This window comes from Spea bombifrons, chromosome 2 (genome assembly GCF_027358695.1).
Source record: "Spea bombifrons isolate aSpeBom1 chromosome 2, aSpeBom1.2.pri, whole genome shotgun sequence".
Classification (NCBI taxonomy): Eukaryota; Metazoa; Chordata; class Amphibia; order Anura; family Pelobatidae; genus Spea; species Spea bombifrons.
In genome coordinates, this window is record NC_071088.1 from 131,456,073 (window position 1) to 131,725,448 (window position 269,376).

Sequence of the window (269,376 nt, forward strand, 5' to 3'; positions counted from 1 at the left end):
ATACCGAAGTTTCCGACAACTTTGGATTGCTAATGCGGCACTTTCTTATTTTGACATTAAGCCAAGGGAAGTCAATTAGGTCCAGTACTTCATTAATGAACCCCACAAATCACATTTATAGCGAGACTCATATTGAGCGCAGTGCGAGACCGTCCCATTTCTAAATGCTGTTTTGACGTTCATGTATATGGCATTGACTATAGTACTGGGATAATTAACTTTTACTTTTGCCGTAGTGTATCCATGCAAAACTCTTTTAAGACATTTGGCCAATTACAAGCTCTTTGAAGCCTGTGTAAGCTTATGTGCGTTTTCAAAGATAAGAAAAAATGTTTATGAAATTGCTGTACGGCAGAAACTGCTGGACTGTTAAGAAATGGATAAAAATAAATTAGTCCACGGTGTTAGATTTATTATAGCCTTCTGGTTCATTTTGATTTCTATTAATTTCCCAAGGTAAAACCCCCATGGTGCTCTTGGCAATATAATATGGAAATTTTCATTTCATTAGGTTCAAATGAATATGAGTTTGCCCTTTAGAGTGATACACTGCATCTTGCTTCTTATTCATTTTTATGGGGAAACCTATTGGTGGTTATCCCAAAGAGATGATTCAATGCATGCTTTTTTTTAAAGTGGACATCAAGCTGTTGTTCTCTAGAGCTGCATTGATCTGTAGTTATAAGTCCAAAAATAAGTCAAAATTAGCCAGGGGGTATAGAAAGCATGGCACGCCTTGAAACACTAAAGGGTTAACTTATAAAAAGTTAATTCTACAATTTCTGTGTGATGTATTTAGTAAACTAAGGGTTTGCAGAAGAGATGACATTCTAGAAATCTTCCCATGTTAACTATATATAAAAAAATGGCCAGCTCATTTCAGCAGGAGTTGGCGTTCATAATGTATAACTCTGACAAGAGAATGTGTGTGTGTATATATATATAAAAGTATATATTTTTCGGACCGGGCCGAGAAGGCAGGAGCACAGCGGGATTACCCGTGTTGTAGAATTGCGGCTATTCACACAGAGAGAAATCTGCAGGTATGGTTAGGGGGTGAGGGAGGGAGTGAGAGGGTAAGTGAAAGGGCAAGGGAGCCAGGGAGTGAGTATGTATGCACGTATAAATGTTGGCGTGAGAAAGTATGTATAAGTCTGTGTGGCAGTGTGTGTTAGAGAGAGTTTGTGTCCGCATGAATTTGTAAGTGTATGAGCATGAATGTGTATGTGTAAGTGTGTGTGAGAGGGCGTGTGTGTGTGTTAGCATGAGTAGGTACATGTGTCTGCTGCCTTCCTTGGATGTGATAGACTCCCTGTCCGGAATGGAACCCTGATTCCCCGCTACTTGTGGTCAACAAGGTAGGCACAGAAAGTACCATTGAAAGTTGACAGAGCAGACATCTGAATGTATTGACGGTGTAACGGTGATGTGTAATCGGCCTGAGGTTATCTAGTGTCATTAAAGTTCGGATAAGCATGTAAGTGTGTGTTAGAGTTGTGACAAACCCTGTAGCATGAGGGCCATACATGTCACTTTTAGGGATCCTAAGCACAGTCCTTCAGGGCAATCAGAGTCAGGAACACCAGCTTTGAACAAAACCAAATCATAAAAAGAAAACCTAGCTCCCGATTGGAACCCTCTCTAACTGAACTATGCTGGTCTAGACTGACCAGCCTAATCACCCGCTACCTCAACCTCCCAGCCAGACCCAGCTACGCCAGGCTCTGGAAAACCTCCCCAGACAACACACAAAATGTCCAGGCAGGTATTGCCTCGCTTGGCTCAGGGATTGTCTTCTTCAGGGCCTCTCCTTGCCCTGGGAGCACAGGGAACTTCCTCTTCCCCAACAGTCTCTCTGAGTATCAAGCTCCAGGGGTTTTTAATGTCCAGCACCTGTGCCTGATGCCGGCCCCATAGGAATCCCGGACCGGATCCTGCAGATTTCTTGCCTCCTGGAAAACCCGGCATGGAATTTCCACAGCATGGGGAAACGGAGCATTGGCCCACCCTGCTCTCCAATTGCTCCACCCCAGGGACCCATATTTATGATCTGGATAGCACCTGTACCCAAATGCCACACTAAGCATCTCCCTGGGGTTTACACTGTCACAGAGTGTTTTTTAGGGAGTATGTGTAAGTGTGTTTTAGTGTAAGTATGTGTGTGTAAGCATGTATGTGTGTTAGCGTGAGCGTGTTTTTCGATATATTTGGTGACACGCAAGGTTATTTTTTAATAGGATTTTGGATTTTACTGAACTTTTGTTTTTTTGAATAGTCCATGCAAAGAATGAATATACCCATAGTCACTACACTGTATACTAATACAAAATAGAAATCACATTGCTGAGTTCATTAAGTTTTTAATCAATGATAACTGATGCCTTTTAATAATTCTTACATTATGGCTTCCATGTGGGAAAACCATGAATAATGTTACTTAGACCTTTATTTCCTTCTACCTTCCTTGAAGAGTGTATGTAGGAAATGGCTGTAATGCCTAGGGCTGGACTCTGGATTACTAAGCTGCTATAGTACTTTAAGGCCAGAGGCCTTCAAATGACACTTTCCATTTTTATGCTGTTGGAGCAGTAATGTCAATTAGCATGTGGCCCTACTGGCCCACAGGGCACTCAAGGATTGGTAGTGCCCAATAAAAAAGGTGTACCTCTGTTGCTCTCTACCTTTCCTGTCCTTACAGGAGCCTCTCTGAGGATTTTCAGGTATGGCTATTGATGTTTCATTCATACCTAAATTAAAAATGTATGAGAAAATTGCTTTACAAAAATTATATTTATTTTTTGTTAGTAAACGTATAAAACACATGCATAATTTATATAAACTCCATTAAATACTGTAAAACAAAATGATTTTATATGTGTTTGGTGGTAATTTTAATACCAGTCTAGTTAAAAAACAAAAAAAAAAAAAAAGGAATAAGAATTAAAACACTAGACTTAAATTGTGTTCCCTGTTGAAATCGCTAAAAATATATCAGTCAAGTATATCAGTGGTACCTTTCCCCTCTAAACGATGAAATACACTTTAATACATTTTCTGTTCTACGCTGAAGGACCCTCTGGAAGAACAGAGATTAGCTATCGCTAACAAGATTTCGGTAAAAGAACATGCAATCACAGAGAATACTGAGCATATTTGACTCTACAGAACAAAAATAAAAGGGTTATGAAATTGATTGCCAGATCAAGAACTGAAAGAAAAACAATCCCGGCACTACATTAAAAAGTCTAGACATATTACAGAACGATAATAGGATTTATATTTCTGGGTGTATAATCAGATGGCGAAGCACGGAACTTTAATACCCAAGCTAATCATGCCACCTAATGCAGGTTTGTTTTTCGCAAAAAATTATTCCTACGCATATGGCTTTTTCTGTACTGCCTGCGACCCATTTTAGTTATTAAAAAAAAAAAAAAAAAGCTTGAAATACCTTATAAAATAGCCCAATTTGATTTGAGATAATTACAAAATGTAATATTTTGCAGTTGTTAAAAAAATCCATATTGGATGTGAATACGAAGATTCTTTATTATGGGGACCAGTGGCACTTGACATCAGACTCAAATATAATTAAAAAAATATATATATATAAGAATGACAGCTGTGAATAACTTTTATTCCAACTTGCTTAAACGCAGTATTTTTGCCTATTATTCCTTATAATGGAAATTAGTTGAACTGGCTTATTTGTCTAGTGGAAGTATCTGCAGTATCATGTAATGCTTCCTGTGTTCTATGCATTGTAAAAAAATGACTACAATACTCACATCTATTTACTTTTTAGAGTACTTTAAGACCAGGTGTAAATTAATATTTTTTTGGTCAAAAAATTAATATCTGTAATTTAAATGGGTATGTAGGTATGTTACAACCGGCATATTAAAAATTAAGTAAAGTGAAATATCAGTTGCATAGCTGAAATACACAATATGTACACACACTACATGGCCATATATTTCTCAGCCTATCTGCCCCTGCAGAACCATAAACATGTTAAAAACTAAAAATAAAGAATAAAGATAGAATGTATACTTGTATTCAGAAATATAACTAATACATTATATTATTAGTTTTAGGCCTTATAACAAAGAAATGTAAAATATATAAATATAGTGGCTAGAGACCATAACCTTTCTTATGTGACAAACATGTCATAGTGATAAATATGCAAAACACCAAACCTTTAACTAATTACATCTGTGTTATTATGTGCTATTCCAGGATAGAAGGATAGAATTTGGTCACAAAATAAGTATATTATCTGGCTGAGCAGAAAGACGCCCAGAACCAATATACACTATATGGACAGAAGTATTGGGAAACCTGACCATTCACCAACAGGGACTTTTATGACATCTCATTCTAAATTCATAGATATTAATATGCAGTTGGTCCCCCTTTGCAGCTATAACAGCTCAGGTCAGGGCTCTGTGCGGCCGGTCAAGTTCATCCACACCAAACTCATCCAAGCATGTCTTTATGACCCTTGCTTTGTGCGCTGCGGCACAGTCATGCTGGAATAGAAAAGGGCCTTCCTCTAAACTGTTCCCACAAAGTTGGAAGCAGAGAATTCAAAAAATGTCTTAGGATGTCCCCTTCAGCACACACCCCAAAGTGTTTTATCTGCAGCACCAGGATAAGACACTTGGCAAGTGTCACAGGCCAAGACGCTTGCTCCTTGAAGGACTGTTCCAAGGAGACACCTCCAGTCAGAGCCCAGTAGTTTTCTAAGCTGGACGGGGAGTAATTGGCTAGAACAGCCTGGGTCAGAGCAGTTGGATCCAAGAAGAAGCTAAAGAAAGAACCTTGATTGTTTGCCTTTTTGTTGTGGGGCCCCAGGACTTGGTGAACACAATAATCCTGCCTGCAGCTTCATATCCAACATGCAACTTGGGATGAAAAAGCTGAACTGTCAGTATCTGCCACTGGAGAAGAATCTGTGGAAGGCTCGTGCAGCAGTCTGCTCCCAGGTCCTGATTGGAACACCAAAGCAGGTTCCTAGTACAAGGTAACAGCTGAACACATCAAATACTTCCCCAATCTTTCCAAGAACCGCAGAGTCTCAGGGTTAGTACCAATATGGAGTTAACCAGTGACAAAATGGTTATGTATGTTCATATTTTTTATTTGTCGATCTTGGGAAAGTTATTTTCAGCAACAACAGTGTTTTGGATGCTTTCCAATAAAGCCTTTCTTCAATTGTTGAACTGCTCCAAATTATGTGAATATAAATGTACGTGCACGGAGAGAAAAATAAGACACACGACACACTCTGGGTCAGGTCCAAAATCACTCTGCTTTATTTTGTTTATATTATAGATTATATAGGGACGTCAAAAAGGGACGTCAGGTTACGTAAAGCTTATTAATTGGTTAATCCTGAAACTATGCGGAAATAGGCAGAAAGGCAGAAAACCGTTAGAAACAAATATTAGATACTTTCCTGCAACAAGATATAGCCAGAATGGCGCTTGCGGTTAGTAAAATATAGATAACTGAATACGCTGCTACTTGCGTCTCTCACGTATCTGCGTGAGGTGTAACCCTTTATTGGTCGAGGCCAGCTTATATTCATTAAAGCAATAAGCGTTTCTTGCTGATATATATAATGGTTCCATAACAGTCCCCCCTTGAATATACGATGGCCGACTGTCCCTAATCCTGACAGATCCTACCGGACATGATCCCGCATCCTCTTCACCTGCAGTGGCGACAAATTATCCCTATTGGATAAAATCCCGGTTTCAGGTCTTGGACATGTCCCTCGGATCTATATGTCCCTACACGGGGCGGGGATTACTGTCAGGGGGAACTATCGAACTAGATGGTGTTTCATAAGAAGATGCAAAGCTTGGCATCGTGTCATCGTACATAAGCATTAACGGGATAGTCTCGCCTACTGCAAACATTTTATCGCATAGGCGTTGAAGACAAGGGACTACACAGAATAGCATAAAAGCAACAATAATCACAATAATCAGTAAAATTATTCCCAGCTGGACCAGAGCTTGTTTCCATCCTTTGAGCCAGCCAAACCATTCGGCCCATGGATGATCGATTCCGGAGTTGCGCTTTAATTCGTCTCCTAGAGAATTTAACTTTTTAATAGCCATGGTCACTTTTCCGTCGGGGCCTGTATTACCTGGGATGAAAGTACAACAAGTTTCTCTAATTATTCGACAGACCCCGCCTCTTTCTGCCAGAATCATATCTAATGCCATACGATTCTGAAAAGTCATCTGGGTTGCAGCCTCCAATTGATCCGAAAGTCCTTGGAGTGCATCTCGGGTATAGTTGACAAATCTCTGCTGATTATAATAGATATAGTTAATCCAGTCAACATTTTTATTTATTGTAACAATGGGAAAAATGGATTCGAAACCAGCGGCTACTTGATCTCGGGCTTTATACTCATCTGGGACCCCCCTAGGAACTCCTATTGCATCTATATACACATGGGGGTCGAAACTTCCTTCGGGGGCTTTTGAGACACTGCGTTTTTTACGGAACAGGGTAGACTGGGCCTCAACAGCTTCTGGCTCTTCCGACATTATAAATAACGGCATTATAACTTTGGCCAGTGCGCATTCACCAGTCCAACTACCTTCTAATCTGGTGCGCAATTTCATATCTCCACATAGCCAATAGATGTCTCCCAGAGAATATACTTGATTCTGTGTGGGGGGACCGGTCAAATTGCTGTATTCAGCACAATTACCATTAGAGAATTTACCAAGAAATTTGCCTGTTCCTTTGGTGTTTGAAATACAAATATAAGTGCCAGAATATATAGTAATTCCTCCGTTGAGCTTGGGAGCCTCGATTAGTAGAGGATATTCTCTTTTCCATTTCTCACATTCAGTGAATTTGTTACTGGTATTGGTATAAAGACTCAACAGACATAGTAGTGACTGATAGGGCAACTGTAGGGGTACTGTACCCAGATGTGGACGGGCTTTACCACACACATAGCAATTGGACTTATTGTGCTTAATAGCAGAATATTGCATCCACTCGAGCCATAGATTAATATCATTATATCCAGTTTCTATGGCTAAAGTATCATCATAAGTGGGATTCGCTATAGCTATCATACTTTGAATGGCGCGCAGAACAGCATATGGAATTTCCGGTGGTTTCGAAACTGGTTGGTTTGATGGTTTACCTTGTGGCTCTTCCCATTCTAAACTATTGTACATATCTTTAAGATAGAAGGGGGCCTTGCCGCTCATGAAACCATATTTGTAAATCCCGAAAATATATTTTCGAGCATCAGTTGGCCGGGGATTCTCTATAGTAAGGGTGTATCGTTGGTTATCACCAGTTCCGGTGGATATGAGAGTCATTCGTGAGAGCAATGATTTACCATATTGATCTTTGAGGGCTAGGGCTTCAGGGGGCTTATATCCCCATTTGGTTCCTGAATTAGTTATAACAGAGCCCCAATACCTGCAGTCGTCCCCCCATTGCCCTCCAACATAGCATATGTACCCAACACATTCTCCTATTTGAACATCACAATACCCGAGGTCAAAATTGTCGGTGGTATCCCCTTCTTGTGTCATCACCCCGGTATATACATTGGTGTAGCGTTTAGAAACACAATCTATAATGTGACAAAATTGGAATGAGTATGTGGCTACTGTTGTGCTACTGGAGTTGTACCAAAAAATGGGAGGACCTGCTTGTTTTGCATCTCTTGTAATGGCTACCCGACCCCCCTGGTGACTGATAGCTTGGGCTGGTTTTCCCCATGTATGTTGGAAAATGAATGATAATAATAGTGGGATGCCCACTCTTTTGCAAAGGATATGCATTCTAGGAGTCATTGATTGGAGGATCGTATCCTTTGACTCTCTTGCAATGCGATGCGTGTATCCACGTGGGTTTCCCTTCAACTTTTATTGAGGTAGGAGTCGTTAGTAGCACTTGAAAAGGGCCCTCGAATCTCGGTTCCAAAGTAGATCGGACGTGTTTCTTCACGACCACCCACTCTCCAGGCAATAGAGAGTGAGTACCTTCGAGGATATTGGGATCTGGAATAGAAGAGAAAACTTGGGTATATATATTAGATAATTGAGTAGTCAAAGCAATAACATATTTTGCCATTGTTTCATAATTCATTTGCAACTGTTGTGGGAAGTATTGTCCTAACCTAGGGCTACTTCCAAAAAATATTTCGTGTGGGGTCAGTTTGTGTGACGCCTTTGGCGTATGTCTGATAGCAAAAAGTACGATGGGTAGGCACTGTACCCAATTTAGACCAGTCTCTTGTGTCATTTTCAATATCTTTGATTTGATTATGCCATTTAATCTTTCCACTTTCCCGCTACTCTGCGGTCTGTAGGGAGTATGGAAAGCAAGATGTGAACCTATAATTTTCCACACTTCTTGAGTGACGTTTGCCGTAAATGCAGGTCCCTGATCACTTTCTATGACTTCTGGGACACCGAACCGGCAAATGAGTTCCTGAATAAGCTTCTTTGCGGTAGTGGGTGCGGTTTGGTTTCGTACTGGATAGGCTTCTGGCCATCCGGAAAACACATCTACCACTACCAGTACATACTGAAATGTCTGACACATCGGCATTTGAATATGGTCAATTTGAATCCGTTGGAAAGGGTATTGAGCATTCGGTAAACATTTGGATGGTGTAGGTTCTGTCCTTCCGGTATTGCACTGAGCACAGATTAAACATGATTCGGTGGTTCGTGCTAGCATTGGGGTGATTCCTGGTGCGATCCAGATTTTGTCGATAATCTCCTTCATAATGGTTTTAGACTGATGCGTCGGTCCATGAGCTAGTGATGCGACTAAAGGATATAAAGTCCGGGGTAAACAAAGATATTGGCCTCTGGCCCAGGCTCCCCGCTCATCCTCGGATGCTCCTTCTTGTATCCATTGATTTTGTTCCTTGGTTGAAGCTTGTTGTTGTAATTGAATTAAAATATCCCAGTCTAATTCCATTGGTGCTTTCTTGGTCACCGTCATTAAAGGGACCACTGAGTCTTCATCGAGAGCTGCTTGCTTGGCTGCACTATCTGCTAAGGCATTTCCTTGTTTCGGGAGTAGGGCCGCAGTCATCAAAGCTTCAACTGCTTTCCCGTTCTTGATTGGAGTCCCTGCTGCGGTGATATAATCTCTTGCCTTCCAGATGACTCCAAAATCATGTACAACTCCAAAGGCGTACCTGGAATCCGTATAGATATTCGCGGTAGAATCTTTAGCCATAATGCAGGCCTCGGTGAGGGCAGCTAGTTCAGCCTCCTGAGCCGACTGATCCGGTCGTAGAGCTTTTGCACAGAGTACAGTCGTGTCAGTCGTAACCGCCATTCCCGTATGGAAATGACCCTTGTCATCGGCATATCTGGAGCCGTCCACAAATAGGGTCCATTCTGGGTTTGAGAGTGGGGTATCCTGTATATTCGGAGGCGAACCGACTTCCGCTTGCATCATGGTCAGACAATCATGTGAATCGTCCTCGGGTGGTACATCTGGAAAATCGACATTTGATGACTGTGTATGCCACAATAGCTGTTCCTGAAGATCTTCTTCTGTGGCTAGATCAATAAAATCCGTAGACGGAATATCAGTATACTCCCCCCTTGGAAGTGGAAGGAGGGCAGCCGGATTGAGAACATTGCATCGTTGAATAGTAACATTGTCGGGCAACAACAGACTCCCTTGGAGACGAAGATGACGCTGAGCAGTGAGATGTCTGGGTTGAGTCTGTTGTAAAATAGCTGAGATGTCATGTGGAGCTAGAATTGTCAAGGGATGTCCGAGGACAATATCTGAAGTGACGTCCAGAAGACAGCTGGCAGCGTGAATAGCCCTTACACAGGAAGGTGTCGCGCGAGCAACTGGGTCCAATCGTTTGGAGTAGAATCCGAGGGGACGATGTCGACCACCGTGCATCTGAGTGAGAACACCTGTGGCATGGCCTTGCCGTTCCATAACATAGAGACGGAACGGCAGAGAATAGTTCTGAATTCCTAAAGCTGGAGATGAGGCAATCATTTGTTGTAGAGCGTCGAATGAGTCCAGTGCCTCTGGTGTTAAATAAAAAATTGCTGGTAGTTCTCGAGGTATACAGTCATAGAGTGGTTGCATTAGCACAGAAGCGTCGGGAATCCAGGGACGACAGTATGAAATGAGACCCAGAAAGGTCTGTAGCTGATGTGGAGTTTCTGGCGGAGCCAACTCCAGGATGGCCTTTTTTCGTGCCATTGTAAGGTGTTTACGGCCTTTGGTAATACAGTGTCCCAGAAAAATCACTTTTTGAAGGCATAACTGTAGTTTCGATTTGGAGACCTTACAGCCAGCTGTAGCTAGAAAATAGAGTAGGTCCAGGGTAGTTTCTTGACACGTGGATGGGTCTGGAGCACAAAGAAGTAGGTCATCCACGTATTGCAGGAGCTCAACTTCCGGGTGAGCGTCTTGCCATGAAGAAAGCACAGAAGACATAGCTTTGCTGAAACTGGACGGGCTGTTTTGAGCTCCTTGTGGCATCACCGTCCAGGTGTATTGCCGACCAGCATGTGTGAATGCAAAAAGATATTGACACGAAGGGTGTAATGGAATGGAGAAAAAGGCATTAGCAAGATCAATTACAGTGAACCAGGATGCCGTAGGTGGAATACTGGATAGAAGAGTATGTGGATTTGGCACAATAGGGGTATCCAGAACCGTGGCTTCGTTGACAGCGCGTAAATCTTGTACCATCCTGTACACTGGAGGTTGGCCTTTGATCTGCTTCTTTTTGACTGGATACAGCGGAGTATTGCAAGGAGAAGTAGTAGGTATTATTGCACCGGATTCTAGGAGTGCAGCTACTTGAATAGATATTGCATCTAGTTGGGCCACTGATAAAGGATATTGGGCCTTGTATGGAAGAACATTAGGATCCTTAAGCACAACTTGTACCGGTGGGACATTGAGACGTCCAATGTCCATAGGTCCAGAGGCCCATAGGGTAGCTGGAAGATGGTCTAGCATGGTATTCAAAGAATTAAATAGATTATCCCAGGTTTCGGCACCAGGATCATGTACTACTGCCATAAGCATACAGGTTTCTTCAGGGGCAAGAGCAGTGTTGAGAGTGACAGTTCCTTTGTCAGTGAAGGTAATATTGGCTTGGATTTTGCTGAGAAAATCCGCTCCTAGAAGATTGAAAGGGCAAGTGGCACTGACCACAAATTGAGCTAGAGTAGATGAAGGCAGATGTATTGAAGAGCTTGTGACGGGTAAGGGGCGTGTGAGTGGGTTGTGTTGAACCACGCCTTCTAACCCACTACAGGGGAGTTGTATATCAGATAGCCAGGATGGTAATGCATCCGTCTCACAAAGCACGCTACGAGCAGCGCCAGTGTCAACAAGAAATGAGCAAGGTTTTCCGGCTACATCAAGAGTGATCTTAGGGGAAGGGCCGGAAGGAGGGGCGGAGACGGCCATGCAAATAGAGTCCCCCTCCTCCATTTGCTCGCCTATTTCCTATGGCTGAGGAGGAGGAGGTGGAGGAAGAGTGTTCTGGTTCTGGTTTTGGTTCTGGGCTTGATAAGCGGCCCACAGATGGCGACTACGGCATACTCTTTTAAGATGACCGACTTTTCCGCATCCAAAACATTTACGAGGTTGTCGCTGTCTGTCCGTGGCTTCATTAGTGGCGTCGGCTCCGGTCATTACCGCCATGATGGCGGACTTTTTCTTGCTGTTTCCTGCCTCCAATCCTTTAGCAACCTGTATAAGGACTTCAAGATCCATTGACCTCCATTCCGGGCGGCAGGTAGTGAGTACTTTGTTGAGATCAGAATGGAGGCCGTCTACAAAGGCACGACCCAACATACGAATATGTGCCACTTCTTGGAGTGAGAATCCTAGATCACGAAAATGTCGTTTGATTCTGTAGGCATATTTCTCCACTGACTCTCCTTTTTCTTGAGTTATATCCTGTAGAGATACTGTTTGTTCGGACAATCTGTCCTTCGCCCAGATTTCCAATTGCTTGATAAACTGTTGACCTGATTCAGTGGATCTGGGATCGCAAGGTAGATAAGATGGGTCTCGTATAATTTGGTTGAGAATAAGATCTGCGTAGTCTCCTGCTTTGGCTTGGACAATACTAACAAGGTCAGACCAGGTACATCCATAGGTAGTCCAGGCCTGTGAAACTTTTCGATAAAATGGCATTGGATGTGTATCAGGTTCAGGGAGATCTTTGACGATTGTATACAGTTGTTGCGGATTGAATGCTACATACTTGGAACGCGGCTCCGTGGAAGCGAGACCATCTCGTGGAGTAGCATTTTCTGTGGCGAGTCGGGTGGCTTGTACTATAGCTGCAGACATAATTTCAGCGAATTGAGAAGAAAACGGATTATTGGGATTTGTATTCCCTATGGATGGTGGCTGAGGGGCTGACGTACTTGAGGGCTGTTCGGTATCAGATTGTCGAGTATATCTTATACGGCGATGGCCTATAGGAGAACGTACAAAAGGTAAGCTCTGGTAAATACTTTGGGATTCCTCCCCCTCCTCTGAGCCCTCTTCTTCTGATAGACTGTCATGAGTTGGGCGCCAACTGTTTTGGATGCCTATTTCTTCATCAGTGAAAATAGGTTGGTGCTTAGGCCTAGCTCCCATCTCCTCAGCATGGAGAACAGGTGGGTCAAAACCCACCAAGGGGGACTGTGTGTGTTTGGGCTTAGTTCTTCTTTGGGGTTTAGTTATTGGTTTCGGTCTAGATAACCTTTTTCCCTTTTTAAATATCATACTGCTGTCGGCATCGGATTGGGTTGGGGCAGATGTTGCGCCCTCGGTCGTATCTATTTCCTCCCCTTCTGGACTGTCGCCAGGGCCCATCATCATTAACGGGACAGTAGTGCTGGGTGTAGGTACCGGGGGTGTAACTACGGGAGGAGTGGGTGGAAATAGTACTGTTTGAGGTTTTTCTAGTGTTTTGCCTTCCTGGAGTAGTAGGCCTTCCTCAGCCTGGTGTTGGGCCGGAAGCATAACAGCACTAGTAGATATATTTTCCTTCTTTGTTTCCTCACCGCTTGCCATTATCATGATTGGGACCATATATCTGGGTGCTGTAATCTGGGTAGGTAATACAAATGTGCCATCCGGATTAACTACTGGGTACAATGACACTGTGGGAATAGACATAGAAGATAACGGAGCTGGAGGTAGGCCAGAATTTTGGGCGTTGTCAGTTAACAAAGATGGCCTCGATGCCTGTACCGGATTTAACATGGAAGGCGGGGCAGGCAATTGGTGGGGATTTTCCACTGAAGACAGTTGGTGAAGTGCGTCACAAGATGGCGCTGGTGTCTGTGTCAGACACGACACAGTAGCCGGAGTAGACGGGGGGCGGGGGGCCTCACAGTACAGACAAGAGCGACGGCTTCCTGACGTCATTGCATTACAGGCTGGGCAGCTCCACCCCTTGTCCGACGACTCGGCGCCATTATAGAGCTGTGGCGTATAAGACATTGGAATTTTACACAGATATCTTGAGTGCTTTTCATCATACATTTCTTCGCCATCTAACGATTTAAATTCTTTGCTACAATCTAGCCAGATTTTAACAGTATCTTTCAATCCGTCGTCGTCTAATTTTCCTGCTTTTTCATTTAGGAGGTTTTGCCAGGTGCAAATTGATAAGGTTCCTCCTCTGGGTACTTTATATCGTTTTTCCAACTTAGATAATTGCTTAATGTATCTTTTCTCTCGTCTGTCAGCAACTAATTGGGAGGGAGTACAGAACCCACTTGGAACGCTGTTATCGTTCCCCATTCCGCAGCGGTATCGTAACCTTGTCCGCAACCGTCCGAAACCTTCTGATACGAGCGAGGCACACACACACTGTAGTAATATTATGCACTGGGGACAGGCGACTGGGCTGTCCAAAATAGTGTTAGTCTTACGGCACCGTCTGGGATCAGGGCAACTGGGTTGATCAGGTGTAGACTTGAAACACTTTACCGATTTCTACAGTGTGCTAGGGACAGACGACTAGGCTGTCCAAATTAGTGTTAGTCTTACAGCACCGTCTGGGGATCAGAGCAACTGGGTTGATCCGGTGTAGACTTGAAACACTTTCCGAAACCTTTCCGAAACAGTGTGCTCGCCAGCAAAAGGGAGGCACCACAGTTCAACAAGTGATTATACAGTAGATTTACATGGGGTTCTTTTATTGCCTCTCGAGGGTGCGTCAACCACCTGAGTTCCCTCCTCCGAATACACACGTGAGTAACGAGAGACACACAAGGTAGATAAGAAACGATCTTACCTTGTAACTGGGCTGCAGTCCCAGGGTCTAATCGTCAGCTCACGGCGTGAACTCTCCCCGGGAGGGACCTCCGACAGGTACGGCTTCCTCGAGCCCCACGTTGGGCGCCAACTGTTTTGGATGCTTTCCAATAAAGCCTTTCTTCAATTGTTGAACTGCTCCAAATTATGTGAATATAAATGTACGTGCACGGAGAGAAAAATAAGACACACGACACACTCTGGGTCAGGTCCAAAATCACTCTGCTTTATTTTGTTTATATTATAGATTATATAGGGACGTCAAAAAGGGACGTCAGGTTACGTAAAGCTTATTAATTGGTTAATCCTGAAACTATGCGGAAATAGGCAGAAAGGCAGAAAACCGTTAGAAACAAATATTAGATACTTTCCTGCAACAAGATATAGCCAGAATGGCGCTTGCGGTTAGTAAAATATAGATAACTGAATACGCTGCTACTTGCGTCTCTCACGTATCTGCGTGAGGTGTAACCCTTTATTGGTCGAGGCCAGCTTATATTCATTAAAGCAATAAGCGTTTCTTGCTGATATATATAATGGTTCCATAACAACAGTAAGTATGTTACTCAAATCTTTATAATTTGTAAGTATGTTCCATTGTTTATGGAATATGTGTTTTATATGTGCATGATTAGTATTATATGTGCCAACCTGTCCTTAAATTGGGGTTCATTAAAGAGCCCCAATATGTAGTTTGATGCCCTCAGAGCCTAATCTTCAGACCATGGAAAGGGGCCATCCAAAAAGACACACCAAATGGCAGTGGATTGAAAATGTCTGGTTACTCAGGAATTCTTAAGTATGCCTTCTAGATGCTGCTGCCAAATTGAAGTGAAATGAGTAAATGGATTTTCCATGAGACAAACTGGAGCATCATCCACCTTGACCTTATTACCGTGATTCCTGCCCATTAACTAATCGCGGCCATCTAATGGAGTATAGTTTAACCTGTTAAATATAGGATTGAGAGAATTATGTACTTCGGCATAAGAAATTTACCAACTTGATAGTATTATGAAAGGCCAACTCCACTGAGTGTTTCCTACAAGGAGACCATAGTTGTTGGACCTGTCTAAAAATATAATCTAGCCAACTCAGCAATGCATTATGCAGGGCTTCTTCAGTCTTTTGTTCAAGAGAACAATGACAAGCTTGGCCATTCATAATGCAAAATGGAGCCTACAAGCTCAAGCCAAAACTCTAATGCACCGGGCCTAGACTGGCTATCTAGCATAAAAACATAGCGTATGATTGTGCATATCCATCTGTCGGTCGCACCTACATCATTGGACGGCTGCTGTCCTTAAAATCTCACCAACTCAGTTATTAATTATTTATTCTATATTAAAAGTCACATATCAAAGGTGATACTTTGGTTCATTGGAGAGTTAGGGTGGTCCATATCGTGAACTTCTGTCCAGGAACGTCTAAACCTGCCTTCAGAAATTAAGTTCTTGTTATGTAAAACCCTTCAGTTCTGAGACTTTGCAATTTTGAAGATGGCTTTCTATTCATTTTTTATTTTTTTCAGCGTTTTAGATTTTATTCTTTTGTGACACGTTGATCCAGCTTTATACGCCACATGAATCTTAATTATATTGCATATTTCAGCAACAATTTGTGCGACGATTTTACAGAATGGTGAAAATCCATCTCAAAGAAAAACATCTGCGGTATTGTTTGTTTTCAACATGAAATATTACCCAGTAAGAAAGCATCTCGGTATTGTAAAAGATATTTAGGGACGCCTGGCAAGTTCCCGTAATATGTGCTTGCGACCTGACATTTAAAATATTATTTTCAATTATTTTTACTTGGACAATTATGCATGTTCAAAACATCTAATGCATTTTGTCAGCCGGTGATGAACATAAAACACTTAAAAGTGTATGGTAAGCCTTTTCTTTTTTTTTTTTTACGCAAATGAGAAAAAGAATGTCACAGGGCTCATAATTACAGCTCATTAAACTCTGAAATCATAATTTACAAATATATTCTGTGGATTTGGCTTATGTTTGTATTTCACAAAAACTTCGTGTATGGCATTGTTCCCAGTCGCTGAGTAACAATAAAGGTTTTGTCGATGTGAACAGTTCATAAAGAACAAACATTACAATAAAGAGAGAATAGAAACTGTTAACCCTCGGAGCTCCGGTCAACCTTGGGACTCACGGAGAAGTTGCAGTGAGCTACAAATCGCATGATGCCTAAGCAATAAGCAATTGAGGTTAATACCGAAAGGATGAGCAATTTGTCTCTTGCCCCCAGGCCCTTGGGTTAGGCAGGTGGAAAGCTCAGGCTGATGCGTTTCTTAACCCTTTGTTGCGCTCAAAAGCTGAATCTAAAACTGCAGACGTATACAAATGAACCCATGGATAAGGAATCAAGTAGTGACATATTGTGTGTCCATATCTAGGAACTCTTAGAGTTTGACCTCAAGTCTCAGGGTATTTGCCCCAATCTCAGGGTCTCAGGGTGAAGGGACAGATTCTCAGCATCCCGCAGTCTAGAACTGACTCCTTACTATTCTACACTACTGTGATCATATCTAGGACACCTAAGTGGATATTCTGCCACCAGTATGTTATGGTTCACATCTCTGCTTGAATGCAGGTGAGGGGGGGGCAGGAGGATCCAGGTCCCCTGCAGCGCTGCGGGGGATCTGGATCTTACTCTCATAGTCAGACCTATTTGAGGTCTGATTATAAGACGACCCCGATTATAAGACGAGGGGTATTTTTCAGAGCATTTGCTCTGAAAAAACCTTGTCTTATAATGGAGCAAATACGGTATATTCAGGGTACAGCAGGCATTAATGCATTAGGAAATGAAGTCACTGCCCCATAGAGCTTACAGTCTAAGTAGCGATTGGGAGTGGGCAGTCATACAAACACAATCGGGAGGATGAGTGCAGGTTAAATCAAGGTACTGTACTGTAGTGTCACAGTGAAAATGTGTTTATTTAGTTTCCTTTACTTGTTGTGGAGAGTTGAAACTTGGTGAACGTTTTGAGGTTCAGGACATCTGGAGCAGCAAGGGAGAAGGATGGAGCAGGAGGTGTGAAAGAAGTAGACCAAAAACCGCTATGCATGTGTAGAGGTGAAAAGGAGGATATTGAAGATGATGGACTGTTGTATCAGAAGCCAGAGAATGACAGTGGCAAGTTGTGTTCTGGAGTAAAGAAGGCATTGTAGAGGAGATATATACGCTTCTCAGTCACTCATATGTCAGAGGTGTCAGGAGGAAGGGGACACTACTCCATATGTGGTGGAAATTATTCCAATTACATTCGTTGGGCACCTTTTTTTTTGACCCATTAAAATTGCTACAATGCGTTATTGACTGTTCCTTTATCCTTTTCCTAAAATGACACCATAATCATCCTTTGCTTGCTAAGTCTGTAACAAGATTTTTTAACATCCTCACAAATAATATTTTAAAATCAAAATAGTTTGATAGGTGTCAAACACATAATCAGTCCAACACAATTGCCACTTTGGGGAGAGTCATAACTTGCATTTCTTATATGTGAATATTAAATAGTAAATACAAAATTTAAACATTAAATGTCTCTATGCCCTTGTCTGTGCGTGGGCGAAAACCAAAAATTGTACTTAAAGCTATTATTCATTTTTACTTATTAGTGTGTCAGTTCGGAAATATGGGGGAGTCGGCAGGTACTGCTCTAATGGAGCTTGAAGGAAAGATAGACAAGACAATGAAAGACAAATGAAACAAGTACCCTGACAAATGAAAATACGTTTCTAAAGAACATAATATGTGTTTTAATGGATTCTTTCTTTTTAATGTGACAGTGATCTGTTTGATTTGTAAATACATTTCCTGATTGCAATTAGATGGTTTTAATTGTTTCCTAAGAATAGAGCGAGATTGCAAGCATTTTAATCTTAAATGCACAATTTTTTTCCCTTTCAGAGCCAGAAGCATCTATGCTTTAAAAGTCGAAAGTGGGTTATATAACTTAACTCTTAAATGGTCACCATACATGGTTCGAGTCTTGAAGCGCAATAATGCAGATAATATGCATATTAGACTTGTGCACGAGGTCCAATATAATTTCAAAATACATTTTGTTTCATTTTCAGGCAACATATTTGTTTTTCCTGCCCTTTCGTTTGGGACAAGATTTAGGGCCTTTTTCAATTTGCAAACACATTCTGTTGCCCAAAATAGCACCTCTGTCTCTCTATCTGTCCCTCAGTCCTGTATGCCCCCTGCACCCTCCCCCTGCCTTGTATCTGCCCCCCTATCTTTTTTCAATATAGATATCTCTGGCATTGCAATGGCTAACTATAGCCTTTTTTTCTTTTTTTGCACCTGTTAGATTTATTGGGCTCTGAATGCTTAACACATGTACCCACTTTGAACTGTAGCCACATTTTCTTGGAATCCAGCCAAAAATGCAAATTATAGCTTGTTTAAGCCTGTATGACCCAAGTTAAACAAAATGTGTGGGAGGGAGTCAATGAACAGAGCTTAACAAATTTCAGTGGGTTTTTCCATTAGTTTCCGTCACTTTAGTTGAGAACGCCCTTGTTTTCGGTGATTTGCAATAAAAGAAAAGTTCTTATGACTCCTAATGCACAATTCTGATGTTTATGGAACATAATGTGATAGCTTTGTTGGTTTGGCTTGGTTACTTCCGCATCAGCGCTAACAGGTAGTCCTGAGCATCGGAGAGATTGGGCCTCTTATGGTGCAGTACCTCCACTTAGCCTGCATATCTGGTGCCTACCGAAAAGCAATTCTCAATCATGTGACACAGGATCTGTTGTCAGGAATCAAGCAAACAAAACGGCCTGATCTTATGTGTAAGGGGAAGTGAGATCTCAACAGCCGCAACAAAGTCAGGACGTACCTGTATGTCCTAATGAGCGTCATGGCTCAACTTAAGGATGTACCGGTACATCCTAAGGGGTCCAATCAGGTTAATGATTGACCCCTGAATGATCCCTGAATGATGTTGGTAGCCCGGGACAATAGGTGTGTGATTGTAATATCTTATGGCAAAAACTAGCTATAAGTCACACAGAGCTGCATTTTGTAGTCTTTTTTCAGCAACTTTCAGCTTGGACAAAGATCTTAATGCCTTTGATTCCACTTTTTTGTTATATAGAAGGCCTTAAACTATGGAGGTGAAAACATAGGTGTTATGATAGGTAAATTGTGTATATGCAGGGGCGGGCTGGGCCGGGGGGCAGGGGGGCAATTGTCCCCCAGGCCGCCCGAAATCTAATCTAAACGGCCGCTGGGTGCTGATGCCGCCGGCCGGCGCTACTTTAATACTTTTTTTTAAAATTTAATATGGCAAGCCGGATCGGCTATTAAATGAAAAAAAAAATAGTATTAAAGCAGCGCCGGCCGGCGGCATCAGCACCCAGCGGCCGTATGCGATGGCCGCCAAGTGATGGGAGCAGCGTGAGGGGTGAAAGCTCCGCCCACTCGCACTCACCTTTCACCCCTCACGCTGCTCCCATCACTATGCGGCCATCAGATTGTTGGAAATCGAATCTAAACGGCCGCTGGGTGCTGATGCTGCCGGCCGGCGCTACTTTAATACTTTATTTATTTATTTTTAATATGGCAAGCCGATCCGGCATATTAAATAAATAAAAAAAAAAGGATTAAAGTAGCTCCGGCCGGTGGCATCAGCACCCAGCGGCCGTTTAGATCAGTTTTCCAGCAGTCTGATGGCCGCATAGTAATGGAAGCAGCGTGAGGGGTGAAAGGTGAGTGCAAGGGGGCGGAGCCACTTCACGTGACTTGCCCCCCAGGCCTTAGGCTGCCAGCCCTCCCCTGTGTATATGAATACATTGTATTTTCTTTAGTAACATTGTTTTCAAGCAAAACATACTTTATTTTGTAGGTGTGCGCTACTAATTAATCATATTTGAAAAGGAGCGATTATGTTGACTTATTAAATCCAACATTCACTACCTTAAAAATCTGTGTTACACTTAGTCTCATTCAGAGGTTTATTCAGATCTCTGGCCCCATCGTAGCTTTACCACCATCTCCTTGGCAAGCCCCATTGCTGAAATATTTTAAATGTTTTTCAGCTGAACTTCGGGCTACCTTTTTTTTTGTTAAACCAAAATGGATTTCAACGGGAGTACTCATTGTGGGCCTTCAACCCCCGGAATCCTTGCCAAGCCAGTGTTGGGGCTGACTGGCAATGACTATACCACGAGGGTACAGGGAGCAAGGCATTTAGCCAAATCCATCTCCTACAAGTCAAGGGGCTGATGGGCAGGGAAAGACGCTAATGCATAGGGAGTATTCCCTTCATGCCTTTGGAAGGGTGTCGCACGGAAATTCAATTGACCACCCAGCCATCATATACATTATTTTCTCCTTAAATTTTTTTCCCCAACCAAAGATAATTTTAATGACACGTAGTATATTCAGAAAGCTATCCTGATTACATATTGCTCAGATGATATGTTCCTTTGTTAACAGCTCAAATCTGAAAAGCTCTGGTCAGCAAAGTAAAGCGCAAAACTTATAGCAGATTAACCCCGTTGTGACGGTAAGCAGACATCCCATCGTAATTCATTAAGCAAAGAGATTCAAACATAGTCTTTGAAATTCACTAAGGAAATTACTTTAACAAAATAATTTACAGTCATTACCCTTTGTCTTTTTTTTTCTTTTACTGCATATCTAATTACTATAAGCTGACAAAGACTGATGCCATGGTGTAGCGTATTATCAGTGGGGTAAAGGCCATATGGTACTTTTAATGTATGGGTCCGTAGGACTATCTAGTTTAACCTTGTTTTACAGATAATTAATCGCTGCCGAATTAATATATTCTTACTGCTACTATCAGTCTTAAAATGTACTATTCGTAGGACTAATGTGAATTATTCATTGATATGTCTAATTATATTACGGTGATTCAGAAGGAATATATATTGAAAGTCACTCATAAATCTCAAACTTCAATCATCATTAAAAAAACAACATCCTAATATTACATTTTAAGAGAAAGGTAAACTCAAATACTTTAGACATGATTGAATTTACCAAGGGAAGTAATCATTCACCCCAAAGAATATGTTCTTAATGTCAATTTTAGAATAATATAAACTTACTCTAAGATAGAGCTAGATGAAAGTCACAAAATGCTTCCACCAGTTACAGAGCAAACTGCATTTTCTGCCTATTTCCATGGAAAATCCCACAGGAGCACTGACATCACAACACAAGACTTTGTCAGAGGTGTTGCCTCATGATGTCACAGGCAATAACATGGCCCTGGTGGTGCACAGTGGCATAAGACAATTAACAATGCCATTATTACATTGAAAATTAACAATAACATTCAAATTCACGATACACAATATGATAAAGTGATTAATTTTCCAGAAGAAGAAGAGGCCACTGCACTTCTGAGATGCAGAGTATTGGAAGGATTGCTTTTATGCTTCTCCAAATAGGTTTGCTTTAGTGAGCATTTAAAGTAAGTAGGGGAGAGTGTGTCAGAGAAGTGCAGTGAGAAGAAATGATAACTGCTCACAAGGGACACAAGTCATGGAAAGAACTAAGAGGGTGGTTAGAAGAGTATTTGGAAAAAAAAAAGAAGAGATATTTAGAGGACATACTACTCTGAAGGTAAGGTCCAGCAGTTTAAATGTAACTCTGAAGGGTATAAGTAGCTCGTTCAGGGACTGGCATTGTGGAGCAGCAGATGAAGAGCAATGCGATAAGAAAAGTAGTCTAGCAGAGGTCTTCAAAATAGATTGGAGAGGTAAAGTCAGGGGAGGGAGAGGTCAGCTAGTAGGGATTCACAATAATCCACACAATGTCACAGGTGAATGGATTAATATTTTAATTAATAATGTGAGGAAATAATGAGTTTGAGAGATTTCGTAGGTGAAGGTGGCAGGATATGGTGAGCCATCGGATGTTGGGACTGGAGGGTTGACTTGGTCTGTTTTCTTGATTCAGGCATTGTCAACAGTGATGGAAATATCGGAAATTGTGGATAGAGGAGGCAGAAGAATAACCAGAAGCTCAGTCCCAGAGATATTAAGCTTCAGGTAGTGGGATGCGATTACAGAAAGACAATTAGTGATATGAGCCAAAAGACAGGGCAAGTGGTCAGAAGAAGGAGGTAAATGTGTATGTTTAGTGAGGAGACATTACTTTTTCCAAGAGAAGAGGTATATATATATATATATATTTACATATATTAAAGAGTAGATGACCCAACACTGAGCCCTAAAGCACCAAAAGTGAAGAGGAGCAAGTGCCAGTGAAGGAGATACTAAAGATATGGTCAAAGAGTTAGGATTTAAGCCAGGATGTTACAGATGCCATAAAAACGAAGGGTTTGCAGTAGAAGATACATAGAAACATAGAATCTCATGGCGGATAAGAACTATAATGCTCATCTAGTTGGCCATTCCTGAGGTGAAGACTTAAAACAATAATCACTCATCTGAAGAAGGTGATCAACAGTGTCAAAGGCTAAAGTAAATAGAAGTGACCATTTGTTTTAGTGGGGAAGACATTGTTGGTCTTTTTGGTGATGGCTGTCAAGCATGGGGTTAGAGGAAAGAAAATAAAACATGCAGCTTGTGATTTATTTTCGTACAAGGGTAATTGTGTTGGTCATATTGTTTTGAATGTTTAGCTCATGGAACCTGATATTTATAGCAAAATGTGGCCTAACTATCATGTATCACAATTTCTTGTCTTGAATGTATCTCCTTTCTCCTTACTGCACCAAGGCTGTTTGGTCAATCAACACAAATTAACTAGTTAACAATATGAGTTTAAAAAGTTTTTGATTCCAAGATTTCTAGGGTTATAATGTTTATGACATTATGTAACAATGTATATAATGTTTAATATTTATTTTTTAACAATTAAACTAATTCTAGGGGTCTACCCATTTTTATTGAAATAAGGTTCCATCGCTAACTTTTGTCTAGCTTCAAAATCGCCATTCAACATCGATCAATGTATTAACACAAATGTATTGTCTTGAGAGGTGGTATGTTTTATTCTAACACCCTCCCTGTGCTGTCAATGGCTAGATAACTAATTATCAGACCAAGGAAAGCAATTGGCAAACCCTCAGGAGATAATCGTCCTCACACTCTGCAAACTGCTGCAAATTCATATACTCTGTTATTAGTCTAATATTTGCATTTTTATGGCCTTTACCCCCATGCTGTTCTTCTTTATGAAAAAAAAAATCGTTAATTGCAAAAAGTGCCATAACGACCAACGTATTCTCTCTTTTGTTAAGGAAATTACCCCACAATGCCCATAATAATTAGTTGCAAACAGCAGAACACGCAGTAAGTTTTGTAAATGTGTCGACATCTTTTTGAAACAGTCGCAGCATTAAATGCATAAAACCATATGGAATGCAAGCAATACTGATATTGAAAAACGCATACGACACTTTCTTCTAGTGTATTACTTATATCTCTATGTGCAAGAAAAGCTCTTTGCCCAGATGTTTACCTGCTTATTTCAGAGCCAAACTGTAGCTTTTCCGTAGCTTTTGAACATCTATCACATGTCTGAAAGTTATGGGATTGTGATATTGCCGGCAAGCTGGAACCAACGGCACTCCATCACCACAGCCCAGGGCGACGTTGGTGATAACTAAGCAGCTTTGGCACTTTAAGCCCTAGCAAAATGATGTTATCATGGCTTACGACTGGACATATACAGCCAGCGAGCACTCACTGTAGTACCCGACCTTCCACTGGAGTGCCAGTGATGTGCGGCCCAATGGCCCACCATGCATTTGCCTGGTGTGCCAGATGACCAGTGAAGGACTGCCTGTATCCCCTTGAAAGGACTCCCCCTTTCCAACACAGTTTAAGTAACCCTCAGTCTCACCACAATCTCATTCTGCTTTGCACCGATGAAAACTAATGTCATAGTGAAGTCTCATCCGACCCGGTATGCTCCATTGGGTCTTGCCTTTCAGATCCATTTAGAAGAACTGGGCTGTGCAGTTATCAGGTACCTTCTCCCGAATTACAGTCTCAAGGATAATAAAGGCTTGAAGCCAAGCGATAATGCCTGCTAATCCTCCTTATTCTCCTCATTTTTTAAATGTTATATTAATGAAGATATTATTATGTTTATCCTTTCCAACGGGCCTTAAAAACACAAAAATACACCCTTGAGTAGAGCAAGTAGGTGCACACCAAAGAAAATTACATATAAAAGCAAAGTATTTATTCACAATGGTACAGAAAAAAAATGTTCCAAAATTCATCAGTAATATACCTACAAAAATAATGTACTTTAAAAAATGTCAGTGAAAGGTGAGCTGTGTCATGGAGATGCCCCAACATTTTGGCTAGATGGGCTTTACTGTTGGGGTCAGCTCTGGAGTGTTACACCGATTGATATTTCAGATATTTCTCTACAAATGTTTTGCTTCTTATATCTTGCTTCTTGCCCAATTATGTTCGTCAACTCCATGGAAGTGGTTACACCTCCCTTTAGTCACCTGTCCAACAGTCACTCGAGGAGCTAAATGTTTCCCCAGGGTATCCTAATTGTATCTGCACCAGTTCCATGTCCAGCCTCTCCTCTCTCTCCTTGAGATGCAGCGTCTTTGCCATAAGGCATCACTCTACACCTCCCAGAAGAAGGCCATCACTGTCTCCTCCAAGTGTGTGAGCTGCCATGTGGCCTACGGTGCAATCTAGACGGCCTCTAGGCTGATCACTAGTCTGAAGCTCCAGTTTGAGATATGGCAAAAGTCAACAAGCCTTTTTGTTAAGGCACTGACGTTAAGGAGCACCCATACTGGTACCTCAGACGTGTAGCTTTTCATTTTCTTATTATTCCCTCAATAGGATGAGGTTGTGATGTCAGCTCAACTTCGAGTTTTGTTGTTCATTTACAGGCATTCGGGGAATAAGCAAACGGACAGGACAGGCCAATCAGTTCTTATCTGCTGTCAAAATTAAAGTTTATAAGCCAATTAGAGGGACCAGCTCAGAAAGACAGGTTTTATTGACTGCTACGAGATAGTGGATAAGCAGGTCTGGGGGAATTAATTTGCTTTTTTCCAGTGTTGAAATAAATGCTTTTTTTTTGCAGAAATGTAAATAATAGAATCACGGTACATGATAATTGACTAATAGCATTTACGAGTTTCACTGGAAATGGGTAAAAGATTAGTGATAGGCTATTCTTATTGTCACAGTAATATGTGTACTGTCACAGTTTCTGGCTCAACTAATTCATTAAAACTACCTCTTTTAATGTCATTATTTTGAAGAAATGTTTTCAGGTAACAAGCCATTTTAACTAAAGGAAACTGTGATCTGTAAAAGCAGCAGACTTAGTAAACGAAGAAGACTTGAATTGCCTTCTATTCCCCTCTCTACCCTCACAAATGCTGGGGAATTAATGAGCGGTCACCAAAGAGGGGGCACATATCTTAATGGGGATCAATAATGATGGAATGCACATAATTTGTGTTTCTCATATATATATATATATATATATATATATATATATATATATAAATAATCTCTTAACTTAATTACATATGCCAGTGTGTGTCTGGCTATGTTAGTATGTGAAGATGTGTCTTTGGGTTAGGGCTATGTTTGTGTGAGTGTCTGGGTGTGTGTGTTAGTGTTAAATGCCTAGTTGTGTTGGTGTGAGTGTGTGTGTGTGTGTGTGTGGTTGTTAGCATGTGTGTCTGGATGTATGTGTTAGTGTGAATGTCTAGATGTGTGTGTCTGAATATGTGTTAGTGTGAATAGCCCTTCCAAGGTTAGGTTCTGGATCACCCTGAAAAAAAACTAATACTACCATTTATTTATTCAATCATAAGAATCTGTCCCAAAAATGTATTTGGGTCTATACCATCATTGCTCTCCAGTGAAGTGCAGGGATCCCGGTAACTTTAAATTGTTTTTCAAACATAATTAATATGTTAAAGCAAGGTCCATAAGGACATGGTTGGATGAGTTTGGTGTGGAAGAACTTGACTGTTCCGTACAGAGCTGTCACCTCAACCCCATGGAACACTTTGGGATGAACTGAAACAGAGATTGGGAGCTAAGCCTTCTCGTCCATCATCAGTGCCTGACCTCACAAACGCTCTACTGGATGACTGGGCAACAATTCCCAAAGAAACTCTCCTAAATCTTGTGAAAAGCCTTCCCAGAAGAGTGGAAGTTGTTATAGTTGCAAATAGAGGAACAACTACTAATGCAATCTCATAAAAGTCCCCGTTGGTGTAATAGTCTTGTCTCTTTCCATCCCAGCGTCTCCCACTGTTACAAATGTGCTCACTCTGCACCAAATGTCTTTGCATTGGCCCCCTCTCAGCTTACTAAAAACCAGTGCCAGCCTTGCCGTATTAGCCGCATAGGCAGCCAGGTGGTTATCCCTGCGTAATATGCCTCTATAAATTCAACTGATCCATCATACTACTCATTTAATATTAACCACGACACTAACAGTAAGTATAATAGGCTATTACAACTAAAATTCAGCAAGCTTGCTACTTCTCATTGGCATATTCCCTGATAAGCATTTTTATACTGTGGTTGAATCTGACCCCCTTAGAATAAAGTCAGACACTTGCAGGAATCATTTTTTTGACTTACTTTGGAAACTGTAAGCATGCTCCTTTTTTACCGGTATGTCTAAATTTTGTGAAATGCATTGTTATCGATCATTTTATATTCTCTCCTATTGTAATAGCGCCGTAGAGCCCTATAGACAGAATGTAACGTAACTGCCTTTCTTCCACCGAGTTCTTTTGTCGTTCCTCTGCTATCATAGCCTGCCTGCAATATCATAGGACATTATCAACAATTGTACGACTTTTTAAATATTTAAATAAAAGTGAACGAGGAAAGGTTTTTTTTCTTACTTTAAAAAGTTAGAATATCTTATGCCATAATGCCGCAAACTCCGTGGCACATAAATCCCTAGGAATTGTCTGCGCTTGTCTAAATTCTATAAATTTGTGACTGCATTATGCACCATACAGCAACATTTTTCCTCGATATGAATTCTATTTCTTTATTTAAACCGTGCCTCAGTTTTACACCACTCATAAAACAGTTTCAATGACTGTTTTGCATAATACTCTAATAACGTTGGTGTGTTTCCGAACGAATGAATGCGTGAGAACAATGACTTCATATACAAATGCACCAGACAGAAAATGAGTTGTATCGCATGCTGCCGTGACTGCACACCTAGACACAAATGGAGCAGAAACTTCAAAATGCCACGTGTTTATTCCTCCCTGAGAATCCTAAGCACATCTTATCTTAGAACAGACTCAAAAACGCAACTACTCCACAGACAATATATAATGAAATGCCTTGATGATGATTATTTCGATACAACCAGACACCTGTACTGTTTTCTTTTTTTTCTTCAATGAACGACCAGTGAATACTTCAATTAAATGCCTGCATTGTTCTGCTAAATAGAGGAAAATTGCAGTGGCGTCTCCAGCTTTCATATTTAGGGGGGGCACATGGGGGGCCAGGGACCAAAGTAGGGGGGCCAATTATAAAATGGTACATATACACTATATATACATATATATATATATATATATACACGTTAGACGTGCATTTTTAACTACATAATATGCACTTATTACCCCCTGCTTCCGATATATATTAATATTAGCTCCTGCTGCTGATATATATTAATATTAGACCCTGCTGCCGGTATATATTATTAGTCCCGGCTTCCGATATATATTAATATTAGCCCCTGCTGCCAATATATATAAATATTAAACCCTGCTGTCAATATATAAATATTAGACCCTGCTGCCAATATATAAATAAATATTAGCCCCTGCTGCCAATACATATATATACATATATATAAACATTAGACCCTGTTGCCAATATATTTTATAGTGAAAAAATTGGACCCTACCCAAGCATTTCCTTGGGTCCTGCTCAGCGCTCCCTTGCATGCAATCACTCCCTCCGCTACCACACCGAAAAAAATATATTTGCCACACTGACTGCAGATCGGGAGAAGACAGTGAGAGTCAGTCCTGCACCGTGACAGTGAGAGGTCCTCTCTCCTGTAATCATCCCCAGAGTCCCTTTGTCCCCTCATTCACTAAACCATACCGCTCTTTTACTTACACCCTGTAGTTCAGGTATAGATCAAATAAACAACACATGAAAACAACACATGCAACGGAATTAGACAAAAAAAACCCCTGTATTTGCATGTATACATAAATAATGTATGGAAACATAGCAGATACAGATCAACAGAATTATACACACTATTTGACATCCAAACAACTATAAATCATTTTTATCACATTATTAAAATCCCAGAAATCAAAAAAGTTAAAAGGCCCAAATAAATTAAGATTAGACATAATGGAATCAAACATTTGCTACTGCAAAAAATTTTAGATGAAAAAGTCCAGTTTTATTCAGCGCAACAAAACAGTGATAGCATTATTCTTAACAATATTAATGCATTAATGCATCACAACCATCTTAGCACTGCGTCACCAAATGAACAAATGAACACCTCATTACAGATAACACAATGCATGCAGCTGCATATAACTAAGCTGAGTAGCACTTGGTCTGTGAAGGCTGTGAAACCAAAGGGGAATAGCGTCCTGTATAATGAAATCAAGAACTGAGTTTCACAAACTCTGAACCAACATCTACGTTTCCTTTTAATAATATATTCAGACTGAAATAAGAGTAAATAACACAAAACCTTTACTTTTCCTCTCACTGATTTCTAGGCCTAGAAAGTTTTGTCCTCTGAAGTGACCACAAAATCTGGATAAATACAAATTACAAAGTTCTATTTAACCCTCTACAGCAAGTAAAGTGCCAGGAAACAGATGACCAAACTCATATCAGGACAGGCTCTGCCACACTGACACCCAAACACATACCCCAGGGCAGGCTCTGCTGCCACATGGACCCCCACATCAGGATGGGATAACCTACTAATATTATTAATTATATACTACTACTAGTATAAAAATGCTTTCCACATTGCTCTGTTTGTGTGTATTGCCCCTTGTGTATTTGTGCCCCCCCAGCCACCCTCCTTTGTGCATTTTTGCTATACACCCTTGTGTATTGATTTATTTGATGCCCCCAGCCAGCCCCCCTCCCTTGTGTATTGATTTATTTGATGCCCCCAGCCAGCCCCCCTCCCTTGTGTATTGATTTATTTGATGCCCCAAGCCTGCCCCCCTCCCTTGTGTATTGATGCACCAACCCCTTGTAATGGTTATTATAATGGCCCCCATACAAATGTGTATTAACCCCCCCTGATGTGTAATTATGTCCCCAGCCTGCCAGCCACCATCTTTATGTATTTTATTTTCCCAAGGCATCCCCCCCCCTTGTTAATGTGCCACCTCCAGTGAGATCTGGTGTACTTGCTCTAGTGCACTGCTCCTTGCTCTGACTTAGAGCAAATAACACAAATATTAAATAATGGCATTTTTAACCCAAACATATTTAATGGGGGTTCTCCTTTTAATTTCAAATGACATTTGAAGACCCTCAACTATTTTTTTAAAATGAAATAATTACTTTTTTGAAGTCTTCGTTTTTCCGCCTTAACACCGCTGCTCTTGCTCTCCTACCGCGTGCTCCCTGTCATAGAGCATCTGTTCCGAAAGTGCCCGCCCCCTTGAGCATCATGGTGCATCTTCAAAGGGGCGGGACGAAGAGCCTCAGCGATTGGCAAGCCATTAAACGGCCGGCTGCTGACAGTTTCAAAGCGGTTTTAAAACCGCTTCGGTTTTAAAACCGCTTTGAAACTGTCAGCCGCATCGGCTGCAATTTCAGCTCAATCTGCCGGCACACCGGGAAATGTCCCGGTCTCCCGGCGGTGGGCCGGGTCAAAGCGGCATCGCATTTCAATTGGGGGGGCACACTGGGGGGCACAGCATAATGTAGGGGGGGCCATGGCCCCCTCTGGCCCCCCCCTGCCGACGCCACTGGAAAATTGAAATGATCTTTTGTACTGTTTCACACAAATTCTTCTAGATAACAGTTGATTTCAGACTTTATTTCCTTAAAGTCGCTGTTCCATCTAGGAAGTTCGCTCCAGGTTATGTCTGCGGACATGTGGACAAAGATAGAAGAAAGATAAAAGATGAAATAGAGACAAGGAGATGTGGAAGTGGAAGCAGAAGTGGAAGTTGTCGGCAGAGAAGGTAGGGTAACATTTAGAGAGCGTGAGAGAGAGAGTGAATGAGAGTGTGAAAGAGTGAGTGAGAATGTGAGCGAATGTAGGCACCGGGCAAGGAATTTCGATCCTGGATTAAAAATGCTAACCAATTTTTATTGCCATTTTTACTTAACTTTAGTCAAAAGTCTTTCAATACAAGAAGCGTTTAAGTGGAACATGCACTAACCACCTTTTTAAATGTTCCACACTAAGCATCAGAGAGCAATGTTATGTTACCCTCTGCTCAATACCCGACTTGTTACATGGGTGTTACACATAAAAAAGGGCATGGCTCCTATAAAGTTCTCCTAGTTCTATGTTTGCATAGACAGAGCTAGCAGTCAGGACATCAATCCTCTTGTTGGGATTGCTAAGAACGTTGAGGATTGTTGGTAGCTGTGATATATGCCACATACTACCTTCGGCCTTCTCTACTCTCATCTGCTCTTGAAAGCAGGGGAATTAGGTGAACAGCAACTATTCATTAAGTTATAATGACATGGAAGGGAGTGCAGCACACACTTCAGCAGATGCAGTTTCACTGAATTGTCCCTGTTTTGCTCCTGAAACCCTGGTCCCTCATGACCAATTTGATACAAATGTATCATAATACAATACCAGGGTATCTACTACCAATAACCCATTTCTCACGTAACATAGCATTTTAATATTTTTGTACTTGTAATTTGCAACAAAGTCATACGTCTATATAAGAAGTGGAAAAATGCTTGGATAAGAAGCCATAAAAAAAGTATTTCTTCACCAAGAAGTTTTTATTCGAGTGGAATGCTCTTCCTGCAGAATTGGTACAGGTTAATACACTGCAGGACTCTAAGCATGTATGGAACGTACATAAATCCAAACACTAAATTATTTTTTTTGTACAGGAGGTGGGAGGATGGAAACACCATATATAAGAAATGCTTCTTATTCTCAAAATTGGGCACATATGGTATCCATGATGTTCAGGGCTGGCCTGACAAAGGAGTGGGGCAACTGCTCCAGGCGGCACTTTTGAAGGGGCGGCAAAGTGCCCCTTATTTTTTTTATTTTTTTTTAAAGCGGAAGAGAGAGAAAGGGGCGCCGAGTGGTTTTCGCTTACCAAGCTGTCAGTACCCACTCGGCGCCCCTCTCTCTCCTCTGTGGTGAGTCTCCCTGTTCGTTCTCGGTGCCGGCTTGTAATGCTGAGCGCCGGAAGATGATGTCATTTCCGGCGCTCAGCATTACAAGCCGGCACCTAGACCGAACAGGGAGACTCGCCGCAGGACTGCTGAAAGGTAAGTACAAGGGGGGGGGTAGAGTAAGGGTAGATAATAGGGAGGGAGGGAGAGGAAGGGTAGATAATGGGCGGGCGGCATTTTAAACTTCGCCCCAGGCGGCATTTTGTCTTGGGCCGGCCCTGATGATGTTCATACTTTTAAGCAACATTCAGCTGAATTAATATCTAGAGAACAGAGTCTAGAGTTAGAATATAAGGCATATTATTCAGCCTAAAAATGAGACAATGTGGAATTACAACAGAGCTTTCACTCGCCAACATTTCCCCTATTAGAAAACCCATCACACTGTGTCAACACTATGTTATTTGATTGTCGATGTTTTTGATGATGTCATTTGTAATGTTATGCTTTTGCCATCGATTCCTATGTCTAAACACCTCCACAGGTGTACACATACTTTTGGTCATATCATCCATCCTTGATGTTTATTGTATTTTCAACTCTTAGATACTTAAAGAAAATCTCCTCATCTGTTCCTTTTATAATTCTTCAAATGCATGTTTTTATACTTTATCTAACTCAGAAAAGCCTTTAATTGAGAGAAAATAGACAAAACAAGAGCTGCCGCGCTGGAGTGTGTGATGGGTTTGGGCAATAAAGCAAATGGTGAACTCTTTAACCACTGGGGCCAAAGGTTGATCAGAATCAACACAGGGTGAGTTCCGGTCAACAACATTGTATTTGATGATGTGAGTGGCCAACAACAAATGAGTGTTTTTTTAAAAGCATTGTCCTTTTTTTAAAAACGGCAACATAGCTGTAAGGGTTTATAAAGGGTAAAGAAAAAAAACAAAAATACAAAATGATAGATTATCCATATTTTGCCAGGATACATGTCCTGTAATGTGACCTTTGCGGTTGCATTTGTCAATTAATTAAAAGACTTTAGGTAAACCTCGGGGACAAATAATTATAATTTAATGCAAAACAAATGTGTTGTACCAGGCACTAATGGACTTGTGTCATGCATTTATGGTAATTAAATCCTTGGTGTGTATTTTGTTGCTTAGCAAATTAATTTAATTGTGTTGTATGACCTACAATTAGTGGTAACCTTATCCGGCGTGTAGAACAAGTGTATACGTCTGGAATGAAATAAACTTGTTGGCTGATGACCTGTGGTATACTGTACTCATTACATTTCATTAGTGTAGAACACAATGGCTTTGGTTGATTAAAGGGAGTTAAGTCTTAGTACTCCTTACTCTGCTCATGCATATCAGAGTTAAAATAAATGTAAACAGTCCTGATCTAACATACTATTCTATTTTAACATTATAGATGTTCTTTTTTTATTTTCTTTAACTTTGTGGCATGCTCATGAAGATGTCCCCCTGCAGGACAATACTTGGGCAACTCTGACATTGCCCTTTTCCTACGTATGAAGGTACCAGCTTCTCTAACAGGACTTTAGGACATTTGCTGGGGCAAATGAGAGCCAGGACATAAGTTGGTTGATTGGACTGTCCTCACAAATGTGGGGCTTTAGGCAGCTATGTTATTAGTTGTCAATAAATTCACCATTTCAGTCCTTTTGCCATCCACATAATTGTATTCACTATTATGTCTTCCAGATATCACTGCATTATAAAGTGCCTTATAACTCACCCGCAGCGCATAGTTTTCTGAATAAAGAGCTTTCTTGAATTTTTTAGGTTTGGAAAGCCAGCTATTCGTTCAGATCTGATCTTCTGGGTTGAGCAATGGATTGTATATATATCCATTCAAATCCATACCCCCACCATTTAGGGTGTCTGAATTGGGACACCTGCGTTGGGGGTGTGACAAGGGGCGGGGCTATAAGTCAGCCGTTTTGAGGTGTGGACACTCGCCCTACAGGAATAACCACCTTACTCCAACAGCTACCTGGGTCAGGCAGGGAAGATCAGAAGATTATCCAACTGTCAAACGATCTCCACTGCCAGCACATCAAGATAGTGGTCAAAAATCTGAGACTGTTGGGAGGTATACATATCTTTCAGCTTTCCAGGATGTGTCCGTGGAGATCTCCCCATCCTACTCCTTATGTAAGAAGGGACTTACAGGGGCACGACTATCTCCAAATATACAGAATATAAGAGAGAGAGAAATTTCACTGGCCCTACCCAAAATAAAACTTTATCCAAGAAACCCAGTAATAAATAATTGTACATTTACCTTAATATTTATATGTATTCATTTTCTAGATTAACCTACTTCTTAATTAAATTAGGTTAGTAGTATACTTATTAAAATAATATCTAATCCCCTGAATTGAAATGAATATGATTGGCTGCTGTCCTGTAACCAATTGGATCATCTTTAAATTAGGGAATTCTTTTCCATTTTTCAGAAGGTATATTTGAAAGAACACTAATTAAATTCATTGCAAAATAACTTTAAAATCTGGAATACACAAGATCAGCTTGTTTCCCCCCCAAAAAACACTTTAACAGCTGAAGCCCAAATGATGATGCTTTGTCTTCAGTGACAGCTACAGAAGAAATACATAAAAGGGGACTTGAAATGCCCTGCGCTCTCTTTATCAAGAGACGGTCTAAGTTCCAAAAAATAACAAAGTATACTGGGAAAAAAATAATAAAAAAGTATACTGGGAAAACCGACAGTAATTATACCTGTGATTGAGCGTATACTAGATGCTGTTAATTTAATTCATTCAAATAAATGTTTAAAAATGGAATTCTTAATATAATTTTTTTTAAACACTGGTCTTAAAGGTAGTATAATCGGGATAAAATTTATACCTTCAAGAGGGCATAAGTAATGATGTGGTTTTATATGAAAGTTTCATATTTTATGGCTACCACTTAGTTTCATTTATAGAAAGCCCTAACGATTTTTAATATTCGAGAGTAGCCGGACCGATTCCCTGCGTGCCAGCCACGCAGCTTCTAGTTCCTGATTAATAATGCAGCTTATAAACGTTATCTAGACAGAGCCGGGCGATGTGAATTGATGATTCTAGGTAGCATTCTCTCATTACAATATATATGTCAAAACAAGTACACGTTTACACCACTCCAACAGCTGATTAATAGAGGTTCAATCAGTGGTATCGTTCACAGTTTGTAAGCCGACGTCTTTATTTGAGCTGTCTAGCTTTTTTTTTTTTTTTTTTTGTATTTTAGAGACAGGAACGATGTAAGGTGATTTTGAAAAGGATAAACGTTATTTATTTTCTGTCTTAAATATGTACTACGCTTTCATAGGCTTATGCGTTTCATCCAAGAATTGCTTTCCTCAAATTAGCACAGGTGAAGGAGAACAAGCCACTGTATAAGGAGCAACGCAGCCGGAAGACTTGATGACTATACCTTGGAGCTTTCAAAAAGGGCTGGCCGTGCTTTCTTGAAATATTAACCCTTTAATAGCCCATAATCATACCTGGGAACTTCTGCGCTCTGGTAAGCCGGAGCCTTCCCTTGCGGGGCGCGGGCAGGACTGCACACTGACGTCGGCGGGCGGTCCCGCTGACGGGAGCAGGAAAAACCCCCAATTAAAGGGAAAATGGGCGGGGAGCGAGGCATGTCAAGCAGACCATGTCAAGCAGCGCTCACCCGGCAATCTCCGGGTCAAACCCCGAGAGTTTCCAGGTATGCCCATAATGAATATTCTATGTAGATACACTTAATTCACAAGATAGAAAAACAAAATATATCAGAGGGTGATTTGGCTGCAGCACCTGTTCAGGAGGGATCAGACGGCTAAACATTGCAGATAACTTTATTCTTTCAAATCTTTTAACAACTTGGTCTTCAATAAAAAATAATCTAGGCCTACATAATGAGATAACTATATCTGTTAAATTAAACATTTTGGAGTTTAATATTCCAGATCTAGAATTCAAGAACTGGAAGTCGGCAGGGATTCCGACAGTAGACAATCTGAGATGTCGTCACAACTTAAAAACCTTTCTCCAGTTAGCCCAGGAATATGGCCTTGGCAATAAGGATATTTTCAATTATCTGAGAATTAAACACTTTATAGAGAAACTACTTTTATGTCTAAGGCATACTCTCTTTTATTAAGTAGGCTAAATAACAAAAAAGGTACGATCTAAGAAAAATGGTCTAATTTACTAAATATAGAAATTTCGCAAAACTATTGGTTTCAAGTGATAAAACAACACTATCCATAGTGTCAAAATTATTGTCCATTGCATGTACATATTAACCCCTAACAAATCAATAAAATAACCACAGACACAGAATTGTAAATTGGATAAAATTGGCCGTAGCTTTATTTAAAAGGGTATAAGAGGCATTTACAACACAAACTATTTAACGTAATAACCAAATAACGTCTTATATATAATACACCAAATACAATCCGCCCCTTTCTCAGCCAGATTGTGTAACACCAAGCCTCTATCCACCTCAACACAGAGGCGACCTTTACCCCTTATAAAACTACGACAATATAACATATTACATACATTACATTTAAACACAAAAGGGAGGGGGGGGTGACACGCTTGCTCAGCAACAGCTCCTTGCAAATTTCTCTTGAGGTGAATTTAATCTCCCTGCGCGCAGCTTATTTATTTATTTTAGAGTTGCCTCACGCTGTGAGCACAGCTGACTGCACCAATCAGCTGAGCCGCACAGAATGCCCACTCAAACCTCGTGCTGCAGCACAGCTGATTAACCAATCAGCTGCGCTAAATAAACTGCCTGCCCAGCAACCTAGAATTAGATTTAGCTAACCTAGCCCGCCAAAACTTTATGCCTTAACTTTCCTGACCTTTTAGTGACCCCTGTTATATAACTAATGTCCAGCAATGGACAATTAGCGCGCCGCTTAGGCAGCTTGCGCTTTCAAAGAAAACCAATTTAAACGTATTAATTTGGGGGATTTTGTCCCTGCCAAACTACATTTTCTTCATCTCATTCAAATATATAGGATACTATATACATAATTGGTGGGAATGTGACAGTTCTAATGAATCTTTGGAATATAGTCTTTGCCAAACTAACCCAAACCCCAGAGATAGTGTTACTACATATAAACCGGCCAATATTAAAGATATTTAAAAACTTTTAAATCGCTAGAAATTGGAATAATAACTTTCCCTTTGAATGGCAGCAACTAAAAAATCAAATTATATTTCAATGCCAAATGGAGAAAGGTCTAGGGTGGATGAATTCAAGGGCAAGACGAAATGCTATCGCTGTATCTGAACGGATTGATTGGATTAAAAAAACAGTAATTTCTTTAGTGCTTTCTCTCCCTTTTTTCTTTGTTGTTTTTCTTCCTCACTATTAGGCACTGGAGTTTTTATACAATTCTTAGTATGACTCTTCATAAGATACACTATATGACCATGACACCCATGTGAGCTTATTGGACATCCCATTCCAAAACCAGGGGCATTGATATGGAGTTACCCCCTTTATAACTAAAATAGCCTCCACTGGGAAACCTTCCCACGAGGTTTTGGAGTGTGTCTCTCAGAATATGTGCCCATACAGTACCCATAACTAACTGGGACTAAGGGACCTAGCCCAAACCCTGAAAAACCATTATCCTTCCTTCACCAAACTGTACAGGAGACACTATGGATTCCGATAAGTAGCGTGACATCTGCCAAACCCAGATTTGTCCATCAGACTTCAGATAGTAAGGGTGATGCATCACTCCAGAGAACACGTTTCCACTGCTCCAGAGTCCAGGGGCGGTGGGCTTTTCGCTACTCCAGCCGCCGCTTGGCATTGTGCTTGTGTGCAAATGCTTTGGCCATGGAAACTCATTTTACAAAGCCCCCGACGCACAGTGATTGTGTTGATGTTGAATTCAGAGGCACTTTTGAACTCTGTAGTGAGTGATGTTACAGAGCTGGTTTTTAATGCTTCAGAGTGTGCTATGTGCTTGATTGTATACACCTGTTATCAATGGGGGTGACTGAAACACAATAATTATGAGGGGCGTCCACATTTTTTGTCATATAGTGATAAGTCCGTAATAAGTTTATCTAATGAGGTAATGCTGGAACTCTATGGCCCATTCTACTACCAATGTTTGTCTATGGAGATGGGTGCCTACGTGCCAGTCTGGGGATGATCAGGCAGCCCTGGAACTTTTAGGCCAGTGGCTGCCAGATGATGTACTGTAAGTGCAGCTGACGGCTAGATATGACAGGTCCCACGTAAGGTGCAAGGTGCAGCTGGGCATATGCAGCCAATGGCCGCACACTGCAACAGCCTGGTGCATATGGCGCAATGTCAACCAGTGGGCCACTGGGAATTTGTCCAGTGTGCCCCTTGGGCATGTCATCTTCCATTACAATTATGGTCTTTATTTTAATTCTCAAGAGAAAGAATTAAAAGGTCTTTTCTGTTGCTTTTCCTTAGTTTTTTTTTTTTGTTTGTTTCTTTATGAGACGCTGCACAATCTTTTTTCCTCTCAGTTTCTGAGCTTGATCATGGAAATTACTTTCCCTAGAGCAGTTCTTCGGAAATCTTAGAAAAAGACTCACAGGGGATCTCGATTTCCAGCAGGCTGGTGATTACTCTGCGCGTCTAAACAGCTATTAGATTCTACGTCTTTATAAAAAAATGTTTTCGTGTTGTAAACAGAGAACCTTAAAACTTGAAGGCAGGATATGGACCAATCAGCCTCAACTTCAGAATTTTTAAGTTACACTTTGCATCATAAAATATTTTTTTATACTTTTTTTTTATATCTAGATGCAAAGGAATTAATCAGCATCATCTCAATACATCTGGTGTTTTCCTCGCTCCCCTGCTTGTTACCTTGCAGGAGATGAGTTTGGCCAAAGGTATCCCTGTTGATCGCTGATGCTTCTCTGGGTCACGTTCCTCTACGGTAAAAGCGAAGCAAGTGGCGTTTAGCTTTGCCATCTCTCTGCCAAATTACCCTCCCATTCCTAGTCAATATAACGCTATTTGGGCTCGCAGCTCCCTTTTCTATGGCTAGCCCACCCGTCGCTTGACTAGCCATGCACTTTGCACAGCTAGCCCTACCTCCCTCTCAAAGCCACCATCAGAAGAGGGAGCACTCCAGGAGTGTTGATATCTCTAGCCACTACTAAAAGTTATATTACAATTTCACACTGATACCAGATTTATAGATCTAATATATTTATATTTATATATATTTAACCCCTCTTGGACCAGGATCCAGGGCTAGTATTTAGTAGCAGAAGCCCCATTTTCGCAGGAGCCCCTTCCCATACACTAAATAGTTTTAGATTTTATAAAGTGGAAAACAAAGTATTAAATATGATGTCGACTTTTATTACCCGTTCTACTAAAATTCCTGGAGAAAGAAAACAGTGATATAATTAAATAGGAAAATTACGAATCCTAACAATATGTTTTATGTTTTTATTAATGAAGATACTTAAAACTTCTAATTACGAAAAAAACAAAACTAATCAGGGTTCTATAAACCAATCAATTTAAATACACCCTGTATTAGCTTAGTTTTATGTCTTAATCTCCACATTCTAAAACTGTAACAGTATCTACAGGACCAAATGGATCGTAATTGAAGACATAAGCATTTATCAGATTTCACCAAGTAATTAACTTTCATCCAGATGAGGCAGATGAAATATTATACAATTCTGTTAAATAATGTATGCCACGGATGGCACTTCCATGCTTTAAAAGATTAGCTGACTTTTAGACATTTTCTGCAGTTCTGCAGATAACTGTTACACATCATTATGAGGAATGAAATGAAACCTACTATTTCGGGGGCAGGGGATTCAGAAGATCTTTAACGATGACATTTAGGACCTAATTAGAAATTAAGCAGAGCTTTATTTCACTAAGCCAGATATAGGGAAGCTCATTTGTAATACGATGAGGAACTGTAATGTGTCAGACAACACAAGCAATATTACGGAAAAAGGATATCGGGAAGTGTGTCTGAAACATGAGTGACAATCCAATATTTCATGGAAAAGTCCTACTAGTTACGATGAAAACATGTATTTTCTTAATTTGCTTTGTTTGAGTAAATCAAGGAAAGTGTACTTTTGTGAGATTTTAAGTCTACAACTATTTGGTGTTTATACTGCTTCTTATTTTTACTTGTTTAGGAGATACTTCAGCCATGATACGCATTTAAATGCATATGATACGTAGCTTAGAGGTCCCTTTGGATTTGTGGGGTCCCTCTTGCAAATGTGGTGGGGGGTTATGGAGAATCTCCTTTATGCATTTGCCCCTTTCCCCACCCCTGCTATTTTCTGATACGATGTGCATGTCTCAAAAGCGCCCCAACTGATTCTAGTTGGAGCACTTTCCTGCAACTGATTGGCTGCATCAAGCAGCCAATCAATGGCAAGATACTCAGGAACATGGAGTAGGAGGGGAGCTAAGGTTAGGACTTTTTTTTAAAGAATGTATATTAATGTATTCATAAAGTACCTTAACGTGCATTCTTTTTTAATGAGGCTGTCAGAGACATTATACTTATCCTTAAAACTTGACATCTTTCCCGTCCCACATGTATTAGTTTTAATTAAATGTTACTAGAGTTGACGTGTTGGAGATGGCAAGGCAAAAAATTTTTCTTGCCTTTGTTCCATGTTTTGCTTGTTTTAGTTTCTTCTTGTTAATAGGCTATATGGCCTCACTCCTTTCCCAGGTAGAGGTGGAATAAAAGAGGTCAGTTTGTCCTGGAAGATGCTTGGAGTCATTATTACCTGTGATTTTTAGCGAAGACCAATAAGATGTTGAGGCATTCTAAAACTACATATAGTAGAATATTTATCACCTCAGATTTCGTAATTTGTTTATTGTCCCTCACTGTTTAAGTCCCTCAAGCTACCGCATTCTAGTAGAAGGCGGCCAAGGAGAGCATTGCGTTCCTTGGACCCATACATGCGCTGGGCTACGCTGCATTGTATACCCGACTCTGATCATCTCAATACAATACCGTCGATGATTTCTTACACATGCTCCTGATCTACCGCAGTAAATTGAATTAATAGGGAACCGGTGTAATTTTAAGAGTTATATCAGCCCAGGGATGAACAGTGATCTTTTCGTATTAGTTTAAGAGAGAAAGTCAAACCTACTCGGTTCCCACGAGGGACATTTGATTTGCAAGCCAAGCTGGCAGAGACTTGCTGTGGGCATGTTACATACTGATTAAACGAGAGGATACCAGGAAGAGGTTGTAGACAGAAGGCTAAGCAATTTCACAGGTGTGCAATTTACTAATCCCCGGGGCAATCCTAAAGTTGTTACTAAATCAGGGACTGGAAAGCTTCATGCTCGCTACATATAGGCTACCTTTTGTGTTTTATTCTAATTATGTTAGTTACTTCCAAGCGCCTCGGAGTATTTGGCTCATAAAGCACAAATAATGCAACATTTAACCCACTAAGCCTTAGTTTGGAAAGCCATGCATAGAAAGGCATTACAGATCTCACCCTCTGGCACACAAAGGGTTTCATCCCCTATCACAATAGCATACATAGCTTTTTTTTAGAATATAGTATCTCCTGAGGGCTTAGTCACTCTTTTATATTAATGGATTTATCATCGATAAAAAGAATAAGGTCCTTCAACACCTGATTGTGGTGTTTAATGAGCAATGTCTGCTCTCTTTGGACCCTTGCTATCACCTTACCCTTTTTATAAACAATATATGAGTGGATTATACAAAAAAAAATGTATAGTTCTATTTCAAATGCTATACTAATGTTGTAATTATAATACTGAACAAAAAAGTAAGGGGGTGCACAAAACCAACAGATGATATTTATTCCAAAAGCAAAAAGTACTATTAAAATAAAAAAAATAAGTATATACTTACAGAAATCATAAATCAAGTAAGTAAAAAGCACCAAAAAACGCTGAAAAATAAACAGTGACAGGAAAACTGCTCAAGGGAGATCACCTTCTTCTCCTTTTCTCAGCTATATATATGCTTTCCTGTTGGGGTTAGCTTTGGAGCGTTATTAATTTAACAAATTAATAAAAAATTGTATAGGCTACTAGGGTTATATGAGTGCCTCTCGATAATTACATTTTTTCTATTGATCAATTATGGCCACATGACCTTCTTCCATTTATACGGTTTGTTCTTCATATAAGTCAGTAAAATCAAGGGTATGGCTCTGATTGGTTGATATTAGACCAATCAGCTCCTGCCTAATCCATATCTATACCTACCCAATGGACATATAAACCATGTCAGGCTGTTGTTCAGATCCTCTCGTTATTTTAGGCTGGGTCTAATAGAGACATTAAACTAGAGTTTAACCTTAGCCTGATTTTTGATGTTTTAGTTGGTTTACTGGTGATATTTATTGCAATGATCTCTTTTGTCTTTCTTTTTAATCTACTTGAATAAAATGCAAGTTTTGCTTATCAGAGGTATTCTTATATGTTATCTCACCGGGGGTAATATGGCCAAACTTTTTTTTTCCCTTTCTCAGGGAGTTTTGTATGTAGTTGACAGGTGTTTTCTTTAAATCCTGTACGCTCACATTGTTTAGGCACCTTTAGACTAATCCACAAGTTTTAGTATGCCTGAGATTTAATGCATGTGGCAATATACATTTTGTATACTTTAGAAAGTAGCCATACGCTGTTGAAATCCCTTACCCAATAGTGAAGCTCTCAAGTACCCATGTTCACAAGGATCGACCAAAATTCCCTTGCTCTGTTTTTCAAGATCGCATCATGTTTGCTGGGTATGAGCTCATCAGTGTTTTCTGCAGTCCTAAATGTCACAATGATTTCTATATGAACAGGAGAAAATGTTTATATTTTTATTTTAATTGCTTTCTAAATGCCCCAGTCAATATAAATGCCCCTAGCCACACTTCTAACCACAGCCACAAAAATAAATCTTCCCCTTTTAACCACATTACATGTTGAGAGGTTTGCAATTAAGTGGGTATTTGGGACACTATGGATGTCTGATGGATATGAAGGTCTGGAGCTTATGCAGAACTGTAGAACTGTGTGGCCCCTCCATACTAAAAGCCGTAAAGTATACTGTGCATACTAACGGCTTGGCTATTAGAGCTTCCATCAAAGGATATTTATCCATGCAGAACTGCTGTGTGCTGGAAAAATTGTCGTAAAGCAGTGGCTGCTCCTCTGATCTAAAGATTGAAGACACTTGTGCTCTTTGAGTGTATATCCTTATTCCTCCACCAGGGGAGCTATAACAACAAGGCATTTAGGCAGCGTTTACTCCTAACTGGATCCTTCCTATTTTCATTTTATTGGCTTTCTAAAAAGCCCCACTTCTGAATGTATTTTGAACAGAATTTCAAAGTGCATTTTAATGGCCAAATATGGCCAAATCTTCAGCCAAATATGATTTGCAACACAGTGTTGATAGGATGTTTTTCTGTTGTTTTTTTTTGTGGAGGTTTGCAGTTGCCAGCCCTCCACCTTCTTGATCACATAATCAAAGAACATAATTATGAAAAATACTAAAATTAATTATACTAAAAATTAGGTATTTTTCTGAATGAACCTAGACTTAAGCCCCAGAATTATAGTTTTTTTTTATTTTTAAGAATTTTTAGAGTATATTGCTATTATATATATATATGGTTAATACATAAATATATATATATATATTTCAAGGATAATTCATCCCTATATACTGTACATAAAGCAGGCAGATATTATGTCTGAATAAAGTGAAGGTTATAAAGTTGATATCATTTCTTAGTTTTTGTCTGGTACTGGGTTGTGATGAATAGAAAGTGAATAATTAATTATCCATTAATTCCCAATTTGCCTGCTCATTTACATATGTCAGAATAAAAAATGATACTGACATCCTCAAGGTTTAAAGACCTTAATAACTGCTTCGGATGTAACAATATACTCTCCATGTTTCTAATAATAACACACTTGACATTTTTGCATGGGGAACGGCAGGGGGGAATTTATAAAGTAATCCCTCTGGAACTGAAAGAGTTAATAGTTTTTTTAAATTATTTCATTTACAAAACACCATAATTTATCATAAGTAAACTTATTCAGGAAATATAGCCCATAGACAGTATAGACAGATGTGATTCTGTCAAGTTTGAAAGGCTATAATAAAGAAAGTTAGAAAAATCATGAGAAAAACAGAAAAAAAGGTGTGATGGATATATATATATATATATATATATATATATATATGCACTCACAAAACAAGGATGCAATATGTGCAACATGAAAAACAATAGGTCATCAGGTCACCAAGATGATCACACCTGTGCGCTGGTTCTCCGGTTCTCCAGATCAACACCCAAATCCTCTGGGTGCCTGAGAAGGATCCTGACATGCCCCACTCCGCACCCACTTCTGCCTTAATTGTGTCTCGTGACGTTGGCGGGAAGCCCACTGACGTTGGGGGGGAATGCCTGAGACTTCAGCTGGAACAACCATCGACGTCAGTGGGACCACCGGCGACATAAGCAGGTAGTCCCAGCTGCATCCCTCAAGGGGAGGGTCCAGGTAGCTATACGAAGGTGATATAGTCCACCAAATGTCAGCCGCTTGTGGCACAGATGGCTCACACAAACTGTGAGCAAGAAACCCGCAAAAAGAACCAATGAGTCCACACCGGATATTTATTCATTGCAGGGGTGTCCAGCCTGTGGCCCTCCAGCTGCTGCAGGACTACATCTCCCATACTCCTCAGCCAGGAGCATTGTGGGAGATGTAGTCGTGCAGCAGCTGGAGGGCCGCAGGTTGGACACCCCTGATTTATTGTTTATTTCCTAGGAAACATGTATGCACACCCCAAGCTTTCCCTGGAAGAAGATTCCACCCATTCTGTAAAGTAGAATTTCCTTACAATATAGGAACCTCACACAGTGTTTTACAATAAGACCTATTCCGCGAACTGCGTATGTTCTGCATTAGATGGATCAGGATGGATAATAAAAGTTATCTGATAAAATATTAATAATATTATAAGGAGAAATAGGTCAGGTAGTTAAGTACTCAGATATACGTGTAACAGATTTATCCCGTGTGTGTGGTCTGCATCCTTACAGGATCAGTGTTATTTAAAGCTCGGTGCTTCGTGTCCAGCTGAGAAAACACATCATTCTGACAGATGTGACACAGTTGGATACAGAACTTTTCCACTTCGCTTTCTTTTTGCCTCTGATATTGTTTGGTTTTTAATTTATAGCGAAATGGAGTTTCCGCGTAGCTGTCTTCTCAAGTGGGGGAAAATAGATTTAAAACTATATATATATAAAAATCATAGTCAATGCCAAAGATTTCAGTCTGTAGCCAGTGAGCCAACCGAATCAATTCAAAGTTTGGTGGCTTTTTCTGGACTGTGGTCCACAGACCGAGTATCACACTCTCTCCTAAGTATCTTCTAGGTATCGCACATCATAATTTAGTAGTTTTCTTTTCTCAAGCAGGACAGGAAGTTTTGGGCATTTTTACCTGAAAGCAAGAAGTTAATGATTTTTGTTGTTGTTGTTGTAGAGATGCCCGTTCTCAAGTTGTAGATATTCAAAAGTAGTCTGTTGGAGTCCTCAAGGCTTGGAGTTGGAAACAACGGGTGCAATCCATGTGTTTTAATGCCATACATGAATGTATTTCTTATTTTATCCAATCGATCATTTCAGGTTCTTAAAATTGGACAACTTTGTTGGGAGGGCATGGTCAGAGGTGGTGGGCATGGTATAGGGCCAAGTGATTGAGGTATGTCATGAAAAAGCATAGACCTCACTTAATTTAACAGCTCGTTGGGTCAGTCAGGGGAGATCTGTTCTCCATGATCTCAGATTTTTTTTGGTTGTTGTTGTTCAATAAAATTAATGAAAATCAATCATGTTCTGGTGTAGTTATTTGTAAAAAAATAAATAAATATATATAAGCTTTAATCCATCTGAAGAAAAGAAAGCTTCTATAAAGTTATATATTTTATATATCATATCTCTTGGACAAATATACAGTATCACACAAAAGTGAGTACACCCCTCTCATTCCGTTTGAGGATGCTCCACAAATGCTCAATAGGGTTTAGGTCTGGAGACATGTTTGGCCGGCCCATCACCTTTACCCTCAGCTTCTTTAGCAAGGCAGTGGTCGCCTTGGAGGTGTGTTTGTCACAGTACGTGTTGGCATTCATGGTTCCCTCAATGAACTGTAGCCCCCCAGTGCCGGCAGCACTCATGCAGGCCCAGACCATGACATTCATGTAGGCAAAAATAGAAGAAGGCTCCAGGCACGCAGGGGTTCCATCAGACAGATTTATTGTAGGAAACAGACAACAACGTTTCGACCTCACGATGAGGTCTTTATCAAGTTATTCATGTAGGCAAGACACATTTGTCTTTGTACTCCTCACCTGGTTGCTGCCACACACAAACCATTATTTGGTTCCAAGGATTCCATATCTTTTTACGTATATTCTCTCTCTTGAGATTAAAAAAAAAACATATTCGTGAATATTCTATAAATAGTTATAGCGACGCTGCCGGCGTATGTTCCCAATGACGGTGAATGATAGTTTTAGGGGCAAAACAAACTATTGGTTTTTTTTTCTCACTGTTAAGTTTTCTTTTGAGGGAACTAGGGAATTGCGTCATTAAATAACAATCAGATGGATTAATGCTTTATCTACAGCATACCATCTAAAAGACTTGTAAATGTGTTATGTGCTTAAGATTACAACTGATCCAACAAAAGATACATCCAAACACATATCAATGAAATCACAATATGTATTTGGATGTATCTCCTGAAGGCTAATGTGTCTTCTAGCTACAATAACTACACTTATCCAGGTGAATGGGTATATGGATACACTTATGAAATATGCACCGATAAACCCACCCACTGGCTTATTAAGTTAAACAATCCCTGTTCTATCTCTTCTAACTTTTAAGGTTTGAACTGAAAACTTTCGCTTCTTCCAGAATGCAACAGAATATTTTGGAAACAACAACAGGATATCCAAGAATCCACAATGCGGCTATGATACAACAATACAAACTTTTACTAGAACGTTCCAAATATAAAACAATACAAATAACAGTACAATAACAATAATCCCCACATTAATTGACAGACTTACAACAAATACATATATATAAGTTCCTATTTACAATATTCAAACATGCATGTTCATAGTTACCTTCCCTGAGAGCTCCAGGTTAGTGATGTTACTTTGTCTCTTTTCTTTCTCTCCTCCTCCTCTTCTCTTACTTTCACTACCTGTCCCTTGATATACTAGAGGGTCCCAATTGAGTCTACTGGGAGATCCATGATTGGACCCTGTGGTTGCCGTAGTTACCCTTTGAAGTGATTCCCTTTGGCCAACACCACACCCTGGGGTCTTTACAATCATGGGGCAGTAAAACCCAAAGATCTCCTGACCTGATTATTGACATGACACTCTATTTTATGCGAAAACCTGTCTTTCTTCCACACACCCTTCATCACACATATCAGTGTTATCTAAACTAAGACAAAAGGTTTCCCAAATATGTATCATTCCCGGCCTCCTCCCATGCATCTTGATTTAACTAGTATTAACAGAAACCATGATATATATATATATATATACATATACACACATACACATACATACCTACATATGCATATCTACACACATGTACATCCATACACCCGCATACACGTGTCCATATACATATTTATTCACACCACTGCTTATAGTTTAACACTCACAGATGCATAGATTTTGGGGCAGGATATTAAGGAGATCCAAAAGTGGAGAAGCGGACATTTCTCCAAATAGTTTGACTATGAAAAAAAAAATTGCCATCCGGAGTTTGTTAATGCAGGGGCCGGACCACCATACATGTAGCATGGTACCCACGTTGCCGCATTGTCTCCGACATAAATTACTAGTGTTTGGATATATGTCGGCCGGTTTGGTAGGAACGAGGTGCCGTCTCATGAGGACTTCAACGAGTGACGCCCCAGGAATCTCTAAGTGATTTTAGCCGTTGTTCCTCAGAGATGGGAATCTCAACAAACCCCAACTCATCATATCAGATCATTTATCTGTGTTTGATGTAAAAGAACTGTTAGCTCTTTAGTACGATGCAGATATGTTTCAGAATAGGGGTTAGAGGACCCCTGTCACCAACAGACCCCTGTCACCAACAGACCCCCGTCTAAGGTAACGTTCACCATGCGATCTAATACGAATATAAGTAAAGCGATCGCGCCCATTCAGCCGGAATCCAGCGATAAGAAGCGGAAATGGAACAAAAGAATCTTTAATGAATCTGTAATATCAACATCTACATTTTATTGATTAAGAATACAAAGTCTCCGAGGAAAACTTGTGTCTGATGCGCCTGCAGGGGTCCAGCTGCCTCTCGTGCGTCCTGAGAATGAGTGATATCCGAGTTCACAGGCGAAATCAAGCGATAACGTCAAATTAAAGTCAATTTAGAAACAAAAAAAAAGGATTTGATTGATTTTCGGGGCATTTGATTTGTGCGGCCCGACCACCTCCCGTCAGGACACCGGCAGCGCTCTTCTTTCTCCGCTTAGACTGATGTTGGCTCCGCGGATCTCTTTCTTTTAAGAATGGCGTAGAATAGCATGATGCAGGAAGAAACGAGGTGCAGGATCGCGGTCACTGCGGCCATTCCATATGTCGCGTACAGGACAACTTCATCGGAGATCTTCCCAGTTTTTACTTCCGGATCTCCTAAGGAAAGATAAAAAAAAATAATTTTTATGTTTCATTAATCTTTTCAACTTACCAAATATTAAAACCCATCAGAAATAGCACATCTATTCAGGGAGATAATGTCTGTATAATCATCGCCTACAGAAAAATAATATACATTTCCAAATCCTAGCTGAATAATATTTAGTTCCCGATATTACTTTCCCCATCTGGGCATCAGATATGGATTTCATGTTTTTCTATCAAATAAAAGTAGAAATATCTTTATATATATAATTTGTTTCATTTAAAATACCCAACTAATGTTTATGAGACTTGCTGGGTTTCACTTGGAATCCAAACTTAAAGTTAAAAAGGTAAAACTGAAAATAAGGTTTATTTAGTTTGAAGAAGGAGAGAAAAGCTATAAAAACATAAAGAAATTAAACGTAAATTAAAAGCCTCTATCGTGTTGGGTGTAAAATGACATAATTCAGAGAAGGAGAAAAGAACCGTTAAAATAATGAAATACGATGCAAACCGTTTATAATCCCCCCGATTACCTTTAGCGCTGGAGCCATCGTGCGATTCTTGCTCCTTGATGAAGGGGCAAACACCGAAAAACAGAAAACACAGCAATAGGATTTGTGTAGACATCATGCCAACAACACGGGTCTACACTGACTGTCTAACTCACCGTGACGGCAGCTTGTTTACTGCGCTGCTATTGTGACATCACTGTCGCCCTGCCGCAAGCTATCCTTGTAGCTGGTAGTTTATGATGTCATGCAGCTGCAGATGTTAAAGTGATATTACCAGCAGTAATAGTTCTCGGTTCATCACTTATTAAACTTTAAAGTCTCTGAGCTTTGACTCCATCTTCTGTTGGACCAACACAGCTTTATCCTTTTCCCAAAGCAGTCCGTGACATTGTAGCGGCTCCCTGACTAATACCGTATTGGCTCGGATATAGGCCGCCCCCGTATATAGGCCGCACCCTAAAAGTTTGGTGCTTTTTTAAAGAAAAAGTGTTTTTCTTTAAAAAAAGCACCAAAAAACATCCTGCCACTCTGTCCTCTCCCCCCTCCCCGAGATACGCTGCCACTCTGTCCTCTCCCCCCCCCGAGATATGCTGCCACTCTGTCCTCCCCCCCCCCGAGATATGCTGCCACTCTGTCCTCTCCCCCCGAGATATGCTGCCACTCTGACCAGCCCCCCTCCCCCGAGATATGCTGCCACTCTGTCCTCCCCCCCGACTTACCAGAGTAGACTCCCGGGTGTCTTACGGGGCCGGAGGGGAACATCTATGCACATCGTGTATACAACTCCCGGTGCCGGCACTCAGCGGAAGTACCGGCACCGGAAGTTGTATACGCGTATTGCGTAGGTGTCTTCCGCCGGCCCTGCAAGACACCCGGGAGTCTGCCCTGGTAAGTCGGGGGGGTTAAAATGCATCGTGCGGATGTTCACCGGCAACGGCGCATCGCCGCTGCCGGTGAACGTCCGTGCGATGCGATTAGACAACCTCCCGTGCCGGTACTCCCCCCCGTGGAAAGTGCTGGCACGGGAGGCTGTCTGAGCGTATGAGACAGTAGGATGCAGGTCCCCCGCACCGCTGCGGGGGATCTGTATCCTAACCCCGCTGCCTGCCCGGCGCCCGGGACTGCATGTCCCGGGCGTCGGGCGCTAGACCCCGAATATAGGCCGCACCCTCACTTTAAAGTCTTAAAGTGGGGGAAAAAAGTGCGGCCTATATTCGGGCCAATACGGTATCACAGAAACATAGAATTTGATGGCAGATCCGGCCCGTTTGGCCCATTATTCCTGGTGTAAAGACTCTGACCTCAATCAGTCCTTGGACTTAGAGTCAGGAGCCGTATGCCTATCCCATGCATATTTAAATCCCCTTAGTATATTGGCCTCTACCACCACTGATGGGTGTCAGATCTACTTATCTAATCTCGGCAGGGATATAAGTAAGTGGAAGTTTTAAATCAAAAGTACTGGTATCTCTACAACAAAACCCATATCTGCAAATGCAGTCAAATGCTCTGAAAAATACCCCTCGTCTTATAATCGGATCTCAAACAGAGGTCGGATAATATCACAGCGCTGCAGGGATCCCCCTCTCTGGCAGCCGGGAAGGAGACTTGTGTGCGTGTCAGTGCACCTATAGGCTCCAGAGGGTTTTAATTCAGCATCGTTGTAGAATAAGAGGGACATCGGGGAAGAAAGATGGATGTGGAGATTTGGGTCCCAAGAAGGACACTCATGCATGAACAAGAACACTTGTGCAGTGGTTATTAGAATACAGGGGTGTAGTAAGTATAATAGGTATATTAACGTTATAACAGAGGGGTACAGTAAGTACAGTAAGTATAATAGAATCCTTATTGCTATTATTATCTCAATTACCTAAGGTTATCACTTCTGGGCTTTCGTAGACCACATTAATACATGAATGTTTGTTCGTCTACCTGCGAAAAAAGCCAATACTTTTTTTTCATTTTCCTTTAATGTAACAATCCTGGTTTCATTCTGCACTGCATTCAGACTGGCTTGATAGATCGTTTGCAATTGCGAGTATTGGTGATTTACTTCAAACGCTAGTGCCAGAAAAGGCGTCTTTTAACACATAATTAATCCATGTGTTCTAGCTCAGTCTATAAATTAACAGGGAAGTTTTAATTATTTTGTCAAAAAAAAAAAAAAAATCCTCAAATTGCCCGGATGTGAATTGAGTGCCATTGTCAGAATGGAGTTTATTAGGATATTCCTCACAGCGAGAGACACTTTGGAGAAATTGCTTTACAGCTTGCGCAATGGTTCTTCCGGTAAGGTCTACCTACCGCTATTTTCTCTAATGAAAAGTGACAGTTCAGGCTACCGTGTGTCAAAGCATTCTTATAAGAACAGGTCTGTATTTAAACAGTAATGTAAAGGGGGCATAACGATGCATGGAATGGCCATGTTAGCTATTGGACCTCTAATGGGCCAGTAAAGTAAACCTGGACCCAGAGCAGATGCCCTTTTTGCCCCGGGCTACCATGTTACTGCGTTGCAGTATGTTAACTTTAAATTAAATTGTATCTCCATGTTTCCGGGCCTCCGCTTTCATTTAATATAAAACGCGACTCGATGCAGCATTATGTATTGTCAATTGCTGCCGAACCCTAAGATATTTGTGATAATAGCCTTATAGAGGAACTGTACGGTTTTTTTGAGCTCACCGCAATGGGTCATGGTGAATAAAAATATATAAGAATTTTGCGTAATACCCTGGCTTTCCATTTGGTAGATGTTGTAGGTAGAAAAGCAAAATAACTCAATATAATATTAATAATAACTCAAATAATACATTAGGTATAAATAACGTGAGTGGTGTTTACCCTCTACTAAGCACATTATCAATGTTTAACTTGGTTACTAAATTGTATGATTTAAATCATTTCTGATAACAGATGTTGGTCCATCTGTGATAGCCCATCCACGCCAACTACTATTTATTACATGCCAGATGTGGTCAATGATACAGCGCAGGGTTCAAAATAAATCTGAATAAAGGGTACATGTGAAAAGTAATCAATATTGTATTAGGTTACATTATGTTACATGCACCTGTTTTGCTGTTCTAGCACAAGTCTTTCAATATTTTAAATATAGATATTTAAAAAAACCTCTAAAAGCCGTTTGGACTTAAACGACCCAAATAAAACTTGAAATAATATGGTAAAGAGTCTTAAATAAAACGGATCGCATGTATTGCAGTCACCGTGGTAATGTCAACATTTTTATAGCAAGATGGAACCCATAATTTAATGATATTTGGTAGGCTTTAAGCCATTGTGTGTCATTCTCAATGAGGGTAAAAGAAAGGACGAGTCTTCCTATCTCAAAAATGAACATGCACGGTCGAGGGTGAAACATTGACTATGTAGCAAACAGAATAAGGATGCAGCACTCGCAAAACAATAAAATGTGTTGAGTGTGGTCCATCATTCATCTCTGAACGGCTCCTGAATAATTCTGTCCAATGTTTTGGTGTGGGGGAAAACAGTGTCATATTAAGTAAATGGCCAAAACATATTTGTGATAAAAACGGTCATTTTAGTCCGTATTTCTATTTTATCCAACGGATAAGAAGAGAGAATAATAATTGTATACGGTATTTGATATCATACGGTGGTCCTGATTATTTGTTGATAATTAACCCCCAGTATCTGATATTGTGGCGTATATAGTATATTGCAAGACATAAATTATATCCATGGATTTGGTATTATTTTTTTGTTGATTGTCTATTATATTCTTTCAAATAAACCAATTTTTATATTTAAACATTAATTCTTATTATACCAAGTTCAATCCCAGACTTTACCATAAAAGAATGAAGAACTGCTATTGTCATAGTGGTAATGATTACAATCATTGGTATAGATCTTATAACATAGATATCCCAATAATTATTCTTTGTGGCGCGTTAGTGAATATTACACATAATAATCCTAAAATTAATCAATTTCTTTTATTTTTATTTTTGGGGATTTTCATTTTTACGATACATATATCACATGATTTAATAGTACTATTTTACATTAAAAAAAATAAAAAAATATTTTTCTTTTATATACAATAAATGCAAAACCAAATAACGGAAATGTAACATACGTATGTAGTTGTAGGTTTGACATGTGGTCCATGTAGTTGACGGTATATATGGCAGGATAGGCACACATAAGAAGGGGTAAGATGCCCTAAACACACTATAGAAATAGAATCTAGGAGTAAAATACATATTTCCACAAGCATGACCCTAAAGGGTGCTGGTTGTAGTCCACAAATGCCCAAATTTTGCCAAATTTTGAAAATATATATATTTCCGTAAAAATATGTGTCTGTGTTTTATTATGATTTGTATTTATTTGACAGATTGGGGGCCATAATGTCTGATCACTAGATGATATTTTCTGCATGATTATATTCAAGCTGATATAGGTTAACCTGTTTTTTTTTGTGAGATTCTCTATAAATAATCTTATTTATTACACTAATGTTTTATAATATAGCAGCCTCCGGATCTTTCCTTATTTATTTATTGGTGTCTTTCCCACCGCACAAATCCTGCCATTTTTGCTTGCATTTAAACATATAGTGATATAGTAATTAAATTGTGAACATTTTTTTTCGGTAGCAGATACAGCAAATTGCTTCAGCGCAGTTGTTCATTAAAAGTAAATCCACAAAGTTAAGGAAAATTTTGTCGTAAGAAACTTATTTGATGTAATTTTCTGGAATATTATGATGGTACGATAATAGAAATTGTTACTATTTTTTTTTTATACCATAATTGCTAATATTCTATATTTTCTTTATTAGAATTTCCCATTTCCCAGTACAATTAACTCTAAACAAATTGTATCAATCTTGCAACATATAACTGTCACACCCCTGTAGTGATGGCATATTTCTGGGAAAACTGTTCATTTACGTGGAATGCTTTTTCTTATTAAAAATGGATTGTATTGTATTTCAAGCTTGTAATTAAACATTTATACCACTTAATAGTTTTAAAATGTTATTACAGAAGTACGTAGTCAGTATTTATCTTGGCTGTTTATTTAACATAGGCAGTTGCCTTCTGTCAAACTTTGGATTCTTTTTACTAGAGGTCTTTTTGGGCTAAATCAGTAACAGGCTCCAGAGAAAGAAATTGCATGGGGATACCAACAACCGAGTCATTATAATAGATTCGTACCTTTGCAATACATGCATGAAAACATGTGACCATACCAAGGAACTAGGGTAGGCTGTCCCGGAGTTCTTTGTCTTCTGGGGGAGTGGCTTCATATGGGGGTGGGGCTGGAGTCAGGAAAACCTTTAGTGGGCGGGAACAGTGAAAGTGATCACACGCCCCTCCCCTGACCGGGCAAAGAAGAAACCCAACCAGAGACCCGAGGAAGCAGGGCTTCACCAAGAGACTCCAGCACAAACCCGGACAGTTCCCAGCTATGCATGTAAGAATGACAGTAATATAGGGGTGCACAACTTCAGTCCTCGAGGGGTGCAAAAAGGCCAGGAATGCTGTGTATTTATTATTATTTTACAGAAAATAATTGTTTGTTAGTTATGATATCTCTACTCATGCTGGGATGTTCAGAAATTGTGGACTGTTTGCTGCCCTCAAGTTGTGCATGCATGCTGTATTATATTATGGTATAAGTGTATTAAGTTATTTTAATTCTTACACATTTTACATTATGTCTCATTCTAGCGTTTCTAATGCCCTTGAGGAACCGTCACTGGAACCCTCCTTTGGATGCGTTGGAGAAATGGTAACGGTGGTATCCCCACCAGCTCCAGCGATGGATGTCTTAGCTGACCATCCATGGTACTCTGATAATCCATGAGACATGGAATAATTTCTGTTAATAGTCTGCTGTAGTATGTTTAGTCCCTGGTCCAAAACATGGATCTAGAACATATAGGTCAATTCCCATTGTCTTTGTAAAAATAAAAAATAAGAATGTGTTTGCAGTCCTGGCAATGTTGAAGGGGATCTGTCATCTATTAGATTAGGACTGATAATGTTTCCCATGTTGTCAGTACAGAACTCTTGGAGATATTAAAGTTCAAATATTTTCCTGCAAGCCTCTGCATTGTGCCTTTATGTGCCTTTGGTTGTAATAATCATTTATTTACATGACCTAAGTCTGGCTCTCTTTGTACTCACCATGTGGAGTACTATAAAAATATTTATTACTACAAAAATAATGACTTAAAATAGTATCATATGCACCCAAATGGTGTGCTAATATCTGAAAAACTTTTGTGCTGGTTCTAAAATCATTAAATTTCAAAATAAAGAATTATATCTAATATTTCACCTAAGAAACTTAGTATAAAGAGATGTACAATATACACAAAAAAAGAGAGTATTTTTTTTTTTAAATGTTGAAAACTTGTCATCTATTTGTAAAAGACTGAAACCAACAACAACGTTTTTATTTAGAGCACAAAAGTTACCTAGTGATTCTGACAAATGCTCCAGAAAAAACGCACTTGATTTAACATCAAAGTACTCATACAAACAATCGTATTTATGGATTATTTCTGTGAAAAATGCAACAAAGGTTCCAAAAACAGCTAACCTTAACAGCACGTAGTCATGTTCCTTCTAGTGTGAATTGCACGACAGGAAAACAATTTTATAATAGCACAAAATAATATACGACATCCTGCCAAAATTGTGTTATCTGCATTACTAAATGTAAACCAACATGGCTGATGTCACTTCTGAACATTATGTTCTAAATATTACATTTGTTTCAAATGAGATCTGTGGCACAGTGCAGTAGCATCAGACCCGGACTGTCCATCTGGCACACCAGGCAAATGCCTAGTGGGTCGCTGGCAGACAAAGCCCCACACACGCCCGATCTCATCGACTAGATCGGGTGCTGTGGGGTTTGGCCGGCCGCTGGATATGCTCGGCCTGACGCCACATGAGGATTAAAGCGTAGCATTACGCATATTTAGCTGGCGGCAGCGTTTACATCATCAGCCAGCCACTAGCCTTAAAGCTCCAGGGCAAGCTCGACATCATCAGTCCGGCCCTTAAGCTTAAAGCGTAGTCTAGAATAAGTGGTAGGTAAGTATAGCCCGAAATAAAGTTAAAGGTCAAAACGTGTTCAAGCAATTCCCGAAGAGGGCACTCTTTAAATATAGGTTCCATCTTTGAACCTGGTGCTTTCTAAAGGTGGTACTTAGTCATGTAGTCTGAGAATCATCAGTGGCATAATCTGGCCTTGGCCAATTAGGCCTATGATGGCAGGTCCAGATGAGTGGAAGCCTCTCTGATACATAACAAGGAGCCAGTCACCCTACTTGCTAATGAGGCTTATTAGTTTGCTCTCGACAGGCACTGGATATCATGCTCCATGCTGTATTGGGCTGATAAGTAGCTTCTGGTCATGCAATCAGGTTAGGTTATCCAGAAATCTGTCTTCTGACTTTGTGGAGGGGAGGTCCTAGCCATGTGAAGGGGAAGGGCTAGCTATAGGTAGGGGTGAGGCTTGCCCCAGACAACCTTTGGCGGGAGGGAAGTGGGTAAGGCTAAATGAAACTGGCACAATGAAACAAAGATCTATGAAAGCAGTGATTTACCCCAAGACTCCAGATCATACCTAAATAATTCCCAAGTCTGGATTGGACCTTACTGGCACCTGGCCAGCCCAATGGCACGCTAGATTGCTAACAGCGCATCGCATTGAAGCGGTGGAAGATAGAAGGAAGCTTCGGGGAAACTCTTACGCATAAGCAGCAGTCATAAAAAAAAATCACATTACTCTCCCTTTAAGTGGAAAGAAATCAAATGAAATACTGTATATATACAGGTGATTTATAAGAATTGGTGATGACAGAAGGGTGTCAGTTGTCCTTTAAAAGAGAATTTCTATCATCAAGACAGATGTTTCAGTACAGTAGCTACACTCTTCCATGATATCTAATTAATCACATTCCATTCCTATGGTGAGCAAGCGATCTTTTAAAATGTGTAATGAAAATATTGCCATAATTTAACATGTTAGTTCTATTATACAATTATAGAAACTCAGTATCTTAAATATTTTGAGGCAGAAGATTTTGAGGCAGAGTTAAACCCCTTTGCAACCAATCACATACATCATAGTATTTCATGAAAAGATGTCCCTACAGGACCAATGATGTACCTAGTATGTCATGAATGAAAAAAACAGTACCATGTTGCCACTCATTGAATGCAACATGGTGGCAATGATTGTTTACCTGCACTTTTGTGAGTTGGTGAGTAGGTGCAGGGTGTTGCGGATGGCGTCTACATTGCCCCTCGATTTTGCAGGGTTTTGTATGATATATAGCCCCAGGGGGAGTATGTGTTGCACCAGATTATAATATGTTTCTATATGGGCCCCTGGGGTGGAGCATACGGAGAGTATGGCGGGCTGGTGCTCCACCCCGCAGTTTACATGCACCTGGACCGACACAGGATCCAGGCCAGGAGTTTAAGATGACTCCAATGCACTGGTCAGCTGCAAGTAATTAGCTGCCCTTACTGCAATAAAGCCTGACCTGTTGGACAGAGGAGAGAGAGAGAGTTTTGTTTGAAAGCAGCAGGGCTTGCTATGTACAAAAGAGACCATTAAAAAGGTTGGTGAGATTAAGTTTTGTTTAGACCCTGAGTAGTGAGGGACTTCTATGTTAGTAAGAAGATGAGCTAGACTTTTGTTTATAGGGAATTTGTGTTCTGTATAATCCTGTTAAAATCTGAAAACGTGGATTACAAATAAATCGTGGTTGATTACCTTACCGAGACTGTGGCTTGAATACCCTAGAGGACCGTGCTGTTTTGTGCCATGTGTGGGTGCAGGATCACAATATATATATATATATATATATATACTTGTTTATATATGTGTGTATATATTTAATGTTTGAAGAATCAGTGACAGGTGGTTGTTTTTGTTTGTTTGTTTGTTTTATATATATTTTAATTAGATAATAAGATGTCTTCCAAAAAAACAAAAGGGAGGAGCAGAAAAAATCAGAGAGAAATTTAAAAGGTCTTTTGAACTCGAAGCTCAGAAATGTGCTAACATTACGGATATGTTCAGTCTTCATGCACAGAGTTCCAGTGATTCCATAGCAGGAACAAGCAGAGAGACCGCAAACATTGAACAAATAACAGTATACGATGATTTAGTGGAATGTGTTGATGAAACAGCAGAATTATCCACTGAAGAACATAGAGAACTTGGGCACACTGAATTACCAGCAGAACAAGTGATTGTAGGCATTTCAGAGTGCCAAACTGAAGACATAGATCCATCATTAAATTATTTTGCTTGTCCAAAAGAAAAAATCAACTTGCTGTCTTTTTCAAATATCTTCCACAGCAAGAAATTCCAGATCCAGTATTAAAAAAGGCTATAAAGCGTAAAGATGGAACAAGTGGCTACTGTAATGAAAAGAAAGCTCTGTTTTGTTCTGTTTGTCTGGCCTTTTCAAAGTCACATGAAACAAATTCTTTTACTGAAGGAACGACGGATAAGCGTCATGTTCATCAAAGAATTGAAGAGCATGAGAAGAGTGCAATGCACAATGTGTGTGCTGAAGCTTTTTTTCTGAAATCCAGCAGTGCTGGTGTTGATGAGCTACTTTTGTATAAACAAATGTCTGTAAGGCGTGAACAAGTCAGAAACAGACGGCAAGCACTGCATAGGGTAGCAGACGTTGTAAAAGTCATAGGAAAAAAAGGGCTGAGTTACAGAGGAGATAAAGATGAAGCTGCAAACAATTTAGAGGACATAACAAAAGACCATGGAAACTTCTCAGAGCTCATTCTTCTTCTGAGCAAGTATGACATTTGTCTGAAAGATCATGTAAACAAATGTATCGAGAATAGCAAAAAATTGCACTCCTCCGGAGGTAAAGGAAGAGTATCTTTTATAACACCGCTCTCAAAAACAAAGTATTAGAAAGTATTTTTTTGCTTATCCAGGAAACCATTTCCAATGAAGTAAAGGAGGCTGGAATGTTTTCAGTTCAAGTTTATACCACCCAAGATATCGCCTCAATAGATCAATGCTTGCAAGAAGCTCGGAGAAGCTTCTTGCAAATGTTGAATGTGAATCTTCCAACAGGACAAAATCTATTTAAGTCTTTAATGGAAGTCTTAAAATCTTGCAATCTTGATATTACAAAATGCATTGGCAGTTCAACAGATGGGGCAGTAAATATGCAAGGCCAATATAATGGTTTCTCATCATGGCTATCAGCTGAATCACCAAAGCAAATTCATATCTGGTGCTATGCACACATACTGAATTTGGTACTTGCAGATACCACAAAAGTAGAGGTTGCAAGTGCATCACTATTCAGTTTGTTGAATGACATTGCAGTGTTTATTCGTCATTCTTACCAGCGTATGAATACCTGGGAAAAAGTTAGCCAAGACCCTCACCATCGAAGAATTTCTGTAATTGGTGAAACTTGCTGGTGGTCAAAAGATGCTGCCTTAAAAAAAGTGTTTGGGGAATATTCTAATCCTGAATCAGGTTTGTGAAGAAAGTGTATCATCAAAACCTGAGGTGCGTGTCAGAGCAAAAGCTTGGGCGGAATCCCTGCTGAAATATGAAACTGTTCTCACAGCCCAAATCGACCACACCTGTCTAAATATCTGCAGACAAGTCAGATGGACATTTCAAAAGCTCTTCTGATGGTACAGGGCACTTATGAAAAACTTAAAACAGTTGTAAGAAATGTTGATTCAATACAGATGACTACTGATCATTTTGTTAAGTGGGCAAATAATAAGTTTCAAGAACACGAAATACTCCACCTTGAAGTCCAGACCACTCTACCTCAAAAAAAGAGCAAGAAAAAGAAAACAAATGGCAGATGAGTCTGCTGAAGATGCAGTAATTTGTGATGCTATTTCAGCCTACAAGATTGATGTTCACAATGTAATCTTGGATACGGTCACAGAGAGCAAGAGTCGCCGATTTCTCTCCCGTGGAGCCCTCTTTGCTGACTTGGCATGCTTGGAGCCTAGCTGCTTTTCAGAAAAACCTGGACTTAAAACACCAGCAATGGAAGAACCCACGCACATTTTAAGACTGTACTGAAAGGAGAGAATAGAAGCTACTGGCTTCTACTGGAATGGAACTCGCGACCTTGCCATTATTATTTCTCGTACAATAGCCTGAAAATTTGTATTGTCATCAACAAAAAAGCTATTAACGGACAGCTGTATCGTTAAAAACGTAAAGGGTCTCTACCACCTGGCTTGACCCAGCTTGTGAAAAAGAGGACGAGTGCTAGTCAGAGAGACGTTACCATATCTCCCGGCATAGGCAATCAGGCTTGCGAGACGTATTTAATACTATCCATCCGCAACAGATTCAGAGGTGGACAGCGCAGAGTAAGAAGTTTACTCTATACTAAGGAGGACTAACTGCAAGCATGTGCTCCAAAAAGCCATACCGGGATTGAACCTGCGACCTTGGCAATATTATTTCCAGTACAATTGCTTGAAAATTTGGATTGTCATCAAAAGAGAATCAACTAAAGGACTTACTGCGTCACTACGTTTTGTACCAACTTTCTTCCGCTGTAAAGCGCAGAGTAAGGACTTTACTCTTACAATCGGTATTGGGGTTTAATTTGTAAAGGTGGAAATCCAGCAGAGCAATCAAAATCGCTAAAGGAAGGCCTCCCTGTCAGGGAATTGAACCCTGGTCTCCCTCGTGACAGGCGGGGATACTCAGAAGCCTACGGTTAGTTAAATTTAATGAGGGAGCAACATTGGAAAATTTGCATTCCCAACTGGGACATTTTGCATTGCAGTGGGACAGGCTGAAGACATCACCACTAGAAGAATATATGACTATAGGAGATACACATCTAGAAAACCAGGAAAGCAAATTATCAGACACAGAACTAGTGAGCAAGTCATGCAAGGCATGTTAGAACTGTGCTAGTTGCTGCTACCAGACTCTACAGCGCTATAATTTATTAACTGATGCCTACAATGTCATTGGAGAAGGCTACAGATTTTTGCTTACACTGTCTTTCACTCAAGTCACCTGTGAAGGAAGCTTCTCCACGCTGAAGTTTATGAAGACCCGTCCGAGAAGTTCTGTATCTCAGGAGCATTTGAGCTCTTTGATGCTGATGGCAACAGAAAAAGATCTACTAATGAACCTTGATTCTGACGATATAATTGACAGGGTTGTTGAAACCAGTGGACTTCTACCAAACCTACTGAATCCATAGTGCACTTTTTGTGGTTAAAGGGACACTATAGTCACTTAAACAACTTTAGCTTAATGCAGCTGTTTAGGCGTATAGATCATACCCCTGCAGTCTCACTTCTCAATTCTCTGCCATTTTGGGGTAAAACCACTTTGTTTATGCAGCCCTAGTCACACCTCCCTGCCTGCAGTGGTATAGCCTTTCTAACCACTTCCTGTAAAGGTGCTCTAAACTTTATGCTACCTTTTATTGCAAATTCTGTCTAATTTAGAATTTCTTATCTCCTGCCCTGTTAATGGCGCGTTAGACCCAGCAGGATCACCCTGTGTATGATTAAAGTTCAATTTGCAAAGCTGGAGCTAAAATCTTCCATGCACCCGCAAGGTCTGAGTTGAAAGTGAAACAATTTTTTTCCTATTGAGGCTGTGTCAGTCACAGCCAGGGGAGGTGTGGCTAGGGCTGCATGGATGGAAACAGTGATTTAACTCTTAAATGGCAACGATTTGAGCACTGAGGCTGCAGGGGCGTGATCTGTACACAAATACCAGTTTCATTAAGATAAAAGTTGTTTTGCTGACTTTAGGTACCTTGAAGTTATAGAATGTTATATTTTTCAGGTATGGAATGCTCTGTTTTTTTATGCTTTGAGCATTATTTATGTGTCTTATTTATAAAACATTATGTATTTAACCCCTTCAAAACATTTTTTGTAGAATGTTTATGCTTTTGGCTTACTGGGTTTGGGGGTTGTGAACGGGGGCAGGAGGGTTATACTGGGTAGATGTTGTGCTAGGGCAGTGGGATGTAAGGTTTTTTTAAAATTTTATTATTATCTTTTTTATATATTTTTTTACATTTTTTTATTTTATTTTTTTACATTTTTTTGTATTTTTTGTATTTTTTATATATGTTTTTTAAAACATGTTATTAATGCCAGTGATGTCACAATGGCATAACTTAGCACATTTTATTTTTTTATTATTATTATTTTAATGATTTTTTTATTATTTTTTAAATGACTGTTTTTTTTCCTTTTCTGTTTCAGGACAGGAGGAGGGTGAGAGACATGGTTTCTCACTCCCCTCCCCGCGATCCCCCTGCACCGATCACACTGTGATCTCTATGCAAGTCCCCACAGACGTGCATAGAGATCGCAGCGTCTGTGTCTCATCAGAGTACAGGATATCCCATGCAGGAAGGGATCGGCATTTAAAAATGTAACGGCTTTCATGCCGGAAGCTGTTACATCAGATCGGACAGCAGAAAGCTGGCAATGCCAGCTTCTGCTGTCAGGGGGGAGTCCAGGCTGTCAAACGACAGCCTGATCTCCAGTGCAGCGGCAGGGATGTGTCCCTGCTGCTGCAAAAAGGGCTGGACGTACCGGTACGTCCATAGGGGATTCTTGGGATGCATTTTTTGGACGTACCGGTACGTTCATAGGGGACTGAAGGGGTTAAAATAGACATTTTTGCTGTATAGATCATGCCCATGCAGTCTTGCTGGTCAATTGTCTACCATGTAGGAGTCAATCACTTTGTTTATGCAGCCATAGCAACACCACCTCTGCCTATGACTTACACAGCATTCCTACACACTTTATGTATAGAGAAATTTAACCCCTTCGCTGCTAAGCCATTTCCCAGCCTGGTGCTAAACTGGATTTGAACATTTTGCTGCAGCTCACATTTAAACGCGTTTAGAAGTAAATTTCCTGGGAATAAACTATACATAAACAAACAAAAGTGATTTGGCTCCGAAATGGCAGAGAATTGAGCAGTGAGACTGCCGGTACATGATCTATGCACCAAAACGGCCTCATTAAGTTAAAGTTGATTTGGTGCTTAGAGTACCCTTTCAAGTAAACAAGGCTTAGTTTCTAAGTGAAAGTTTGTTTTTCACAAAGTTTCTACCTCTTTCTAAGTACCAACTAAATGGTCAAAGATTAGTTACTGTTTTGAATCTTTCATGAAAGATATAGCGCTTTATAAATTGCATGACGTTATGATTCATCTATTATATATTTATGTAATGCTAATTGATTACAGTGACAAAAGCATGCTGAAATATAACTAATAGACAACAAGAAATGGTATATTAAATTTGTCAGAATTTGGTTTAACAAAAAAAATTTTTTTTTTTTAAATGGGCTGCTCAGTCTTAAATGTCCGGGCCTATTTTTTGTCCCAGTCTGGGCCTGCTTGTAAGCACTGTCCTTATCTCTGTTCTCAGCCTCCCTCCTTCTTTCTGTGATTGTGAGACATGGAACAGTAAGGACCAAGGTTTAAAATATATATATATATATATATATATATATATAATTTTTTTTTTTAACATAACCCTAAGGGGTTATTTTTTTATACATACTTTTGAGTACATAAATTATTATTGTTATTATTATTTGTTTTATATAGCGCCATCAAATTCCGTAGCGCTGTACAATGTAGACAGGACATAACAAGTAGTGTGTAACATAACAAATTGACTAACAGGTGTCAATTTGTCCTCAAAATGAATAAATGAGAATGGAGGAAATAGCCGGTGATGCGAAATAGCAAAAACATGAAAATTGCTCTTGTTCTGTAGCGTAAAATAGCCATGGTCTTCATAAATAAGGGATTTTCTGTACTGGGTCCTTGGTATGGTGCCGTTATAATAAATATTTTCCTTCAGTTTATTAAAATAATAAAATGTCTGTTTATGTGCACTTTTTGATACCTCGGAACAAAAAAAACCTATTAAATTGAGTGCATTCAGTGGACTGCAGTTATGGAATGGAAATAACTCTTCTTCCTATGCGAGGTTATGTGGGCACCTATTGAGCTTGTTATTGGGTTCTAATATAGCTAATCCCTCAATCTCATTGTTAGTGATCAGCTATCCGCAGTCTGTCATAGTGCCGTCTGCTTTGTAAAAGTACAGACGTATCTCATAGAAGAGAACTAAATTACAGATTTGAACTGGAAAGCATCGGATAAACACACATCTTGCATTTCCAGACTCGAGCGAATGAAGCTGGGGTTTTTTTTTCACACTACATTACAGATGCAATGTGATAACCCAGTTGGTAGATAACATTTAGTAACCAAATCTCCACACTTGCCTTTACTGCGAACAGTGAGTCACTTAAAAGGGGGCGAAAAGCAGACACATTTATAATGTGATTTAAAAAGAAAAGTGCAAAATTATGAGAATAGAGTTTGCGTTTACGTTAATTGTTAACACTGCAATAACTTTTTGTTATATACAATATAAGCTTGTATGCTAGAGCTTGTATGCTAGACAGGAGCTCCACAGGTGTGGACTAGTTGGGTCTCACCTGCGGCTGATGAATTAGAAGGCGGCGAGTAAAAGGGGATCAGCTGGACGCAGCAGAGAGAAGCCGTTGCTATTCCGGCAAGGAGAGCTGATGGACTGACTCTGCCTCCAGAAATGCCTTATGCCCCCAACTTAACACCCCCCCCCCCCAAACTTACCAGTGCATCTGACTTCCCTGTCATGTAGCCGGGCAGCGTGTAGATCCCACGCACTTACGCTGCAGCCGGAAGGAGGCGTGGCTAGCAGCGAGGTGCGGGGAACTCTGATCTCTGACAGCCGGGGAAGGTCTGCGCAATGACCGCTGACAACCCCCGCTGCTAGCAACACCTCCTTCCTGCTGCAGCGGAAGTTGTCTACGCGAATCGCGTAGACATCTACACGCTGCCCCAGCTACACACCGGGGACTCAGAAGTACCGGTAAGTGGGGCGGGGGCGGGGAGACAGGAGGATCCAGGTCCCCTGCAGCTGCAGGGGATCTGGATCTTAGTTGTCTCATAGTCAGACCTATTTGAGGTCTGATTATAAGACGACCCCGATTATAAGACGAGGGGTATTTTTCAAGCAAATACCAAAAAAATGTCTCTTGGAATTGATTGGTCATTCTGTTGAGAATTTGGCAATGCATTACTGTAGCGGACCGGTGTATCAGCTTGAACTCTAGTCTCAAGTAACTCTGTGGAGTCATTTGCCGGCCTGCCTTAGCGCAAACTATTTTGCCTGGTTCTGGAGATTTTGGGTGGTATTCCATTATTCTCGCAAACCCTGTTAAATCCAACAATTATATCAATAGGAATAGTATTTTCAAATAAAATGTAAGTGGAATTAGTTTGAAAATTGTTTCATAGCAGTTGTGTAAATTTACTTTGTTTTAGTTTGGATGTTACATGCCTGTCTGGTTATGTACGGTTAACCTAGTCGTATGATCTGTTATAATGATACATATGAGTTAATTACATTGGGTGTTTTAAATATATCTCTAGTTCACTTTATCAGAGGAATATATTTGCTGAACTTTAGAGGGTCAATCCATATACCATATATTGTCAGGGTCCACTTTTTCGCTGCCTGAACCATGGCTTTTTTTTTTATACATGTGGTATATCAATCTGCTACCATTAGTGGCTGCCCTCTGGAGCACTTGGAACTCAATTACCAGGATCGGGTGTACCTCATTACCTGAGTAGAGCCCTAATCATTCCATCCAGCTGGGCCTTGTTTCTGGAATTGAATCCTGGCTACTTTATCCAGCTCTGCCCTTCAGTCAGGGCCTTTGTATTGAAGTCTGTGGACCTTTCTGCTGTGGCTCGGCACCTGTACCGTTCCTGGCTCCCTGCCTTTCGTGCCCTTCCAAGCGGGCTCCCTGCCTTTCGTGCCCTTCCAAGCGGGCTCCCTGCCTTTCGTGCCCTTCCAAGCGGGCTCCCTGCCTTTCGTGCCCTTCCAAGCGGGCTCCCTGCCTTTCGTGCCCTTCCAAGCGGGCTCCCTGCCTTTCGTGCCTTTCCAAGCGGGCTCCCTGCCTTTCGTGCCCTTCCAAGCGGGCTCCCTGCCTTTCGTGCCCTTCCAAGCGGGCTCCCTGCCTTTCGTGCCCTTCCAAGCGGGCTCCCTGCCTTTCGTGCCCTTCCAAGCGGGCTCCCTGCCTTTCGTGCCCTTCCAAGCGGGCTCCCTGCCTTTCGTGCCCTTCCAAGCGGGCTCCCTGCCTTTCGTGCCCTTCCAAGCGGGCTCCCTGCCTTTCGTGCCTTTCCAAGCGGGCTCCCTGCCTTTCGTGCCCTTCCAAGCGGGCTCCCTGCCTTTCGTGCCCTTCCAAGCGGGTTCCCTGCCTTTTCGTGCCCTTCCAAGCGGGCTCCCTGCCTTTTGTGCCCTTCCAAGCGGGCTCCCTGCCTTTTGTGCCCTTCCAAGTGGGCTCCCTGCCAAAAGACTTATTAACGGTATTTATTTATCCTGCCATATGTCCGGTTTCTTGCTTACAGACTGTATAACCCTTATTTGCTGGTCCTGTTATATACATAAAATACACTACATTACCTGGATTTCTGCTTGTGGTGTCTTTGTTTGTATAATCATGCATCGTGGGTTACAGACCAAACCCCAAGTATCCCCTGCACATGGGCTCCTACCTGACCTGATCACCCGAGTCCTGACATATATAAAATATTTCTAATAATTAGTTTGCCCTAATGGGATGCATAGTCTGACATTATTATAAACTGTTGGGAGGTATGCTGATATAATCTAGCATTAAACCACGTTATCCCACTGTTTAAATTATCAGTGGCTTATGGTACGTAATCAGAAAATGTAAATTATCTCCCTGAACAGGTGAAATAGTTGCCAATGGTACTTTACATTAACTTAGGTATTTACTAATGTATCTACAAATATGCACCTTTTGTGTAGGGAATAGTTTTAGTGTCCCTTTTGAGTCTGTCTACTTCTGATATCCATGTTTTGACACCTTTCGCACATCTAGTAATAAATCACAAGCAGCTAGACCCCAAGAGAAAACATTAACCTGCACCAACCTCAGTAAGTTATCGTAAATGCCCTGTGCAGGGGCTACAAGAACTTCAGGACAAAGAACATTCTTGTTTGGCTCTACTGGGACATTTATCTGTACGGCATGTCCAGGTGTTTGTACTCTTGCTCATGGAAGTTGGCTAAATCAATGGGGGCTTTTCCCACAATTAAGAACATCCAAAATTAAGGATATCACTTTGAATCCATTTATTTACTTAAAATATGGGTCACTGCATGGGCAGGTTACTAAATATATGACCTCTGTGTAACTGTTTGTTTTTGTGTGAACCATTGTTAATTAGACGGTTTCTTTGCCCTGTTAGCTGATAGGAAAACATGCAGAGTTGTTACTTCAGATGTATTAAGTTATTCAGTTGAATAATGGATACTCGCTTAACATCTCTTCTGGTACACGTTGGGTAAAAACACAAACCTACCCAGTATAACGTATTTGGTGAAGCCAAACACAAATATATAAATGTTTTATGTAAAAAAATTCAATGCTAATTTGGTCACAGCGATGAGCAAATAAAGAAGAAATAGCATGTGCTGTTTACAATGGTGTCATCTATGACACTTTATTCCTACTTTTCTTTAGAGTCCGTCTGTAAAATTCAGTGTGGGCACACTTTGGAATCTTTTGAAACTTCCAATTAACATATTAATTTGTTTCGCTGCCAGGGGCAAGAGCAATTTGTTTCAGATCCACTTGGAACTTTGTAAATTTATTTATTTATTTCCTAGTTAATAGATACAGTCAATGGTCAAAGTGCATTAAAATTTACTGATATACCCTTAGATTTTTTTTTTGATTTTTTTTTTATAGAATTAATCATGATAGATCCTTCAAACATAGGAAAGGTCATTCCGATCTGATATTAGAATGCTTCTGTATGTTTCCTAATTAACTTTTAACAGTGTTTCCTAGCTCATATTATCTAGCGTTATCTACAAAGCTTGATAAGAATTAATATTAAGAGATAAAAAATATGGGATGGTGAGTCATAGCAATTTCATTGGTCAATATTTAAAGTTTAATACATCACAAAATAGTTTTTTACACACCCCACTTGCTTTTAACTTTTACAACTCACGACGCTGTCATGAATTGGATATTTCCTCATTTCTGACCTAATTAAAAAAAAAAAAAGTTACAGAAATGTAAAACCCAGTTAAATCAACAACAAACTAAGAATGCAATCTACATCTTTTTGGCCGTAGAGACGGATTATTCACCCAGAGTCCTTGCTTCTTGAATTCCGTGTTGGTATCTTCATGTTCTGCCTCCCAAAAGGAGCAGGAGATTGTGAGCCCCAGGCAGCCATCCCTGGGAAGTTCCTAGGTATGTTTTATAAATTTAAGTATGGTAGTTTTCTTAAATTATTATACATTTTGTGAAAAATGTTACAATGACTCCAGCCGAAGCATGGAGAGTTTCCAGGTGTGATGGTAGATAAGGGGCACAGCTTAAAAGTGGTGAAGGCTAATAGCTCGAGAGAATTTAACTATGCATGGGATAGGCATTTGGCTCCTGAATCTAAAACAACACCAAGGACTTGCTAAGGTTTGAGTCTTTACAGACTCAAAAAAAATTTAAAAAGTTAAAAAAAACTCCTGTGTTCCCCATAGACTTGTGGCTGCAATGGTCATCTAAAAAAAGCAGGTTGTGTGTCCCCTAAAGACCTAAAAAGGGTTAATCTTAAGAAATCTGTAGCGAGTGAGAAAAAGCATGTACAGGTTTTGATGCAAACGATTAATTTGCTAAATTTAAAAAAAAAAAATGAATTTTATGACCGTATTACCTGATCATTTACATAATTTACCAAATAATTGTAATGCGCCGAACAAAAAAAAGTTAATTTTAGCCAAGTTAATGCAGCTACCGTTTTAGCTTTATTCATTTCTTCATCTTTTTTTTTTTCCAAGAAGGTGCTTCTTATTACTTTAAAGAAAATAAACTATTGTACGAGTCCCAGAATTTTTATAGTATTCCCGCAGAACAAATTTTTCTTTCACTGCAACCGAAGAATAAAAAATAGGGTTTCTCCGGCTGGGAGATTTTTGCAGTTCATCGTAAAGAAAATAATTTCAGGTTCTTTCAGCGCTGAAGAATTTAATCACATTATTCCTGTGAGTGCAGATGCATCTCAGACATTTGGCTAAATATGATCATTGCACAGAGCAGATCAGCAAAAGGCATGCATAATTGTGCTCCTCCATAAGTCACGGGACATAAATAAAGGAAAAGGATTTCAAAGAACAGGTAAAACGCGTAGGAAATATCTCTTTAGCGTAATGGATCTGTCATCTGTTGCATAAAGGTCATAAGTCACACAAAGAGCTCTCAGAGAAGCTATCATCACAGGAGGAACGTTCTGCACACAAACCAAAGCTCAGCGAGACGTGGTGAATCTACATTATGCAGTTTTTGCAAGTTCTCAGACGCTGCTTTCAGGCTTTTTTTTTTGTTAAAAAAAATAAAAGTGCTAAAATAACACGCCGTTCTCGAGCAATCTATAAACACCAGACAATAAAAGTTTTGCAGTTTGGAAAGTATTAAACCTTAAGCCAGAACTTCATCAAACTGCTTTAAATGTATAAGAAGAGCATTATATATATATATATATATATATATATATATATATATATATATACACACACAAATTGAGCTAAATTTCTTTCTAGTTCTGACAATCGCAAGATATTTATTTTTTGTTCTTAGATAATTAGATTTAATAATCACGTCCAGTGACCTCTTCTCTTTTGATTGTCTTCTTAATGCTAGATGACAAAGTTTCCGAATGGTACATGAGGTACAAAACTACAATTATATGATATGTACAGTGGTCTTCAGGCATTATGATCGGGTTACAATAAGTATGGACACATTCGGAATTGAGGTCCCTGCCCCGTAGAGCTTACGGTCTAAATGAAATGTATTCCTAAAACATTGAACAAAGATAGATTCACAAAACTTGCTTTGTGTGTGAAGAACTTGGAGACCTTCAATGTGTCCACGATTTGTTTCTTACCAACATTTCTGAAGAAGTCATCTAGCATGACAATATCCTTTCTGTGCTCTTCTTCTGGACGGCATTGGATTTCCCCCCTCCCCAGGCTGAAAGTTGCCCCGCTTATCCCCCATGAGACAAAGCAACTATTAGTTTGAGTAAGCTGACATGATTTATTTAATGATCAAGGCCAGTGGAAATTCAACTCTAGAGCTAGTCAGATATTACTCCCTGAATTATTGGCAACATCTCTGGAAACACCAAATTGAGTTTGCATTCGCTAGGATAAAAGTTTCCCCCACCCCCAAAAATTTTTATTTTGAAATAAACCCATCCAGAGAGAGCGGATTCCGTTTCTTAGTTTGAAATGGGGAAAAAAGGGCTAACTTGAAATTGCAACAACAAATGCTGAACACAAAGTTGAGAGTTGAGCAGCTAAATCTCCTTCCCCCGCTAGACTTCTTAGGGAAGGCTACCAAGAGCTCTCTTCTGGGGGGGGTTGGTTTATGAAAGAGGGGCTAGCTGTGCAATGGGGTAGGGTGACCAAAAGACTTCCCCTGCCTGATGAAAGAAGAAACTGACTAGGAGGTCCAGGGAAGCAGGGCTTCACCCAAAGACTCTGGGCCAAACCCAGAGAGTGCCCAGGAATTCTCATTATCTTCCTCAAAGTGGCCATAAAAACTATTTAACAATAATGACAGGTTTACTTGTTTCTTTCCATAAATCTAGTTATTTATTTTGCATATGGCTTTAGAAATGGAGGGTCAAAGAGAATGAAAGTAGAGGAGGGAAAGGAAAGGGAAGTAAAGAGCAAAAAAGAAAGGAGAGGACAGAAAGGAGATGAGAGTGAAAAACAAGAAAGGAGTGAAGAGACAGAGAAGGTAAGAGAAGAGCAAATTGAGGAGTGCTGAAAGCAAAATCAGAGGAAAGAAGAGACAGAGAGAGAGGAAAACATTTAGCTTTAGTGATATGAGGGTGATGGGAAATGCAGCCTACGTTTTGCCTCTAACATGGCCTTCAAGTGCAATCTACAGGTATGTACAGCCACATGTACTGAGGTAACTAAGGGGCTTTTAATAAACTTATGTAGTTTATGTTATTTGGTTTGGCAGATATGGAAATAACAGAGAAAATTATGTCACTCACATTTTATTACTGCTTACCTTTTTTTCACAGGTGGTGGATATTGTGACAGAAAATTGGACGTTGAGCAATATTTCAACTCACCCGAGGTTAAGTATTTCCTTACTTTAAAGTCAAATTTTCTATAAAGCTATTACACCGAATGAGACATAATTGGACAATCTACCCTTCGTCTTAGAACTCTAAGTTTTTATGATCGTATAGCACCATCGGCCTGGCATACACAATGCAGCACCTGCCCCTGGAGCGGTAGATTGGGCGCTGCCGGCCAGATGGCCAGTCCGGGCCTGATTATAGTGGTAAACCAAACACGGTAAACCAAGTAAATGCTATTTCTGGTAAGAACATAAATTTTCTTATCTACAACTTTTGGCACATTTTCTTTATTTTAGGTTTACAGGCATATTTTTGTACTCTTGCTGCAAAGTATCATTACTTAGAAGAAGAATGGATGACCTGAGGTTGCGTGTGTCACTAGGGGGGCATCCTAGTACCATAACACGCATTTCCTATTAGAGGAATTCAATCTGGATATATGTGAGCATTGATTCACGGACTCCAGCCAGCAAGCACTACCTTATTTATTTATTTATTCATTTATTTTTTTTTACCTTGGATACAAGTTTTTTTTTTCTGTTAAAGCTACATTGATATGCTTTTAGCAACTCAAGCTGACAGTGATAAATACATAGGCAAGTCTATTCAGCTCACAAATTCCCATCAAAGTGATGCTTGTACGCCACAAAATTTTAAATAATCAGGTTGCTTCGTCTTATCTGCAATAATTAAATCAGGATCTGTCATTCACTGGGATCAAATTTACCATTGCGACTGTATCTTGGGTAATGTTCTGGTGCAGAGAAAGGTAGAAGCTCAAAATATCTGTGAAATGGCTATCAGTTTTGTTAATCTAGTTCAGACTTTACAATCTTCACCCAATTTTGGAGTTTACTACACGGTAGATACAGAATTATACACTCCCAACTTCTCAAAAGTGAGATATTAAAAACATGAGTTGTGAAAAAATAACCACTTTCTTTTATGGATTTCAAGTGCCATCTACTGGAGGTAATAACAACCTGGATTTTTTTGAGAAACGCAAAGGTATATTTGTCATGAAATACTTCTAGCTGACAGCAAAGATTATTTTTAAAAATTCCAACTGAAAATGCAAAATAAAAAAGCAATCAAATGCAGCACTATAGGCATCATTGCCACTACTAGTTAAGGCACAAAACCAAGAAATAATTCTTTCACCGTTAAGTTTTTTTTAATAATTTTTATATATATATATATATATATATATATATATTTTATGATTTTAGCAGGAACCATGTATTGTCATCTCTTATACAAAACTAGGCACTGGTAGGTTGTTGTTTTTATAAACATGCAGTGGAAATAATTAAATGACTTTTAAGAGACAAGTAGAGTTCCTATTGTAAAATATATTCATTCATATACATAGGGCAGGAGAGGCGATGTAGATCAGGTGAATGTTTACCCTGGTACTATTTAAGTCCAGGCGCTGGCTGGATACGCAGAGCCATCAGCTGTGTTCTTATACTCACACTACACACCACCGCATGTATCCAGCCACCAGCCACACACACAGGTACTGGATCTGCCGCTCGAGCTGTATTAAAGGTAAATGTATATGGTTTGTCAGAAGGCCTGTCCTGGACACATACACTACCGTTTAACAGCTTGGGGTCATGGAAAACAGGGATGTTTCTAGCTGCAACATAACTGCAAAAGGGTTTTTTTTAAAGATTAATTAGCCTTTTAAACTTAATATTGGATTAGCAAACCCAACATGCCATCGGAACACAGGCGCGATGAAGGGCCTCTGTATGCCTATTAAGATGTGTGTGAGTGTGTGACTGCCTGAGTCTGTGTGTGTGACTGCCTGAGTCTGTGTGTGTGACTGCCTGAGTCTGTGTGTGTGAGTCTGTTTGTGTGTGTGTGTGACTTCCTGAGTCTGTGTGTGAGACTGTCTGTGTGTCTGTGTGTGAGACTGTCTGTGTGTGTGTGTGACTTCCTGAGACTGTCTCTGTGTGTGTGTGTGACTGCCTGAGTCTGTGTGCGTGAGAGAGATTGCCTGAGTCTGTGTGAGGTTTTTTTAATGGTTTTGGGGGTTGTGAACAGGGGCAGGGGGTTATACCTTTTAGATGTTGTGTTAGGGAAATGGGATGTAAGGGTTTTTTCTTTTTTATTATTTTTTTATAATTTATTTTTATTTTTTGCATCTTTGTTTTTTTATCAGTGCAGTATGGTTAGAGGCCCTCTTAGGGACCTCTTGAACATGTTATTAATGCCAGTGATGTCATAATGACATCACTAAGCTCACTTTATTGTTTCTTTTTTTATTATTTTTTGCATTATTTTAGTGATTTTTTTTTATCAGTAACATTTTTTTATTTGTGTTTCAGCTTGTGAGCAGAGTGAGAAACAAGGGAATGCCTGATCACGCGATCAGGCATTTAAAACTGTAACAGTTTTGTGGCGTTCGCGCCGGCAGCTGTTGCAGAAAGTCAAAATACAGCCTGATCTCCCGTGCCGCTGCAGGATGTACTGATACGTCCATAAGGGTTTCTTGAGATGCATTTTATGGACATACCGCTACGTCCATAGGGGACTGAAGGGGTTAATGCTTTCCATGCACTAATTCTATCACCATCCTTTGTCTGGGTTTTTTCAAAGGCTGGTTGTAGAATTAGTGCATGGAAAGATGTTAAAATACTAGCATCACAGATACTCTGGGTTGTCTAGTTTTCAAAAATATATGGTTTGAGGGGAAAATTGAACTTGAAATTGAATTTCCCAAATAGGACATGGGGGACAGAATGACTAATGTCAAAACCGTGCATGGGTAGCATCACTATACTCAGGAGATGTTGCTGAACACATTTTGGGGTGTTGTTTGTCAGTGACATGTACCAAGAGCTGTACATTTTTTAGGGGTGGCTGAATGCCTCAATATTAAGGCATTGCAGCATCACCACTTAAACCACACGCTGGTTTAACTCAATGATGTGCCAGAAATCTCTCGTTACCAGTGACATAACGGGGTCTTTATCGTTATTTATGTTGAACGTTTTTTTATTTTTACCGCTTTCCTTTTTTTTTTAAGAATCATGTACCACGTGATCTTACCCTATCGTAGTAGTTAGACGGTACAACAAACTGTAGCAAAAATAGCATTTTATGTGATAAAGCTTATAGGCAACACCAGTTGTGCCCTTTATAACTTTCATATAAATGTCAGCTTAAAACTAAATTATGATGTATTTGGATATTTTGTGATAAATACTATAACACAAAATTAGCAAATTAGTTTTTAATGTTGGTTGATGGTTTTAATTAAAACTTTTGTCACTTTAAACCTACAAATATGTAATTCCTAATATATTCTTTTAATTGCCAGGTAATAATATGAAGTTGATCATCAGTTTAAATTACTTACAGTGAAAAAGCGTTTGATTAATGATGGTTTTTGAAGAATTAGCTTTATATTACTTTCCTCTGTCTGGAGAAATATGCTTATTTACCTAGAATAATTTTTTCATCTTTGCATTTCAGTACCGATTTTGCCTGGTTGATGGCCCGGGAAGATCCTTTTGGGGCTCAGTTTGTAAGAGTGAAAGTCACAAGACTTTTTTTCTATGAGCCCAGACAGGCTCCAGATAAATGAGTGAGATTGCGTGTGTATGTGCATATATGGGGGGATTTAATTTGGCCTCTGGTTTGGACTAACAATTGAAAACAAAGTAAAACAGGTTACGAAGGTAATGAACTTTGACAACGGGGATTTTATACAGTAGGGCTCCAAAAAGAGTGATAGGTAACAGGTTTAGAGACATGAGCAGTGACATGTGATGCGAAAGCCTTACACGGCCTTAGTACTCTCATGAACAACATCTGGACCTTGTGAAGACAAAGTGAGTCAGAACATTTTGCTCTGAAGCTGGAATGCTTGTGAAATACACCAGCGGAATTGAAATCACTTCAGAAATGGGCCAAGACCCAGAAACCGTAAAGGCAAATAAATTAATACAGTTTCAATCCTGGTTGTGGGCCTACGTCCTTAATCATAACATTGTTCAGTTACTCGGCAAAACAAGAACTGTGAAAGGCATGGCCAATCATCAAACCTGCAGGTTTGGCCCCACCTATTTCCCCTTTAAATTAGGGTGTTTCCCGCAATGTAAGCAGGAACTCCCACTGACTGGGTACACCCGCCAGACGATCCTTCCTTCTCCCCATGGCCACCGGGAACACGAAACTTCAACCATCAGGCATGACTAGCATTGAAGACAGAAGGAAACATAGCTCTTTGGGAACCTCAGCAGCACTGTAGCATACAGAAGGATAGCAATACAGTGCTTTACCACCCTGACAAGAGCAGCACCGAGGCTCACAGGACAGGACTCATATTGAGGTAAAACAGGAACTCACTTTATTGAGGAAAAAATCACCACCAATAGGCTGGTGGTGAGTTACAACCAGCATGCATCACACCATATGTAAAACACAATATGCAGATCATATGCAAATTAGTTATAACAGAACCCCACACCAATTTACACAATCCTGCCATCAGAACCAATAATACTGGTCAGACAGGTAGCAGGAAGGGGGGGGACTGGGAAATAGAGAGCTCTGGCTCTCTCACTGTTGCCAACCTGTACCCCTAATCAGGTACAGGGTGACATAAACATAAATCCAAGCAAAGGAACCAGATATTGCACTGGAATTAGTGTCCACTGTCGCCTGCTGGAAGTATGTAATGCAATCCAGGGGTCCACCGTCTATAACAGGAAATAAAGCTTCCAAGCGCCCCCCCCCCCCGGATTGCGGTGGGAACTCCCATTGACAGGGGTGGGAACGACCTCTGACATCAGTGGGACTGCCCACCGTCATCAGCGAGACGCCCACTGACGTTAGTGATGTAAGCTGGATATGCGCAGTTGCACACTACTTTTTTAATGCTCATGCGGGCAGGTATATCCAGCCCACTCCGTATTTGCCTGGTCAGCCACATGGCCAGTACGGATCTGCCCCTGATGTTTTGTTCCCTGAAGCAGGATTTAGGGCCATCAACCTTACAGTTTAGGGCTTTACATTGTGTCTCACACAGAAATACTCTGCAAAAGCACGGGGATGCTGGGGTTAATAAACTTAAGTTCTGGACTAGTACCTAATCACTACGCCATGGCATTGTGCAACAAGATTATAAATGGAATGCACAATACAAAATGAAGATTGTTATTTTTCTTTCAAGTATTCCTCATTGCCCTGACACTAAAGGGTTAAACTAAAGCAATTTTTTTTTTAGTATTATTTTTACCTATTGGAAGCTACTTATGTAACCTTGCTGGACATTTAGTAATGTATTAACACATTGCTGGATAAATGCATATTGTGACTTTTAGGGCTGCAGAGCACTAACACACTTAAAGCTCCAAGAAGAGGGGCGTCGGTAAAGGAACACAGGGATCTATTTACCAAAACGGGACTGCCCTCCTCAACAGAGACACTTGGGAGTAAAATAATTTACTAGGACAAAGCCATTTATTAATTAACACATTTTATGCTGGTTATATTCATATTGTGACTTTTAAGATTTGTAGAACCCTAATACTCTGAAAAGAGGGACGTCAGAGGAGGAAAAACAAGCAGAGGGATTTGAATCTCAAAACGGGACTGTCCCTCCTAAACAGGGACAGTAGGGAGTACTTTATTGGGACAAAGCCATTTATTAACACATTTTATGCTGGTTTTATTCGTATTGTGATTTTTGAAGATATTGAGCCATAATACTCTACATTCTGAGCTCTTGGAAAATAGGGACACCAGGAGAAGAAAAACTAACACAGGGAATAAGATCCCAAAATGGGACTGTATTTTCTGAACAGGGATACTTGGGAGGTATTATATTAGCAAAAATGCCCTGGAAATCGTGTAAGCTCTTTTTAATGTATCATTAAAGGGTCCTTCTTGCAGAGATACACTGCGTCAGCCTGCTGCGTGTTATGACGTCACTGGCTGCCTTCGCACTTCCTGGTTGTACCCAGCAGCTGACAGCCCATCCCCCAGGGGGTGTGTGGGCCAGCCTCCCATTCGCTGGCTGGAAAGGGAGGTAAATATCCTTTGCTTTCATTTTTGTTTTGGATGGAAGGCATCTCGGGGAGTGTCTGCAGGACCCTGGTGAGTGCTTTAACCAGTTAGCTGCCAGTGCATCATCTGTTCCTTGTTTACTGGAGATAGTGACAGCTGCAGCATCTGTGTACTCCAATTCTCATCATGCACAGCCTTCTGTGTAATATCCATGCTGCATTTAGAGCAATCATAGCTGTCACTGTGTGATATTTAGATTAGGAGCTGTCATGATTCAGCTCAACATGTAATGTACAAAACGATAGTGGAGGGGGTGATAAGTTTTAGTCAATGGTCAATGGTGCCTGATCTCCTATAGTTGGGTACACATCGTACCTTTAGACAAAGCCACTCTTTTCTGGAAGGAATTATACACTTTTGGTTTTGTCATTGTTTGGTACTTGTCATTGTTTTAGCACTCCTGCTACTGTGGACTAACCTTCTTACCATCCCCAGACAACCATGAATAACTATCTAATTATCCCCAGGATGCACGCTTCTCCCAGAATACGAAACATTTTGGATGTCTCGGGAAGTTAATGTTTCCTCCTAGAAAAGAAAAGGCTTGTCCTAATAACGTGTTACCCACCTCCTACCCAGGTATTTGGGTGGAGATAGACGCCAACATGGTCATATTAGATAAACGTGAGACGGTATCTTCCTTTTAAGTAGATTATAGAGATGGAAATCAAATATTATGAAAGATAAGTTCTTTTCGTAATTAGTAGCTTTTTTATTTTATTAATTTAGCCAGTTGTCCACATATCATTAGCCTAAGCAAAGTTGCCCCTTAGGGAAACCAAAAAAAATGTACAGAAAAACTCCCAAAGTCTTAAAATTGGTGCGGTATCTTCCCAAAAATCGTGACATGGAAAGTGTTACCACCACATGAAACTTTTGTAAGAGTAATTATGAACCAGTTAAAACTCTTTGGCCAATTATCAAACCTAAAACTTATTTACCAAAAATCAGAGACCACGGCCTTGCACTGATCTTTGCTGACAGTGGTGTGGGCCAGGGCTCTATGTTACAACTGTGGTGGAACTCTGGGGCACTTAGACCCGTTTGGGAGAATAGTAGAGATACTATAGTATCAGATCTACCTCATGTCTGCCCAGAGTGTTACCTCCTGCGCCACACCAGGAGATCAATCTCTCGCCATAAGAAATCGATCAACAAATACCTACTTAACACCGCCAAACTCCTAGTCCTGGAGATCGAAAACACCCCTCAACCTATAAAGACTGGGTCTCCCAGAGCACAGCGGACCAAATCGAGAGGTATAGGGCTACATGGTTCCACTGGCTGGAACTAATGCAGAGCGATAGGTTTAGGCGACGGCCCACCGATGGTATCTGAGTATAGGTGGTGCATGAGGTCCCCCCTTCCTCTGTCTGTCTTCCTCTGTCACAGAACTTCCTGACTGGTCAAGGCTTTTTCCCATGTCAGGGTCCAATAGCCAGGAATCAGGAGCTGGAAGGGTAGTCACATGAAGCCAGGTCATACACAGGAAAATCAGGAATACAGGAACGCACTTGGTAGCCAGATCAATAAGCAAGGGCAATGAATTCATGCAGGGTGCAGGCTTATATAGACCAGAGCAAGGTGGAGTTTCAAAGAACCGCCCACAGCACACAGTGAAAAGGAAAAGAGCTCTCAACACTAGAGAAATCTCAAGTGTGGCTGTGAAACCATGACACATGGGTGGTATTACTGTACTCAGGAGGCGTTGCTTAACACATAATGAGGTGTTAGGCAGTGACATATACCAGGAGCTGTAAATTCATATCTGAAGTACACAGTGTGTGCGTGTGTGTGTGGGGGGGACACGGAAAAAAAAATAACTGCCACAAAGTTTGACAAAGGCTGGTTGTAGAATTAGTGCATGGAAAGTGTTAAAATATCAGCTTTTAAAATACCATGTGGTCTAATTTTCAAAAATATATGGTTTGATGGAGTAAATTGAATTAGCCAACTTCAAAGATGTCCCAAATGTGACATGGGGGCTGGACGACTAGATGTCAAAATTCCACATTTAAAAATCTGAATTTCCCAAGGGTGGGCTTTAAGCCCCAAACAACCTGACACACCTATGCATTTGTGGTATCACTGTACTCAGGAGATGTTGCTGAACAAATATTGGGGGTGTTATTTGACAATGACATAAACCAGGAGCTATAAACGTATACCTGGTTTGATGTAGTAAACTGAATTGGCCGGCTTCAAAGATGTCCCAGATATGACATGGCCACAGGATGACCAGATTTGGAAAAAGTAGTTTTGAAATAGCAGTTGTGAGCAGTGCGCTACTTATAGTTGTAAAACATAAAAGCAGGAAAAATATTTGAATCTATTCAATTCAGCATATTTTGATAAGCTTTTGTAGATGAGTAAAGGGCTTTTCTGCATATTTTATTATTGTTTATGGTAAATTAGATGATACGATCAAAATAATGGTATCTACAGAAAGCCCTTCTAAAAATATAATTTGTGTGGGTATACTAATTGAGAAGAAAAATTACAGCTAAACACAAACACCACAGAAATGTTTAAACAGCCACGGTTACGAAGGGTACAAAAATAAAAAACACCCGAGTTCTTAAGGGGTTAATATGGCTGCTTCTGCTATACACATAAGGTATGTCTAATAATGCATATACCATGTTTTTTTCTAAACTGTAAAAAAATATTTTGCAAACACACCTGTAAATGGTGTAGTACCGTATTTGCTCGATTATAAGACGAGCAAATGGTCTGAAAAATACCCCTCGTCTTCTAATCGAGGTGCCGGCAGCATCGGAGGTTGTCTATGCAGACCTTCACCGGCTGCCAGAGAGGAGAATTCCCCTCAGCGCTGCAACTTGGTAACGGGCACCACCATCTTACGAGAGGCGATGTGGCTCCGGAATGGTCACAGTGTGTCCTGGTGTAAATTTTCGGTGTTGCTGAATGCCTTGCTATCGAGGCATTTCAGCAACACCGTTTAAGCTTAGGAGGTGATGGTTGATTTCTTCATAAGCTCTTTTAAATAAAGTGTCCACCACCATATTGTATATGGCAGGCGTTGACGCTCTGGCGGGAGGGGCCACACAGGGTCCCTGGAGTTGATTTCGGAGTTGCTAAATTACAGTAACACCATTTAAGGGAAGAAAGAGAATAAGCTTTCTAAGCTTATTTAATGCCCTTACGTGTCAGGCACGTCATCGGTCATTAACTGACCGTTTTTTCATGATGTGCCTGGAACGTCTTTGGTCATTAAGGGGTTAAATAAAATAAATATCATAAACATTGGATATTAGATTAGAAAACATTATTCAGATTTAGGGATTTTGAAAGCAATCTATTTATAAACCAATTTATAAATGTGTGACTCAAAAAAATACAAATGAATCCAGATGCAGGTGTTTTTTTTCCTTTTTCAAAGCCGTTGATTAGCACAAAAATTAGCTGTACTTTACCCATTTATCACGCTTGTGCTTTAATCATTTATCAAACTTGCATTACTTGCAGCATGTTTTTGTGCGACGTAGGGTTTTTTTTAGAACATGCAGTGCTTTCATACTTTTACTGGCTAAATGATTGCTGGTTTTTTATAGCTATTTTTCTATGCTTTTAATTTTGATGAAAATATGATGTTCGATCTGACCTTTACAATATGACTGTGCAATTATATTTTTCATTAATTTAAATGGGCATGATTAGTAGTCTGTCTTGTGATTAAAAATGTACTAGCTCTGTAAAGAAGACACCTAACTTTGATTAACAGAAGTGCTAAAAGGAGTCAGTTCACGTAGCTGTGTATAAAATTTGGTAGAGATCGGCTGATTTAATATAGAACACATTTATATTGTCACTTATGATCTATTAGCCTAACTGCAATACCCAGGAACAGGGTTTGCCCCAGAGTGAATGGACAGAAGTTCACAGTCTGGAGCTGGCCCCTCCGCCCTTTTGCTCAAATCTAATGATAAGTGAGTGCTTTTACTACCAATATGTCATGGTCTATATCCATAGACATCCATGCCCACACACTATTACACTATTATATGTAGACATCCATGCTCACATACAATTATACACAGACATCTATGTCCACACACTATTATACACACACATTCATGCTCACATACACTTATACACAGACATCCATGCTCACACACTATTACACTATTATAAATAGACATCCATGCCCACACACACTTATACGTGTACATTAATGCTTACATACCTCTCGCCGTTTGTCCGAGCAGCTTCGATTTCACCGCGGGGTCACGTGACCCTGGTGTGGTCCAGGTTGGAAGGGCCCTTTCTAAACAATTTTGAACTGGCACGAGGAGACAGGTACAAGTGGTCAACCCCTGTAGTTATGCCACTGAGGGTCATCCATTAGCACTATTGCACAGTTGACGTCTTGTGTGCTTTTGTGCCTTGTTTTTCTGGGTACTTGCCTTTATTTTGTGATTATTACTTCAATTTCAGGCATTGTGTCTCATCATTACTACAGTACAGTAACCTCTGGCAATAAAGCATTACTACAGCAAAGCTAAATATTCTGGGACATATATAAACTTACATTACTTACTTACTTTGGATTATTCCATGTTACGGATCAATTTGTCACACATCAAAAAAAAGTATTTAATCTGTTTAATAAATGTCATATTTAATGCATGTTTTATACTTTATAGGTAACATGGCAGATATTTCCAAAATCTATGAAACAAGGCGGAAGACGGAAAGGGACAGCCCACCGGTAAGGTCTAAGGTTGACTGGAGACGTACAAAGAAAGATATTATTTCTCTAATTACTGACTCTGATGAGTGTAGCACGACTTCCGAGGAAGATGGTTATGAAAATGAGGATGTTGTGGAAAGTGTCATCTCTTCAGAGGAAAAAGAAAATGAACAACATCTAAAAAACAATAAAGATGAGGATAAAGATGAGGAATCCATTGTCCTTCCTAAACGGAAGAGAAAAACTTCTGTAATGTACAGTGACAGCGACTCTGACAGTGATGTCCCCATTGGAAAAGTTCTTGCTAAACGCCGCCATATTATAAATGAAGATGACGAGCCCTGTGAAGATGGAGAAAAGCTACAAGGAGAAACCGCAAAGGATGAAGCAGCTGAAAGAAAGATGAAGAAACAAAGAAACTTTGAGAACCTCAAACAACTTGCTCAGAGGAGACGAACCCGCAGCCAGTCCAAAAGCTGGGAAGAGTTGGAGGTAATGCTAATATATCTCATTTTGTTCTTTGCTGCCGACACCATTTTCTCTTTTGCATCTTTAACTACACCCATAAAAAATCTTTGGCCAAAATCTCAGCCCAGTACTACAATTCGCTGCCGCCACTAACACTTTATATCCGGGCATCTTAGGTTACCCCAAACAAAAACAATTACAGTTAAAAAGTAATCACCTTAATAAAGAGACATTATAATTCAAAAGCAGCCATTCATTCATGACAGGAACACATTTCTCCTAGGCATGTTTGCTATCCACCAAAATGTCAAAACCTGTGTGTTCCAAATATATATATATATTGAAACTTCTGGCAACAAAAGAAACGCTTTTATTTTTGTTTGGTTTAGGACAGTGAATGTGACACGTCATCGTATGTCTCACAAGACAAAATAAGTGAAAATGAGTATGACAGTATGGAAGACTTCATAGACAATGATGAAGATGAAAATACACCTTCTGAGTTAGAAAAAAATAAACAATTGTTTCCTAAACATCTTCCTATGTGTAAGTTCTGCTGCCATATTTTATGTGGTTGATGGTTATATAACAATTATTTAATATCTAGTCTATGAAAATGATATGCACTTTGTTATCTTTCGTTCTTCCTTTCTCTCAGTCTTTCTTTCTCTCTGTCTTTCTTTATCTGTCTTTCTTTCTTCTGTCAATTGTTTTTATTCTCCCTCTACTTGCACCTAATGTATTGGTTTGTCAAAGTCTGTCAGTTCTGGTTTTGTCATGTATATGTATGAACCTATGTATTGTAAGAAGCAGTGCGTAAATTGTTTGCACTACATACAACATGATCCAATAACCCCTCCCTTCCTGCATATAACATGATCCAGCAACCCCTCCCCCACTACATGCAACATGATCAGGCCCGGACTGGGACAAAAAATAGGCCCGGGCATTTAAGCCCGAGCAGCCCATTTTTATTTATTTATTTATTGTTAAAGCCCACCCTTCATGTACCATCTTTGCATTTACTCATTAACACATTCATTAATGCAGTCTCACAAATCATTCAAGCAATTCATCCACACATGAATTCATTAATTGTCATACGCATTCACACAATTCATCCACACATTTATTCATTCATTCATTCTCATACGCATTCACACTACCCCCTCTCCCCATCTTATCTGCCCCTTCTCATTATGTTCCCCCTTTTCACTATGTACCCCCTCTCACTATCTATCCCCTCTCCCCTTTTCTCACTATCTAACACCCCTCTGCCCCTTCTCACTGCACCCCCCTCCCTCACCCTACTTACCTTGTTGCCGGAGCAAGCAGCAACTGCGGCCGGGCCCGCGGCAGGACCGGACTGACTGGGCCTATGCGGCCTCTACGGCCGCATTAACGCAGGGCATAAGGGGCACCTGCCCCTTAAGCCCGCCGCAACTGCGACCGGGTCCGCCACTCTAAGGATGTTAAATAAAGTAAAAAAAAAAAACTCTGATGTTTTAATTTAAGCCCTGTGCGGCCGCACACCCGTAAGGCCGGCCCTGGTGGGGGCTTCCCGACCACTTAGAGTGACGGACCCAGTCGCAGTTGCGGCAGGCTTAAGGGGCAGGTGCCCCTTATGCCCTGCGTTAATGCAGCCGTAGAGGCCGCATAGGCCCAGTCAGTTCGGTCTTGACTGGGCCTATTTTAAGGTAGGGTCCTGGAGCTGCAGCTCCATCAGCCCCTAAGTCAATCCGGCCCGGCCCACCCGATGGCCAGTCCAGGCCTGAACATGATCCAGAAACTTCTCTGCCCCCCTACGCAGAACATGATCCAATAACCCCTGCCCTCCTGCACACAACATGATCCATGAACTCCTCCACTACACACAACCATCAACCCCTTCCTCCTTTCACATAACATGATCCAGCAACACCGCACAAAGGCCCCACTGTACATGACCAACAATGCACTTATTTGTAAAGCCAATTTGGAGGAATAGGAACTAAAACGTTATAAGTAAATGACATATAGAAAACTAATTCACCCAGAAAACATTTTACAACTTGTTATTTGTCAGTAGGATTGATAGTAAAATTAAAATGCAATCTGCAATGATGAACCAAAGGAGTGAAGGTTGATTTACATAAATGGCTGCGGCATTGATGGAAGCAGGTGTGATGCTGGAGCTGGCAAAATGTCAGTAAGAATTACCTGTCAAATACAAATAATAACCACAAACGTGACAGGTGATTATCAGCACTGGTTTTATCTCAGTACTTCTTTAAGGATTGTCTCTGTGTTCCAATAGGCCTTTATACTTCATCCTGCAAGCTTATTATTCCTTCTCTGCCTAATACAAATAAAGTTAGTAATTATATATTTAGACAAAAAAATCGGAAGCATATTTAACATGTTTTGGTTTATAGTGTATTTCAGTGACCTTCAAAGCCATTTCCAGAGGATCATAAAGGCACTTCTCATCAGTGTCATCGATAAAGGATTCCTGTCTACATTATATAGTAAGTCATGTAGCAAATTCTTTTTCAGCTTTGTTATAAGCATCAGTCCAAATACGTAAAACCATGGACAATGGAGCTGACTAAATCAAGTCATAAATTCAGAACAACCATTCTACACACGGTATAAGTGTAACAATTCAATGTCCCAGACTAAAAGCTATTGAACGAACGTCCTCAGCGAAATACACATAACCAGTGAGCAGTCGTATCGCTTAATCACACCACGTTTGCCATGAGAGCAGTCAAACCACTTAACAGCCAGTTAGATCAAAGGAAGAATACAAAACGACATCGACGTACGCTGATCACCTCCGGAAATGCTGATTACAGCTAGCTGTGATGGGAAACTTGTTACAACCTTTCCAAATAAACTCCTGCAATACCGTTAGACAATGGTGAGGTTTGAGCGCCCTAAGTACTGTGTAAAAATGTTACAATGAGTTAAAGAGACCGGTCTATGGAGTCTGAATTTCTTCCGATTTATTTTTATTTACATTTCCAACCTTTATATACAGTGTTTCTAATGTATGCATATACTTCTGGTTTAGGCTTCGGTTTGCGATCCCAGACTAGTGCCCATAGGTCTCATGATAACCTACAATAGGAAACGTATGGTCCACAGACCACTTATATTAAGCTATGCTCCAGGAAAATGTGATTCAGTAGAAGCTTAAATGATGTGAGATGAGTCTGAAATCTACATAGAAAAATATACAATAACAAGTTATGTATTCTTATGGCCACCTTATATTCAACAACTTTTACTTTATCTTTATTTTAACTATTCAGAAGGAATGAGGAAAAAAAGGTATGCCAGAGATATGTTGGATTCCCTCGATTACATAGATAAACGTGTAATATCACCCCGTCTGGTAAACCTCCATACAAGAAGCCGCTGGAGCAATCGTTATAAGGTATGGTATATTATATAATCATATATATATATATATATATATATATATATATATATATATATATATATGAAACCAAAGAAAAAATGGGCACTCACGGGTCTTTGCAGTAAAGTGCATTAAGCACAATTTTATTTCAACCAGCACAGCCAACGTTTCGGACCACCTCCGGTCCTTTCTCAAGGCAAGTGCTGTGTGGCAAAGTGAAACAATTTATGCAGTGCAGTGATTAATGTGATAAACAACAGGAGTGGCTTACCCCACCTCTCAAACGATCATCCTGTGGGAATGAAGACTGGAATCACCAGAACAGCATGTGCATATCCCCAGTTAAACATGGTGTGTACCTAGTAAAACATCCCCATGCAACACGCGGAACCTATAACCGTTCCGTTCAATACATTGAATTTCCTTTGGTCATGTGAAATAATATAAATAAAAGAGAAACTTCTCAGTGAAATAGCAATTAAATAGTGCATATAGAATGAAAATGTGTACGTTTAAAAAATACATAGTACCATACCCCAAGAATCTGTAATGGACAAAATTTAGTGAAGGCAGAGACTTCTGCAGGCTGCAAAGAAGTATTATGCATGCAATAAATAAAAACAGAACATATAGGGATTTCATAAGTGCCGCAAGCAAAAGTCCATAAAAAGGTATGATGCTCCATTTCATCGAGTATCCAAAAATGAGGAAAAAGAAACATGTTCATTTAGTCCCATTGGTGTGAGGGTGTTGAGAGTCTTGATCCAAAAGGTCTCGCGTTGAAGCAATAGCTTAGCCCTGTCACCTCCTCTTCTCAAGGGGGGGGCCATATCAATGGCTACAAAGCGTAAAGAGCTCAAGTGATGTTTCTCGCTCAAAAAATGTTTAGCCACTGGCTTATCAGTTGTTCCATCTCGGAACGCTGTATTGATAGCTGATCGGTGTCCCCGAATTCTGTCCCGTAGTGTCAAGTCCGTTTTTCCAATATAGCAGAGGCCACACGGGCATGTTATTTTATATACAACAAACTCTGATTTACAAGTGATATGATGATTAATGTCAAACTGCTTATTTGTATGTGGATGTTGAAATGATTTCGTTTGAGTCATGTGGCCGCAGGTAACGCAACCACTGCATTTATAGCACCCTTTTCGAGCCGGAAGTTTAGCCAACCAATTAGTGTCATAACAGTGAATAGGATCAGAGGAAACTACCATGTCACTAATGCTTTTGCCTTTCGAATAGCTCATCTTCGGTCGCTTTTTAAATGATAAAGGAAGGCTTCTATCGTTTGTTACCAGATTCCAGTTGGTTTTGATGCCATCTGAGATATCCTTTGAAGCCATGGTATATCGCATATTGTACGTCAATCTATCAGAGTTTTTTTGTCCGATAATATTAGTAGAAATATTATCCTGGCCCATCGTCTTTCTAGCTCTAGTTAAACATTTTCTTAGTAAATTCTGCTCATATCCACGATGTAGGAATTTGCTCTCCATCTCACTTAATTGTTGTTCCGTGTTGTCAATATTAGGATTATTTCGCAATACCCGCAGGAATTGTGCATAGGGGATGGCCTTAAACACATGTGGAGGATGACAGCTTTGTCTGTGGAGTAATGTATTTCGATCAGTAGGTTTTTTAAATAATGAAAAATGTAGTTGACGTTCAGAGATGGAGATCCTCAAATCAAGAAAATTAATAAAATCCATATTGCATTCTGATTTCATCAGAATAGGCGTGGGGAGTGAATTAATTTGGTCAACGGTCTCCAGAAATGACTGTTTGGTGCCCTTCCAAATTGTGCTTAATGCACTTTACTGCAAAGACCCGTGAGTGCCCATTTTTTCTTTGGTTTCATATATTTGGCTATTTTTGGAGCACCTGGGCAAATAAAAGCCTGTGTATATTAATAAATTCTCTGAGTGTGCAGCTGCTCCCTTTGGTTTGTGTATATTGAATGTAAAGACCGGTGGCGCGGTCAGTGGTCTGGCACCTCTTAAATATATTTAAAGATTTTTTTGCATACACTTTTTTGGCTTAAAGATAAACAGCACCTCTGGAGACCCTTTACTCTACCTCTACGACCTGGACCATACCACATGATGGAAGATTTTGAACAACGGGCTGGAGCTCATCTTGACTATGCAGAGACTCTATTAATTACTGAAGAACAGGTGGCTAGGGTACTATGGCAGACTACTAATACGGATTACCCTTCCACAACTACAGAAAAAGATGTGTCACAAGAGCTAAACAGACTAAAAAAGAGAGAAATAGATCTGGATATGCATGGTCTGTTTTTGTCAGATTATTATCGAGCAAAGAGGATTCCAAGGGGATTTCGGATCCACAATGTTCCCACACTCGGACGACATAAACCTGAGGTGTGTAGAAAATGGATAGCATTACTTAACAAATGTTCCCTAGATCTGATGGTAATCATCATGGAGGATGTACAAGAGGAATTACAGCAAGTTCGTAAACAAATCTTAGACTTTGAGACCGCACAAATGGATATTATCACCAAATTTGATGCAACTACCATAACCACTCTACAACAACAACTGGATTCCTATCGCAGTGATCTACTAAGGTTTAAAAGACAGAAGCTTTCCAAAGTGAATGAAGATTATGATAGACACAGAGTATATCGTTGGTTAGGGAATAAAATGGAGAATCCTTCACCAGCTCGAAGATTTCGTCAATATCCATATAAAATTAGGAGACCAAACCAATTCACGGTGGATCAGAGTTCTGTTGATTCAACCTTAGCCTCAGACACAGAGGGTACTAATAAGAAGAACCAAGCGAGCCGTGGACTAGAAAATACCACTATTACTCCAACCTCTTTTTTAGGCGAAGGACCGGGATATATAAAGAGTACCAGAAAAACACGCCAGGATACCCTAGGAGAACCTCCAGAAGGAAACCTAGGCGAGGGCAAAAAAGGCAATCAACCAATAAAGACAAAACCATCCACGAGGAGATAATTCCTGTCTTTAATCTTTCTAATCGCTCCCTTTCTACAAGTGAACGTGAAGTGCTGTCATACGGTCTGAATTTCATACCTACTAACTATATCAAGAAATTTGACTGGCAGGTTGAACAGTATAAATTTGGACGACAACTACGATTGAAAGAATTTTTTCATAAGAAAAAAATTAAGACTGATATTTTGAATCATCCGTTCAAACTCAGAAGCACTTTTGATCCTATTTCAAATAATATTTCTCTCACCACATTCCAGAGGGTTCAAGAAACTCAATTGGAGAATTACCCCTGGAATCAACGTAAAACTCATTTTAATTTAACCATTTCACAAAAACAGGCATTGACTACTTTATCCACTGACCCAGAGATTGTAATTCGCCCCACTGACAAGGGTGGTGGGATTGCGGTCCTTAACTATACAGATTACAGGGATGAAATTATAAGACAACTCTCGAATCCAGAAACATATGAGACACTCACGTATAATCCAACGGAGAAATTTTCAGCTATGATTAAAATAGTGATTCAGCGAGGGCAAGAAGCTGGTTATTTGACTCCAGATGAAGCCAATTTTCTGATTCAAGACTTTCCTCGTATTCCAGTACTGTATACGTTACCAAAACTTCACAAGAATGCACATAAGCCACCAGGCCGAGGTTGAGCACAGCAACAACACACAAGGTGGTTATACTGCATCAGCAACGTCTTTCCCAGGCTTACGTCCCTTTGCAATCGGAAGATCTCCACCATTGGCAGAAAACAGTGGGACCCTGATACACCCATGATTTATATATTCTTCCGTTCACTCACTTTGCATTTTGTTAAATGATAAAAATAAACATGTATATTTTTTAAAGCATTCTTACTTTGAGGCACCTGCCTGTGTGTATATATATATATATATATATATATATATATATATATATATAGCATTTTTTTACTGTGAAAAAGTGCCATAATGTCATGTTTTATGTGCACTTCCCATTATACTGATGATAAAGTGTGTAGGTGAATTTTAAACGTAAAAGTTTATCACTCTTAGGATTTTAATATTGAAGTTTGGACTAATATTTATTATTTATAGAACATTGTCAAGGGCACATAATTCAGTTTCTTATTTATCTGTTATATTTTTTTCTGCAGTACCATTTTTTATTATTTACTAATTTTTACAGGAAAGAGTGGAAACCTATCCTTATCTCAGTGTACATGGGGTAGACGCACGGGACCAGTCCTGTCAAGCATGTGAACTGCATCGACATTGTAGATTTCTTGTGATACTATCAGGACCATCCTATAAAAATGATACATTGGAAAAAGATGAGTTTATGTCAAATGATAAACAGGTAAAACTGTGTGTGTCTGTATTATTTAGCATGAATTAAAAACTTGATTAAAACCTTTTATATAGAATACTGTTAAGCAGAATACAAAAAAATTATTATTAAATTAACTATAAAATATTAAATATTAATCTGTTATGTATAAGTTTACACATTTAAGAATAATACAAAGAAAACAATTTGTATGCGGTTTAATATATTTTCTATATATATTTTAAATATAAATAATTATTTTTTTTAATTTATTTTCAAAAATATTTTTTTTTAAATGTTTTGTGTGTCCATGTATTGTTGCTGTTAATAGAATTTAACGGCAGATAAGAACCATTCCGTCCATCTATCCTTCCGTTTTTTGTGTTCAATGATGTAGTTTTGTTCCTAAAATATCGATGCTGGAGATAACTCAATGACAAGAGAGTGACCATCAAGCTTCCCTTAAGCTAAAGAGTTAAAAAAAAAAAAAAAAAAAGATATATAGAGAGAACTTTCTAAATAAGCTGACCCTGAGACTTTTGAAATATTAACCCTTTAGTAGCCCATAATAAATGTAGTGCGTCACTAAATGTGTTAACCAGATGCCTCCAATGGTGGTCCTCATGGAAACCTTGACTTCTTATCATTTAAAGTTACTCAGGGGTTCTGTGGACCTCCACATATCTACCACCCTCTCAGTAAAGTAAATCTTCCTTACATGCTCCATGCTACTGAAAACAACTGTGTTGCCGGCCATAAGTTCTGAAAGCCATGACATTTGGAACAATGCACGGTATGCACTTACAACCAAACGTTTTGTACCCCAAAGGGCTAATTGCAGTATAAGGCCAATAAAATTGAACCAAAGATGTAAGGCCAAAATGCCTCTAAGGCAATACAATGGTTATCAATCAATTATATTAAACAGTGTATTTTACTTGGAAGGTAAGTTGTCATTTTAGCTTTACAAAGTCATTACTGAGCTCCTCCGTTTGAACAGAATGCAATGACATGCTGACTTATTATATTGATTATACATACAATTTATGGGCAGGGGAACAAGTGTTATCAAACTAATACATCTTGCATAATTTTTATAACAGAGTATAATTAATATGGAGATTACAATTAACGATTTCTGTTACTGTAAGGAAAGGTGTGCATTAATTTACCTCTACATACAAGCAAGGATTATATTATAATTTAGGACAGCTTCTATTGCAGGAACTGTGCACACTATACATTCTCCCTCCCCTCATGTTTTTTGTCTGCATCTGTACACTCTCGCACATACTGACTAGATCCCCTCCCTTCGCTTTCTCCTTTTCCCATCTCACCTGCCAGTATTGTCTCTGCTGCTTCACAGAGAGATCAGAGGAGACCAGACAACGTTAGAATTCAGCACATACCCAGCAAATTCAATTCAAAAAGCACCTAAAGCATAAATATTGGGGAATCCATCATACTATAAGGCCAATATTGCTTAGCCGGTTACTACGTCAAAGAACCCCAAGTTTGGAGAGTCCAGTCATGGCCTTTTCATGGCTATATTGCTTATCATGGAGCTGAATAACCTTTCGGATAATCAAATTCTATGTTTGAGGAAATTAATTTCTAATTATTTACCAAATAGTGTTATACATTATCAAATAGTGTTATATATTTTACACTTCACAAAAAAAATCTCTACTGTTTATCTCCCAAATTGTCTAATAATCTGTAGAATAAACAGGCTTTTAAATATGAATATTGTTTATTCTGGCACTAGGAGTTGAAAATCGGCAATGTGTGCACCAGGCGGACAGAGGCTTATCACCAGCTGAAGCATTTTAAATACCACCTTTACGAGAGTTGCATGCCAGAAATGGACGAAATCAAGTCAAGACTTGAGGACAAGCCTGCCAAAGAAATAGTGGAATGCTGCCTGTTTAAAATGGAAAGTGAAGGGTTTATTAAAGAGGTACTTAAAAAAACTAGTTAAACACAACAGCTGCTGAATCGTTTTCCCATCAATTTTAGTAAAGAAAAGTTTGCATTAAAATATACGCATAGTATCAGGTAATAGGTAAAGGCAATATTAAGCTATTTGGGGTAAAATATTGCGCATTTCATTATTAAACTAAAGGAGCAGTAATAACAAAAAAAATAACTGATCATTTAATGAAACAGAGACTCTGTGGGGAATTAGGAGGCTGGATATTACATATATTTCAGTGAAACGAACAGATATGCCATAATGACTCATTCATTAAAATAAGTTTTGTTATAAGATAACATCATGCTTAAAGAAAAGTCATTACATAAATGTAAAGATATCAAATTTAGATGTCTGATGTGTAAGAATGAAAAGCTTATTATTTTGATAGGGGATGGTCTTATATCTGTCATCACTGCTCAAAGTTTGCAACCTAATAATTTGTTGTGTTACAGAATGTCAAGAAGCTTGAACAATACCTGGATATAGCTGACAACTTTCAGCAAGAAATGGTGAACTACTAATTACATGGCAGAAGAGTGGATATATGACATGGACACTTTTATCATCAGCTTTATCAGTAATATAATTTTATCGGTTTTAATTAAAGTAAACTTGTATCACTGTTTAGAGCAGGGACAGGTATGGACATTGTTTATGGCGAACATTTTTAAAATTACTGGACTGAAGGATACTATCTTTTTAAAAAAAATGTAAATGATACTAAAGAGTTCCCCTATGTTAAAATGAATCATTATATTCTCTTGACAAAGACACAAAACAGAAATAGTACTACATATACACTAGCCTGTACGCTCTCCTGTCCAAACACATACATGCCTGTCCACATACATGCATTACATTTTAACTAGGGCTGCAACTAACGATTATTTTCATAATCGATTAGTTGGCCGATTATTTTGTCGATTAATCGATTAATCGGATAAAAAAAATGAATGTAAATTTTTCATTTATTTAAAATAATTTAATAAACAAATGATGTTAAATACAAACAGCAGAATAAAAAAAACTTTGATGAAATGCATTTCTTGTCTTTATTTCCCAACCAGCCCCCCAATTGATGCACATTTGAGCCCAGGCTTGCCATGCTGCCTCCCACATATGCCACGCTGCCTCCCAGACATGCCACTCCACGCTGCCTCCCAGACATGCCACTCCACGCTGCCTCCCACATATGCCACTCCACGCTGCCTCCCACATATGCCACTCCACGCTGCCTCCCACATATGCCACTCCACGCTGCCTCCCACATATACCACTCCACGCTGCCTCCCACATATACCACTCCACCCCCACATATGCCACTGTGCCTGATACGCCTTATACCCCCTGATACACCACTCTATCCTCCCCAGACATGCCACACTACCTCCCAGACATGCCACGCTGCCCTCCCCACATATGCCACTCCACTCTACCCCCACATATGCCACTGTGGCCCCAGATATGCCTTATATGATGTATTCCTTTTACTCCCAGATATGTCACTCCGTCCTCCCCAGATATGCCTTATACCCCCCAGATATCTCATAGTCCCCTCATAGAGTCACAGACCCTTTCGCATCACACTGACACCATACTTTTATAAATAAGTACTGGGTTAATCTTCACGGCCCCCAGGATTTAGATTCCCCTTAGTTTGGCCCCCTTTATCTCTAACTGCACCTTAAGTTAACTTTATTAAATTAATCAAATTAACCCTCAGTCCTCATCATTAAATTAACCCTAAACACCCCATTAACCATAACTACCCCTAAATTAACTCTAAATACCCCATCAAAACAACTACCCTAAATTAACCCTAAACACCCCATTAACCATAACTGCCCCTAAATTAACCCTAAACACCCCGTTAACCACAGCATCCCCTAAATTAACCCTACAGACCCTGTCAACCACAACAGCCCCTAAATTAATCCTAAACACACCATTAACCACATCTGCCTCAAATTAACCCCAAACACCCCATTAACCACAGCAGCTCCTAAATTAACCCTAAACACCCTATTAACCATAGCTGCCCCTAAATTAACCCTAAACACCCCATTAACCATAACTGCCCCTAAACACCCCATTAACCATAGCTGCCCCTAAACACCCCATTAACCATAGCTGCCCCTAAATTAACCCTAAACACCTCATTAACCATAACTGCCCCTAAATTAACCCCCACCTCCCCTGACTTTCAGTAGCCCAAATATTAATTTTATACTTACAGTTAGATGAGTGTCACAGCCATGTGGTTCTGGCCTTCTGGGAGAAGGAAGGGGGCGGGGCCAGTTGTCACAGTGATTACAGGGAGGGACTGGTAAGTAGGAGCTGCTGTGAGTCAGACTAAACTATTATATAATGAGGGATATTTTTGCTCTGAAAAAAACCCTCATTTTATAATCGATTCAACTAATCGATAATGAAATTCGTTGGCAACGAATTTCATTATCGATTATTATCGATTTTATCAATTAGTTGTTGCAGCCCTAATTTTAACCTTACACACATCCTAACATACACTTGCCCTTACAGACACACTTACTTGCCCTAACATGGAAACTTTCCCTTACACACTTTCAAAACATACACACTCAGCCTTCTCTCTCTCTCTCTCTCTCTCTCTCTATGTTCCTTTTCTCTAACAATCTTACCTTTCTTCCTTCCTTTCTTTCTTTCTTTCTTTCTTTCTTCCTTCTTTCTTTCTCTCGTTATGTTCCTTTTTTCTAACAATCTTACCTTTCTTTCTTGTGTTCTTCCTTTTTCTCTCTGTTCCTTTTCTCTAACAAGCTTACCTTTCTTTCTTGTGTTCTTCCTTTTTCTCTCTGTTCCCTTTTTCTAACAAGATTACCTTTCTTTCTTGTGTCCTTCCTTTTTCTCTCTCCTTATCACTCTTACTGGCATCTTTTTCGCTACCTGCTCCTTTTGGTCTCTCACTCTGTTCCTTCTCTCTTACTGTGTGCCCTTTTTCATCCCGTTCCTTTCCTCTCAGCCTCCTTCCCTTCTCCCTTTGTCTCTACTTGCTTTAAATGTTGGTGGTCCTGTGGAGGGAGTGCAAAGTCTGCGTCTGGAGGGCACAGGCGGGGTGATGGATACCTCCAATTGTAGTGACTGACACCAGAAGGACTGAAAGCAATAGACGGAAAAAATATGTAGTATAGTTGAGCTGTCGAACAAAAATGGATTAAGTTGTAAGGTTACAAGTGCAGGGTGCCTTCTAGTGCACCAGTACGTCAGGTGCTTGTCAGTGTTGTTTTAAGTTTTGTTATTATTACAGCTTTTTGATCCACTGAGATATCAGATGCCATTTTGAAATCAAGAAGGATTTTTTTCCCCATTTTGAGGCACAATTGGACATTTTTGTTTTTTTTCAGTGAGGGTATTTTTTTTGCCTTTTTCTGGATCAACAGCAAGGTTGAACTTGATGGACTTAGGAATTTTCTTTCACCCTAAATTCAGTTTCATTGTTGGCTGACTTTCTGTGAATTTTGCATCACAGGACGAAATAATAACAGAAAAAGTGCATATTTGGTACATACGTGTTTAAAATGAGATTTGTTCAAATAAATATTTTTTAAAACTAACATTCACAGAGTATATTTTTATTGAATCTGTGTAGATTTTAACATTTTCTGTTTTATGGGGGCTAAGGAAATACCGGGTGGTTCAGGGAGTAAAATAGATGAACCTTCTTCCAGCCTTTGGCCATGAAGGAACTACCATTCCTTCTCTTTCAGATAATCATTGAAAAGGGATATTGAACTGGAAGAAACCATGGTGGAGAGTCTGTCATGGTTTAGATGGCTTGGTATACCCTTCGCCAGAGGTGTTGCGCTCACATACTCTCCCACAACCAAAATGTTATCTACCTCGATAATCACAGTAGGACAAATAGTCATCCTAGCAAAATCAGAGAATGAAGAAGAATTCACTTGCAAATTCCTGATACCATTCCGCTCAACAGAGATTGTGATGGGAAATATAAAATACCTTACTCCTGAATGATAGGGAAACAAAGCCTTCTTCTGTTTTACTTTGTGTAAAATGCTGTCTCGTTCATTATTAACCATAAATGAACCTTAAATTGTCAAGTAACACAAAAACAGCCACCGATAGGCTGTTACCATATAAAGCTTCTGAAAACATTCTGTTTGTTCTTACATGATTAAACCTTCAGGGGAAAGAATCAAATGGAGATCTGCTACAAGTGCAATTAATGTTTTGTCTAAGTGGAACAGCACCTTAAGATCTAGTAATTAACGTTTTACAGTTTCATGAGTAATGACTCGGAGAACTTAGGAAAGCGGGCCAATTCTACTGAAGAGCGATCATTATTAAATCCTACTCTTCATTAACTTCTTAAATGCTCATATTAGTCACTTTTTTTAATTAAACCCTGCCCAGTAAATAGATATAATGCCATTAATAATCATTTCAGTAAGCTTTAAAGTATTTTAACTAAAAAAAACATCTAGCATATCGTGTTAGAGCAGGACTGGGTAACTTGGTTCTTTAATCTATTGTTGGGCTCCAACATTTTACATAGACACATAAAATTTGTGGGCCCATCTATTCTGCCTTTTTTTCTCCCCTACTGTGAAGACTCAACGAGCCCTTAGTCTCATCATAGATCCAGGATGGCTCTATCTCTACCACCCTGTCTGTAAAGTAAAAAATCTTACAAGGTTTCCAGTCCATTTTAGCTTTGAGTCTGTAAGAAGGATTTTGAGTGAATAAGTTACCATGTACTTGTAACAAAACAGATTGTAAAGGAACCCTCCGGGATTTAGAATAAGATATTTAAAGTATTACCACAAGAGTTGAATGATTTTACGTAATCCGAGTGCTGTTAACCTTTGGACTAAAATCAATTACAGCCAAAATACAAACATTTTTTATGCCTTCCCGGCGGAAAAATGAATCGCGACCCCCAGCCCTGAAAGGGTTAAGTTAAAATATCCGCAATAACATTATATTTCCAAAAATGTTACATTGTTTCTAAACTCAAAACAAATCTTCAAATTTGACAGATCCATTTCAACAAATAAAGTCCAGCATATAGCAGGGTGCCTTTGCAACTTATACAAAATATTACGCTAGAGGTTATTTGGCTGCAGCCAGTATGTAAATATCTTGAAATAATTTTTATGTAACAGCTTTTTCTTTGGGCCTAACGTCCCAGAGGGCCTGTATATCCTGGCCGCTGCAGGGTTGAGAGATAGTAGTTTGGCAGAGCCTCCACCTAGAAATACCCCAGGGTATTAGAGTATATTAGAGTAGTGGGGCACATGTATCAGACGCTTTAATATAAAGCTTCCTGAAAAAAGTGTGTGACCTGTATTCGTTTAGAACATCAAGAACATTTCAATAATATCAGAGGCATACAACAAATCAACAACTATGTTGATAAATCCCTATCCTCATCACCTCCCTCCCCAAGTGATTAGGAACCCACCTAATTTATTTTCAGTTTCCTGGGGTAACATTGGCGCACATAGATGTTGGGACCCTTGATGGAGGTCGTGCTACCCCTGAAGTGGATGGTGGTGGTACTGGTGCTTTTAGTTGGGCCAACTATGCTGTACCTGTCCTTTTACACAGGGTCTGGCCTGTAAATAATCCCGAGTAGCTTCCTTTGACTGGTGGATCTGGCCTGGTTTGGTAGGTTTAGATCTCACAGGCTGGCTTTATTGCTCCTCAGAAAAGGATTCAAACAGCACGTAAACCTCCAGCCACATGGCAGCCTGGCATAGGAATCAGGAGCAGCTCTTGGTGGCAGATGCTTGCAGGACCTTCAGCAGCAGCAGCAGCAGCAGAGAAGATACAGAAATCTCTTGCTGTGTCTTCTGGCAGAGACAACTCACACGTTCTTTCTACCACCAGCAGCCACACTCTTCGGCTCCTCATCTCCCTATCCATTCCCACAAAACTGCATCGGAAAAAGACCCATTTACTTCCTATTGGCTGAAGGTCCGGTCCTCCAGGGTACACTCTATGACCTGGAAGTCTGTTTCTATGGTAACTGGGGGTCCCAGGGTCTGAAAAGTTGGCATCGGATTCATGATTTCACTTACTATACTGACAAGAATTTCTACCAGGGAGTAAGAGGCTACAATAAGATGTATTCAAACGTGATGATAGTTCACAATGTTCTCCTGCTTGTGAACTTGAAAAATATAGAAAAGGGAAGCAGAGCGGCATTCTCCAAGGGCCAATTAAACACGAATGTATTCCAACATCACAATGATAAAGAAACAGTAGTTCAAGTCTGTCTCTGCCAATGTAATTAAGCAGGATAACATCCATTAACAATAAAAGAAAACAGGGTCATGCTTATTTGCAAAGATACCTTTACAATCGTTAAACTGGGCCACACCTGAAACCCTAGTCCTCCAGTGGAAATACCAATTTCCGCGTGATTTGGTCATTACAGAAACCCAAGGCCACTTGAGGACTAAGGGAAAAAAAACTCAGAAACTTTAGAAACATTTAGAAATATTTTCATCTGCAATCTACCTACAATGCCTTACCCCCGTGATCTAGTGAAGCAGAACGACAGGGTGTGATGTCATATTCCCATGCATGGCTTCACTATATCATGAAGTGGAAACATGAAAGCTCCAATGAAGGCCTGTACTCCAACAGCACAGACCTCAATCGATTTCACAGCTCCCTGGGCTGGTCAGGGGATATCAGAGGATCTTCCAGACCGACCCATGATCCCTTCTGCCTGTAAATGTGCACTAGTGGGGCTGTTTTGTAGGACAGTGCACAAGAATCAGGACTGTCCCAGGCAAAGCGAAGGAATGCGAGGTACTTGGGAGGATATCCTCAAGATATCCAAAGAAACCAAATCTGCTCGCAAAGAGAATTCCGAGCATTCATTTTTTTCATTAGAAATAAGTAATTAAGACTAATTAAAATAAATATTGTAAGTTGTGTATTCACTCGGCTTTAGCTATACAAGCAAATTAAAGAATATCCTGGGCAGTGGGAACAACAACCTTACCAGCATCTTCCCATGCTCAATTTCTTTCCCCAGATCCTCTCTGTCACTCGAGAGTGTGACAGCTGCGGTTTAATGTTGATAAATGTAAAATAATGAACTTGGGAAATAAAAATCCCAGGCAGCATATAGCATTAGGGACACAGTTCTGTCAGTGACAATGGAAGAGGACTTATGAGTAGTTATTTCTGGGATCTTTGGTCAGGCTTTACCTTGAGTACTCACATAGATGAGGGTTAACAAAATGGTGAATGATTCCCAAGATAAAAATGATCAGGAAAGACAATTTTTTGAAATCAGTATGTATAGATAAAAGAAGAGAGAGAGAGAGGGGCGATGTGATAGAAACATTTCTATATTGTAAGCTCATTTGCGTTAAGGCCCCCCTTACCTCGCATTCTGTAAATTGAATTGTTATGTTATTTACTACTTGTTATGTCATGTTTACTCATTCTACAGCAACGTGGAATATGGTGATGCTTAATAAAACAATAAATAATAATACAAATACTTAAAGGGATATGGTGAGGGAATTTAAATATGCATGGGATAGGCATAAGGCTATCCCGAATCTAACAAACGGGTAAACTAGGTAGTCTGAATGGTTCTTATTTGCCGTCAAATTCTATGTTCTGTGTTTCTCTCTGGGGCAGCCCTCCTCACCTTTTGTTTCTGTCCAAATTGTAACGTGATGCACAGCACAGAGAACTTTTTACTATATAAGTAATATTAACAATGACAACTGAAGTAAATAGAGGCTTCGCATTATATTTTGTATAATATATTTTGTATAATTTTGTGTTTGCTAGTAAATTGTGGTTTTACTAACACAGCAACTTAAGGACTGAAAATAAATGTAATTTCAATGCTATTTTTTCACAATGTATCATGTCTATAAAAATGCAGATTAGTCCTTTTACTATTTCCATCACATGCAATATTTAGTGAATAAATCCCTATAGCTGGTAAGTGGTTTTTTTAATATGTTAGACCAGTTATGACATTTTCATTTTGCTATAAAGCTTGTAATGTATGTGATGCAGTCTCTAATCTGTCCAGCAGGGGGCTCTTCTGCTTCACTCCTAATGTGCTGCAATTCATCATTAGTAAGTGTAGTTGCCCAACTCATCCAGCAGAGCCCCTGAAGAATGTGTATTCACCCAGACACACACACACAATGCCTGCTTGTGTGCAGGGTACAGCTAGTATCAGCACAGCTTACAACAGTCAACACAAAGTCAGCAAAACAGCAACTAATTCTGTGCTTCATGTCTGGAACCTTAACATTCTGTGCCTCAGTAATGCAGGGCTGGCAACAACTTTACATGCTGTGGATATGAAATGCTCATGTATCACAGGAGGACTCATCTAAAAGCTACTGGAAAGTTTCTTTGCTACTTTTTTTTCTGCTGGAGAAGAGGTTTTTTCCCCCCCATTTGGTGATACAGTCAGAAGAACTGCCATAAGGTAAGGGGAGGGGAGGGTTGCTTGGGAATTCTGAGTTATCTGAGTCTTTTAGAATTCTGCCTAATAATAATTATACTTCTTCAAGATGTGGATTTGCTGTTGTTATAATCATCATCATCATCATCATAGTCTATTGTTTGTATTACTTATAATAATTGTATTAGCAAATTGACAAAAAGATCATGGATAACCCATTATATTAGTAATAATAATAATAATAATTCTAGTAATAACAATACTCATGTAATTATTATTTTATTACTTCTACTAATAATAATTTTTAGATGCAAGTTGACATGCAAGATGTTCTTGGAGGGCTAACCCAATGAATAATTATAATGCTAATAGTGCTAATAATACTAAAAGTAATGCCGTATGAATTGTATCACTTCTACTAATAATCATTTTATTAGCAATATGTTTTTGCATGGTTAACCCAATGAATGAAATCATTTGTTACAAGTTAATTTATAGAAAAAAAACACATTATACTGGTACAAGTGGGACAAAAACAAAGTTTACCTTGTTTACAAAGTTGCAGTATGTTTGTTTAGCGTGAGGGAAGTAAACACATCATGTGTGTAGAGAAAGGGTTAATCCACAGACGGAGAATAGTAAATGTCTGTATGTTTAGCTGTTTTAAGAGTTGTTGGAAGTTGTTGTAGAAAAAAACGCTTTTTTGTTGTTGGATTTTTGGTTGAAGGAAAATTGTCTTTTTTTGTTATTTTGTTTCCTTTTTTTTCCCTTTTCTTTAGCAATCTTCTCATATTGCCTTCCTCTATGTGGCAGTGAAAGTGATAATAACCAGAGCCAGCATCTATCGGAAAAGGTGCCGCCGTACAGCGAGGGAAACATGGGGGAGACAGCTCCCCTTCAACCTACGCCTGGGAGCCTTGGCATAGGCATGGGAGCAGGTGGGCTCCTCGGGGGAGGGGCAGTAGCACCACGTGTTCACAGCGCCATCGTCGAGCGCTTACGAGCCCGGATAGCCGCATGTCGCGATCATCACCGAAATTGCCAGGGGCGGTACGAGCGGAGTAGAGCGGAGAGTTCGGATAAAGAGAGAGAAAGCACATTACAGCTGCTGACCCTTGTCCAACATGGCCAGGGCAGCAGGAAAAGTAGCAAACACAGCAAGAGCACTCCTCTGCCCGACTACCATGCCCAGCAACAACACCAACACATTTTAACTAACGCCAGCAAGGAGCCCGGTGGGGAACAGCAAACAACTAACGGACTCGACCAGAGGAACTCAGCTCTCATTGCTGTAAGTACAACACATTTATTAATCAGTACATGCGTATAATAATTATATTATTTGGATCAAATGAAGACAATATCCTGAAATATAAGGAAATGTTTTACTGATATAACGAAAGCCAGATGACCCCTCGCTGTCAAAGTGTCTTCAGTTTCACATACAGCATTTATATTCCGCAAAAAAAAAAAAAATGGTGGTTAAATCTCCCGCCATTTTCAGTGGCTCTGAGTATTTATGGATGTCTCTCGGCTGGATATGTTTTTATGTTCGTGTGGCATGTGGCCGGGCATATAAAGCTGCTGGCCACTGGAGCGGCAGATCGGGTGAACGCGTGACTTTTTGGCCCAGCACCCATTGCCCGGTGTGCCAGATGGCCCGTCCAGGCCTGTACAGAAGGAGGCGAGGGCCCTGCTCTTGCAAGCTTTACAATTTTTCATTAATATCTGTTATCAGTGTGTTTTTCGCCCCTTTTTTTGTGTATATTTGTACAGCGCTGCGGAATATGATGGCGCTATGTAAAACAATAAATAATAATAATAATGATTATATATATACTTTGTTAATTAAGTATTGCGCAGACCAGTACAGTTAATAAGCACAGGGGAAATTTAATATACAAATTGTAGGGACCCGGATGGAGAAACGGAAAGTGTCTATCACCAAGTTAGTGTGAATAGGATAATATACGTCCTATAATAATATGCAGTCATAATACACGTTCGTAATACAGCGCTAAGGTGGAGAAGGAAATATTGAAGTAGATGGCATGAAAGCCATGAAGCACGTTGGACGTTTTGATGAAAAATGGTTATTAAGGTACTGTTTATATTATTAAAAAAAGGTGTTTTAGAGGGTACAAGATATCATTATATACATATATATAAAACAATAATAATAATAATAATAATAATACATACGGGTACAATGCCACCCCCTCTTTGATGACCTGTTTGTTAGTAGGACTGTACAAAGAACAAGGGTACATCTAGTCATCATTTTTATTTAAAGCAGCAAAAAGGGTTAATTACAATAAATGTACATAAAGATGTGAGATTCAGTAACCACAGACGTTGTGCTATCAGGTTTAACACATGCCTTTTAATATGGGTTGGATGACTTTTCAGCAAAGAAGGCTATACAGGGATATAATTGTTTCGAAGGACACGATTGGTTATATTTTGTTGTTGATGAAATGCTGTTTTGGAGCCAAGATGGATTTTTCCCCTTTTTTTGAGGCATGGTTAGAAATTGTTTCAATGTGGGGGGTTTTCTTCTTCTGGATCAACAGCGAGGTTGAACTTGATGGACTTGTGACTTTTTTCCACCTAAATGACTATGTTAATGCGTTACTATGCACTGAAGGCCCCTTCCATGGTCTGGTTTTCAAACCACTTTTGTATGCAGTTGGTATCATTAGTCCCCTGGGGCTCCCATGTAAGCCAATGCTGGAGCCGGCTGGATGGAGTATACCGTGTATGCTTGGTGGCCAAATACATCTTCTACAAGCCAAGGAGCTGGAGGCAGGGAACTAGGCAAATGCACTGGGGAGAAATGATAATGTAAGGTGGACACTCAGCTATCGTACCCATGAAAGTGCATATAATGGCCAGACCTATAAGTCAGTTAACGTATAGGGTATCTATCTAATACATTTCCAATACTGTGTAATGACCTAACCCTTACATTTTAATAAATTAAAGGAAAAGTTTGGTTTTATTAACAATTTTTGCTGGGGAAAACGTAATTGTCATGTGACACAAAACAGGTCAGATAGGTTGTTACCATAGAAACTGGAAGGACAGCTTCAAATCCGTTGTGCTGTTTTTATGTGATAAACATTCAGAGAAAAGAATGAAACGACAGCTCTGCTGAACTTTATTTTCTTGTATAAGTGGAACAGAACCTTTAACCGCTATAGAAAGACGTCTTAACAGGTCTCTGTTCTATTCTATTCCATTGCGTTACTTTAATGGAATAAAATGTGTCTCTTAATCTTATAATCATTGGTTTTGTCTGATCCACCTTGAGTCATCGTTCCGAGCTTATGATTCGTACAGGGTTGTCTCTGATGTCAGACGTCTGAATCGTGCCGCGTGATGTAGTGATGACTGATTTTAGGCATGGACCTTCCGGTGAGCTCACAAAGTAATAGACTGTCAGGAAAATGGAACACTTTATGCACTTTCCTTCGAACCCATGAATAGTGTAAATGAGAGCGGTCCATTGCGTTACCCTCACTGTTGCAAGAAGAAGTGGTTTCCATTACAAGAAAACAAAGTGTCAACATGCTTAGCGTCTAAGAAGTTACTATTTGGCTACAAACGTAGAGGACATGTGATATTTTATATTATTAATAATGACCTTGGAGCTTTATAGGGAGTTTGGCTGCGGAGGAGAAGGTTTAGTGCATCCTTCACAAACCTCTTTTAACATGTTATTAGCCTTCTAGTAATAGTATCCCCAAACGCCACATAATATAAAAACATATAAATAATAATAATAATAAAAGAGTTATATATTATATATATATATTATATATATATTATATATAATATATATATAATATATATCTTACTATATTATGTATTATATATATATACATACATAATATATTATGTATATATATATATATATAAATATATTATTATTTATTGTTTATTATTTATATACTGCCATTATATATGCATATATGTTTATATAAGCTTTTTTCTGCCCTGTTGCTGCCGACTTTCCATTATTTACTAGATGGATGTGAGCCGTCTTTCTTCAATAATGGCATATTTTGTTATGGAGGAGGCAGAAATAATTAGATATTTAGGAAATCCCTGGTCTGTAAAAACAAAATTTCAGCATTTAACAATATGGCGCTTATGTTTCGAGTTCAGTGGCTGCAAACTGCGAGAGAGAGAGAGGAATATAAATCCCGGAGTGAGCACAAAAGTGAATAGTTTATTGACATCGTGTAAATTTGCTCTTAATTGCTTTGCTGGATCGAGAAGCCTGGAAAACATTTGATTTCAAGCCCTTCCAAAACGGGTGCTTATAAAACTCAAACATTTTATTGTATAGCCGGATTGGTCTGCCTCTCAGTTGTGCCAGTGTTGAAAGCAAAAACTGTATTTCACGCTTGCTTTTTTTGGGGGGGTTGGGAGTATTATACTGAAAAATACTATAGACCAGCTTTAATATAGATGTTTCATTGTACAACATGTTTAGTAATTAAGTGCCAGAGAGACTGTATCCTTCAGATAGATACCCGGGACCTTTTAGCGTATGGTACATGGTTACTCCAGTGTTCATGTCACTGATGCCCTACGTAGTGCATTTTCTGGCATCATCCCACTTCGCTGCCCCATTGTCTTGCTTTTGTGAAAAGAAGGGGGATCAGAAGCCGATTAGGTAGATCCTCTGATCAGCCCTACAGCAGAGATCCCCATTGCAGCTCCCACATGGACACATCACGACGATCTGGAGATGACCTCCCCTTACCCCAAGCTCTTCAGGTGAGGTGCGTTGGTCACCACACTCACCCCCACTCATTTCCCTTCTTACCCATTTATAGGTCCAACTACATACCTCCTTTTCACTATCCAAACCTCTTAACACAAGTCTTTTAATTGATTAATGCTGCAAAGTGTGGCTTCCTCGAGTCTTCACGGTCAAGGCCTGCCATACAGGTCTTAATGTTCTTCATCCATTAGACTAGCAAAGAGTTCTGTACCGCTGTATATAACAGGGTACAGCCAGAACCTCAGCCCCCTCTTCTCTCTGCACTATACACGATGTGAGCATCTCGGAAACAGCTCCACAATCTCAAAGTGTGTGGGAGTCTGTGGGAACTAAGACTGGAGACTGGAAATGTTCTGAAGAGATGTCACCGCTCCATAAAATGTTTAAAATTATTGCTGCTTTTTTTTCTAAAAGAGGCATAACTTCGCTGTTATTATTCGACAAGGAAGATAAACACTATGGCCTTGTTCTCATATTCATGTTTTTACAACTGTTTCGTACCAGTAATTGGCACGGACCTCTGATTCAGACTTCATTCTCTGAAGGCAAACACTGTATCCACTTTTTGGTGTTTCTTATACATATATACAAAAATGTACTTTAGAGAATATTCTTTAGACTCACATCATCACACAGTTTTAAACAGGCACTCAAATCTGAGTGGTGCCTTAAAATTTTTGTGATGTCCTTTTTGCAAAGGCATGGGGGGGGGATTCTACAGAATGCTCCTATATCCATGTTCCCCTTTCCCCTGCCCCCCCCCCCAGCTATTGTCAGTGCAGGAGATTTACACACCACCAGTCTATACAGACCCTCATGCACATGCGCTGCAAGCCCTGCCATTGATTTCAATGGAATAACTTTCCTGCCATTGATTGGCAGCAAATTTCGGAGGAGGAGGGCAGCTTCTGCAGCAGGGGTGCAACTTTTGGTATAAGTGCATTTTTTCATTTTGGAAGAATTAATAAGAATATAAGAACTTTGGTCATAGATAGTTAATTACACAGTTACCTAGCGGATTTAGAACATGAATAATTTATTTAATATAAATTATATATATATATATATATAAACACACACACATATATATATATATATATATATATATATATATACCAAAACTAAAGAAGAGAAAACTCTTTTCTTTTATTTTAGTATCGAGTTTAACGGGTTATCCCAGCATTTATTGATTTATCTGTTATTTAGCACTTCTTCTTTTGGATATACATAAATATAATTGTGACTTTTAGAGCTGTAGAACACTGTGACAACATTCTACGCTTCTTAAAAAAAGGTCCACCCAAGGAAAAAAGAGGGATGGGAGGATTTATGTCCCAACCAACACCCCCCTGCATCATACATCATATTTTACACACATGTGTATTACATCTCATAGTCAGACTCTGCTGACAGCCAAAGCCAGGTGATACCGACGTTGCCGCGTTATATAACGTAGAGAAACAATGTATAATGTATAATGCCAATTTCCTGATGGTAGGTAAAAGCGGTGCACTATAGAGAAAAGCTGTTCTATTACAAAATCTGGGAGGAACGCGGCGCCTAATGAAGAACAATGTAACCCATTCTTTTATTTGACCGTGAGGTTTACGCATTTTTATATTAGTTTCCAAAAATATAAATCATATATTGCGTGTCTGCCTCTAATCAGATCGCGAACAATTACCTATAACAATGTAGCATAACCAAAGTTCACATTTCAAGGCTTCACACCCTTTTCCCCTTTAGGCTTCACACAAAGCTCCGAGGGAAGTTTTCCTAAATTGCACGGAGGGTAAACCCCAAGGTGGGGTGAGAGAAGAAAAAAAAAAAAAAAAAGTTGACCAGGCATTTTTGAGAATGATTTTGAATCAATCGCCCGCGGTCACATTGAGAAGCAAACACAAAAGCATTTCAAAAGCTACTTTACTTTTAAAAAGAGCTTTGGCTTCTTTCAAAGAAACTAGTTGTTTTTAGACATTACAGGCTGCTTTCTCGGAACTACTGTTGCTGTTTGGCTGCAGACAGCCATCCGTCACCGACAGTCATTCAGTGATCGCCCGTTTAGCTCGCATATTGAGTAGTTATTTTTATCCTTTAAAATCTCTTTAATCCAAAAAAACAATTTTTTGTAAAAATGTAATAATACTGAGTAATCTTACAAAAAAAACCTTATATATATATATATATATATATATATAACTACTTTGAGTGCTTTTGTAATAAAGCGCATGAAAAGATAATCATCATCCACTCTCTGAAGGGGAAGTCCCATAGAAAAAAAAAACTCTTTTCTAATTGAGTATAAACTCCAGTGCTGCTTGCAGCAAAAGCCTGTTTTTATCTAGTTTTGCCCCAATAAACTTCCTTGATCCGCAGACCAGGAGGCTGTCAGTCGTGATATTTTGGATGCTCAATCACTACACTGAGCTCATTTTTAATGGCTTAAAAAATTCTTCCAAAATGTCCGGTTTGGCTTGGACTAGGTAAGTACAACTTCAGATGAAACACACGTGTTGTTGATGAGCTGAGGTTGTATTGACCTAAGTTTTAGACCTACTAAGGAACAGATGACTGTTATTACGCCCTGATATTTAAAACCCACGACTGTATGTTAGTAAGAGTGAGCATGAGTGCGTATGTGTGAGTATAAATATGTGTGCTAGTGTGTACATTACTGGGGGGGGCTGATGGGGCCACTTGGTTTTACCTGCCAAGGCCAGAAGGTACCAGTTCTCCCCTAGTGTAGTCCATCCTTCCATTTTATTAGCTAGAGTGTCCATCTAGATGAGAAAGCCACAAGTAGAATAAGCAGCCAGGGTGTTTGTCTACTAGACTGATAAGATAACTAGAGGCTAGATATCTAGTAGGCCAAGATAACAGAGCTAGAAATGACTTATATGCAGCTGTCCGAAAACATCATATTAAGCAAAAACAGCACAATATTTTAGATTTTTGATTTATTTGTTTATGTGTTGCGTATCTTTTGAACTGGTGTTTAGGAAATCGTGTTAATTGTGATTTTGTAGAGGTTTGGAGTCTCTGTAATGGGCAGATTTGTATGAATTAGGAAGTTGCTGTAGAAACTTCACCCTTTTACAACTGAGCCGAGGACGTGATGAAACATGATTTAAATCGGACAGATTGTGGCTACGTTACCCTTCATCACTTGCGTAGAAACTGGAATTTGCATTCATTAATGTTGCATGCAAATAAGCAAAATCCACACTTGGAAACTTTCTTAGCTCATCGTTGACTCAGTTACTTGGGTGGCATAAGTCATTCCCAAAATAATACCTGAATATACTTAAATGTACATCTTTTCAATTTCTAAACACAATTTACTCATATCCGCCAATCAATTACAAACAGTTTCCAGATTTTATAAAATGTTCACATTATACAGAATTTACATGGCTTTAGGCTGTTTAGCTAAAACACATAAAGACAAAGTCTCCTCCAAACTGAATTTAAATATATATTTGAAAAAAAACTTGTGTTGCATAGTACATATTTTTGGTTCAGGGGTCGTCAAGGTATACGGACACCAGTGGCCCGCCACCACAATTTGTGGTGTCCGCCAACCTGCTGACTCTCTCCAGAGGCGGACTGCACTGCCCACTCCTGAAGGAGCAGGGCCAGCTGGGGACATCATGGATGGCCCAAAATAAAGGGAGCTCAGCACTTAAGGAGCAATCACCACGAGGGAGCAGTGAACAGAGGTCTGTAGGATAAAAGAAAGATAATGAGAATGGGGAGAGATAATGAAAAAGATGGGAGATAACAGAGGAGGAGAGGTAGAGAGAAAAAAGAGAAGTAGGGAGAAAAAGGGAAACATAGGGAGAAACAGAGAAGCGGTAAAGAGAAAGGGGATAGGTGAAGAGAAAGAAGAGGGCAGGTAGGGAGAAAATAAGGAGGTAAAGAGAAAGGGGAAGAAAGGTAAAGAGAAGAAAGAGATAATGAGAAAGGAAGGCCAAAGAAAAGAGATAAAAAAATAAATTATATGAGTGATACAAGTGATGGGGTGAGAGTGAAGAGATAATTAGAAAGGGGAGAGAGGGAGTGTGTTTGTGTTTTGAAAGGTAGGGCAAATATGTCTGCGGGTGCCAGGGAAAGTGTTAGCCAGGTTGTTTGAGTGTTAAGGTAAGCGTGAACGTGTGTGGGCAGGCATTTGTGAGGACAGCGTATATGTGTGTATTTTAACAGTCTATCCATCATTATATTTGTTTTGGGCCTAAAGGGTGTAGAGTGTTTTCTCTCTCTCTCTCTCTCTATATATATATATATATATATATATATAGAGAGAGAGAGAGAGAGAGAGAGAGAGAGAGAGAGAGAGAGAGAGAACACTCTTCACCCTTTGCAGATATACATATATATATATATATATTCCCCCATGAACCATGTCCACAGCCTGCATAGCAACTTTTCCCCATCACTAGGGGGGTGGCTGTTACGCTGCCCTTCACTTAGACCGAATACACCAGCCCTGACGCTTGTGTGATGTAATACAGGCAAATTATTCCATAATGTATTGCTAGGCCCCTCAGCTCAGCCTGACCTCTCCCCTTTGCAGATCCCCTAGGAAGCAGCAGCAGCAGGAGTGCCCTAAGTGAGCCAGCCTGGGAAGATCCTTGCTATAGATATAGGTCAGGCTGTTGGAATTGTCACCGCAAAATCAGGACTGTTGGCAGCTACACAATGATTGCAAAACTCAAATCCCATTAGAAGGGTGCAAAATACAAGAGTAAATCTGCTCCTTTACCCTGGGATTGGAGAACAAAACCTTACGACCCTGGTTCAGACAAAAGTCAGTCACTTGTTAAAGCTTCCATAACAATAGTACCCACCGCAAGTTTATCGTGTTCAGTATAAGCACTGTAGAGTTCATTAAAATCAGACAGTTGTTTTGTTTTTTTTTGGAACATCCGACACAAAAGGCACAAGGATAGAAGCTGTTTTGTATGTCGTAATTATAAACAGATCATAAAAGGGAAGGTTACAAGCGGCAAACCGAAAACAGGAAAGTAATAGAAACCTAATCCTCATACGAATTATTCTGCTCCTTCTTTCTCACTCTTTTTTCACTACCTTGTGGTTATTGTTGCGATATAATTGTGTGGGAAAAAAAAGTATTTCCCAAATGGGCATACTTAGGATTCTTTAAAACATGTTGCTACATCTGTATTCCATTTCATTGGCTGCTAGTTAACCCATTAAGTACCGCCAGCTCTGCGGCGCGTAGCCCTGTTCTCTGATCTCTTCCCAACAGGAAGGATCTTTAGACATTTAATACAGCTATTTATTATTAAGATTGGCTATGGCATAACAGGAAATCATTTAATTACTCCTGTCACCATCACACAATATAGTTTAATTGCACAGAACTTACAGAACTATTACTTAATTTATTTAAGTCATGTGATTTTTCACCGGAAGGCGAGGTTGTTATGTTAAGGATAAACTATCGGTTGTGCCATGGTGTTGTTAGACACGTCATTTGTGTCTCTCACTTTCTGCCTGGAAATGGCAACCCCAGTATACAGCCAATAGGGGGTGATTTATAAAAGATGTCACAAGCACAAAAAAACTAAGATACAAGTAGAAAAGGTATTTTAAAACTGTAATGTCTCTTTAAAGAAAAAAAAACAATAATTTGAAAAAAATAATGTTAAAGGTACATTACAGCCCTAATTTTATGTTAATTATTGGCATCCATGATTGGCGGCCATTTTGCGCTGTAAGCTCCTCAGGGTAGGATACCCAGACCTCTTTTGTAAAGGGTTGAGGCTAGCTGCACATACGGGTGGGGATAGCCCCAAACACTTGATCCCCTGACCCAAAGAAGTAGGGGTTTTACCAGGAGACTCTGGGTCAAACCCAGATAGTTCCCAGGCATGCAAATAGTGGAAGTCAATCATGTAACTTGGATATTACATTGGTGAAAGAATTTTATAGAAACCAGTAATTCTGTTTATACAAATCATTATACCACACCTGCACTTTGTATAAATTTTTAATATTATCATTATTTTATTATTATTTTTTATTATTAACATTATTACTGTATTATATATATATTTTATTTTATTATTATTTATTTATTTTTTTGGATAAACTTTTGGATAATGTTCAGTGTTATAGCATTTTAACTGTAGTGGTATTTTTTACCGATTTAATCAAAGCACTTGCAATGCGGCTTTGCTTCATCTCGCTCTTTCTCAGAAGATATAAAACTGGCTGCAATAATATCTATAGCTATCCAGACAAGCCAAACTGAGAGGGACAATTCTTAGCTGTACTGATGAATACTGGGTTGTCATGGAAAAGGAAGAGTTTGCATGGGAGTTTGTGTTTAAATGGGCATCAGTCCAAGCAACAGAGCTGAGCAACAAAGCAAGATACACAGGACTGTGTGTGTACTTAAACTCGGCATTAGAAATACATCCTTACTAGCGAACTAGGAACACGGAGTCGATACGAATCTTTCTTATATATATGTATGGGTTAAATTATCCTTTGTATGACGGGCAGTATAAAGGCTCTATAGGGCATTATATCATGTCTAGCTCCAATATTTCCCTGTAAAAAAATATTATTTTTTATTAATAAAAAAAAAAAAACATTCTTAAGCTCTCCTCCAGCTAGCTCAGGGGTGGAGAACAACAGGCCTCGAGGGCCACAAACTTTTTACTTAATCAGTTTGAGATATTTAGATTGGGATACCAGGGCTATTGCTGGGATATCCAGAAAATGTGGCCTGGTTATGGCCCTCGAGTCCTTGAGTTTGACACCCCTTGAGGTAGCTTATCTTTCCCGGCATGGGACAGGTGACTTTTTTCATGGAGAATGAATCAAGTTGTCTCCACCAACAAAGATGGCCATGGCTGGATCCTGACAGATATAAGAATCCCCGCAAACACCCACCACCACCAGAGCCCTGGTTCTAAGGTAGTTGCCTATGGGCATAATGGGAACGCCTGAGATATTTTTTTGTTTTGATGTGCCCTCACATTAACGTTACTCTTTCCAAGAAAGCTGAGCCGTCGACTTGGTATTTACACATGTGCCAAAAAATTACAATGAACAGGAGAAAAGGTACAATAATAGCGATAGACTATAACGTTTGGTCACCAACAGCAAATTAACCGTTGACTTGTATTTAATTGGTTCACAATTACATTGTTAACATTTGACCCCTGATGCTAATTTTATGTTCTTTTGTGATTTTTTTTTTTTTTACCATTATCATATCCATTCAATCCAAAACGTTGCGTCAGTGCCATAGTTTCCTCTGAATACAATAGAATTTCAAGTTTCCATGTGAAAATGGTTATTTATATTAATTATGTCATATATGATGTATGTTACTTTTTTAACCTTCCTGTTTGGTTTTCTGAGGAACACTTTGCACCTGAGAGCTTGCAAAACACATCCATCCTACATGGAGGCCATCTGCGAGTTAAAATTTGAAGCGAAAAGAAAAATATGAAAAATAAAACTATTAAAAACCCATACAGAAAGAGAAATGACGTCTCTCCATGAAACAGTAACATATCAATGAGGGACGTTGACTGTACAACTGGGTTTAGTTCATGAGAAAGAGTGATTTTTGAATGGACATTAGGCACAGATATCTTGGATGTCTTCCATAAATGACATATGTCTTTTCCTGTGATTTTATGGAAATTGTACGTTTTTCACTTAAGTTGCTTGTCTGGTATCTTAATCTATACAATTCCTTATGGGTCAATGGGTCATTTCCTGTTCAGCTGAATGACAGGGATATTCCTCTCCATCTGGGATCTACCTAACGTGGACTCGTTTCTCTTAACCTCTAAAGTTAAATAGTAGGTAGCGATAGAACTGGAATTGTCATGATACGGAAAAATGTATGATTTTTTTTTTAAAGGGATACTATCACGAGAAACAAAATAGACGTGCATTTAATTGCTACGTCTCGTACAAGGATATCGGTAAAATGTATTTTAATCTTGTCATTATTATACCAGTGGATTTCTAGTTCAAAGCAAGAGGTTGGTAGTAAAGTGGAATAGCTTCTCACCAGAAATGGTAGAGTTTAGGGACAGGTGTAAGGCTAAGGTGAGACCAACGACTGATTTAAGTCTTTAAAGCAAAAGGGCCGGGCAGACTAGACGGGCCGAATGGTTTCTATCTGCTGTCAAGTTCTATGTCTCTAGTCTTTCTAATGAATGCTAACAAAAAACAGCCAGATAGTATTGTGTGGGTTTGTGTCTGTATTGGTTTTGGATCCTTTTATATAAACCATGGTAAACTCCGTAAAGGAAATGCGTACGAGTATCCAGGCATTGTATTAGCGGAATAAAATCCCTGTGAGTTTTCACATACATATGGACTGCTATAATGCTATGGTTTTTTTTTTATATATTGCGTGGCGTTTAACCCAATTTTTCTGTTGATCCATGCATTTTCTTGTTTGCAGACACGATGTATAGATCGCAGTTGGTGTTGGATGTATCTGTTCAACATTCTTTATGCAATAGATTCACCTTTACTTTGTTTGAGGGACTTCCCTGCTTCCTCATATACTATATTAATACAAATAAAAAAACACCCATAACTATCTACTTCTTGATGTTATACTTCTACATGGCGTGTCATGTTACAACAAGAAGATCTATGTTTTCTGGAAACCCTTAAACATGGCCATTATTACGGATTTTGGCAGTCACTCCAAAGACCAATTTCACTTTGGAAAGGAGGTCCGGTGGAATTTGCATTGAGTAGAACATTGATGTCATTCCTAGTTTGAAGCACGGTCTTCTGTGATTTTTGGCCAACTAAAGTATGAATCTGCTTTCCTTCGCATGGATTACTTCGCTCCTGATCACATCCAGTCTGCTATATGTAAGCTCTCGGTCACAGGAGACTTGATCACATCCAGGTATACAATTTACAGGTATCAATTTATTCATAAAAAAGGCAGTCGATTTTTTTTTATAAGCACATTAGAAAACACCTAATTTTATTATTTCTAATGTGCTTACGGTAAAAAACAAAGTCTATTGTGCTAATATGTTTCAAGATCTCATTGTTATTTAATAAATTGCATACCCGTCATTATTTACCCTATTATGACTTTCTTCTTAAGCGCTTGCACCAGTTCCAATTATCCATTGTTTTTTTTATTTGGCTTTTCTTCGAGTGTATGGGAACAAACTTGCGCCTCTTTCTTGCTATCACCTTCTTTCTTTCCTCCCCTTATTCCGGGCGCAAGGTACCCGACCAATACCACTCCCCCCCCCCCAAAGATATGTTGCCTATACCATTAGCTACTAGCATATCTAGGAAGCCATCCATTCAGAGCTCTCAGTCTGGCTTTGTGAGGAGGAAGGGCAGGGCATACTATGTGTAGAGGTCTTAAATTAGAGGGAGTAGGATGGGGAAATGGGAGGACAAGACGGTAGGAAGAGAGCGTGGCCACACATTGCTCCCCTACCCCAAGAAAGAGGAAGATGACCTGGAGACCCAGGGAGCACTGCTTCACCCAGAGACTCCAGCTCAAACCCTGAGTGTTACTAGGTATGGCTACTAGCTCGTTAGAGGTTTGGTTGGTTGGGAGCAACCTGGGCCTTTTTCAGCACAGATCTGTATCACGTTTGCCCTCTACCTGATGGATACGGGTGAATCATCAACATGTGACGCATCCTGTCTCTCTGCATTGTACATACTACATTCTGGAACAGATCACGCCTTTAGTACAGGTATATATGAAGAATATGATGGTGCCGTGTACATCAATAAATAACAATACACACACAGCTCTTAGTCTGAATCCTCTTATATACAGGGAAAACATTCACTATTTTGTAAGAAAAAAATGACATCTGAAATCAGTAAATGTGATTATATCAAGACTATAAAACTCAACAGTTCACATAATAAAAAATCACCCTATGACATATGCTTAGCGTTAACAACCTCTCTAAGGACAAAAGAGGCCCAAAGGTGACCTGAGAACAGATGTCTCTTTTTTCTAAGTATATTCCTGCAGCACAGCTTAAGGTTCTGCCTTCCCAAACTTAATTCATAATTCTTGTAGTTTGTAGGAAAAAGAAGAAGAAATAAAAGCTTTTCAGTATTTCAAAATATATTTGTTTTTGTTAACAAGTGCTGAAATTGAGTGTATCAGCTGTAGAATGCCCCAAACAAATTGCAAAAGGTATAGAGCAAATATCAATATACAATTTAAAGGGGAAGTTCTGTGTAAACTATGTTTTTCTCCTTGAGCATAATATACAGTGCTGTATAGAGTCGCGAAGATTAGCATTTCCAAAAAAAAAAACCCCTGGTTTTACTTATTTTGTCCCGAATCGTAATCTGCCATTTTGTCCAGTATATGATATTTTGGCTGACATTCCCGGCCCAAACACCACACTGAGCAAATCCTTTATGGCAATGCTTATGAAGTCTGCTCCATAGACATCCATTAGTCAGAGAGTCCAGCTGGGTGATTAAAAGGCATTCTGTTGTTAATCAGCACTTGAGGAGTCACTGTGTCTGCCTTGTAGATTGGGCTCAATATTTTTTAAATCTTTTTAAATCTAATACTATTATTGGTAATAAAATACAATGTAGCCCTTCCCCTTTATCGTTGGTGTTGAATTAAAAAAAAATGCTGGGAATGGGGATCTTTATGTTGGTATTGACTATTTTCAAATAAAATTATATACTCAACATAAAACGCTTTTACAGAGAGTTTCCCGTTAAAATTCGGACAATTGGTCACCCTGTGCATCTGGCAAAATTGGGAAAAGTGTTTAATATTCTCTATCTTGACCGTACAAAACAACACCGTTTAATGGTTCATTCATTTACACTTACCATGTTGAGTTTACTTTGCATCTTGGTGCCGTAGCCTCTAGTAATCATGAGACTGGCATGGATATTGAAACTTCAGTATTTTATGTAAACCTGCAAATCATCCCTATTTCTAAAATGTCCCAACTTATAAATATATATACGATCCCAGCAATGTATCGGTGTCGTAACTAGAAAAGTCATAGGGATTTGATCTTTTGATTGAACACAGAATCCAAAGGGTGAAAAGAACTTAGTTCCAGAGATTGTGGGAGGTAAAGTAACTTGCTGACTTTTAGCTCTCTAAACCTTATTTTTATTTAGATATTTTTTTGTTGAATGTGTTCACTTGTATAGTTATAACCTCAAAACTACTTTTTTTAAAAAAAAAAATTGCTACGGTACCAACAGGATTAGCGCCTACATTGCTGGGATGTGTAATAAAAGTATCATGTTGACATTAAGCAGTTGCTGCAAATGTATAAGTGGCTGTTAATGGGCTTGGGAGAGAACAGACATGAGAACAGGAAATCTGGAGGCTTACTCAGGACATGATACTCCTACATAGTGATTTTACACAATATATAACTTTTATGTTGTTTTTTGTAAAAAAACATTTATTTCATATTTGCTTTTTTGGGTGGTCGCAGAACACGAGTTCTGCCAAACATCTTTTACTCTCTTTAGATTGGAGGAAAGGGGGGGAGGGTGTGCCACCCTTTTACCAAAGTTCACCGGGAGGCCAGAATAGCGAAGAAAGAGAAGCATCTCTGTACCTCTCTTTCTCCACGAAGCTATCTGCATTACTCTGGCCCCTCTGTGGGCTTCCACAAAAGTGCAGAGCCACAGGGACAGCCACTTCCCCATTTTGCCCATCTGGGAAGGTTGTGCCCATAAGCGCTGCCATTTTGCAGAGGTTCACCGGGACACCATGTACAGTTGTCCACAGAGAAGTAGGCACAAAGAAGACAGGAGGACAAGAAGATGCAAGAGAAGAAGCAGAGCTGCAGGGCAAGAAGACAGGGACACTGAAGCAGCCGGCTGAGAGGCTAGGAAGACATTCAGAGAGTCAATTAGAGTGTGAGAAAACAGCTCCTTCCATTTTTTTTTCGTTTCATTGGGATCCCTCCTTGTTTTCGGATATTTGTACAAATTTAAATTGTCTTAAAATCTTAATTTGTACAAAACCGAATGCATGAGTCCAATATCTACTTCTTTTCTGAACACCTAGAAAAGATAGGTCAATAGAGGAAGAAAGAGGGAAAGAAGCCTTTGGGCCCCTAAGAAGGACTGTTGCCCTCAAATAGCAGGTATGCACTCATGTGTGGAGAAAATAAAGGGAATAGATGAGAGCCAATGTTGGAACAATTTAAAACCAAATAATATAATGATTTCCCTGTAACCATACACTACAATATAGTCGCCATCTTTGTGTCCAAGTTGCTGTCTGTTTTCTGACTTTTTTTATTCTTTAAAAATACTGTTTTTGTGTTTTTACCTATGAATACTGCCACGTGCTTCCGGAACACAGCGTTATATTATTCCGCTGTAAACTACTAGTTTAGATATGGAGGGGGGGGGCACATTCCATTCACACTCCGAATTTCTTCTTCTTCCTTCCTATGGCTTATTTTAGAATCCAGTGTTTTTCTCACATTGAGCAACAGGCGATGTTATCTGCAGCAAGCAGGAATTTCTAGCAGTTCCTAATTATTAAGTATGTTTCCAAATACCAGTAAGGGTTTATCCTGGACAATGTTTACAATTGTGCTCCTTTTGGAAAGAATTTAATATTGTAGTTTCCAGATTCCTCCAATTACAAATACCAAAATTTTAATTCTAACCCCTTGAATGGTAAAGGGTTGAAATATACAAGTCCCAATGTTATTGACCTGCTACAACCGTGAAACTAATATTTTTTTAATTATATGTATATGTAGAGAGGGATAGGCCAGTGGTGTTTGGTGGAAGAGGCTAACTAGGTCCTCCTGAGGTTGGGGAGATCATAGATCTTCCCTGAAATTGGCCCAGTCTTACTGCGGAGGTCAATGCCGACCTTCACAGTAACTTTTTTGTTCAACTGAATGTAGAAGGCTGGGATATGATGTTGAATCTCAGGGTTCTACACAAAGAACACTGGCGATCCCCGTGCTAGGGAACGTCCGGAGGGTGCCGTGGGTAGCAACTCCCATAAATACATCCTATATGTCCAGCTCCATCAGGGAAGGGGGGGTGGTTTCAGATTTGCTTAAAAATGTTATTCTGATTGGCATTGTGATCAACCCGGGGAGTCCTACCTTCTTTCAAACAGCTGTGTATATTCGACCAATGAAGTTATCTCAACTACACAGTCCATTTTTTTATGGTGTCTTTGCCTTTACTCTTCTTTACTGACCATACCTTATAACAACGTATACAGTAAAGAAAGAGATTTTCTATTGTGCTTGAATTCCATACGTTTAACACACACTGGCTATATTTTTTTTCTCTCCGAGCACAGATTTCCTTTATAACCAGTTTTGCCTTGTGTAGCATAATTATTCAATTGATTCATGGCTTGTCTTGCCCCAAGTCATAGTTCCTGAAAATGTTACATATGTTGCTTCCTTTAGTATATTATTCAGAAATCTATGTCTATACAGCTAATCTCTTCCTCCTCAGAGATCAGTACCTACAGTATTCATACCTCCAAACGCTTAAAAGGGATCTAGTTAGAACTCTGTCTGGAGCTATCTATAATAGAAAATACAGTGTTTATTTGCATAATTTAATTTATAGACACATGTTCTGCTCTTTCTATACACATTATTGTGACTTTTAGGGCTGGAGAACCCCATGATAAACTCATACCCAGCAAACATTCTGAGCTCCTAGAAAATAATTAAGAATTTGGAGCCGAAGAGACTATATCTCTCCTAATTATGGACATAAAGAATATATGAAGACTGATACATTTCCTTTCTTGGCTTAAAAACTTGACTACAAGAAAAAAAACTGGCTGACTTTTTTCTGACCTTTTGGGTTGGGAGATATTTCATTCTCCCTTCTCCATTATTCCTTTTTTCTGGCCCAGGTCACCACCTGGTAGACTCTGCCTTATCCCATTTTGGTAATTTGACCTTTTGATGGTTTTTTTTTAATACAACCCCCGGTAATTAGATATATATCAAAAACTTCACCCTTTATCTTTGTCTCTATACAGATGTTTTTCAGAAAGACGCTGGTATATTATTATCTAAATCCAAGCATTTAGTTTACTGCGAGGTTGGTTGATAAGCGGTAGAGGGTAATACAGGGAATATAAGTACCGTATTTGCTCGATTATAAGACGACCCTGATTATAAGACGACCCCCCAAAATCTGAATATTAACTTAGGAAAAAAAGAAAAAGCCTGAATATAAGACGACCCTAAAGGAAAAAAGTTTTACCAGTAAATGTTAATTCATGTAAACTATTTTTTTTAATAAAAGCTATGATTGAGAAAAATATTTTTTTTGTTTTTATTTCCTTGTATTTTCCAACCTGCCCCCAGTTACGCACATCTGCCCCCAGGCTTGCCACACCAATATGGCACTGTGGCCCATGATATGCCTTTTAACCCTCTATATGCCACTGTGCCCCATGGTATGCCTTTTGACCCCCTATGTGCCACTCTGCCTCCAGAAATGCCTTATACCCCTATATCCCATTCTGGCATTTAGGGGGTTAAAATGCATATTATGGGGCAGAGTGGCATATAGGGAGGTATAAGGCATTCCAGGAGGCAGAGTGGCATTAAGGGAGTTAAAAGGCATTATATAGAGCACTCTGCCTCCAGAAATGCCTTATACCCCTATATGCCACTCTGGCATTTAGGGGGTTAAAAGGCATATTATGGGGCAGAGTGGCATATAGGGAGGTATAAGGCATTTCAGGAGGCAGAGTGCTCTATTAAATGCCCCCTTAACGCCACTCTGCCTCCTGAAATGCCTTATACCTCCCTATATGCCACTCTGCCCCATAATATGCCTTTTAACCCCCTAAGTGCCAGAGTGGCATATAGGGGTGTAAGGCATTCCAGAAATGCCCTACACACACACACACACACACACTTACTTACCGGTGCTTCCAATTTCCTGCTGTATTGCCGGGGCAGCGGGTTGACGTCTCATTCCGCGGCAGCCGGGAGGAGGTGGAGTTGGCAGCGGGGGTTTGTATGCGTCCGTCGCAAATACCTTCCCCGGCTGTCAGCGATCAGGAACTCTGGAACTCTGATCTCTGACAGTCGGGGAAGGTATTTGCGACGGACGCATACAAACCCCCGCTGCCAACTTCACCTCCGGAAGCACCGGTAAGTGCGTGCGTGCGTGCGTGCGTGCGTGCGGGGGGGGGCGACGATAGGAGGATCCAGGTCCCCTGCAGCGGTGCGGGGGATCTGGATCTTAGTCTCCTAATCAGACCTCTATTTGAGGTCTGATTAGAAGACGACCCCGATTATAAGACGAGGGGTATTTTTCAGAGCATTTGCTCTGAAAAAAACCTCGTCTTATAATCGAGCAAATACGGTATGTATGGGATAGCCATATAGTCATCCTGAATCTAAGAGGAGGCCAACGACTTATTAAGGTCTGAGTCTTTACATCGGAAAAAACGAGCAAGATAGATGGGATCGAAGGGTGTAATTGTTAAAACTCAAAATGTAATTATATTTCTTATTTATTAAGCATGCATTTGAAATCATGTTAATAGTAAATTTGTAATATTTCTTAATAATGTTTGATCTCGTGAAGGAAAAATTAAAAAAATGTAAAGCAAAATTTTATTACGTTACCTATAGGGGGGGACAGTGAAAATTAACAATAACTTTAAGATTAATAACATATAATTTGACTATAGGATTAATACACGTTTAAACATACTGGTACAGGGCTCGGTTCTTGTGAGCTTACAATCTATTAGGAGGTCGAGGGGGAATACGAGAGAACAAGAGGGACTAAGAGTCTTGTCGCACAAAATTAATTTGTGTCAAGCTCCAGCGAGTCCTACACCTTAAAGTGTGTAGTTAAAAATAGCCCCGGTAAGGTACAACCAAAACATTTAATTTGCATGAAAACATTAAAGTAAATACAAGTTATTTATTCTGTATAACCACGGGACACGTAGGCCGAAGGATATTCATAGTGAATTCCTTGTTTTACCCCAATTAATAAATGTGCAGAGAAAGTGTGGCTTTCATTTAGTACCAGAGACTTCCAAAACGTCGCCTTTTCAAGTTTATTTTGGTAGAATCAGTAGTTTTTGCTTTAATGGCGAAATCATTTTTTTGTAAGGTAAATGCGTAGGAAATAGGGCAATATTCTATACTATACTTGTGTTTTAAGTTAATATATATAGCTCTTCAAAGCAGATCGTCTACAGTTAGAAGCTGCACATTGATCTTTTTTTCTTTATAATATTTTAAAGTTAAAGTTCCATGTTTGTATTTTGTGTGATGTTTATTCTCTTACTTACGTCTGGGTTTGTGCCCTTTCATAGATATATAAAAAATAATGTCGGCTCTTAAATAGATCAGACTGACACCAATTCTACACAGACCTTTAACTCCTTACAGGGGGGTCAGGGCACATTTTTCTCTGCCAAGGGCCAAGCCAATGTTTATTGTAGTTACATTTAGGTGTAAACCCTATACATATCTTACACTTTAACTAGGGAAACCAATATATTTTTCCAGGACAAGTTAAGCTATTCATAGATACTTAGTAAATAGTAAAAATAGTAAAACAGAATACTTTTGAATACTTTTAAAACCCTATCCCCTAGTAAAGCGGATAGCTTTGGTTGTTAATACATGCAGGTTGCACACACATGATGGCCGCAGTACACAATATAGGTACACACTGTATAGGATCGAGTTAAATTCCATAAGCGTGTAAAATACACAAATTATATAAAATACATATTCCGGCAAGTATGCCAACCTTTTCCACCTTTTGTGCACCCACTTTTGAGGACTGCAACTCCCCTCACTGTCATCAGTATTCCTAAAAGAGTACTTAGAGTTGGCCAACATCAGTTTTTGCTTTTATTTCAATTATTATTTTTTATATTTATCGTTTTATTTGAGAGAATGTGTTTTAGAGGTGGGAGGGTACCTGTGACCTCATGATCCCGGAGGTCATCAAGAGGTCATGTTAATCATGTAGGTTTGCAATCGATGGCTCATCAGTAGGGAGCAGGGACGTCTTCTTATAAATTATTTGACAAAAATATATTTGAAAACCCTGAATAAGCAGAGTTAGTATAAAAGCCCAGTCACAAACGTAAAGGTTGGCTCTGTCTGAGGGCTATCTATGTCTGCCCTGTCTGAGGGCTATCCGGCCAAGGGCCCTGTCCGAGAGTTATCCGGCCTGTGCCTAGCACCTTTTTTATGTGGGCTTTCCAGCTCCTGCCTGGTCCGTGAGCCCCCACTCTGTTCTACCTGCCTGGCCTAGTTGCGGTCCTGCCGTGGTGCAACAGCTCATTCTCTGTACTAACCAGTCTTGTTTTGCACTTACCAGTCATGCTGGTACTCTCCGACCTATATATTTAGCCCTGTTTGTTTCATGTAGCCTGTCTGTACCTAACAGTTATTTGTCATGCATTGTGGGGTACAGGCAAAGTCCATCATACCCCCTGCATCTAGGCTTCTCCCTTCTTGCCAGGGTTGTGCCAAATCTAAAGGGGCTTCAGATGTGGACTTAGGCATGACTTAATAGCAAGTCGGTAGGACCAAACCGTTCTCCCACCAGGAAATTAAATATACTGATTTAGTGGCCAGGTGATCAGCCTCCATGTAAAATCCCAGCTGTGGGTATATCTGGACTCAAAGTTTGTGTTAGTTATCCACTCATGTTTATCAAATGAATGTAACTAAGCACTTTTAAGTTTGATTAAATATAATAATTACATTTTAATGAGATTTTTTATATAGCTATTCATTGGGCATACTTGGGAACTTCCAAGAGTAGGCCAACCGGAGCATTCCCTCATCTGGAAGAATGGCTTCATTCAGGGGCAGGGCTGTCCACACATAGGGATACAGCTAGCCCCATATAGCCCTTAGTGAGAGGAAACTGGATGGAGAGCAGGGAAAAATAGGCAGAGGGTGGGCAGCATGTGGACGGGGAGCGGGCATGGCCACACATCATCCCCCCATTTAGAGAAAGAAGAAACTGGGCCAAAGACCCAGGGAAGCAGGGCTTCACCTGGAGACTCCTGGTCAAACCGAGAGAGTTTCCAGGTATTCTTATGGGATTTGTGGGAGTTATCAGCACATATACATAATTTCTCCCCCTGTCTTGTATTCCCATTTTTAGGGCAAAAAGGTTATCCGAAAAAATAAAACTGTTGTGATCGGTCGTAGCAGATGTTTGGGAGACCAGCAGGAAGCGAGTGTAAAGTAAACAAAGGATTCTTGGTTAAATGCGCAAGCTGAGCTTCCTGCCAGTAACCCACCAGTAGCTCATCCAACTCTGGATATCATAAAAAAATAATAATGTTATGATTTACTCACCTCTCACTTTATCTGAAGGTCAGGCTTGTTTTGTTTTACACTGTAATAAAGTGCCGGGACAATGGGATGAAAGAAATATAGATCACGGGTCAGCGATCATATTATACTGATTGCTAGACAATTATCATAAACTTCTTCCAAAATATTTACAACATCCAAGAACAAATAGTTTTTTTTGAAATGTAAAAATATTTTTATTATAGACGTTAATCATTGGAAAAGAAAAAAATATTACGTCTAATTGAGTAATTAGTAGTAGATAACCAAAATGAAACAATTACATATTTAAAAAAAATTAAACAATAATAAGGATTAATTAAATGTTTCCGGGGGGGAAAAACATTTCTAAAAAAAAAAAAAAAACAGGTTTAAAAAAAATATATATAATAATAATAGTATATAAAAAAAAGCTTTTAGGGTGCAAAAAAGGTATTAGATGTATAAGGTAATTATAATAAAAACTAGCTTAAATTCCCATCATTAAGATTCTGTATTAAAAAGTATTTTAGTTTTTTCAGCTTTCCCCTCCGTCCCGCTGCTTTTTAAAGATGCGCGACGTGGAAGCTGTGGCTTGGCATGGTCCTCCATACTGTTAATGGGCCATCTGGGGCGATCAGTGATCTCCTTTTTAACCGGCCCGTTTAGCTGATCACTTAAAGGGCAGCCATGCAGCAGAGCAGCAACATTGGCATTAGACTACACCCAGCATGACCAAGAACTCCTATAGTAACAAGCCTTTTATGTACAGAGACATTCTAAAAAAAAAAATCTGCCTAATAGCAAAATGAAAAAATCCTTGGTCAAAAAGGCCCAGAATAATTTTGCCTCAAAGCAACAATCAATAGAATAACGTGATTATGGAAACCTTCAGGTTGCTCGAAAAGTAAGATAAGATCACACAATTAACTCAGCATGACATTTAATGGTTACAGACTAATCAAGCTAGGTAACAAAGACAGCATAAACAGGAGCATCAATGGTCTCTAGAACCATTTATTCTATGAAGTATGGAAAACGTTATTTACTGCATGAGCCGTTCTGTCTTGGTCTTGTGCATTGGTTGTCCCGGACTTTGGTACCCAGATGATGTTACAACGTTTTTGGTACATTGGTAAAGGGCTACTCAAGGTTAATGCTCTTTATAAGATCAAAATACATCTTGCAGCACGTATTACTATTATGATGGTAACGCTTATACCAGAAGTGCACATAATAACCTTTATAGGTTGTAAATCGTGACCTGTCTTGTATGGATGATGCCAGTAATGGTGGGTGTATTCCTCTGCTGGAAGGGTAGAAGATGCATGGACCGACTTTCCTCCCTAAAGTGGTTGTGCAATCATCACTAAGCTTCATAGATAGATGGAGAATAACCTGACAGGTTTTGCCATTCAGTTCTTATTACCGTATTTGCTCGATTATAAGACGAGGTTTTTTCCAGAGCAAATGCTCTGAAAAATACCCCTCATCTTATAATCGGGGTCGTCTTCTCAGACCCCCCAAAAAATGTCTGCTGGGGCCATGCTGCTTACCGGTCGCGAGCAGCGTCTCTTCTGTTAGAAGCAGGAGGACAGGAAGCTTGCAGCGTCCTCACAGAGCTCTATCTCCCCCTCCCTCCTCTGGGGGCGGGGCCAGAGAAGTTGCTCTACAGCCGGTCCCCTGCAGAAGTCTTCGAGTGAGAGATCTGCAGTTCAGGTAAGGGGGTGGGGGAGGGTTTTTGGGTAAGTATGTGTGATTAATGTGTGTTTAATGTGTGAAGTATGTGTGATTAATGGAATGAATGAGTATTTAAATGTGTTTGTGTGTGATAGCATGGATGTGTAAGGGGGGTGGGGGTTGTAGCATGGCATAGGGAGGCTGTAATCCCACTACTATCATCCCCAGGTTCCAGCATGTACTGGCTGCCTTGGCTTGATAGGAGTGTGATTGCTGTTAGCAGTTTGATATATATATATATATATATATATATATATATATATATATATATATCAAACTGCTAACAGCAATCACACTCCTATCAAGCCAAGGCAGCCAGTACATGCTGGGTTAAAAGGCATATCATGGGGCTGAGTGGCATATAGGGGGTTAAAATGCATTTCTGGACCTCCAGAAATGCATTTTAACCCCCTATATGCCACTCAGCCCCATGATATGCCTATATACCTCCAGAAATGCATTTTAACCCCCTATATGCCACTCAGCCCCATGATATGCCTTTTAACCCCCTATATGCCAGAGTGGCATATAGGGGTATAAGGCATATCATGGGGCAGAGTGGCAAATAGGGGGGTATAAAGCATTTCTGGGGGCAGAGTGGCATAACTGGGGGGGGCAGGTTGGCAAATAAAAGGAAATTTAAAAAATATATTTTTCTCAATCATAGCTTTTATTAAACATGAAAAAATAATTTACATGAATTAATATTTACTGGTAAAACTTTTTTCCTATAGGGTCGTCTTATATTCAGGCTTTTTGTTTTTTTCCTAAATTAATATTTTGATTTTGGGGGGTCGTCTTATAATCGGGGTCGTCTTATAATCGAGCAAATACGGTACTAACATTTCCAGTTTCCGTATCAGAAAAAGGGAAAGGGCCCAGTGCTTAAGTATGCCTAGGGTCCCTGCTGCTTTCTTCTTGTGTCCCATATCCAGGTCTTGTGGATGGGAGCCAAGGTACACTCTCTTGCTCCCTCATTTGATTCTGAAGTAACAGACTTTGGCTGCTGTAATATGAAGTAATAACCCCATATTAAAGAAGAACCAAACCACCATGCCATCTTGGAATACAATAAAGGTGGGCAACCAGCCATACAAAAGCAACAAGCCAAATTGGGACTGAGCCTGATCCCATGCTCTGATACTCAAGCTTCCATAAGGAGGACCATACTACTAAAATATAGGAGCCTTTTTAGCCGACTTGCACCTCTTCTTATGCTCTCCTGTTGAGCAAAGCCCATGATGACTTGGCCAGCTATACATCACAAGTATACTGCACTATAGAATATGTTGGTGCTATAAAGAATTAAATAATATTAGGTTCCATGTCAGTGCTTTTATGGCATGTTTACATTATACTTCACCTACGCGATAGCTGGCGGGATTTTTCCATTATAGCCCTAAAATTTATTTTAATGAATCTGGCTTCTAAGTGCTTGGAGAGATTCCTTTTATCATCGTTTAGGAAAAACCCTGCTGGGTAAAAAATCTCCAAGGCTAATAATTTTTTTAGAATTTATTATGCGGTTGGATGTTTTGAAAATGGTAAAAACAAAAAGAAACTGCTGACTAGGCAAACATTAGTTAAAACATTCCCACATTCCTACTTCATTTGGGCAGCTTTCAGTAAAAAAAATAGATTAATCTTCCAAGCGCTGTGCCATTTACTCGCAAAGGTAATGAGAAACATCAGCTCTATGAGGTTCAGATGTGTGCATGCGCATGCGGTGGCAAATCACTAGTTCGTTAACAAATGAAAAGATCAAGATTTATTGCTTTTGGGGTTTTTATTATGACAGTTACATAAAGTATTATTTTATTTACATTTTTTTATTGGGTTGTTTATCCTAATAGTCCTTTTATCAGTTTTAAAAAGTAGCGTTTTTCAAGTTTTCAAAAACTGAAACACAGCCTTGCCCCTGATAACCAAATAATAGAATTTATGCTTCTTTACCAGGACCAAATTAAAGATGCTGTGCTGCCTACTCTGTTGAATTTAGCTGAATTCTTAAAACCTTCCCAGAAATAGTGATTTAACTAGTCCTCTGCATCATTTTTGGCCAGGAAAAGTTAATTGTCATGTGACGCAACAGCAGGCACTGATAGGTTGTTGCCATCAAAGGTTTCTGTGTTGTTTATACGCGATTAACCATTTAAAGGAAAGAATCAAATGGCAGGTCTACTGAGAATTATTCGCTTAACATACTTGTTCTGGCACTGAAGTAGAACTGCATCTTTAATGTGAACATACATACATACATACTGTGTTGTATAAATTCATTCATTAAAACTCACAATATAAACCATGCAATCATTTTCTGCTGTAGAAAACAGGAAGGTCGTTTCCTTTTGCCTTATTCACTTTTTCCTACTGAGGAAACCACTTTTTTTTTTTCTACGGCTTTAAAACCCTGAAAGAACTGTTTATTGAAGGTCATAAAAAGTGTTAATAAAGGGAGATCCATAATATATATATTTATGCTATATATAGTACAGTGGTTAAAGGGTGTGGAAACGCTCATTTACAAAAAAACACACATTCCAGAAAATAATTCTATTTTTAAAAACCTTTAGAATTGTGTTTTTTTTTATATTATTCTACATTAATGATAGAATAGTAATTCATATAAGCTTGTTTAAGCAGGGTTCTCCTTACTTACTCCTCACCAGGAGATGAAGAAACTGACCCAAGACCTGGGGATGAACTGCTTTATCCAGAGACTCTGGATTAAACCCAAAATGTTACATTAAAACCTGAGCATCATGATTGTCTCTAGAACCATTTATTCTATATAATGTGGAAGTCTTGTGCATTGGTTGTCCTAGACTCTGGTACCCAAACGTTGTTAAAAAGTTTTTGATGCATTTGTAAAAGGGCTACTCAATGTTTTACTTGAGTAGCTCTTTATAAGATCAAAATGTATCTTGCAGTACATATTACTATTATGATACTGATAGAGGTTTACATGTAAACCTTTGTAGGCTCTAAATCATGACCTGTCAGAAGATGCCACTTATGGTGGGTGTATTCCTTTGCAGGAAGGGTAGAAGATGCATTTTAGGTGTCCTATGGTTACAATGCTGTATGGTAAACAAGGTTGAAAAAACGCGGTCCATCAAGTTCAGCCGATCACACATCCATATGATCACATTTGATCCAAATACTGATATCTGCTGCAAGATCATTAATAAACAAAGGACGAGAAGCTGACCCAGAATATGAGCTGGAGAAACTCTGCTTACCTTTTTTGTCTAGTAGAAGACGTTGGCCATAACCCTCTGCACATCCATCAACATTACTACACATAGAGAGCTCAAAGCCATCAGACTCTAATACTCGAGTGTGTAGCACCATCTAAAATGCTCTAGCATATTCTAACTAGACGTTATCTTCTCAAACTCCTAGGTCTATATTTTACTCACTTCTCAGCACGAGTCGGTTATATGGCATGACAAGTCCTGCATAATCCCATGGTTAAAGGGGCCATCTGGTCACTCCACCTTTCCTAAAGCATATTGCTGTTGAATCACAATTTACTGTTTAGGAGAGCTTTCTGCGCTTTAGGGCAACAAGAGGCAATATGGCAACATGTTTTTTTTACTCCTGGAATGATTGACAATTTACTGGCTGAGGACCATGGGATTCACAGTCCATAACAGCTGGAGTGCCAGAGGTTACCTATCCCTGGATACAAGTTAAAACAAACAGATCCACAAGCCTGCTTTCCACATCTGTGTGTGTATGTGCCTGGGCCGCCTGGCAGTAAATCATTAGTACAGAGACCTGGTAAAGTTATAATGTATACAAAGAGCAAGATTCCCACAGTTTTTTTTCCCTCTTCTTTTTATTTTATTAAAAGCAGCTGAGTAAATTCATAGGAAGTTGTGAGATTACAAGCAGAAAATGTACACACCCCACACATTTCCTGGGAATGCAACCCGACGCGGGTCGTAATATTACGGAATATGCTAACTAAAAGTAAAGGTTTAACGTAAAACTGCTAGTTTGATTTAATTTCTAACAGGTGAATAAAATTATGATAGTAATCATGAAAACCAAGCTGCATATGTGCGGTGTGCGGACATATGTCAGGGTTATATTCATACCTGGAGGCTCTCTGGATTTGGGGCAATTATTACTCCACGAGAAGTGACTTCTAGCTTCACCCATTCTCAGACTTGGCCCCGCAACCCCCACCCAGTCCCCAAAAGGCCCTTGACTAGCCCTGTTCCTTCTGGCCTCATTAAATTTGGTGGAAGAAACCTGAAGATCCATGTTAGATACACAGGTGATGCCACCATTTGTGTTTATGGTGGACATGTCGTCCACATACTGAAAAGTATGTAAAAAAGTGCTCAGTACACAAAATTTTATATGTGCATGGTATGAGCCCAAGAGCCAGGCTGGGATCAAATATTGACCCAATCATTGACTACAGACCAGACCACAGCTGAAAAACCCAAAACCCAATCAGCCCACCCAATGTCTGAGACTCCCAATACCTACAACTTGTCATTTGGCTAGTCGTTCTAGCACCAGGATACAATATGGGAAGGTCACGATATATAGTACTCTAGAATGCAAACAGTTTGGTTTATGGTGGAAGGGGAGGAGGAATACGGTAACAAGTTGACTTTAAAGAGGCAAAGTCAATTTTGAATTATAGAGTTTTATCCAAAACATATCCCCCAACTTATCGATCCATATTAAGAACTAGCACTTTTAGGGGGTTTTGTGATCAGATTGTATACCAGTATTACCATTGTCTCCTCATATGTTCTCAAAACCATTGTAGAAATATAGCCTTAGACATAAAGCTAAGCTTTAGAGGCAGGGTTGGGCTTAACCAGCCACATCAGAATCAGAGACTTACGAGGCAGCCAACTCAGCTTCCCTTCTTCTGGCTGGGGTCATTCCTCTCCACTGTCCAGTTCGCCTTCATATAGAATCAGTTTATACTAAACCTTCTTATGGTTAGTGAACCCTACTAACAATTCTCAATTACCCCATTGCGCCGGGGTTTTAAGAGGATGTAGTTTGGGAAACTTTCAAAAGCCAATGTATATATATAATAACAACAACAGAGATAAAGCGTTAGCCCTTTGAAGACCCTCAATTAATTGTGATTACGCCTCAACGGACTGGAGGAGTTATATTGGTGTCTAACCAGTCCTGCTTTGTTTGTCATTAGGGTGGAAATCAGCACCAAGTGTTTGCCATGGGCTTATGAGGAGGAATGTGAACCCTTTTTTTTTTAAGAGGAACAGATCACTACTGATAACAAGTAAATGCTAGATTGCATGTATAGATTTACCTAATGAGAATTTTTTTTGTAAAGAAAGCTCTGTTGAGGCTCATTCAGTCTAAACCACAGAATGCAAAGTTATTGTTGACGGAAGGGATTAACAGATCGTGAGAATCGAATCGTGTGCAGTGTACAGTCCAGAGCATTTAGTGTAATGTAACAAGAAACACTAGCGCTGTGCATAGGAAAATGCAGACTAACCACAAATATGCCGTGTCTTGCTTTAGGCTAGGATACGATGTTTACATTTTCTTAAAGTGACTTTCACAAGAGCTCAGAAGAGGCATTTGCAAGGCTTTGTCTTTCTTATCATGTGTTGTAAAAGCTGAGCCATTTATAAAGTATATTTCGTAAACCGAAGACCACTCACCGCTCCCACAATCTATTTTTTTTTTATTGTCATGTCCATCATCCCGGGTAAGCTAGCAAAGTAAATCCCAGAGGGTAAATCCAACCAAGTGCCTTAGAAGTAAAATGTTCAAAACCGTGTTTGCCAGATGACATCCTATCGAGCCCTGCCTTAAACACATTTACTGAATGGGGCTGCAATTAAAAAAAGGAGCACACAATGGATCCAGTCATCATATAAATGATTTTTTAAATGTAACACAAAGTAACCAAGTGTGTGTCCAAGTAATAATAGTCCTTATTGTCAGGGATGTTGCTGCTCCCTAATACATGCTCCTCCGATATATCTTGTCAAGCAGGAGCAGAATCACAGAAGAATATATATATATATATATATATATATATATATACATTTAAAGGTTCTACTTGTATAGGTGATATAGATGATACTTGGGGGGGGGGTAAATGGTACAATGCCTAAATGAGCCATAAAGTGAGAATGTTAAAGATAAAGATTTTATCCACTCACTCTTACTAACCTACCTACTTTTGAAAAGATATACGGTCTCATCATCTGCCGCCTGCACTCCTCCTATAAAGCCTTTCATGACTTTTTTTTTGGAACATGTGGGGGGTTACACCAGGTTTTGTTATGCCTAAGGTCATCTGGAATGTAAATATGATCCTAGAGACACAGAGGGAACGCGAGACCCTCTGTATTTTGCAAAAGACTTATGCCTCCAAGCTGAATGAGAATTCAGTCACATTTTGGTTCTCTCTCTCTTGACCTTTTTTAAGACTAAAGGAGTTTAAATATACTTTACAAAAACGTGTTAACTGTTTACATCTGGCTTGGGACCATCCACAATGACCACATTTCAACAACCATTATTATTATTAACTTTTGTTTATATAGCCCCAACAAAACTAGAATTTACAGACTAAGACAAACTTATAGATTAGGTAAAGAGACCCCGGCTTGCAAGCTTATAGCCCAATCCCTTTTTATTTATTCTATTTCTTTGCAGCAGTTGAAAGTTACTCTTTATTTTTCAATAAATTCCTTGGTACCTCTGATTGTTTTATTTTTTAAGAAAACACTAAGGGATCTTAATATATACAGAGAGGAGAGAGAGGGGATGTGACAGAAACATTTAAATACTTAAAGGGATAGATAAGTGAAACAGCCTTTCAGCATAAGTGATAGAAGCTAAAACAGTGAGTGAATTTAAGTTTGTATGGGATAGGCATATGGCTCCTGAATCGAAGGCAAGACCAAGAACGGATAATTTACTGCAGGATATTTAAGTATAGTATAATATTTAGGTATTTAAGTCACCAATAGTGGTGTCATCGGTACCATAGGCTATGCCATATGAAGACGTTTTTGCATTTAATTCTTGATCCATCAACGAGGCTGAGGTGCGAGAGGAGCAAGCGGTGTTCCTGTGAAATGCTACTCAGAAGAGACTTGGACCAGAGTAGCAGTCTAGGTTCTAGTTCAAAATGGGTTTGACTAAACCTTTAACTAAATAAAAAATGGGTAGCATGTGGCGATCATTAGTAGATATTTGGCTCCAACCTCAGTATTGTTCAAGCAGATCCAGCATAGAGGTAGAGGTAGAGGTGCTGATGATGATGATGATGACGATGATGGCAGGAGTTATGGAAATACCTTGAAATAGAGCACAATGGCAGCATGAATCCTGTTCTCTCTGAGACATCCAGATGGCAATCTCCTATTGTCAGGACGGATGTATGTTATCAAGAGCTCCTGGTAATGTATCAGGTTTCCAGTGCCAGATGTACCCTTTGCATAGGCTTCCAAATAACTGTGAAAGCCTCTTTCAACGATTCATTGGTCTTTTACTTAGTACTAGCATTTAAGATGTTTATGGGAAATGCTTTCTATAATAAACCCACTTTAATATAGTCCTTAAATCGTGAATATTATGATATATGATTACAATTTAACTGCGGATAACAACCATTCTGCTCATTTTTTATCCGTGTTTTCATCTTAAATTCAGCATAGTATTTTCCCACACGTGTATAAATTCCCTCACTGTATGAACCCATACAGAAGTCCCACTTTTCCGCTACTTTCTTAAAAGTTACATAACTTTGGGTTTTTCCCTAAAAATAGGTTAAATATTTGGTCCACCTGAAAAAATGAATCCTTTGACATAGATTGTATAAAAATAAAGAATTTTAAAGCAGATGAGAAACCTGTGGTTTCCATTTTCCTGCTGTCAAAATCACAAACCGTCTTCACTCCTCTGTCTTATGTTCAGGATAGCCTTGTATGTATCCCATACATATTTGATTTCCTTTATTGTATTAGGATTGGGAGATGCCCTAAACAATTTGTTTTCTGTGGATTCTCTTGAGCCTTTGCAGATTCAAATGTATTCAATACCAGAAGGGTGAATCTTCACCCCATTGTTGTTCAAAGGGTTGTCATGTTGGACTTTGTGAGTCTCCAATTGAGATTAATGCTATTGAGTTGCTGTCAGGTTGCACATTGTAGATGTTAAGGACTTCTGTTGACTTGGGTGTTTGTCTGTCAAGTTTGTAGTCACGTCTGCTATGTATGTCTGTTATCAATCAGCATTAAAGATGGAGGCCAAGTTGGTCAGTGTTGAGTTTTGTTGAGTTTTAGGTAGGTATCTGTCTACTTTGTTAGGAGGCAAGTTGAAATGTGCTAGTCTATTCACCTCTGCAACTCAAGTTAAAAACTCACATTGTGGAAAACGAAAATGTGTCTGAATTCTAGAGTTTCTGTGTTTTCTGCTACATATTAACACAATGTCTGGGTTTGTTGAGTTGAGGTGTTGAGGTTAACACAATGTGTGGGTTTGTTGATGACATTTCAGTCCAAAAGACAATTGAATATGCTTTTAGTAGTACTTTATTATTTATGTGTATTTCCTTGATTCCGGCATAAATACAGTCACAGTGTGAAGTTTTTAACCCTTTAGCAATGAAAGTTTTCAAATTCTTTCCAAGGTCATACCAAGTTACCCTTTTACATTTTATGTGGGTGAATGCGAAGGCTCCATTGTAATTAATCACAGCCTGTTCCTTACTGGACGGCGTATGGTTTTGCTCCAGTGAGCTTTTGGCTGTATGTGTACATGTTAAAACATCTTCCTTGAATAGAGATTAACACCAACCCCGATCTGGCTGAGCTAAATTATTCATAGAGAAGAGAACATTTACAGACTGAAGCTTACTGCTGTTATTCTATTGTATGGAGCAAGCCCTTCCTTAATCACTTATTGATGCGAATACAACAGATTTGGCATGTTCACGATGTGCGGCCTTCTCTCTCGCCAGACTACAGGTTGTCAAGAGTTCTGGAAAGGCACGCTGGTAAAGTCACAGCACACGGCTGGGTTATTTAGGCACAGAGACAAAAATATGATACATTTCAGTAGAATAAAAAAGGTTTTACTCACCTTGTTGGGAGCAAGGCGGACCACCAGCCTAGCAAATGTTCCACATTTTGTTGCATTTGGCTAGAAGAATACATTTTAGTGGATTAAGAAAAAAAAAAACTCTGCCACTGTAAGAGTTTGTACAAATGTGTGATGGAGCCACTCCAGGGTGAGAAACCCGTACCTTCCTTATGTCATTCTAATTTATTTTCTGCTGATGTAGAATAAAGACCCGACCTTACCAGCTAGCAATCAAGTAACTTTCCGACCCTATACCCCTCTGGCCTTTGTCATTCAGCCCCTCGGCCTAAGCTTTGATGTATCCCGGCGTCTTTCTTCATTCCTTCTCAGGACAGTCTTACGAGGTTTCAACAATTTAAAAACCTTTAGTTCTGTATCCTTGTTCTGCCAGTAGATTTTTGGTCACCCCCTATAAGTAGGTGTGGCTATATTATTGAGCCCACCCTTATTACCCCTTCCAATTCCCGCCCCTTTCTGCCCATGCTCCTCCCTTTTCCAGCCACACCACACCAATATATATAGTGTGGGGCTATTGTCCACTTTTGACCCTACAAAGGGACATTCCTGAAACGCAGTATATAGTAATAGCAGCAGCGGGTCAAAATCAGCTAAAGTGTAGTATATTTTGTGTGAATGAACAATAAATTACATTAAACCCTTTAGCACATTGTTTATACAAATACTAATTTGGTGTAGTTTCATGCATGTTGTCAAGACATAAGGGACAGTATAGATAGTGTATAAAATGAGATTTATCTACGCGCCTGTAACGTCGCCGGCCCCTGCCCATAGAAAGCCGCGGCCCGCTCACTGACAAGTGGACAAGCCCATTGACGCCAACAGACCTGTCCGCTCGCATCCTGTAAAGGGACGGGTAGCTGGAGCCTGGATGTTCCCAGGTGTGGCCGTCGTCTAAAACTAGCGGGTCTGAGATGTAAGTACGGTTTACTTCAGTGTGAGGTTGGTAAATAGGTGAAACAGCCATCCAAGAGACAGTTTAATACAGTGGGGGAATTTAGGGCAATTTATAAGCATAAGGCTATCCTGCATACTAGACACACGACCAGGGGCCAAAGAAGAGTTGAGTTTTTTACAGCAGAAAAAAAACGGGGAGACAAGAAGGGCCAAATGGTTCTTATCTGTTGTCAAATTCTGTGTTTCTATGGAGTGGTTCCAAGGGTTGCGTTCTCTGGTGACTCTCTGATGAGGTCATCTTTCTGTATTATAATAGCCCAGAAGGTCTACAAAACCAACTACAATAATCAAATTCCAAAATGTATGGATCCATATGGTCATAAACAGAAAAGCTAGTCTGGGCGATATAGGTTATACATTCATAAAATGGGGCCAAATTAGGTAAAAAAAATATATATTTTTACTACTGGGGTTACAATGAGCAACTCTGAATAGCAAGCATTGTTTTTACCTACAAACTATCACACATAAGCAGCTCTGTGGCGTGTGTGTATTCAAAGCTGGGCTGTTGACCAGACAATTCCTCTGTGTTTGCCAATAACTCTTTATTTGGGAAAGATTAAAAATGCTGACAAATACGCTTATTTTGTCCTGCACTGTGGCACAACTCAATATTCCTAATTACAAAAACACATGGGATCACTTTAGAAAATGATCTAGATATAATTTTAAGGATATCCATATTAGAAAGCAAGAAAGTGCTCATAAGCTGTTTACTGCACGCTACTAAGGAAAATGCTTTTCCGTGCCGTGACTAATCTGGAGCAGGAAAGCATTGAGACAAGAACTTCATTTGCCACGGCTATGGATGTTAAGAAGACAGCTGGGCAGACGCACTAATACACACTGTATACATAGTTGTTTAGATGGCTTCTTGGTTACTTCGGCTTCTAATCAATAAAGTTATCAGTTGCGTTAGAAAGATAACACTCAGCTAAGCCCACTCAAACAGCAACTCACCCATTCATAAAAGTCAACTTATTGTCATGGGAGTCTCCCATTGACGTTAATGCTATTGAGTTGCTGTCAGGATACACATTGTAGATCTTAAAGAGTTCTACACAAGTGTTGTTGACTTGGTTATTGAGTCTATCAGTCAAGTCTATGGTCGAGTCTGCCATGTGTGTCCGTTATCAGAGTCAGCATTAAGGATGATGGCCAAGTTGGTCAGTTTTGTTGAGTTTTAGGTAGGTGTCTCTTTGTGAGGAGGCAAGCTGAAGTTTGCTAGTCTATTCACCTCTGCAAACTTAACGTAAACTTAGTTATGAAAAACTAAAATGTGTCTGAATTCTAGAATTGTTGTGTTTTCTGTTTCTTAACACAACGGATGGCTTTGTTGATTTAATTGAGTTTAATTGAGCGACTTGAATGTTATTGCTGATTTGCTATTAGAGCTGACATCCCTGAATATGGACATTTTGGTCCATTTTTGAGACATTTGAATATGCTTTTAGTAGTACTTTATTACATTTATGTGTATTTCCTAAATTACGGCATAAATATAGCCATGGTGTTAAATCTTTAACCCTTTTGGCATTGGAGTACATCTCTTTGGCAGTGAAAGGTTTCAAATTCTTTCCAGGATCATGACGGCATTTTTCAAGCCTTTTCCATATCCCACAGCTGATATTATGTTACAGCTTCAGGCTACATGGAAATACATGTTGAAAGGTTTCTGTGTGTTTCATCTTTAAATATTAATGGAGTCCATTGGGTTGGGATACATTTTCCTGTGTGAAAATAACTTCACTAGATATATTGGAGCGAGGTGCATTCTCTCCTGGTAACATGCAAGTGCACTGCAAATAATATTTATATATAGGGATTAAGAAAATATAAAAATACTAATTATTTGTCTACACTTTTTTTAAAGGGTCAGTAAAAGCAATCCTTGTTTGCCTCACAGATACCTGGAAACAAATCAGGACGCATTTTACTTTTTATTTCCCCTTGGGAAATATACAGCCTGGGGAGGCTATGGGTGGGAGAAGAGAGAAGACAGGGAGACATCAGGGGGAGAAAGAGGGATTGGAGTAGGGTTCCTAAAAATGAAGACTTGTGAAATATACTTATGAGAAATATATCAGGTATGCTGTCCCAGAGGCCACCAGCTTCTTTACATATTGCAGATGGTAGGCAGAGCTGGACTGGGAATTAAAACCAGCCCTGGAATTAATTGAGTATGACCCTCTTATTTCATGGTGCCATTTTGGACACATTGCATATGTTCTGGCCCCAATATTTTTTGTATAGAATAGGAATAAACCCTGCATTCTAAAGTATATTTGTATATGTCAGTGCCCCCAAACAGATTGTCTGTTCCACCTTTGCTAAACAGCTTGTCAGTCCCCCCAATCAGCCTGCCTGTGCCATCTTTGCCCCCCAAACACTTACACATCCATCCTAACAAACACTTTTTGTGTCATGACCTTAAAAATACAGTTCATGCCCAAAAATCTTCCATTGTGGCTGAATGAAAACAATTCTGCCATTAACAGTGGCCAAAATTCCTCCACAGTGATGTAAAAGACACATTGCCAGTTATTTGCAAACGTTTGATTGGAGTTGTTGCAACAAAGGGTGGCACAACCAGTTATTAGGTTTAGGGGGGGCATTTTTTTTTTCAAATGGGTGACATAGATTTTGATTGACTCATTACCTTTAAAAAAAGAAATGATCGTTTAAAATTGCATTTTGTGTTTACTCGGGTTATCTTCGTCTCATATTAAAATTGGTTTGATGATCTGAAACGGTTAATTGTGACAAATATGCAAAATAGAAGCAATCTGGAAAGGGGCAAATACTTTTTCACAGCACTGTAAAAAAAGGAGATGAGTGCGACAAGTCGGGAATGGACAGAAAAACCGTTCTCCACATCCGGAGACGAGAAGATCTGTGCGACCCTCAGAATCTACCCATTTACCTGGGACTCTGAGTTAGGGTGATACCGTGAGAGTACTTTTGTACGATACTATCAAAGAAGGAAGTATGAGTTACTGCAAGACACACCTAGAGATGAACAATATTCATCTGTAAAGCCTGTTTAGCATCTCTACTGATTTTTTTTTTGATTTTTTTTTAGAGTTTTTTATTACAAAGTACAAATATTAAAAGGACATAATACAATACAAAAACACAAAAAAAAAAAAAGGTAAAGTCATACATATATAAAGACTCACAAATACAGACACATACATTTGTGGATTCATTTGTCTCTTTAGATGTATAATATGTAATTAAATCATTCTAGTACGTTAAACTATCAAAGGGTCCAAAAATATACTTGTTTTTCCTATTTCGGCCAACTTTTAGCGAAATGGATATAGAGTGAAAATAACCATACCTATTATCAGTGTCATTTACCCTCTAGGAGGATTTTAATCCAATGATCCCATTTTTCCTGTTTTTTATTATTTCTCTACTGATATTTTTATCATGTAAACCACGCACCATTTTAGTAGATAGTTCTGTGCTCTATACATAATCTCCATATCTTTCAGGAGGTGGGGGTCTCCAGAATTATATGTAACAGTCCACTTGAGTTAGTTACCAATGCATCACCACTATGCTCTGTTTCCCCCGGGCGGTCTGCTGCTTTGATACATTCCTTGATTAACTTTAAGTTGGCAGAAATATTGTTCTCCCAATCCCCTTTCTCTGAGCCTTCACATCTCCAGGACTGTGATCAAGCAGCCATTACCTAAAACCTGACTTCTTCATCATATTTTAAGGACTGGAGACGATTACCTGGGTAGGGTGATTACATGTATTCCAAGGAATTTTCCAGTTTTTGGGTTTCTTTTAAGCGTCGCTTGCTAATAAAAACAATTCATTAAAGCCAGATGACTACAAAAGTAGGACAGAGGAACTTAAATGGATTTTATAAAGTGTATGATTAATGACTGCAGAAGCATCTTCTTATCCCTTTTCAAATCAGCAAAGCATCTAAATAATTTATTGCAAATTCAAAGCAGACTCATGTTGGATCCTGTGTATGGTATCTTATCTTTACAGGACATAAGTATACATACAGTGTATACACATTTCATTCTCTCCTTGGAATACTTCAAAAGCTTTTACAAGCCAATAATTCAACTTTGTGGCACAGTGGTGCTGATAGAATCATAGCATGATCCTGGATGTTTGCCATTAAGATAAATTTACCAAGATATTTAAGCAGGATCGGTTTGCATTGGTTTGTATCTTGTCAATTTTAATATTATGCATCATTCATACCTCTGAATTCCCCGATTTTAGTTGATTCCCAAACTACCACAATAGCGTTGTTTTACTGGGTGATGCATGATCCCACCCATGCAAGCAGTCTAGAACCATTTCTTTCTCACCATTATCATCATCATCCTCTCAATGAATATATAGAAATCCATTATTATATAGTATATATCTAGGTGTTAATGACTTGATTCGGTTATGTTTCTACAGAATTAATAACATTTAAGTACTTATTAATAAATGTCTGTGTTCTTTTTTTCAGCTTCAAGGTTCTTTAAAGAGGAGATTGGTGGTTCCCCATGTCCAGAATAAAAGATCAAATGGCATTACAGACAATTCTTACCTTGATATGAAGAAAATAAGACCAAACGGACACCTTACAGGATCTCAGAATGTCTATCACCCTGCCAATGGACCACATCAGGCAGGTAACGGAACCATCCCATTTGAGCAAACAGTGCACCAAAAAATGCACACGGCAAGCAGTGCCAACTGTGATACTAATGACCTTTTTAATATAGCGTTGAAAGATATCAAGAAGGAGCCAGGAGAAAACTTGTCATGTAGCAAACACTTTGATGGCCATATGTCTCAGGACAATATGTATAGATATGGGGATGACTGTGGGGAGCAACCGATGGACCCGGACCTCCAAGAACTGTTTAACGAACTTACTTATATATCAGTCCCACCAATGACGGATATTGAGTTGCAGAATATGATAAATATTACAATAAAGCAAGATGAGCCTTTTAACATCGACCTTGGGCAGCAGAACCACAGAAACACACTGAGCTCCACACCTTTGGACAAGGTTGTCATAAAAAGTGAATATCCACAAGGCATGGATCCTACAAGGGTTGGGTCACCACAATTAAGGCCTTCTTCTACAGGCCCCACCTTTTCAATGGCATCTTCTCCTAGTAGAAGTGGACCTCAAAACCAGAATCATGGACAGGTTTCTTCAAGTACAAACCGTGTAGGTAATTGGCAGGAATTGTCTCATGCGCAACAGCTGAAACAAATCGCAGCCAATAGACAGCACAACTTAGTTCAGCAACATCAGCCAAACCAGTCTCCTAACTGGTCAAATCTTCCTCCAGCAGGAGCATCAACAAGGCCCTATGGGCAGGACAAAGTTTCAAGTCCTTTTCGACAGCAGCAATTAAGTCCTCAAGGAACATCTATAAGTGCTGTCCAGGTAAATGGAAATCAAACAAAACCGATAAGTACCTACCTCCATAAACCTGGATCTAGTGCCCAGAATAACCAGCACGACATAATGAACCAACAAAAGACCCAGGATTCTATCAAGAGCTCAGTTAATTCCAATAACCCAGCTTTAGAACAACACCATGGCAATCCAAAACATTTGTTTCATTTCAGCCCCAATCAAGCGAACCAGCAAGGTTCCCCAGCCTTGAGCCAGCAAAACAAGACTGTTTTGCAATATACACAACAGCAGCAACAGGCATCTGTTGCAGCTCAACAACATGAACAATTGCAACAGACCAATCCATTACCAACCCAGAACCAACCGAGGCTACCAGCATTCCAACAAAAGATGCTAGTACCAAAAATCCAGCCGAACCAGTCTATCCCTGGATTGCATTACTCTGTTCATCAACAGGTAATATTAACTGATTTTTATTTATGCTAACTTCAATAAACATGTGCAGTCTTGGCATGGCATACATATATTGTGGTTTCCAATGTTTACACACCCCAGGACCCAAAAGAGGTTAAATGATAGACTGATAGACTGTATAGTCATAATATAGTCAGTATATAGACCCAGAATGTATTGAAAAAGAGAAAGGAGGTGATTTAAAAGGGACTTAATAGGGATAATGCCAAAAACCACACCTGTAGCTTAATTATATATATATATATATATATATATATATATATATATATATATAAATAGCAATACATTGCCATCATTTTTGGATGTAATATAATCATTGTCAATTTATTCTGCCAGATTTTTTTGGGATGATCAAGCACCTTTTCATTTCCATTCTCTTTTTTGGTGCATCCATCGCATTATAGAAAGTTTTCCTGCAAAATTGTATATAAATTGCCACCACTTATTGTTATTGGTTGTATGCATTTTATATCAATTTTTGTACCTGGATTTTCTAAATAATGTCCTTGTGTGCAGCACATAGTTTTTTTTGCTATGTTACAGTACTTTCCAAATATATAGCAAGACAAATACACAATTCATAGCCTATAAGTAAAACCTTCTATTGAGTAATTTGGTATTTTGTAATAGAGTTCTGATGCAAAAATATGCAAATCATGGGAAACTTGAAATTAAATTTACTCCAATGTTTCAGCAATAAAAAAAGAAATTTATTGCATCTTGCAGTTGACTTCACCAGAGCTATCATTGCTTTGTTTGCCAAGGTCACCCACACTCTGATTAAAATAAACACAAAGATATTCATTTGTTCCTAATTTTGTGTTTTTTCCACATCATAATATCAGTCGTCCTGGAGGAGCTGATTCGATCATCTGGGGATGAAGTATAAGAGATTTACGTTGGCACGGACATGTGGGAAAACATGCACAGTGTCCTCTTTTGCTGTGTTTTTTTCATTTTCCAGAGACAAATATTTAACAGATCCATTGAAAAGACTGGTAGGGAATCAAAAGGAGAACACGCTTTTGTGGACACCACAGTAATATCCCCCCATGTGCGTTCTTTTGATTCCCTACTGGTATTTTACTACTTACTACTACCATTCCCATCTAGCCATTTACTAGCTTGACGTTAAACTTTATTTTTAACCCTTAAGATAACAATTAAGGAAACTTTAAGGTTTGCACGATCATTATTTTTAAGTATTTGAGTAAAAAAGCCATATTACTTACCTTACTGCCCCCCCCCCGACAGTACGGGCACCGACAGTGTCCATAACATGCTGCCGGATCATTGTTTCCAATAGTTACAATCCAACAGCACGTTATAGACACTGCCAGCAAGCATACTGTCGGAGAGAGAGGGAGCGGGCAGCAGGTAAGTAATATTATTATTTTTTACTCAAACCTTACTTTTTATGTTAGTAAAGTTTGGATTCTCTTTTTCAAAAGGGTTTATCAAACTTTCATTAAAATCTAAATTTTATGTAAATAGTACATGCCTATAAACTTACTTGGGAACTGAGTCTCAGGGTTTTTGGCCCAATCTCAGGATCTCAGGGTAAAAGGGCACTTTCTTCTTTCTATTTTACACCGTTGTGATCATATATAAGACTCCCAATTGGTGCTTTTGCTACCAGTATGTTATGGTTAATATCCCTGCTTGAATGCAGATGGCTCAATTAAGTGTATCTTTAAACAATGACAAGTCGGGGTTTCCGCGAGGTCCTGTATTAGAGCCATTTGGTTAACACATTTGGTGACTCATTACAGAGAATATTCATAATAGGCCATTAATGGGTTAATATTTACAGCGACTCGCGGTCAGGTCATCTACAACGATGACGACTATGAAAATCTCCATCCAGAAAACTTTAAAGCTTCAGCAGTAAATGTGGAATTCAGTTTCCAAAAGTCGAGTCAGTTTGCGGGACGATGTCGGGACTGCCTTTCTATTTATAATGGAAGCCCCGCACATTCATCTTATGCATTTAGGAGACAATGCCTGCCTGTGTCATCACGGACCCCTGATTCATCTCATGCGGACATTATTACTAACATTCAGTTAATGTTGATTTTAGAGAGAGACGTAAATGTATAAATATACGTACGCAATATATTCATGGGTGTCTATATGACATCAATCAAGCATTTCTGTGACCATCCCAGGCAGGATGTATGTTATCACTGGCAATACAAATTCAGGAATCATTCACAGTACTAATTATATCGCCCTCACTGACTGAGTATATTGCCCTAACTGACTGAGTATATCGCCCTCACTGACAGAGTATATTGCCCTCACTGACTGAGTATATCGCCCTCACTGACTGAGTATATCGCCCTCACTGACAGAGTATATTGCCCTCACTGAATGAGTATATTTCCCTTACTGACTGAGTATATCGCCCTCACTGACTGAGTATATTGCCCTCACTGACTGAGCATATTGCCCTCACTGACTGAGTATATTGCCCTCACTGACTGGATATATTGCCCTCACTGAAAAGAGTATATTGCCCTCACTGAGTATGATGCCCCACAAAAGAAAAAGGGGTATCCCACAAAACAGTCTCTCTAATGCCTGTAAGACAGACACCCTGCTGTAGGAGGCACTTGCTGCCAACAATCTAGACAGGAAGTGTCCATGGAACAAACCACATGAAGCACAGGGGAGGTAGAATCTTTTCTCATTAGTTTTGCATGGTTTGTCAGGAGGTTTCTTTGCTTTTAATCACACCTTGACACACTGCTAGGTCACTGATCGGTGAGGAAAGAGGCAACTATGAATGGGCCCTGGGAGACTACTCCTCTTGGCCTGTGGTAAAGATGACTCTGTATTATGTCATAACTCAGAGTCGTAACCTTCGAGTTCCTTACTTCCTGTAGATATAGTCACAAAGAGGATGACAAAACTTGGCACAAAATACACAGCTAAATGGAATATATGAAATCCAATTGTGTGTGTCAGGGGTAACTAGGAAGACAACCAAGATGGCCACCTTGCTATAAGATTAGATGATTAGATAACCTCTGGTGGGAACGAGGTAGGGTGACCACATCTGCTATTTTTTTCCTAGACAAGTTAGATGAGTATGTGAGAAGAGCCGCCCTGCAATATGTATGAATCAGTTACTTAGCTATACATTTAACATACTGGTCGGCCAAACACATCTCCTGCTCACCAATAAATACGTGAATTATACTCACGCCAGTCAACTCCAGCACTTCAGCGTGAGAGTACCAAGGGGCATGAGGTTTTTGGGACCATATAAAATGCGTACCGTACTTGCTTAGGACTAAGTACCATATTGGCTCGAATATAGGCCGCACCTTTATAGTTTGGTGCTATTTAAAAGAAAAAAAAATATTTTAATTTTTTATTTTTTTTTACATTTAATGTTATGTCCCTTTAAAATATGAGAATAAATGCATTATTGATGCTCCATCTACCACAAACAACACACATATACTCTGTCTAAAACGGACTATGTTAATGTTCTGGATATAGTTGCGATGTGAATATATTTAACATTAAACAGGAAGTTGTAAAGGTGTTGAAACTATTTCCTGTGGGGAAAAACTTTCCAAATCGTGGCTTATGTACCCATTTTTGCATATTGCAGGGAAGGAAAAAATATCTATGAGGTCATGTAGGTAAACCCGAGCCCCTTTTTTTGTTTCAAATGTTTCTCATAAAACAATGTGTTTAACACATGTTGCCATGTACCGATCCCAGCACAGAGCAGATATTGTTTCCAAAGCTTGACTTGAACTGGTTCAGGCACTGGCCCCGGCCTTGTCATATGGTTTTGTTTAAGCACTTGCTAACCGTCACAGGAAACAATTATTTGGAAACGCCAGATACAGTTTACAAACTGCTACAATCGCTCTATATACAAATAGAGTGAAACTCCGACTTGGATACCCAGCAAGGTGCAGCCATATTGATATGACAAGAAAGGACGCTCGCCGAGCCAGCGCTGGAGCCACGGAAATATACCACGTGGCAGGACGTGTGTTCGGCCGAACATGTCTCCTGCGTGGCATTTAGTTGAGGGGTGGGAAAAGGGGCAGAACCCCCCCTCACGCACTTCCAAGGACAGGGAAGACCACATAACCTTCAAAGGGTCACTCAGCTATTATATGCATTAAAGTGTATATGGTTATAAAAACTTATCTGCGGGCTTACAAAAAGTTTGTTGAGATAAAATGGTGGTTAACGTTTTGGCACAATATTTGTAGTTACCAAAATTTACAAAATTTACCAAAATTTTACCAAAAAATATGTTTTTTTAGTTTCTATGGCTGTAACATAATAGGTAATTTCTATGACAAATGACACAAAATTATTATTACCTTTTATTTTTTTAAGCAAGTTACCCCAAAAGAAATGACTAATGGTGCAAACTTTTACACGATTAAAGAATTATTTCTTGGAAGGGTTTAGGCATTCAACAACTGTGAGAATGACGTTTGCTGTACTGCATGTGGTTACGAAGGTGTTTAATTCAGCAGAATAGGTGGAACAGCACCTTTAACTGTAGACCTACCCACTCAATGCTGTATTTTGAATGAACACTGCATATACCATATTCTTCCTTGTGCTTACCCTATATTATGCATATACCCCCCATTTTTTGTAGGGGGGCTTCAGAGCCCCCCGTAATTTACACTCGTAAAGGCTAGTGGCTGTATTACATTCACAGTAATGCAATCTAACATTGTTCTAGTATATATATATATATATATATATATATATATATATATATATATATATATAACGGATCATATCATGTACATTCTGACCCAAGTCTACTGTTTCTGACAATATTTATATACATCCATTAAAATGTAAATACACATGATGTGACCTCATACAGCACAGAGAATGACAGCATTAAATGAGGCAGGGCCATTGTGTTGCTATAATTCATGGGGATACAAAACACGTAACATTGTTAATTAAATAAAAAAAAAAACATTATTTTTATGGATCTGGTACATTGGGAATAACCAAAAGAGTAACTGTCACGCTCACAGCTTTTAGCATAATTACATTTCTGCTCCCGTGGTGTACACATATGGTGTGTTTTAACATATTCATACGGATTGCTTATTTAAATCAGTAAATACTAATTTTTATAAGGGCACAGAGTCGTAAAATGTAGAAAGTGAAGAAGAATTAACAATTACCTTTCAAAAGCAACTTTTATTGGTACTCGTAACATATCCTTAAACTTAAATGGCAAAAGAGGGGAGAGGAGTTTTGATACCTATTTGCTTATTTGAGCAACCCATTTCCTGCTGTTTATACCGCTGTGATACAGTCCTACCCAGCAAGCATTCTGAGCTTCTATAAAAGAGGGACAGCGGGATTTAGCTCCTAAAGCCCCCAGGGGTTGCTTTTTTTCCCTTGTTGAAAGAAAAGCACAGTTTGTCCATTAAAGTAACATGAAATGGATCAGAAATCCAGTGCAGACGGGGTTAATGTTGTAAATGACTATCGTAGCTGGAAATGGCTGATTTTTAATGGAATATCTTCATAGGCGTACAGAGGCCTTTTATCACGCCCCTCACTCCTGTGTTCCAATGGCACGTTTAAGTATAACTCCGGGGACACCCTCTGCCCTGATTGGAGGAACGCGGAGAGGCCATGCCTGTGGCTCCGCCATTTTGCAGAAGTACTCCGAGAGGCCAAAATAATGCAGCAGATTAACGGAGAAAAAGAGGTGCAGTGAATCAATCTTCATTATTCTTCCCTCAAAGAATACTTCCGCAACGGGGTGGAACCACGGCACTAGGGTGACCACATTTCATTTCTGCCATTCAGACGTATGTTATATATCACATACACACTGATTCACATATACTATTATATATATTATTAGGAAGCCTTGAGAACCATGTTGTTTTCAGATTTAATAATATATTATAATACACATACAGTCACATAGAAACACAACCACACACAATCAAAGGCACATACCTGGTGCTGACTGCAAGTTACACTGAACTTGGTGTGAAGGAGGGACTCAGCCTCCTCACTCAGGAGAGGCTTCTGGTCTCTTAGCCAATCAGAATAGTTGAGAAGTCTCTCCTGATTGGCTGAGACCTTCTTCACCCAGAATTCTCATTCCGGGACAATGCATTGTCCCGGATTGAGGCTGCCTGGGATCCGGGACTTAATGTTCCATTGTGGGACTGTCCCGGGCAATCTGGGACATGCGGTCCCCTACGCACCACAGGGGCACCACAGGGGCAGCTTTTCACTTGTTTCTCCAGTTGGGGGAGATGGTGCGCCCAGACTTTCAGCCCTTTTGCAAGTACTCCTGGAGGCCTGGTTCACAGAGAAGAAGACAAAGAAGACAGGGAATAAGCAGATGAAGAAAGAAGACAGAAGAACACAGTTTTTCACACAGTTCACTTTAATACTTCTCTTAGACAGCTGAGCTCACATCAGGCTCACCCCCATGTCTGCCCTATTTGTTACCCATGAGCAAAAGTAAAGGATTTCCTAAGTCTTCTAGAACTTATTGGTTACCAGGACAATTATCAAATCAGACATGTAGAAGTTTTTTCTTGGAACTAATGTCATAAAGTGTGATATATTACACGCTCGTTTGAAAACTCCTCCGAAGCTCGGCACTAATGACCAAATATCTTAAGAATGCGTGCTTTTTATTGAACGGGTAGTTGATGTGTACAGAGATTTTCATGGAAACAAATCTAAAAGCCTCTTAGTTAACTTGGATATTATGGTTGTGACAATGCGTTACGTACACCATTGGGAGGGTTAAACTTTAGAAGTGTTTATTAATGGGGCAATTAAAGATCAAAAATCATATTTATTAGTATTTAAAACAATAAATAATAATAATAATAGTAACTATCCAAGATATGGTGGGAGCATATACTGACTGTAGTTACAAGCACTTTAGACTCGTTAGTCTTTATACCTTTTATTGCACCAACATAGAGAAAATGGTAGTCACTTCATAGATTCCGTTTTGACTTATTGTATTACAAGTATTAAAATCTTTACTTAAGCGAAATATATAAGAATTGGGACAGGTGAAAGCCCTATAGTCTTTTCCATAACTCTTTCTCTGGGCTGGGGAGATAGATTTGGCCTCATCCACTCCCCATCCAATTCCCGTCCGAGCCCTTGTCTATAAGTAGCCCTACCCATTGCAAGCCCTGACCCCTCAAAAATAATGGGGAAAGCTCTATGTAGCCCACCCTGGGAATTATCCACTTCCTGGTAGCCTTGTAGAGATTCCGGGAATTCCCCCTTAGACCAACACATCTTTATGCACCCTGTTGGTACAGAAACAGGTCGATGACATCATAACCTAGCTCTCTGGGCTGCTTCATGAACATGGAATAGCTGGAAGCAGGATAAAAGCGTCGTCAACAAACCTCTGTGTAAACCATAATGTATTGTGGCTGCAGGATATTTACTACACACAGGTAAATCTGAAATGAGAAGAAAGGCTCCAGCTGATGGGCCCCATTTCGGTAAAAATTCCGAGGGCCTCCCTTGACTTTTAATTATTTAAATATCACTTTTTTAGGGCTGACACAGCTGGTTTATTGTACTTTATTTCTTCGTTCCTGGCACGGACACGCACAGCTGTAAACCGCCGTATACTTTTTATATTTTTTTCGCTCAGAAGTGGGTGAAAGGTTTGAGTGAACGGGAACAGGCGACCTTGCGAGCACAAGCTACTTTTCATACCGACTCTTGTCCTTCTGACAACAAGAACAAGATAAACTGGAAACTTTACGCGCAACCTACAAACCCAGTGTTTGCCTATACGAGAAGATAAAAGAAAGTCTGTACTTTTTTATGTGCATGCATTAGTTCTGCAAGGAAACGAAAGGCTGAAGGGATGAGAATGATACCATGTTGTTAAAAAACGGTATTGGGAAGTTAGAATTTACTTTCATGGGAATGAAAGCCATTGCCAAAAGAGAATGCCATAGTTTTCCCTGGAGGCCACTTCTCAGCTGGAAAGGAAAGGGGGGAGGATGAGTTTGAGAAGCCCATGGTGGGGCGAGAGTCTGTGTCGGTATGTGTCGGCAGCAGGAGGAAGTGCACAGAGATCTGAATTTATATTCATGTGGTATTCATTTCTACAAAAGATTGGTTATTTAAGGTTAAACATTAAAAGCTCTCTTTTACAGTAAAATAAGGAAAAGTATCAATGGAGAACATTTACTTTAGCCTTAACTTTAATGCAAGGGGGCTCATGGGAAAGGCATTCTGTACCATTCTACATGCAACCCCCCGAACAGCGTCTCTGATATAAACCCCGCATTGAAATAGCTAACAAGTAAAATACTCCTTGCTGTTTTATGTCTGAGAACATTAACCGCGTTTTCACCCTTCAATGGAGTGCAGCCCAGGAACACTAATGAAGACTGCAAGAAGAACCGTGGAAAAAAAATGTGGAATTTAGAATTGACTTAAACCATTCATCAAGAGAGCATTAAATACCGATAAGTGTTTTTTTCATCATTGTAACACATCAAAAGGCCCTTCGCAAAATATGTGTTAAAAGTATTCCAATTTTCATTTTTTTTTTGGTATATTTTGCAGCGGAGGGGTGATCCCATGTCGGGTAGCTTAAAGGGACGCTCCGGCCATCATATGCGCTTTAATGTATATGATGGTTGGGAGGCCCATTTACATTTTCGTGGTGTCCCCTTTTGCAAGTGCATGAGGGGATTCTGCAGAATACCTTATAAACATTTGCCCCTATGTGATCCATAGGAGGGCTGTCAGATGTGATGTCATGTCCTGGTGCTCAGTAATCAGGCTTAGGGCCAAAGATAAAAAGATATATATTTCTGTATACCAGGGGCGTCTAACCTGCGGCCCTCCAGCTGCTGCAGGACTACATCTCCCAGCTAAGGGGCTGGCTGAGGAAGATGGGAGATGTAGTCCTGCAGCAGCCGGAGGGCCGCAGGTTGGACACCCCTGCTGTATACCATACTGTTTGAACCTCTCTGTGCAAGTGATGGGTGAATTGTTTAATTTTATATGATGCATAGAATTTGTTTAGTAGGATCACAATATGGATTATTGAAAAGAGCCCAAAATGAGTGATGGACGTCAGATTTCAGGGTACTTACTGATGCTCTTCAAGCCCAAAGTCTTTGGAGAAAGGGTTGCAAGTATAATTGTTCCAACCGAACTTAAAAGCAAAATGTTTCACACCACAAGAATAGTTACAGTCACTTTACATACTTGTTTGTTAGTACATACTTTTTTACCACTGTCACAAAATACTAAATTCTAAAAATCTATTACAGTTGTTAGTTACACAACTAAGCACCGAGAGCTCTTTTTAGCATTCTTTTCACGTCCACTCCTGGGAAACAGAAATAAAAACTATTACACTAATTAGGTTTTTCACAACCCATTATGCATATCCAAAGCAAGAGAACGGATAAGTGTATTCGGTGAAAAGATAGGGTTGGGATAACAAATGCAGCCGTGACTTAAGAGCAGAAACAGAGTGAATAACCAGAATGAAACCGTCCATTGTACAGCGCTATGGAATAGGATGATGCTATCTAAAACAATAAATAATAATAATTATATTGTTAAAAAGAAAAATATCTATCACTCAATGACAATATGTCTCCTAAAATCATAGCAAAAAAACATGTTTTAATTTAGTAGGTAGGATAGTCTTATCGGCCACACTTTGCAACCCTATATTTAAGTAGAATAGCCTAAAATTCAAAATTAACAAAAAAAAAAAAATCAGTGCTTGCATTTGTGTCACATGACAGGTAGGTATTCCCTGTTATTTGCGGCAAACAGCTGTAGATGTGCGGCCGCACTCCACGTAGCTACCGGCCCCATGATCCATCACCGAATTTGCCACCGGAACAGCAGTATGGCGCTGTGTGGCACTGTCAGCCAGCGGCCTGCTGGGCATTTGCCCATTGTCCCGGGTGGCCAGTCAGGACCTGAGTACAGTATTTATTGAATGTGAGATCATTTACAGTATGCTTCAGTCTAATCCCTCTGGGGACATTTAGTTTGTGGCTTCTCATTATCATAATGCATATTTCTTGCTGCGCTCAGTGAAGCAAGCTTCTCCTTAGATGACCTTATGTTCTGCTACCAAGTATTAACATGTCCTACATTACACTTACTAGTAACCCCCTTAGCCCCGGGCCAATGAGTGTATGCGTCTCTTTTAGAATGATAGCGATACTGTGTAATGTTCACTACAATCATTTTTATCTTCCTTCAGAAACTTTTCTTTGGTTTATCTCTAAATTTTATTGTAGCCATCAAATGTTAACCTGGTCCAAGACTGAGATGTGTGTTGCAACGTTACCTGTCCTCGTTCCATAGAGATAGATATCAGCTTGTGCCCCATTTAGGTGTTGGCGAGCCTTGGTCTAATGGTCAAATTGCTCACTACAGAGTGTCCTCATCTAAAAGTTAGTATTTCAGAATAAAACTTTGACGTTTTATGTCTGGATGAAAAGTCCCACCTCTCAAGAATACAACAAGAATACTTCTAGTTTGATCGCACCCGGCCACATTCCATTTGTTGTGTAAATGGTTGCGTAAACAGTAACTTCCTTCATTTTAAAAAGAACACATCTAAAGATAGAAAAAAAATATCTGAAGATGAAAAGAAAACTCACAGGACAGCCCATTAGCCAGATAAAACTTTAATCTGCGTCATAAACATTTGTATTGAAAAGTAGCCTAAAAAGATTTAGCTAAATCTTCAGAGTATCTTTACTTATAATATATATAGTTTCGGAAGGACGGTTCAAAGGGCCCGGTGGAATTTGTGGAGGATGGAGAAATTCCTCTTGGGGAACTGAGAATAAATCACTCATAAAATGGCTTTCTTTCAAAATATGTACCTTTTCTTAATCTAAAGAGAGTTTTACCTTGATACCCTTTGAAAGATATTTACATAAATATGTCAACCCATCTCGTGAAACAAAAATCATCTCCAGTTGATATTAGGCTTATCCTTTAACCCATAACTGAGGTGATTTTAATTCCTCGATTATTGACATAAATGTATTGTAACGTGAAAATCTTCAATAAATTACATATATATATATATATATATATATATATTCTCCAGAGGAAGAATCTAGTTCAAAAAAAAGAATTCATTCACCTGGAATGTAGAACCAGATGAAGTCAATGCTAGATGGTCATGAGGATCTAACGATGAAACACTATAAGCCATTAATACTTATACATTCTATACTTATTCTGACTTGATGGACGTTTAACATTAAGAGCAAAGGTACCTCTGGTTTTAGTAGGCCCCAAGCACAGAGATTTACTTGACCTATTTCAGGCATTGGGTTTACTCACGTGTAAATCAAGTGGGCAATTGCGTTAAGAGAACATTAACAATGTAACATTCGGAGCACCGCTTATAGCTGATACCATAAAATGAGCTATCAATTGTTACTTAGTGTCCAGAAGAGTTTGAGATATTTATGTTGTTGATGGTGGAAAACACAATGGCTTATATGAAAACTCTCTGTAAGAGATGACCTAGAGATCCATCAAAAATCATTGCATAAGAGCCTGTCACGATCATTGTATACAGCAACGCATCATTGTGATAATCCAATGGACTTCAATAAAGCCCTAAAACGCTCCGGCTTAAATATCTCATTGATTGCATTTAAAAAGGGTCATGAATCATGGAATTCTTAGCTGGTAATAAAGGTGTCACGTGATGATTGCCCCAAAACCATGTGTACTTGATTACCTGGATATTACCCAGAATCCTTGAGGTTCTAGTGGAAACACTGAGAGTTCCAAAGGCAGGATGGTTGGGACCTGGGTATTAGCAGGAGATAAAACAAATCAGGGGCAGGCGCGTTTGTCTTCTTGGTTGCAATGCAAGCACTAAAACAACCGAGCAACTAGGGAGAGGTGAAATACCGGCCATATGGCACACGGGGCAAATCCCTTAGATCGCTTCATACACACCCGAGCTGCCTCTCCAGAACGTGCAACCACCCCCTGGATATGCACGACCGAAACGTAATGTGTGGCCTGTTGATGGAGTTTATGTCATTGGGTGGTCATCAGCCGTAAAGTGCCCGGGCAGCCTCATTATCCCCAGTCTGGTCATGGTTCCAATATGACCATCCAGCAATAACCCTAGAGGTATAGCAGCCAGCTTCTAAATCTGTGCTGATTTGGGTCAGAGTCCTTAGTGAACATGAAGAAAATTGTACAAATCTCCTTTTTCTACCCGACTCTACTTGCCCCTTGGTCCAAAAGGTGCCAGCCCTCCCTGGACTATAATTTTAAGATTGCTAGAGTTCTGGATAATGAAAGAACCGTGCACATTTAATCCTTTTTATGGCAAAGACTTTGGTTTTTGAATGTCTTTGGCACTTTGTATATCCCCAACTAATGAAGTGCAGTTTCCAAAAATAAACAAAAATTACGGTGAAAGCAAATTATTTCCATTCTGATCGTTTCGTAAAAAAAAAAACCAAGGTTTGTAGCAATTCAAAAATGCTGTTCTAGTTGAGCACGCTCAGTGAGAGAAATGATTACTCCCCAGAGTAACTTGTTCCACTTTGACATACAAATAAATAAGGTTTGATTTGCTTGATTAAATTGTAGATTTCTAAGTCCCAAGGGGGGGTTTAGCTGTTGTTCACCCGTTTTTGCTATTTTTCTGGCAAACATTTGTTTCTGATTTTTTTGTGTGTAACAAATATCAGCGAAACAGCTTGAGATTTTTAGCCAAAGGAAGCTGTATGGAGCACTTTTTTCCTTCCTGTAGCAACGGTGCCAGGACAGTTGCAGAAATAAACGTTTTTTTTTTGTTGTTTTTTTTTCAAAAGGGACGGTTTTGGCTAATAACAAAAAAGGTTAATGGCGGAATAGGCCATAGGAATTTGTTTTAAATCAGTTTTTAGAGCCCAAGAATAATACAAAAATATTCCTCAGTGCTGTACAACCTAATCAACATGTTGACATACATGGAAACATATAAAACTAAAACTAGATTTTACAGTATAAAGGGTTATGGGTTAATTTTAGCTCATGTAGCCTTTATATAGAGAGCTAAATGTACATCAAATATAGGTGGTGATACATTTTACAATATTCCTATATATTGTTTTATTTGAGAGATAGTGGAAGAGAAACTGAATTTAAAGTAAACAGTTTGGTTTTGCCAAGCGGTCCTTCTTCTCCTCCCTCGTCTCCGTATTGTCTCACAACCCAAAACCTCTTCTGTGTCTTAAATTCACAACCATGCCCAGTTATGAGCACCCCTTCTACTAACCTTAGAGTTTGTGTCTGTGCTACATGCCTAAAGATAAGAATGACATCATTAGAGTGGAAAATCTCTGGGGAATCGCTCTCCGGTGCTCGGCCTTCTCTCCATTCTGTCTTCTCATGTATTCCTGACCCACCTTAGCCAGTTCTCTCCAGTCACCAAAGAGGAGATTTTTGCTCTTGTTCCTTTCTCTCACTCAATCCCCTGTCCCCTTGACTATATCCCTTCAAATTTCACGCAGTCCCAACCCTTTCCAACATCTTCAGTCGTTCCTTTTCCACTGGATCCTTCACATACTCCTTCAAACGTGCCACCATAACTCCCATCATGAAAAAGTTTCCTCTGGACCCTACCGGTTTGTCAAACTACAGTCCCATCGCTCTTCTTTCTCTTTCATCCAAGCTTCTTGAACAGAAACTGGCTTCAGTATGCAAAGGTTAATGTACTTACCGGGGTCACCCAATGATGCTACATGACTCCACTCGACCCTGCTGTCAAAAAGGTGCCCTCTCTCTCCTGCTACCTTCTTATTACTGTGATCCAAATACAATTGTGGGGAACAAGTGTAGAAAGGACACAACCAGGGTGTAAATACTGCCAAATATCCCAATAGGCGGTATTGGAATCAATGTATAGTCCTGTGGGAGTTTCATGCGGTTGTTATTTCCTCTTGATGTGAAAAAAAGTTACTGTGGAGGGTCAGCTGGAGGAGGTGGTACAGAATTTCTTCATTCATGATCATCTTGTGAAGATGTTGTCCCAAACAAATAATACGCCAAGCCACCAGAGATCTACTGATTGTGCAGATGGAGGGCCTATTGTATATGGTCCAATTTACAAAGATTGTGTTGGGGGTATAGCTAGAGGCAGGGAGGGGCAGGTCAGGGGCAGATTTTTATTGATTTTATAGCTCCCAGGTCCATTCAGGGAAAGTCAGAGGAACCCCGCAGCTGGCCCATGATCCTCACTGCCTGCAAAAGCAGTGGGACAGTTACACGGGACAACAGGACTGTTATGCAAAAACCATGTCACTTGGAAGGTATGCATTACACAGCTATGATACTGCGAGTATACCTAATAATACGCAGTGCTCATTAGACACAAGGCAACACATAAGCCCTATGCAGAAATGCTCATTTTGAGTCTTAGACATAGGCAGAAAGTACCGTCGTGTGCATAACGGCAATAAGATGATGGTCTCTTTTTCCCCAACAGATTCCATTTAACATAATTAGCATGACTAGTGCGGCTTATTAATTCATTTTGTGGGCGCTGAAATCTCCTGGCACCTTAGACAGAGTAAATAATGATGACAGATTTTCTGCACGACACACATTTTCCCTGAAGTAAAACAGATCCAGATTGTTAGCTCTTTAATCATTAAACTTTTTACTCTAATGGGAAAAAAAAAAACGAAAAACACAGGGAGACAAAAAACATAAAATCCAACGATTCTTCTTTAACTGTACCAGCAATGGATTTATGACACTGTTCCTTTAAATATTAAAGTAGCCCAACACTACCTAATTAAAGAGACGGTCTACTGTCCTATGCAGCCTCACCAACTTTTTAAGTAGTTTAATATGCATCCTTCAACCTGCTAAATAAGTAAAGTCACTTATCTCTAGGAGAAGCTGCAGCTTTGGAGCTGGAGCGCAACGCCTACTCTGTGGCCCTAGTTTTTTGCTTTAAGCAGCCAATCAGTGGTAATAAGGCACCCCTATTTAAATCAGTTTGAGAGATTTCAATGCCTTGGCACATGGGGTCTCGTTAGACTCCCTTGGAACTCTCATTGTGCCAGTGCAGGAACACCTCCGGGCATTTCCAGGGGGCATCACTTGAAAATGTAAAGGGATCGCTCGGCTATAATATACACTAAAGGGCTATGATGGCTGGCATGTCCCTTTAACCCCTTCATGACAAAGCCCGTACATGTACGGGCTCACAATTCATTGTTTGTAATGGGTTTAAGGGGTGGTTAAAGCTAGAAGAGCTAGTTGGGCGCCATGCTGCTATCATGTAGCACCTAATTTTATGATACTCAACAAAACAAAAGCAGATGGGTACAACATCTTAAGGGTTACCCCGTTAACTACCCCTTTTTCCAGAGGTCACAATTCCAGGAGTCAAATGGCTGTGTGGACATTCTTTATGAACGCCTGGGATTGTTCATGGGAATCTTTTTGAAACATCTTATTTTTGTGCGATGTTTGTGTTTCATTCAAGAGTAATTTGAAATGTTGTATGAAACTCATTAATGTAAGAAATGTAAGTCTGTGTACTTTTGAGACGCATTGCTGTCTTCCTTTTATATGAAGTTTTCATCAGTGTCACCGTTGGCTTCTAAACTGACGAGGAAATCATTCTCCCTTGAGGCATGTGAAATATTCTTCAAACTGTCATCAAGAAGAAAGGGGGAAAAAAATACTGCAATCTTTACACAAGGATTTCATCGCTAAAGAGAGAGATTTTTTTGGAAACAAAATCACTTGGCGAAAAACGAACTGACCATTAGAAGATAGTGATTGTTTACAGTGCAATAGTCTAATCTCCTTTTTGGCTTTCAGGCAAATTCTACAGAAGTTTCTTTGCTTGGCTTCCCTTTATATATATATATATATCTGATATCATGAAGCAGCCGTGGCACTTTAAGGCGTGCTATGTTTTTAGGCTAGCGTTTTACCGGTGTGTTCACCAAAAAGCCTCACTAAAGAAGAATCCATATTAAAGTACTTTGAAGTACTCCTCAGAACACCCTGGAGCTCTCTGTGGTAGGCATTTCACGTCAGGAGCTGAACACTGTAAGAACTTGGCTTGATGGTCACGGGGGCCTCTGGCAACGTCCTCGCTTTCAGGTGGCCGGTGGGTGACGGTGGGGACACTGACCAGCAGAGCTGGTGGCCTCCTGCACTGAACCCTACTGCAAGGGTCTTCCGAGGTTGCAGGTATGCTCCACGCTGACCCGTTACTGCCACCCGATTTTACAGTAGGCAGTGTCAAGGTCTACTCTGCAGTCACGTGGTTGATGCAGATGTATGATGTCACCATCCCTAGGATGACCTCTTGTAGCTTTGGATGGCTTCATTTTTAGGGGCCTTCAGTCTCAACTTGCCCCTTATCGGTGTAATTTTTGGTGCCGTTTCAGTGACATTTGCTTATTCACGTTCTGACCCAGCTTGTCTTGATCCAGTTTTTTGTTACTTGATTCAGCTTGACAAATTCTGGTTTGACACAGCTTATCTTGTGACCTAGCTTTTGCCAACCTATTTGGTTCCCGTGATGTGCCAATTCAGCTGGTCCAAGTACCAAATAGCTCCCTGCACTTGGTTAGCCCAATTTCTGAACCAGGGTTCCTATCTTCCTTATTCGTTACAAACCTATTTCTTTCATGGAAAATAGCTAAGAGCAGTGGCGGAACTACCGTGGTCGCAGGGGTCGCGACTGTGACCGGCCCTGGAGTTCTGCCAGTCAGGGGGGCCCAAGAGGTGCCGAGCGGTTGCTGAAAACGACCGCTCGGCAACTCTTGGGCCCCCCTCACTGACAGAAATCCAGGATGCCTCTGCTCCCCGCCGCTGCCGCCGCCGCTACTGCCGCCGTCGCCGCCGCCTGCCTCAGCGCTGCCCAGAGTGCAGTGTTGGGAGCGTGAGGCATTTGTCTCGGGTGCTGGCGCTTCACACTGAGCGCCGGCATATGACGTCATATGCCGGCGCTCAGCAGTGAAGCGCCGGCACCCGAGACAAATGCCTCACGCTCCCAACACAGGAGTTGACGGTAAGTGACCTACAAAGGGGGGTAGGGAGGGAGTGGGTAGATCGTGAGAAGGGGGGTAGGGAGGGAGAGGGTAGATTGTGAGAAGGGGGGTTAGGGAGGGAGAGGGGAGATTGTGAGAAGGGGGTAGGGAGGGAGAGGGGAGACTGAGAAGGGGGGGTAGGGAGGGAGAGGGGAGACTGTGAGAAGGGGGGGTAGGGAGGGAGAGGGGAGACTGTGAAAGGGGGGGTAGGGAGGGAGAAGGGAGACTGTGAGAAGGGGGTAGGGAGGGAGAGGGTAGATCGTGAGAAGGGGGGTTAGGGAGGGAGAGGGGAGATCGTGAGAAGGGGGGTTAGGGAGGGACAGGGGAGATCGAGAGAAGGGGGGTAGGGAGGGAGAGGGTAGATAGTGAGAAAGGGATAGATGGGTTGGGGGTGGGGGGGCCCTTAACAGATTCTCGCACCAGGGCCCTGAGGTTTCTAGTTACGCCCCTGGCTAAGAGGCGAACAAAGGGGCAAATTTGCAAAGGGCGACATAATTTAAATTTAAAGATATCTCTTAACTATCTTATGCATTAAAGGGCATTTGATTGCCGGAGTATCCCTTTAAATGAGCATTTGTTTTCTGAATAAATTAAATCCCTACATCTGCCATGACCTTCAGTTTTATGTTTCTTGGCAGCCGTAGGAAAAAAGCTTACTTATAATAATTTCCAAACATCTCTGCCATAACCACAGCTTGACAGCATTACACATAAAACTCATCTAATCCCATGAATGTATGTGCCATGCTCTGCCCTGCCAAGGCCAGCGCTGCCTCGATGTACGGCTAAACCCCGTCGTTTCTAAAGCTCACTATTGGAATGCCAGACTCCCCAGCTGCAGTGTTATCCTCGCTGGGCCTGACAACCCAACTGCTAGTAACTCATTTTTATGAGATAATTCATTTGTTTATCGGAATACAGTATGCTATACGCGCAAACGCTGGTAACAAGACGTAGAAACCATTGTAAAAAACCAAAAGAGCATTTAATGGGACTGTGTTTGTGGAAAATGTTTTGCTATCAATGCGCAAAGAATGCCGAACAAATACAGCCAGTCACGTAATCAGACTGTAGATACCACAGTGAAAACAAATAGTAGCCGATGCATATCGTGGAGGAAGGAGCCATCTGCTGGATATGCTTACGTTTATGAATTTGTTGGCTTTATCAAAAAAAATAATAACAACTAAGGAGTGTTTTCACTAATTTAGAGGTTTGTGGGAACGGAACAGGCAGCTGAACTTTCCAAATCAGTGGAGGATTCCTGTTGATGTTGCTGCGAAGGGAAAATTGAGTCTTCTTATATATGAAACTGAAACTTTCTACAGATAACAAGTTATCGTCGGTATATGTATCACTTCTAGAGTATCCATCTAGAAAGGTACCCTCCCTATTCGACAGGCGATATACTAAAGACATGATTGTCCAGCAACCTTACAGACAATATTTTTATAGTCAAAACCACAACCTATTCAGGAATTCACCGCCTAATCGGGAACTGTCAGCGAGGAGAGCTGGTAAGGAGAGCTGTCCTATGTCCTATGGACAGATTTTGTGCCCTTGATGGTTCCTTTAATGGTGCTACTTGCAATTCCACAAACCTCCACCAGAGGCTCTGCAGTAACAAGGACTTTAGGCAGCATTCATATGATCTTTATTCCTTATTATTATTATTATTATTTATGAATTTATATAGCACCATCATACTTTACAAAGCTGTACAGGACTGGATGGCATTGAGTGTGTTGCCTGCTAAACGTGTTTTGGGCTGTTTTATTACTGGGTCCCTTGGCTGGACTTATATTTCGCAGAATTCCGTAGTTTTTCCGTAGTAAAACATAGTGAACTCGCCGGTCAGGTCATTAGAAGGTTGGGTTTAATCCTAATCCAACCTGCTCTTTACACCTCTTAATGGCATAAACTCCAGATGTTTCTGCATTAATAAAAGTATCAGAAAGATTTACTTGTTTTATATCTAAAGCTTCTAATGCTGTCACATCATGCAACATGACATAGTTTGCTAGATGTTAATCATGTGACAGACCTGTCTTAAAACAAGGGCCGTACAAAAATAATTATTTCCTGCATTATGTCTGCAGGAACCGTTTAAAACAATTGATTTACTGTATTACATTTCAAAAAGAGTTCTATATATAACATTATTGTGTATGGGTGAGCAACCTTGGTACTTGTGGATCATACAATGGTATACATGTTCCTTTAGTTACATTTTTTCTGCCCCTCTTTGTGTATAGGCCACAGAGGAATGGTAGAATAAAATAGGAGATTTCAGCGGGGCATCAAATAAAAGTTCATACTCCTCGATGTGGAAAATGTTTGTTTAAACTACAACTTTAAAATAAATATGCATTTTCCACATTAAGGAGTTTGATCTCCTATTTTCTGCTTCTTTGCACTTTATTTGGTTTCAGTGAGACTCCGTGGAGATTTCCGTGGAGTGGTGGAAGCCTGAGTGTTACGGCCCTTATTATAACAGAAGACGAGGGCATTAGCTTATGGCCTAATAACCTGCTACCTTCAACCGTGCAGATCCGGTCGTGTCAGAGGGTAGCTGTGGAAGCCTCCTAATATCGATTTTTATAAATGTCTTTAATTTGTGTCCCTTCTACATGTATCATCAGGTGAAAGTACATAACGGCTTTAATACAGCTGATGGACATCTCTTCTCCACATAGCTTCTGCTAGAGATCTTATACATCTCCTATGACCATGTAGAAACCATGCTTGGGATCTCCCCAATCTTTTTAAGACTATAAAGAAGTCCTCGTGAATGGCTGTTCGGCCATTAATATTCCTTCATTCTAGCTGTTCCTATAGTGAGATTTGATTGTTTGTTTTTTTTAAATTGGTCCAGACTCTTTTTCTCCTAGACCCTTATATATGCGCCACTAAATCCTTCCTAAGGTTTTCAAACATTGTTAGTATACTGTATCTATACAATGGATATGTCAATTTATGAAATGGGCAATTTCCACTAAATTCCAGCGGTGGAAGATATTCATAATCTCACAGTGGAAAAATCATAGCCTCGTCTTTTCCTCTGAAGTCACTTAGAGTCGTAAGGCTACATGAAGCACCCTCAGTCATGAATCAGTCAACACTCCCCTGAAGTTCCCTTAATGATCCCTTAAGGTCAGCATTCATGTTAGATGTTTGCTATGAATCAGTGACATTCTAATTAGAGTTGAGACATTCGCGACGTGTCGAAGAGTGATTTAGAGACCTGACTTTTCTTGCTGGAAAAGTTAAAGACAATAAAGTTTTGGGGAAATCACACAGAAAACTTTTACATTTCAGATTGGGGATCTTTCCAAATTCAAACTGCTGTAGAGGACAACATTAATTGACAAATGGGTCTACACTGGCTGAGTGTGATCAGAGTTGTAATTAATAGTTTATATAGATATTCATTATATTTATCTCTGACTTGTTAGATCTCTATCTATATGTATATCTATACAGTATATATATATCTTCCAATTAAGTACACAATTTGCATAAGCGCAAGTGCAACACCATAGTAAAAGCTAAATACTTAAAACTGAAAACTTTTTTATTCCAGATACCAAAGGTTTAGATTAGGAGAAGCACCTTGTTTTATGTTTTTCACAAGAAATACACCCCCTAAGTGTTGCTGATTTAGAGCTTTCCATCAAATGGTACAATATATTACACGTTTATATAAAACATTAAACCAGAAACACTTTTAGTAATAAATTCTCAGTTTCGAGGGTTGTCTCCTGGTGGTCTAGCAGAGTAAGGTGTCATGTACTTCTGCTGCCATCCAAAACAAACACCATTACCTGGGACCCCCTGTATCTGTAGCTACAACCGTGTTTATGTGATGACTTTCTGTTTGTTACAAACATAAAGCGTTGAAGTTCCAACTCTTCCTCTATTCCAGGATCAGCACTCGGCAGCAACTCAGGGAACTGGAAGCAGCTCAAGTGTCGGCTCCAGCACCAGCCCAAGCGCTGCAAGTAACTATAACTCCCGACAGCCTCTGCTGAACCAGCAGCTCCTGGAGAAGACAAACAGCTTACAGAGGCAAATGATAGAGCAGAAGCAACAGCTCATTGCACAACAACAGATGCTGTCAGGAACGGTAATGTCCCCATCTGATTTCAATTTTCATAAGTTACATTATGCATTATATCAAGATTGTAAGCTCGCGAGCCGGGCTCTCTCCACCTAACGTATCGCTTTGTCTTAGTCTGTCAATTCTCGTCTTGTCATACCCCTTGAATATATGTATTGTATTAAGCGCTGCGTAAATTGTTGGCGCTATATAAATAATAATAATATGATAGGAGCTTGATTGTTCTATGTAACTATTCCTCGTTACCTGTTGCTTCTGTATGTCATCTTGTTATGTTATATGCTAATTATTATTTCCTGTCTACCCATTGTACAGCGCTGCAGAATCTGATGGCGCTATATAAAACAATAAATAAAAATAAAAATAATAATATTTCAAAAGACTTAGATAATAAAAAAAAAGCTGTAACTCCTTAACCCCTTGAGACCAGTAAAGCCCAGGTTATTTGGGATATGGCGCGGCTCTATTTTCAGAGAGGATAAGAAAACCTGTACGTCTAATTATGTTCTCATACAGTGCTTCAAATTATTAAAGTTACAGTAAATTACAATTATGTTTCATTTTATTTTAATATTTCAAAATGAAACCTGTTCCACAGCCTAGACCTGTTTTGGGCAATACTCATATGAATCTACAGGAGAGTCAGGTTGATGCATGTTGAAAAGAACAAGCAACACGGGGGAAAGGGTTGAGGGGTTATAGCTGCATCCTATGCCCCCCTCCCCCCTAGGTTAATTGGTGGTCCAGATTTATAATTTTGTATTTATTGAAATAGAGGCATGTGGGTTTCATGTGAGGACATGCAAGTTGTCATTCAACTTGCACTCCTTAGCCGGAAAATCACAAAATTTTACGTCAAATGCATTAGCATGTGCTCTCAAACACGTCATATGTGACTGAATATGGAACTTGTTTTGCAGTGTTAGCACGTGAGGACAGGTGGGCCTCTAAAACTTCCCTTGGTAAAAAAGTAGGTTATTTGCTGCCAACACTACGTCTTTAGGTTCATGGCTGTTAAATTGGTATTGGCGTAAGTGGCGTCATTAGTGGGGGTGCTGTTGGTGCGGAACGCATTGGTTTACACCATCAGCGGGGGTGACACTTGAAGCTGACGTCCTCCCCCCAAACACACAGAGTATGCTTTCCTCCTCGAGTCTGAGGTTCAAGCTCTTGCAGGCGTGAGATTTAGACAGTGGTGGGACCAATCAGAGCCGTCATAGGGGTGACACCATGAGTGACACCCACCCTATTAATGCCGCTGGTTGGCATGACAGATAGATGATGTTCACAAGACTGCCTTTTCTACAAAAAATATTTTAAATCACCCAACAAATATCTGTAATCTGCTGGCCTTTTTATGTTTTTGAAGGAGAAAAGTAACACTCAGGACCAACTAAACAGACATATGACCAGACCGCCTCCAGATTACAAGGATCAAAGAAGAAACACCATTGGCATGCAACAAGGACATCAGTATGGCGGTGAGTATTCTTATGAAGGACCCTTGGGTGCAATGCATGATCTCCATCATGTCTGAAAACCCTAAAGGAACTTAAAAGCGCTGTTCCACAATAATCACACTCTGTAGTAGATAACGCAAATAAACCTTTGAAGGTTTAACAACTCCAACATTAAGACGCTTTTTCATTTTCTATGCCGACAACCCAACAGCACCAGTTATTGTGTCATATGACAAGTGTTGCGAGCAAAAAATATGAATGATTAACAAATTATTTCTGAAAGGTTTAGGACTTTCAACAGTACTTGGAACAATAGTTTCGATGTTTAATTATATTATTATTCGTTCATTTAGAATGTGGAGTGTCCAGTTTAGTTTAATATTTCTGCCTTCGGGCTTATGTTTCCTAATGGGATGCTGCCTACACATTAAAATAATTAATCCCTGTCTAATGCACTGGCAACTAAGAGGCTCATGTTTTGCCGGTCCACTGTCCTTACTCATATACAGGCGATTAGTTTACCAAAGTTTTAAGTTGCAAAGGCCGGTTTTACATAAGCTTCTCAATGACATTTTTATTGGCCAACCACTGGTAACTTTAATTTATTGCTGTCTCAGACACCTCTGAAAAGTTGCTAAATACGTCCTTGTCTTAGTTGCCAAAACAGAAGACAGGAATCCTTGTCTAAACATGTTAGTAAATAAAAACTGAACATGCTGAATTTAGTTTGTTATTCATCCAAGTCTCATGAGAGATCCGCTTTGATTTGAAAAAAAATGGCAGATACGGCAGCCAATAATATACATCATGTAGTACGTCAAATAAATTAGACACCAAGATAAAATATATATTTAAAAAAAATGAAAATTAGTGTTCAGACTTAACAGCATATATAAAGGTTTATAAAATAAACCTTTTAATTTATATATTTGTTTAATTTTCCAGGTGGCTCGCCGAGTGTACGTGTCAGCTCTACTCCACCCATAGATAATTCTGTTCCAACACATATTACATCACAGAATTCAACAAACCATGGAGCTAGGATGTCTTCTCTACAGGGACCTCAGAACATATATGGAAATGTTTCATGTCCTCAGCAATCTATGTACCATGTGAATTCGGGTGTCAACCAAATTCAGCAACAGACAAGTTCTGATGCTGTAGGATCCAGTCAGAATGGCCATGCATTACCACGTCCATCATCAGCCACCCAAGGAAATAGGTTACCACATTTTGGCACAGGAGCTAAAGTCAACCCTCCGCAATTTCGAAATGGTTCAGCTCATGCTACAGGTATGATGGGGCACAGGCCACCTAATGCAATGGTCAATGCATCAACACCACAGAACTGGGTTCAACCGGAAGGCAAAATCCAAGATTCACTTTGCTTTTCCAATAACAATCCATTTCCCAATCAGTCTCTTCAGAACGTTATGGGCAATCAGGTTTTCCCTCAACGTTCCCTACAACTGACCAACCAGCCAGCTTCAGGGGCACAAATGAGACCTTTACATCAAATGAGCCAAGCAAATAATGGACAACCAATGGACACAAGAGGTTTAAACCTTGGCCAGACTCAGATGAGACCTCAAAACTTGTCAAGCCTCGGCCAAGCAGGAGGCAGCCCAGTAATGACAACCAACACTTTTACAACAACTCAGCATTCCAGAGCTTTCCAAGGTACCGACAATGGGAATGACCTTGGGTCTTTTGATTTCCTTTCGCAAAACGGCAACTTAGGGTCATCGCTCAACAGTGACTCTGATTTTATTGATGCATTACTGAAAACAGGCCACCTCAATGATGATTGGATGAAAGACATTAATTTGGATGAAATCTTTAAGAACCATTCTTAAACTCTTCAAATAGAGAGAAGAGAAGAAAGAATAAGGCTTACGGAAGAGCCAGTCACCCAACTATTTGTTGGCCTTCATGTTTTACCAAACATGTCTTATTCTTAGCTATTAGAGAAAAATATTTCCTTTGTAGATCTAGAGGTAGTTGTATAATGTAGTGAGATACAATACTATTGCCGCTCAATAATCTGCCAGTAATTAAAAATTCTATGCACTGTTTAGTCAGGCTACCTGTTCATTGTACGGTACATATTTTACATTTTTTTTCTTGTGTTTAATAACTCTTAAACCTGCCTTGCCTTATGTTGAGACACCAGAAGTGCCCATTTAATTATAGTTTTGGCTGCAGTGCATTCTAGGACTTATTATTGATATAAATCATACAAGCAGCTGTAGCACTAGTCAGATATAAAGCCTTTTTAACAAAGAGTTCCAAGCCATATTAATTAACCAATTACCTAGACCTAGGCTCATTACCTGGGCAGATCTCCTTACAGATGTCGGCATTGTGAAAAAGCTACTTATGCACTATTTGTGTCTCCTGCAGAAGCAGAATTGACTACAAAAACATAGAATTAGAGGGAACATGAGAATCAGTCAGCCCATATACTCTGCCCATTCTGTTTTTAATAGAACACTGTACGAATACTATATCGCACCCAGATATAGTTCCCCAAACCTATTATTTTATCTGCACTGGGCCTCTCAAGCCCTATTAGCCTGGCAAAAAAATACAGTTTATGACAAGAGCAGTTTTTTGGATGTAATTACGAACCGATGAGCAACGTGACAAGTATAATGCTCAAGATGCTGTGGATTGACACCTCTGGTATATGGCCACATGCACTCTGCCTGTTAGGCTGCTAAAGGTTCTTGCAAGTTTTCGACAGAAACAACCAGATCACACCAAATTGACTCCTAACATGCGCTGCCACCTTGTGATTTGATGATGTAGCCTTTGCAAGCTGAAATTGAACCCCTATAAGCCTTTATGATGAACCTCGTAGCAAACCTCCAGTTTTGTGGCATCCAGGAATCTATATTTAAAAAAAAAAACATCTGAGTTCTTGAAGGTTTATGTATATGAATATGCCAACCCACTTAAATCATTCACTGCTGGGCACACAAATTGTGGCGTTGCTGTTGAGATGAATAGTAAAATGAGCTTCAGGCATTAGTTAATGCTCACACGTAGCATCACATACTAGTGAATTTACATTGCTGGCTTCATACAGCACTTCATTTTTTGGGTTCACACTTAGCCTTTTATACTAATAATTGATCTACTGCAACCTGGGGGGTCAAGGGTGATTTTCTAATACAAAGGTTAACACTCTTATAGGCTAGTGGGTTGTGAAGGCTTAGGTTTCCACTTGCCCACTGATGCCCTGTGCCATGGTCAGATCGGATGCGTTGTGAGGAGCACGGGTGAATCTCCAAGTAGACTGCGGGGCAAAACAGTATTGTCCTTCAACTTCAACCCTGACCACAAGGTTGACCACTGACACATTACTTCACACACTAGAATTCCTTGCATGAAACAGATTTTCCTGTCATCTCAGGGAATCGTGGCTGTCAATAAGCAATTCTGTCAGCTGCCCCAAAATCCATGCACGTACAGTTCTGAGTGGCTTGGCCATTCCATATTGTTGAAGGCCATAAGCTGAAGGCCATTTTGGTGGTTGCTCCACCAGGGAAAATATCTGCAGATGTAAATATCCCAGCTTCCTTGTTCATATGAATAATATTAAAGTTTGGATATAAGCATAATAGGTGTTGAATCTACGGTTGTTTATCTTGAGAGCTCAAAAGCAATAGTAGTCCAGGCCATTGTACCTGCATGTCTACCTTGAAGTTGACAATAATGGTGTGGGTCAGGACCAAAAGTGGACCGATCAAGATTCTGCAGAGGTTAATACCACTTTCCCGATCCAGAGATGAAGAGGCTTCCCTGGAATCAGTGGTTTTACCCTCTGGGCAAATCCTGAGACTAGACTTGTGCACATAGAACAACGACTTAGACAATTTTTTTGGTTTCCTTTCTTTGTCCGTTCACTTTCAGACAAAACTAATTTAGTTTCCTGCCCACAATTCGGAGGGCTTTTCTCACCCTCACTTACTCTCTATCCCTCTGTAGCACTCTCTACCTCACACTCTCTCTTTCGATGTCTCCCTACGTGCTCTGTATCTCCACAGCTCCTTCTTGTTCTATACTTACCCTGGGCCTCCTGGAGCACTTCTGCATCAGGGAAGAGCCTTAGGCATGCACCACAGGGACCACCTCCATGTTGCCCACCATTTTTAGGCCTCGTATTATACATTTGTATTATTTGAGCCTGTGACTAGCTTAGCGCACCGACATTTTTTCTTTTCCCTGTTTGCCCACCATTTTTGTTTATTTCGTTGGGGCCCCCCTCCTCCCATTTTTGGACTTTCATACAAGTTAACATTCATGCCTTTTGGTTAAAATTAAATTCATATGAATCTGAAAGCACAAATCTACCCGAGACTTCCCAGTTATGCTGTTGTTGCATCTGGCTCTAAATTTAAAATTGCTCTCAGAAAATTAGGATTTTAATAAATGATATCTTCAGAAGTATGACTTATTTAACACTATACTCTAGCTTTATTTCTTCCTTCAGAGAACAACAGCCAATTAAAGCTCTTTATTGAAGGTATTAATAACACAACCTTTATTTTGACATTTAACAATTAAAATCTTTTTTTTTTTTATGAAACTACATAGATTCTATGACATTCCCCATTCCATTGCAGGTACGATGGCCAAAAACCATTCTTCTATACAATAAAATTACTTGCCCCCTTAGCATGCTCAAAACTATTAAATATATTTGATCCTTACATTTTTGTGCAGGTAGGTCATACATTTGTAAATTAGCTTAAATTGTATTTAAATGTTTGTATCGCTTTTTCTCATATTGACAAATACTTAAAATTTCTAATTTTGGCAGTTTTTGTATAATACTTTGTTAAGACTATTGAAAGTACTGTTGTTACAATTATACGGTATTTATAAATGCACAACAGAAGTAATATTTTATATGAAAGAAAATACATCAGCCTTGTTATACTAACTGGGATTGTCAGTCTGTAGTAACAGGGCTTCAAAGGTCATTTCTCAATTCAAGATCGCGAGAAGTTCTATTATGCCTCCTTTGTAAATGGATTAGATAAATGGGGCCCATTGTGGGGTCTGTTTTTTTAACATGGCTGGGAAGTGCCAAGTTTCATCTATTTTATACTTTTATGCAGTATTACACCCGTTATAAGAAAAAAAATATTCTTTTTTTTTTTTTTTTTTTTTTTACTTTTTTCTATATGTGTAAATAATGTGTTCACATTTATTTGACTTATTTTATATTAACACATTTTCATTTTTAAGACATATACAATAAACAAGTTTGAACCCTACAGAATTCAACTATTTATTTATAGGTTACAAAAAAAAAATTAAAAAAAATAAAGCAACACGTGAAAGAGGTGGTTTTTATTATTTTGGTATTATTTGTAAGGAAGTAGAACATTTTAGGTAGTTTAAAAAAAAATTGGAACAATGGACATCATTTTTATATACCGGCAGAGCCATCACTTAACTCTGGAGGACATAAAATACATGTCCTGGTATCTTCAAGGTGGGTAGAAAAGATTGGGGGATAAATTACTCCATGACAAGTGGTAGAATAACTTGGGATATAGCATGTTTTTTTAGAAACATATACCCTGAGCACTGTTAAGGCCACAGTCGCAGCATACTAAGTGGAAAAAACAAAGCTCGCTAAAAGTGGCACGCCAAGGATAGATGAAAATCTCCAAATTCTCCAAACTCCCAACAAGTAAAATAATATATGTAATATATACAATACTATGCAAAAGTTTTAGGCAGGAGTACTGGACTGCAGCAACATGCAACCATCATTGGGGAGGGCAGGGGCGTAACTAGAAACCTCAGGGCCCTGGTGTGAGAATCTGTTTCGGGCCCCGCCCAACCCATCTATCCCTTTCTCACTATCTACCCTCTCCCTCCCTACCCCCTCTTCTCACTATCTCCCCTCTCCCTCCCCCCTCCCCCTTCTCACGATCTCCCCTCTCCCTCCCTACCCCCCCCTTCTCACGATCTCCCCTCTCCCTCCCTACCCCCCCTTCTCACGAGCTACCCTCTCCCTCCCTACCCCCCCTTCTCAGGAGCTACCCTCTCCCTCCCTACCCCCCTTCTCACGATCTACCCTCTCCCTCACTATCCCCCCTTCTCACGATCTACCCTCTCCCTCCCTACCCCCCATTCTCACAATCTACCCTCTCCCTCCCTACCCCCCCTTCTCATGATCTACCCTCTCCCTCCCTACCCCCCTTCTCACGATCTACCCTCTCCCTCCCTACCCCCCTTCTCACGATCTACCCCCTCTCTCCCTACCACCTCCCTTCTCACGATCTACCCACTCCCTCCCTACCCCCCTTTCTAGGTCACTTACCGTCAACTCCTGTGTTGGGAACGTGAGGCGTTTGTCTCGGGTGCCGGCGCTTCACTGCTGAGCACCGGCATATGCCGGCGCTCAGCGCGAAGCGCCGGCACCCGAGACAAACACCTCACGCTCCCAACACTGCACTCTGGGCAGCGCTGAGGCAGGCGGCAGCGGGAGCAGAGGAGTCCTGGATTTCTGTCAGTCAGGGGGGCCCAAGAGGCGCCGAGCAGTGGTTTTCAGCAACCGCTCGACACCCCTTGGGCCCCCCTGACTGGCAGAACTCCAGGGCCCGGTCGCAGTCGCGACCCCTGTGACCCCGGTAGTTCCGCCACTGGGGGAGGGGTAGTTTTATGTGTATGTATTACAATATTGTTCTTGTTTTTTAGTTTTTATTTTCAAGATTTGCCAAACCTGGGATACATTGTTATATTCAGGTTCTGTGTTATTTTTGTGCGTTTTTTTTTATTAGATTGCACTTAGTGCACTTAATCTCTGTTTTGAAAACTCTAAATTAATATTTGGCATGACCACCCTTTACCTTCAAAATAGCATCAATTCGTATAGGCACACATCTTCTAAGGAGGTAGGTTGTTCCAATCCTCTTGGAAAACTAACCACAGTTCTTCTGTGATTTTAGGAAGACTCTGTGATATTGAGATCAGGGCTCCGTGGGGGCCGTACCATAACTTCCAGGATTCCTTGTTCTTCTTCATGCATAGTTCTTAATGGGTGTGTTTGGGGCCGTTGTCATCCTGCAGAATAAATTCCATTTTCCTAGGTATACTTGCACAAAGGCCCCCCCCTTTTAGGTGTATTATTAAACAATCAACAACATGTGCCAATGATCATCACATTAACATGTAGGTTGAAACACAATCATTAACTTAAACTGAAACAGTTACGTAGAAACAATGAAACTGGTTGAGGAACAGCCAAACTCATTAACAAGGCTGAATACAGTTTGATGTCAAAGTCATACACCATGGCGAGGGGCCACACGGAGCCCCTGATGCCGATCTCGGTGTTGCTTAATGCCTCGACATCGTAGATCCCTTTCTAAGCTAGTTTAATGCCATGACGTGCCAGGCACATCATTGGTCGTTAACTGACCGTTTTTGCGTGACGTTATTGGTCGTTAAATCCACGGAAGAACTGTGGTTAGTTCCCTAAAATGCTTGGAAAGATGTACCTGCCAAGTTCCTTAAAAACCTGTGGACCCAGAAGAATTGATGCTGTATTTGTTTATATTCCCATTGCTATCCTTGATTTTTGTGTCTGCAATTTAGATAACTGTGTGTTCCATGTGACTATTACACAAGTTTTTCCATACAGGAAACTGTCTAAACGTTATCATCTGCACACGTAACTAATCACCGACATGAAACGGAATATCTATGCGTCTGTTTAAAGGATATTGCATGTTATGCTTCAGAAAAATCAAGTAACAAAGAAAGAACATCCCTCAACACCAGGAAAGGAGGTACGTTGGTTTCTTGGAGGCTTACAATAATTCTGGCTCATTGATTTAGGTATATATCTCAGTTTCTTCTGATGGTGCAGTGCACTAAAGGTGGCCAGTTTACCTATTAGGGTGTGCTGAGAAAAGGACAGGGATTACCTTTGCCAAAAAGCCCTGTAAACCGAGGGAGTGCTTTATTGTGCTCAAGAAATTAATCTGAAGAGATAAGGATTAAAACAGTTTTCTATGTGTTTATTACATTTATTATTATTATTAATTTGCTTTGTAGAAAAGATCTGTTATTTTTTATCAGTGTCCAAATCCACGTAAAGACAAACCTATGACCCGAAGCTGTAGATTGCACCTATGGCATTCAAGTAATTTAAGGCGGACGTGCATCGAAAGATGAAAGGGCTTTTTTTTATTAAACAATAATAAACATATAAAATCTTAATATATTTTCTACAAAAGACAGGTGCAATAATCCTTTTTAGTCACCAGTGGCGGAACTACCGGTGTAGCAGGGATCGCGACTGCGACCAAGCCCTGGAGTTCTGCCAGTCAGGGGGACCCAAGGGGTACCGAGCGGTTGCTGAAAACGGCCCTTAACAGATTCTCGCACCGGGGCACTGAAGTTTCTAGTTACGCCCCTGTTAGTCACACATCATAAAGGTATAGTAGGGAGTATACTACTGACACAATCTTCAATGGCAAAATTAGTATGAATTGTATGAAACATTCTATCAATGACCTTGTTGTCAGTAGAGTATTCTAGGGTGGCAGGTCTGTAAGGATGTATGATCCAGGAAGAGGTATGAAGGCTGTTCCAACTCGGTACAGTCCAACGTCAACAACATTAATGGGTCAGATGGAGAGATCCCTCTTTTAACCGGCTCATTGATCAGCAGCACAACATGGAGCCTGGTGGTCCAATAGGGTGATTGGCTCCCTGTTACGTGGCAGAGGGGCCGCCACTCCTCAGACCTGTAACCCTAGGTCCAGGCTAGGATGCTCCAAGGGTCACCAACTATTACATAAACATATTATTTCATTATAATTTTACTTTGCCATTTTTTACATAAATAATGTAAGGAGGATGTAGACGAGAGGTACGCGTTAGTTATTTTCTTTAGAGCAACATTTCCGCTTAAAAGACAGCAGTAACATCTGAAACATCTAAAGACGGAACATGAAACAGATCATTAATAATAGAACACTCCAGCCAGGACAACATTTTGTAATACAAAATGTAACCAGTACTAATTTTGTTTACGTACAGGTTGAAAAGTTATGCTTTTGAAGTTAATATCCTTTGAAAATTTTCCAGGAGCTGATTTTTGGATAATACCATTTTGGCTTCAGTTTCAAATTTTCCAGAAAGTCAACCTTGACTTATCAATTAATAAATAATAAAGTGATACATAACGTTTGTTCTTTAGAAATAACACTTTTCTGTAAAGATAAAGTACAAACACGATTTGGTGAATGGATGCAACTGTGCAGATTATAGCCATGAACTTATTTTTGATAAGGGCAAGACTGGGGATGACCCAGACCACCATGTTACATACGTGTGACCACCAGCTGGATGCATGTTACGTTTCTGTGCTTTGGCAGCGTGTAGCCACACGAATCCAGCCCACAACTGGAACAGAGTTGGCACTATGTAATTGGCCCTATTGGCCACCAATATCTAGTCTGGGCCTGTTTCTGAGCGGTGGATGCTCCCAAACGGCTAACCAATGGTTGGTCGATATACCTGTGAGCAGGGCCGGCCCTATAATGGGGCAGACTGGGGCAATTGCCGCCCCAAGCGCTTTTTTTTGGTTTTTTTTTTTTGAAGCGGAGGAGAGAGAGAGGGGCACCGAGTGGTTTTCGCTTACCCGCTCGGCGCCCCTCTCTCTCTCTCCTCTGCGGCGAGTCTCCCTGTTCGGTCCCGGTGCCGGCTTGTAATGCAGAGCGCCGGAAGTGACGTCAATTTCCGGCGCTCAGCATTACAAGCCGGCACCGTGGCAGAGCAGGGAGACTCGCCGCAGGACTGTTTAAAGGTAAGTACCGGGGGGGGGCGGGGTAGATAATAGCGTCGGCGGGGGTGGGGGGGCGGCGTTTTAAACTTCGCCCCAGGCGGCGTTGAGTCTTCGGCCGGCCCTGCCTGTGAGTGAGCTTTGAGATACAAGATGGGGGGGGGGGTTGGAATTTACACGAAATAAATGAAATTAAAACCGAAACAGCTGTCTGATATAAGTATAAAAGCTGTCAATGATGCGAAACATTACATTTGTCAGTTCTATATGCTAAATATACCTACAGTATATCCTGGCAAAAAAAAAATGTTTTTGCTTTTTTCTTCCGTTTCCATTTATTTCATCCCTTTGAAGTCTTAATAGACCTTAATCATATATTCTGTAACCAGAAAATAACCCTTATGATGCTATATGTATTCTTCTTCACGGTAGCATCCTTGGGCTATGTATAATTATTTACAGTACATACTTTTAATTCTTTATTTTTTGAAGAGAGTTGTCTCTACTTGTGGAATATGATGGCAACAAATAAATGGAATAAATAATGAAATACTAACCCAGCCACCTAGTGCATTTACCTACCCGGGGCACAATGCATTTTAAAGGGTCCTACTGAGCTTCTACTGAAAAAAACCTGGGACAGCAGGATGTTGCCCAGAAATCAGGACTGCCCTGCAAAATACAGGATGGTAAGGGGGTATGATAATGCATGGTGATATAAAGTAGTTGTAAAGCTTATGTCAGGAACTCCTAGGTTAGGGCACACACTCAGTTATGTACAGTCCTGAGTTTTTGCAAAGTCAGGTCAGGTTCAAATATAAATAAAAATGTGCATGTGTCTTAGAAAATAAATTAACTCCGTGATTACTGGCAAAATAGGAGTGATCCCTCTGCATCAGTGACAGCCACACACTGCTGCTTCAGGGGCAGAGGTGACACATGCAGGCTGTTCAGTGGACAAGGTGGCACAGGCAAGCTGTTAAAGAGGCAGAGGTGGCATAGGTAGGCTGTTAAAGGGAAAGAGGTGTCACAGGTAGGCTGTTAAAGGGGAAGAGGTGTCACAGGCAGGCTGCTAAAGGGGTAGAGGTGTCACAGGCAGGCTGCTTCAGGGGCAGCGATGGCACAGGCAGGCTGTTTTAGAGACATACCACATCAATATCTTGCTTAGTGTATAGTGATGGGGGTTATGTTGTACCACCATCAATGTCTGGCTCAGTATATAGTGATAGGAGTTATGCTGTTCCATATCTGTGCAGTGAATTTTTTTTGTGGGGGGCACCCACATACAGGATCTGCCAGGGGGCCCAAAACTTTAGGTGTTAGGTGTTAATTTTTAGTTTGCTTCCCACAGAGAAGAGACCACAAAAACATTTTAATAAATTGCCTCCAAATCCATGAAAGGAACCCCAGCAAAAACCTTCATGTTTGCAAAAAAAGAAAGCGTAGTTAGGAAGGGCTTTAATGTGAAGCATGCATACTGATACATGCAAGAAATGGGAAAAAGTAGAATTCTCAAAATCCTGCATTCCTGTTAGAAATTTGAAATCCATGGTGTGACTTTAAATAAATAGCTTGTGGGGGTTTTCTGTAAAAATAAATGTCGCTGGTACTAATCAAATGCCATTCAGTCTGAGAACTGTCCGTCATATGACATATCAGCGCCTACTCCTACCGCGACCACCACACCAACCCTCCACAGCCCCTTATTCCTGCCTGGAGCATAAAAGACAATTTTGTGTCAAATTTTATGGATTTTTAAAACTTTTCATATCCTTTGAGGCAAAAGTTACCTCATATCAATTACCAATGAAAAGCTTAACTTCTGCAATACATATAGGGTTATTCCCCAGAATTTTTTAGGTGGAATGTGGAATTCCTGGTATTTTACCGCCACTCATGACTTTAATGCTATTTTGGTGGCCATGGCACGTAACAAAAAAATGCAATGTCACGCGATGAATACCATCTCCCGCGCAATGTACACTACGGACTACGACTCCCAGGAGCCTACTGGCTCGTGGAGCATTATGGGATACCATAACCCAACACGACTGTGCCAGAGGAGAGCCATCCCTCACACTGGCATGAGTGACAGCTCAGTACGGCCCCGCCCTTTCTTGCGCACGCGCTCTATACCCGCAACTCATGCGCGCGCCTGGGTGACGCCTACGCCCCCTCGCGAGACAGGAAGTTGCGGAGAGCCGCCATAGACGTGTCCCCCTCCTTATCTGTCCGGGTGAGGAGGTGTTTGGAGGCGGCGGGGAGGGAGGGTGCTTGTCCCTGAGTGTGTGGGCGGCCATAGATATTCCCCCGGTGAGGATATTATTTGCTGTGGCCCTAGGAATTTGTTCCGTTTTTCTTAACACCCTGTGGTTAAGATGCCGGTCATTGGCTATACACCCTCCACGCGAATCAGCTGGCGAACAAGTTCTTGGTCCCTCGTGTAACAAATCCTTCTGAAATCTGTATAAACAACATCACCTGGAAAGGAAGGCCGTGGCCCTGCTGGGGAGAAGTAATTACCTGCGCAGGCTCCATGAGGGCAACAGGTTAATGAGCGGGAAATACCTTTAATTCAACAGGAATCGCTTCCCCTACCTGTACCCTATTCCTATTTGTTCCAGTCTGAAACCAGATTGTGGAGAATCCGAATTAAGAATAAAGTAGCTCCAGGCGTGTATTGTGGGGGAAAAGAGCAATTATTACTTATTAAACAGAATCAATTGCAAATTAGTTAACAAAACAATAAAATGACATGTTTTTTTAACTCTTGTATATCTGTATTAAATGCAGTGCTGCGTACACTACCGTGTTGTAACCGTGAAGAATAGATAATAAATGGATCCTTTATCCGCTTGTTTAGCTTCCGTACGTTAGGTGGAACAGATTTATGTCCTTTATAGAAAAACACGTATTAAAGTACTCGCTGGGTGACCCTAACCCTCTCTGAGAACCTCAATATGTATTTTTCCAAGCTAAACACCTGATTTAGAAGCTGCAGTCCTGTTGCTGCAGCTGCTCTCCTCCATCCGGTGCAACGTTTCTTGCCACTGATTGGCCGTTTCAACAACGAAACGAGGCGGATGCATAGAGAAGTTTTGGATGAAACCCTCCGTACATTTGCCTGGAAATAAAACATTAAAGGTGACGCTTGGCTAGCCAAGCAGTAAATGCCCCGGCCCTTCTGTATTGCATTTGGACAGCGCTGCTTTAGGAGCTGGATATAGCAGCAGGTTCATTACATCTGCTAGATTCTGCTGTTCAGGGAAAGATCGCTGGCCCCCCAACTCCAGACATTAGCGAAAGTACAGTGTTTTTGGTGGTAAAATATAATCCAAACCCCTGTGTTTAAGGAAGATGCTTTTCTTTAATGGGGTTGGTAATGTGACGGGAAATCTGTAAGGTTTGCCGTTGTAATTTTATTTAAACAGGATTTTCCAAAATGTTGACTTTAAGTGTATTATAAATCATCTCGTTTGCAGCATTATATTAACTAATTTTTATGTTTTTTTTTTAATAGAATAAGCTTTAGCAGCCAGCATGGAGGAGCTGCTACTGTTACCGGGAGAAAGTGTCAAAGACATGGGTATGTCAACTAGTTCTTCATGCTTGCATGCCTAACGCTCAACACTTTGTTTCATAGCGGTTTCCCTGCTTGCATGTCCCTGTTTCCCGAATACCGATGATCTTTGCTTGTCCTCTGCTCTCATCCACCTAGACTTCTCAGACTGGAGTCAAGCTATCAGACAGTTTCAAATCAGTGGTCATGCCATCAGACGCTTTTTCTTTAGATTAGCAAAAGGTGCCTTAGACCTGGAAATGTGATAATAATCATATAATGTTACAATTTTTAGTGGATTTTGCAGAGTTCTCACACAAATATATCTCCCTGCAAAATTAGATACGTTTATTAAACAAATTAAAGGTAAATATCCGCTCATATCTAGCAAACTACCTTTTATAACATTTCTGCATATATTACAAAATTCCACCGTTGGACCAACACATTTACACTGCACATATCTCACACACACACCCCTATATAATATCTTACAATATTGTGCATTTTTACTGTGGAAATTTAAAGATATAGCACCCCAAATAGCAGTGCAGTACTTGATAAATGTCATATTTCAACATTCTACATGAGGTTAAAAAAAATCCCCCCATTGGACCAATACAGTTACACTGCACATATCTCAAACACAACCCCCTCTATTATTTCTGAGAATATGGTGCATTTTTACTGTGGAAATTTAAAGCTATAGTGCCCCAAGTATCAGCCCGGTAGACAGCAACCGTAATTTTTCAACATTCTACATGGGGTTGAAAAAAATTCCCCCATTGGACCAATACAGTTACACGCAGATATCTCAAACACATGCCCCTCTATTGTTTCTGAGAATATGGTGCATTTTTACTGTGGAAATTTAAAGCTATAGTGCCCCAAGTATCAGCCCGGTAGACAGCAACCGTAATTTTTCAACATTCTACATGGGGTTGAAAAAAATTCCCCCATTGGACCAATACAGTTACACTGCAGATATCTCAAACACATGCCCCTCTATTGTTTCTGAGAATATGGTGCATTTTTACTGTGGAAATTTAAAGCTATAGCGCCCCAAATATTAGCCCAATACATAGCAAATGGGATTTTTCTAAAATCTACAGAGGGTTAAAAAAAATTCCTCCATTGGACCAATTCAGTTACAGTGCAAGTATCTCAAACACACCATTCTCTATTATTTCTGAGAATATGGTGCATTTTTACTGTGGAAATTTAAAGCTATAGCACCCCAAATATCATCCCAGTAGAGAGCAACTGGCATTTTTCAGCATTCTACAGAGGGTTAAAAAAAATCCCCCATTGGACCAATACAGTTACACTGCAGATATCTCAAACACATGCCCCTCTATTATTTCTGAGAATATGGTGCATTTTTACTGTGGAAATTTAAAGCTATAGCGCCCCAAATATCAGCCCAGTAGACATCAACTGCCATTTTTCAACATTCTACAGAGGGTTAAAAAAAATTACCCATTGGACCAATACAGTTACACTGCAGATATCTCAAACACATGCCCCTCTATTATTTCTGAGAATATGGTGCATTTTTACTGTGAAAATTTAAAGCTATAGCGCCCCGAATATCAGCCCAGTAGACAGCAACCTTCATTTTTCAACATTCTACAGGGGGTTAAAAAAAATTGCCCCATTGGACCAATACAGTTACACTGCAGATATCTCAAACAAGTGCCCCTCTATTATTTCTGAGAATATGGTGCATTTTTACTGTGAAAATTTAAAGCTATAGCGCCCCAAATATCATCCCAGTAGACAGCCACTGGAATTTTTCAGCATTCTACGGAGGGTTAAAAAAAATTCCCCCATTGGACCAATACAGTTACACTGCAGATATATCAAACACATGCCCCTCTATTATTTCTGAGAGTATGGTGCATTTTTACTGTGGAAATTTAAAGCTATATCGCCCCAAATATCAGCCCAGTAGACAGTAACTGCCATTTTTCAACATTCTACAGGGGGTTAAAAAAAATTCCCCATTGGACCAATACAGTTACACTGCAGATATCTCAAACACATGCCCCTCTATTATTTCTGAGAATATGGTGCATTTTTACTGTGGAAATTTAAAGCTATAGGGCCCCAAATATCAGCCCAGCAGACAGCAACTGACATTTTTCAACATTCTACAGGGGTAGAAAAAAATTCTCCCATTGGACCAAAACAGTTACACTGCAGATATCTCAAACACATGCCCTTCTATTATTTCCGAGAATATGGTGCATTTTTACTGTGGAAATTTAAAGCTACAGTGCCCCAAATATCAGCCCAATACATAGCAAAAGGGATTTTTCAACATTCTACAGAGGGTTAAAAAAAATTCCTCCATTGGACCAATTCAGTTACAGTGCAAGTATCTCAAACACACCATTCTCTATTATTTCTGAGAATATGGTGCATTTTTACTGTGGAAATTTAAAGCTATAGCGCCCCAAATATCATCCCAGTAGACAGCAACTGGCATTTTTCAGCAGTCTACAGAGGGTTAAAAAAAATTCCCCCATTGGAGCAATACAGTTACACTGCAGATATCTCAAACACATGCCCCTCTATTATTTCTGATAATATGGTGCATTTTTACTGTGGAAACTAGACCTGAAACAACGCATCGATAAAATCGATAATAATCGATAACGGGAATCGTTGTCGACGATTTCCGTTATCGATTAATCGATTCGTCGTTGGAGCGCTCGGCTCCTTTCACTTACCTCCGCCGGCGTTCCCCCGTTTCTGCTGCAGAGCTCTGTAGTGTCCGTCTGCTTGACGTTACGTAATGACGTTACGTTACGCGCGTGTACGATGAAGATTTGAATAAAGTTTTGCGGTTGCACGTTGTAAGTGGAAGGATTCGGTAGCGGAGGTACGTACGGAGAGAGAGAGAGAGAGAGAGAGAGAGAGAGAGAGAGAGAGAGAGAGAGAGAGAGAGAGAGAGAGAGAGAGAGAGAGAGAGAGAGAGAGAGAGAGAAAATAAATGAATATGATTGCCGGGTGGGAAACTGATGGGGCAGAGTGTGGGTGGGTGCAGGGCATTTTATTAAATATTTTTTATCCGATTAATCGAAAAAATAATCGGTCGATTAATAAAATAATCGTTAGTTGCAGCCCTAGTGGAAACTTAAAGCTACAGTGCCCCAAATATCAGCCCAATACATAGCAAATGGGATTTTTCAACATTCTACAGAGGGTAAAAAAAAAATCCTCCATTGGACCAATTCAGTTACAGTGCAAGTATCTCAAACACACCATCCTCTATGATTTCTGAGAATATGGTGCATTTTTACTGTGAAAATTTAAAGCTATGGCGCCCCAAATATCATCCCAGTGGACAGCTAATGGGATTTTTCATCATTCTACAGAGGGTTAAAAAAAATTCCCCCATTGTACCAATACAGTTACACTGCAGATATCTCAAACACATGCCCTTCTATTATTTCTGAGAATATGGTGCATTTTTACTGTGGAAATATAAAGCTATAGTGTAATTTAGTTATAAATATAAAGGTCCTGGTATATGTCACTGTCAAACAACCCCCCAATATGTGTTCAGCAACATCTCCTGAGTATGGTGATACCCCACATGTATAGGTTTGTCAGATTGTTTGGCTGGCAAAAGGCTACTTTTGGGACATGCGTAATTCAGGTAGTCATTTGGTCATTCTGCCTCTATATCCTCTTTGGATCATCTTTGAAGCAGACTACTTCAATTTACCCCATCAAACCATATATTTTTGAAAACTAGACACCACAAAGTATTTCAAATGCTGGTATTTTAACCCTTTTATGCATGAGAATATAAAAATATTTATATTTATTTATATATGTTCGATAGTGACGCATACCAGGAGCTATGAATTCATTCCTGAAGTACAATTTGTGTGGAAAAAAATACAAAATTAAATTTTGGGAAAGACAGGTGGTAGAATCTCATGCATAAAAGGGTTAAAATACCAGCATTTGAAATACTTTGTGGTGTCTAGTTTTCAAAAATATATGGTAAATTGAAGTAGTCTGCTTCAAAGATGATCCAAAGAGGATATAGAGGCAGAATGACCAAATGACTACCTGAATTACGCATGTCCCAAAAGTAGCCTTTTGCCAGCCAAACAATCTGACAAACCTATACATGTGGGGTATCACCATACTCAGGAGATGTTGCTGAACACATGTTGGGGGGTTGTTTGACAGTGACATATACCAGGACCTTTATATTTATAACTAAATTACACTATAGCTTTATATTTCCACAGTAAAAATGCACCATATTCTCAGAAATAATAGAAGGGCATGTGTTTGAGATATCTGCAGTGTAACTGTATTGGTACAATGGGGGAATTTTTTTTAACCCTCTGTAGAATGTTGAAAAATCCCATTAGCTGTCCACTGGGATGATATTTGGGGCGCCATAGCTTTAAATTTTCACAGTAAAAATGCACCATATTCTCAGAAATCATAGAGGATGGTGTGTTTGAGATACTTGCACTGTAACTGAATTGGTCCAATGGAGGATTTTTTTTTTACCCTCTGTAGAATGTTGAAAAATCCCATTTGCTATGTATTGGGCTAATATTTGGGGCGCTATAGCTTTAAATTTCCACAGTAAAAATGCACCATATTCTCGGAAATAATAGAAGGGCATGTGTTTGAGATATCTGCAGTGTAACTGTTTTGGTCCAATGGGAGAATTTTTTTCTACCCCTGTAGAATGTTGAAAAATGTCAGTTGCTGTCTGCTGGGCTGATATTTGGGGCCCTATAGCTTTAAATTTCCACAGTAAAAATGCACCATATTCTGAGAAATAATAGAGGGGCATGTGTTTGAGGTGTCTGCAGTGTAACTGTATTGGTCCAATGGGGGAATTTTTTTTAACCCTCTGTAGAATGCTGAAAAATGCCAGTTGCTGTCTACTGGGATGATATTTGGGGCGCTATAGCTTTAAATTTCCACAGTAAAAATGCACCATATTCTCAGAAATAATAGAAGGGGGTGTGCTTGAGATATGTGCAGTGTAAATATATTGGTCCAATGGGGGAATTTTTTTCAAACCCCTGTAGAATGTTGAAAAATGACGGTTGCTGTCTACTGGGCTGATATTTGGGGTGCTATAGCTTGAAATTTTCACAGTAAAAATGCACCATATTCTCAGAAATAATAGAACGGGGTGTGCTTGAGATATGTGCAGTGTAAATATATTGGTCCAATGGGGGAATTTTTTTCAAACCCCTGTAGAATGTTGAAAAATGACGGTTGCTGTCTACTGGGCTGATATTTGGGGTGCTATAGCTTGAAATTTTCACAGTAAAAATGCACCATATTCTCAGAAATAATAGAACGGGGTGTGCTTGAGATATGTGCAGTGTAAATATATTGGTCCAATGGGGGAATTTTTTTTAACCCCTGTAGATTTTTAAAAAATCCCATTTGCTATGTATTGGGCTAATATTTGGGGCGCTATAGCTTTAAATTTCCACAGTAAAAATGCACCATATCCTCAGAAATAATAGAGGATGGTGTGTTTGAGATACTTGCACTGTAACTGAATTGGTCCAATGGGGGAATTTTTTTTAACCCTCTGTAGATTTTTGAAAAATCTCATTTGCTATGAATTGGGCTAATATTTGGGGCGCTATAGCTTTCAATTTCCACAGTAAAAATGCACCATATTCTCAGAAATAATATAGCGGCATGTGTTTGAGATATATGCAGTGTAACTGTATTGGTCCAATGGGGAATTTTTTTTTAACCCTCTGTAGAATGCTGAAAAATGCCAGTTGCTGTCTACTGGGATGATATTTTGGGCGCTATAGCTTTAAATTTCCACAGTAAAAATGCACCATATTCTCAGAAATAATAGAGGGGCATGTGTTTGAGATATCTGCAGTGTAACTGTATTGGTCCAATGGGGGAATTTTTTTTAACCCCTGTAGATTTTTAAAAAATCCCATTTGCTATGTATTGGGCTAATATTTGGGGCGCTATAGCTTTAAATTTCCACAGTAAAAATGCACCATATTCTCAGAAATAATAGAGGGGCACTTGTTTGAGATATCTGCAGTGTAACTGTATTGGTCCAATGGGGGAATTTTTTTCAACCCCCTGTAGAATGTTGAAAAATTACGGTTGCTGTCTACTGGGCTGATATTTGGGGCACTATAGCTTTAAATTTTCACAGTAAAAATGCACCATATTCTCAGAAATAATAGAAGGGGGTGTGCTTGAGATATGTGCAGTGTAAATATATTGGTCCAATGGGGGAATTTTTTTAACCCTCTGTAGAATGTTGAAAAATGGCAGTTGCTGTCTACTGGGCTGATATTTGGGGTGCTATAGCTTTAAATTTCCACAGTAAAAATGCACCATATTCTCAGAAATAATAGAGGGACATGTCTTTGAGAAATCTGCAGTGTAACTGAATTGGTCCAATAGAGGAATTTTTTTTAACCCACTGTAGATTTTTGAAAAATCCCATTTGCTATGAATTGGGCTAATATTTGGGGTGCTATAGCTTTAAATTTCCACAGTAAAAATGCACCATATTCTCAGAAATAATAGAGGGGCATGTGTTTGAGATATCTGCAGTGTAACTGTATTGGTCCAATGGGGAATTTTTTTTAACCCTCTGTAGAATGCTGAAAAATGCCAGTTGCTGTCTACTGGGATGATATTTGGGGCGCTATAGCTTTAAATTTCCACAGTAAAAATGCACCATATTCTCAGAAATAATAGAGGGGCATGTGTTTGAGATATCTGCAGTGTAACTGTATTGGTCCAATGGGGGAATTTTTTTTAACCCCTGTAGATTTTTAAAAAATCCCATTTGCTATGTATTGGGCTAATATTTGGGGCGCTATAGCTTTAAATTTCCACAGTAAAAATGCACCATATTCTCAGAAATAATAGAGGGGCACTTGTTTGAGATATCTGCAGTGTAACTGTATTGGTCCAATGGGGGAATTTTTTTCAACCCCCTGTAGAATGTTGAAAAATGACGGTTGCTGTCTACTGGGCTGATATTTGGGGCACTATAGCTTTAAATTTCCACAGTAAAAATGCACCATATTCTCAGAAATAATAGAGGGGCACTTGTTTGAGATATCTGCAGTATAACTGTATTGGTCCAATGGGGGAATTTTTTTCAAACCCATGTAGAATGTTGAAAAATGACGGTTGCTGTATACTGGGCAGATTTTTGGGGCGCTATAGCTTTAAATTTTCACAGTAAAAATGCACCATATTCTCAGAAATTATAGAAGGGGGTGTGCTTGAGATATGTGCAGTGTAAATATATTGGTCCAATGGGGGAATTTGTTTTAACCCTCTGTAGAGTGTTGAAAAATGCCAGTTGCTGTCTATTGGGCTGATATTTGGGGTGCTATAGCTTTAAATTTCCACAGTAAAAATGCACCATATTCTCAGAAATAATAGAGGGACATGTCTTTGAGACATCTGCAGTGTAACTGTATTGGTCCAATGGGGGAATTTTTTTTAACCCCTGTAGATTTTTAAAAAATCCCATTTGCTATGTATTGGGCTAATATTTGGGGCGCTATAGCTTTAAATTTCCACAGTAAAAATGCACCATATCCTCAGAAATAATAGAGGATGGTGTATTTGAGATACTTGCACTGTAACTGAATTGGTCCAATGGAGGAATTTTTTTTAACCCTCTGTAGATTTTTGAAAAATCCCATTTGCTATGAATTGGGCTAATATTTGGGGCGCTATAGCTTTCAATTTCCACAGTAAATATGCACCATATTCTCAGAAATAATAGAGGGGCACTTGTTTGAGATATCTGCAGTGTAACTGTATTGGTCCAATGGAGGAATTTTTTTCAACCCCCTGTAGAATGTTGAAAAATGACGGTTGCTGTCTACTGGGCTGATATTTGGGGCACTATAGCTTTAAATTTTCACAGTAAAAATGCACCATATTCTCAGAAATAATAGAAGGGGTTGTGCTTGAGATATGTGCAGTGTAAATATATTGGTCCAATGGGGGAATTTTTTTTAACCCTCTGTAGAATGTTGAAAAATGGCAGTTGCTGTCTACTGGGCTGATATTTGGGGTGCTATAGCTTTAAATTTCCACAGTAAAAATGCACCATATTCTCAGAAATAATAGAGGGACATGTCTTTGAGAAATCTGCAGTGTAACTGAATTGGTCCAATAGAGGAATTTTTTTTAACCCACTGTAGATTTTTGAAAAATCCCATTTGCTATGAATTGGGCTAATATTTGGGGGGCTATAGCTTTAAATTTCCACAGTAAAAATGCACCATATTCTCAGAAATAATAGAGGGGCATGTGTTTGAGATATCTGCAGTGTAACTGTATTGGTCCAATGGGGAATTTTTTTAACCCTCTGTAGAATGCTGAAAAATGCCTGTTGCTGTCTACTGGGATGATATTTGGGGCGCTATAGCTTTAAATTTCCACAGTAAAAATGCACCATATTCTCAGAAATAATAGAGGGGCATGTGTTTGAGATATCTGCAGTGTAACTGTATTGGTCCAATGGGGGAATTTTTTTTAACCCCTGTAGATTTTTAAAAAATCCCATTTGCTATGTATTGAGCTAATATTTGGGGCGCTATAGCTTTAAATTTCCACAGTAAAAATGCACCATATTCTCAGAAATAATAGAGGGGCACTTGTTTGAGATATCTGCAGTGTAACTGTATTGGTCCAATGGGGGATTTTTTTTCAACCCCCTGTAGAATGTTGAAAAATGACGGTTGCTGTCTACTGGGCTGATATTTGGGGCACTATAGCTTTAAATTTTCACAGTAAAAATGCACCATATTCTCAGAAATAATAGAAGGGGGTGTGCTTGAGATATGTGCAGTGTAACTGTATTGGTCCAATGGGGGAATTTTTTTTAACCCTCTGTAGAATGTTGAAAAATGGCAGTTGCTGTCTACTGGGCTGATATTTGGGGTGCTATAGCTTTAAATTTCCACAGTAAAAATGCACCATATTCTCAGAAATAATAGAGGGACATGTCTTTGAGAAATCTGCAGTGTAACTGAATTGGTCCAATAGAGGAATTTTTTTTAACCCACTGTAGATTTTTGAAAAATCCCATTTGCTATGAATTGGGCTAATATTTGGGGCGCTATAGCTTTAAATTTCCACAGTAAAAATGCACCATATTCTCAGGAATAATAGAGGGGCATGTGTTTGAGATATCTGCAGTGTAACTGTATTGGTCCAATGGGGAATTTTTTTTAACCCTCTGTAGAATGCTGAAAAATGCCAGTTGCTGTCTACTGGGATGATATTTGGGGCGCTATAGCTTTAAATTTCCACAGTAAAAATGCACCATATTCTCAGAAATAATAGAGGGACATGTGTTTGAGATATCTGCAGTGTAACTGTATTGGTCCAATGGGGGAATTTTTTTTTACCCCTGTAGATTTCTGAAAAATCCAATTTGCTATGTATTGGGCTAATATTTGGGGCGCTATAACTTTAAATTTCCACAGTAAAAATGCACCATATTCTCAGAAATAATAGAGGGGCATGTGTTTGAGATATCTGCAGTGTAACTGTATTGGTCCAATGGGGGAATTTTTTTCAACCCCATGTAGAATGTTGAAAAATTACGGTTGCTTTCTATCGGGCTGATACTTGGGGCACTATAGCTTTAAATTTCCACAGTAAAAATGCACCATATTCTCAGAAATAATAGAGGGGGTTGTGTTTGAGATGTGTGAAGTGTAACTGTATTGGTCCAATGGGGGGATTTTTTTTTAACCCCATGTAGAATGTTGAAATATGACATTTATCAAGTACTGCACTGCTATTTGGGGTGCTATATCTTTAAATTTTCACAGTAAAAATGCACCATATTGTAAGATATTATATAGGGGCGTGTGTGTGAGATATGTGCAGTGTAAATGTGTTGGTCCAACGGTGGAATTTTGTAATATATGCAGAAATGTTATAAAAGGTAGTTTGCTAGATATGAGCGGATATTTACCTTTAATTTGTTTAATAAACGTATCTAATTTTGCAGGGAGATATATTTGTGTGAGAACTCTGCAAAATCCACTAAAATTGTAACATTATATGATTATTATCACATTTCCAGGTCTAAGGCACCTTTTGCTAATCTAAAGAAAAAGCGTCTGATGGCATGACCACTGATTTGAAACTGTCTGATAGCTTGACTCCAGTACTTCTCAGCAGCCAACGTCTGAGAATCTTTCATGGCTAGAGCCCCAATTGCTTTCTACCCCTTAAAAACTTTCTTTATTCTGATTTATAACATAATCAGAATCCTGTGGATGTCCTTCCTTCATAGCTATCGTTTGCATTTAAAGTAGAAATCTATGTCTGCCATGGGATAGATCTGCAGGAATATCGATTTACTTCACTTTTAACGTAAATAATGTAAAGCCAGCTCAAATAGTATAGAGAAGTACGCATGCTGGGCTACTTTTTAAACTTTAGACCACTTTTCATAAATAATAATTATTTTTATTATTATTATTTTCTGTTACTAATGTTGTCTTTGTAACTTTTTGCAGCCAAAGATGTCACTTACATTTGCCCTTTTACCGGCGCTATTCGAGGAAGTTTCACAGTAACAAACTACAGGCTGTATTTTAAAAGTCTGGAAAGGGTAAGAAATGACGCTGCTGCTATTGCCGTGTTTGAATAAACGATCATTGACTGTCAGATGCTTACAGTCATTGACTGATTGCCCGTATCAAAACGCTGCAATATTATATTTATGCAGATATTGTGCATTTTACAGAATAAAAAATACTGGTTTATGACTTAACTATTTTACTAATTTAGTAATTATTATTTATTGTTTTATATAGCGTCATAAAATTCCGTAGCGCTGTAAATGGTTTGACAGATATATCTAAAGCAGCCCCATTTTTCTTTTATTGTGTTTTTTTTTGTTTTGTTTTTTTTTTAAGTGCTGTATGTAATTGAACCATAATTGCATTGCTTTATTATAATCTGTAGGTTGCAGAGTTTTCATACTTGTTTTTGCATGTTTTTTTTCCACCCTCATAACAGTTTCATCTTTGCATATCTTGTTACAATAACTCATACTGTTTGCTCCTTTTTGTTCCTTTAGGACCATCGCTTAGTTCTAGATGCCCCTCTTGGAGTCATCAGCAGAATAGAAAAAATAGGGGGAGCCGCAAGCCGTGGGGAAAATTCCCATGGCATAGAAATTGTGTGTAAGGTAAGTTCCGCTAATATTGCGTTTGTTGCATCTCTGAAGCATAGATCCTGTGGTTTATGTTTTTGTCTACATGGGTAGAATGCAATAGTACCCAAAGGCAAGTGTTAAAAAGCATCACCGACCTGCCGCCCTGTAACTGCTGCCAGGTTCCATGAGGAGAATTCCCGCTTTCTGAGCATGCCTCACTTACGGATTTCCCCTACATTGAGTGCTTATTGATTGTGAGAACCTACAGATTGGCTTTCAATGAGAGAAAATGTTTCGGGATGGCTGTTCCGATGCTTCTTTTTTATTTTTAAGTACACCCGTATCATGATTGGGTTATCCCAAACTTTAGCAATCTGATCCCTTAGGGCCATGGCTAATCCACCTAGGTATCGCATATACGTACAGTTTAGTGCATATAAACTTAGATGATCAGTAAATAAAACCCTGAGAAGATTGTTTAAGTACCGTTTAAATATCACGGTCAAGGAACATAATTGGACCATTCTTGTAAACAGGTCTTTGAGTTGCCTTTATGTTGACACAAAGCACTCGTTTGCAATCCTAGATGGATCTTTGAAAATGTATTAAGCCACTGGCCATCATATTGTGTGTTCCTGAAGTTTTTTTTCCCCTGTTTTTTTCTAGGACATGCGCAATATACGATTTGCTTACAAACAAGATGCACGCACTCGTAAAACAGTATTTGAGAACCTTGTGAAGTATGCCTTTCCATTAAATCACAGCTTGGTATGTATATGTATGTAAAGTTTTTCGTTTCTCAGTGTCTAACATATTGTAAACCTTGACAAAGCATCACAACTATACCTGACTAATTAATAGAGTTGTCTTCAATGTATTTGTTCCCTTCGTGTAAAACACATCTGCTGGCTTCCCCTGGGATATTTGGGAAAACAGCTTTACAGAGCAACTGTCCCGTGGCGAGAAGTCTCTAGCTGTAGAGGCTCGTTCAGTTTGAATCCTAGAAGCAAGTTACATTTATACTCGTTCTGGCAACGGGGTTCTAGTGCAATATTCACAGAGGATTTGTAGGGAATGTAGGGACATTTTTACCACATTCTTGATGATGTGTCCAAAAAAAACTATTCTAGACATGGAATGCATGCAGGGTTATCAGGCGTAATAGTAGATAAGGGAATGTTGGTCAAGGGTGAGTAAAACTGCCTTGGAGTCGAGAAGGATTTTTTCTCTTTGAAATTCCACGTAGTAGGTGGAACGTCGGCTTCACCCGGGTGTTTGGATTGGTTTAAGTATTCATTCACATTTATTCCTTGATCATTTTATGTAATAAAATGTGATAATCCGGCTCACATTCAGTGTTTCAATAGGCATCTAAGTCAATCCCTTTGAAAACTGAACATTTTCATTGTGATTTGGGTCAGTGTTAATTATTTTCTTTTCTTACTAATAGTTTTATTTAGCAGCTTTTGCTTTTAATCAGTTTTGACTTCCCCAGACGTAGCATAATAACCGTCTCATACCTGCTTTCCACGCAGCCTTTGTTTGCTTTTGAATACAAAGAGGTTTTTCCTGAAGATGGTTGGAAAGTATATGACCCAATAACGGAATACAGGCGACAGGTACGTTTCCTCTTCTATCATTTCTTTCTTATTAGTCCATCGGCGATACGCGGGTGCATTTTATCTATTTAAGTTTCTATTTATCGAGCAGGCAATCATCACTATCTTAACCCAGATTTAGCAATACAAATCCCAACAAAAATATATCCAAATGGTAACAGCATCTGAGTTGTTGACAGATTACATCCACTTTACGCTGTATCCAGTTCTTCAGGTGATAGCTTCATGTTGTTTCACCATTAATGATGTTGGCAGATTTTTAATACAAGGGATTCTGGAAAGTAGCAGGGAAAGCTTTGAGTTTACCTCCTTCCCAAGTCCACACTATGAGGAATAACAACATTTCTGATCAGTAATGCAGTGCAATTCCTCGTCTTAAGCCGACGGGCTATACCCAGAAGATCTAGAAACCAGAGAGAAGACTCCACTTCCAGCTTTGTGCAACAGAATTCCAAATAGCACGAGACAGAGCGGCTTATATAAACAGATTTCATTTTCTCGCTGCATTTTCATTTATCAAACCACAAACGGCAAATGCAAATGTTACTTTTTATGTCGAATTTTGTGCTTCTGCCTTTAAGACTTTTTTTTCCCTTTTTATTTAGGGTATTCCTAATGAAAGCTGGAGAATTTCAAAGATAAATGATCGGTATGATTTGTGTGATTCTTATCCGGCCCTTCTGGCTGTACCAGTAAATATCTCCGACGAGGAGCTGAAGAAAGTGGCAGCCTTCAGAGCCCGGGATCGAGTACCGGTAAGTAAGAGGGTAGGGTGAGCTACTGGTGATGTGTGAATTAATTTGATTGCCTTTCATAACAAAGAAATGGTTCAATAAAGCATTACAGAAACTGGAAACTCATCTGAATTCACAAGGGAACTGTGATGTTCCTAGAGTCATGTAATGTAAGGAACTTTCACTTTACGGAGAGCGTGGTAGGTAGGTGAAGTATCTTGCCAGCAGAAGTGGTAAAGGTTAATTCAGGAAGGGCATTTAAACATGCAGCAGATGTGTTCGGCTGAGCCGGTCTCTTGGAGTGTGGCGTGCTTATCACGCTGCTACTTTATTATGCAGTATGCACTATTCTTCGGAGTAGCGTCCTAGGACTTTAAACTGTCCCTCTTAATATAGAACTTTCATTTTTGTTTTCCCTGCAGGTGCTGTCATGGCTTCACCCCGAAAGCCAAGCTGCTATAGTCCGCTGCAGCCAGCCAATGGCTGGAGTGAATGGAAAGAGGTGTAAAGAGGATGAGAAGTATCTGCAGTCCATTATGGATGCCAACGCGCAGTCCCACAAAATCTTTATATTTGATGCCAGGCCTAGTGTGAATGCTGTGGCTAATAAGGTACGTCTTTCAATACCCTGCTGTTCCCCACCCTTCATCGCTTGGTTTTGTCCAGTGGTTACTAAATAAAGGGAACCATTTGTTTTAATACTAGGATCAAATTTAAAAAAACATTTTCAGCTTTATTGTGCTTTTCTTTTTGCATGATATAACCTTTCCAGGCAGCTGCTTATTAGCCATTTGTATGTTTGCTAGCTCTGATATCTTTCATACTGTCTGGTTAACAATAAACATCCATGATCACCCATCTGACTACGGAGGAATGGAGGTCATTAGCATTGCCATAAAGAATCGGCTCGGTGTGGCGTTTCTTGCGCTGGGACCCAAAATATCACATGGCACTGCCTGAAGTCTTGAGATAAAGGACGTTTATTGGAACGAAAAGAGATAAAGCCAATTTTTGTCAATATTACTCTACATGGCACTGTGATGAAGGGTTAAATGGAGGAACATTTCCTTGACAGCTTTTTGTATATTTAAAATAATTTTTTAGCTTTCTCAAGACCCTGTTTTTGATTTTTTAGTCTGGTAATTGTATTGGAGATATTTGGTTTAAAAGTAAGGAACTATGTACCCCGGCACGCTTACTTCTGTGCCACAGAATTGCATATGAATTTGCTTTCTTCCACCAGAGGGAAGCAATAAGTTAACAAAAAGAGAGGAGTAACATAACAAAAAGAGAGGAGTAACATAACATAATGTAGGCAATTGAATCCAGAGGGGGCAGACTGACACAGAGAGAGGCTTTTATTTAGCTCCGTAAACAACCAAAAACTGCCGATAGAAGTGACGGCGAGTATCTAAATCCCAACACCCACCATTCTCTGGACACGATCGCCGATCCGGCATTGGCTGGCCGTTCAAGACCCTGATTTGCTTAAGGTCCGTGAGGACTTTATGATGGAATAAATTACCGTTTCCGTGCGGTGTCCTTTTTCTGGTGGATAAGCCTTAACGCACCAGGACTTGACCAGCAAAGCACATTGTAACAATCTTAGGCGTTGATTGTGGGATATTTTTGAGCCGGGCAGAACTGTCATAGATGTGCAGTTAATACTTGATATAGTACCACCTATTTCAGAGTCCTGTATAACGTCTCCTTGCTTACCTTTTGATTAATAGACCTAATGAACTTCTTTTATCTGTATGTCCGTAGGCGAAAAGTGGAGGATTTGAGAGTGAAGATGCGTATCAGAACGCAGAGCTGGTGTTCCTGGACATTCACAACATTCACGTCATGAGAGAGTCTCTCAGGAAACTGAAAGAGATCGCCTACCCGAGCATTCAAGAGTCAAACTGGCTGTCTAATTTGGAGTCCACCCACTGGCTGGAACATATTAAGGTCAGAACCAGCATATTCTCCCATGTAAAAACAGAATTTGTTGGCAGAGACGAATTGTCTGTCCATTTTTCTGTCTATTGCAACTGGACTAGTTTTCTCTACAGAAGCGACCCAGTCCGTGACTCATATAACTTGTCTTGGAAAACCTTCCCGCTTGGAAACAATAGCCTCTCAACCAAAGAGGACAAAGAGAAAATAAATATCACACTAAGTAATTATGTGATACTTCTTCTTCCGGTTCTCAATTTATTTGGATTTCCCCTTGGAAAAAAGAAGGGATCTTTTCATAAGAAAAAGAACAATTTTATACGTACCATACAGACACAGAGGTGAACATAAGACTAATGAAGACCTACATGCTGCATTATACGCAGTGTCTCCCTCATCCATGAGACTGGTGCACAATACACGAATACACATAAATAGTAATGAAAGCAGGACCTGTAAATCTGTTTTGGGCCTTTTCACCAGGTTTAGGTATAATTTAGGTTGCTTTAAGATGGTCCTTGTCTCGGCTTTTTCTAAAAAAAAAAAAATATATATATATATTTGAGCCAGGTCAATCATAATGGAGTCTTTAATTGAAGGTCATACCTTTTTATTGGACCAACATATAAAAATATCTTAAAAGCCCATCTTCTTCTTTGAGGGTCCAATAAAGGGTAACCCTTTTCACCAAAGCCTGCATTATTTCTTGGACCGATATGGTCAGCAATAACAAAAATATATAAAATGTTGTGTTGTGTTTTTAATTAGATTCTGTATTCTCTAATAATTCCACGCTTGATGTTTTTGTCTTTTTAAGCTAATCCTAGCCGGCGCGTTGAGGATCGCAGACAAACTGGAGTCGGGAAAAACGTCGGTGGTTGTGCACTGCAGCGATGGCTGGGACCGCACTGCGCAGCTCACGTCCCTGGCCATGCTGATGCTAGACGGCTACTACAGGACCATCCGGGGGTTTGAGGTCCTGCTGGAGAAGGAATGGCTCAGCTTCGGACACAGATTCCGGCTTGTACGTTTTGTCTCAGTCAAAATATTATTGCTTTCAGCCTTTAACCCCATTAATCTGAGCAGTATAACACGAAATCGCTATGAAATGCCGACCTGAAGTTCTATTATGTTCTCGATGTACTATTGGTGTGAAATCCTCTTAGGTTGCCATGTTGGTGAGTTGAGAGTCTTGCCTCCTTTTCATTTTTTCCTAAATTTTGCAGTTCTACCCCGATGTTCCATAGGCTTAGCCTATGTGCGGCCCTTGGCCATTGATAGAGTTAAAGAAAAGAGAAGTAAGCTCTATGTTGCTATAAACAATGTTACAAAAAGCAATAATTGCTGATGTAATTGCTAGACGTAATACTCGAACCAAATCAGCAGTGTAGGTTTTTAGGATCTTCACCGATGGGAACCTGAGCCACTCGCGCCACAACTGCAGATCAAGTCCTCTGTTGTGGCGCATGGGCAGGATGCCGGCTGATTCTTATTCTTAGTAGATTAGTAGAATAGGTTATTCGAAGTAAAGGGAGTGCCAGGTCTTTGCCGGCCATTGATGCTGAGTAGCGGGTTATGGTGTCCTATAGCAATGCTCAGCATTGCAGCCGCCATGGGGGCACTGAAACAGAGGTTTGTAGGAACAGGAATTAAGAACGGACAGAGATGGGGAGAAAGGGGAGAGATAAATAGTAAAAAAAAGTAGTAGAGATAGTAAGAAAATGAAGAGGTTAGGAGAAAGATATAGAGGAGCGATACAGAGAATGGGTGATACAGTGATAATGGCGGCAGCAGCACATGGGTTCCATCTGAGAAGCCATAGTTGGATTATACAGGATAGGTTTAAGGTTTTCGGCTTCTCATATGGAACCCGTGTGCTGCTGTCACTGCCCTTTACTTCCTTAAGATATGAGGAAAGAAGGGTTAAACATAATGTAGATTATTCTTCAAATTGCTGCATTTATCCCCCAACAGAATCATAAATATGTCTTGTCAAAGTAAACTCCATCTGCCAAGCTGTGTGTGTATGCATGCATGTATGCGTGTCTGTGTGTATGTGAACGCGAGTATATGCCTGTGTGTTTCTGGAAGGTGAAAACAACACTGCACTACACCAGAGGTAGTCAAGAACATGCAGTGTTGTCGCTTTGAGGTCCGCAACTTGGTTTCATTCAGGAAATTGGGCACTCAGCCCGAAAACATTCGCCGCCACTGCCTTAGATGAACAGAAACCGATTGATGAACCCTACAATAAGATCATATAATGAGATCCTCAAAACCCCTCCTGTGTGGGGGTGCTGTATGACCTCATTTGTAAATTATACAGAATCAAGAGTTTCTCAGGGTCCTTGACTTTTATAGCCACGTTTCTGTATAATAATAATAATATCAAAATGTTTACCTTTCTTTCGTTCTCAGAGAATCGGCCACGGTGATAAAAACCACGCGGATGCTGATAAATCCCCGGTGTTTCCGCAGTTCATTGACTGCGTCTGGCAAATGACCCGGCAGGTAAGCGCGATGGACGTGAACAGAGTTACAGCAGTCTACTTGGGAAAGGATGAGAAAAGGGTGGAGAAGAACATGCAGATTAAGGGTTGAAGAGAGGATGTTAATTAGTAGTTTTCTTTCAATCATCTTTGTGTTCCTCTGTCCAGGTTGTTTGTTTATGTGAACAAAAACTGTTTGTATTCTTTTATTCTTTTCCTCAGTTCCCTAATGCTTTTGAATTTAACGAGCATTTTCTCGTAACCATTCTGGATCACCTCTATAGCTGCCTGTTTGGGACTTTTCTCTGTAACAGCGAACAGGAGAGAATAATCGAGGTAGGATCTCCATCACTGAAACGAGGGGAGGATTCGGGACTCGTGTATCTGCCCCACGCTTGCTGCGATCATCCTGGACAATACATTTATCTTCCAGTCTACATTAAATATACTACGGGGGGATAGACCCCAAATCTAAAGCAGCGCTGAATGGGGAGGGGAAGAGCGGGACGCGACCGCCAGCGCTGTTCCACCTACAGGAAAATATGTCTTTGGCAGGAGGGATTATAGGCTGGCACGGCGTAGAAGAAAGGATTATATTGAAGTTAACCCTCTGTACCGTGCAGATTTCTTTATAGTTATAAGTTATACAGTGTTTCACCCAAGGACCTTCGCTGCTAACAGGAGGCAGTAAGATAAGGCCCTGCTTGGTTTATTTCTCTTATAAAAAGGGTATTAATAAGGAAATATTAATGGCGAAAACCACCGTTTTTGTTTTGCCCAGTTAGGTAGTTTTTCTGATGGCCTCCTCGCCTTTTTATTACACTTTGACATATATATTTAATCATTCTTTTCTTTGAACTCGCCAAAGCGACACAATGTTACGACGCGTCTGATTTTCTTTTCCTTTTTATGTAGGGTGTCCAGCAGGAGACGGCGTCTCTGTGGTCCTTCATAAACAGCCAGCTTGAAGATTTCAGCAACCCGTTGTACGTGAGCTACGCCAATCACGTCTTATTCCCGGTGGCCAGCAGCAGGCACCTGGAGCTGTGGACCGGCTACTACATACGGTGGAACCCAAGGACGCAACCGCAGGTACGGTATAACGATTTGGGGTCTTAACTTTCCGTAACCAATGCATGAAATGTTCTGCCCCTTATATCGTAGAACCCGGCTGAATAGTTGGTGCTGTATAAATGGCGAGGAAATTTGCATTTTTTTCAACATTTGCTAACAGTTTCTGTTTGTCTTCACTGTTTCTGCCAGGAGGCCATCAACCACCGCTGTAAGGAGCTTCTTGCGAAGCGTGCGGAGCTCCAGAGGAAACTGGAAGAACTCCAGAGGGAGGCAAGCAATCGATCCACTTCGTCATCAGACCGAGGCGGCTCTCCGCACTCCATTACCCCGGTGCAGACGGTGGTGTAGGCACTGGCCGCCTGGGCTGCTGGCACGATGCGGCGGTGCTTATCTTTTCAGGGGCCACATGTGTAGTAGTGTCCCCCCTGGATAAAGCACTGCTCAGTCAGCCATGATTTCCAAGCACTACAGAGAGAGGCCGGGTCAGAAGGCATGCTCGTCTCCGGCAGCTGTGGTGGCGAAGCCGGCAATCGCCACTACGGAGAGAACGTCAATGCAATAAAATGCTATTTTCTCTGCGTGTATCGCTACACGCCATGGCAGCCGCCCGGTAACGCTCCAGGTATTGTGAAACTCCAACTCCTATGACGATCTGCAAGTATAGCCTGTACGTTATGGGAGTTGGAGTTACTCAAGCAGCTGTCATGCGCATGCTAAACACTACTAAATGCACTGATTAGGAGAAACGCGTTAACTATTATCATAACTGGATTCCATAAATGCACTTTTTGGGTGATTTGACTACTAGAAATATAACTATTTAGACAACTAATGATATCTTTAAAGGATATATCTGTCTTATTTTAATTGCACTCTTTTTGTTTTATCCTTTTGGACGTCAGGCAGCGTAATTTAAAAGTGTTGAATTTCACTACCGTTGTCGTTGGCATCATTATAAATATTTGAATTTATATTCAGCTAACATCCTGAATAATGAGGACTCTTGTGGTCACAATTGGGTTTATTTATAAAAGGAGGAGTTATTATTTCAAACCCCTCGCTTCACTATTCATTATGAAATGACCTACTGACCCTGCGTAATGCATAATTCTATAGGCGAGGAAACAGAAGTCGTCTCACTGGTTTAACTATACATTATACAGGGCCAGCTAAGCACCTCCTGCAGCACTGCTGCTGACTCTTCATGATGTATAAATCAACAAGCTGAAACACAACTCTCCCTTTACTGAATAAATCCCGCTGTCGGGTTTATTGAATACGTCTTCCATAATAGACGTGCCGGCAGAAACAGTAACATTAGTCTGTATTTAGGGGGCGATTATACGTTTTTGTGCCTTTTGGGTTAAATGAGTTTTACCAAAGAAATGTATTCACTTAGAAGCCAAGGCCTTAAAAGTTTTTATTCTTGCATCTAATCTTCTAATCTAGCCTGAAGCATTAAAACGGGCTGAGTATCTACATTAGGGGGATCAGATCACCCCTTAAACACTTTATAACAGATGCAGCCATACATTGAATGCATTGTTACAGTATATATTTTCATAAGTGCTCCTGTTAAAGGCTCGTATCTAAAACGAACTTGAATTAGCGTTTTTGTACTAATTTCTAAGTTACAGACGTAGTTTTCAGGATATTATCTGCTGTGCTTGAATACTTCGTAGTGACGGCCTGCGTTAAAGTGAACGTCGTACAATAACCAAATACGTGTGATAGATGTAAAGGGATTATATTTATGTGACAAAGTGACATGCGCACAATGGCAGAGCTCTGCTTCCCTACACTTATATTTGATGGACAGGTAAGCCCAAGAAAGACGCACAGTGGCAACAGAATGGGGCGATATTGGACCCCAATTGTTACATTGCATTATTATATTATTACATTGCATTATTATATTATTACATTGCATTATTATATTATTACATTGCATTATTATTACATTGCATTATTATTACATTGCAGCTGGTGCCTGTATCTTAGCCTCAGAGTAGAATAAAGAATCAGCGACTCAACACCTGAGTGTAACCTGCTACGAGACAGGCTGGGTCCCCGCAGAGATGATAAAGCAAATTTGCACCCCCCCTTCTTCATTCACTGGTGGCCCTTGGATGCTGCTTTATAATCAGTGAAATATGTTTTCTCTGCATCTATTGTCAAGTACCCTCAGCAGCGCAGGCCTTAAGGATCTTCTCTGCCGAGTAGATTTTTTAATATCTGTCTTTAATTCGTAGACTCATCTAAGTAATCTCTGCCTGTTTATTCTCCGTTTCCCATTATGGTGAACTACTGCTCCCGGGGTAAATGTGCTGCTTATACACAGGTGGGAGAGCCAGATGCACTAATAAAAAAAACAAACAAAAAAAAACAAGGTAATTAGTAACACTATGCAATAAAGTAAAAGTAAATATATATTGTTTTATGTTTTGGTATTAAAAAATAGTAGGTTTTAAGGCTAGTAATTTATTTATATGCTGTGCGTGTACTTTAAATGCCTAATCTTGGAGAGTGTCAGGAACAGCCTCAATAAACCAAAGACTAACTTCTCCTACTTGTTTCTTTGTTCATTTATCATACAATAAATCACTTCTGGGTGATGGAAAAGACCCTGGCACAGTCAGGACCGTTAGCTCAAATCTGGAGCAAGTCCTTGAATAAAAGTAGGGGCATCTCAGAAGCATCACCATTGGAACACGGTAGTGATGGGAGTGATAAAGGGCCATTGGAACACAGGAGTGATGGGAGTGATAAAGGGCCATTGGAACACAGGAGTGATGGGAGTGATAAAGGGCCATTGGAGCACAGGAGTGATGGGAGTGATAAAGGGCCATTGGAACACAGGAGTGATGGGAGTGATAAAGGGCCCTCTGTACGCCTATGAAGAGATTCCATTAAGAATCAGCTGTTTCCAGCTACAATAGTCATTTATAACATTAACCCCGTCTGCGCTGGATTTCTGATCTTCATTTTAATAGACAAAATTTGCCTTTCTTTTGAAAACAAGGACATTTCTAAGTGACCCCAAACTTTTCACCAAAAGTGTATATATTTTTATATGTAAGCAAAGGAATGTTATTTTAGGAAACTAAATATGTCCTACCCCTGTTTCTTCATGCAATGTCAATGAAGCTTTCTAGAATAACCGGGTTCTGTAAAGTCAATTTCCTTTCCTATTCTAAAGATGGGCAGTGGAGCTTTGGGATCGCACGGTCTAAACCCATGGCAGGGATGAGTGTATGATGTCTTTTCTGTCAGGAGAGAAAACACTCGTTAAATCAAATTACCGATATGAAGGCAAAACAACTTTGTATCTGTCTTCTGCGTGAAGAATAATGTTTGGTCCATGATTGATATCGGGTCAGGGTTAATCTGGTCCATGACAGACACTGATCCTCCCTTATTCCCCTCTCTGGCTAATGCCAGCTCCTGTCCTAACGCCTCCTGAGAGCGGCCTGCGTGCCCAGCACGTTATCTATGATCTGGGCTCCCATCAGCAGCCTCATGTCACACACCTGCACGGCCTCCTGCCTGCTAACCCCAGCACAGGCCGAGGGCCTTAAACACCCATACGAGTACATGGCCTGCCACCCCTGCCGCACATCCCGCCAGCGCCGCTCATTCACCTTCTCCCAGCTGCCTGAGACTCCTGCACCGCTCCAGGTCTCTGGCATACAGACAGACCAAGGTCTCCTGCACTCACCAGGCCACACTGTCATTCACTTCTGGGTCCAGATCACCCAGGAGACACACACTGCCCTTACGCACACACAGGCACTAACCATATACACTGACTGCCCTTACACACACATACACTACCCCTATACACTGCCCTTACGCACACACATGCACTACCCTTATACACAAACATACAGGGTCAACAAGACGGTGATACTCGCATACAAAATATTTAATGCACTAAATTGTCTAGCTCTTTGCTTACACCAGTATTTCTCAGCATCATTCCTTAAGCATTGGAGGTTTTTCAGTATCCCCCCTAATGAGAACAGGCAGATGTCTTTGCTTATCTGTGATAATCTTAAAGGAGGAAAGAAGGGGTAACACTATCTGAGAATTAATCGATGGAGCATAAGAATGTCTTTACAGAAAATAAGTCAAACGTACAAGGCATTATCCACTAAAAAGGCATCAAAGAATTACGCTTTAAAATACAAAGGCCAGATAACGAGTACATAGTGAAATAACTTTACATTACAGAAAATACACTGAAAACAAAATTTAGTAAATTTTATTTCTGTATATTACAAAAGCATGAAAATGTGAAATTAAGACATCAGTAGCCATTTACTCGGATTTCAAGACACTGACGTAAAGAAAGTAGCTGCCTGGAGCCATGAATGCAATCATACGTTGTATGCTTACAAGTGAACTCCTCATTACACAATAGTGATTCCCCAAAATGTCTTAAAGGGACATGTCAGCCATCACATACACTCCCTTTACATTTGTTTGGTCCCCCATTTGATATCAGGATTCTGCGGAATCCCCCATATTGCAGTTGAGTCGCCCCAGCTCCTACAAAATAGTTATTAGGGCTGCGTGGAACATCACACCGTCCCTTTAAGGCACCCAAGACTTTTCACAAATACCACGTGGATACAAATGACACACATTTACTGAGCCCACCTCAACAATGTTGGTTTCAACTAAGTATCTCACCCTGTAAAGCACGGCTTCTTTATTTTATTTCAACAAAAAATATATTAAAGACAATCTTTTAGCTCAATACCAAATAAAAGCTACAACCGCATAAAGCACGCTCCTATAATAAAAAGAACTCCATGTTTAATATTTCCATAAATTTAGAACTTTACATTTTGACAGTACAAATAAATTGGACACAAGGCTTTTCATACAAGATATACAAAGTAACGCACGCCTTTCAGCATTTAAATAGTTAAAAAATGTATAGGTAGTTTGAAAATAAAAAAGGCATTAGTCCTGTTCAAGTGTTCTTTGATTGGTGCTTACTTAAGGTTGATGTGTCATGTGACTTTAAGGAGCTCCATGTTTGATCTATACCTTACTACATGGGCTCAGAATTGATCACAATGGAGTTTTGTTAATCATTTCATGAGCGCATTGTATAGATCACATGATGCGCTCTGCACAAACCCCCGCCCATTGACGGATTCCCTTTAATATTAAATATCGGTTTGACATGTACACGTCTACAAGTAAAAAACACACGTGCCTTGTCCAGGGTTAAAGCTTAGGAGAAGTTTGTTCTTGGGGTCAAGGCAGAAAGGTTTCCGGGAACGGAAGGCCATGTACCCCGTCCACTCTAACTGTGCAAAGCAGAAGAATATTATAATTACAAAAAAAGTCAAAGAGTGCAAAAGAAAACGGAATAAATCATTTTCCCTGAGCCATTTTTTCACAGTTTGGCGACATTCAGTAGTCCCATCGGATGTCGTCTCTCCGGAGAGAAGTCTGTAGGGACTGCATGTCCCGTAACAGCTGAAGGCTCTTTTTGCTTTTTTCTCCGGGTTTCTCCTTTCTCGGACTCTCTCGCGTCGCGCTCGTCTCCCGTCTAGTTTTGAAGTATTTTTGGTCTTTTGTTGGCGATTCGTTCGTTGCTTCCTCTCTGGCCTTCGATTCTCTCACCAGTTTTCCCAGCTGTTAATAATATATTAATAAGGAAAACCAATGAATACATTTACAGAACACTAATGATTTCATTATATTTTTTTTCTCATTCATTAGAATAATTTCCGGCTGTTAGATTTGGCATCGACGTTAACGGGTCATTCTTAAACATATGTCTTCTTCCCTATACATTGTTATATATATGTTCTGGTGGGGTCTCGGCCCCCTCTTCTTGAAAACGCCACTGGACAGATCAACGGAGTTTAAGCTCTACCTGCCTCTGTATCATCAAGCAGAACGTGCGAGTCCCAACGCTTCGGGGCCAAATGGTTTAAAAACAAAAGGAAGCCTGATTTCTATATGTGTGTACAGAGAAAGATTATAGTCTTGATTGCTTTACTAACTACACAACTGAAAAATGATTTTTCTTTCCACGTGTAGAAACCACAACTGATTCACCTACTTTGGTTATTTGATCGGCTTTTGCTTCCATCTTCCTCACAAGGGCCTCCAGTTCCCTCTCCAGGTCTTCTTTCAGTCGATAGGAACGCGCCTCTTGGATTTGTTTTACCAGCTCTTGGTGATCACTGCGAGGCAAACAAACAAAAAGGTAGTTATTGACCCATAAGAACTGCGTTTGCCACATGGGTGCTCAGGCTTTATTTCTGTAGTTATACTATAACTATTAATTATATCTCAAGCCTGAACTCAAAGGAATCTTGTGATGAGAGTTTATGAAACCATCCGTATGGAAACGTCGGTTAACTTACAAGCCCATCTGTCCAAATTCATCTTCCAGCGTAAGCAAAACCTCTGAAAGCTCCTGATAACAGCCAGGGGGCGCGTCGGAATCGGATGCCCACCTCACGCCGATTTCCCTCCCGTCTATAGGCTGGTCGCTGATCACGTGCTCATTGCAAAGGGCCTTACTGTGTTGCTTCATCAGATGTATGACATGTTGGACATTGGCTCTTACTGAATGGCTGGCACCTGTAGACTAAACAAGAGGACCCAAAAACAACACCCGGAGTCACTTTTAGGCACAACTCCAATGGGTCTGCGTTTTTTTGTAGCAGTGGACTGTTTATTAGTGAGTATCGCAGGTCCAACATTGGATCCAGCTCAACAGACAGGCTCAGATATAAATAAACAAAATGGCCACTAGAAGAAGACATTCACCCGTCTCCACGCTATTCTTCCTGGCAATTACACCGAATGCATCCAATAATCAAAGCAATCACCTATAGAACATTCGACAACTAAAATATCGGAAACGCGCAGCAGGATTGTGATGCTGTGGAACTTCATGATCTGGACGGAGGTTACAGCCAACAAATAGCTGGATGACCATTTCATTGTGTAGGTGTCTGTTAAATATTATATAATTAATATTGTATTGTCCCCAGTAACACTCAAGTCATTGGGGTTTAATCACTAAAGAGAGAGTTGTGGGAGTCCTTCCCTTCACTATTCATTATGAAGAGCCATCACTAGAACGTTTCCAGTAAGAAGGGTTAAGCTGAGCCTGGTTCAATGGGTGAGAAGATTGCTTAAACCAGCGAGATTTCTCCAAACATTATACCAGGACAGCCAAGTTCTGCATCAGAAGCTCACCGGACAGGGTTGGCTCTTTATAACGTATAATCAAGCCAACAAGCTACAACGCAACACTCCTGTCAACTCTCCACTTAGTCAATAAACCCCTTAGATATGCATATAACAGTTCTGGACAGAGCTTTATTAAACACAGCAATGAACATAAAATGCTGCAGAGCAATTGAAAAGTTTCATAAATGTCAATAAAACTGTGCAATCGCCATCAGTCATACCAGAGACTGACCTATAATCACATGATTACTAAATTGAAATAGTTATCGTCCACAGGTCTGGGACCCCTAAGCGATTGCAGGTAAATAAAAGGTCAGGGGAGAGAATCTTCTTGTGGAATTGGGAATTGTAGCCGAGTTCATGATAAAAAAAATTTCAATAACCCGCTAGCTGCATATATTTATTCTTCCATAAGGTTACTTACTTTTCCTGCAACAAAGGGTACGTCCGCAAGGCTTAATCTGTAGTGAGGTTGTACGTTTGATGAATGGGTCGGCTTCTGAAAAGAAAAATGGCTATTCAAGGATACAACTGAAAACATTCAGCCATCACGTGAGGCGGAAGCTTCGGGTCTTTTGGAACTGGAAAGTACGGCAAATACACCTACAAGTCCCTGTAACTCGGCACAGATTCTCCAAGAAATACCTTTGAAGATCTGATACCCGCCGGTAATCGTTACAAAGTGAGGAAATATGATTGATAAAGCTGTATGGCCGGGTGCTACAACGGTAATTTATTTTGAATATTATTAGTAGGAATCAGTATGTTGCAGGAAGCACTCCTGAGTGTTTGCACGGTATTACAGACTACACAGTTATTACACTGTAACCGGGGAACCGAACAGCAACTGGAAAACAATGGGGGGGGGGTAAATGTGCAAAGCATACCCTAAACGAGGTTGCCTCAGGAAAATCACAAAACCAGATGGAATTGGGAATAATTGTAGATGAGAAATGTTACCACGTCCAAAAAAAAAAAAAGTTGCCTTTTTCACAAATCAGGGGTAAGACCGACGGATTCCCGTTGTCAAACAGGACAGGGGAATGTATGAGTGTATGTGCGCATGAATGTCTGTGTGTAAGACTACGGTTTTGGCTTCTTCCCAATTATTAGCATGGTTAAATATGATTCTTTAACCCCCCACGCAACTAAGTAACACAGCTGTGGTTTTCAACTCCAAGCCTTGATGTGTACGGACGTATGCCCCAAACATTTCATTACTTATTTTCAGGCAGGAATATACAGAATTCCCGCATTGGTTTTGGCCCTTTGAGACATGAAGTTGAAAACTAACCAACTTGCAGCAACCACATCCTCCAAAATCATAATATATATATATATATATAAACCAAACTGAACTGAATATGTTTAATATTGACTGGCTTTCCTGAGAATGCAGGATTTTGTTGGATGGATAAAACGATTGACATCCATCAGACTATTACCTTGTTGGACTGCGTTGTCTTTTTTTTCTTCACTCTCCCTTGTTTGGATGGTGGCGTTAAGGATCGAATCAATATTCGGTTGGTCTCCAAACCAACCTGTAGCTGCAAGAAACAAAACAAAACAAATCAAAATGATTTAAACCCTTTTTGCCATTTACAATTACAATGGAAGACAGTTACACGTAAGAGCAAGTTTAGGTGATGCATGTTTTGTATGTTCAACAGAACTAAATTAAGATATTAGTTTGAAATTTAAAAAACGACTTGTATTTCCCACAATTAAAGGGACCCTGCAGCCATCATATGCACTTTAATTCATATAAAAGCCGAGAGGCTGAAAGGCTCTACACATTTTGTCGTGGTCCTGCTTGGAGCATGGGAGGGGGGATTCTTCAGACCCCTTAGGATTGCAGGATACCTGTACGGCTGAACATATCTCCTGCTGCCTGTAAGCACATAGTCTCACTTGCCGGCTCCGTGAGAGTTTCAGGACGAGTCTGCACAGAAAGCACTCCGCTGTAATGGAAGCAAAGGAGGCATGCGCTACAGCCCTCGACTTACAAAGTACTTTAAGAAGAATTGTTGGTTGGCTCCATGGGGCAAAGGAGTCCCCTTTTCATGAATATATAAAATAAAATAATAAAAAAAAAACTTTACAAGAACTACCAAGACCACTGCCCTTCGTATTAATCTTTTTATTTGGTAAACACCAAAAAAAGATGTCTGGATCCCATCATGCGCATGCAGCACATAGAGGTACGCAATGAACATGTCCCTACTGGGATGCCCGTTTGCTTGCAGGGTCTCCTTTTTCTCCTCCGCTGGCGGACATGCAGTGTGCGAAGCGGTTATTAGATTATTTTAGGCTGTGATAAAGTCAGAACACTACCTCTGCTGCTTTTTCTTGCACCAGTTTGCGCTGATGCTCCTCTTCCCGAAGCTTCTGCTCCAGTTCGTGGATTTTGCTCTTTGGGAGCGAAAAGACAAAAAAAATAAAATGAACACAATTTTCACAACAATCCGTCTGCCTTACATTCTCCCCGTACAAACTACGGAAACATAGCCTGTGGACACAGTATCGCTTTAAACAGTACAAGATCCACCAATATGTGTTCGTAACGACAATAAAAATATAGGACTAACCTCAGCCAGCACTTGCATGGTGGTGAGCTTCAAGTATTCTTGTTCCAACTTATCTAACTTTTCGAGTTTTGTTTCTAAATTTGTTTTTTCAAGGGTTCGATCCCCTTCCAGCGACACCTTAAAATCAGGGGGAAATTATACTAATAAACAAGGAATAAGACCGATCCAACATGCACTTTTTCATTATATATAAAGTGGTGTGTGGTTAAGAAGAAAATGAGGCATATTGCGATTATTCCACAAACCTTCACAAACTATAATGGTTTACTATATGCATGCGAACAAAAATTATACATGGAAACGAGGAACATTCATGATAAAAAGTGTTTTGTTTTTTTTTCTTGTTCCTTAATTATTTCACCTCCAGACTTGAAAACCTCAGGTTTTGGGGGTCAACTTGAGGAACTCTGACCGACCGCCGTACCTGCTGTTTGAGGACCGAGGACCTCTCGCTTTCTGCGTTCTCTACCATTTTTCTCATGTACTCCAGCTGTTTCTCCAAAAGTTGGCACCGAGATTCAGCAGCCGATAGCTGTCTTGACAGGTCTGATAATAGTTAAAATTAAGACTTTATCAATGGAACTGGCTACAGCAGTGACAGCAGGTTTTAGACAACAAACTACAACGGATAACAAAACGTAACGGGCTTATAAACAGCAGAACGATGAGAATTTGTAAATGTATGTAAATACCTTAACTTTATGTAAAGAAATACACAATAAATAATAATAATAATAATAATAATAATAATAGATACCTTTATTTTGTTTGGACCCATCCTTGACGCTATCTCTGGAGCGGCTTTGTTTCTCGAGGAGGGTTTTATATTCGTGGGTTTCTTCGGACAGACGTTTCATGTTGTCCTCAGCCTGTATCCGCTCCAACTCCAATTTACTAATTTTCTCCTGAAGATTTTTTAACGCAGAGAATATAGCTGGGCAAAAAAAAGACGACATTTAGATCAGAGCGGCAAAGCTCAGCGTCAAAGTATTACGTTTACAGAACACTACGGCCCCTACGTACCAAGGAAAAAAGTGCGGAGTTTCTGGGGCAAAGCGGGACATTTCCAGCAAGTAAAGTATTGTTCTGTTCTAATGTATTTAAACACCCCATCTGTTTAACCCCTTATGTACTAACTTCTTCATTACAGGGTAACTTTACTGTTACTAATTCCCAGAGGGCATCAAGGCCACGCATGGGTTGATATCCGCTTTGATGATCACAATTTATATTCTCTTCTTTAACAAAAATGAAAACAATTGCTAAGTCCATAGAGACCGGATGAGATTTACCCGGGGGGGGGGGGGGCAAGGCTGTGAAAATATAATTAAGGTGACAGAGCACGGCACGTGTCAAGCCTTCCAAACAATGGTCATATCACACGGCTTCGACGCGCTTTCATGACAGTACAGCTGTTCCACGCAAGGCAGCCAATGAATTATTCACCGATGGTATCCAGATCCAGCAGCGACAAATTATTTATATACACCTTTCACACACCGGGATCTCCAGGAAGCCAACTGAGAGGCTTGTGTAAAATGGCCTTTAAACTGGGAGGATTCATCTGTATCGTGACAGCAACACCCCCCCCACCTGAAGTGTATATTATAGCTTTAAATTGTAACGGTTAGTGTTAATTTAATGTTTCTAAATGCATGGAAGGTCTCATCAGATGCCGCCTCCTCTCCTTCCCCTCTCACAAACCTTTGGACAGCCAAAATTTTGCTGAGAATCATAGGCTACCGGTAGACAATTCCTGATAGTGTTTAAAACTGTATCATATACACAATGTACATCATCAACGTAAATAAAACGTTCCTTCCGTCCAGTATGAAACGTGGTACCTCTGCTGTTACTCTCGGGATAGGCTGCAGACGGCCGGCCGGGGGGGTGCTGCACGTCCGAGTTGATGAAAGGTTTTCTTCTGGGGTAGGCGGCGTACGAACCGGCAGAGTGCGTGTCTTGGGTAGAATTGTGAAGGTTCCCAGAACGCGGCGAGTGCAGCTGTACCGACACAAAGGAAGACAGAATTAGACTCAATGGAGTAACACGCACCGCGTTCACCGGTATATTAACACAGTAACCCATTCACGCCCCATCGGAGCTTCACATCCCACAGGCTCTCGCTTTATTATATGTGAGTATTGAGTGTCACACACACTACAGAGTAAGTATTAAGTGTCACACACTCGCACACACACACTACAGAGTAAGTATTAAGTGTCTCACACACACACACTATGGAGGTCTGCGGCAGCATCCATCAGATACGAAAACAACAGCAAGAACACTAAATCCCTTTTTAATAGCACAGCCGTTATCCTCATCCTAACGCTTTGCTTATTGAATCTCAGAGAAAACGTTTCAGAAACGGGAGCCGTAGATTTTTTACAATTATTATTAAAATTTTGAACCGGAATGTTATATTATCATTAACGCGCGATGAGAGGCTTAAGAGTGATTAAGCCTAACAAGGTTTTATTAGGTCGTGCTTGTACGTGTGCACAATATATATATATAGCATACAAACAGACATTTTTATTTATATATATATATATATATATATATATATATAGTGAGATCTTTGAGCAGGGCCCTCCTCAGCCGTTACGTTACATGTTACTTGTTAGGTCTACCCATTGTACACCCATTCTGTGGAAAACGAGCGGCTATAAGAAGCGGTTTTATTTTCCGTGATCGGGGACACGGTTGATGTGAAAACATAACTCCCGTGAGACTCGGTCATCCACCAGGCTAAGGGAAGGACTAATAACCTATTACTAATAGCGGTCTCTCCTGCTCCCGTGAGGGTAACACACTGCCCACTGTTCTCACCGGTTTGGACGGGTAAGCAGCAGCCATTTTGCTTTTGTGTACCGAGAGCGCTCGTCCGGTGCCCGTAAACCGAGTCAGCCCACCTGGCCCATGTTACTGAGGCAGCGGAACACTGACAGAGAGTAAGGGGACTGCCCGGGGTGTGTGGGAGGGAGACGGGTGACGTCACATGCGCGCCGAAAGCGCATGCGCCCCTCCCAATCACGGCGCCCAGCGTAGGGTTTCCGTGACAGAGGCGTGGCCACAGCACAGGGACAAAGACACACTCTGTCTTCTGCATTGACCAGGCCGCCTGCAGACATCTCAAGCTCGCCCTTTCTAGTAACCAAACGCGTAACTACGTTCCTTCCTAAACGGCCGTGTGGCGAGACCGATAATCAGTAGTCCCACCAGACACGGAACTAAAGCTGAGGAAGCAGCATTTGGTGTCTGCCGTACTTTACGACAGGAAGTTCTCACAACCAATCAAAAACATTAAGGCGTGGCCTAATCGACTAGCTGTGGGAGCGTTCTGATTGGCGAAGCCAACAACAAGAAACCCTTCTGTTGGCTGCTTTTATTCAAACGGGAGTTTCCCGCTTCTCTAAATGTGGTTTTGATTGGTCTCCTCGGCCCTTCCTTTGTTGTGACGCAGATTTTGTCAGTATCCGGTTACAGGGGTTTTTTTTTTTTTTTGTATCTTTATTTCAATTTTTTTTTTAAAAAAAAATTAGTTCAAACAGTGGGGGTGATGTGACGCTGAGGAAACAAAAAGGAGCGAGTGGAACGCAGCACAAGTTGGCTTAAATCGTTTCGTAGCCCTCGTAGCCCCGGTTTATTTACGCCTCTCCCCACACGGTTTACAGCTGCGGTCGGGCGGAGAAGTGGCAAGCAGCGCGGGCGCGACACGGCAGACGAGACGCTCACACACCCGGTGCAGAGGCGGAGACAGAGCGTGTTGACGGACGCCGCCTTCTGGGTTCTCTCACCCATTGTCACCGGTGTCAACGAGCCCATCCCCGACTGAACCTCGGGCTCCCCCGCATCCCTGTGTGTTCCCCGGCGCTGCCTGCGGAGGATGGCCTCGGCTCTGTACGCCTGCACCAAGTGTAACCAGCGGTACCCTTTCGAGGAGCTCTCCCAGGGACAGCAATTATGCAAGGTCCGTCCGTGCCCTATGTTGGGGCCACAACGGTGCCCGTGGGCGGATAGATCCCCCACCCCGGCATCTGATTATACCGCCCTGACACTTCCGTTTCGCCAGATTTATTAATCTCTTCGCAACGCGATATATAATGATGTGGAGGGGGGCTGTGGCTATAGGAGGAGCCCTAATAATCACATCCCCCCCATACTGAACCAAAACGCAGCCTCGGGGCCCTGCGATCAGATCCTCATCAGAGGGGGAGAAACGCTAGGAGAGGTCTCGGTCTAAACTCGGAGGCTTGGATGTAATGTTAGGAAGCTTTACTGAGAGGGTGGTGGATAATTGGAAGAGCCGCCCATCAGAAGTGGTAGAGGTGGATAGACTTAAAGATATACTGAATCTGACAAGACCAAGGAATGGTCTGAATAGAGCAGCTGAGTGGGTCTGAGCTGCACCCCTGCTTGAGCATAGGTGGTTTCTGAAGTCCTTTTAACCAGTAATGGCATGAGCTACTATATGTCGCAAAACCTTAGTCCCCAGCAGGAACATTAATTTGTAGATGAGGCCCCTGTTTATTCATCATTTGCATCCAGTAGCTGCCCCCGTTTGTTGAAGAATCTTTACTTGTACCGTGACACTGACAATGGGGGTGACATTAAACCCTGCTGCTTGGATAATCAATTTTATAAAACGATATATTGGTGGCTTACATTTTTAGCAACCCTTCTTTTTAGCAGCCCCATGGCATCGGGCTCGGTTTAATGTGAATAGAGTGCTTCCCGTGAGGTCCGAGTGCTACGGTGGCCCCGGTGTCGTTTATTTGTTCCCGTTTGCCAGCCTGTAGCAGATAAAATGCCCTTTGAATGTCGGCGGGGGCTTAATGCGGGCTCCGAGTGTTCCCGCTGCACGGAATGTTAACTGTCATTGCCGTGTAAAGAATTTTCCACCTCGTGCCGCGGGTCGTACATAACGGCGTCTGCTTGTTATTTTAGTCCGCCGAGGAGTCTGTTTGGTAGCTGAAGTTTGAGCAGCTTGTTCAGCCGGTCACATGTAGGTGAAGCGGAAATCCAAGGCGTTCCGATGATGGTTTTTTTATGTATAACTTGCTAATGTTTTAACTTTTTTTGCTCGTTATCATTGACTTCTCTAATAATACTGTTTTCTTACCTTCTTGTTACAGGAGTGCCGAATCGCTCACCCCATAGTCAAGTGCACATATTGTAGATCGGAGTTCCAGCAAGAGAGGTAAATGGATTTTATCTGCGTTTGTTGCCCTTGGACATTGCAGAGTTTGGGTACACAGGCGAGCTGTTCGGGGGTCAGAGATGGCGCAGGCGAGCTGTTCGGGGGTCAGAGATGGCGCAGGCGAGCTGTTCGGGGGTCAGAGATGGCGCAGGCGAGCTGTTCGGGGGTCAGAGATGGCGCAGGCGAGCTGTTCGGGGGTCAGAGATGGCGCAGGCGAGCTGTTCGGGGGTCAGAGATGGCGCAGGCGAGCTGTTCGGGGGTCAGAGATGGCGCAGGCGAGCTGTTCGGGGGTCAGAGATGGCGGAGGCGAGCTGTTCGGGGGTCAGAGATGGCGCAGGCGAGCTGTTTGGGGGACGTATTCTTACAGCGTATTTCAGACAGGAAAACATATATTTTATAGGGTTTTTATTGAGCGGTTCCCTTAACTGTAATAGCACATTCATTCGTATTGCGAGGGCATCGAGTCCCCATGGAAGCTCATTTCTTTCTTCTGTTTCCCGCAGTAAAACCAACACGATCTGCAAGAAATGTGCCCAGAACGTCAAGCAGTTTGGGACGGTAAGTTAACATGAAATATGATTCTCCAGAAACCTTAACTCTTGTAGCCTCGGTTAAGTAGTTTATTGATAAAGCGCACGTTAAAGCAATAAGTCAATTAGTCCAGGTGGAGTACCCTGTGGTGAATGGGTTAAACCCTAGGGCTCCAGATGGACACAGGCAGGAGAAAAAAGGGCAAGAAACCTAAAGAAACTGTCAACTGCACTCACAAAATCCAAATAAAACACAGAATAGGTGATAAATTAGTAAAAACACCTACCTATAATGTGAGGCGCTGGCCCAAAATTATACAATTACCATAAAACCACTTTATGAATTGATAGATAAATCGCACATTCATAGCAAAAAACATCAATACATATGTAGAATAAATTATGGTTGGTAACCTAAAATGGAAATAGTCCTGGACTCGGTTCCTCACTAGTTGGATCAATAAATAAATATGTACAGAAATAGATATATGAAAAAATGAGTCGCTATAATAATATTAATAAATTATAGAGCATAAATAATGGTAAAAAAAGGAGTTTAAAAAAAAAAGGCAAAAAGCACTCCTGCAAATGGAATTTATTAAATAATCTTAAATTCATAATAAGGGTCAAACTGTCAGTCCTGTCTAAAAAAAAAAACAAAAAAACCAACAATAACGGGCCACGGCAGCCGTCATACGCACATTAACAGCGCGCAGGCGGCGGGATCGGATCGGAACGGAGAGGGATACGGTTGCAGCCAGACACAGCAAGACCCTCGCAGACTCCGTCAAACCCCCGATTGGTACTTCACAGCTCTTGGCGATGCCCTTTATGCCGGGAATCATGAATTGCGTTATTAGTTCTCCCGCAGCGTGGTCTGAGCCGGCCCGGCTTTATTCATCGTTTAATCAATGAGGTCATTTAAGAAATCTCCGGTTTAGCTGTGTGTCCCGGTCCTTGCAAGAGACGCCCCGCAGGGCTGACCCCTTCATAATGCGTGGTTAATGTAGAGAGGTAAACTATCCCAACCTGCTGCATCTCACCTTCTTTAATTAAGGTTTGCCGTGCTGCGAGAGACGAGCTCATGCTAAGCTCTCGGTTAGATGACGTTTAATGTTACTAATGAATAACACTTTCCATTTTTTCTGTCCCGCAGCCTAAGCCTTGTCAATACTGTAACATCATAGCGGCTTTTATTGGCACAAAGTGTCAGCGCTGCACCAACTCAGAGAAGAAATACGGCCCCCCTCAGACGTGCGAGCAGTGCAAGCAGCAGTGTGCGTTCGATCGGAAAGAGGAGGGAAGGAGAAAGGTGAGTGCGTGAAAACCAAATGCCGAACCCGTCTGCCGAGGGAGTGCGCTTAGCGATATTGCATTAGCGAGATGCGCGCACGATAAATCTTGGCTGTAAGCATATGAAGCGCCCTCGCCCGTCTCCCCTTAGAGTGATGAATATTTCCCGTCTCGTAGCTTAATCTTAGGTACAGGCAGCTTAACGTCTTGCCTCTGAAGATACCCGCCTTGCCATTTGGCTCTTGCTGGGTTACAAAAAATGTATGTGGGGTTTATTTTCTTAATCTGGAATGATTTAGGGTGCTTGGAGTTATTGTCCATTCCAGTGTCCCTATACCAGGGGCGTCCGACCTGTGGCCCTCCAGCTGCTGCAGGATGACATCTCCCATCCTCCCCAGCCAGCCCCTTAGCTGAAAGAGCATTGTGGGGGATGTAGTCCTGCAGCAGCTGGAGGGCCGCAGGTTGGACGCCCCTGCCCTATACTAATGCGCATCTTGTACAAAAAAGATATACTTTTTGTAAATAAAACAATAGCACTTAGCCTGATCTGTTGATTATTTGGACGTTTATTTTTGCCGTCCTTTTTGTTTCCCTATTTTTCAGGTCGACGGCAAGTTGCTGTGTTGGCTTTGTACTCTGTCTTACAAGAGAGTGCTGCAGAAAACTAAAGAACAACGGAAAAGCTTGGGTTCTTCCCATTCCAACTCGTCGTCTCTCGAGAAAGAGCAGCATCATTCGAAACACCATCACCACCATCATCACCACCACCACAGACACGGCAGCAGCCACCACAAGTAATGACTCTCCGGGGGCTAAAAACATGTTTCTTTTTCATTTTATTCCTCGATTGCATTAGATTGCAAACTTCTGCGACTACAGAGGTCAGTTATTGTGACCTTCAGGATAATATGCATGATGAGAAGACCTAAGTAGGCTCAATAGCTTGCAATCTAATTCAGCTCAGCCGGGCGTTGAGTTTGTTACCTTTATTTTTATTTATTTTTCCTTCCCGTGACTAACCCGGTAGTTTTATTCTGTTAATGGACAGACTGGGGATTGGCTGTACAAAGTCCTACAGCGGTCTGCTGGAATACATCTATATATAACACTTCGGTGTTACAGGACGGGAGGAAGAGTGTTTGACGTCTTCATTTTACAGTTTATTTTTTTTATGTATAATAACGTACAATTTAGTGAAACAATAGAATCCTGGGTTTAGCACTTTGTATATCCGAATTCGACCATAATTTGTTGACGTGCTTCTAAAAGTCCTGTTTTTTTGTTTTTTTTTTTGCTTTACAGAATAAGTAGCCTGAGTCCTGAACCAGATCAGGGAATTTGGAAACAAAGGTGAGCCTGTGATTCTCCGACGCTGCTGTTCACGTTAAAGAAACATCATGTCTTAATTGTTCCTCTTAAATAAAGGGCTTTAATGTGAATTATGTACCTGTAGGAAAAATAAATCTCTTGCCTTTAGCCCACCGCTGCTTCCAGGGTCCTGTTTTCGCCCAGTCTCCCCAATGCTTGCTTAGGCATACAGGAACAGATGAACACCAAATAATAAGGCAAATAGTGGTTGTTTCGGTCATAGATTTTGTTGCATTTTCTATGGTAGACAATCTGTGTCTACATCCAGTACTGTTTGCATAGAACGAGGTGAAACGCATCAGGGCTACAGGAGCGTCCAAGTAGGTTTATGGCCATGTGCTTGCTTCGTGTTTGTATAGATATGGCTGCTTGACCTTCTTGTCTTGTTGCAGTCATAAGTCAACTACCGCAATTCAGAATGAAACTCCAAAGAAAAAGCCCAAACTGGAATCCAAGCCATCGAATGGAGACAGGTACATTGCTTGTTACAGAGCTTCTATTTTGTAAGTTAATTTATCAAGCAGGGTTCCTCATATCTTGGGATGGGATGCGCTACATGTTATGCCTGGTACACGGTCCTCAGGGGGGGGGCACTATGTCAATAAAATACTAACCTTGGGGAAACTAATTACATCCTAAGAACTTGCATATTTATTTATTTTTTTACCAAGAAGGCACCTGCGAAACAAATGGAAACCTTAACAATGTACTGATGTTATCCTGTACTCCTTTCTATGTTCTGTTTGTTAGCCGTTGGATGGAGGGCTGGAACTTATAACAAGAAACCTTTATTTGGAAACAAAGTGCTTTCCTGGCAAGATGGGGGTGTAAAAATCTCTAAAAGACTGTTATCTATTTAGTAGCTCCATCAATCAGTCGGCAGACAGCGGCGGCACCGACAACTTCGTCCTCATCAGCCAGCTGAAGGAGGAGGTGATGTCGCTGAAGCGTCTTCTGCAGCAAAGAGATCAAACCATTTTGGAGAAAGATAAAAAGGTAACTTAGTGGTCGCCATACAAACGTTGTTTTGGTTTCATTTCTAAAAATACCATATTTTTTATATGAAATTCTCTAAAACTTCTGAACCTTTCTGAGCGCTCGCTTATTTAAAGGCGGCATTACACAGATTCCAATGTTAATACTCGCCCTACGGCGTGGATTAGTAGCCTGCGAGGACCAAACTCTTAAATGGTGCTGTAACTGTACTTATAACCTTACCTGGGAAGTCTCAGAGAACCGGGTGAAATCCTACCATTTCCCTTTAAATGAGGGTGTTTCCCGCTGCCGTCGGCGGGCAGTCCTGGCCGCGTCCCGCAAGGGAAGGCTCCAGGTAACCGGAGCCCAGAAGTTCCCAGGTATGCTTATAACGTTCATTAAAAATCCCACCTAAAGGACTTGTTTAGTAACAGACCTAGAATGTGGATCTCTGACGCGTTTCTCAAGTGCTTACAAGATTCTGATCTTTTCATCAGCTGACAGAACTGAAAGCGGATTTCCAGTACCAAGAATCTAATCTGAGGACAAAGATGAACGGCATGGAAAAAGCTCACAAAGATGCTGTTGAACAATTGCAGGTAAGGAGCGTACTTATCTCTAATAATTGTCATAGGTACGTCTAGCATTTTGACTTGGTGACAACGTTTCAGGCAAATTTCTATTGCAGCTGCCCTCTACCGCTGTCACAATACAAACAATCCAGCAATAGAGCTTCCAAGTATACTTGCAAAAACATAATATTCAGGGATATAATGTTTAAATCACGGGGAAACGGCTTCTTGATCCACGGAGAGATCTGACTGCCATTCTGCATTCAAGAAGGAATTTTTTTTTCCCTAATTTTGTGCAAAATTAGAGGCACAACTGGGTTTTTCTTTTTTTTTTTTGCCTTCTTTTGGATCAACAGCAAGAAATAAACAGATATGGGAAAGGCTGAACTTGGTGGACACGTCTTTTTTTCAGCCTATGTAACTATATACGCATTTTTTGCACACATATCCGCCCTGCTAGCTGATATTCTTGACCCGGCAGTTGAATTTATCACCCCAACTAGTTTCTGTGTAATAATAATGTGCGCTGTATGTAGCAAAGTGCGTTAATGTGTTTGTGTGTACATATACCTGTTGTTTAGCTCTATAATTAGATTGTTATATTGGAGCCTCGTATAAATGATGCATGTAATATTTCTTACTACGATATGACCCGCCAATTTTTGTTTTTCTAGGGGAAGAACCGCGAGTTGCTGAAGCAGGTTGCCGCTTTATCCAAGGGTAAAAAGTTTGATAAAAGTGGCAGCATACTGACCTCTCCTTGATGGAGTGTTTTTAATAGGAGGATACAGTGTAATTCTGTGAAGCCCTTAAAAATACTCGGTATGAAGGGAACATATTGTATCCTTAGTACATTTTTTTTATTTCTGTTTTATTTTTTTTAAATATATATAGTTTGTACCGGACTCTTTAACCACATTAAACTGCTTTTAAACTACTCGGACAAAACCAACTTCAACTGGCTTGAAGACCTTTTTATTTCACGGAGGAAATGGAATCACTACAACAGTGTTCATTTTTCTAAAAAAAGAAAAAATGAAGGCAATAAAAAAAAAAAAAGCAAACTTAGGGCAAATTCAGCGACAGGTGTTCGCATTTTTAACGGGCGCCGAACAGCTAGTGCGGCAAATTTAGCTTTGATCGGGTAGGTATTTTAGACCTTAATATATTTTTATTACAACATGGCAGGATTAACTATATGGTGCTTAATGTTAATGCTGTTGAAACCCAGACTCTGTCCACATCCAGTATGTTGCGGCTCTCTTCAGCATTTAAGGGGGTTAAAAAAAAAAAAACAACAAACTGTAATTAGATCTAATAAGTCGTTTGTAACTTTTTACTTTATGAATGAAAATCCTCACGTAATTGTATAATGTGTGCAGGGAAAGTTGTGCTTTTGTAATATCTGTTGATTTTTACTTGCAAGTGCCTTTGGTTTAATATTAATTTATAAATGTGTCGGGGTGGGATTGTGTACATACGGTTTGTTTCCTGTGTATTAAAACCGCATATTTTTTTTTTTTTCTTCTCTACATCATATGTACAGGTAGAGCAGATTTGGAAATTCCCAATGAGTTTTCTGTTATACATCCTGCATGTTTCTGGGCTGCCAAGCTTTAGCTTAGTAATGTGCAGAACACGTTGGGGCCGACTGATGTAACTTGGGTCGTTCTGGGTCTGAGTAATAGACCTCTGTGATGAAGATGTTGCTTAATGGCAGGAATCGTTTGCGTCGTAGCGTAGGTTCAATGTGTGGCCACATCATGTTACATTTATAAAGGCTTTACAGCATGAGCAAGTATGGGTTAATTATGTTTTGTGAGCAAGCTGTGATCTGTTTGTATTCCTTTCTAAATTTAGTCTAATTGTGGGGAATTTTAAATGACTTCACCTACAAATAGGTAAGGGATTTCTTTTTCTTCATTCTCTTTCCATAATGAGGAAACTGCATACGGCTTAGGGTGTAATGATAGATGATTTGGGGAAATCAGTGAGGAGTATCTGTATTTCTCATAGGAGTTGGACTGTAGGCTTCACATGCAAAGAGAGATATATCCGACACCGGTAATACCGGGAGGAATAAGGTATTTAAACCTGCTCTCCCAGATCATAAGTAATGCTGAGTTCCGTGGCTGATCACTTATCTCAATTTTAGCATCATTAACTTAAACTCTTCTTTCCAGGGAACAGAAATAAGGTTATTAGGAGTGAAAAATACTTTTTTACACAAACCCCAACACTCACATAAATGGTCACCTTGTTAACCGGTGCATGAATCTCATTAGCAGTCTCATTCATGCGCTGATGCTGCCCAGTGCGTCTGATTAGCAGCAAAGAGAGAGGGATGCTGGCGGCGAATGTTTCTACTGAACCCCGTTATGACAGCCTTATTACATCTGTTCTTGCAGATCGGGTATGTTGGCTGAGATTACATCCTTATCAGGTATATTGTTAATGTAGAATTATGCGACATGAAATTTGAAAGTCTCTGGAAATTAGGAGCGTATCATACTCCGGACCGATGTGTTGGGAAGTACTTGATCTTCTTATTAGTGCGTTCTTTGGAGTGATTGATAGCCAAAGTGTGTTGGGTGAGGCTTAAGTAATTACTCACATACTCTTACTTCTCAAAAAGGCCAAAGCGATGGGGCGTTCTGATAGTATATTCCGCATGCCGTGGTATTCCTGCTAATATTATTTGCATGGGGTTTGGTAAAAAAAAAACAAAAAAACACACATGGATCTTGTTCTCTGGACATTAAAACAGAAGTGTCTTGATTTTCGTTATTTTTTTTCACTCTTCAGACGAGCCAGGCTGAAAATGTTTGTTGATCTGGACACTGTACCTAAATGTATTCTGATGGATCTTTTTTGTTTTTTTTTTCTCCCCACTGCCAAAGGTTTAAGCTGTAGACATACCTGCTGGTTTTTTTTTTGTTTTTTTTTTTTTATTTCTACATACTCTGCTAGCATTAGACTTAAAAGTTGAGCTTTTCTGTAAATATGTATGATTTCACCTTTCTTACAATTTTTTAGAATGATTTGCGTCCCCCCCCCCCTTTTGTCTTAATCTGTAAGCTTTCCGGAGAATCTCTATCCGTTCTTGGGTTTTTAGGGGCTTCACAGTATTAAGTCCAGGTTAATTATTATATATTCAATGACCTCGTCCTTTTTTAATTTGAATTTTAACAAACATTGTTTTAAGAATATATATGAATTCTATCGACTGTCTTGAAACTGTATTGAACTGAAATAATGGATGGATTTAATGTGGAATGGATAAGATGTATCGTACTTTGCAGCCTGTTTTGAAATGTCCAGTAACCTTACCCCGTGAGAGCCGTTTTTGTGTATTGACGCTTGTGAATACGCGCTGTCCATACCGAATAATGTATATTTGTCCAAATCTGCGGTCTAGAACTGAAGCGTTTGGGCTTTATCACTTGTATAGCCTGTTTGGAATCTGTAAATGCACATATTACTGTCGGCATTTTGTATAATTTTTTTTTTCTAAATCCAGAGTTTCACAATAAAAACTTAAAAATAATAAATTGGTCTTAATCCCCCCCCCCCTCTACGCTTATGAAATTTGGATATAGCTCGAAAATCCGGGTGACTCCACGTCTTAATCTAATAACAATGAAAGGGATATTTTTCTCCGTATTGGGTTTATCTGCAGGGGTCCAGCGTGATTTATTTCAACTCATAATTTAATTTCTCTACTGAAACAAGAAGAAGAAAATAAAACTACGGCAGCCTGGAGTGTCAATCTAATGCTTGGAAGCGTTTCATTCATATCCACCTGGAGCAGCAAAACAAGAGCGTTCGCTTGACCCGTTCCGCACGGAAGTTCTTTTTGCTGATTGGTTCATGCGTGGCCCCTGCAGGAAATTAATGGTCCTGGTGTCAGTGGCTCCTGCCCACGTATAGACGGCCAGGGTCTCTGCAAGGCTTGCTTCTTGAGTTAGTGCCGGCCCGATGTGTGCTTTAATGCTTACCATCTTCCTATCTCCTTACCTCTGCTTCTAGCTTTTGTCAGTTTTATTGCAGATATTTTTTGTTACACTAAAGAAAGTTTGATTGTCTTTTTTTTTTTTTTTTTTTTTTTTTTTAAAAGCATGGAGCCTCTGTTTTACGTCCGAGCATCCAGTTTCTCTCTAAAGCGACTACCGCAAATAACCTAGGGTAACCATATGGCACAACAGGGCCAGGTCATTTTTGTACATTGTGGGAAAATAACACAAGATTATCATGTTGTGTATGGGTATTTACGATCAGGCATAATCTGGAACGCAATGTCCCCCTTTAATTTAGGGAATGTCTGGTTGTACATGGTGGATACTTCCATCTAGCTCAATTTCTAGAGTCTCTACAATGTTAAATCTTTTGTAACTGATTGAGTGGAGCAGAATGTCCCATAGGACAAGCCATACATCTACGATTGATGCAGTGCATCTTGGCGTTGGCAGAAATTGAAACGTACAAAGCTCCAGATGTGCTCAGAATGATTTGCTCAGTTCTAATGTTTTCTTTTGCTTTCAGTGAAGCTTTGACTTTAAATTGCATTGAGTTACGATTAAAGACTGTGGGTGTTCTTCCAGTTTAGCTCCCACAGATACCCCCTGGATTCAATGGGGTTGTAGGTTTATTCACTAAAAGTAGAGTTTCAGGGGCGTTGTAGTTCCAGCTCCTTGGCTTTCGTTTTACATTATGAAGGTCCATCTCACGGGAGCTGCTTCTGCAGGAAGACGTTTGCCCGGACTGGATAAAGTGTAGTTAAATCAGTGAGATTTCTCCAAATTCTCCTCACCCCTTTTTTGCTGGAGAGAGTTGCTAGTGTTGGACCTTTTATAATGAATAGTGTAGCGCGGGAGTTGAAACCATGACTCTCCTACCAAGTCTACCATTCATCAGTAGACCTCTCTAAATAGGAGCAGTTAAGAGCTCAGAAATTCCCGCTGTTTGGTTTGTGAAAACCCACTTCAGAAATTATCAAAAATATATCTTTTGTTATCAAAATCAGCAGTTTATTTAGGCCTAATCTTAGGCTTCCCCTTGGGTTGGTAAACCATCTGCTTGGTTTCTGGCTGTGGCTGAATTGTTCCGTTATAGAGCTCTATGATTAGCTGCCTTGGGGGGGGGGGGTGCAGATATTTTTTTCTGAAAAGGGAATTCTGTGCTTCTATGTATAACCACTAGATGCTGCCTGAACAACATCGATGGTAGAAAGAAGGAAAAAAAAGCTATGGAAGAAGTTTACTCAGCATGAAATCACCTGTTCAGTGTGTTACAGGTGACACTGCAGGCTTGTCAGAAATAATGAAATTACAAAAAAAATTTAGAAAAACAAAACATATTTCTACCAAAAAGGAGGGACATTATTATGTTTAGTGTCAACTGAGACTACTACGCATTGAAAGGGATTTATGTAGTTTATGCTACATTTTGATGCTTCTCGTTTACATGTTATTGTGACATTTATTGATATAGAACATGGTCGTACACACACACACACACACACCCAACGCAACATGTTTGAATCACATTAAAGGAATATGTTTATTGCTGCTGTTTAATGGAATTGTACTTTTGGCTTGTGATCGGTGCACCTACCTAAGCCGCCATTGTCCAGTCTACTCAAAATCAAGGCCAGACGGGGAATAAAATTGACCTGGTGCTTTAAGGCCAGCCGCTGATACAGCCACGCGCTATGCTCTTGCAGTGCTCGCTATGTGTATTGTTGAGCCGACTGGATGAGCCTAATGGTTCTCATCTGCTGTCGCTTTCTATGTATCCAACCCACAGTCGCACATTAAAGGGCTAAGTGAGCACTGCCGTCGGACGCTTGTCCTGTTTGCCAGATAGCTAGTCCTGTGATGCTCAGAAGAACACGGGCTATAGAAGCTGTGCTGGTTTGGCGCAGTCTTCCATTGTATATAAAGACTGGTTGGGATTGTCAGAGTGAACTTGATCGGGGGATCTGCCCAGATTTGCATCAGAAATGCTTTTGCCTTTGGCCAGAAAAAGCTGAGGGTTTTAGTATCCAGCGCATTACATTACAGTTATTTGTATTCCACATAGTCATATAGCGCCACCAGATTCTGTAGCGCTTTATAACCAGAGTCAGCAGGATAAATGTAAAATCACAAACCGTAACAAACTGGTACAAAAGGAGAAGAGGGCCCTGGTCTTGTGAGCTTACAATCTAGCCGGTGGTTGATGGGGAAGTGAAACAGTAGGAGAGGATGGCTTGGTTGTGGAGGAGCTGATCGGGTCTGGATGATCTGTTGAAGTTGTTGATCGTTCAGATGGCTTGATTAGGATGATGGCTGAGAGTGTTCGGAGGAAAGGTTGTACGCTTCTCGAAATTGGGTTTTTTAGAGAGCTTTTGAAATTTGCATATGAGGGAGAAAGTCCGACGGAACGGAGAAAGGGAATTCCACAGGAGGGGTGCAGTGCGGGCGAAATCCTGAATACAGGAGTGAGAAGAGGTCATGAGACGTTCAAAGAGGGCAGTTAGCGGTGTATTTGGATAAAAAAAATAATTTTTGTAAGTATGAAAGATTTTGTGTAGCTTGATAATTTTACAAATGTGGGCTTATTAACGTACCCCATGTGATCCTTAAGCCTCTGTCTACGCGAATATATTAATTTGTTAAATCAAGCAAATACTCCAAAAACTGTAATCTTTCTCCTTCCCTTCGCGTTGATTTGTTTTCCATCATTTCCTCTAGTAAACTGGATTTAAGTCCAGTCCTTGGGTCAGAGGGGGTTAAAAGCCTTCCAATTAAAAATGACCATACCAGGGGAGTGGCTTTTTGAGGGGTGGAGCTAGTCATGCATATGGCAGAGCTAGCCCCAACCTTAAGCGGGTGGCGACTAGGTGTGATCAAACACTGCTCTGCCCGAAGAAAGTGGAAAGAGACCCGGAGACTCCCAGTCAACCTCGGAGACTTCCAAGATATACGACGATTGGGATGTTCCTATAGAAAGTGATGGCAGATGAGAACCATTCGGCCCGTCCAGTCCGCCCAACTCAGGCTGTTAAAGCATTATCTTGGTGCATACTGACAGAGTGCTCATTGTTCGTTCTTATCTAGATTGTGAAACGCACCACAAACAGAACCGACGGAGGTCAGGGATCGCTAAGACTAAAAACAAAAACATACCTATATTTACAAAAGCTTATTAGCGGCGACATCCTGATACTTTAAGATGTGCTTTTAATGTGTTGATAAAACATGTAGCGCAATATGAAACGTAACTGTATGCCGAATGAGACAATAAAAGGTATGGAATGGTTTATCCGTTTCAGTACCAGGGGGGTTAGCGGGCCGACGATTGATGTGAATGATGGTTGCTTTATTTTCTTCTGTGTTTTAGCCGATAAGCTTTTAATTAGGAGTTCACCTGTTCGGCCGTATACGAACGCGTTAGTATCGCTTCATGCCTGGCTCCGTGCCACACATTATCCTGCTGAGCCAGGATCTGGCACTGGATTAAATGGACAAACATTTCTTGTTACGCAGCAGACTCCGGCGTGCAATTCATTTGCAGTTCCTACATTTTATTTATTTTGCATTGAGTTAGTAGAAGCCCCGACCCTTCCCACTAGGTAAACAATTAAGAAACACAAAAAAAATTAAACCGCATTAAAACAGTATTACGTTACTATGGACTTCGTTAGCATTGCCATAAAGAATAAGCCTAGTGCGGTGTTTGAGCGGGGGAAGTCACCCAAGATATCACATGACTGACAACAATGGCCGCCTCCTGGTATTTCTTATTGGAACAAAATGTAAAAAAAATCAAGTTTTCTTCAGTGCTAAAATCTACATTACTGTATAGAGCACTATAATTCTCACAAAAAATGTTTTTCCTTTAATGGGTGATTGTAGATTTAAAACATGTTTTATCACAGATAATAGGTCCACGTTAAAATGATATTAGATACTATTATGCAGGCAACAAACTGACATATCATTGTATTGCTTTGTGGGAAATATTCAGCATGTTCAAAAATTAAGTCTATACATCGGAAAACATGATTTCGGTGGGTGTGCTGTGGCTGTGGTTTATTGAACCTTATCTGAGTGTTTGTTCTCCACAGAGGTAGGGTTACCTTTGCCAAACAGACTGCTTTAAACATGGATTCTACGTTTGTTTTATTAATGACTCACGTTCTTCTGCTATTCTGTTGGAAATCGAGAAGCTTCACTTTGCTCTGAAACCCTCACCGTGAAATGAAGAATATTGTCTGAACTCTTTTTGACCCCTGAATCTGGACCTGTTTCATAAACCACTTGGGTGACAATCTCTGATGCAATCCTGGTAGCTAGGCTAAAATGTTAAGCCGCCCTTTTAATCTCCACTTGGATTTCCATTCCAGCAATGTTCTCAGGGAGGTCTGAAGGACTCTTTACTTTCATAAGCTGCTTCATCAATTGAGATCTCAACAAAACTAAAAGTTAACACTTCACGTGAATATTCTATTTCTGTACCCTTCTGAGTCAACCTCTTTCATTTTAATACCATTATGTGATGCGATTGTGAATAGAGAAACTTTTATTATCGTCCGGGTTGTGCTATTAAGTTCATTGATTTAGGCACCAAAGTCACTTTAGCCCTGACCTCAGGCTTGGGTTGCACGAGCCAATCTCAATTCACCTGCCATGGAGAGAAAGTTGGTTTAGGACTGGCTCAGTCTTCTTCAGTCTAATCCAGTTATCTTAGAATTTCCAGTAACTCGCTGGCGGTCCCTTGATGGAAACATCACAGGCTAAATATCACAAATGGCCACAGAAACTCAACCACGGAAACACTTTTTTTGGCGGCAGTTACTATTGGCCAAAAGTGCTACATTCCTCAGTTTTTCCGGTCAGCGGGCAAAAGTTGTTAACCGTCTCTTCTTCCGTGGCTTCCTTTAGGGTATTTAATATAACAAAACATAAACCATAACACACTACAGTACATACATATACATGCACGCACTACTCAACCTCCCACCCCCCATTACCTTGCGAAGTGCTGTCTTCACCGCAGCTCGCTCTCTTTATGAGAGCTGCCGCTCTACTATTATCAGGGTCATGTAATGCATGTTACATGTAGCCACTAGGCGCTTCTGTTACTGGGTCTGCAGCACCCTCTTAGCACGCCCCTGTGGCCAAGTACCAGGCTTACCCTCCTGGTGGTGGCACGGATTAAGAATTAGAAACTGTAACATGAGTTGGGATTCCGCCACATACAGGGGTACGGCAGTATTTGTGATATCTCAGGAGCCATCTTTAATTTGTCTTATCGATATCCAAATGCAGCTTCGTAGAAAATGTATTGATTTAACAAAATGGCATTAAAAAATGAGACATCACACGCAAAAGAGATCGATGGAAGAAAAGCAGTCCCTTAATGTAAAGCACCTACACAGCCAGCAGCCTGATATATTTCATAGGAGATATATACTTGGGCTTTTATGTCTCGACTTGCAATGATACATAACATAAACAACAAGCTGATCCGAGGACGCTGCAGCTCCCAATGCATTGTATGCTGCTCTATAAACCTTATAACATCTCTTATAAATGGTCATGGATGAGGGGTTTGCACACATACAGTAATGATATGTAGAATCCACACTTCATGTCCTCTCCTGCTTTTTCAAGTTAAAACACTTGATGATCTATAGAGTGTTGGACCCGTACAGGCATTACTAAATCTCACAAATCCCTTTATGGAATGATAGCCGTTTGGATGAACAGTCGGGGGATTAAACAAAGCTGACTAATCAGTTTATCTGTATTTACTCTGGAGAGATTTGTCTACTCTTACTTTTTAATCTTGTTTTTTTTTTCCTGTACCTCTTTTCTAACTTTGGTTCTTTTTTCTCCTTAGTACATAGAAACAGTTGCTCTTGTAGATCCTGAATTTTTCATGAATATTGACTGTATATTCCAGGATAACTTTGTACATGTCCTTTGGAGCCATAAAATAACACTTATAGGGTCGGAATTTCAAGAGCCTCTCTATTTCTAGATACTTACTTGTACAGTGTTTTACTGCGGGTTTCCATGGGATTCATAGTATGTAATGTATAGGAAATGGGTAGCAGTATTGGTCTAAGAGAAGATAAAGTCCTTAAACTTTTTCTTAGGCCAATATAGAAAAAATATAAGCTTTTGTGGTGACCCAATCTGAAAAACAGACCTTTGAGGCAGGAGTAAGCCTGGAGTTAGTGGCGCCTGGGTACAGTATTTCTGTGGCATTCCAGTTTTATCTAATACACACAAAAAATAAGACGGAAGCTCTCTCTAACACCATACATACTGCATATATATATATATATATATATATATATATATATATATATATATATATATATAGTATATAATGTCACCCTACAACCCAGATGCCATCAAAATATCAATAACCTGTCTGTAGCCATCTCTAACAGTGGTTGCCTTGGCCAGTGTGCCAATGCTTATATTTCTAATTTACTCAGAACTGGAAAGAATTACGCATTCTTAGAGTTCCAGTTAAATATCCTGAGAGACATCCTCTTTGAGGAGTCCAATGCAAAAGTGCAAGATGAAAATGTCCCGCGTTTTACCGGCAGACATTTTCCTTACACAATCCCCCCCCATGGTGCCAAACGAAACAAAAGGACTCTGCATTGATGATTGTTTCATGGCCTATCATAGAAAATAAGATTATTAGATTTTATTAGATTAGATTCCTTCCTTTATGTTCTGTTGGGGTGAGCCACAAGAGGAAAAGGGGGTATTTTGAATTGGCTCACAAAAATACTATCAGTAAGTTTCCGTAAGTAGCCAGAGATCTCCTGAGGTAAAATGGTCTCTGATTTTGTAACGCAATGTCTGGAATACAGCGATTAGCAGACAAAACCCTTACGAAAAATTACTGCAGTTTTCTCTGAAGTAATACTGCAGTTTTTTGGACATGAAAAAACTGCAATACTGCACTTTTACTGCAGTATTACTGCACATTTACTGCACTTATATGTCATTATATTGCAAACCTACAGTTGTAATTCAATATACTGTAGCTTTATTGCATTTGTACCGTACAAAAAATAACTGCAGTAAAACTGCAGTTCAGTGAAGTACAAATGCAGTAAAACTGCAGTAAATGTGCAGTAATACTGCAGTAAAAGTGCAGTATTGCAGTTTTTTCATGTCCAAAAAACTGCACTATTACTTCAGAAAAAACTGCAGTAATTTTTCGTAAGGGATAAAGTGTAATGCATTTTGACATAAAATCTGTGGTGGGTGCAGCTCCCATTTACGCTCTTCTCTTCCAAAGTTAATTTACCTCAAAAAAACATATCCTACACTGAATTTGAGCGGCTATATAATACGGGATCATCTGTAAATCGCCAGGGCCGCAAGCAAAGCATTTATGGAATTCAGAATCCTTTTATCAGGAGCTTAGCAAACAATTATTTTCTATAAATAGTAGAGAAGTCAGACTACATCTGATTTATCGGGTGCTAATGCGCTGCTTTATCTACCCTTTTCCTGAATATTTAATCTTTTTTTTAAAAAAAACAAAACGCGTGGGGGGATACATCTCTGGATTCCTTTTGTAATGTTTTAATATAAACTGCGCTTCCTACTTTACTGTTTCGCATCAATAAATTTCATTTTAGAATTAAAAATTGTGTCAATTATGCCATTTATAAATACGTATGACATATGGGAACAATTGTAGGTTCTAGATAATGAGCAGGGATCTATTTCTGAAAACATAAAGCATTTCAATTCCATTATCTTTTTTAAGATTACCTAGTGATAGTAGTATGGAGAATGTAGCTGCACAACAACCTCTGCGGTCCTAAAAGCTTATTTGACTTCAATCCCCGATAAATGGTATCACCTATGGATAAAGACCAGGGGTCGGCAAGTTGTCCACACACAGACGGTGGTGTTCGTCACCACAATTTTTGGAATTTGTGGTGTCTGCCACCCTGCTGACTCTCTCCAGAGTCTGACTGGACAGCCTGTTGTTGGAGAAGCAAGAGATCATGGACCTCCTTCTAACCGGGCCAAAATGAAGAGAGCACGAGCTCTAGAATATTATTTCTCACAATGATTGATGGGCAGCAACAATTGCTTCTCTAAGATCATTGCTGATGTCTTCCCTCGTTGACATTGTGTTAATACACACCTGAATGCTCCAGACCAGCAAACTGCTAAAACTTTTGCTATTAGAGAGGTAGTTACAGGCATTTGATTAGCAGCATCTGTCTGGAAGCAGTAAGGGTGTATTTACTTTTCACACATGGCTTCTCCATTTTGGCTTTATTTTTGTTGAATAAATCATGTAATATGTCATGTGTTGTATTTACCTAATTATTAGACCTGCTAAAGAACAGATGATGGTTATTATCTCCTGATATGTAAAACCATACAAGTCAAAGACTGTATACTTTCTTTCTCACACCACTGTAAGTCAGTTCAGAGGAGCTGATTTGGCTACTTTGTGTCGCCCTTCTGTCATGTGATAGATGAAATATTAGGTGGGACCTAATGTGATTCCAGTGCTTAACATTAACAGAGGGTGCATGAAAAGAGGGGCCCTTTCTGTATAAGTGCTCCAGGGCCCTCAGCTGCTTGGTATGGGGACAGCACATGAGAATAATCTCATTTTGTTTTATATAAGGTAAAATACCGTAGAGGTGCGGGGCAGATATAAAGAAAAGGATTCCAGGGGTAAAATGGAGTAAACGGGACCTAACAAGTAATAGATAACATAACAATTTGACTTACAGAAACAACAGGTGAGGTAAGGGCAGAAACAAAACCTGTAGAGTTTTAACAGAGAGGATAAGGATGGAAAGAACAAAAAATATCGGGCCGTCTGATGTCAGCCTGGGCTGTTTAGATTTCCGTTCTCCACTTGCTTACTGATGTCTTGTCTATGTAATAAAGAGCCCCTCTAAACATTTGTATTAGCGCATGGTCCAAGAAAAGGTAAGACTGGGGTAAGTGTGTGCTGGTGTAGTTTATGCTGATGAGAGACAGAGGGGGACAAAGTTCACAAACAGAAGGAATAAAGCGAAGTGTTAGTGTTATTAAAGCCTTAAGCTAAAGTATCACTTAGGTCTAAAGCATCAATTAGTCTGGAGGGAGGATCCTTAAAGGATTTGTGAGGATGGATAGACACACCTGGGAGTTCTTAGAGTTCTTACCAATATTGGGTTCTCAGAGTAAATGAGCGGATCTTTAATCCAGACTTCTCTCTTTCTAATATGATTTAATGATATCTAAGGATACATTTCAGGTTTTTTTTCTCATTGGCATATCACAACTAGAACTCCTGCTTGAAAACAAGAATATCTCTACCTTTGACAAGTCATGGTCTTCAAAACAATGCTTTGGCTGTATATTAAAGGGGTTAATATTTGAAGACTGTCATTTATAGACCTGCCAGATATACAATACTGCCACGCTATATTGATGGATCTCATTTATATTATAAGGAACATTTTAGTTCCTTAGGCTTTCTGAAACAGATTTACACAACTCTTGCAACAGTTATATGACACAAATGGGGATTTCCCATCACTTACACGCACTTGTGAAACAATTGTAGATGTGGATGCCTTAATAATATAAATAATATAAATATATTTATATAATATTAATAATATAAATGTTCTTCATTGTATCAGATGAAGAGTTAATGGAAAAGTCAATGGTTTTTATTCCTGTATGTGGTTTATTTATATTGTCAGTAGTCAGCGGGAATGCCCACCGACGTCAGCAGGACTGCTCACCAACGTCATCCCGCAATTGTAGGCTCCGGAAAGCTGTAGCCCAAAAGTTCCCAGTTATGATAATGTGGTCTATTCACTAAAGGGAAAGTTTGCAGGAGAGTTGTGTTTCAGCTCCTTGACTTCACTATACATTATGAAAAGGCCAACCTTCTGCTGCACGAAGAGCTTGGTTGGCCATGTAGAATGTATAGTTAACTCAGTGAGGGTTCATGAAAGTCTTGATGTTAAAATCTGAATTAAAAACAGACGTCTGTAGGGGGCATAAAATGATTTTCCAATTTGACTGGCTGAGAGTACTGGGAGGGCGACATATGATATACATTGCGCAAATCATGTTGTCGTATGTAATTGTGTAGTACACATACAGGGTGGGAATTTTGTAAGAGTTCACTGGTGGATATTCTGAGAAAGTGCTTTTAATCTTGAAATAGACTGCCAACAATTGTTAATCCTCTCCGTCATGCCTGCTGTATTTCATTAGTCTACAGTGTTCAGATTGGGTCAAGCTTACAAAACGTAACACAAAATTACTCGCATTATAATAATTGCTATTGATGAATAATCTCTGGAAATGCAGTGCAGTACAAAGACAATTTCTGGCACTAAAAAAGGGTTACCAGAGATATTCATTATGGGATGATCTAGAGATTATAACCGCGAGCCAGAACAGAAATGGGTCAGAATGATAGCGTTTTTTAATAAATTCTTTACCATTGTTAGTAATCTTATATCCTTTTTTTATGTGACTTAATAACTAATGATATATGACCTCATTCTGCTGCCGTCACTCATTAAGATACAAATGAGGACCGATTCAGCGGAAACCACTTGAATCAAGCTGGTTGTAATAATGAGTTTGAGTGCGAGTGAGAGTGTGAGTGAGAGTGTGTGTGTAAATGCACATTAAATGTTAAGCTGATCTTTAAATGCTTCAAAATTATTTTCTTAAGAAACTGATTTTCATTATTAAAATCCCAAACAATAGATAATTTTTTTCATCATTCACTGTAGGCTTAGTTTTAATAGTTCCTTCCTATCAAGATCGAAAACGTCCTCTGTTGCTTTATAAATTCCCATATTATAATCCTTTTCACATCAGATTGGAGGACCAGGGAGAGGAGGTCGCCACAAGCGCCACAAGCATGAAGTTACCGCCAGGTTATGTCTGCAGAGATGCAGACAAAGAAAGAAAAAGGCAGATGGAAGAGTGAAGAGAGGTGAGAAGACAAAAAATGAAGGAGATGCGCAGAAGATGCAGAAGCGGTCACCAAATAATGAAGGGAGACATTTTAGAGAGTGAGAGAGTGAACGGGAATGAGTGTGAGAGAGTCAGTGAGAGTGTGACATAGTCAGCGAGAGTGAATTTGGGGAATCAAAAATGCCCCTCCGAATTTTTAGCCGAAACTGAATGGGCAGGAACGAAATTCCTTGCTCGGAAATAATTAGGCCAAAAACAAACTGAAAAGTTTGAAAAAAAATCATTTTTTGGTCCATTTGCACAGGTCTATTGATTTAGCATGTGTTCATCATAGGATTGAAAAAAAATTCAAAAGAATTAAAAAAAGAGCAATAAAAAAAATCAGTGATAAAATATAAAATGGTGTCACCATTTCACAAAATTAAATAAATCCGTAAAACATTTTAAAAAATGATGTACGTTTGTTAAAATTGTGCAGTGTTCAGGATTTTTTTTAATGTATAAGAAGCTTATATATAACCCCAAGCTTCTATGCACTCTAAGCCCTATTATCCTAAGCCATTAAATGGTTAGCTTGCCATAAACATTCCACCCTTCTTTATCAAGTCGGCTCAAGCCCCAGTCTACCACCTTGCACAAACACATTAACTCACATGCACTCAGGCACTGACACTAGCAACCAGACACTCAACACAAACACACAGATTCACACTAATACACACCTGGACACTTACACAAATACACATGTGCACAGACACACACACAAACATACCCACACACTAATATATACAGACACACAGGCACCCACCCATACATTCACACTAACAAGCTCATCTGGAGATTCACACTAACACACCCACTCACTCACCCACTCACTCACTCACACCAACATAACCAGGCACTCAACACAAACATGAACACACATACTAAAGTATCCAGACACACACAGTCAGACACACTAATATACCAACATAGACAATGACAACACAGCTAAACAAACACACTAACATAATTGGACAGACACTAACACACAGACACTCACACCAATAAACACACACTAACAAACTAAGACTCACACACTACCATATTTAAACACTCATAAGTAGACACCCACTACAGTAAAACACACACATATCCAGACAAACATGAATACCAAACTGACATACTCAGACACACACACTAACATACCCAAACACACACTGTCCCACAACCACAAAAGCGCTGCACACCCCTCTTTTATGCCTAGGGAAGCATTTGATCTCCATGTGGGGAAGTGGTGTTTTAGTACATACACTTAGTGGCCCAGCTGTGCTTCTGCGCAGATAGGTTTGTCTCCCCAACTAAGCTTGGTCCACCCCGCCACTGCCCATAGAGAGCAGCCGACCAGCTTTCTAAAACAAAATCCATTGACACATTTCATGTGCATCGTAGCGGAGGAGACTTCACTGCTTCTGTTCTGGCAGCGTCTTTTAGCACAGACTTTGTTTAGAACCTCGGAAAACAAGTTCAAAAGACACAGTGGAGTCTCCTGTCATTCTGTACTGTATGGAGAAGATGTTTGGTGCCTAATGTGTTGTGTTAATGTCACTTGTGGTTTCCCAAGAACCACCTGATCTTGGCGGCTGTCGCGACCTGGTTCTCAGTCCAAGACTGTCTCGAGGAGGAGGATCCCCAGAATCCCCAGTTCCCACTCTCCTGATCCACTCAACCCTTAGACTTTTGTCATACCCCCCCCCAAAAGACCCTATTTCTGCTCTGCTGGAACTGATAAATGCTTATTATTATTATTATTATTATTGTATGATGTGAGTACTGTCGCTTCTCTTATTTATTTTTTTGCATAACTTTCAGTTTCAGGTGTGCTGTTGGTTATTGACCGTATGCATCGCTATGACTGCATGCACTCGGTTAAGCTCCTGCTGTTTGCGTTCTGCGCTGAGTCGCAGTTTACCTTGTATGTAATCTCATCTCACTTGTTGAATAAACAATCTATTTTTATGGTTACAACAAATGGCATTTTCATAAACGGTCCTGCAAACCATAGACCCCTTTCAGAACTAAAAAAGGTTTACCTGTGCAACATTAGTGCATAGAACTAGAAATCTAGTTTGTGTTACCCATGCATGGGACCAGTAATTGTAGCCAGGAGCAATCGCCAAATTTCGCTTTACATTGTGTCAAAAATATAGTCAACGACCCAGAACAGCTATGGTTTGGGAGCGCCGTAGGAGTACACCTGTTGGAGTACCTATGAATAATTGTATACTTCTATATGTAGCATGAAGAAGCCTTCTAAGGGTAATCCAGGTAGGGGTGTTAGATGACCATCTGTAAAACAACGGCTCTGATCTACCCAACGTATATTACACGCCAGCCTGCCACGTTCAATGCTCCGGGCTTGGAGGAGTCATATAAGGTTACTGTAAGCAGATTTAACAAATAGCAATCGTATGCACGCATTCGGCTGTTTTAAAAGCATGCGCCATCTGCCCCATCTGCCCCGTATTATTAAGTATTTGCAAAGTTGGTCACCACTGTACATTTCATTATAGATAGTACAGTATGCCTGAATTCACCTTATAAGATCTATACAAACAGAAATTATCCGCTAAGCAAACTGCAAAGCCCATCACCTTTTTAAAGTAAAAAAAAAGTTCACATTAATAATTTTTTTTGCTTCATCAGTCTACGACGCGCAACAGTAAATTCTTACGGAAACCTTAGATGAGAAAAAAGTTTATTTAGAATTTCTTGCATGACATGGAAAGTTTTAATCGGTATTTACAAACATGACATAAGTAATGCAGTAATAGCGTTCTATTGTGAATATATCCGTAGTAAAAGATGTTAAATGAGCAGCGGGTAAAGTCTGGACCGGCCACCTGGCACAAAACTGCTGGCCAATAGCATCCCGTACTTACCCGATCTGCCACGACAGCAGCTGATTGAGTCCTGCAGTGCGTGGCCAAGTAATGTGCTGTCCCGTGTAACCAGCAGGTAGCCCTATGTACGCCATTTGGTTATAATAAAGCAAATTCTGTTTAATATATAACAAAATAAATCATAATAAAGTATGAGAAAAGTGTGAGGGCATGAGGCAACATAACAATACAATGTATTGGGGTCATCGTTGCAAACTCAAGTACTCAAAATAATCCTTGCGCTTGTGCTTTTATCCAGGGAAAACAAAGTTTTCTCATATAATTCTTACTGTATTATTGATAGAATGCCTTATATAGTGCAGATTACTTGTGCTGGCTCGCTCCATTTTCAGGCAAATTTTACAAAATCCTGACCGGCTGGGGTCTCTGAGAGTAAATAAAGTGCAGCACCAACGTAACATCCCCTGCACAGCAGACGCGCTGCTTGGCGCGCACACCGGGACCCCCACTACTTGTGCAAGTGCCACCCGAATTAGCCGTACCTCCGACAGCAAAGTTCTGCGCAGATCCCACCCCTCAGGGACCCTCTCTCAGCACTCCCAGCCGGGAGGGAGAAAAACAAAAGCTTGCGGCAGATTTATCCAAAGGGGTCCGAAGTCAGTGATGCTTCTGCCTCCTGTCGCTCCTGTCAGCCATTGCCTAATCCATTCAACTATGGTAACATCCAAACCCAAAGACTGCAATTTATTTAGATACATTTAAAAGGGGGGTTTGGGGACTTTTAAGAAATGTATTCAGTTTCAGTTACTTTAACTGCTTGGCTTGGGATTTATGGGAAAACAATTACCAATATATCATGTGATCGAATGCGCAGTTTAACCTAAACAAGGTATCTATGCGGGGCAAGCTGTGTATAGTGGGGCAAGCTGTGTATAGTGGGGCAAGCTGTGTATAGCGGGGCAAGCTGTGTATAGCGGGGCAAGCTGTGTATAGCGGGGGAAGCTGTGTATAGGGTTGTCACCTAAATATAACTTTAGCAAAACTCAGAACAAATTGTCCAGGCTCCTGATGGGGGAAATGTGCCCAAACTCGCAGCACTCGAAGAGTTAAATAATAGAAACATATTGGCTATCTGTTTTGTTCAATGCGTAACCTTGGCCTTTTAAAACTGGAAGTCATTGCCCTTATAAGAGGCTTGCTAAGTAAATATAGGTTGTATAGCCTTGTTAGCTCATGACACTGTTATTTAACGCCGTATTTGCACTTATTTAACCAGGCGGGGCTTTAGTCGCAGCAACAGAGACAGAAGTAAGCGGTCACCCAGCAAGTGATGACTCCCGATGCTGAACAAACGGAGTATGACCACAAGTCCAAGGGAAGAATATCAAAGAAATCACTGGGGTGACCGTATTTTCTTACAGCCATGTTCTTATATCTTCTTATGTGTCGATAAGCTTTCAAAAAGTTACTACAACAAGCAAACCACCATAAAACCATTATGGCGAAGACAATGCACCTGCCCTTACATTACCGGCCTTCTGTCTTCTGCTTAGTACTGACCTCCATTCTGTTACAGTTGCTCATCCAACAACTTCATCAAATATCGGAGCATGTATATAAGGATTTAACCCCCCCCCCCAGAGAAGGTTTACATACTTTCCCAGTTTATAAATGCTGTAATTGTTTCTTAAAGTCTTATCATGATAACATTTACCGATGTGTGACTTGGTCTGAAGGCTTTGGGAGTCACAAGTTAATACTAACTATGGAATTAGACCGGAATACTCTATGTGCTGTGCCGTGTCTGGGGTTTGGAAGGGCTCATACGTGTCATACAGCTGATTTTTGGAAATGTATATATAAATGTATAAATATATATATATATCTATATATATATATATATATGCAATTTCTGTATGTCAAGAGCATTATCTCAAATAAAAAGAATTATTAAAAAAATTAAAATATTTTATTACAATGAGTACAATATGACATGACTGAATGGGGACACTTTTGTATTGGGGCTGTGGCTAGCAGGTAGGGCTTTATTGAGAAAAACTAAAGTTTTTTTTATATAACCAAATAAGGCATTTAGAAGAATAATAAATGTTATTTAGAGAACTGAATGTATACTCCATTTTTCTGCCTTTTTTTACAGACATTGTTAAGAATTTCCGGCTGTTGCAGAACGTGATGCAATCATTCTGACCTACTAAAGATGAGGGACATCAGAGGAAGAAAAAAAAGAGGCAGAGGGATTTGGTTCCCAATGAGGGACTGTTCCTCCAAAACAGGGCACATTAAAGACATTTAGTGTTCTCCAATTACATTAATATCAAAACAAAACAGGAACAGATCACTTGTACATGTTAGCAGAATTGTCTTGTTTATATGTTTTATTATTAGCACAGTCCATTCAAAGTTTTTGGTGGTAGAGCCACTTGAGTTTTGGGGACAGACACCCTCATTAGACCGATTGTCCACTTGAAGAATTAAGGCCTTTGAGTTCTGTAATTTTATGACAATTATGGCCCAAGGAAGAAGAGGGCTGCTGCAGAGTTGGAGATTCTATCTCTGCTTTTTGCCCTTTTTTCCCCCAATTTGAGCAACACATATTTTCGTATGCGTTGGTTTTAAGGTGGGTCCCTGGAGAGTGCCTTCAAACTCTGCAATGTCTTTGGCACGGTTAAATAGATGATCAAGCCGATAAATACAGGCGATTTATTAAATGGCCCTTGCGTTAGCTTTTCACCAACCTCTTTCCAGTCGAGAGAGGATAGACACATTAGAAATCAGGGTGATGCAACATCCACTGCCTACACATTCTCCGGTTAATGCTCATCTGCTGCATCATGAGTCATGATGATACTTGATCTTTGGAACAGATTTATGCGCTTTTGTTCAGCTTTATTTTCTTTGCCTCTAATAATAAAACATATAAACAAGACGATTCTGCTAACATGTACAAGTGATCGGTTCCTGTTTCGTTTTAATATTAATGTAATTGGAGACAGACGGTTGCTAATTTATACAATAGTAAACAACGCAAATTAGGACATAGGAAATGTCTTTTTTTTTCTGACATTTTAACAATTGGAAATTGCTACTTTTCAGCATGCTTTTATTAAATCATTTGCCAAGAGCAACATCTATAACACTGCGCGAGGTCATTGTTCGAGAAGTTCTAATATGTAACCAGCTCACGGTGTTGTAGGCACTACTGGTGAATATGGGGCTATGTCACAAGCATTAACGAGGATGCTTGCTTTGAGGGATCCCCGTTTTGTCTTTTGAAATGCAGGCGAGGGAGTGAGGAGTGTGGTTGATACCTTAGTTGGTATTCTAAGGAATATCACTTATTTTCATGTGAGTACTCATCTACCCACAAATCCCTTAAACTTTTAAAGCTGGTTCTCATGACCTGGTATGCAACATTGAAGTGCGGCAACTCCACAGTAGTAGGTGTTGCCTCCTAGGTATGGTGCCTTAAATCTTCTTAACTACCACCCAGCTGAGGGACCCTCGGATTGTGTCCTGTGTCATCTGGCATTTAATACCATGCGTCCAGCTCACTGCCTCTTTTTGCACATCAGGTACAGTGAATTTCATGCCTGGTTAGTATTTTTTTCCTTCTTCTCATGACCTGGTAGCCTCCTGGAGATTATGTCACATGCAAAATTGTTACATAAATACAGATACCACAAATGGCATCCAACATCCAACAAGCCACGTATTGTCGAAAAAGATGCAAAATGTGGCTTTAGAGTTAGAGAGTAGGGAAAAATTTGCAGTTTCTCCGGTTCTCCGGATCACCACAGGGTACGGGGATCCTGTACTGTCAGTTATTATTTATATTATTACTATTAACTTTTATTTATTTAGTGCCAACAATATACGCAGCACTTTTACAGTACATACATTCAGAAGGTATGACAAAACTTGAATTGATTGACAAATCAGTGATTTAACATAATACACTAGTGATTAAAAATGTATTTCTTTAAATGTACTATATCAAAAATACGACTTAATTAAATCAATTCCATAATTTACAACGGCTATAGATTGTCTAAAACGTATAAAGACTATGATGGGATTTACCCTTTAAAAAAAAAATCTTTTATGTCGTGAAGTAAGAATAGGCATATTTTGAAATGTTTTCTGGTCTGCTGATCCTGATATCTAGTTTGATATTTAAATGTACCAGCAATTTGAGAATAAAAGATTGCAGACCTCTGTGAAAACTGCTATCAATGTTTCAGCAACGTTAATGCTGCCGAGAACTGCTTTATCAGCAGGATGTGCGCTGGGCTTCAGTCCATGTTTTCCTTATTTTTCAAAGAGTCATTGACCTTCCATAGGCCAGAATCAAAATAGGATGAACAAAAACTAGACTAGACGCTGCACTATTTTGGAGAAGGATGTATCAATGTTTTGTTATCCATTTGCTTACTTGGTGGTTTATGATCAGTTTTCAGGGCACAGGTTTAACTAGTTCAATGTTTTCTGGCATTTAAAGAGTTCATTCTGCAATGTTTTCATTCTTTCACATTATGCCTTGTGAGATAATGGGTGAAAAATGGTCCAACATTTTAGTTCAAGAATGCTATTCTACCTAATTGATTTACATGAAGTCTTTATTTTTTTATTAAATAAACCTCCAATTCTTTCCAAAAAGGTTAAAAAGTTACTTATCCCACTCTGAGGCTTCTCCTCATACTAGAGATTTTAATTATAAAAATATAATCAGCCAGGGAATACTATCCAGACCTTGAAGGTACATACAGTGGCGTGAAAAATAAAGTACACAATCTTTGAATTCTATGGTTTTACATATCAAGACATAATAACAATCATCTGTTCCTTAGCAGGTCTAAAAATTAGGTAAATAAAACCTCAGATGAACAACAACACGTGACACGTGTCATGATTTATTTAACAAAAATAAAGCCAAAATGGAGAAGCCATGTGTGGAAAAAACTAAGTACACCCTTACTGCTTCTATAAGATGCTATGTAGCAGACATGTGCTACTAATCAACTGCTCTCCAGTGTGACTACCTCTATTAAAGCCAAAGTTTTAGTAGTTTTGTGGTCCTGGAGCATTTAGTTGTGTGTTAATACTATATCAAAGAGGAAAGACATCAGCAATGATCTTAGAGAAGCAATTGTTGCTGCCCATCAATCTGGGAAGGGTTATAAGGCCAAGCCCATCATTCCACAATGAGAAAGATTACGCAAAAGTGGAAAACATTTAAGACAGTTGCCAATCTTCCCACAAGTGGACGTCCCAGCAAATTCACCCCAAGGTCAGGCTGTGCAATGCTCAGAGAAATTGCAAAAGAAACATCACTCTACAGTCCTCGGTTAGCATGTTAAATGTTAAAGTTCATGACAGTAAAGAAAGACCGAAAAAGTATGGTCTCTTTAGAAGGGTTGCCCAGAGAAAGCCTCTTCTCTCAAAAAAGTACATAGCAGCATCGCTTAGGTTAGCAAAGTTACATCTGAACAAACCACAAGACTTCTGGATAAATATCCTCTGGACAAGGCCAAAGTAGAGATGCTTGGCCATAATGCACAGTGCCACATTTGGTGAAAACCAAACACAGCATATAAGTACAAACACCTCATACCAACTGGAGGGGTGATGAGTTTGGCTTGTTTTTGACCATGAACTCCTCTGTATAGAGTAAAATATGAAGCCATCTGTCCGACAGCTAAAGCTTGGCCCAAATTGGGTCATGCAACACAACAATGATCACAAGCACATCACCAAATCTACAACAAAATGGCTGAAATAAAAGAATCAAGGTTTTTCAATGGCCTAGTCAGGGCCGGCCCAAGACAAAATGCCGCCTGGGGCGAAGTTTAAAATGCCGCCCCTCCCCCCATTATCTACCCTTCCTCTCCCTGCCGCCCCTCCATTATCTACCGTTCCTCTCCCTGCCGCCCCCCCCATTGTCCCATTATCTACCCTTCCCCCGCCGTACTTACCTTTCAGCAGTCCTGCGGCGAGTCTCCCTGCTCGGTCTTGGTGCCAGCTTGTAATGCTGAGCACCGAAAATTACGTCATCTTCCGGCGCTCAACATTACAAGCCGGCACCGAGACCGAGCTAGAGGGCTCACAGAGGAGAGAGTGAGGGGCGCGGAGCGGGTACTGACAACTTGGTAAGATAAAACCACTCGGTGCCCTCTCTCTCTTCTTGGCTTTAAAAAAAAAAAAAAAAAAAAGGCCTGGAGTGGTTGCCCCACTCGGCTCCATTGTCGAGCCAGCCCTGGGCCTAGTCAAAGTCCAGACCTCAACCCAAATGAAATGCTGTGACATCACATCCACAGGGACTTGTAAAAGGCCTAATTGTATTGTTATTTACAGATTAATTCAATTAACTGTCCCTGTTCACTTTGGCCATCCCAAACAGGACAAATGTTACCATCACAATACCAAGCCAGGAATGTGTCAGAAACATTTATAAAAAGGAAAATACTCTCACGTATTCGCCTGTTTTGGAACACAAAAAAAGGAGCATCTCACAAAGTAAGGAAGCTTTCCATTGCTCATTGACAGACACAGACCAGGAAGCACTCCCTGCTCGAACGTGAATCAGGAAATGCTCGTGGAAGAAACCACTGGAGGTGGGGGGAGGTAGAAAGTATTCCTCTCCATTTTACCAAAATTTCCTAGAAGTTTCTCTGCCTGTAGCCATGTGTCTGACGATACATAGGGGTCAGACAGATCACTGAAATACTCTCACTGGGGGAAAGTAGTAGCTGAGCATGGGCTCCTGATGATGTTTGGGCCCTGGGCAGCTCCCCGTTTTGCAAAGTGGTAAAGGCCTTAAGGCCCGATAACATGTGGTATTATGAGCCGCTGTGTCCTAACAACAACACAATTATCTTAAGTGATCATTTCTGCACTTTTATTGTGCAAATTTATACAAGAAGCATGATCACAAAGCAATATTAGTAGCCGTCACCACTTGTCATCTGCTTATAACTGTGCTGGTTAATAAAATTGTGTGTAATGGAAGGCAAATATTTATTCACCTGACATTTGGAAGATTAATCAATATTTTTTGTTCCATGATTTAATATCTCTAATATTTGTACATTTTTGTAGTAAAATTATTTTTTTGGATGCAAATGCTAAATTCAGATACTTTTATTTCGGGCAGACATATACATTTTGATACAATTTTTTTTTTTTTAAATGCACAGGGATCTCAGAAACAAGCAATTAATTAACCGTATATATTACCATCATTTTGCAGCTTGTTTAGTAAATTATACACATCCAATGATCGAAATGCTTTATATAGGTGAATATGTAGTATGTTTCTATATTTGGAGAAGCCATTTCTTCTTTAGAACCATTGACGCGTAAATTCTGGGAATGTAATCAGTAGTGATGATAACGGTATCGTCTTTTTCAGGAAATAAATTGATTGCTCATTTTCTACCTGAAAGCAAATATAATTCCACAGATATACTGTATCCACAGGTATTATCTGTGTTTTGACTATATTGTCCATTTTCGTGACAGCTACATCTGTTCTGGTTTACCTAGATAAAAAGTATTTCCTGAAGAAATTGTTTTAATTGAATATCGCATCTAGGACGGAAAAAAAGCTGTATCTACGTACTGTCTGCCTCCTTTTGTTATTATTATTAATATTACTACCTTTTATTTATATGGCGCCAACAATTTCCACAGCGCTTCTTATGGGTTCCTACATTCAAAGGGTCTGACAAAATTAGGACTGACGTACTAATATGAACCGGCATATTAGGTAAAGAGGGCCCGGCTCACAAGCTTACAATGTGAAAATATATGATAGAAATTGGGTATTAATAATGATTAGTAGGGGCGGTCTAAATGTTGAGAGTTTCTTGGGGCAATTGACTAATTGTGTTTTATGAAATAATATAAGTATAATAAGTGTATGAAATGCACCAAAGAGATTTAACAATGTAATAAAATAATATTTTAAGTATGATTTATACAAAACTATTATTTGTACTATTATTAAATATGATTGTACTATTTGTACAAAAAGCCAGGGCTTTTACCCAATTGACATAGGTGACATAGACTTTCTGGACGTATTACCCACCCACAACCTCTTCCTTCTTCTCCATATAAGAACCAACAGGAGGTGCAGCTGGACTGGGGAATTCGAGCTGTATGGAGGTGCTAGCTTTGCCTTTGGTGACGTCCATCTCCTACATGCTGCTCCTAAGAACATTAATGTATGATTAACAATGTCTAAAAGACAATGTATTAAAAGACCAACTGCGTCCATGGAGAATGCCATTGTAAAAAAAATAAATAATAATAATAATGATGGTATAAGAAAATTAAGCAAAAGGAAAGGTGCTTTACAATGAGGGCCAGGGCTGGACCAAAGATGATGAGGCGGCCCTGGCACTTTAAGGCCAGCAGCAGTCTGATGACATAAGTGTGGCCGGCGGCTAGATGTGGGCAGCAGCATGCTATGTTTTTATGTAGCGCGCGGCCAGGCATATCCAGCCAGTGGCCGGCTCCGGGCCTGGTCCGGAGAGTTGAGATGTGGAACTCATTGCCAAGTGAAGAAGATTTGGCAGATGGAGTTCAAACAGCAAACAAAGACATTCAGGATTCTAGCAATTGAATCTTAGGAATTTTTAATCCAGTGAAATTACCTTCAGAGTCAATTTATTAGTTTGGGACAACATTGCCTGAAATTACTACTAGATTTTTTTCTGCCTTCCTCTGGATCAAAATACATAGGATCTCTACAATACTCCAATCATACGGATCCATTTTTGCTTTTAAAGTCAGGTGTTTTTGAACCTGTTTGTAACTAGAAGGACCATGTAACGTGTATAACCGCACCCTATAAAAATCATAGCACCAAATTGATGTACGGGGTCAAGCTTGATAAACTTTCTTAATTTATTTTTTTAAATAAGGTTTCTTTGCTTATATGGAAAGAAATTCGACTTTTGCAAATTGAGAAGTGACCAGTTACAATACAGAATATAGGATAAAACATGTTTTTCCTGTCTCACAGATTGAAAATATGGAATTATAGAGAAGTGAATTCAGCTCGTATATTTGGATGCTTTATGGGGAAGAAGCGCTTAATAAAATGTTACAACATAGTGGTTGATAAAAGCTTAGCTCTGGCACTGGCATTATCGATGATATCGGGAGTATCCCACAGGTAATTAGTACAAATTTAGTAATAATAATGATTGTTAATGATGACTGTCCATGAGAGGGGAAAATTAGTGGATTGCGTCCACTACAATGTGCAGAACATGTATTTAAAAGTTGATTATATCAGGACTTTATGACAAGGTTCATGAACACCATGGTAATAGTATCCATTGATACATTTCATACAATAATGAGTTTCTGGCACTGAAATAGTCCTGGCATTATCTTTAATTATTTAATCATAACATTTGCTCATGTTTTTTTTTTTACTTTGGATAAGCTCCACCGGTCTTGGCCAGATTCAGTAATGTATTCACTTCTTGATTTAATCTGATTTTTGTTGACATTGTTTTAATCAGATATGAAGCCGTTCTTGTTTATGTGAACACTGAAAAGAATAGACTTTTTTTACATTTCATTTAAATATGAAAATGCAGAAGCCTGAAGCCTTTATTTATTTGCTTTGCTGGAGGAAGAAAAGAAAGAGGAAGAGCAAAGGAGACAGTATTGGTCCATATATGACCGCAGAGTTTTGTAACTGGTTGCAAGTCCTTGTGGCATTAGTCATGTGGCATCTGCTTGATCTCCAAGGTCTCCCCTTCAACCAGCTCACGATAAACGAACGGTAGGGAGTCGGAGAAGGTGGGCTAGCCTGGGATTTCCTGAAAATAAGGGGAGAACTAGGTAGAGAGCGTACAGAGCTAAACATTTTGGTGGATAAGCTTCATAAATTTAAAATAATCAGAACACTGTTACGTCTGTATTAGTGTTTAGGTACCAATGGCAGATATGCCAATTATCCCGGTAAGCATCTTGTATGGGCTTGCGTCCATCTGCCACAACGTTATGAGGTCATTTTTATGCGTATCTCCATAATGGTAACCAACTACACACACTGCTTTGGTTACATGAGGTACTTAATGAAAATGGGTTTCAGGGGGTATACCAAGAAGGCTCACAAAGCACTTATGTGTGTTATGGAGCACAAACGTAAAATATATAGAAACGTGCAATGTGCCCCCAACAAATGGGGAGAGTAATCTCTGCAATTGGAGGCTAGAAACCTCTTCCCCATTATTATTATCATTCTATAGCCAAGGGGAAAACATCCACTAAGATTAACAAGCTTGGAATCTAATAATAGTTTGGAGGTAATGAATTAGTGACAGTAGTTTTGCACACTAAAATCTTTTTCAATTAATATGATTTTTTATTTTATCTGTACAATGGGTAAACAGGCCATAACGATTTGTATATAACATAACAATTAGACTTACAGAAACAGCAGGCGAGGCGGGCACTGCTCAAATGAGTTTACAATCTAGAGACATGATGATGATGAAAGTTGGCATGAGAAATTGGCATTCAGCGAAGAAAGTAAAAATGAAATCAGTGTGTTTTGTTAGACATTGTTAGGGAGAACGCGAAGCACCGTTTCTCACTTCTTGATTTTGCTGATGATGGTTGAAGTTTTGGTTGACTGCTATATAATCCATTGCTTACTTTTATCACAAAGGTAACAAAGAGCATTGTTGAGATTGATAGCCTCAGAGTTATAGGAAAGGGATATTAAAGAAGCAAGATGAGACACTTTGAAGAATTCACCGAAAAGAACGTTTCTTGCTACCTAATATGGTACGGGAGGCTCTAGGTTTCAAAGGGCCACAATCAATGATCTGTTTTGATGTTTGATCTGCTTAATACTTTGTTAGGAGCCTTATCGTTTCTCCTTAGTTTTAGTAGAGGGAAATTATATCAGTGGACATTTTTAAATGTGGCCATTTTTTATTAATACAACTTAAACTACACTACACTACACTAATATGGCAAAGGACCTCAATGAACATGTTCTTTGTACATGGCTAGCGGGACCTCTGCTGCTGTATGTTTGCTGACATTTAGTCTTCTGTCAATCTGTTACGAATGTCACATTTAATATCATTCATGGCTGAAAACCACTGCCGGCAAAAGTATGATGACTCAAATAAGGTAAGGAGTGCGATCGCCAGTGTTTTCATAGATTTGAAGTTATTTGGCGGAGAATTCTGTGTTTCACGCAGTCAGTGAAGGTGGTGTGTCACCATCAGAATAACAAATTTCAGTATATTTTTCATTAATGATCTCTCAATAGCAAGGGAAAGAAGCAGCAGGGTTGCAAAGCATTGGCCTCTTAGTGCCGGAGGAATCAAAATGAACATTCCCCTCATCCTTTCAATGTGATGTTAATCATGCAAGCACGCAGTTTGTTGTCTCCCTAATCGCAGTACAGTTATATATAAAACCAAGGGGACAGGGGTGCTGCAAATAGCGGAACACAATTAAATAATAGCATAATTCGTTAATTGATAATTAATGAATGGAAGGATCAGATAATTGATGGAAGGATCAAGTATAGGTGTAGTGCAGTGTTGATTTTACCTTCCAGGAAAAAAAAACATAACACACACAAGCATATACTCACACTCACATACATACATACACACACATACTCAGACACACACATAGACACACACACTTACATATATATATGTATATATATATATATATATATATACATATATATATATACATACACATATATATACGAACGCATTGCACCCATCCCATTTAATATAAATGCATAATAAGTGCATATAAATATATTTAGATTATATAAGATGAAATCCATGCGCAGCTTCGACTTCCCTTTTCTTCCTTAAGATAGGAGAAAAGAAATTTTTGAACATAAGGCAACTTATTTTCATAAACTGTTTGTCTAAGCAGATTAAGGCACATCTCTTGTCAGCCAATGGAGATTGAATTATTTGAACAATTAGGTTCTATTAAGGTAAATTAACAGTTAACAGTTAAGTGTGTCCAGATCCCCTTGATATAATTTTATTGTATAACACTACTAATACATGAATAGGAAAAGAAGCTTTGAGTAAGTAAAATAAACAAATAAACTCCTTTTTTTCAAGTCAGTGACAAAAAAAAAATTCAAGCAATCAGTTCTAAGGTTCACAAAGCATCCTACAAGCATCATTATTGGATTATTATTAGATGGCATCACATTCTGCTGAACAGTGTTGAAGGAGCCAGGGTGCAGTTCCTTGGCGCTCCCCAACTAACACACATAATAATACTCAAATTCTCTCTAACACCATATGCTAACGCACACTGTAATACCATACATTCACATCTACCATATTACCCAGAGGCCACTAACCCAAGGCTCACCCCTGACAACATACTCTGACAAACACTCACACTTAACATCATACACTAACACACATCCTAGCACCATATGCTCACACATACACTCACTTTAACACCATACACGTATACATTAATATGCAGAGGCGTATCTAGGGTATGGCACCTATGGCTCGTGCCATAGGCACCATTTGAAGGGGGCGCCAGTGAGCGGCTTTCAAACGCCGTCTTTTTTTTTTTTATGCAGAGGAGAGAGAGGGGCGCCTAGCAACCGCTCGGCGCCCCTCATTCTCCTCCACGAGGCCTCTACCTCCGTCCCGGTCCCGGTGCCGGCATTTCATGCTGAGCGCCGTAATATGACATCATATTTCTGCGCTCAGCAGTGAAGCAGCGGGCACCAGCGAGCGGCTTTTAAACGCTGTCTTTTTTTTTTCATGCGGAGGAGAGAGAGGGGCGCCTAGCAACCGCAATATTTGGACAGGGACGCAATTTCATTGCTTGCCATAGGCGCTATTTTCAGTAGATACGCCTCTGTTAATATGTATACACATACAAACATTATAGGTCACCCTCTCCCTTTCTTCCTATCTCTCACCTCTCCTCCTTCACGTCTTCTTCCACCTACCGTGCAGCTCACACAGCTCTCCTTCTCTCTTGCTTCATGCCCTTGTAGTTACATCACTGATTACAAGAGTTATTATTCAAACCAGGGGTTTCTAGTTAAAGATTTTTTTTTACTTCCCCATTTAGTTAACTTTTGGGGAATAAACCAACAAAGTTACTACAGTGTATCAATGCAAAGTACAAGAGGGCTTTCACCAATTATTAATATTCACTTGTCAATGTTTCATTTTAGAATAATGTTGCTCTTCATTAATGCTTTTCATGTAGTTGTTGACAAATGTCTCAGAAATCAATTAAGGTAGCAATAAAAAAAAACTGGCTTTCAAAATAACTCTTGCGATGCAGACACCTTTTAATCTAAGTTAAATCCAGACTAACCCTGTACTACATACACTACAATAATCTGCATTGAATTGTAATGTTGACATATTTTACATTTCATCAGGCAACAAAGGGGTTAACGTGTGTTAAAGAGTTTCTAGACTCCTCTACAATTTTCAAGAACTATTTTCATTTTTCATCTAGATAATCTGAGTGAAATGCATCAATTTGGGGACCCCACGGAATCTTTTCAGTGAAGGTGTTTCCATGGTAGCATTTTTAAGCGGTCATAGTTTAGGTTCCATGATAGAAAACTTGTTTTGTAATCACTAGGCATTTATTTTTCACCTACATTATATCCAGTTATGGTTCAGAGGCCTCATTGAATTCAGCTAAGTTTGCCTAGGGCACTACAGACCCTAGGGTCAGCCCTAGGTGGATGAAGATAAGAAGAGCTCTGGTGACCAAATCTTTCATCCTATATTTATTCTTAGATTTATTTATAGCACATCTGCATGTGGCTTAACCCCTTCATGACATGCAACATAAACGTGGATCCCGATGTTCATAAAGGACACTGATCATTCTAGTACATTCTGTAGATGAACAGGATATGGAGCTGTCATCACAGCAGACCTCCCTCGGTCAGCTAGAGCCAGGATTGCCAACTCTGAGGCATAATAATGACACTATTGTTATAACTTGTCTCTAGCGCAAATTTTCATCAATTTCAAATTTGGGCTTGCAACTCCATCACAAACGACACTGTACATTTAGACGCTTGTGAGTCATACTGTGTATGAACAATATTATGTTTGAATTTTTTGCATAATGCAAGGTTTAACACTTTTAGTGCTCTATTTATACCTCTATGCAGGGCCGGCCCTAGACATTGTGCTTCGTGGGTCCGAGAATTAAATGCTGCACCCCCCCCCACCAAACCACATCCATATCCATTATATCATGATTGTTAATTCACTCTCTTATGCGCTCACATTCTCATTCGCACTCTTATTCACACGCTATCTCAATGCCTTCTTACCTCCTTTCCCGCAGCTCTGCTTCTTCTTGTTCTTTTTTCTTTGTCCGCTTCTCCCTGTATCTTCCTTCTTCGTCCGCTTCTCAGTGAACCTGGCATCCCAGTGCAAAAGAGCGCTCCGGGCACATTGTAGGGACGTGGGAGAGGCTGTCCCCCTGGCTCTGTCCTTTTGTGAACTGAGAAGCCAGAATAATGCAGATAGAGTCACTGAGAAACAATTCTCTTTCTCCACAAATCTATCCCGAAAAAACAAATTGCCACCCCTATCAAAGTGCCAACCGGGCTCCATGGACCCACCGGGACTCATGTAAGGGCCGGCTCTGCCTCTAGACATGTGTGACAAAGCCAAACACACATGAAAACTACCCCTAAACACATGGTATGTCTGACCAACGGGACATTAGGTTGCAGATACTTTGAGAGTTGCAGTAAAGAGACTGCCCCTCCGTTCATAGAACGGCTTGCTCAGTCTGATTTTCAGGATCTCTCTGGCCAGGTTTCTTCCATATAATATTTATCACAAAATAGTATTTTTTTGGCTGCGATCAGAACGTTCACAGCCGCAATGATCGCCTCCAGAGATTCCCTCAAAACAGAAGCCTGACTCTAATGTCCCTTTGAACAGGTCCAGCTTTGGACATTGACTTCTACTGGTCTGCAGAAAACAGAATACAGCAGGAATAAATATCCCCGGTTCTTTATGTAGCCTGTTTTGTTTTATTTCTTCACCCTGGATGTCCTTTTAGTCTTTGAAATAACTGAGACTCTCTGTCTACTAAATTGCAAGTGCAAAGGAAATGCAAATAACTCTCAGGCTTCACTCCGCTTGTTTTGCTAGGATACAACTTTGGCTCATACGATTGTATCTGTGTTTTGATTGGCTGCTGTCTCCTTGCCGGTGACATCACCCTGTTGCTGGGTGGAAGAGTTCTACAGTCGTGCAGTTTTTCATGTTCTTGGTTAAACTTGTCAAAAGACGCTAGAAACAGCTTATGTTTGCAGTAAAAGCAAGTGATATAGAAAGCCGGGGGAAAAAACACATGTACCTGTCCACTTCTTTTTTATGCTCATCCAAGACAACCCCTAATGCCACAGAATCATAGAATTTGACGGAAGATATGTATACCCACCATGCTGCATAATTCTCCTTACTGCATATGTTGTGATGGATTTGGATTGTACCCTTCTCTGTGTCCCCCCCCCCAGATTTCTCTGAAAAATACTTAATAAACATTGATTTACCCAGAATTTGACGGAAGATGAGACCCAATCGGCCCATCTAGTCTACCCCTTTTTTCCTGATGTAAACCTTGATCTTGTCTTAGATTCAGGATAATTTTATGCCTATACCATCCGTGCTTAAATTCTCTCACTGCATTAATCTCCACCACTTCTGTTGGGAGCTTGTTCCACTGTTGCTAATTATTGTTTCTTTTAGGAAAGAGGCACATCAGGGGAGTACGGAGGGACAGAGGAATTTGCGTCCTGAAGAGGGACTATCCTTCCTAAACTTTCCCCCATTGCAAGCCTTACATTAGGTAGGTTGTCACACCTGGGGTTTTATATAAAAATTGATCCTGGTCAAATGTTTAAACTGCAAAATTCTGTGCCACCTGAAGAAGAGACCTCCGATGTCCCGAAAGCTTACGGTATATAACTTGACATCTATTTTTCTATTGGCCCAAATCGTTTTCTCCAAGACTTAGAGCTCAGGGTGAAAAATCTACTCAGGACACAGAATTTAACAGTTCAACATAGTCTTGTGGAGTCAGGGCTGATTCAATGTCTGAATCACCCATAGGGTATAACGGTAAAGGTGAACCGTTCTACCAGTCTTTATACATAACTTACTATACCTGTCCCCTCAACTGTCTATGGCTGCTATTTTATGCATTGCTTTAGAGCATAGGGTGTACACGTAAAGACCTTCACCTTGACCTTAGAGAAGAGTTATAGGGAGCAAGGACTCAAGTGGGGTAGGATGCTTCCAAAAAACTTTTAAAAACTTAGTAAGCAACAGAGATATATTTCATAACCCAATAATTTTTTTAATTAAAAAAGTAAAGGCAGGAGATGCTAAGGGATCGTGTTTCCTGCTAGCTGGGCCAGTGCGGTAACCGTGACCATGTAACACCTTCCAGTCTTCTAATAAGGGGCATTTTTTTCTTTTTAGATGCTTGTTCTCCGCACTGGTGTCCCCGTGCAGACACTTTGCCTACTCTTGCCTTAATCTTAGGGCTATGAGATTCATTAACATTCCCCGACTTAATGGCTTTTAGGAAACATTCAATTACAGTTTCTGTGCAGCGGGATTTCTCGAGATGCATTCAAATGTTTCCTGAGAAAACTTCCTTCAAGAGATATATCTGCTTTAATCTCAGTTCCTAGAAATGTAGGACAGGATTTCAAGGAAAAAAACACATCACTCAACAAAATGTTTTTCAGGGAGCCAGAAGAGAAACGGGAAGATGCTGAGCGTGTTCTGATGGGATTTGCAGTGACTAAAACTACTTCTTCAGAGATGGATTAAGGTTCTATTGGGACCTTACGGTACTTAAAAATGATTGTATATGATTCTAGAAAGACGTATGTTGGCGTATTTGGGGAAATACTGTTTCTAGCACTTGATTGATAATATTTGAATTTTTTTTTCATCAGAAATCTGTGCGAGCTCTAATAGAATCACAGTCAATGTGGAAAAACCACTGACTACAAGGCCTCCAAGGCAATCGTTGATCTTCTTCCAATCCCTGCCAAGCTCTACTTTAAGGCTCCTGCTTCTTAAAGTCCCCCCTATGCAGGATGCTGCCAGTCAGTGGGTGGTCCCGCTGACGTCATTGGGCGCGTTCCAGGGTACATCAGCGGGCATTCCCACTGATCCCGCGGGACACCCCCGCATTTAAGGGGAAAATGGGTGGGGAGTGGGGCGTGTCAGGACACCTCTCCCCTGACCTAGAGGTTTGTGTGTCGACCCGGAGGACCAGCACTTCTTCTGGAGCCCCATTAGGAGCTGGATGGAAGAGCTCCAGGGCATAGCATTACATTTATTTAAACGGGGAGGGTAAAAATGAACAATAACATTAAAACTGACATTATACAAAACTGAAGCCAACATTAACACATGTGCACATCTGAGTCCTACTGGGAGAAAGGCGCTCTATATAAATACTATATATAAATTCTAGTTATTAAACCATGTGTGAAGGTTGCTCTTGCAAGCTTACATTCTGTTAGGAGGTGGGGAGAACAGATGGTTTCTTGCAGGATACAGGCTGTGGGCATTAGGATGATAGATTGTAAGCTTTTATGAACAGGTGGGTTTTTTAGTGAGAAAAGTGATTAGAAGAAAGCTGGAAGTTGTGGGAAAGTCTATTCTTCGCTTGTGTCCTGCGTATCCAGACTGCACTTTCCTGTATGTCATGCCATATTGCTGCTCTGAGAATATGAGAGGTAATCATATATTATTGAGCCGTATCCTTTATGTTTAATCAGTAGTTTAAAACATGAATAGCTATCAAGTGGCTAGAAATTAACAATAAATCGCTATTATAACCCCCTAACACATAATATATCTATTTACTATTTTAATATACAGAACTGTTTTGAAGTGATACACCTGTGTGTATATACACATACATTATTATTATTATCTTTTATTTATGTAGCGCCAACAATTTACGCAGCGCTTAATACAATACATATATTCAAGGGGTATGACAAGATGAGAATTGACGGACTAAGACAAACCGATACATTAGGTGGAGAGAGCCCGGCTCGCAAGCTTAAAATCTAGAGGGAATGGGGTGACGAACATAAAGCACAGAGAAAAGGTGAGAGGTAGTGCGGGGGGTATCAGTGACGGGTGAGAGGTAGTGTGGGGGTTATAAGGCACAGAGAAAGGGTGAGAGGTAGTGCGGGGGGTATCAGTGACAGGTGAGAGGTAGTGTGGGGGATATCAGTGATGGGTAAGAGGTAGTGTGGGGGATATCGGTGATGGGTGAGAGGTAGTGTGGGGGTTATAAGGCACAGAGAAAGGGTGAGAGGTAGTGTGGGGGGTATCAGTGACGGGTGAGAGGTAGTGTGGGGATATCAGTGATGGGTGAGAGGTAGTGTGGGGGGTATAAGGCACAGAGAAAGGGTGAGAGCTAGTGTGGGGGGTATCAGTGACGGGTGAGAGGTAGTGTGGGGATATCAGTGATGGGTGAGAGGTAGTGTGGGGGGGTATAAGGCACAGAGAAAGGTTGAGAGGTAGTGTGGTGGTTGTCTCAATGACAAGGAAGTTCTAGCAGCTATATATATACACTACTGTTTGGAGCCACAAGGAAATTGTTTTTGAAAGAGAAGCACATGAAATAGATCAGAAATCCAGCACAGATGGGGTTAATGTTATAAATGACTTTTGTGGCTGGAAACAGCTGATTTTTAATAGAATATCTTTATAGGCGTACAGAGGCCCTTTATCACTCCCATCACTCCTGTGTTCCAATAGCCCTTTTATCACTCCCATCACTCCTGTGTCCCAATGGCCCTTTTATCACTCCCATCACTCCTGTGTTCCAATGGCACGTTGTGTTCGCTGATCCAAGTTTAAGTTTAAAAGGATAATTGGTGGTTAGAAAACCCTTTTGCAATTACTTTACAGCTAGAAATGTCCTTGTTTTCCATAAAAACCGCTGAGTGACCCCAAATCTTTGAATGGTAGTGTATATACATCCATACATTTAACATACAAGATATATATTTAGACATCTACAGATATAGACAAATATTTTATTCAGACATAAATATCTATGTAAAATGTACCCATAAATAAATACATATAGAGTAATATAATGTAACTTTTAGATTCACATAACTCTTTCAGATGGACAACTCTTCACATTTACTGATTCTTTGTTTATTTGTATTAAAATGTATGCAATTTGCACCAATGCAGACCAGGCAGAGCACATCTGGTTTACAATGGGCTGCTCGGAATTTGGTTTCAACATTGTTGCCGGTTACTTTATGCTCCTAAAGGAATTCATCATTTATTGTTCTGAAAACATGAATACAGAATGTTTTCATAACAGCGTCCAGCGAGGAAATGACACTGCTGAACTGCATTGATAATACATCATCTCTCTCTGTTCTTCCTTCTGTGTGATCGGAGGTACTTTATGAATATTTTAACCCCTTCATGACCGGACTGTTTTCTTCTTTCTCGTTTAGTGTACCCACACAAATTATATATATATATATATATATATATATATGTAAGACAAGAAGGGCTTTCTTTAGAGACCATTATTTTGATAATGCCATATTATACAAAATAATAAAATATATGCATATATATATAACATATAGAGGCGTAAAATGCCCCCTTACATTTTACACTATTTATTTATCTTTTCTTTTGTCCTATGGGGGCAGGAAGGCACATAAGATGTTTGGGAACTTGACTTTTGTTTGAAAAAAAATGTATTTCTTACTTTTATTTGACAGGATGTTTCCCCTTATAATGTCATTGTGACCTTACTGGAATCTTTATTATTTTAAAATATTATAAATGTTTTATTTATTCTTTATTATATATATTTTTTACTTTATTTTTTTTTATATACATATATTTTTAGATTTCCATTCCCCTGAATTGCTGTTCACAGTGCCTCAGGAGGGTCTGTCATTTATTCCGGCCAGCAAAAGGGCGGCGCCATTTTGGGAAAGGAATTCTGGGAAAGACTAACCCAGTGTGGCTTCTGTGTGTCTTCTTTGAAGCTTTGGGAAAGCTCTACCCAGTCCATTTTTCATCATGATGAATGATGCTTTATAAAATTATTGTTAGGCCTAAATATAGACCTTTTTTGACTGGTTGTATAAAAGTCATGTTTTTCTTTACATAAAACAGTATCAGGTTGGACGGAATGGAGCTGAGTTTTATCTCAGTTTGGGTAAACAGCTTGCAGTGAGGTCAACGCAAGCCTAGTCAGAACACTGAGGGACAAGACAAACGTACTATTGGAGCGAATTACAGGAAAACACCACAAAATAGTAACCATCTTGAAACAGCTGGGTTTTTAAATAGTAACCAGAAGGCGGAATACAGACGATGTCACCTGCAGGTAAAATAAGGTATCTCCAGGCACGTGAAATACTAACCTCCAGTCAACTCCAGCGCTGGTTTGGCGAATGTCGCAGAGGTTCTAAAAAGACCCCCAGAGCACATGTGCGGAAAGCACTCCCACTTCCAATGGGAGCACTTTCTTGCTGCTTCTAGTTCTTTAAAAGTATTGTTTTTGGTCAATCATTTCACATTTATCGAAGGTTTCACCTTTAATACTTATTTATTCAAATTATAAATGTTGCTGCCTTGAAGTATTTCCTGTTATGGTCAACATGAATACAAGTAAAAGTAAATAATAAATGTACTGTTTTTTTTTATGAAAAAAAATGCTTCAAAATACTAGCAACTTATTTTTCCTAAACTAATATAAAATCTTACTTTATCATCTTCCAACTTAGAAAAATGCATAATGATTAAGAAGTCCTACAGATAGACAAACTGAATCTTGCATGAGCCATTTAGCAATCAATTGATTAATGTTGTTTTTTTTCTGTATATGGAATAAAGCAATATTTCATCATAGACATGTTATTTTTTTTTGCCAGAACAATATCTATCTGTGAAGCTAGGCTCAAACCACACAAGTTCTGCCCAGTCCAGAGTTTATAGTGTCATCTATATTTTCATAAAAAATTTGTCCCCCCCCAAAATATTACATTATTGTTATATAAATAAAGGGTGATGTGGAAAAGGCAAATCATCCTTCGCTTGGAAACAAATATTTATATCTGGCAGGTGGTTTCACCATAAGGGCCGTTATGGAAACTTACTGAACTGGCTCTGGAGGCTCCAGGTAACAGCTGATTGCCGGGTTGTGACGTGGCTTACGAGCCTGTTTCCACACATTCAAACCGTGAGACATAATATTTTCATAACATTGGGAGAACCCACACTCGTTTTGGTTACAAAAGACACACGTTTAATAGTTCCAAAAAATAAAATAAAACAGAACAAAACTACAAAACCATTGAAACCAAGAGCCTGATTATATTTTTCAAAGATATAACCTGCATTTTTAATATAATGAGTTCTCCTCATTAAGTGCATTATTTGTACATAAAAACTCTACAGGTTTGACCCTGATATCCAAACGGGGGAGTGACATTTGGCTATGCCCACACCGCACCTGACTTGCAAGGTCTCAGGTTTGGCAGTGTTTCAAGGAGAGTGGGCTCTGCCTAGATAGTCCGTGTAACACCATTTGAAATCTTAAAGGGGAGATCCCACCAAACATTTTTTATCACTAATTTCAGATAAAAAGTATTTTTTAACCCAATATCATGTTTTTAGACAGCTGCACATTGGTCATTGTATGAATCTTGGCCCAATCTACTAAACTCCCTCACTCTTATCATACTGCCTTGTGGTAAACCATAGTCTTAATCTCCCAGAATTGAAAGTCTATGGAAGAAATTATTTTATTCCTATAAACAAATCGGTGTGGTGTTTGAGCTGGGAATGTCATCCAAAATATCACATGACTCACAGCAATGGCCGCCTCCAGCCATTATATTTCGGTATACAGCGCTGTATTTTATGCTATAAGTAGATTTTTTTTTCCATAGGACTTTCCCTGTTAGCAGGCCATGGACAGTACTGCTCTGTCTGTTTTCATGTTATATCGCCGCCTCCTCAATGAGAGAAAGCACTTCAGTATTTAAGGCCTTCTAAAGGGAGCCAGCGAAAGGGAAGCATTGCGGTGCTCAATATTTGTTGGAAGTAGAGTCCATGAGGCAATTTTACCGGTGCTGTTGAGTCTGCCAAGAGGATGAAAGGCTCCACTTTACTGATCAACTTGTCTATTCCCTGTAATTTCTAGGGTGATTATTACCAAAAGTAGCGAGGAGACCAAATGGGCTTCTTGTACATGAGTCCACATTCCTATCTCTTCTGTCATCTAATGCTCTATTTGTAGTTTTTACCTCTAAGCAAAAATAATACCTATATATTTGCTAGCATAGGCGCTACATGATAGTTGAAAGTTTGTCCTCAGTGGGTGGAGAGTAGGTGGTAGGGGGTGGAACCCTGGCAAGCAGTGGGCATGACCAAACACCGAAGCCCCACCCAGAGAATGAGGAAAGTGACCTGCGGTTCTGGGAAAGCAGCAAGTTTCCAGGTCTGGAAATAGCTAATTTTTAACAATACATCAACTACTAAGATGAGCTTTCAGTAAATCGAGAAGTGAGGCAGCGAACATTTTTGTGGTTGTCTGCGACTGGGACAATGTCCACGAAATCTTCTGGCCTCATTACAAAGTAAAAGATGACTCCTACGCATAGATAATTATGGTTTTGGTGCTATATAAAACAATAAATAATAATAAAATGAATGCTAATAATAAATAAATTAGTGGGACATGAACTATTGCTCAAAGAACTGTGCTCTAGGACCTTCTCAGCATTGGCTCGCAGTATTTCAAAAATAAAAGATAAGCTGCTACGAAATAAATGAAATAGTGCTATTGTTCTGTACTATGTATTTTTTGTAAAGCAGTATCATCCTACGAGTGAAGTTGCTTACAATTCATTTAGTGTCCTTGACCGCCATTGCACCTGGGAGCTTGATTGGTCACCGGGATTTGCAAACAATTCCTATTACTTAGGAATACTTTTGGTATCACACTCCGTTGTGTTATAATTGACGCACCTGAGAATTTTGAAATGTGCTGACCGTGAGACTCTTCAAATATTAACCCTTTTCTAGTAAATAGCAAAGATGTAATCGTACGGACTTATCTGCAGTAATTCTGAAAAACATCACTTGCCAGGTGATAACAATATCTTCAAATAGTAGAACATGAAGTAGTCATTTGATTCTGTCTTAAGGCAGTAAACCAGCCCCCTCCCCCCTTTTTTTTTCATGTATCTGAATCGCGCCATCTTTGAAGGGGGCAGAATAGGGTTGAATACATTTAGGCATGGTTAGTTGAACGGCAGTGGCGCTTAACTGCAATGCATCACGAGGTGGCCACGTGGTGAAAGCATGGCGGAATGGTCGGGGAGATCAGGGGATCTGAAAAAGTAGCCCACGGACACCACCGTCTGTGAAAGCGGGATAGTGGGGCAGCTCTGTAGGACTGCTCTGCGAATCAAGACCATCCCCCCAAAAAAACAAAACACTCGGGGGGGGTGAAACCCTGATATGTAGGGTCAAAACCTGGAGATGCCAAGTATGATAACAGGTGTTACAGTAGATGAAATTCTAGCCAGTGTCGCTATCAATACAGAGTTTTGGTTTTTTTAACATACTTTTCCTGGGGGAGACAGGAGGCCACAACGGATGTGGATGTTCAGCAGGTATTGGCTGTAATCGCGTTGAAGGGTAAAGAAGAAGTACAGGTCCCTATCACCATCCTCCCTTATTTTTCACCAAGCTGTGTTATGCTATCATACTTTGGTTTGTATATCATTTTAAATATCTAATTTAAAAACAATGCTTAATAATGGAAGCTTTCTAAACTGTATAAATTCATATCCCAGCTGGTGGTATTACATTATTGGTTTTACGCTGTTGTTTTCCATATACATGCTGCCACTAAGTCATTATCAGTCGTGGCTTAAGATACTATACGGATGGTACACATCATTATCTTTCCTTTGCACCAGGAACTAAGGACATCTCTCATCTACAGGTGCTTAGAAGATCTCCTACAGTGGATAGAAACTAACTGGTTAAAGGTAAACACTGATAAGACAGACGTCCCGCTGCTCAGAGGTAAAAGGATACTTGGTGATTCAGAGCTATCCAGATCAAGTGAAGTGTAAAACCTTGGAGTGTTGTTGACAGCGGTTTGTCACTTAAAATCAGATTTCTGTTGTGATGAAATCTGCCTTTTTTCATCTGAAGAATACAGCCAGGAAAAAGCACCATGTTTCACCATAAAACATGCACTGAGCATGTGCAGCCAACAAAGTGCAAATCTGTTGTGACATTGGACAAGGGTCTTGGCAAGTGGCACATAACTCTTGGTCAAGTCTGTTCTCGGCACAACATAATATTACACACCGGGGTGACAAAAAACTAGGCATGCAACAGCCTCTAAAATGACCTAGAGTTGCTATTCATAAAGATAAGTCTTCATTGTCTTGGGGCTGCAGTCCCCTCACCAGCAGGGTACAAGCTCCTGTGCAGCCTATGACTGGGCACATAAGCCAATTAAAAGATGGAAGGAAAGGAAAGGGAGGCACCTGAAAAAGGAGGAGGGTGAGCAGCCTATCAGAAAACAGTTTCTGGCCTAAAGCCCTCCCACGCTTTCTGCCTGGGCGGAGATGGACACTGGGAGAGAGGAGCCGGCTCCGCACTGGGTTAATCAGGTACTATCCATACCTGTGGGAGAGCGGCTCCTCTCTGCTGGTGTCTGACTGTCCCTCACATTAATCCAGAGCTAACAGGTGTCACAGGCTACCACAAATCAAGAAAACCTACCACATAATGGGGCTTAGGGCCCTCTACCACTCCAGGGCCCTGGTACAATTACAATGTCCCCCTTGGTTAACTCAGCCCTTCTCCCTCAGTACCGCATAAGAAATACAATTTTACCCACATAAGCATCTATTTTCTGGCTATGGACCTGACAGCTTTCTCTCTCTTTAAGAAACTGCCATAATTCTATAATGATATGGAATTTGGATGCCAGCATGCATAAAATGGTCAAGTGGGAACATTAGTGACGAAATTCAGCTTTCTAGGATATGACTCATTCTTGTGGAGGAAAAAGTGTCCTTGACAATTATACATCTTATGTTCCAAATGCAAATTATTATTCTCATTATTGTTATTTTCTAATATTTTCTGACTATGAAAAAATTGTCTTTTTTATAGACGAAAATTTGGTATGTTCTGCAGGCCCCATGACACATACCTGACACTATTTTAGTTTTCTCTTAGCAACATTAACAATAAACGCAATAGAAAAAGATGGAAATAAAATATTTGGCTTCTTGTGTGGCTGATTCCACTGAAAAAAAATAAAGAATGAGTCTCAAAACAAGATGAAATACAAACATGATGAAATAGCAGAAACAGGCTTTAGAGCTAATTCAATTGGAGTGACGTTAACAGGTCACTTTATTATGTACAAAAAAAAGTTAGCATAAACTTATCTCAACACATTTTATCTCAACACAAATGTTAAATTAAAACAATCTTATCTCTAAAAAATACAATTATTTTGATATCACCTGTTAACATGTCTGGGTCTGGTACTAATCATTGGGAGCAAATTAAAAATGTGTTCTATACAATGACTATTATATTAATACTTCAAATTCATTATCTGTCAAGATAAGATATGGATAAGCAGCAATTAAATTTAACTCTGATAAATTGCTAGAATACATGCAATTGGCTGCTACTACGTCCAATAATTTGAATTGGAGTTCTACTGAGCATGTGCAGATGTGTACATACTAACGCTTCCCAGTTTTAGTAGGGGCGGGGGAGGAGTATAACTAGACATACAGCATATGGACAGAAGTGTTGGGACACACCTCTTAATTATTGAATTCAGGTGTTTCAGTCAGACTCATTACCACAGGTGTATAAAATCAAGGGCCTGGCCAGGCAGTCTGCATTTACAAACATTTGTGAAAAAATGGGTCATTCTGAAGCGCTCGGTGAATTGAAGCGAGGTACTGTCATAGGATGCCACCTTGCAATAAGCCAGTTCATGAAATTTCATCCCTGCTAGATATTCCACGGCCAACTGTAATTGGTATATTGGACAGTGGAAGTGTTTAGGAGCAACAGCAACTCAGCCAGGAAGCGGAAGACCACGTAAAGTCACAGAGCAGGGTCACTGAGTGCTGTGGCGCATGGTGCGTAAAAATCACCAACGCTCTGCTGATTTCAAGAGTTCAAAACTTCCACTGGCATTAATATTAGCACAAAAACTGCACAGCAGGAGCTTCAAGGAATGGGTTTCCACGGCTGAGCAGCTGCACGCAAGCCTCACATCACGAAATACAATGTCAAGAACCGGATCGATGTAAATCGATGGCAGTCTGATGGGAGAGTCTGGGTTTGGTGGATGCCAGGAGAACGTTACCTGCTTGACTGCATTGTGCCAACTGTAAAGTCCGATGGAGGAGGGATAATGGTCTGGGGCTGTTCCTCAGGGTTTGGGCCTCTTACTTCCTTTGAAGGGAAATCTTAATGCTTCAGCACCAAGACATTTTGGACAATGCTCTGCTTCCGACTTTGGGAGAAGGCCTTTTATTTATTGCAGCATGACTGTGCCAAGTTCACAAAGCAAGGCCCATAAAGACGTGATTGGATGAGATTGGTGTGGAAGAACTTGACTGACCCCTACAGAGTCCTGACCTCAACCTCATCGAACACCTTTGGGATGAACTGGAACAGAGATTGTGAGCCGGGCCTTTTATCCCACATCCGTGCCTGACCTCATAAATGCTCTACTGGATGAATGGACAAAAAGTCCCACAGAAACTCCCCAAAATCTTGTGGAAAGCCTTCACAGAAGAGTGGAAGCTGTTATAGCTGCAAAGGAGGACCAACTACATATTAATGTCTATGTGTGTAGAATGTGATGTCAAAAACTTTTTCTAGCGCAGTAAACAATCCTCCCATCCCAGTGGAAGATTTCCGTTTAAATATACACACAAAACTTCTGCTAAAAGGGAAGCCTCGCATTTACAATTAAACGCAGAGGCTTCTTCTGGAGCAGCTTTCCTCACAATAGAAGTAATAATAAAAACTAAATGTGAAATCAGATCTTCACCTTTACCCAGCAACCAGCCAATATAGCAGAGAGGTTATTATGGCTGATCGCTACCAAGGTAACCTCTTGGTACAGTAAAAAGTGTAAAAGCACCATCTGATTTAGTTTGCCTAGCTTTCTGGCAAAAAATGAATAATAAATACCTGTGAAGTCAACATTTACTCTATGTACAAACATCAACGGGGAGGACACCCGAACTGCCATCCTTGAGTGACCTGTTGCCCCCCCCCACACATGGAGCTTGCTTTCCTCCTTCTGGGGCACTGAGGTTCAAACTCTCGCAGTGGTGAGAGACGGCAGTGGGGCCCATGTGGGCCGACACCATGCAATGGTCTAAGGATCCTGTATGGTATGGGAGGAGGTCCATGGGGGGTGACACCATGAGTTACTACACTGGGGGTGGTACCAGGGGAAATGATGGGGTTTGTTTATTTTATATATCACTCTACACTTATATACATAGCGGCAGCAGATTCAGTAGCGCTGTTACAATAAGAGGTAGTGAAAATACATTTGAATTTAAAATGACATAATATGCAAAGAATGAAATGGTCGTCTTATAATCAGACTTCAAATAGAGGTCTGACTACAGACTAAGATGCAGATCCCCCACAGCACTGCAGGAGACCTGGATCCTCCTCTCCAGCAGCCGGTGGAGGTCTGTGCGATGCCGAGGCACAGTGGCATATAAGGGGTTAAAAGGAATATCAAGGAGGCAGAGTGGCTTATAGGGGGTTAAAAGGAATATCAGGGAGGCAGAGTGGCATATAGGGGGTTAAAAGGAATATCAGGGAGGCAGAGTGGCATATACGGGGTTAAAAGGAATATCAGGGAGGCAGAGTGGCATATAGGGGGTAAAAGGCATATCTAGGGGGCAGAGTTTTAAATAGGGGGTCAAGAGGCATATCTAGGAGGCAGGGTGGCATATAAGGGGGTATAAGGCATATGTGGCAGCAGAGTGGCATATCCGGGAAGCAGAGTGGCATATATGGGGTATAAGGCATATCTGTGGGGCAGATGTGCATGCCTGGGGGCAGGTTGGCAAATAAAAGGAAATAAAAACAAAACATGCATTTTTCTCAATCATAGTTTTTATTAAATATTAAAAAATAGTTTCCATGTGAATTAATATTTACTAGTAAAACCTTTATCTTATAGGGTAGTCTTATATTCAGGCTTTTTCTTTTTTCCCTAAATTAATATTCACATAATCGAGCAAATTATTGATAATATGTAAACTGTTTATAATGTTTTCTCCTATATTTAACTAGCCCCATCATTTAACGGGTTATATGTTTTTCTTCCATTGTACAGTTCAAGTGAACTTTTCTTTGAGTTTATTTCTTGAATACCTTTGGGAAGAGTCAAAGAGGTCACAGCAGAAACCTGGAAACAAAAGACAGGGCACTAGAATTAAAGAGATAAAGACTGAACTGTGTATCTTCCTGGAAATCTAGCTTGGGTCTGCTAACTCATGATATTTTAATATTAAAATCAAAGGTAAATATGTATATTTAGTTCTTTTATCACACCCATTGGTAAAAGAATAACCTACAATACATTAGAAGTAAAGGAAACCTTTGTGTTAATTTCATGTAAATATGGGTCTTTTATTAACCACTAAAGTACCAGCTATGTAGGAGATACATAACTAGCAAAGTGAGTTCAGCCAGCTACATATCTGCTATGTAGTTGTAGTCTGAGTACAATCCTAATCGTACTGAGCGATTGTGCTAAGCGATCTGGCTTCATTGTGCTAAGCAATCATGCTTCCATTAAAGAAATGCCTCAAGTGTACTAATGTGAGGCAGTGTCTAGGGCAGAAGTGAAGGTGCTGACTGCCTGTGACCAATCAGCAACTTCCCTGAAATTAAGAAAAAGTTAAAATAAATATCAGATTGTTGCCATTAGGCAGAGGTAGGGTCCGTGGAGCAGGCAGCCAATATGTGTATGGACCCTTTTCCAGGCCGTAGAGGTAATTATAATATATGTAGAAAACAAGATGTGACAACCTTGGAGTGGGGTTGCCTCGATTCAAACTACCAACCCTCTGTGTGCAGTTCCTGCACCTTCCAGACTTGCCACAGGAGGATATTTGTGGTAGTATTTACTGCTGGACTATAGCCACAGGGAGAGCTCCCCCTCCAATCATGGCATCAGCTAGTTCCTGTTTTTACCTGATTGTTGCAAAAACTTTTGGCCTGATTCCTAACAGTACGTATCTCTTCATTCCTGAACCTGGCTTGTCTGATTTTGTCCTACTCAGTCTGGGCTATATTGTATCCTGAGAGGCCAAATAGATCATCAGCAAGTCCAACGGCTGTTTAAACCCAAGGCCTCAACCTGAGGGGGTGCCGGTTTGGCCTCAATGGGTACATTTCTTTGTCCAGCAGTCCAGTGATCTCACATTGAGGAGTCAGTGTGACAGTACATAAGGGTCATTGCTTGGAATCTAGAGTGAATAGTGCCATAGACGGATATGGAGGTTTTATTAGTGGCAGACTAAGTTCTAGCCGCAAAGACATGGGTTTGGGTTTTTTTCTTGAATCTTGAAAAGGACGGTGAAAGCTGGAGGTTTGGTGAATGTGAGTTTCGGAGTTATGGGGAAGCATGAGTGAATGAAAGCATGAGTGAGAAAATGAAGAAGTGATCAGTGAGGAAAGCCTTTGCCTACAAAAAGAACGTAAGGTTTGAGTAGGTGAGTGTTATGAGGGCAGAAATGCAATGGGGAGGCAGTGTCATGGAGGGCTTTTGTATGTTAGTATAAGGATTTTTTATTTAACCCATGATGCCAGTGGAGGGCTTCACAGAGTGGGGAAGCAGAAGAAGAATGTAATGCAAAGAAGATAAGCCTAGTAGCAAAGCTTTGCATAGATGAAAGAATAGAGACAGAGGAACACCAACCAAAAGGGTATTGCAATAGTTGAGGCAGCAAATAATGAGGGATTAAACCAGTGTTTTTGTAATTTCTTGGGAGAGGAACGGGCGAATGTGAGAAATGTTGTTTAAGTGCAAGCAGCAAGACCTAGAGAAGGATTGAATGTGCGGAATGAAGGAGAGGGCTTTGTCAAATATGACCCCAAGGCAACGAGACTGGTAGCTAAGAGAGATAGTTGTGGTGTTAATGAAGATTGAGAATTCAGGTACTTAATGGTTTAGAAATGGAAGGACGAAAGATAATGAGTTCACTTTGAAATAAATCCAGAAAAAGATAATACTGGACATGAGAGAGCCAAATTAGTTTATGTAATGAAAAGGAGCAGAGGGCCAAAGACCGATTTCCGAAAGTGGAAAAGGTGACGATGTCTTGCTAGAAAAAGTAACAAAGAAAGTTACGAGATCCAGGAGAGCTGGAATATACCTAGAAAAGGTGGTGAGCCAAGAAGAAGTTGGTGATCAACAGTATCACAGGCAGCAGAGAGGTCCAGGGATATTAGCAGGAAGAAGTGACCTTTGGCATTGGGAGGGAGCATGTAATTGAATACTTGAAATCAGACTGTAATGGGTCAAAGAGGGAAATTAGGCAAGGCCGGAGAAGTGGGATCTAAGGATTTTCTAGCTGTGATTTTTGAGTATACTTAAAGGTTGTTGGTACGGTACTGTTCCAGAGGATGGGAAAGGATGGGAAGTGTTTGACAAAAGGAAAGGAGAAAGAAACTTTGCAATGTGTGATAGTGTAGGGTCAAGGAGACAGATTGTTGGGTGAGCGGAAGAAGGAAGAGTGGAAAACACTTGTAAAGGAAAACACATGTAGTATGGGGTAAGTGGTGGTGAGTGGTGTAGATGGATGTTGCAAAGAAGTGAAGTCCTATCTAACAGTTTTGATCTTGACTCTGAAGTGGGTGGCATGATCTTGGGCAGTGAGATATTGGTGAGTCTAGATAAAGTGTGGTAAATATAAAGATAATTGTGGTAGTAAAGTAGGCTGTAAGAAACCTAAAAGGGCCAGCATGCTGCCAGCTAATCTATTGTGAGTTCAGGATATGCTGATAGAAAACCATACTCCCTGCTAGAATAAAGGGATCAGGAACTGTGGTGTCACAGGTGCCCCCTCACTAAAGTTATGGGGGGGGAAACGGTCTGATAAGATTTTTGGACTCCCATCATGCTCTTTTAAAATACTGATCTGGGCTGCCTGTAGCCCACAAACAGCTGGTGAATCAGTGCAAAAAGGGTGGACTAACTACCAGTAGTGTTTCTTTAGCATGATTATGGGATTGAAACCCTCTTTATATATACCTACCTTTTGTTATATTGTGTACTGTGACCTACAAGGGCAATCTACATGTATGCATTGAATTAGGTTTCTATGCCTAACATAACTTCTCCTGAAAAAAAAACCTCCAATACTCAGGGCCGGCCCGACAATGGAGCCAAGTGGGGCAACCGCTCCAGGCGGCACTTTTGAAGGGGCGGCACTTTGCCGCCCCAAGCCCTTTTATTTATTTATTTTTAAAGCGAAAGAGAGGGGGGCCGAGTGGTTTTCGCTTACCAAGCTGTCAGTACCCGCTCGGCGCCCCTCTCTCTCTCCTCTGCGGCGGGTCTCCCTGTTCGTTCTCGGTGCCGGCTTCTAATGCTGAGTGCCGGAAGATTTCCGGCGCTCAGCATTACAAGCCGGCACCGAGACCGAACAGGGAGACTCGCCGCAGGACTGCTGAAAGGTAAGTACAAGGGGCCGGGGCGGGGGCGGCAGGGACGGAGGGAGAGGAAGGGTAGATAAGGGAAGGGGGGGGCGGCATTTTAAAATTCGCCCCAGGCGGCATTTTGCCTTGGGCCGGCCCTGCCAATACTAGTTAAAGTGTAAGTGTTTGTAAGGTTGTCATCTAAACATAACTACCACAAAAACAGAAAATTGGCCCAGCATCCCACTGAGAAAAATGTGCCCTGACCCCAGGCACTCAAGAGTTTAACCAGGGGTGCGGAAACTTGAAGCTTAATACTTTAGCTGGGTCTGCAATATTATCATGCTGCAAAAGAAACATAATCCTTTTGTGACCTAGATTTTATTAAAAAGTATCTGTAAAATACACAAATGCCGACCTGGAATGGCCTGGTACAACCTAAAACAGGGTGGTCCAGGTGATACTGTCCCTTTGTGAACAAATTTGGATTGGTTCGAGGAGGCGTAAATGCAGCGGGGTGACGTACCGCAATGTTACGTGACCCTGCTATAAAAGACAGGCTGCTCACACAGCGTACGACCTTCACATAGAAAGCTGCAAGTGAGGTAAGGGGGTGAGTGGGAGGATAAGGGGTATGTATGTATGAGTGTATGTATGCAGAGTGTATGTATATGTGTGTGTGAGCATGAATGTGTAACTGTATGAGCATGAACGTGTATGTGTATGCTTAAACAGTATAATGTAGCACACCGGCACTAAATTGGTAGTATATAAAACTCCTAAATAGTCAATAGAATAGGCGCAAATGTTCCCACATGTGCCCAACAAGTATATGGCCAATACAGTACAGCACACAAAAAAAGAAAAAACAGTAAGAGCACAACCATTATATAAGCTCTAAAAAATATTGTTTTATGTGGATAAAATGTTACAAAAAGTAGACTTACATTCCAATACAGAGAGCACATGCATGTGGCTAAAGAGCGGAAACAGTCTAAGGGAACTCCAATGTTTCAACTAAAGCGTGATCTGTATATGTGTATGTTAGCATGAATGTGTAAGTGTGTGAGAGGGCCTATGTGTTAGCATGAGTGTGAAAGTGTGAGTGTAAATATGTGAGTTAGTGTGTAGTTGCCCATGAGTTTTTCACCCTGTGTATAAAAGCAAGGTTTCAGTTTGCCCAAGTGTTACAGACAAAGTGTAAGCCATTTTTGTTTTTCAACTAGTGTTGCAAAGGTTTCTTCATTATGTTTTAAAAATGTCTGAATAATGACTTGCAAAGACTTGCACATGGACTTTGCTTACTTTCTATAATTTGTTTTTCAGCTTTCTTCAAGGAGTGGCAGAACAGATTCTTATTAGACATCGTAGACGTGCCTGGAGCAAAGGGTTCTTTAAAGTCAAGGGAAGGGCTCAGCTGTATCATGGCTCGCTCCCATTTTATCACTTGAGGGGGTATGAAATATAAATTAAACCATTAAATTAAACCTGTGGCAAATGTAGATTATACTATAGAGATCAGGGGTGGCTCACATGATATATTGGGCCATTAACAAGGATTAATTAGTCAAATTAGTTAAAATCAGGGGAGATGCTGAGGGAGGGCAAGGGGCTGAAACACAAAGTGGGGCTCATGGACTTTTCAGCCATTAGTCTCAACTGAACTTTATCCAGAGCACAGAAGCTGTTGTGTGACCCATTTTATTAGTATTTGGTGGGTATCAGTGGGCATTGAAAGCATCTCCCACTGCAGCAGTAGCTGAGTACAACTTCTATCACTCCGCCGGTGCTGCATGTTAGGACTTGTAGCTCTCCCTTAGCATATATGTTTTATATGAATCTGCACACAGGCTTTCTTAATAACAAAAGGTTAATATTTAGTACCCCATACTCCTCACTAATGGGGAAAGAAAAAAGTAAGTTTTTTTCTTTCACAAAATGTACTTCCCAGGAATTTGTTTCCTGGAGAAAACGTATCTATACATTAGGTGAGAATCAGAAAAAATAAGACAGCACCCTTACAACCGGCACGATGAGGCTCCTCACACCTCAAGGGCATCCAGGAGAGGTGGCAGCTTGTTCCCCCGACAGGAGTCAGTTCTCCATTGTTTTTTTTAGTGGACTCAATTTAATTTTACAACGTAACATAGAAATTTTGGTTGAAAAAAGGCTTAACTTGATCAAGTTCAATCCCGCTGATGCAGAAGACAAAAACCCCACATTGAAGTGACTTCCAACCGAGCCTCAAAAATGGGAAAAAGTCCTTCTTAACCTTAATTCCAAACTGGCATCTGATTTCTCCCCATGTTATAACTAACCCTGTCCTTATAACCAGTCACATCCCTGTATATTCTTCTTCGCTACATAAAGTCATCCAGACCATATTTATAGGCATCAGTGGAACGCGTCGTCTTAATCTTTGCAAACTGGGTATTACTTTTCGAATGCACCCAATTTCATTAAAACTGCTTGTTCAACCATTGCTACAGCACAGCAAAGGTTAACAGGGGACCTTGGCTGGACAAGTCCCACAGAAATGCACACCGGCCTATTTTTTTTCTGGTTTTCTGGTGCGATTTTAGATTTATTTTCTAGGGGCCGGGCGCTCTTCTCAGTCTGTCAGTCCTAGTTTTGCCAGACCCTTTGACTGTATGTACTGTAAATAGTGCTGCAGAAATTGTTGATGCTATATAAAGTTAATAACGATAATAATAATAATACCAAAAGAATGTGTCCCTTTCTGGTTTGTAAACTCTCCCTATCTCAGTGACCCTGTCAGAGAACAGAAGGGGGGTCTCTGTAAGGTCCCTTAAATAATTTAGTATATAATACGCCTGCTCTATAAATTCTCTGCTGTTTATAATGCCGTTTAATATCTCCTGACATTAACTCTGTCGCTTGTTTTTCTGGAGCGCCCGCTCTTTGCGCGGCTGCAGGGGGGCAGCGGCACAGAAATCTGACAGAATTATTCTTGTTTTTCAGTCTCTTCTTTGTCCGGCAACTGAATCTGCAGGGGGCGGGGCCTTAGCCCCAACCGCTTGTTTTCGTTCTTACCCCATTGGTCCAAACTTTTTTCTTTTGGGTTGCGATAGGCCGGTGCTAGCAGTTGCTGGGGGGCGTGACGCATTCGGCTGCACGGGCCTCATTGGCTCTGCAAAACCAAAAG

At 40.1% G+C, this 269,376-nt stretch overlaps 5 protein-coding genes and 2 long non-coding RNA genes across 9 annotated transcripts; 5 read left to right on the forward strand and 2 right to left on the reverse strand.

Annotated features, from left to right (window-relative positions):
• Positions 1-77,349: 77,349 nt before the first annotated feature.
• On the forward strand, positions 77,350-93,069 carry CCDC82 (coiled-coil domain containing 82). Its single transcript, XM_053456518.1, has 8 exons — positions 77,350-77,449; positions 82,087-82,625; positions 82,991-83,147; positions 85,016-85,108; positions 85,898-86,022; positions 90,177-90,347; positions 92,086-92,277; positions 92,748-93,069. Exons 2-8 carry the CDS (start codon positions 82,092-82,094, stop codon positions 92,814-92,816), a joined length of 1,341 nt encoding a protein of 446 aa, XP_053312493.1. The 5' UTR covers positions 77,350-77,449; positions 82,087-82,091; the 3' UTR covers positions 92,817-93,069.
• Positions 93,002-94,923, reverse strand: LOC128474231 (uncharacterized). The gene is made up of 2 exons (XR_008346329.1): positions 94,807-94,923; positions 93,002-93,166 (listed from the first exon to the last, which is right to left on the reverse strand). It is a non-coding gene; the product is annotated as an uncharacterized LOC128474231 (long non-coding RNA).
• A 5,587-nt stretch (positions 94,924-100,510) lies between these two features.
• MAML2 (mastermind like transcriptional coactivator 2) lies at positions 100,511-166,407 on the forward strand. 2 transcript variants are annotated; one of them, XM_053456516.1, is made up of 6 exons: positions 100,511-100,774; positions 101,530-102,041; positions 140,217-141,584; positions 162,636-162,836; positions 164,200-164,311; positions 165,236-166,407. In XM_053456516.1, exons 2-6 carry the CDS (start codon positions 101,628-101,630, stop codon positions 166,144-166,146), a joined length of 3,006 nt encoding a protein of 1,001 aa, XP_053312491.1. In that variant the 5' UTR covers positions 100,511-100,774; positions 101,530-101,627; the 3' UTR covers positions 166,147-166,407. The 2 variants fall into 2 exon arrangements, with proteins under 2 accessions (XP_053312491.1, XP_053312492.1); XM_053456517.1 differs by lacking the exon at positions 100,511-100,774 and having other exon boundaries at positions 101,480-102,041.
• LOC128474233 (uncharacterized) lies at positions 108,555-109,470 on the forward strand. The gene is made up of 2 exons (XR_008346331.1): positions 108,555-109,112; positions 109,173-109,470. It is a non-coding gene; the product is annotated as an uncharacterized LOC128474233 (long non-coding RNA).
• A 9,854-nt stretch (positions 166,408-176,261) lies between the features above and the next one.
• Positions 176,262-197,188, forward strand: MTMR2 (myotubularin related protein 2). The gene is made up of 14 exons (XM_053457888.1): positions 176,262-176,346; positions 177,631-177,696; positions 188,229-188,323; positions 188,795-188,905; positions 189,539-189,640; positions 190,408-190,491; positions 191,097-191,246; positions 191,648-191,836; positions 192,993-193,178; positions 193,984-194,190; positions 195,585-195,677; positions 195,878-195,991; positions 196,571-196,747; positions 196,919-197,188. Exons 2-14 carry the CDS (start codon positions 177,651-177,653, stop codon positions 197,075-197,077), a joined length of 1,713 nt encoding a protein of 570 aa, XP_053313863.1. The 5' UTR covers positions 176,262-176,346; positions 177,631-177,650; the 3' UTR covers positions 197,078-197,188.
• Positions 197,189-200,966: 3,778 nt separating this feature from the next.
• CEP57 (centrosomal protein 57) lies at positions 200,967-210,392 on the reverse strand. Its single transcript, XM_053456522.1, has 11 exons — positions 209,386-210,392; positions 208,395-208,554; positions 207,308-207,484; positions 206,975-207,096; positions 206,551-206,667; positions 206,297-206,374; positions 205,418-205,509; positions 204,387-204,477; positions 203,125-203,351; positions 202,818-202,941; positions 200,967-202,384 (listed from the first exon to the last, which is right to left on the reverse strand). Exons 1-11 carry the CDS (start codon positions 209,410-209,412, stop codon positions 202,160-202,162), a joined length of 1,440 nt encoding a protein of 479 aa, XP_053312497.1. The 5' UTR covers positions 209,413-210,392; the 3' UTR covers positions 200,967-202,159.
• Positions 210,392-218,395, forward strand: FAM76B (family with sequence similarity 76 member B). 2 transcript variants are annotated; one of them, XM_053456520.1, is made up of 10 exons: positions 210,392-210,526; positions 211,692-211,756; positions 212,260-212,314; positions 213,443-213,598; positions 214,183-214,373; positions 214,882-214,929; positions 215,340-215,420; positions 215,808-215,943; positions 216,420-216,521; positions 217,169-218,395. In XM_053456520.1, exons 1-10 carry the CDS (start codon positions 210,443-210,445, stop codon positions 217,256-217,258), a joined length of 1,008 nt encoding a protein of 335 aa, XP_053312495.1. In that variant the 5' UTR covers positions 210,392-210,442; the 3' UTR covers positions 217,259-218,395. The 2 variants fall into 2 exon arrangements, with proteins under 2 accessions (XP_053312495.1, XP_053312496.1); XM_053456521.1 differs by having other exon boundaries at positions 215,811-215,943.
• Positions 218,396-269,376: the final 50,981 nt, after the last annotated feature.

Coding starts and splice junctions, on each gene's coding strand:
- CEP57 (XM_053456522.1), bottom strand. CDS start 209,412: ATGGCTGCTGCTTACCCGTCCAAACCG. Junction 208,555..209,385: donor CTGCTTACCCGTCCAAACCG/GTGAGAACAGTG, acceptor GTGTCGGTACAG/CTGCACTCGCCGCGTTCTGG. Junction 207,485..208,394: donor TCCCGAGAGTAACAGCAGAG/GTACCACGTTTC, acceptor TTTTTTGCCCAG/CTATATTCTCTGCGTTAAAA.
- MTMR2 (XM_053457888.1), top strand. CDS start 177,651: ATGGAGGAGCTGCTACTGTTACCGGGAGAAAGTGTCAAAGACATGG. Junction 194,191..195,584: donor TCGGACACAGATTCCGGCTT/GTACGTTTTGTC, acceptor TTTCGTTCTCAG/AGAATCGGCCACGGTGATAA. Junction 195,678..195,877: donor TCTGGCAAATGACCCGGCAG/GTAAGCGCGATG, acceptor TCTTTTCCTCAG/TTCCCTAATGCTTTTGAATT.
- CCDC82 (XM_053456518.1), top strand. CDS start 82,092: ATGGCAGATATTTCCAAAATCTATGAAACAAGGCGGAAGACGGAAAGG. Junction 86,023..90,176: donor GCTGGAGCAATCGTTATAAG/GTATGGTATATT, acceptor TAATTTTTACAG/GAAAGAGTGGAAACCTATCC. Junction 92,278..92,747: donor GTGAAGGGTTTATTAAAGAG/GTACTTAAAAAA, acceptor GTTGTGTTACAG/AATGTCAAGAAGCTTGAACA.
- FAM76B (XM_053456520.1), top strand. CDS start 210,443: ATGGCCTCGGCTCTGTACGCCTGCACCAAGTGTAACCAGCGGTACCCT. Junction 212,315..213,442: donor ACGTCAAGCAGTTTGGGACG/GTAAGTTAACAT, acceptor TCTGTCCCGCAG/CCTAAGCCTTGTCAATACTG. Junction 215,944..216,419: donor TTTTGGAGAAAGATAAAAAG/GTAACTTAGTGG, acceptor TCTTTTCATCAG/CTGACAGAACTGAAAGCGGA.
- MAML2 (XM_053456516.1), top strand. CDS start 101,628: ATGGGGGAGACAGCTCCCCTTCAACCTACGCCTGGGAGCCTTGGCATA. Junction 141,585..162,635: donor ATTACTCTGTTCATCAACAG/GTAATATTAACT, acceptor CCTCTATTCCAG/GATCAGCACTCGGCAGCAAC. Junction 162,837..164,199: donor AACAGATGCTGTCAGGAACG/GTAATGTCCCCA, acceptor ATGTTTTTGAAG/GAGAAAAGTAACACTCAGGA.